The 288358-nt window shown below is 43.3% G+C and overlaps 2 protein-coding genes across 5 annotated transcripts in view; both read right to left on the bottom strand.

Moving 5' to 3' along the window:
* Nucleotides 1-19878: 19878 nt before the first annotated feature.
* TBC1D14 (TBC1 domain family member 14) lies at nt 19879-219826 on the bottom strand. Of its 4 annotated transcripts, none has more exons than XM_030191163.1 (14): nt 219726-219826; nt 190707-191430; nt 122363-122483; nt 88192-88310; nt 74001-74083; nt 68666-68783; nt 63662-63768; nt 63286-63366; nt 59370-59464; nt 54848-54919; nt 54387-54515; nt 45405-45514; nt 31845-32103; nt 19879-24044 (listed from the first exon to the last, which is right to left on the bottom strand). In XM_030191163.1, the coding sequence occupies exons 1-14, from the start codon at nt 219784-219786 to the stop codon at nt 23979-23981; spliced, it is 2145 nt and encodes a 714-aa protein (XP_030047023.1). In that variant the 5' UTR covers nt 219787-219826; the 3' UTR covers nt 19879-23978. The 4 variants fall into 4 exon arrangements, with proteins under 4 accessions (XP_030047023.1, XP_030047024.1, XP_030047025.1 ...); XM_030191164.1 differs by lacking the exon at nt 219726-219826 and adding an exon at nt 216371-216414; XM_030191165.1 differs by lacking the exons at nt 190707-191430; nt 219726-219826 and adding an exon at nt 145228-145442.
* Nucleotides 219827-258584: 38758 nt separating this feature from the next.
* Nucleotides 258585-288358, bottom strand: part of KIAA0232 (KIAA0232 ortholog) — a 323689-nt gene continuing 293915 nt past the window's right edge. The window contains 1 exon segment of the mRNA XM_030192183.1: nt 258585-260155. Coding sequence (XP_030048043.1) covers nt 259976-260155 — 180 coding nt within the window. The 3' untranslated portion in view covers nt 258585-259975.

A 288358-nucleotide genomic window follows, 5' to 3' on the forward strand; every position in this document is an offset into this window, starting at 1 on the left:
TATTGAATAAATAAACATATGTTTGTGACCCTAGTCATGTATCAAAAGATTATATAATCCTTTCAAGAAAGCCAGTTAGTTGTTTAACTTTAGTGGAACATAACCACAGAGGCATGGCATGGTCGCATTTTCAGTATGGTAATACTAGGGCCCAGCAAAGGAATAGGTTATTTTTAGTTTGTCTTCACTGGACCAAAGTTGCTTTCATTGTGACGTCACCATCCAGCTAGATAGCCAGGGTCTTAAAAGGTGGAGGACAAATGACTTTGGGGTTTTGTTTTGTTTTGACATTTATATCACACATTATCACATGCAAAGTCAGGTTCAATGTGGCTTACATTTGAAAATACAGTGAGACAGAATAATAGAATTCAGTTATATCATGGGCGCAAGTACATGTATATGTCTGAAACATTTGTAAGAAAGATGAGATTACCATTTGTACCCAGCTGGGCATTTAAAAGCCTGTCCTCTGATGCTGCATGTTCAGAAATCATAGCCATAAGTATAGACAGTGTTTTTAATTTATGTGGTTAAGTTATTGAAAGAAGTCAGAATGCTAGGAGGCGGGTCGTGGGTATAAATGGGGTCCAGGAAGGAGGCATGGTAAAAAAACAAAGCATCGAGAATGGAAAAAATTAAAAAAATTAAAAAAGCACCCTGAAGGGTGTAAGATAAAAATAGGCTTAATAATAAAAAAACAAAATATGATACATCTGAATTGCAGTAAGGCATATTCAGAAGGCAATGCCAGAAAAAGGTTCCTTGAAAAAGACAAATGAAAAAAACATTCAAGAGTGCAGACACCAGTGATTGACCTTCACATAGAGTTTAAGTAACCCTTTTCAATCAGACAAAGAAGTAGGAAGAAGCATATCGCTTCAAGACAAATCCACCACGCGGCAAGAGTTAGTTGAAGCAAGGTGTTAGTTAAATACACAAAGCATGAATTCCAGGACCGTTGCACCCAAATAATCTACACCAGTTTGTCTCACAATCACTCGCAGTGAAAGACAGACAGATAAAAAAAGCAATAGTTGGGGTTATTGTGATTACCTGTTGTAAATAGAAAGGAATTAAAAAGTGGAGTGCATAATTTTCCTTATTCATGTCCGAAAGCTTCACCAATTCTCTGTTCAAGAATACTACAAATTGTATGATCAGCGCAAAATGCTCCCCCAAATGGCCAGTTCAAGGGAATATTTCTCGCATTCATTCCATATAACAGATAATGGTTATTAAATATTTCTTCTTTCTTAGACAAGGAAATAATGAAAAGCTTTCAGATGTCACATATATCATAGAGAGATTTCAAAAATGAAGGCTTTATATTCATAAAAAACTAAAGAAGTAAATGTCACATCAATTTAAACAGCTTAATAGTTAAAGCAGAAAACATTTTAACAATGAGCAATATACAGCTTTTATTTAAAAGGGATCTCGTATAAAGTAAAATGGCATAAATAAGTCAGTTCAGGTATGTATATAAAAAAACATAAAATGAATATCCTCTGGGGATCGCTCATCCCTGCAGTTGATAAGAACTCCCCAGGGAAGGTATGCATAAAAGCAAATAATTAACTTGCTGACTTAGTTAGGTCATTTGTATGGTATAATTATACAAATGCAATGAAACCAAGAGAAATATAAAATAAAAACATGTCACCTGTAATACAAATAGAAACATCACACCAATACATATACAGAGAAATGGTTTCAGGCTACTAAATGAGGAGCTGAGTAGTATAAGTAACTGAGAGCAACAAAATCAAATCGGGTTCGGGGTAACGCCTAGTCATTATGGGGTGGGTAATATTGATCCCTAGATCAGTGGTCACTGCGGACGGCGTTGATCCGGGTTCCACAAAGAGAATGACTGGCATTCTGGGGGATTTTGACGGACCTGCGGTTTTCTAAATCTATATGGCTGTGTCTGAAGACATTCAGCAGCATAATGACCGTATTGTTGGCAGCGATAACAGAGCACATCAGGATAGCGATCAGGGCTAGGCCGGGAACGATAGTCTCGTTGTCGCCTAGTATCCCCAAGAGGGCCCCTTGGGGGACCTCGCTGGGGTAGAGAGCGTCGACCCCGTTCTTCTGGGTAATCAGTTCTACGGTCTGGGTGGTAGGGCCGTGGGCCTTGATTTCGGCCGTTATTGTCATAGCGTTGATCAGCATACATAACAATAACAGGGGGAGAGGTCTCAGGAGTATTGCTATTAGGGTCAGAGTTCTTAGAGGTTTTTTTATCTTTAAGGTCTTCAGTCTGCAATACGTCTAGATTAGTACGTATTGTTTTGCGATTTTGCTCTTCATCTTGTTTGCTTTTAATAAGCCTCCTACAATGATGTAGGATATGTTCACGAATTTTAGGCCATTTTTCTAATTGGAGACCCACTGTGTTTTCCAGCTTATTTCTAATCTCTGTAGGTAAGGTACCCTTAAGTAAATGGTAAAATACTGGGAGGGCATTATCAGAGTCGAATTTTTCCTCTGTCTCTTCTTTATATAGGTCTTGGAGTCTCAGTAAATAAGCCTCAATAGGTTCTGAATCCATTTCCCATCTTTGGGAAGTGATAACTGAAAAGTCTTTAAGGGTCGGATACATGGTCCGGATTTCCTGAAATACTTTGGTCTGAATTTCTGTCAAAGGGTTGCCGTCATACTGGGTATCTGTTACAAACTTTGCATATCCCGATTGAGTGAATATGTCAGTGACACTAGCGTGTGGGGTTCTGCCCAGGAGCGCTTTCATATCGCCAACTGATAGAGTAGTCCCCAGAGTAATGTCCTGTAATTTCTTCAACCATCGGTTACCTCCCTGTGCAATATCCGGGAGCTGTAGTATGAGGCTATTTAATTCAACAGCTGAAAGTGGGGTGTATTCCGTATGAGGGACACCTCCTGACATTTTATTCAGCAGGGGAAAAAGTTTCACTGATTTAAGGAGATCAATCGAGGCGGTTGGGGGAAACTGATTCGCATACTTTTTCCAAACCTGAAGACCTTGGATTAGATAGAGGGTTGTTTTCTGATCCCAATGGGGGTCGGGGTGGTCATAAATAAGATCTCTTACAAGTGAAAGCTTGTCAGACCGTAAGGATCCTTCACGCGGGAAGAGGGCGGACTGGGGCTGGAGCGCCTCAGACCATCCTGCAAGGTCATCAACCCATGGTTGAACATAATGCCATGAGTTCTCATGTAATGCCACATATTGGGCAGGTGTGCTAGGCGGACTAGATAAGATAGGTTCTGCACTGATATTCAGACCTGTAGGGTGACGGGGACTGTTAATGACTGCAAGGCAGCGGCTAGATCCCTCATCAGTAAGATAACTGTGAGGGTGACGCTGTGTAGTATGATGAGAAATAACATCATGCTGTTGGGGTATCTGGGGTATTTCGGATTTTGGTGTAGCGGATGCACTAGTGTCAGGGAGTGCTGACATGGACTTACGTAGGGAACGAAGTCCTTCTGAAACGTATACGAGATCATCTCCTATAGTGGCTAAGGTGAGGCCGGGTGACGGCAGACGGCCTGCACCTGAAGGGACTGGCGTGTCAAGGGGAAAGGGCTTGGGTAGGTCAAGGTGAGAAGAATCTCCTTCCCTCGAGGAGGAGAAACTTAGTACTGGGGGAGGTTCGTTTCGAATATCCTGCAAATCAGATTTACTTGGAAGTTGTTGTTTTAGTACTTCCCAGGCTTCTTCTAATGGAGAAGATATTACTTTTGGTAGACCCCCGGTACCTGGTTTGGCTGGAAGTATGAGAGGACGGCGGAGAAGAGCCAGATCCTCTGCTAATTGGGGAATTTTGCCCTTGGGGCGTGCACCCAATTGATCCCATCCAGGAGGAGTAGAACACTCAGGTTCTAGAGTGGGTATGGAAGAGTCTTTCGGAGCTGGGGGAGTTTTAATGAAACCCCGATCATAGAGTTCCTGACAAATAGTCCGTGTCTGTGTGGCAGGACTACATGGAATGAAACCCATCTGTCGTAATTGGGACAGAATAGACTGTAGGGATTCAGCAGGCAAGGGACCAGTTTGGACAGAAGAGTCCAAATGTAGTGGTGGAGGTGATGTCTGAGTTGTGTGCCCCATATATGGGTAGGTAGAAGTTTGGGTGGTCATGTGTGAGGTCAATCCTGATCCTAGCCCAGGATAAATGGAGGTCTGGGCAGCCACATCAATTTGATTGATGGCAGGGTGCTCGACGGTGACCGGAACCGATGGGTTCGGGACACAAGGATATTGCTCAATAATGGGTGGGGGTATCTCAATCTCATAGCCTCCAATAGAACGATATACATGAGGCGGTGGTGGGGTTAGCGTCTGGGTTGTTGCTTGCATCGTTGGAGCAGAGGTAACAGTGGGTAATTGGGCCGAAGTCAGGGCTACTGGTTGGGCCACCGGGATTGTTGAAGGGGTTAAAGGCGTCTGAGTTTGTACCGACCCCTGAGATATTGGAATTGGGTCTTTTTGTGATGAGGGAAGAGATAGATCAACTACACCGGCAATGTGTACGGTAGTAGGTGGGTCAAATCTTATAGGAGCAGGAGATACCGCAGGCAGCGAGGGTATCACTGTCTGAGATGCCTGAGATAAGGGGATTTGTGTCTGAGATCCCTGAGAAATTTGTAGCTGAGGTTTATCACAATATCCTGGGGGTATTGGTGTATATCCCACTGCACATGGTAGAAGCTTGGTAGTACCTGTAGCGGTAGCAGCATCATAGGGTGGTGGGGCAGTAGGTGTTATTGCCTCTTGGCAAGGGGCTTGATCGCAATCAGACTTCGTTAGGGCTCTGTCATGCTGGTGTTGTGCAATAAGTATAAATTTATTAATAGCAGCTAAATGCTTCTCCCTAGATTTTCCTGTTTTGTTGGATTCATTATAGCAGACCAAGGCTTGGAGCTTGCCCTGATCAAATGAGCCCTTTGTTGGCCATTCTAGTCCCGGGTCTTTGGCGGACCAAACGGTATGCCAGGTCTGACATAAACGGGAAAGTTCTTTTTTATCAGCGGGGAAAAAGTTGAGAACTCTTTCCAGGGGGCTAGTGGAGGACTGAGTGGACATAATGGAATTAGGAATAAGGGGAAAGCAATCCACATAGGTGGAGGTGTGCAGTGTAAAATGGCAAATTAAATCTCAAGTTGGATCCTAGTTCAAAGAATTATAATAGGTACCTCTATAAATATATATATATATATAAAAACGTGCAAAGGAAGATCATTCAAAGGAAAACATGCATCATGCGTATAGAAAACACCTTTATACTCACGCGTCTTCAAGAGCGTCCCAGTGGCGGAACCTAGAACAGAAATTACTAATTGGCGGAAAGCTCAATGCTTTTGCCGCAGGTTATATTAACAAAGAAATGATAGCCATGAACATGAGAATAGTGCAAGAGTCAGTTGTGTCACTTACTATATATATCCTACTCTAAAAATACTGCCCTCCAGAGTATGCTTCTATAGAAATTGACCATGGGATAACACTCGCCTTGGATCGCACATGGGATAACACTCGCCATGAATTTGATATGGGATAACACTCGCCATGAATTTGATATGGGATAACACTCGCCATATTGAAAACCCCAAAAGTGGGGGAAGCAAAAACTCCAAAAAAAGATTTTAGCGAACAGCGAAAATAAGTTCTCTAAAATTAAAGGGCAGCGATCTAATTGGTTTTCGCCGGTTAGAAATATGGGAATACACTCGCCATATATGGGAATACACTCGCCATTTTGTCACTAACCCCCAATAGATGCTTAAATATTCGTCTAGAAGAAAACAAAAAGATAGGGCCCCAGTCAACCTGTCTAGAATTTGCAACTAAAGGATTTTAGACGTCTCTGTATATCCCCAGCGCGCATCTGTACCGGTAACTTCTATATGGGCAATAGTCCAATTCAGTGAATGCAGGCCATTCCGAAAATAGAATGGGGTTCTGCTTAAAATCTAATAATTGCGATACCGTCATCCATTGAAGGGTCACCTTCGATGGATGTAAGCCCCAGGCATCGATATCAAACCCAATAGTTATAGCGTGACACTGGTATATAAGAAAAGTATAGTATGTCCCAGGGAAAAGCCCCTGAAAATTACTATAGAAGTGATAGTAAAAATAGAGAGAAAAACGAAATATTTTCCAGCCAACAAGCCAGTGAAAGGAAACACCGATTTCAACAAAAGGCAAGAAAATGTATTTTAACAAAGACATTATAACATGTGTAGTCGGGAGTTATAGCCCTAGAATAAATGAAATAAAGTTAAATACATATTAAATGCTTTTGGGGCGGGTACTGGATAGGTTGGAAGTAGCATCTAAACGGGAAAACATAAGAGAAGCATGTAATTCAATAAATTGTCAAACAGGACGCCAAAATCGTGGTGCAAAGATGACAAGTTAATACCTATAAATATGACAAATTACACTCAGAAAAGGAACATAATAAATAAAATAAACCCGAATGCAATGGCAGGAAGCTTTTGTGGCTAAACAGGTGAAAGGGAAAAAACAAATTAAAACATGTGATGCTTACACCAAAAATGATACGACATGAAACATACATGCTAGTCAGTGACTATGTGTCTAAATGATGACAAACAGGACAGCTGCAGCATTAGAAGGAAAGAGAAGGTTGGGTTATAAAGAACCAACAGGAAATAACTTGAGATGTGAAGCAACGCTGTATTATCATGGCACGCAGCCATCATCTTCTCAACCAAAAAGGTAAAACTTATTTTATATGCATATCTATTAAGGTAAAAGTAAAGGAATGCTTCTATATAGTACATAATACTTCTACTATCATATAAGTTATACAAGGGATTATCTAGCTCTTAATGTAACAATAAACCACTGTAATTTTATGTGACTTTCTGTGTTGGATCCCGGTTTACAATGCTGTCGAGTAAAAACAGAAAACTTTTTATAAAGACTTACACAATTTAATACATTATAGAACCATATTATTTAAAAGTGATTGTCATTCTTAGAACGTGGAAATATTCATCAAGAAATATTATAACCTAGCTCATTATTACAAGTGTTTAAAATAAGCCAGGACGAAAATCACAATGCAAGAGATAACGTTATAATATAGTCCTTAAAATGGGACTTAAATATGAGGACAATTTATAATTCTGACAATCTATAATACTGTTCAAAAATCAATGTTTCCTGAAGATAAGCAGGCTTGTATTAAACTAACACGATAGTACGGTGCTGGGGCTGTAACTTATATTTCTTTTAAACGAGTACACCATTAAAATAGAGTACAAGAAACTAGAACCAGAGTATCGGAGATCCAAAGCATACGAGAATCTTATCTAGAGGGTAACATTGTGGTTAAAAGACTGCTTCTGGGAAGTAAAACTTTTAATATGATTTAGCAGTAATCCTGTAGAGAGTTTAAGAAGAACCAGAACATCAAAGAGGTTTACAGAAAATTGTTATAAGGATTTAATGTTGACGTGGATGTTATAGGAAAAGGAGAATAAAAACCAGAAGGGAAGTGTGCTTCCTGTGCTTAATTTGAGTTTACTGCTCACTGCAAGCATTGGACATTACGGCTACTGAAAATAGAACTATACAGCACATAAAAACTGTAAGTTTAATTTTTCATATTAAAACTTTCTGCTGTTATAATTAATCAGGATAGGATTTTATCAGATCAAACGTATTGCAGTTCTTAGGAACTATTGTGTAAGGAACCAGGGAGTTAATGTTTGAGAAAGTATGACAATTCTAACTGCGTTATTACTTTACTTACTCAGATAGACAGCCGTAATCATTATGTGTTCATATGAAAGCTGAAACTGTCAATTCTACACTTAATACGACAGCTCCTTTAAGGCAAAAATTTCTAATGTCTTCTACTGTGTTTTTTTTAAAATAACGGCAATCTAAATTTCATTACTACCAGCATATCGCTTGATTCTGTTAAGTAAGGGTTAATTTTTAGTTTCCGGACTAAGGCTTCCTAGAAGCATTGTAATGTGATCACAGGAAACCACACTAGGACAAAGAAGGAGAAAGCTGGTTTTTTTAAAGGGGAAAGTCAAGTAATGTATGTTTGAAGGTGTGGCACGATAAGGTCTATCAAACTGTCACTTGCAGCACAAAAAGAAAGAAAAACCTGTCTCGGGGTTAAAATCACGGCTCAGAGACAGAATGAGAAAGCATTAGAGTCTCAGACGGTCTATTGTTTAAGGGAAATGAGATAAAAGAGAAAGAAACGCTCAAAAGTCAAAGCAATATGAGCAGAAAATTTTGGAAAGTGGGGGACAACGTCCTAATAAAATGACACAAAAGAGGAGGAAAAAAAGTATGCCCTGATAAAAGGAGAATGCAGAGTAAGACTAAGATGCAGTGCCATAATTTTAAAAGTGAAAGCAGAAATACATCCGTACATTCTGTAATGTAATGCTCAGAGGTGCACGTATAACGGACTTGGCAGCATGAGGCATGAAAAGATAAGTCATTTTACAATTATGGTGCCTGCTAAGGAAACATACCAGAGAATCAGATAATCTCATCGGCGTTAAGGGAAGGACCCTTGCATAAGTCCACCAATTTCGAGGGGAAACCGGATTTGAAAGATATGAAAAAGATGGATTCAGGAGCAATACAGTTGACAGAGGATAGACAGTGAGAGGTTAAAAAGAATATCTGTGTAAATGACTGTTTAACTTGTACCACTTCAGCATAGAACAGGGACAAAAACGAACGGAAAAGAGGGAGAGAGGGGAAAAAAAAATCACTTTCTTAGCTTTTAAAAGTGAACTGTAGAGCCTCCTCTGCCAAAGCAGTGCTGGACTGATAAGGCAGCTAAAGTGGGCAATCTTCCCAGATTCTCATGTCCTTGAGATAGTGAACTACAGCACTTGTTAGGGAAAACCTTTAAAAGCTACCGAAAGAAATGGCAGTTTCGGAAGCCTGGATAAGGATGTTAAAAAATGTGAGAAAAAGGGGGTTTAGAACTTACACCTCTTCGGGGAAGTTTAAATAGATTTACAAAGGCAGATTCGAAGCCCAAGAGGGAGTATATATTTACTAGTAATGTAATAAGCTTTGTTCCGGAAAGAGAATCAAACCTCACAGCACATGGGACTGAGAAGGAAAAAGAAAAGTTTTCTAGGAAATCAAAAAATAAAAAAAAATGATTTCTGGTTTGCACAGGAAGCCAAAAAGGTGTATGTAAGGTATTAAGTTACCCCAATTGGTACCGTGCGGGTCACAGCCTTATAAATTTTACACGGACCGCAGACATATAGTGTAGGAGTCGGTAGAGCACCAGAGAGGAGGGCAGGGAGGATTATTGTGGCAGAAAAAGGGGGACAAGAACAAAATGTTGTGGAGGAAGGGATTCAGATTGGACTTAAGGAAAGAAAAATGGATATGGGGGTGGGGTGAGAGCACAGGACTGAACAGCTGTGAAAAAGAGCAATCAGTTGAACTACGCAGTAAATAATAAAGATTTTGACAGGTGGAAATGAGAAATAAGAAAAGCAGAGACGGCAGACAGAGTGCAAAGACACACACAAAGATGCAAAAGGAAAAAGAACGGAATAAGAGATACTACGCAGTTATTCATGCTGCGCTATGAAAAAGAGCCGAGAAAAGTGTGGACAGGAAGGGGGTGTGTGGGCTGAGTGGTTAGAGAGAAAGCATAGTTCAGAAGACTGAAGGAACTGATTAGATAAGAGGAAAACAGCAGTTGGACGACGGTAAGCAGCTACAAAGCTGAACACCGTAATTACTGTTTCCAATAGGAAAAAAAATGAGGAGGAATAATAAAAGGGACAGTCCCGAGACGTAAAAAGAATCTCGTGGATAACTGTCGCACACACAGAGTGAAGGCAATAGCAGATGTGAAAAGGTGGGGGCTGTCAGTTTTGAGGAGTGGTTATAAGAACAGAGAAACCAGAAGGATTTTAGAGGAGAGCAATCTGAAAGCGTGCTGTTCTCCTAGAGTAAAGGAAATTCCCTCGATACGGGAACATACAGAAGAGAAAAGAGCAGGATTAGACCCAGGGGACTAATAGGAGAGATAGGTAGAAGAAGTTAGGATGAAGGAGAAAAGGAAAAGGGATTGGGGAGGAAAATAAGGTCGACAGAAGAAGAAAGAACAGAATACATGATAAGAACAGGGGAACAGGGATTTGAAAAGGAGGGATTAAGACAGAACACAGGGTGGGATGTGAAACAGAAAAATGCGCAATCTCTAAGGATTGTTAAGCGAGAATTGCTAGCATAAAGACCAATCCAAAGATTTTGAACATTGAAATAAGCTTACAGCAAAACCCAAATCGCAGTCGCCTGGATTCGTTGTTATGCTTCATTCACACAACAAGCACACTCTTGCGCACATCACGCAAATCAAAGAGATGAACAGGATAGGGGAAAGAAAAGGGGGTGAGAAAGAACAGAACAGAATATTGAAAGACAGAAACGAAGGTTTGAACGCAAATAGAGATCAGCATAGACAAGGGCAGAGAAGCAGGTGTGTTAGTTCAGCGCAGGGCATGAAGACAGCAAGAAGATAGAAGAGTATGTAAGATAGGGGTCAGAAAAAGTGTGCAAGTTTAGCGCTAAAGAAGGGAACCTGCAAAGAACAAAGAAAGGAGACAGAAAAATAGAAGAGTAGATAAAAGACAGGGGTAAGAACAAGAAAATTGGACAGAACAATAGTGCCCAATACCCCTAAAGTGGGCAGTGTCCGTGATAGGGAGAAGGAGAAAAAGGAAGAGGAACAAAATGAAGGAATAACAGCAAGGAAAGATAAGAGAAAGAAAACATAGAACCTTTGAACGCACAAAATTAAGTATCCCCTCTTGCGTTCAAAAGAAGATAAAGAAGGATAGCGAGTACTGTCAGCGTTCGGGGCTCACCACTGTTTATAATTACCTCTTTTTATAGACCTCTTTCTGACTCCGTCACACGGGGGACTAAAGGTACTTATTTCATATATCAGGTTCTGTATAGTTTCTCTAACCTCCATTGTCACCCAATCATAAGGGGGTGGCATTAGGAGCTGTAATTGAAAACTAATTCCCATAATTACTGCTTTCTGTTTTTTTTCTGGATCTAGATATACTCTGGGCCATTTATGTTCCCACATAAATCTTATTAAACATCTGTCTAAGTTTCTGCAAAGACTGAGTGTCACTTGTATATGATCTACCTTGTAGGCTAAATGTAAGGTAAAGAGAAGATAGAATCAATAAAAATAAAGACAGAGATAGGTTTAGATAGATAGATACATTTTATTTCTTACCCAAACACAGGTCTTCAAGTTGATACAAATACAGACATCAGATTCTGGTTTCAGCCGCACAGGGCTTCGCCGTCTGACAGAAGCTTCGGAGAAGACTCTCAAACTAAGCCAAAATCTCCCCTCTTTTATACACAAACCTCTCCATAGAAGTGAATGGTGAGAAACCTTGCTCCTAATCTTTCTCACTTTCTGAGATCATACTTTCCCATGCGGTCTCCTGTCGGATGTGCCCACCTCCTTCCGTTCTCAGCTACTGCTAATTATCAACATGTTTTGGGAAGCGTTGAGATAACAGTTTCACATCTTCCGGCTGCAATACTTTTCATACCTTTCTCATGAACTCTGTATTACCTCTGTATCATTGTATACCAAAACTAATAAGCTCCATTTTATTCATCTGATCCATCATTCTTTCATTACAGGTGCTGATTTAAATTAAAAGTTGTACCAGTTTGTATCAGGACTCATTGTTCAGACCTGCTTTTTTTTCAGATTCTCAAATATTAATTCACTTGCTTGTTGTTTGGCCTAGTCAGTACTTTTTCAGTTGTTTTAGGCTGCATAGCTTTGGCCATCACTATTCCAGTGGTAGCCTTAAAGCTAGGCCATATATTAACAACAGTTATTCAAATATTATCACATGCACACACCAGAACAGGCATCCATCGCATTGCAAAAGTAAACAACTTCTTCTACAGAGTACATCCAAAATTTAAATTTTATTTTCTCATTTCCATCATCCAAAATTCCAGACAGGAGATGTACAGATCAGCAGGACCCAAAGCACTCTAAAACAAGTAAAACTAACAAACAAAACCACCGCCCTTAGGATTCACCTTTGGGTTTAAAATGCAAAACTATGTGCATGTAAGGACTGGAAAAATGAAATTAAAACAACATTTTACATTTATAGCAAATGCCCTTAATATGTAGTACTTGGTATGTTCAATGGAAAATACATCTGTAGGCTCAAGCTGCTTGCTATGTGAATATTTTATGTTTCATTATTGATAATTAACTTTGGAGGAACTTGGTGCTGAACTGGACAATGTTGGCACATTTAGACTAACTAGACAGAATTTCTGCATGAAGGAAGACCTTCCCTCATTAGTCAATACCTCTCTGTGAAATAGTAGTAATATAAAAGGCAAGTGCATTTTTATAATATACCACTGCAATACACAAAACAAAAAGGAGCACATTCCCACATGCCATCTTTTTCATTTGAAGTAGGCACTGGAAAAGAAAAGATGTTAAATGCTCCCAATTTCAATCTAATTAATGTTTTTTTAATTGTACTTATAAAGAGTAAGTCTGATTGTTAAGTGTACCTGATTCTCATAACATGATGTCTGTTTTGGTGGCCCTTTACTAGGTGAAAACATCTCTGCACGAATACAGGGAATCTCTATAGCCAGCCCCTCCAAATGACACAATGATTTAAAATGTAGTACTCTAAGAATTAGTACTATAACCGATTAAACCAATACTTCCTCTGTGTACATCCGTGTGCTGCACAAGCCAGCATGTTTGAAAATATGTAAAATTAAATAAAAATGCTACCAACAATAAAGAGCAACAACAAGATGCAGCAGCTCATAGGTTTGCTTGCTTTGTTTTGAGTGTACTAGATGACTGTTGTGCCGGGAAGGGGAAACAGACTAACCTTATCGGCTTCAACTTTTTGACATCATCCCATCTCCTGTTTTCTTCAACTTCCTTGGAGCTTGCTACCCTTATTGAGCTGGCACCTATGCACACTCATACAGGGATTGCCCCCTCCCTCCCACCAGCAACTGCTTGCTTACAGTATTGCTTAGATCATCCCACAAAGTTTGTTGTTGGCCTTTACTTGCTTCTGCTGTGTAAGTTTCCAATCATGTTGGCTTTATCTCCCTTCAAGTCACCGTTTCTGCACAAGCTGGATACTGAGTAATCAGTGGTAGTGTAAAGCATTCTTTGCTGAAAACAGGACCTGACACAATGACAGGCAGCGTCCGTTTTTCTATAAAAGGGTCTCAGGAAGGAAGTAAAATGTCTCTCCTCTCTTACGTGCATTTTGGGTTTCATGTTTTAAATTCCTGCTTTTCCCTGTTTGGGTCCTTTCACTAGGATTCCAATCAGTGGGTGCTAAGACAAAAGGACCTATGTGATCTTGAAAGCTCATATGAATCATTTGGATGGTCCTTGTATCGGTTCAGCAACACGGTACCAGCATCTGCAAAGAACAGTAATCAGGGTTGCCAGGTGGAAAATTTTTTCCCCACCCAAATCAGCCCAAATCCAGCCCAAAACTCGCCCAAATTCAAACCCCGCCCTGACCCCCCCACCCACCCCCGCCGTCATCAACCCCGCCCCTGCCGTCATCAACCACGCCCCCGCCTTCCCGTCATCGGCCCCGCCCAGAATGTCACTAACCCTGCCCAAAATGTCACTAACCCCGCCCCCATGGCCCGAAAAACCACTAAAAAAACCGCCGAAAGACCCCAAAACAAGCCCAAAAAACCGCAACCCACCGCGGGCAAAAATTTCCTGCGGAGGGTCACGGAAAACCGCCCACCTGGCAACACTGACAGTAATCAGAGAATTGCTGTTGACAGGGTGTACTGACTTTCCCTGCACTCCATTAGTGATACAAATAACCGTCCAAAGAGCAAAACAAAAAAGTACCAGGAGCCTTAAAAACAAAAAAGGGGGAATGAAACCTTTAATCATGTATTTTAAGGAACAGTTCTTTGAATGGACCCGACACGGTCCATGTTTCGGCGCTAAGCACCTGCATCAGGGGTCTGTATTAAACATAAAAAAAAATAAAACACGTGTCGGGTCCATTCAAAGATCTGTTCCTTAAAAGACATGATTAAAGGTTTCATCCCCCTTTTTTTTGAAGGCTCCTGGTACTTTTTTGTTTTGCTCTTTGGACTTTTGCTTGTACTTTGCACCCTCTCTTTGCTGTATGACAAATAACTTTGTATCATTACTGTCACGCTAGAGTGACTATTCACATTTCATTTGCAGGCTAGAAACATTATTCTGATACTCACATAGACAGAGTCATGTTCATTTGGTTCTTATTCTATGCGTCACTCAAAAGCCCCCTCTAGCACCTGATATTCCAGATAGAGAAAAACAAAGAAAGCTCACAGATGCATGAAACCCAGTCCACCAGAGTACTAGACTACTCAATGTGTACTTCATGAGATTTTATGTTTTAACCAATAAAAACTGGTAACCAAGGCAAAAAATTCAGAGAGATTTGCTGGATAAACACTGGGAAAGCATCATTTCCCTTAGTGTGCTCTCACGCCTCTCCTGGCTCGTATCCTCCACTCCAGTGTTGTGCCCTTTCTCCACCAACTCCTCCCAAGTGACAAATGTACATATTGGACTCCACCAGAATAGGCACCCAGGGCCTGACCAAGGTTGCCAGATGGGAAAAATTTTCCCCGCCCAAAATCAGCCTTAAACCAGCCCCAAACCCGCCCAATGTCAAACCCCGCCTCCAACATAATCGACCCCGCCTCCGTCACCAACCCCGCCCCCTGACATCACCTCTGACATCATTTCCCCGCCCCCAACGACACCTCTGGCGTCAAACCCCACCCCCGATGTCAACCCCGCCCCGGAAAAGCTTCTATTGGACCAAATTGGACCAATAGAAGCCCCGAAAAAAGAGCCCACACCCTGCTCAGCTGCAGTGAAAAAGAAGCCCAATTTCCCACAGCCCGCAACCTTCGATAATTTCCCGCATCCTGGTTAAACCAGCCCAATTGGGTGGGAAACCAGCCCACCTGGCAACTCCGGTCCTGATGCTCAAACCTCTGGCGCAGTTCTAAATAGTGCCATAAAAATACCGCCAGAACAGCGTAGAACATAGTAGCATAGTACATAGTAGATGACGGCAGAAAAAGTGGAGGAGTGGCCTAGTGGTTAGGGTGGTGGACTTTGGTCCTGGGGAACTGAGGAACTGAGTTCGATTCCCACTTCAGGCACAGGCAGCTCCTTGTGACTCTGGGCAAGTCACTTAACCTTCCATTGCCCCATGTAAGCCGCATTGAGCCTGCCATGAGTGGGAAAGCGCGGGGTACAAATGTAACAAAAAAAAAACAAAAAAAAGACCTGCACGGTCCATCCAGTCTGCCCAACAAGATAAATTCATATGTGCTACTTTTTATTTGTACCTGTCCTCTTCAGGGCACAGACCGTATAAGTCTGGCCAGCACTATCCCCGCTTCCCAACTACCAGTCCCGCCTCCCACCACCAGCTCTGGCAGACCGTATAAGGCTGCCCAGCACTATCTCCGCCTCCCAACCACTAGCCCCAGCCCACTATGCCCTAATGCTCAACACTAATGAGATGCAACAGCACTGAGCATTAGGGAGTTTGGCGGGGGATTGTGCTTGGCACATGTGCAGAAGTGTTCCATGATAAGCTCAGCACCTGTGCGCATGCACCTGGTAAAACCCAAACGTGAAACACACATTGGTGTCTTTTATTATTATTTTAGCTTGGATGCTTATATTTAGATACAGGAAACAGACGGCAATGTGTTTTCACTTTGGGCATTTAAACTTATTTTATTATTATTTTTTTTTTTACCATGGACACTTTAAATTTAGACGCAAGAAACAGACACCAATGAGTGCTTTCGCATGGGTCTACTGTTTCTCATGACCAGCGCTTAAAGGGCTTTAAGGACTTGCAGGGGCTTCTTTCTGCTTCCAAAAGCAATCAAACCAAGCAGATTTTGCAGAAACAATCATGAGCAGTGATTTTCAACCTTTCATATCTCGCAGCACACTTACAAGGCGCACTGGAATCTAACCCATACCTGCCCATCCCCACTAAGATCCATTCCATCCCTGCAGTAATCTCCTCCATCCTCACCTATACCTGTAACTTTCAGAAGTAGTTATTTCATTTTAATTATGCTACTGAAATACATTAGAGCACAAATATACCTACTACTGGGAAAGTGGAGCAGGGTGAACTGTTACAGATTCCTACTCAACTCCATATACCAACAGAATCCTTTACCTCAGTTGCAGATGCAAACATGACTCTCACCTGATACAAAATAGGGAACCGCAAAAAACATGCAGACAAAAACTGCAACACCAGAAAAATAGAAAGAAGTGCATATCCTCCTATACTGTGCAAAATAAAGCCAGCAGATGTAAATTCTCAACACCTGCATAATTCAATCACTAACTGACTAAATAAATAAATAAAAAATTTCCTGCCTTTGTGGTCTGGTGATTTTATTATTCCAATCATCTTGCTCCCAATCTTTGGTTCTGCTTTCCTCTGTCTGTGCTCTTAACTCTGTTTCCCCCCTTCTTTCCCTGCAGGTCCTGGAAGCTCTCTCCTCCCCCCCCCCCCCCCCCCCCCCCCAAGTCCAGCACCTCTTTCGCTTTCCAGACCCAACTCATTGAATCTTTCTCTTCCCTAACTGACCTTCCTGCCCAACACCTCTCTCCTCCTTGGCCCCCTCCCCAATGCAGCAGCGCCCTCCCTCCTTGCCTCTCATGCAGAATCTCTCTTCCTCCTTGACCCCTTGTGTCAGTCTTCAAAATTATTTTCCAGGTTTGCTTTTCCATTTCTTCTCGACTTATTTTCCTTCTCTACATCTGTCTGCCACTGATCCCCCCCCCCCCCCCACTTTTATCTTCTCTGCCTTTGTTTACCTATTTGATTTTACCCTAATTTACCCTCTTTGTAGTCTCCTCCTTTTTACCTCTCATCTGCCTACCATTTTCCATCTCTCTCTCCAGCATTCCCCTTGCTCCCTTAGTCTCTCTGCCTAGTCCTCCATTTCATAGTAACATAGTGGATGACAGCAGATAAAGACATGAACAGTCCATCCAATCTGTTCAATATCCTCCATGCATTCCCTCTAAACCCTCACCTACCCTGCACTGCATCTCATCCCCTCATCAGTCTCGTTTTTAACCCCATTTCCACCCCACTCAACCCTTCAAGACCCATCATCCCCTTCCTCCAATACCCCTTCTCAGGACCCCATCCCTTTTCAATGCTTCTCATCCTCTCTCCAGTCCATCAGGTCATTTACATTATGTATCAGCCTCCCCCCCCCCCCCAGTTCATCCCCTCTCTTACCCCCCCTCCTATTTCACATCCTCACTCATTCTCCCAACCCAACACACCCTCACCAATTATGCCAGATCTTCACTATTCCCTCAAAAGTCTCCATCTCTTCCATCCATAGTCCCCCCCCCGTCAACTCAATCCCTAATTCCCAGTCATCTTCTGCTTTGATTCGCTAGCCCCGAGTCCCATCTTCTGCTCTTTTTTCTCTCCATGCCCACCATCATTCCCTCTGCGTCCTGTCGTCTCTAGCACCTGCCCAGTGTCCCCACCCCTCCCGTGTCTCTGCTCCTTCTATTGCCCAGCTCTTTCCCCTCATACAAGTGCAGGCATCTCAATTTTTCTCTTTCCATCTTTGGGTCCAGTGACTTTCCGACTCTTCCCTCTGCTCACCTGCCCCCCCTCAGCATCTCTCTCCTTCCCTCCATTACTTCAGCCTCTCTCCCACTTTCTCACTATTTTATCCAATCTCTCTCATTTCCAGGTCACCTCCCCTCACCAGCATCTCTCTCCCTCCCTGCCTTGTGGTCAGGCAGCTTTGTTTCCCTTCCCACCCTGTACTGCTCTGCTCAGCTGATGGGCAACATTTTTTATCCTCTCTCCCCCCCTAAGCTCATGCATCTTCCAGCTGCACAGCCTCCCAGAACCAGCATCTTCCATCCGTGCCCTCTCCCCTCCCTGGCATCTTCCACCCAACCCCCCCCCCCCCAGAACTGACATCTTCCACTCATGCCCGCATCCCCCTCCGAACCAGCATCTTCCACCCATGCCTATGCAGGGCCAGGAAGTTGCGTCAGAAGAGATGGGAGCTGCATAAAGCTTCCAGGATCGGCCTGCCTTGATTGCCGACACGGCTGGTAATGAATGAGAAGGTTGGAAGAGCATTGGGGGAGAAGGAAAGGACTAAAAAGTTGGTGGACCTTGGTGGATTGGGGGGGGGGGGGTGAAAGATGCTGGTTCAGGCGTGGGGCATGGATGGAAGATGCAGCTGGGACCTGGGAAGCAGCTGTGGCACACCGGCTGAAAAACACTGATCATGAGAGAAGCAAGAGGATCATGCGAAATCCTCTCTTCCAACACCCTAATGTCTGCTCTGTCCTGGGGTTACTTTTTGCAGCCGTAAGGCAGTTTTGTTTCGGGCACTCTTTTCTGAACATTGGGGAGGAATACGAAATTACCTCATTAACATGGGCTTGACTACATTAGCATGCTACTTGCGTTGCTTGCGAACTTGTTTGTTCTCATGCTCTGGGCCTCTGAACACTCTGCGCAGGTAAATGCGGGTGCTAGTACAGTGCTAATGGCCTCTAGCGCCTGCGTTTGCTTTTGAGCATCATGGCCCCAGTAATGGTACCAATGGAAAACAATGATAGCCAGTGATTTTTTTTTTTTGTATTTGTAAAGAAACCCTAATGCACTGAAAGATAAACACCTAAATGTATAATCTACACACACTTCATAAGCCCTAAATATGAGCTATATTACATGTTTCAGCGCATTTTTGGTCTGGTGAATTTAAATATACCCACAAAAAATAATTTCAGGGCGGATTTTAGTTTTCAGCACCAAAGTGCAAAACCCCTCCAAGTATTTTAAACAGTGCATTTTTGCTCAATGGATGTAACTTTCCTCATCTTCAAGAAATGAAGGGGTAGAAGGGACTGCTGGGGAAAATCAGAAGAAAATTGTAGAAGCACAAACCTTTACAAAATAAACCTGGCTTTGTCAACAAGTGCCAAATTTAAATGAATCATTTATCTTTGCTAGCACAACTTTTCATAAGTTGTATGAAATTAATCTATGGATAAAATAGTGTTATTGCAAAAAAAAAAAAAAAAATTTCTGGGCTGTTTGTGTAACTCTGTACCCTCTGTTCAGTAGATTTTTTAGGCTTTTTCAATTTTTGTTTGGGCATCATACTCTCTAGATGTTTTCGCCAAGACAGAAATGTGAAAAAGATCCAGCCAAAGGACACAGGAACAAATCTATAGTTTTTTTTTTTTTTTAAATCTGAGTAATGGTATGGGAAGTTCATAAGTACTAATATCGGATCCATTAACTACTAGAGATGTGTATTAATTTAAAATAACATGGGAAGTGTCATTTTTAACCAAAACCAGGAAAAATCCTGAAATTTGTCTTTTTTTCTGTCTCATCAATATTGTAGATTATTTGAGCAATAGGGCACACTACTGATATTACTTCTGAAAACAAAATATCCCATAAATGACATGAGAAACTAAAGAAAAATAATATTTTTGTCTGCATACCCCTACTAGCTACCAGCAGTCAAGGATCTAAAAAACAATCCCTTTTCTGGTTTTGGATGAAATGGACATTGAGAGCCACAGGAACACACTGTGCAGCAAATCTTTTTGCATCTGTTTAATGTTTTAAATGTCTAAGAAAGTGGAATCAGTACTCAGAATTACATTCCCAGACTCATCCTCTGAATCAACAAGAAAAATTATGTGAACATAGTAGCTATTTACATGACTTTATTTAACAAAACCACATATTTACAGTTAAAAAAAGTACAATTCCAGTTAAGTATGAGGACCTACCTATGAAAGATAAATCAAAATTTGTACAACTGTACAATAAAAAAAGCCAAATTGAACATAGCTCTGATTGCATCTGATAAGTTTCTCTATCTGCAATTCTAATATTTAAAACATAAAAAAAACAGAAGTCATTACACTAAAGTACCTTTTCTAGTGCGAATTCTTGATTTAAGTGAAGGATGCATACATGTTGAATACTTTTGAAGTTGCAAAATTGTTTTAAGTATAAAATGCAAGTTGCACAAAGTAACTTATCCTGGATTCAGAGTTTTTCTGTTTGTTTCTCTCAGATACATATCCGTTAGGATTTCTGGTGCTTCTCAGTGACCTTTTGTGTAGACTAACAGCTCTACTTGAAACTAAATATTTGCTGGCAGAGAAAGAATCATGTGCTAATCCATATACAGCATCTTGACAAGAAAGGTTTGCATCACCTCGTGTGGTCCCTGATTTTATTGTGAATCTGCCATTAAAAAGATCTGGGATGGTTTAAACGATGAAGTCACTAGAAATGGAAAGAATATGCACGTCTTTAAAAAACTAAAGAAAAAACAAATCTGTCCACATTCAAGCAAGCATTTAGGTCCATCTGCTCAGACCAGGGCAGGGACTAAATTTGTGTAAGAAACTGTGCAAAGCTCATTATTGCATTGCTTTTCTTCATTAAGAACACATCTACATACAAAAATGAAACAAATCGGAAAATATATACATCTAACAGTAGAAATTTAATCACAGCAGAATAAAACTGGTCCTACTTACTAGTCACAAACAGTGCACATGATATCAGCAGGCCTTTTGTTCATAAAGAAGTTGTTTACCAGCCTGTTACATTCAACAACTCAGAGAATGAGGAGGAAAGAATTGAGAAGCTAACTTAGAGGTCCAAATGCTTTCCCCTAGAAAAGTCTCATAACATCTTGAAGGATGCAGTTTAAAGCAGCAATGTCGCCTTATGAGTACCCCCCCCCCCCCCCCCCCACACACACAAAAGTTTAAGTCATACCTTCTCCCTTACCCTGGAAATTGTTTTAATATTTTCCATCTTTTAAGCACATCCCTTTCCTTGATCTGGGTTTACCATGTTACTCCATCTCCACAATACTCTTCAAACAGTTCCCCTTGCTCGTGAATTAAAGCCATATGTTGCATTACAATGAAGAGGCATGAATACTAGCTGGAAAGTTTAGGATGTGTACTGGCAGCCATATCTGAAATGGATCCACAGTTAATCCCAGAAGCATTTTTGCCATTGTTTCTGGGAAACATGGACTTGAAAGAATTGAGCAGTTGCTGATCTAGTAGGAGGTGGATTATCACCCTGTGGCTCACTCATATCCGATCTAGGCTCAGCAAGCAGAAGGGAATGCTGCTTTAAACACAGTGCACTAAAGAGTACATGAAACACCTGGCTCACATGAGATGCAAATACACCTTTATCCAGTGGAATGTGTGTGCAAATGACAAAACATATCTGGTGCAATTCGCAGAGAAGTCATTTTATAAAGAATTTTTTTATAAGCAGAAACTTGACTGGCCTTATATGCATGTACAAATACTCAAGCTGACAAGTTCACACATACTTGTGTATGCACCACGCACAGGCGTCTTCTCGGACTGAGCTGAGATGGAGTTGCAACGTATGCACAAGTTGTAAAGCACATGTGTATGCATATCAGGTATATGCATATGTGTGAGAGAATGCATGCACCATTAGGGACAGTTCTGAGAGTCTGGTTTATGCAAGAGAGACTCTTGGAAATTTCACAAGGTACCCATGTTATGACATTTCACCTAAAGTATTTCTTTGATGATTTGCTTAAATAGGCATAAAGGTCCCCTAGGTCTTTTTTTCACTCAACACAGGGGTAAAGGGGAAAAATGTACACACACACATCTGACAATGCCCTTCTGTGTTAATAGTTTTCTTCCAGGACCTAAACAGCATGTACACTGAGAAGCCCACAAGTACTTTTTGGTTGCTGTGGCAGTAATTTTCCAACAGGTCAATGGCTTTCACAATTGTTTTTTTTTTTTTAAATATAGTGCAAATGCTTTGGATATTAGACTGCTGCGCCTTTGACTTGCGCTTCTAAACCACCTCACTTCCTACTGCACTAAACAGGCAACCAAAGCACAAGTGTCAGGAATGAGATGAGATGAACATCTGTAATAGCGAAATATCATCTGCATGAAATCTTGCAGAAGCAAACATTCTTCCCCTTTAAGCAGTTCTTAAAGTTACAAATACCTAAACCTTTATTTGGAAAATCCAGTTTCCTTCTTGCGCTGAAAATTGGATTTGCCTCTTTTATGTTACGTCATTTTTTTTTTAGTATATGCTAAATGTTTTAGCTTGTACTAAACAAAGCTAATAACTGCACATCGCTAATTATTTCATTGCTCAGTGATCTGATCAAATGCAGGATCAGAAGTACAGCTTAATCTTATACTAATTTTCACTAATGTTTCCTACCAGTGTATAAGAAACCTTTGTGTAAAGTATGTACTATGTACTCTTCCATCTTTTTAGAAATGCAAATATGGCTCTCGAGTAAATATATAAATGATTAAATCAATAATCACCAATTTGTTTTATTTTATCAACTGCAGTCTGTTTAATGATCCATTCCTCAAAATGTTTTTGCACTTCAATAACCTGAGGAATAATCAAATCTGAATATTACTTAAACTTAAAAAAAAAGACAGACAACCACCACCATTACACAAAAGACACAGTTTGGGGACTGTGATGTATGGTTTCTGTGCACAGCTTTTTCAATGCCAAAACCCACAATTCCCAGAACATCTTAAACCATGGACACACATGATTTACAGTCAATAATTCTGTGGACAAGTGTTGAGCTATTTTCCTATCACTTAGCTGATGGCTTCCTATGATGGAAGTTGTTTTTCGAATCTTGTCCTCTCTGTGCAACTTGCCTTTAATTCCTGATAGTGCACTCACACAATGCACGCAGATTCTCAAATGACAACCTCCCATCTTCAGCTAGCATAGAATTCGTACCCGGACAGATTTCACAGATTAGAAATTTATTGCATTTCTCAGTGCTTTTCCCCAGTAAAGAACACTAGATAACGCCTACAACACTAAGACTTCATCTCTGGCTGGATAGGCCCAGGCAGATAAAATGGGCTGCGTCTGAGTCATCACCATGGAGGTCTGTCATGGTTTCTTACACAGTACATCCAAAACTTGGATGCTGTCAGTAGCGATTTTCAACCAGGTCACCACCCCTGAATCTTTTTGAATTTGCTTCCTTTCCCCCTATTGCACCTGAAGGAGAACTCCTCGCTGGCCCCGACCTGGTACTCTTTCTTTAAAAATAAAAAAAGAAGTTACCACTGGATGTCATCCATCTCACACTAACGGCACTGCACCCCTCTGCCATACTATCTGCGTGAACACACATCCTCCGCTTCATACAAGGACTATTTTCTTTGCTTGTCATCTTGTTTCTTCTATTTCAATAGTAGCTATTTTCATTTAAGGATATCTTTGGTAAATGTACTTTGAACATGATCCAAGTTTTAACACTGCCTTGTTCTTTGCTGCCACTGGCATCTTGCAACACAAACATCCTCTGATGCAGAAGTGCCCTGAAAGAATGTGAATTCGGATTTTGCACAAGTTTAAAACTGCTTCTTTAAAAGAGAGATCATAGGAGCAACCAGCACTTCTGCTTATTTCCATGATGTCAGCACAATGTGAAAAAAGGAGGGACACTGCTCCCCCCACCCACCCCAAGTTAAAGTCTCATCATTCACTGAAAACTCTATGAAAAGAGTAATGCCACACATATCATTCCCCTGAGCTGCCCACAGCTAAGCCTCTGTTTTATGACATGAAAGGTAGGTTTTAAGGCCAACTTCAGTTGTTAAACTAAAATCTACAACAAGTTTGTATTTATTCACAGCTGTGTGGATGGTTAGTGTGGAGGCAACTCCGTTTCATCAAACATTTACTTTCCAGGGCTACTGGAGGCTCCTGCGGTTTCAGCGTTTGAGAGAAGGGCTTCCTTTTTCCATTTCTCGACTGTCCTTCTGCAGTGCAGCCAGTACCTAAAATTTAAGAAAAAAAAAAGTGTTATCAAAAATGGACATATTGAAAGTGTGTCAGTGAATAAACCATTCTTATCTGAAACAGCCTATCAGCTGCATTTGACAAAGGCTAATAAGAACTGTACTTCCAGGCAGTGTACATGCTGCGTCTTTTTCTCTTTTTTTAGCATGCGCCATGTGGCATAGTGTAGGGAAATGATAGGAAAGAACATGCTGAGACAAAGGAAGGGACAGAAAGGGAGGCAGAGAGAAAGAAAGAGTTAGATAGGGAAGGTTAAGGCAGGAGAAAAGGAGAAGAATGAGATGATGGAGACAATAGTTTCAACAAATGCAGGCAATTTGGAGGATATATGGTGAGAGATGGGAGGACAAAGGGAGGAAGGAAAAATGACAAAAGAAAAATGAAATGGAGAAATAGACAGAAGCAGGTATCAAAAGCTTGATTTCACTTTTAAAGGGAAGACCCCCTCCATTATAACTTACACAGGCAAGTTTACTGCCACAAATTCTTCCACTTAAACATTGCAAATGAGGAGCACTTCACACAACAGCAAACACAGGTGTGAACCTGCACAGCGCTCATTCTACTAGGGACGAAAACTGCAGCAACGCTGCTCACATTCTTAATTTTGCAGGACACCAACTCTCAAAGCTCCAAGCTAAATTTTGCCTTCAAATAAAATACTAATTATTATTATTTTAAGTTGTTATAATGAACATACCAATGATAAAGGATGGCTTAAGTACTCCTATCCCACTACTGCTAGCTGTTCTCAGGCATTTAAGCAGATTAAAAGCCTGAACACTAATAGCTGTGTTGAGCTCAACATGTGAGTCACTCTTCATACAGTTCCAGGATACTAACAATGAATATGCATGCTGTAGTTTCATATACTCTGATTCCAATGCTATTTTCTCTCATGTATATTCATGGTGGATATCCTGAAAACTGGACTGGCTGTGATGCTCACAGTACTTTAACATAAGCCTTGGGCAAAATATCTGGCCTGTTGCACTTATCGTATCTTAAGAATAATATCATAAGAAAAAAGGAATACTGGGTCAGACCAATAGGCCATCTATCCCAGTATCCTGATTCCAAAAGCAGCTAATCCACATCACAAGTACCTGGCAGCAGTGGCGTTCCTAACTTGTTTGTCATCCAGGGCGGGTCACTGCTGCGCCCTCCCCTAGCGCGTCACCCCCAAAGAACACATACCCCCCCAAGCATATCAACCCACCACCTTTCCTCCTAGCAAGGGGATGTGTGGAGGAGGAGCACAGCTATCGGCTCTGCCAGTCCTCTCTCTCCTCTGACGTTACTTCCTGTTCCAGGGCAGGTGGTCAGCAGAGCTGACAGCTGCAAACCTGTTCCACGCACCCCCTTGCTGCCTGCACTCGGGATGGACTGCCCCCACTGCCCCAACATTACTAACTAACTAACTAACTAACATTTCTAAAGCGCTACTAGGGTTACGCAGCGCTGTACAATTTAAACATAGAAGGACAGTCCCTGTTCAAAGAGCTTACAATCTAAAAGATTGGTACGCTACTGCCTGGCAGAAACCCAATTAGTAGCAACATTCCATACTACCAATCCCAGGACAAGAAGTGGCTTCCCCCATGTCCATATCTCAATAGCAGACTATACACTTTTCCTCAAGGAACTTGGCCAAGCCTTTCCATGTAATTTCACTGAGTGTCCCCTGGTCTTTGTACTTTTTGAAAGAATGATAAATTGATTCACTTTTACTCGTTCTATACCACTCAAGATTTTAAAGACCTCAGTCATATCCACCTCATCCATCTCTTTTCCAAGATGAAGATCCCTAACCTCTCGTCTTTCCTCACATGGAAAGAATTTCATCCTCTTTATCGTTTTAGTCGTTCTTCTTTGAACATTTTCAAATTCAGCTATATCTTTTTTGAGATACAGCAACCAGAATTGAACACAATACTCAAGGTGAGGTTGCACCATGGAGCGATATAGAGGCATTATAATATTTTTGGTCTTATTTTGCATCCCTTTCCTAATAATTCCTAGCATCCTGTTTGATATTTTGGCCGCCGCCACTATCAGGTAACTATGATTTGGATTATTCTTCCCAAAGTACATCACTTTACATTTGTCCACATTAAATTTCATCTGCAATTTGGATGCCCAGTCTTCCAGTTTCCTAAGGTCTTCCTGCAATTTTTCACAATCCGCATGTGTTTTGACAACTTTGAATAGTTTTGTGTCATCTGCAAATTTAATCACCTCACTCGTCATTCCAATTTCCAGATTTTTTTTAATAAATATGTTAAATAGCACTGATCCCAGCACAGATCCCTGCGGCATTCCACTATTCACCCTCGTCCACTGAGAAAAATGGCCATTTAATCCTACCCTGTGTTTTCTGTCCAATAACCAATTCCAAATCCACAGAAGGACATTGCCTCCTATCCCATTATGTCTTAATTTTCTCAGGAGTATCTCATGAGGAACGTTGTCAAAAGCTTTCTGAAAATCTAGATACACAACATCAACCGGCTCACCTTTATCAATATGTTTATTCATGCCTTCAAAGAAATTAAACAAATTGGTGAGGCAAGACTTCCCTGAGCAAAAGACAACGGCAAATTCCCTTAGAGCCAGAGAGGCGCTGTTGCTGTGATAACATGGTGCATTGTTTATGAAACCCTGGCTTAGGATCAGGGTGACTCCCTTCGGCATGATGCAAGTGAGACAAGGACTGAGACTTTCCAAGTCATAACATCTGAATCAGACAAGGTTGTTTTAATGAACAGCTGGGATTCATGCATCAGCAATAAGGTCAAAATTCAAGTCAGCAAACTAGCTGAAAACAGAGATTTCTGTATAAAAAAAGCTGCTTACTCAGGCAAAGGGCTGCTGTTTTGTATTCCATCTGAAGTGCAGCCCCTGACCTGACCAGGTCCTCTTGAGGAATACACTGCCATCTCCTGGACCTCTGCATGATCTACCCTCGGGTTGTGTGATTGCCATGTACTTCTGTGTAGTGCTATGTAGATAGGTGGCTGAATTACAAGCCTGTCTAGGGTAATGTGCTGTTTCTGTGATAAGACTGTGTTCTTATTCCTGCATGTCTTTCACTGTTTATGCTGCTATTGTAAATAAATAAATGCTGCTATTGTAAATAAATAAGCAATCTATTTTTCATAATACTATTGGGTGCCATTGCGGTTGAACACTGAATCACAACTATCTCTGTTTAAAAAAACATCTAAGAGATTACTTGTTATATTTGGCATACTTTGTGCCAGCTTGAATACTGCTGCTCCTTTTGGACATATAGACTTTATGCAAGCTAATTTTTTTTGTAACTGCCTTATTAGGTTTCTTACTGCTTAGGAGTGCTCTTTTTGTCTATAATTTTATTATGTATGTTTTATTTGTACTCCGCCATGGATAAAGGCAGTTTAGAAATAATTCTAATTCTAAATAAAAAAATATGTCCCCTTCAGCTATCGTCTCCAAACTGGAGAGCCCTAACCCTTAAGCCTTTCCTCATATGGTAATTGTTCCATCCCCTTGATAATTTTCGTTGCCCTTTTCTGTACCTTTTCTAATTCTGCTATATCTTTTTTGATATGCGGCCACCTGAAGTGCACACAATAATCAAGGTGCAGTTGCCAAAAAGGCTACTAGACCAGAGGTGGGACTTCTCTACTACATTCCTGTATATCTCCTCCACATACCTCTGTCTACCTCATCTCCTCCAAGTCTGCTACTCTAGACTCAAGAGACTGGACTTAGAAACATAGAAATATGATGGCAGATAAGAGCCAAGAGGCCCATCCAGTCTGCCCATCCACAGCAATCACTACCTCTTCCTTTCCCTAAGAGATCTTGTGTGTCTGTCCCATGCTTTCTTAAACTCACAGTCCTAGTCTCCACTGGGAAGTGATTCCACACGTCCACCACCCTTTCCATGAAACAGTATTTCCTTAGATTACTCCTGAGACTATAACCTCTTAATTTCATCCTGTGCCCTCTCACTCCAGAGTTTTCTTTCATTTGAAAGAGGCTCACCTCCCGCAGATTAACGCCACAGAGGTATTTAAACATCTATCATATCCCCTCTCTCCCGCCTTTCTTCCAAAGTATACATATTAAGAGCATTAAGTCTGTCCCCAAATGCTTTATGAAAGAAACCACCGAATAATTTTGTAGCTGCCCTCTGGACCGACTCCATCCTGTTTATATCTTTTCGTAGATGTGGTCTCCAGAATTGCACATAGTATTCTAAATGGGGCCTCACCAGAAACATATATAAGGCACTCTTTTTCCTACTGGCCATTCCTCTCTCTATTCACCCAAGCATCCCTCTGGCTTTGACTGTCACCTTTTTGTACCTGTTTGGCCCACTTGAGATCATCTGACACAATCACCCCCAAGTCTCGCTCTTCTTTTGTACACAGAAGTACTTCACCCCATAAAGTATACCTTTCCCTTGGATTTTTGCAACCTAAGTTTATAACCCTGCATTTTTTAGCATTAAATCTGAGTTGCAAACTGCTGGACCATTCTTCAAGCTTTGCCAGATCCCTCCAAATACTTTCCACACCCACCCTATTACGAAGTTTGGTATTGTCAGCAAAGAAATAAACCTTACCAGACAATCCTTCTGCAATATCACTCACAAAGATGTGAAGAACCGGCCAAGGACCGATCCCTGAGGTCCTTAGGCCGGTTCTTAACATCCTTTTCCTCGGAGCAAACTCCATTTACCACTACTCTCTGTCTATTTCCACTTAACAAGTTTTTAACCCAGTCAGTCACTTTAGCGCCCATACCGAGGGCACTCAGTTTATTTACCAGTTACATGTGCAGAACCATGACAAAGGCTTTGCTAAAATCCAACTACACCACAACTAGCGCCCCTCCCACATCTGACAAGACCTGCCTATACTGAAACCATGCTATCTAGGGTCCTGCAGTCCATTCGATTCTAGAAACCACTTTACAAGCATTTCCATTAGTTTATTCACCATTGAGTTCGACTAACAGGTCTGTAATTCTCAACCTCATCCTTACTTCCACTCTTGTGTAGAGGGATAACATCCACCCTTCTCCAGTCCTTCGAGACCACTCCAGACTCTAAGGAAGCATTGATGAGATCAGACAACGGAGCTGCCCAAACTTCCCTGAGTTCTTTGATCACCCTCTGATGTATCCCATCAGGCCCCATCGTCTTGTCTATTTTTAGTTAAGCTAGCTCCTCTCAGAGTCTACTGAAAATCTGTCCTGGACTACCAAACATCCATTTCAATTAGCAATTGTTTTCTGTGGCCCTGTCCCCGGCCTTTCATCCGTGAACACAGAACAGAAATAATTGTTAAGTAGTTCAGCTTTAACCTTATCAGTTTCTATATATTCCTCCCCTTCACCCTTGAGCCTCACTATGTCATTTTGACATTTCCTCCTATTGCTTACATATCTAAAAATGTCTTGTTCCCCAGTTTTACCTTACTGGCTATCTTTTCTTCCATTTGCATCTTTGCTTTCCTGACAGTTTTTCTAGCTGCTCTTAGCTTTCCTCGGTATTTTTGCCTGTTTTCCTCTTTCTGTGTCGTCTTGTAACTTATGAAGGCTAACCATTTTTCTGTTACCTTTCAGCTACTACATTTAAAAACCAAAGCAGCCTTCTTTTCTTCTTGCTTTTATGTACTTTTCTAAGATGAAGGTTTGTCATCTTTAAAAGAGCTCCTTTCAGTTTTGCCTACTGCTGTTCTACTTCCTTCAGCTGTTCCCATCCAACTAACTCTTCCTTGAGTTATTCCCCCATCTTGGCAAAGTTAGTTCTTTTGAAGTCTAGAACCTTCAATCTTGAGTAAGCCCTCTCCTCATGCGTCATCCGGTGATTGCTAGATGCCAAATGATCACCCACCATAACATTGGAAACACTCCCCATTTGTAAGCACCAGGTCCAGAATAGCTTCATTCTGAGTGGGTTACAACGGTTGGAACAATTTTTCTGGTAGAGAATCGAAGATCTCCTTGCTTCAAAAAGACCCCACAGAAGGGATGCCCCAATCAATGCCTGGCATAATAAAATCACCTATCAGTAGTACTTTCCCTTTCCTAGCTATCTTGTGAATATCTTTGATTAAATCTCTGTCCATTTCTTCTGATTGCGTGGAGGCCTGCATATCACACCAATATAAAAACACTTTTCATTCCCTCTTTCCAGATTAACCCACAGTGCTTCTTCCTTCCCCCATATGTCCTGCAGTTCTGTCACTAATATTATTAGTAACATATAATGCCACTGTTCTACCCTTTTTCCTACCCTGTCTTTCCTGAATAAATTGAAGCCAGGTATAACTATATCCAAGTTATGGTTCTCCATGAACCATGTCTCTATGACAGCTACTAAATCCAAGTCAGCTTCTACCATTACTGCCTCCAGATCCAGAAATTTGTTTCCCATACTACGGACATTGGCTCTCCAGATATTGCTCTTATTCCCCATTTCTATAAAAGTTTTAGATATCTTACATTCCTGAGAGTTGTTAGTGACTTTGGGGCTGTCCTCACCCATCCCCATTAAATCTTGTTCTCCAAGTGCACACATATAACCTCTCAAAAACTGGGTGATAATTATAGTTGTGACTCTCAGTGCAAAAGACTGGATGGCATCCTTCTCACTGTTGGACCTGCTGTCTGCATCTTATGTTGGTGAGTTGTTTTGTTATTTAAATTTTCTAAGAGAGTAGTAATACCTAAACTAATATAAAGGGCTATTGATAATTTGGTATATTTTATATTTTCAATTTGTTTCTCATTGTACTACATTATAAAATTATTGTTTAGAACAAAATTTAATTTAATTCTGGCATTTATAATCCGCTTAACCATCAAGTTCAAGTGGAGATGAACAGATATGCCAGGGATGGGTGGGAAGAAAAACTAAACTAGGGCAAAAGAAGTTAGACCTGAGAAGCTATCTAGTTCCTTTTTTGGCTGCTCTAGGGCTCTAATAATTTAGGGCCTCTGAGTTGCACTAGTGGTGCCCACTTGAAAATGCCAATGAAACCCATTCACGGTTTGGTAAAAGAGGCCCTAAATTTTAGAAACAGCAAATCATTTTCAACTATTTTAAACAAGCTAACTACTAATGTTTGCTTTTTTAGTGAAATCCAACTGATTTTATCAATAAATCTACAATTTCTCTTCTGCGGCCTGCTCTGAATCTTTCCCTCTGGTCCATCCCGACTCCTCTGACATCACTTCCTGTTTCTGCATGGGTGGGATACATCAGGAGGAAAGCTTTGGAGCAGGTTGCTGCTGGAGACCAACAGAAGACCATCTTTAAGGTAGACCAGTTCATGGGGGGGGGGGGGGGGGGGGGGGGGGGGGAAGATGTTGGTTTGCACTGAGGACAGGAGGTGGGAGTGGAAGAGAGCAGAACAGATCTATGAGGAGATGATGTTATGCAATTAATTTTAAAAAATATCATGATTAATAATTAATGCATTAATCGCAAACAGCAAATAACTTGCAGCCCTATTTTTTGTTTTACAGCAGTAGAAATTCCTAATTCAGTGGACCTGCATGCTGACTACATTTAGCATGATGGTTTATTGTGGACTTTTCTGCACTAAAACCCTTATTACATCAGAAAGTGTTAGCATAGAAAAATCAAATGTCAACTTCCATAAATTAACAAATAACACAGCTCATTACATCAGGCCCAGAGTAAGTTATGTTTTTGCAAACACAAACTGCATGTTCACTAAGAAAAAGAAAGATTTTATCTGCTGACATGGTAATACCTGAGCCCACTTCTTGTTCCTGCTCTGCATTTGAATAGCAGCAATAGATGTAAACACATCCTCCGAAGACAAGTCCTCTGGAAGCTTCTTCAGGAACTGGCCTATGTGAATGAAGTCCATTTTTGTTAGAATGTCTTCGAAAAGCCTGAGGATTCCCAGTGCTGTGCGAAACAGGAACTCTTCACTGTCACGACAGAACACGTCCCAGATTCGACACGCCAGGTCCAGCGGCAGAGGCTTGCTGTACATGGTGAAAATCCTGGCAAGACAAAGGGGATCTTTAAGGAACAGACAGATGTTGGCAGATTGGTGCAGTGTCATGAAAAGTAACTTCTCTGTGGAATAAGAACTGCAGTGAAACCATTCTGAAATTGTTAACACTCTCTGGACAAATATAGTCAAAGCTCCCACTCCTCTCGTTCAGTATTAGCTAAAAAAAATGCTCTCATTTGCAAAAAAAGAGATAGTCATGTGGGACTGTGGTGTAGGAACACAAGCCAAATGGCTGCTTAAAAAGTACCAAGATGCCATACGAGTCTCTAAGCCTCAAGTGGAAGAGTAGCCTAATGGTTTTGACGATCTGGGTTTGAGTCCCACTGCAGCTCCTTGTGACCTTGGGCAAGTCACTTAACCCTCCATTGCCCCAGGTACAAAAACTTAGATTGTGAGCCCTCTAGAGACAGAGAGAGTACTTGCATATAACATGTACAGCACTGTGTAAGTCTCGTAGTGCTATAGAAATGATTAGTAGTAGTAATAGTAGTAGCAAGCCAGATGAAATTCAAGAAAAATATATCATAGCCATAAAAATCAACCTTTGGGGACTACTACAGTTTCCTTTTAGCTCTGATGGTAAAATAAAATTATTTTTTAAAAAATAGATATGCTATGTTTTTCTTTGTCCCATCTGATTAAGGGTTACAGCAGGGAGACTTCTGGAATTTGGTGCTCTATAAAAGCTGTCAGGTAAGCCGTGAACAGATCAAATGTAGCTATTAACCTGCATTATTTGCCCTTTTAACATGACTTAAAGGGCACAAACGCAGGTTGTCTTGCCCTAACACGGCATTAGTTAAATCACTGCAAGGTACACAGCAGTGAGATGAAAAACATGCAAATGCATATAAGGCAGCTGATAACATGTAAATTCAATACTGCAGTTTATGGTGTTCGCTGGGTGCACACTGCCAAGCTGCACCCCAATGCTACTGGGCCCTGCCTTAAAGCAGCCAGCAGTCAAACTTAACCTGCTGGCTTGAGGAGCACTCCCCAAGGGTGAAAGCCCCTCTTGGGACTCCCCACAATCCATTACCCACCCCCCTCTGTTGTGCAGCCATTCCCAGTGCCAACTCCCTAAATGAGATGGACCTCCTAGTGGGACAATCCGCCCCCAAAACAGACCCCTCAGCCTACCTGGCTGCAAATATCCCTGATGGCCAGAGTCTGGGCAGGAACAATCAACAGTCATTGCTGCACTCACCGGTGCCAAAATGGAACTGATAACCCTAGCAGGAGTCTTACAGTACTACCACTAGGGGGAACTGTTGCCATTTTGGATGATGGTGCAGGCGAGGGTAGGAGTGACTAGCAATCGCTCCTGCCCAGACCCTAGCTACCAGGGATGTTTGCAGCCAGGTAGACCCGGGGGTACCTTTGGATGGGTATGAGGGCTGAGTGAGGGCTCTGTGTTGGAGGTGACACTGTAGCAGGATGGCTGGGGGAGGGGGTGCTGCTGCTGCTAGGAAATGCTGCACAAAGGGGGTAATGGATTTGAGGGAAGCCCAAAAGGAGGTTTTACCCTTAGGTTGAGGTGGAGGGGGGGCCCTCTAGCCAGCATATTAGGTTTGGGTTGCTGGCTTCTTTAAGGCAGGGCCCAGTAGCATTGGGTCACAGCTTGATGGCCTGATGTTCCAAGCCAATGCACTAGCACTTTTTGCGAGGTGGTTCGCAGGCAGTATTAGTCTTTTATCATAGGAGTCAGCAATTTTCAGTAGAGAGATACCACAGACTGGTACCTCCCGTGGTAAATCAAGGTATGGTAAAAGCTTGCCTTTTTAGTGCACCCTAAATAATCCTTGTAATTACTATATACCAGGTTCCAATATTCTTAATGGTTAGTAATTACAATAAACATATTACTAATCAAACCACTGAACACATTTAAAATAATAATATAAACTTTATTTAATCACAATATAATTACCCACATAAAACCAAAGCTCAAACCCAGTTCCAGGTAGAATTGCACCAATCACATTAAACCATCAGAATTCTTAAAAATGTCACATCTCCTTAATTCAAATGATTCATCCTTATAACGAGAAGCAAAAGTTCTTTTTTTAAAAAGTTATCTTCTTTCTCAGTTGTATATTATTCTGGTGCAGTAATCCCTTCACTGGCGCTTTGTCCAAATCCTCTGCGTCATATCAATCAAAGTTCAAATCGAAAAAACATCCAAAAGTCTTAAATAATTCTCTATCCTCCTGGTGTGTCTCAACAAAATCTGAGTCAGGGTCGGGTGCTATAGTTAACTCTGCAAAGTTGCGCAGAACTGAGTGGAAGGCACGATTTTGTTGATACACAAAGAGACTAGAGAATTATTTAAGGCTTTCGGATGTTTTTTCGATTTGACCTTTTTGACTGCTATGATGCAAAGGATTTGGACAACATGCCAGTGAAAGGATTACATCATCAGAATAATATACAACTTTGAGAAAGAAGATAACATTTTAAGAAAAGAACTTTTGATTCTTGTTATAAGTATGAACCATTTGAAGTATTTAAAGATTCTGATGATTTAAATGTGATTGGTGCAATTCCACCTGGGATTCTGGGTAACTGGGGTTGAGCTTTGGTTTTATGTGGGTACAAATAATCCTTGGGGATAGCTTGAAACCAGACTGGCTTGTGGCCCACAAGAACCAGAATTGCAGAGAAGGTTCAGGGGTAATGACTATACTGCCCAACTGTCAGTCTGACTCCCAGCTCTGTCTTTAGCTTGATACAGCTGCTCAGGTAACCATGAACTACTGCAAACATATCTCTCCTTGGGGAGGTTAGGGATTCCCAGCCTACAACAAGCATTGCTGGCAACAAAGGCTGCCGAGGCAGTGCACAGGGAAGTAAATTGATGCCAATTTTCAATAGATCTTAGTGGCACTATAAGCTGCACTGTGCTGAATTAAGGAAATATCAAACTATAAATAGCCCAGTAGACATTTTTGGAATAATGCTATTTTTCTACCACATCAGCGAAATTATCGCTCCTGGCTTCAACAGTAAAATACACACAGCCAAGAGAGGTTAAAGGCAGAAACTTGTGAGCAATTGTGCCAATCTATTACTAAACTACATTTTTATTTCCGGTCGCCTTTTCTTTTGGGCCTCCAACAAGCCTGAACAAGGGCTGAGTTTCTGGCACCATGAACTTTCATTTGCAATTTCCTAAAACTCTCTAACCTCCCATTTTGTGTGCCCTCCCCAATATACCTAGTCTGGCACTGGGCCAGGAACTAGACAAGCAGCTGCTACTGGAATCCTACAAAATCATGGGCCCAGAATCCTGCCATTTGAGCTATAACAATGCCAACTCTATGCCAGTGGCTATGAATATGATTTCTGAGCATCCCCAACTAACAAAGGGACTGAACTAGGAACCATCTGTGGGGCCGGGCGTTAGGGGTGAGCAAATGGAGGCCCACAGCAATTGCCCTATGCCACTGGAGGGCCCCCAAACCTGCCTAAAGTTGAAAGAGGAACAAGCTTAGGAGCCCCTTCCCTAGCATCTGCCCTGGGCCCCATCACGTCTAGCACTGGCCCTGACCATCTGTATGACTGTGCTGCGGAGTCACACTATTAATTCGGATAGTAACATAGTAACATAGTAGATGACGGCAGAAAAAGACCTGCACGGTCCATCTAGTCTGCCCAACAAGATAAACTCTTATGTGCTACTTCTTGTGTATACCTTACCTTGATTTGTATCTGCCATTTTCAGGACACAGACCGTAGAAGTCTTGCCCAGAACTAGCCCCACCACCCAATCTCGGCTAGCACTACCAGACACACGCAGCAGTGAAAGCTTCAACCCTAGCGATTGATTCAGTGGGGAAAGGTGGCAGATTTTTTTTTTTTCATTTTTTTCTAAAATTTAATTTAAACAGCTAGGAAGCCTACTTAGGAGAACATCTTCACCCAGTAATATATAAATTCCCTGATAGCAGAGACATTTACAGCCTCATGGACGGGATGGAGGAACGATTTTCAAACCATGTTTACCTGCATAAAAGTTTGAATACTTGTCCCAAAATTAACAGACACAATGCTTAGCATGAACCAGTTGTGCCAATCTGAAGTCAGGGATGCTGCCATGGGCATTTGAAGGCTACTTCTGTATCCTCCCCCCCCCCCCCCCCTTTCCATGGCACCTCACAAGAAACGTGGAATACCCACTATGAGCTCAGAGCCTGTGAAATTACCTTTTACATCCTTCTCTTAAACTACCTTGTCATTAAACCCTGATGCAGAAAATTTAAGAGCTTTGTCTACTCAGTTTTACAATAGGCAGCCAGATCTGTTAATCTATCCTTCAGCTGCAGCAGAATTCAGGGCTGCTTCAGGAAACAGATGTGCCAACTGATGGCAATTATGACACAAATTACAGCCACTTCATTCAAGCAAACCAGTCTGCACACTTAGCATTATGACAGAGGTTACGGTACTTCAACCGCGAAGCCACAACAATGAAAACCAATTGTGGTTATCTGAAGCGTTTCACACAACATCAACAGGCATCAAATTATTTACTTTATTGGCAAAGTTGGCTTCTCAGACACAAAACAGCTATGTTACTTTTATTCCTAACATAAAACCCTTAACAACTTTGTACAAATTATCCTAGGGTGCTTCATAAACACACATGACATGGAAATAGGCACTAACAAAAAAACAGTGCTGTGCTTAAATACACCAGGACAAGTTGCAGAACACTGTAGCTCATCATGTCACCTGACTGCACAAATAGCTTCTTGGTCACAAGGTCCGATTTGTGCTTTGGGAACTAGAGATCCTTGGTTTGGCTCCTAGATGAGCTCTTGTCTGGATACCAGGGTAAAGGGTTGGTACAAGTCAACCTTTTCAGTGACCATACTTGACTACTGTGTACAGTTCTGCTCATTCCATCTCAGTTGTAACACACTCTCCCTTGTTATCTTATGCGAGACATCCCTCCTTGTATTTAAAGCTAGTTTGAAAGCTTTTTCCTTTTCACGTGTACCTTGTAATACTTAACTTTGTTTTGGTTTTGTGTGGTATTGGATCACATGGTGCACAGAGGGCTAGCTGTCTTTTCTCTTTATTTTGTTAACAAGATGCATTGTTAACCCTTCGTTTTTTTTCTGTTATTTTGTCCTTCCTTTGTCTATTTCAATATCTTTGCTTTCTGTTTTATTTGAATTATATATATATATTTTTACACTTCATTGCTGTATGTATTGAAAAAAGTGATATATAATGTGTTCCAATAAACAAAACTAAAAATTATATAGCTCTGCTCAAAATGACTCAAAGAAGGATAACAAAAATGATAAAGAGGATGGACACCTCCCTCAAAGAGAGGCTTAAACAGATTAGAGGTCTTAAACTTAGAAAAAAGAAAGACAAGAGAGCACAGGACAGAAGTTTATAAAATCATAAGTGCAGGGAAATGGTTAAAAAGGGAGCACCTGTTTAACCTTTCAAATCATAAAACAATACACTCTTTATTGCAACTAACAACCAGCAAACTGAAAACAATCATAGAAAGTAATTTTTTTCATGCGGTACACTACGGTATAATCTAATGTTGGAGGATGCGGTCAAGATGACCAACAGTGGGGTTCAAAAGAGACAACTTTCTGGAGAAAAAGTTTATAAATTGGCAACTAGGCAAATTTGGGAAAGCCATCAGTTATCCCTGAAAATATGCTTTGAGAAATAGATCTACTCTTTGGGATCACCAAGTACTGGACTGTGACCAGGACTGTAGAGAATGACACAGGGACAAAGTTTGTCCCCGCCTCGTCCCCATCCCATCCTCGCAGGTTGTCTCCTTCCCCGTTCCGTCCCCGTGGGCTCTTTGTCCCCGCAGGTTCTGTCCACGGTCCCATCCTTGTGGGCTCTGTCCTCATCTGCAGAAGCCTCAAACATTTATGATTGTATATTTAATCTTTTTATTAAATTATTGAAAGGAACAATATGCTGTGCAACTGTTGTTTATAAATCACAAATAGAAAACAATAATAAAAACGAGCAACTTGTCTTCTTAGAAAATGTGCTGGTAGCAGGAATGTACAGGATACCCATGCAAATTTTGCTAGTTGTGGCCAAAATGGGTGCTTGTTTTTCCAAAGACATCAAAATATTGTCTGCATCACTCAAACATAAATAACAGTCCAGTTCATTAAGACTTCAAATTAGAAAATGACACGGAGGGCACTCTTCTTCGCATTTAAATTAATTTGTAGCACATTATTTATTTATTTATTTTTTTGACAGCACTATTTAAGAAATTTGGGGATTTTTGTTATTGCCTATGCAGGAGCCAGCATCATGAAATACACTCAGGGACTCCTTGCAGAAACAGCAGAGGCCTATACCTCTGGACTATGATGCAGATGAGTCATGAGATCAAGACTGATCTCTGCTTCTAAGACCCAGCTGGAAGCAGCTACTTTATTTAATCAGACTTTACTGAAACATTTTTATATAATGCTGCATTAAAAGAAACTTCAAATGACCAACTTTATAGAACCCTTAGATGTGATTTTTGTATCCCAGAAGCAGTAAAGCATAGGGGAGAGCATTGGGACCAGAAACCAGGCAAGTGAGGACCAGAGGGAGAGAATCTCATGCAGGGGATAGCTCCCCCCCCCCCCCAGCGCATAGGTGCTGAGAAGAATTCCTCCCAAAGACCAGGGGCTGACCTTAGGAGAAGCCTCCTATGCAGAAGGGATGTTGGACTATTTTGGGGAGGAAAGGAAAAAAAATGAGTGACAAGGCAACATAAATTGGTACCTGTCATGAGGGAAGTGGGAGATTAAAATGTCACACTTGCTGAAGATATATCAAAATCTACACTTTCCTTGCATTAGAATGATACAAAAAATCAGTGTATTGTGCTGGATTTCTAATAAGGAGGAAAAAGAGCCTCACAGAGCTCCTAGACAATATGTCTGTCTACTGGAGCTAAAACGGATCTTAAATTGATCCTCTGTTCATCATTGGCTCTGAAAAAACCCCCAAAAAATAGTTTTCTAATGTTTCAATCAACAGTGACAAAGATAATAGTTCCTTTCAATTGTTGCTTCACAAAATATTAGGACTAATTGTTGCTTCACAGGATGTTAGAACACAGTGTAAAATAAACACTTATCTATAGCGTGAGAAGACTTCAATCTTTCTTCCTATGGCGCTCCAAGCTCATCATGTGTATTGGAGCGCCATAGGAAGAAAGATTGAAGTCTTCTCACGCTATAGATAAGTGTTTATTTTACACTGTGTTCTAACATCCTGTGAAGCAACAATTAGTCCTAATATTTTGTGAAGCAACAATTGAAAGGAACTATTATCTTTGTCACTGTTGATTGAAACATTAGAAAACTATTTTTTGGGGGTTTTTTCAGAGCCAATGATGAACAGAGGATCAATTTAAGATCCGTTTTAGCTCCAGTAGACAGACATATTGTCTAGGAGCTCTGTGAGGCTCTTTTTCCTCCTTATTAGAAATCCAGCACAATACACTGATTTTTTGTATCATTCTAATGCAAGGAAAGTGTAGATTTTGATATATTTTTTGTGATAAACTTTCCCTACCTTGTATACGTTGTTTAGTGGACACTTGCTGAAGAGACAGAAGCCCATAGAACCAGGAGCAGATGAACACCAGTGAAAGGTGCCTCCCAAACCCATCCCACCATCAAAAGAGCAGGACAGAAGATAAAGAAAGCAGGAGATCCCAGCTGAGAAAAAAAACAAAAACAAAAAACCCCAAACAAAGAAAAAAAGAACAGGAAATCCAGCAGCCCCAGTGAATGGCCTGGGGAAACAGCAACAGAAAATTAGCATCAGGTAATGAGGAAGTAGCCTTGGGAGGAGGGGGGGGACAGAAAGCCCAGCAGGATAACTATGTTTGTGCTGCATCAGAAAGCAAGCTTCAGTGAATTCCACCCCCCCCCCCCCCCCCGAGAAATCTGTGCTAGCAAAGAACAGTACAGAGGAAGGGCCCAGTGGGCTGCAGCCATGAACAGTATGGAAGTGAGAGACCCAAGGGCCAGCCTGTGTGGGGCACTACAGCCTTTATAGCTGCAACACGGAACAGAGTCTGATTGTAGATCTGGAACAGTATTACTAAGCCTTGGGCAGCTGCAGAGACTCAGAGAGCACTGGACACCTTAAACAGCAGTGACCTCCAGCACTGTAAATCCTCTACTGGCTAGGGCTCTATGTAAAAGAAACCTTAGATAGCTAGAAAATGTCAGTTGCTTTATTTTTAGCTAAGAGAGAACACACTCCAGTAGTCCAGTTTAGTTCACACTTGATGCCAAGGCCTAGTGAAGCATTTTGCTGGTTTGGTGGTCAGTCAGGGGCATCAAGGAACAATAAAGCATTTCCACCCACAGCAAGGGAGAACCAAAGATCATTGCTGGACCCCGAGACATCTGTTCAGGAAGGACTTTCATGGAGCAGCACAGACCATGTGGCATCCACTGGCGAGACCCTAAGCCTGCACCACCATATAACTGGCCAGATTCAGACTGAGCTCAGGTTATTTCAGTACCTTGTAATTAAGCTCAAATCTTTCCAGAGGCAGTTCAAGGTGAGTTATATTAATCTGAAGTAGGAGTTGCACACTTAGCTAGGGAGTCTAGTTTCCATGAGAAATCCACCAATAAGGGGAAGGGTGTACAAGGGATACAAACAGGGATATATGACCACTGAGTTACAGAGACTAACACTTGGAGCCTAGATTGGGCTAAAATAATAGAGTGGTTTTGAGAATTGTTTGTCTGCCTTGCCTTTGCTATTCATTATTATTTCATGGAAAACCCACCTCCCACTCTTATTCACCGTACTTCTACCTAACCCCAGCAGACTAAATAAAAACTGCTCAAAAATACCTTATTCCTACCTGGACTCCCACTATAATTCCCACCCCCTTGCAATAACTCTAAATTTCTTATAGCGTTGGTCCTTCACTCCTAAGTCCAGGGAAATGTCATGTGAAGATATACTGTGACCTCATGGAGGGATGATGTCTCTGTTGTGCCTTGCCCTGCAGACGAGGTTGGGGTCCTGAAGAGAAGACTAAGGGAAACCTTTACTACTTGCCCCACCCTATCTGGCACAAGGACCACACCAATACATACTGTTTTGCACATATACCCCCATGCAATTTTATAAGAGTCTACTTGTGTGTAAAAAGCCATTCCACATGTATAAATTGTTTATAACATTAGCCCCACTAATGAAGAGGATACCTTTTGAGTTTTGTTCTCCCAGATGTAAAGGCCTAATACCAGAGTCCTTAGCCTAATACAGGATTAAAATATAATGGAAAGACTATCGTCCCATAGACTGTCTGGGATGGAGTATTTCAACTATCTAGAGGACCTGCTTCACTTTCTTTCCAATATGAACTGTATGAGAAGACAGAGATTCTACCTGGGAAAGCCTTTGAGCTATAAAACATTCCAGTTAGTTGAAATTAAAATTTGAACGATATCCAGGGACAGATGCCAAAATTCCTGTCCTTCAGGTTACAGCCGATTTCATGATTTTGATCTGTGAGGGAAGGCCTGTTTGTTTGCTTTTCTGAATGAGACACATTTAGATTTATTTGCTTCCCTCTGCAGTGGGTACCACCTGATATACTCTGACACAATTTATGATGTTTACTAGAAAGTCTCACAGATTTCTCTTAGAGGTAGATGCACTAAACGTTTTTCATCGTTAAATGAGCCCTCAGGGAAGAATTTCCTATCCTTTCCATGCACTTAAGCCTATTTTCCGACGACAGTAGCAGCTAACGAAAACGGAATGGAGATGAGCAATTAGTGTGAAAACCCCATTGAAACGACATGCACTAACCTTTTCCGATTGCCTTTACGCAGGAAAAAGGCAGGAAAACTAACGAGAGGTCTGGACCTCTCGTTAGGACAGCTCCGTGGCAGGAAAAAGTGTTAAGTGAAAAAATAAACAAACTTTGAGCCAATCCCAGCGCATTAGCAGAGCTAAAAGCGCTGTGATTGGTCCAAAGGACCTCAGAAAACACATAAAAAAATAAAAATAAAAAAAGGATCGGGAGGGGGCAAGGGCGCTCATCAGGAGCGTCCTGTACGGACGGCCTTGCCCCCCCCCCGCTGCTCCCCACTTTCCGCCGCTCCCCCCACCCCGAAAAAGCAAACTTCTAGAAGCCCCTGCCCCCCTCCCTTCCTCACTACTCTCTCACCTCAGCTCCGCCTCCCGACATCCTCCGTCCGTGCCCCGCCCCCTTTTGGGGTCGTCGCCGCCATTCCCCTCCTCCATCGGGCCCCCCTTCCTCTTACCGGGCCCGTGCAGCGCCTCTCTCCTCTGTCCGAAGGCGCTGCACGGGCAAGAAGAAAGCCTGATGCCTGCCTTTGCCCAGCTTCGATGGCGCGTCTTTCTCCTGCTGGGCCCGCCCCTTTCTGACGTCGGTAACCTACGTAGGTTACTGACGTCAGACAGGGGCGGGCGCAGCAGGAGAAAGACGCGCCATCGCGAAGGCAGGCATCAGCTGATTCAGCTTTCTTCTTGCCCGTGCAGCGCCTTCGGACAGAGGAGAGAGGCGCTGCACGGGCCCGGTAAGAGGAAGGGGGGCCCGATGGAGGAGGGGAATGGCGGCGACGACCCCAAAAGGGGGCGGGGCACGGACGGAGGATGTCGGGAGGCGGAGCTGAGGTGAGAGAGTAGTGAGGAAGGGAGGGGGGGGCAGGGGCTTCTAGAAGTTTGCTTTTTTGGGGTGGGGGGAGCGGCGGAAAGTGGGGAGCAGCGGGGGGGGGGCAAGGCCGTCTGTACAGGACGCTCCTGATGAGCGCCCTTGCCCCCTCCCGACCCTTTTTTTTTATTTTTGTTTTTATTTGGGAGCCATGTGCTTGCGATTTGACTGTGTTTTGACTGTTTGTGGCATGCGCAGAGCAGCTAACATAACGCTTGGCTGCTCTGCGCATGATTTGGGGGCCGATTAACGATGTGTATTGTGATTCTTTGATACATTGTACGTTTCACTACCGATCTCAGCATGTGTGACTTTTTTTTTTGGTGCATTTTTCGTTATTTTAAAATCGTTAGGGACTTTAACGATTTAGATTTTTTTACGTTTGGTTGCTGCATCTGCCTCTTAGTCACAGAACATTAGAGTTAATGACAGATGGGAGTTTTTTTCCAACCCCAATACTGAGAAGTTAGTGGTGACAGGCACAGTAATCAGCGATAACTTTTTAAATCCCCTTTTCCCCTTCTTACACACCTTCTCTGTCCCAGGTGGCATGCCTGGGTGACACAGCTGTCTGTCATCCAGGAGGGCTGAAACACGCCCTCAGCATGTCTCCTCACCAACAAATGGCTGCTGAAGTAATGGGCTTGAGCACATATATATAATAATTTTCACTGAGATTTTACTGGATTACTAGAAATTTACAACTTAAACTGCAATTTTGTTAGATCACTAAGGGGCTGATGCAGAAAACTGCTCATAAGAGCCCCTGGCCACATGGCTTCTCATGTAAATCAATGAGCATGTAAATTAATCTGCAGCCAATTGTGAAACTTCACCCTTCCTGTCAGTGCATAAGCGGTGATCAGCTCACACACACAGAGGAAGGGTGACAACCCCCCCCCAAAAAACAAACAAACAAAAAAACAACAAGTGAAGCTGCTGTCATCACCCCCCCCCCCTTCTTCCCTCCCTGAACTGAACTCCTGGTTCTAGTGGCATCTCCCGACCTGACACCCCCCCTTCTGTTCCCCAACTCAAAAAAGCCCCATTCACTGGTATCCTAGTAGTCCTCCCAACCCCACCTTAAAAAACCCCAAACTAAAAATCCTTTGTGTCTTGGTGCATCCCCCACCCATCCAACCACTCATCCAGATCATACCTTAACAGGCAGGAGTGATGCCCACTCGTACCTCCCTTCTGGCACCACCATCTTGAAAAAAGGCAGCATCCAGCTCCAAAGCAGGCATCCCGAGATGCACCGGGTGGGGTCAGTCCTGCCATATAAGGGAAAATTCCCTTATATAGCAGACTGATTCCATGCAGTGTATCCCAGGGTGCACCATGCAAGGCCAGGAATAAACGAGAATTGCTCCTGCCTCTTAAGGTACAACCATAATGTGTGTGTGTGTGTGGGGGGGGGGGGGGGGGGGATAACACTAGGGATTTTGTTTTTTTGTTTCTAAGTCAGGGTTGGGGAGGGGCCACTAGACTACCAGAGAAAGTTTTTTTTTTAAAGATGAGGAGAAGGGGGGGGGGGGGTCACACTAAGTGGAGGAGTGTTGCTAGACATCAGAGATTCTGGGTTCAGTTTAGTGAGGGAGGGGTGCTACTAGACGCTAGCAATTTTTTTTTGTTTTAAATTTCTGGTGGGGGAGGGAGGGAGGGTATTTGGGTCAGGGTGCCAGTGCAGAAAACTATCAGGGTAAGGGGATCAGGTTGGGCTACACTGCCCTGGATCTAGCAAAATAATTCTCACAGTAACCATGCATCAAAAGTCAGCTGTTTCCTTCTCTGCATCACTGTAGAATAGTTAATGCCTCATACGCATTCATTTTAATGCAATGTGCAGTCATGTATGCCACGCAAGCTCACACCCACCTTAATCTCTTTCTACATTGCTTTGGGCACACAATGCGCATACACCTGGCAGTAAATGTGCTGTTCAACTCGCAGTAGCTTTCTGCATTGACCCCTAAATTCTGATTGCGGCTCACGATCATAAAAAAAGCCCATTCCCCATAAAGGCCTAAATTGTCAACAGCGTAGGTGCCTTATGCGGAGGAAGAAAGAAAAAAAGCAACACATTAGCCGTATTGAGGTAAGTGACTTTGTAGTCAAAGCATGTGTGCATCTTTTACAAGGCACATATATTTGAATACTAAGAGGTGGCTCTCTAGAAACATGGTTGAAAAGAGCACGTTTATTTTTTCAATGGAAACCAACTACTACTAACAGAAGTAGTTTACATTGCCATTTAATACCATGCAAGTGTATACATGTAGCTTTAACATAAACTTATCTTCAAATAAGACATACATGGGTACCCTGTGTTTGAAAATTGCCTAAGTTTGTGCATGTCAAAAAGTACACATGTATATTGCCAGTTAAGTGCCCTATTGAAAATTTACCCACAAATGATCAAAATGTGGCATTACACACTTATTTGAAAGGCAAATAGCACTGTTTTGAAGGTTGTCAGCACTGCTCTACATAAAAATTCTACGATCAAATCAAGATGTGTGTGACAAATTATCAATATTTCCACAAGCTATATTTTCCAAACTTACCAATCAATCAAGTATATGTCTGGAGTTACATTATTTTTCTTGAAATGTGCAAACAACCTAGGCAAGTTTTCTTCAAAGAACACCTCAAAAGCTGCATAATAAGTCAACATCTGAAAAGCAAAAAAATCATAAAGATGATTTAGATGTTGGTTCTCATTCTTTCGTGTTCAGCTCCTACCCGTGGAGAACTACAGTAGATTCCAGTAAACTGAGACACATTGTGACTTTAGTATTTTACCCCAATTAAGCGGCTGCCCCAGATAAACAAAGTTCTCAGAGTACCATGGAAAAAGAGTACAGGACAAGTGCAGATTAAAGTAAAAAGGTTTAATTTATTCTGAAACACATTTGAACAAAACAAAAATAAAAGTTGGAAAGTACTGATAAATACATAGTGAAAGCAGTAAAGGTAAAAAGTTTTCATTTATTCTGTAACACAAAAAGTTCTACATTGAAAACAGTAAGGTACTGTATTAATGTTGGAGGTACCTTGACGAGCTTTCTTGACTACAGCTGAACAAAATCGGCACAGGTCTTATATATAACCTTTTCCCTAAAAAATGGCACTCAAAGCAGTTTAGAAACTGTATCCTGTTCCATTTACGTTATGGAGCAGTTCCCATTTGCCTTCAAGCTTAACCCTGCATCCAAAACTTCATTCATACACAAAGACTAGATTCCATATAATCACGCCTAAAACTTTGGCACCAAAATGAAATTCACTTAGGCATATTCTATAAAGTACGCTTTAATTTAGGCATACATTATAGAATAAGTCTAAATTTCCACACGTTTTATAGAATACGCTGAGCTTTGGTCCACGTGACTAAATTTAGTCGCGGTCAATTATGCCAAGTAAAACCTGGTGTAAATCCCGACAACTAAATTAGGCGCGGAGCAGGTGTATTCTATAACAACATGCAAAGATTTTAGAAACGCTACGACTTGCCCACTACACACCTATAACACCACCAACTTTTCAGCTATGCAACACATATTTACATGCACCACATTACAGAATTAGAAAGAAGACCCTCACTGGTGTGACCCTCAATTTCTGGAATAGTAACATAGTAGATGACGGCAGAAAAAGACCTGCAAGGTCCATCCAGTCTGCCCAACAAGACAAACTCACATGTGCTACTTTTTGTGTATATCTTACCTTGATTTGTAACTGTCATTTTCAGGGCACAGACCATACAAGTCTGCCCAGCACTATCCCCGCCTCCCAACCACCAGCCCTGCCTCCCACCACCGGCTCTGGCACAGACCGTGTAAGTCTGCGCAGCACTATCCCCGCCTCCCACCACCAGCTCTGGCACAGACCGTATAAGTCTGGCCAGCACTATCCCCGCCTCCCAACCACCAGCCCTGCTTAAGTGCTATTGGAATCATATCCAATAGCACCTAAGGAGAAAACCAAATCATGTGGGTTTCCAGAAAAAGCTTAATCAATAGAAATAAAACAAAATAAAACATGGAAAAGAAAATAAGATGATACCTTTTTTATTGGACATAACTTAATACATTTCTTGATTAGCTTTCGAAGGTTGCCCTTCTTCGTCAGATCGGAACTAAGCAAATGTTGGTATATATAAGTGAAGCATCAAAGCATTTCAGTGACAGTCTAACAGGATGGGGGTGGATAGGTGAGACACAGAAAAGATATGCATGGAGACAGGAAGGTGACAAAGCAGTACAATTTTATGGTTTAGAATGAGCTAGAAAACCCAGATCTTAGTTAAGTCCTGTCTGGTGGGTGTCAAAATATTTAATCATTCTGATTTCAAAGGTCTTACGTTCCTGTATTGTTTTAAAGTTCCCTTTAAGGATTCTTACCATGAAATCACTGGTACAGTGTTCTGGTTTTGTGAAGTGTTGCCCCACAGGCGTGACATCCTTATTGGTACTAGCATTTTTCATATGGTGTCTATGTAAATTAAATCTCTTCTTTAGCCTCTGACTTGTTTCTCCAATGTAGCAGCCTTCGTTGCATTTTTTACACTGAATGATATATACCACATTGGAAGATGAGCACGTGAAAGATTCCTTAATGTTGAATATTTTTCCTTTGTGAATGACCGTGGGGTCCTGTGAATTGTTTTGGCATAGTTTGCAGCTGGATATATTGCAAGGATGTGTGCCATTCTTTTCTTTTTGAGTCTGTGTTGGGAGCTTACTTCTAATTAGCTTGTGTTTTAAGTTGGGTGGCTGTCGGAAGGCCAACACTGGTGGGGATGGGAATATCTCTTTCAGTAATTCATTCTCCTGGAGTACAGGCTGCAGATCTTTTATGATTTTTCTTAATTTTTCCAGCTCTGGGTTCTATGTCACTATAAGGGGGATTCTGTCTGTGGCTTTTTTTTTTTTTCTTTGTACTGTAGCAGATTTTCCCTGGGTGTTTTGAGGGAGGAGGCAATATTCTTTTTTTTTTCCACTTTAAATTTTTTTATTAGAATAACACTGCATCAATCAATTTCTCAAAAAGCACATTTTGCTCACATTAGTCCACGCAGGGGCTCTTAGATACTGAGCTACAACATCAGGATCTAACTTACCCCCCATGTCCACTACCACAAAACTCAGAATATCAAGATAGTCCCAAAAACAGTAACCACTTCCCAACTAAACCGTGCGTCCCTAATATACAACATCCCCTTCCCCATCCCTCTCACCAACTCCAACCCCAACTCAACTAGAGGACTCCCCCTGAAACTTTGAGGCCCTCTTACTTCCCTTCTCCTCCCCCTCCCATCCCCCCTAACCCATCCCCCTCCTACAATACTCCACAAACCTAAATACTGGTCAGTCGCTGTTGCAATCGAGCCCAACCACCCTTATGTTGCTTTGCCCCCTCCCCAAGGTAAGCTGTTACTCTCTCATTTGTATTAACTGCCCCAATTTACATTTCCAGTCACTCAATGTCGGAGGATCTGCCCGCTTCCAATATTGTGCTAAGAGGCACTTGGCTGCTGCCAACCCCCATCGCAACCATTTCCGCTCCTTCCAAGAGTCCCTCTCATTAAATAAGCCCAAAAGGCACATCAAAGGGCTGCACACCAACGATGATCCAATCAACTTTACTAATCCTTTCATGACAGCCTGCCAAAAGGGTACCACCCCAGGATATGCCCACCATATGTGTATAAAGGAAACCCTTTGTGAATTACACCTCCAGCATATGTCTGATGCACCCGGGTACATACTCTTCAATCTCTCCGGTGTGTAATACCATCTGGTTAAGACTTTATATGCATTTTCCTGCCCCAAAGCACATACCGAAGCTTTCTGAACCTCCCCACAAATAACTTCCCACTCCTGATCAGTAAAACGGTGAGATGGGACTTGGGATAATTTATGACAAACCCCAGTAGCTCCAGCACCTGAATAGTCATTCGCGTGGACTCCAGAGCGCCTTCCCTTGAGGTGCTCTTCACCAGCCAATTGTTGAGATAAGGGAACACATGCACTCCCAGTCTGCGTAGCGATGCTGCGACTACAGTTAGGCATTTGGTAAACACTCTGGGCGTAGACGCCAGGCCAAAAGGCAGCACACGGTACTGAAAGTGCTGTGTTCCTAGCCGAAATCGAAGATACTTCCTGTGAGCTGGAAGTATCGAAATGTGTGTGTAAGCATCCTTTAAACCCAGAGAGCATAGCCAATCGTTCTCTTGAATCATGGGAAGAAGGGTGCCCAAGGAAACCATCCTTTTCTCGAATAAGAAATTTGTTCAGGGCCCTTAGGTCTAGGATGGGACGTATCCCCACTGTTTTCTTTTGCACAAGGAAGTACCTGGAATAGAATCCCAGCCCTTCTTCCCCTGGTGGAACGGGTTCGACTGCTTGGGCCTCTAGAAGGGCAGAGAGTTCCTCTGCAAGTACCTGCTTGTGCTGCGAGCTTTAGGACTGAGCTCACGGTGGGCAATTTGAAGGCTTGGATTCCAGACTGAAGGTGTATCCTAAATGGACAATTTGAAGAACCCACCAGTCGGAGGTTATAAGAGGCCACCTTTGGTGACAAAACATTAACTTCTCCCCAACCGGCAAGTCGTTCTGTACGGACACGTTTACTGAGGCTATGCTGAACTGGAGCCAGTCAAAAGCCCGTCCCTTACTTTTGCTGGGGAGCCACAGTGGTCTTAGGCGCACGCTTTTGACAAGAATGAGTGCGCTGGGACTGAGCCTGGGCAGGCAGCCGAGAAGCGTACCTACACCTAGCATAGGAATAGGGAGCACTCCTCTTCCCTCCAAAAAACCTCCTAGATGAGGAGGTAGTAGCAGAAGACGACCGGCGGGAGAGAGAATCCATAGCATCATTGTGCTTTTTGATCTTGTCAACAAGATCCTCTCTTTTCTCACCAAAACGGTTATCCCCCCGGCAAGGAACATCCGCCTTCCGCTGCTGGACCGAATGATCCAGGTCACTGACACTATACCTTGGCAGCAATCCTGGATGCTACATCAAAAGTGTCGAATGTACCACTGGCCAGGAATTTGAGACATGCCTTCTGCTGCCTGACCACCTGGCGAATTAGCTCAGCCTGCTTCAGAGGGAGTGCATCAACCAAGCTGGACAGTTGCCTCACCGAGTTCTGCAAGTGGACGCTCATGAAGAGCTGGTATGTCTGGATCTTGGCAGCAAGCATAGCAGCCTGATACGTCTTCCTGCCAAAAGAGTCCAAGGTTCTAGATTCTCTGCCTGGGTGCGCCGAGGCATAGTCCTTAGTGCTCTTGGCTCTTTTGAGGGCGGAGTCCACCACCATGAAATTGTGAGGTTGCTGAGACCTCATCAATCCAGGTTCACCGTGGATCCGATATTGGGATTCAGCTTTTTTCAGGATCATGGGATTAGACAGAGGAAACGACCAGTTTCGCATAAGGACTTCCTTCAGTACATTATGCAAAGGAGCCGTTGCAGCCTCTCTAGGCGGAGAAGGATAATCCAGGACCTTGAGCATCTCAGCCCTGGGCTCATCCTCAACCTCCATAGGGAAGGGAATAGCCGCAGCCATTTCCCGGACAAAGGAAGTAAAGGATAGACTCTCCGGTGGAGAAAGTCTCCTTTGTGGTGGAGGAGAAGGTTCAGAGGGAACAAAAGTACCTGGGATCTTCCTCTTCCTCCAACGAACGCTCATCTTCAGTATCGGACAAGACATCCCTCAGAGCAGTCCGAAACTGAGCCTGCCTCGACGCCGAGGAGCGACGTCCTTGATGGCGGTGCTGAGAAGTCGATGCCCGCCTGGACTGCGGTGAAGCATCCTCCACCGACGTCGAAGGGGAATCGACCTAGGTGGCAGCCGACACCAATGCCAAAGGCGGCACTGAGGTTGGGGACCTCACCACGGGCGAAGGGCCAGATACCGCTGCAGCAGACGGTATGGAAGGCGCAAGCACCCCCGACACTGAAGCAGACTGGCACTGAAATCCTCCCGGAAGCAAGGCCCTGATGCGCTCGTTGAGAGCCGCCTTCGGACAAGGCTGCCGGGTCGGTAAAGGAGCTGGTGGCAGAATCTGTCGATGCTCGGGAGCAGGTACCGGGCTGCCAGAAGACCAACGCATCAGCACCTAATGAACAGAGGGGGAGCGATCCTCTCGGGTGCCGATTCCTTTGACGCCCCGGAGCTCCCAGCACTGTGTGTTGAAGGAGAACGATGATGGTGCTTCTTCGCCTTCGCTCGATGCCCATCATCGAGACTCCTTGGTACCAATGAGGAGGACGTGGAATTCTCACGCCTCCTCGGGGCCGGGTCAGACGAAGGTCGGTCCCGGGGGGGGGGGGGCCTGCATAACAGGAGGCCTTGAGGCAGGTGGAGACCCACTCGATGCCTCACTGCTCCCAGCGCGAATTGGTCTTTCAGCAGCCATTACCTCTGCTCCCGACATCGATGCTTCCCTCGATGTCGATGCCGCCGACCTGGGTACCGATGTCGATGGACTGGACTGAGCCTCAAAAAGCTTTTCATGTTGGGCTTCTAGAGACACTTGGGTCCGTTTCTTCATACGAAGACACAGACTGCAAGCGGCTGGGCTATGGTCAGGCCCAAGGCACTAGATACACCAGACGTGGGTGTCGGTACCTGAGATGGTCTGGTTGCACTGAGTACAACGTTTGAAGCCGCTGGGAGTCTTGGATGACATGGAAGGAAAAATGGCTTCGGTGAAATCAAAAGACACGATTGAGCCTGTTAAAAGAAAAAGGCACAAAAATAAGGGAAAAAACCCAACAGCGTGGTCGAAAAAGAAAGGAAACTTTAAAAGGGAGAACAAACTAACAAAAGTAAAGGTACTCTCTCTTCTCTCTTTTTTTTTAAAACAATAATAAAAGAAAAAAAAAAATCAAAGAAAACGAAGACTCTCTCCTGGGCCTGAGAGGAGCAGCGAAAGCAAACACCACAACTCAATGCGGAGAAAAAACTGAGAGAACGCGTTCACGTGACGGGCGAGAAATCGGTCCGCGCATGCGCGGTGTGCACTGCAAGCACACCAGAAGACTCTGGCAAAACTTTTTTTATATTTTGCTTGCAAAATGCCAATTCCTGGGCCGACGCGGATGTCAACCCACATGTGAGAACAAGCAGCTTGCTTGTCCTCGGAGAATACCCCCTTCCATCAGCAAAGTGGTGGTCTCACCACCGTAACCAGGGAATCCACACTGGGAAGCTGAAATTTATCTTCCTCCTCTGGAACTAATGGGTAAAACAAGCCATGGCTCTTTCCTCTCTCAGCTGGTGAGACCCATTCTGCTGTAATCAGGGCCTGTCTGGATGCATCGGGAAGGCCTTAGGAGGACCTCTAAGCCCCCTACTGATCGACAAAGATGGAACTCCTGATGACGAAGCAGAAGACAACTTAGTTAAAATCACTGCTAATGCCTCAGAGCTCCTCTTTATGAAACAACCTCAGTACATTCGGATCATCCCCTTCCTCTAGAGGGAGCTCTCCCTCTTCTAACAGCTCCATCAATGATGGCTCCTCTGAATAGACCAAGGCCATTTCAGATAAGGAGGGAGAAGCAGTGACAGCCTCATCTGCCCCACTGCTGGAAGTATAAATGAGATCTCTTAGAAGCCGGAGGGGCAGCAGGGCGAGAAACGGTAGCACCTTGCAGTAACTCTGACTGTCCCTGCTTTAGTAAATAGGCCTGATAAAAGCAATACAAACTTCAGAGAAAAAGATCCCGATGCAGCTCAATAATGATCTGTTGGGCCCTGACAAAATGGCACCTGTTCCCACACATTCCTGCATCAAACTGCACACTGGCCCTGACCCCAGCGTATTTGAATGTTGCGCCAAACACAAGATTTGCTACCGCCGACCATTTCTTCCACGTTCCATGGGATTCCTGGCTTGCATCCACTGCAATGCCCTGACGCTGTAGCCCTCCAAGTGGATCTGAGTCAAACTTTAGTCAGTCTTACCAATGACGGTTGCTCCCCCCAAGCTCACAGTCTCCACACGTCTTAACACAGATGAGAAAGGCTCAGGACTGATACTCTGTTTCACACTCTCCAGCAAACAACTTTAAAACATTTTTTTTTTAAGGTTGTTATGCTGGAAAAGAACAGCTCCATAGAAAACAGGGGAGAGAAGAAGTAAAATCATGGGGCAGCAGAGACAGGGATCTGAAGACCGCAAGTATGACTCTGCAGACTCAAGCCACCCACAAAACTCAACTGGGGACCAGCTGACCAACTGGACCAGGAGCAAAGCATTCAGAACCGGAGGCTAAACAGCGAGTCCATCCACCTGCTGGAGACAGAAAATTCTGAGGAACTGGATTGGATTCCAAGAAAGATGTTGTATCGCTCCATGGTGCGACCGCACCTGGAGTATTGTGTTCAGTACTGGTCTCCGTATCTCAAAAAAGATATAGTAGAATTGGAAAAGGTACAGCGAAGGGCGACGAAAATGATAGTGGGGATGGGACGACTTTCCTATGAAGAGAGGCTGAGAAGGCTAGGGCTTTTCAGCTTGGAGAAGAGACGGCTGAGGGGAGATATGATAGAAGTGTATAAAATAATGAGTGGAATGGATCGGGTGGATGTGAAGCGACTGTTCACGCTATCCAAAAATACTAGGACTAGAGGGCATGAGTTGAAGCTACAGTGTGGTAAATTTAAAACGAATCGGAGAAAATTTTTCTTCACCCAACGTGTAATTAGACTCTGGAATTCATTGCCGGAGAACGTGGTACGGGCGGTTAGCTTGACGGAGTTTAAAAAGGGGTTAGATAGATTCCTAAAGGACAAGTCCATAGACCGCTATTAAATGGACTGGAAAAATTCCTCATTTTTAGGTATAACTTGTCTGGAATGTTTTTACGTTTGGGGAGCGTGCCAGGTGCCCTTGACCTGGATTGGCCACTGTCGGTGACAGGATGCTGGGCTAGATGGACCTTTGGTCTTTCCCAGTATGGCACTACTTATGTACTTATGTACTTATGTCTCAGCTCAGTTTTCAGTTCTCTATCTGCTGGTAGATGGACACAATTATTCCTGCAGGTTCTGGAATAGTGGGAACTTACATAATGTAATTGTCAGCTTTTCTAGCTGTTAATTGACAGGTGGATGTGCTGCTCTCTGCTTCTATATAGGGCTGTAGAAACTGTATACACTTATAGCAGTGCCTTGACTTATCAGCCTGTCTTATTTTTCTTAAGTTAACAAATGGTCTTTGTTTTTTGTCAATTAATTATCTTTAAAGCTTCTACCCCACTTATAGAAAGCTTGAGTAAATGCAGAACTTTTTGCCCGTTTTCCTTTTTTAAAATAATTGCAAGTCTACTTTTCTTGCAAGCATGTTCTTTTGAAATCTTCAATAAAAATAAAATAAAAACAAAAGCTTTTAAATGTAACTAAATTCCCCAATTCACCTCTAGGTCTCTTTGGGAAAATGGTTCTGCCTACTGTTGCACCTGTGTGAACAGGGAATTTCACACCTGGAAAGGGGATGTAAATGAGTAGATCTTTATGGAATACTCACCAGGCCCTGGTCCACTCGAAAAAATGCCATCTGACAGGGTTTGTTCAAAAGGTTAGAAAATGCAATAAAGGCATCTGCTGTATCTAAGTTCAAAATCAGCACAGCTGCAATGAACGACATGCCCTGAACCTATTGAAAATTAGGAAACAGAAGCACAAAGCCATGTTGGAATCAATGTTCCATAAACTGAAGAAAAGTATGCAATATAGCCGAGTTGGCTGTCTTGGGAAACCTATGGAACTTTGGAAGGCTAAGTGCTTTGAAAATATGCCTCTAGGAGACACTATCAATATTCTTAATATTTTTTCATAAAACCTATCAAGAAAAGGGAGTACATAACACATGACACACCTATTGAACACAAACAGTTAATAAGGTTACTTATGAATGCTAGTCTTAATTTCCAACATACAAAAAAAAAAAAAACACCACCACAAAAACGATGCAGAAACTTTACTTACGTAACCAACATCCGGTCTGTAACAAGTATAAGCACCTAAAATACTGTGCAGCATGTCATGGTAAGGCCCGCCCTATAATTAAAGAGCAAATTAACATATTCAGTAAAATAAAGCACTACTGTGTGTGTCAGCCAGCATGGATGCTGGAAGGTGGAATTACTCATGGAAAAACCCTCTGCCCTTTCGACTGTCACAGGAATAGCATTAGTCATTCGCTCTTCAAAACTCGGGTTGATCATCTATATGGAGACCTTTAGAACAATATTTAGAACTTAGGTTATGAATATTCCGTCACTAGGCTTTCATTATTATTTTCTCCTCTCTCATTTTCTCTCCTTCCTATATTGTTTTATCTCCTCTGATGAATTTCTCTGTTGGACGGGATAGTAAATCTCTCTATATAAAAGGCAACCCCAACGTTCTGAAGCCTCCACGGAAGTTGAGGCGCCCGAGATATCCGGTGTGCCCTGGAGTGTCTGCACCGCCCTCGCGTCAAAACGTCATGACGTCGAGGGCGGAGCTATGACACTCGAGGGCCGAAACGGAAACTGTGGCGAACAAGGCAAGTACCTCGGAGGGACGGAGGGAGGGGGCCCCTTGCTAGCGCCCGTTTCATTGCGTTCTGAAACGGGCATTTTTCCTAGTTTTTAATAAACTTGAAACATATACACAGCAATCTCCACTTGTACTATTATTTAATTGGCATGTTTATTTGTTTTGTCTTTGATGGCAAGTTACTGTTATTTGTCTTGTTTGTACTGGCTGTTTCAGTCCTTGTCATTTCAATTTGAAAACTCAATAAAAATTGTTTGAACTAAAAAAACAAACAAAAAACAAAACAACTTAGGTTGATCTGGTTCATATTACCACTCAATGGCAGGATGGATTACCAAGTGGTTTCATAAAGTTGATGGAGGAGACTGTAAATAAGAGCATTTTCATACCAAATCAAAATAAGGGATGACTAGAAAATGTGAGCACACCCTGAAGTCATGTAAAATGTTGGGCCTGCATTTATCCTCTAAATTAGGCGTTCTCAATCCAATCCTTGGGACTCAACTAGCCAGTCAGGTTTTCAGGAAACCCACACTCAATATGCATGAGATAAATTTGAATAAAACGGAGGTAGAGCATGCAAAATTATCTCATGCATATTCATTGTAAGTATCCTGAAAACCTGACTTGTTAGGTGTGTCCCAAGGACTGGGTTGAGAACCCCTGCTCTAAATAAAGGTGGTGGTTACTGATTAGAGCAGTGGGCTAAAATCTAGGAAAGTCCAGAGTTCAAATCTTACTTCTCCCTCCAAGACTCCTTGTGATCTTGGATAAGTCATTTCACCCAGCCCAAATCCATATCCAGCTTTAAACCTTTCTACTAAATTAGTTATCAGAACCCAGTGGGGCCAATTTACTAAGCTATGTTGGCCAGCTAATGTGGGTTTTACCAAGCGGTAGACAGTAGCGCAGGCCCGTGTTATTGTCTCCTGCACTAAAAAGGCAGCCATTACAGTAAAACACCTGTGGGAGTGGGCAGAAAATGGGAGTGACATAGGCAGGTAGAGAAGCGGTTGGCTGTGATAACTAGTGCACCGGTCAGTTCTGGTTGCTAGCTATCATAACTACAGATGGCAAAGTTGAACTTACCACCACCCCATGAGGAGACAGTAAGTGCACCTGCATTACCAGCAGTCCAGAAGAACAGTGCACCCCCCCCCTCCATAATATCAGCCCTCATCCCCCGATATTGCCACCTCACACATCATAAGGCCCTTTCAAATTACCCCCCCCCCCACACACACACACTTGAAGTTTTAATACCATGTGCACAAAGTCCATCCCTTCAATATACCCAACCATGTAAAACACCACCCAGAAGTATTTTGAGACTAGTGCTAGGGGACCAATGGCATCATTTTGGATCCTAGTGCTGAACCAGCCAGCAGTAGAAGAGGATCATTTCTGCCAAGAAACACATCACAACTGATGCTGACCCCCAGGGTAAGTCACATGGTAGGGGGTAGGGCTCTGGGGTAGCGGGACTTGGCTGCCAGGGGTGGGAACATTTGGAGGGACCTTATATGAGTGGGAGGGACTGGGAAACGGGGAATATGTTGGGACGCCTCAGGCAGATATCAGTTTGGCAGTGCTGGAGCTGCATTACAAGCATGGGATGACAGCGCAGATAGCCTGGACATGTAACACAGTTCTCATGTGTTACACGAGTGCCATTTAGTGATTGAGCAGAACTGGAAAAAAATATTGGGATAAAAACACCTGGAAGATGGACGCCAAATAACTGGAAATTTGAAAATGCTAATTTCGATACACTCTCTTACTGCTTAGAAGAAAATATAAATCTTGCCAAGAAACTATCTTGTATTTCAAACACTGGAATTTTGGAGGAAAAAGATTAACTTTTAAAATCTCACAGTAAACAGTAGAAACGGAAAGGAAAGAAGGGCATATTTGAAGTGTAAAGCCTTGATTTGCCCAATAAAAAACTTTAGAAAAATTGTTGGCAATGTCAGCAAATCAAAATCCTTTATTTTAAGACAGAAAAGAAAGATACATTACAGCTCAGGGGCTCTACACAGTTCAGGAAACACGCAAACCCCATTTGCGCAGGTTTAAAGAACGGCCTCTTCTCTGAGCAGCGTGAGCAGATCGCTGTTTGTGCTGCTTGTAAATTTTTTCCCCTTACTTTATGTCACACACCAACAGGAAGAGGGTGGTTGACATCGCTCTCTCCGCATCTCGGGAGTAGGGTCCACACTCAAGTCACCAGCCCAAAGACTGCTTAGTAGTCGAGGCCCCTTTGTTGTCTGGGAAGGTGTGGTCTGCTGCGAGGAGTGAGGAAGGAGAGTCGACCTCGCTGGGGCTGGAAACATCTCTATCTCCCCCTGCATGCTCAGTGCCTCCTTGCCCAGCAGGATGATGCCTTCTGATGCCGAAACTGACGTGGGACATGCTGCTAAGGAGGGAGTTGGTGAAGGCACAGAAGGACCGGAAAGCAAGACATCAGGACAAGGTGCTTGTTCACCATCTCCCACCATATCTAGAAAATGCTACAAAAACTGGATTTGGTGACTGGAAACATCTACTGAGGTAAACGTTTTGGGGCAGAAGATGGAGGATTTAACTAAGGCAGTGAAACAAGTTAAACAAGATTTTTCACCTCAGGTTAATCAGATTCAAGGTGACTTAAAAACTGTTAATGATTTCAAAAAACTGTGCTGTGAAGGATATCTTTGTGTTTCATAGGAAACTTGAAAATATTGACAATTATAACCTTAGGCTTAACTTAAGGTTCCTAACTTTCCAAGATCCCCTGGAATACCTCCTCTTGATTTAAGAGTTATCTTATTACTATTTTGAAATTTTCCGCAGAAGCTATTCTCCCAGTGAACAAAATATACTATGTTCCTATATCTATATGGAAATCCCATGGAGAGCTGAAGGGTGGACAAGACCAGGGGTTTCAGCTGGATGTGAACAATATCTCTTCCATTCTATAACAATCTTTGTCTGAATCCTCGGAAAGAGCTATTTTATTAGTATATCTAGTTTTTGAGCAAATCTAAATGTCATTTTGAGATTGTATTTTAGGCATGCATTGGATTTATTTCTTGGTAAACGTAGTGGATTTATCCTGATGTAACAATCTACTTAGGAAAGGAAGAAACAATTTTTGGCTATGAGAAAAAAGACCAGAGACCTTGGTGCCACATTTTTATTAGCATATCCATGCAAATGTATGATAAATTTGGAAAAACTAAATATGCCTTTTTACCCCACAACAATTAAGGGCTTTTCAAGATGTGAAGATGATTCTTTGAGTGTGGTGCTATTGGACTTATTGAGAAATTATTAAGGGATTTATCCTGCTAAGCTTTTCTTTCTGGTTTTTTTTCCTCTTCAGAATGTTATATATATACTCTTTGCTATCTCCAGGCTTTTTTGAATCCACTTCCTCTTTAATAGTGGTCTAAGGAAGATCTTTCTTTTGTTTCTTGTAATTTTTGCTCATGTCATTTTTGTTCTGTGTTGCTTAAAGAAGAGTTTAATCTTGTGATTATATAATTGAAATTTATAAATAAAGAATTTTTAAAAATAAAATAAAGGTAGGTGTTCCTTTCTGTGAATCACTCGGAATGCTCATTTTAATACTAATGAGCTCTTTGTAATACATTTGCATAGGACTGCTGTTAGCTGCTATCCCAAATGGTAAAAACCACACAGAACCCCTTTGTGCATTAGACGCTGGTAATGTAATCGCTAGACTGGCTACAATAAGTTTAAATCAGACATTGCTAGCACGGAAAGCTTTGAGCATCGGCCCTGAATTTAATTTTTAAATTTCATGCCTACTATTTGGATCTTTCCCTCTAACATTTGCTTTCCAGAATAATTCTCTATTAACCTAATCTTTATAAAACAACATATCCTTCCCAGCTGAAAATGTATATAGAAAATGGAGATGAATGGCTGTATGAAACAGAAAAATATTCAATTACATACATACCTCCTGGAAAATACAGAGATTAGGAAATGTTCTGGAAATATCCAGTTTTATTAGTTCCAAACTTGCTTCTCTGTCTGCTGCAGACAACCCTGAATCTGCAGAAATAAATATACACTATCAGAATAGGAAAGGAAACTGTATGCAAAGCTGCACCACCCCCTCCCCTTACACACACATACATAGCCCAGTACCATTGAACAAGTAATACTTCCTGCCACAGGGGCACCACTTCTAAATTATATTTCAACCTTCCTGGACTCAACCATTTGTCAGCATAAACAGAGTCATATTGCACCTAAGATTACTGATCGAAGGACTGTGAAAATGAATAAAGTGTCTGCCAAGGGGTTGAGTTTCTTTAGATTATTTCTAAGAAATCCACCTCTCCAAAACTTAGAGACCTGTGCCCATCAGGTAATAACCAGCTTCTGAGAGACATTTTATATTATCATCTGGAATTAAGTGAAAATGAACCACCTCTACTGAGATGTAAGCTAAAATCTTTAAATGTCCTTTAAAGGAGTGGAGGAGCAGCCTAATGGTTAGTGCAGCAGGCTTTGATCCTGGCAACCTGGGTTCAATTCCCACTGTAGCTCCTTGTGACCTTGAGCAAGTCACTTAACCCTCCATTGCCCCAGGTACAAAAAAACTTAGATTGTGAGCCCCCTAGGGACAGAGAAAGTACCTGTATATAATATATAGAGAACTGCATACATCTAGTAGCGCTACAGAAACGATTAGTAGTAGTAGTCTATCCTATCCCTACCTAAGTATATGCCTATAGAGATCATTTTAGAAGGCTTACTTATGCAAAAGTCATACAAACAGCAGCACTTACATGTATAAATGGCCAACATATATACATTTCAAAAATCGGAAAACCAGGAGAAGCATAGTTTGTACAGAAACATGAATTATGCATGTATCCCAAACTCTACAATGGGAATACACGTATACTGAACAAAAACTGGGCATTGCCATTTACATACATAGTAACATAGTAAATGACAGCAGATAAAGATCTGAACAGTCCATCCAATCTGTCCAAATGTTACACTCATTATCAGTTCAAGATTAAATCAATAATGAATGTGATATTATATACTTTAGCACGAGTCTTTCTTTGGCGTCTCTGGGGCATAGACCATAGAAGCCTGCCCAATTCTGTCCTTATGTTCCACCTACTGGAGTTGCTGTCAAAGCTTACTGCAGCCTATCCAAATCCATTTTCATCTATGGGACCAAGACTGTAAAAGTCCACCCAACACTCTCCTCAGTTCCAGCTACTGAAGTTGCCACTGAAGCCCTTTCCAGCTTATCCTAAACTGAATTGCCATATATTGAACACAGACCTAAAAAGTCTGCCCGACACCGGCCTTAGTTCTTCATAGCCGAAGTACCTGTCCAAGTGTCACTCACACATCCACCCCCTGCAGCCATTTACGGGGTTATTTATTTATTTTTGTTTTCTACCATTTATTTTCTAAATAGGATTCCTTTGTGTTCATCCCAAGCCTTTTTGAATTCCATCACTGTTTTTGTCTCTACCACCTCCCTCAGGAGGGCATTCCAGGCATCGACCACACTCTCCATGAAAAAGAATTCCCTGACATTACTCCTAAGTCTACCACACCATAACCTCAGCTCATGTCCCCTTCTCAGAAAGAGATTTGTTTCTGTATTAATACTTTTCAAGTATTAAAACATCTGTATCATATCTTCCCTGACCCTTCTTTCCTCTAGGCTATATATATATATATTCAGGTCTTCCAGTTTCTTCTCATATGTCTTATGGCGCTAGCCCCATATCATTTTTGTCACTTTTCTCTGGACCACTTGTAGTCTTTTACATTCTTAGCAAAATATGGCCGCCAAAACTGAATAAGGGGGCCTCACCAATGACTGGGGCCTATTCTATTCAATATATTTGAGTAACATTGCCAAAGGGTTAAAAGGTAAGGTTTGCCTTTTTGCAGATGATACCAAGATTTGTAATAGAGTGGATACCCTGGAGGGAGTGGAAAACATGAAAAGGGATCTGCAAAAGTTAGAAGAATGGTCAAATGTTTGGCAATTAAAATTTAATGCAAAGAAGTGAAAAGTGATGCATTTGGAGATTAGAAATCCAAGGGAGCCGTACATCCTACAAGGTGAGAGGCTGATATGTACAGACAGGGAACCTTGGGGTGATGGTGTCTGATGATCTTAAAGCAACAAAACATTGTGACAAGGCAGTAGCCATAGCCAGAAGGATGCTAGGCTGCATAGAGAAAGGAGTCACTTGCGAGGCTCCACTTGGAGTACTGTGTTCAGTTTTGGAAGTTGTATCTTGCTAAGGATGTAAAAAGACTAGAAGCGGTCCAGAGGAAGGCGACAAAAATGAAAAACTGGAAGACCTGAATACGTATAGCCTAGAGGAAAAAAGGGACAGGGGTGACATGAGACAAACGCGTAAACACTTGAAAGGTATTAATATAGAAAGAAATCTTTTCCAGAGTAGGGGAAACGGTAAAACTAGAGGACATGAGCGAAGTTACGGGAGTAATGTCAGGAAACTCTTTGTTTCTATATTAATACCTTTCAAGTGTTTAAATGTTTGTATCATGTTACCCCTGTCCATTCTTTGGTTGATGCCTGGAATGACCTCCAGAAGAAGGTGGAAAAGACAAAAATGGTGACAGAATTCAAAAAGGCGTGTGATGAACACAGAGGATCTCTATTTAGAAAATGGACAGTATAAAACAAAAAAACAAAACCTTAAATGGCTACAGGTGTGTGGATGTGCGAGTGACGCTTGGACAGCTACTCCGGCTGTAAAGAACTAAGGCCGGTGCCGGGCACACTTTGTAGGTCTGTGTTCTGTATATGGCAATCCAGTTTAGGATGTGCTGGAAAAAGACTTCAATTACAACTTCAGTAACCGGAACTGAGAACAGTGCTGGGCAGACTTACGGTCTGGGTTCTGCAAATAAGATGGATAGGCGGGAGTGGGCTTTGATGGCAATTCCAGTAGTTGGAACATAAGGAAAAAGCCGGGCGGACCTCTATGGTCTGTCCCAGAAACACCAAAGAAAGACCACGATCAAGTATATAATAGCATGTTCATTGTTGATTTAATCATGAATTGATAATGAGTGTGACTGTGGATGGATGGACTGTTCAGGTCTAGCTGCCATCACTTACTATGTTACTATGAAAACAAGGTCCAATTCTTATGTTCTCTGAGAAAGACTACATGGTTCACTGAACTTAATTGCCTTATACTGTAAGATGTGAAAAGGTCAGATTTAAAAAAAATGTTCAAAAGCAGATATGCAGAGATATGGAAGCCAAGATATCAAAATTATATACTATAAGGCATGGGTACCTTATCTGGACAATTTTCTTCTCTTCTGTTACAAATTGAATTATGTCAGTGTAATCCATCGAGCATGTTTCCCCAGTGAATACCAAATTCTCAGATCTGATTGATGGTATGTCTACATCTCTCAAAGAAGCTGTACCTACTTAATAAAGTCATCTATCACTCTTACTCTCTCAAATGGCAGCCAGATGAGTCCACAAAAGAAGAAAAAAAAAAGGCACTGAAATGCACAGCTGTATATATACCCCTGGCAGGCAAAAATAATTTTCTACTTAACGGTTACATCCTCTGATATTGGATTTGTTTTTTTTGTTTAAATATTTACTAAAAGTATAGTTCCTCTCTGGAATGTACAGTACCCAAAAGTATCCATTTAGGAATGTGCCCTGACAGGAGCTTGCATCGGGCAAAAGACCAGACAAAGGAATCGGTTAAAAGATAGAACAGTGCAGGTCAAGTCTAATCTCAGTAACAAGCTTGTTCATTTTTAAACCAAAAGGTCCTACACAGATACCAGAACAAAGAAATTTTGATTTACAAAGGCATGCCTACCTTCATTCTCTGTATCAGTGCTTCCAGTACTGAGAGACCTCCATCTGTCTTTTGCACGGGCTAAGCAAATGTCATATAGCTCTAGAAAACAAAACCATGCTGTAAGCAAGAGACTTCAGTAGACTAATGGTTAGAACAGCAGTCTGGGAGCCTGGGGAGCACAGGCTTAAAGTCCTCTTATGCACTCTGTGACACTAGGCAAGTCACTTCACTGCTTTAGGGACAAACAGATTTAAATTCCCTGGAGACAGCAAAATGCCTACCATATCTAACAAAATATAGATTTAGTTCACGACAAGTTAAGAGTCAATACAGTACAATGGATGAAAACACCATCAAGCGACCAGAAATTGCATAATTATTTCTGAAGCCTCACCGTGCGTGATGTTTAACTCGTTGCCTATTGCCAAGCTCCAGACTTTGCCTCTCACACTGGGAGGAATTCCCTGCCAACACAACTCACGAACCCTGCGAGAGCAGCACCTGATTGAAAATTAAAGAAATGCATGAGGTACTTGGATCCCATTAGAGAAAGGTGTGCTTGTCTGGAACTGAAATTGCCTGGATGGTGCAGAATGACAACACTAAGATTCCAGTCTTCTGATAGCACTTGCTAGGGTGAAGCAGAAGGTCAAAAAAAATAATTTGAAAGGAAAAGAAGGGGTGGAGTTTACACCCGGACCTTAAAATGCAATCTGAACTCAATTTTTGTTGTCTCAATTACCATGCAAATATAGTATGATACATGTAGAAAGAAAAGTGTTTTAGAAACACATAATACAAGAATTTCAAAGAAAGGCAAAAGGGAACTCAGCTCCATAAAAATAAAGGTGTTTTCTGATATTTTTTATTATAAACTGCTTTGGTGATATACAAAGTTAATAAAGTAAACATTTGGACTTGTTGTCTGTCTGGTTAATTTACTTGGTGCTTTGCCCTGGGGAGGTGGAGGTGGGGTGTATAGGATCTTAGAGATCAATGCTGGGAAGAGAGGAGGGGGAATGGGGGTGAACAGGATATATCAAGAGCAAGATGAAGTAAGGATTTCCGGAGGGGTATGGTGAATGATGGTGATCAAAGCACTTGTTCAGTACCCATGTTTTATTCCCACCTTAGTAATTCCATTATCCCTTATTTGTCCTGTTTGTCTGTCCTAATTAGATCGTAAGCTCTGTGGAGCAGGGACTGTCTCTTCATGTCCAGTGTACACAGCTGCGTACGACTAGTAGCGCTATAGAAATGATAAGCAGCAGTAGTAAGAGGGGGAAGGGGGAAATCAGAAGAATGAATGGATCATGGGGTGATAAGGCAAGTGAGAGCAAAAGACAAATGGGGAGCTCAGGAACCAGGAGGGTTTATAACCAGGATCAGGAGAGGGAAACGAGGGGACGGGATGATCTAATCGGATACGAATTCTCTCTCTCATTCACCTGTCCCCTCTCGCTCACTTCCCATAACCTTGGCTTTGGTATTAGAAGGGATTTGACCCAGGTTACAGGGCTCATATTTCATCCCTATTAACAAGATATCTTCTAGGAGAGCACTTTACTCAGCCAACTAGATTAGTCTGTTAAGGCCATGCCATCAGAGGTGAAGGTGAAAAAGGCAAGGCACACACACACACACACTACTTTTAGCTACATGGTCCTAAATTTGTGTAATATACTTCCTGAACTTGGGAAGATATATGACTTGATATTCTGTAGGAAAGGCTTTTTTTTTTTTTTTTTTAATGTTTTCCTCCGCTATGTGAGACAGGACTGGGGAAGAATGGAAAGTATTTAGTTGGAGACAAGGAGTTTATTAAGACGATTATGGGATTTTAAATGTTTTTATTTAAATAATTTTGAAATCTTATACCCTCTAATCCCTCTCACTCTCCACATCCCTCACACACTTTCTCCAATTTACATATTCTCCCACTCAACCACATCCAAGATATTCCCTCGTCACCTTCTCCCCTCACATTCCTCTCTCTCTCCTCTTCTACACCCCCTAACCCCCTCATCCACTCTCCCTAAGCCACTTTCTCCCTGTACTCCATAATCAAATATTTCCTTGGTTACTTTCTCCCCTCACCATACCTTGGCCCTCAGCCATTACCTTATGGATAAGTCTTCACACCCCACATTCTATTGGTCATTTTCCTTCCACATCATCCTGCCATCATCATTGTTTTATTTTATTTTTTTGATTTTGTTACATTTGTACCCCGCGCTTTCCCACTCATGGCAGGCTCAATGCGGCTTACATGGGGCCACCACTATCTCCTTCTTTGCTCCTCTCATCCTCTTTCATTAATACTCTGTGGCTCAGAGCCTTAGATCAAGTTCTCCACCTCTGCTGCCTGTGGACAATGTCACTCTTTAACCATGTAGTACAAAAATCTGGTCCCAGGTACCAGGGGATAGGGTGTCAGGCTGCCATCACTTTGTGGCTAAGAAGCCACCTTTTCCACAGGCAATCTCTAGGAGAAACAGATCTCATCTCTCCCTATAAAAGTTGGTCAGTATTTTGGGTGTCTAGCTTGACCCACTTTTAACCTTTGATGGTAAAATTGCTGTGATGTATGAATCTGCTTTCTCTCCCTTTGTTGGATTCACTCACTTAGGAGCGTTCTTGATACCAATGATTTTCATATCTTGATGCATGCCTCATGTTAAGCCAACTTGACTATTGTACTTCTCTTAATAATGTCAAGCTTTCATCCTTTAAGGACTGATTTCCCATAATGTGCACAGGTTTGATTACAACTCTCCCATTCCTGATGGCTTAACACTGGCTTCCCATTTTCTACAGAACCAGATTAAACCTTCTTAGGTTAACACAGAGCTCTCAACACAGAAACTCCCCTCTATCTCTCAAAGCCCCTGGTTCCAAAATCTCCAATCAGGTCCCTTCATTCCCAGTCTGATGATTTGCTAGATCTACTTTCCCCTGCTACTATCCTCTTTGAAGTTCCATATCAATCCACCTTCCCTTACCTGATTCCCTCTTTATGGAATGCTCTTCCGTGTTACCTTAGGAATAAACTAACTTTGGATACAAATGTAAAACCAGCCTTAAAACACTTCTTTACACAAGCCTATCCCTACTTTCTTTAGCATATCCAGATGGGGCTGTAACTCGGCTCTCTGACTGCAACTCTCTCTTTCATATTACCCTCCCTGCTATTTAATTTTTTGTTGTTCTAGCAGTCCTCTTTGCCCTCTTTTCCCTTCCCATTTGCTCTCTCAGACATTTGGTTATATACTACTAGTTTTGTTTTACATTAGCTTCGGCCTTTTAATGATCACTGTCTTCTTGTACTTTGAAAAGCAGTAAGGTTGGCCAATAAACTAAGATGCAGCACTATTACTGTCCTTCTCTGAACCCACTAAGTGGTACAGAAGGAAGAGTGAAGGGGATCACGGAGAGGGAGTGGAAGATGGGTCACCTTCACTGCTGCCTCTGCCACTACTGAAACTTCTACTTCAGCTAGGCCCATGGCCTCCCATGGCAATTATGCAGGGAATGTCCAATCACATGGCAAGGGCCAAATTTTGCAGCCCTTATCACAGCCTTGTGGAAGGCTGGAAGCCCTGGTTCTGGGCAACATGATCAATGGCAACAAAATAGATTGTAAGACTAAGATTATTTTCCACACAGTGAATACTAACAGTGCTTCCATGTATTTGTATTTCAAACAACTCATGTCCAGTAAGACTAGTATACTTTTCAAATTAAATTATTATTAAAGAGATTGGATCCGATTGGTGGTTTTGAAGGTAACACACAAGCTGAGCCAATGAATCATTTCTATGGAAATCTAATGGCACTATTTAAAGGTGGAGTTTTCTTTTTCTAAGTGTTTACATATCTTTCTTGAGATGAGTGGAATATATATTGTTTATCCGGAAGTAAAAACATTTCTTGGCTCCCTCTTTTTTTCCCTTAATAGACAAGGCTCCCTGATACAATTTACAACAAAATGTGGTCCATCAAACATCCAGTGGTCTTCTTTTTATGTGTTTGCTTTATCATCATCTGTTTGCAGTTGTTCGATTTTACCCAATAGTTTTGAACTCCATATTTGCAGCTTGTTAAGATCAGTAAAATTGATTGCATTATTAATTTGAGCACTTTCTGGACACGTTTAACAAAGGTTGGCCATTATCTGATTAAATGTGTGCTGATAACAGGCTAAATGTATGTGCGGTGGTGAATATCTGTGTTCTATTAGGACTTCTAAAAAGAAAACTCTATGAAACACTGTGCAGTAGATAAACCAGGGCCTTATCTAACTGCCCATTTTCCTGAATGCATCACCAATCAGGATTAATATCTCCATCCTGTATAGTGTACAACAGGGCAGCAATTCCCATGACTTACACACCTCCCACAAGACACCCAGACAATTCTTATAAACACAAGAGTTTAGCTCACTTTGAAAAAACCGATGGCTTGATCCAGAAGAATTAATAAAGTTATTCAAAATGACTAATATGACAGGACTTAAGTTTCCTTACTGATGTTTTCAATATGTTTTACCAATTTTAGATTTTATGATGTGGTCAGGAAATGTTCAAAGGGTGATTTGCTATGGAATATTTGTGAAAACTAGTTTTAATAATAAATTAAAAGTTAAATTCACTTACACTCTCATCGGTATTTTACACATTACCCTAAAGTTTAGGAATTGTATTGCTTAACATACTGGAAATGTTAACCTTGAAAAACAAAAGTTGTGAGAATGTAAAAAGCTGGATAAATTAAAACTAATAAAAAAATGAACCAATATTAAAACGCACAGTGATGCAGCAACATACATAGATACAGCACTACACAGATAGTAATAAAGATAGAGAGAAAGGAATACACGTTTCCAGTTTCTTCATTATTTAACTCCCTTCTCTCCCCATAAAAGGGGTTTTCTTTTGCATTATTTATGTTTCAGGTAAATTTAGGTTTAAAGAGTGCCAAAAAGCCTCAATTATGTAAGAAACCCTTATGTAGAAAGGGCTGCATGATTTTTGTCCAAGAGCGGAATTTAAGAATTGAGTAAATATTCCATAGCAGGTTTGTACTCATCCAATCAGAAATGGGAAGGTCTAAGCTTCTGTTGGGTTAGCAAGAGGTCTGGGCCCAACCTCAAGAGGGACCTGATGCTAGCTAGAAATGCCCTGCAGGTACAGAGTTAAGAAGAAAAAGGGATGAAAAAGGCTTGTCTATAACCACAGTCCTTGAATAAGCTCATTTCAAGAGTCAACAGAAAATAAGAAAATGAAAAATATAACCCTCAACAAAGTTTACATTGAAATACTTCTACCAATGATACTAAATTATACAGAGCAAATCTAATTCAGGGTCTAGGAATAACAATAAAGAGATGCAGTCTTACATAACTTCCCAGTTAGGTAAAATTTCGTTGTTCCAAATTATGGATGCATTTCCAATGCTTTCTTCCAGTTTGCATCTTTCTTCTAATTGTTTCTTTCTCCTCTGGGCTTCTTTCAGTTCTGCATGAAAGGAATTTGTTTAAAATAGGATATATTTTTGTCAGGAAAAGCAATAGCACCACACAACTATCAGATCTTTCTCACTGAAAGTTATTTACACCTTCTTTACCAGTGGTGGAAGCAAAATAAGGATAAAAATCTTGTTTTTTGGTCATAGGCACATTTCAATGTGTGCAACAGCAGTAGCAGAGTCCAAATCTTCACCGACTTACCAATAAAATTACTACTATGTTTTTTGTAACTAGTGCCAGCTACAGTGATGCTCGCCAGGCTAGAAAACATGGCAGTTAACTGATAAAAGTGCACAACAGTCAATATTGGCTTTCGGTAGCACCCAATAATAACCAAAACAAACTTTGCAAGAAGTATTTCAAAGCTCTGTTTTCATCCTATATTAGATGTGGAAGGGAACTTTAGAAAGACCGTTCAAATGGGAAATCAGATGTTCAAGTCAGAATGTCTGAAGTTAACCTTATAATTTTAGAACAGGATCTGCCAACACAGAACCTGTTCTAAAATGCATGGTGAAATGGATGTCTGTGTGCCGCTACATGCAGCAGGAACATTCATTTTAGACACACACCCATCCAAAATATGGGCAGGAAACAGCACAGAGAAGTCCCTTTCACAGCACATGAACACCCTTGTTCTGCAATAGCAGCATAAATGTTCCTACTGCTGTCACCTGATCACCCCCCCTTCCTTATGTCCAAATGCCCTCTCAACCTTTATGCCTTCAGATCCCACCTACACACAACCCCACCCTAGAACAAAGAGCCATGGCACTCTCAAGTCCTATCTTCAACCACCCCCAACCCACCGGGACCTACCCATCTTGGATCCTGGCACACTCCCGGGCAGCAGCGGAGAGGAACCTCTGTCACCCAGGACACTAACAAGGTATCTACTGTATGGATAGGTCCCAGTGGGTTGGGGGGTGGTGGAGAGGGTAGGACTCAAGGGTTCAGAAATGTTGGTGAGGGGTGGAACAGGGCTTTGGACATGGACCAGGAGGGGGGCATGGGTTTGAATGGGGGAGAGGACTACTGTGAAATATGTTATGGGGGCTCTACATGCCCTTTGCAGATGCTGCATGTACCATACCGGCTTTGCACTTACTCTGTGTCATGTTTTACAGTTAACGTAAGGTAAGTGCAATCAGTTACTGACCCTTCCAACTAGGGTGCCCTGGACGCTCCAGGTGGAAGGACTATCTCCCAACACCAACCTTTATGGACATGGACATTCCTTCCCTATCTACAATGGGAAAGGGACATCCATATTTTTAACCCACCTGAATCCTGCCCCAAACGTGCCCAGACCACGCCCCCTTTCAGCTTTAGACCTTCGTAACCTGGCTTTCTAAAAATCAGGATTTGGATGTCTAGGTGAAACATGAATACTGCTTCAAAAATAAGCATCATAATTTTGAATAAGAAAAATCACATTTTGTGCACTAAACACAAAGGGTTACAGGATTTCACTTTTTTTTTTTTAATTTGGTACTATCAATTTTATTTCTCAATATACAGTACAAATAAAAACATTTAACTAAAAAATAGACAAGTTCAATAGAACAAAATTCATAATTTAGAGAAAAAGTGGGAACATTAACAGACTCAAAACCAAGGCATTATACAGACATAAATAAGTTGCATACTAAATGCTAAAAGCACGCCACAAAGACACATTTAACTAAGTAGATACACAGGGCGTGTATGCTAATGTAGGATTACATCTGTAGTACTAGGACTAATTTTTATACTGCTACTAGACTGCACAGCTCTGTAATAAAGGAGTGGGGTGTGAGGCTATGGGAGGATAGGATATATGCCTGAGGAGTAGAGGAGGGTGTGTGTTTGTATTGTAGAGCTCTACTGAAACTGCACTTACCAAAGTCTCTAATGACCTGCTACTGGCTAAATCCAGAGGTCTCTATTCTATCCTTAACCTTCTTGACCTATCTGCTGCTTTCAACACTGTTGACCACACTATACTTCTGGATACGCTGTCCTCGCTTGGATTCCAGGGCCCTGTTGTTTCCTGGTTCTCCTCTTACCTCTCGCTTCATTCTTTCAGTGTTCACTCTGGTGGATCCTCTTCAACTTCCATTCCGCTTTCTGTTGGTGTGCCTCAGGGTTCTGTCCTTGGACCCCTCCTCTTCTCCATCTATACCTCTTCCCTTGGTACCCTGATTTCATCCCATGGCTTCCAGTACCATCTTTACACTGATGACTCTCAGATCTACATCTCCACCCCTGAAATCTCAACCTCCATCCAGGACAAAATCTCAACCTGCTTGTCTGACATTGTTGCTTGGATGTCTCAACGCCATCTAAAGCTCAACATGACCAAAACTGAACTTCTCATTCTTCCCCCTAAACCCACCTCCCCTCTTTCTCTATCTCTGTTAATGGTACTCACATCCTCCCTGTCTCCTCGGCTCGTAACCTTGGAGTCATCTTTGATTCCTCTCACTCCTTCTCTGCCCATATTCAACAGATCGCCAAAACCTGTTGCTTCTTTATCTACAACATTAGCAAAATTCGCCCCTTCCTTTCTGAATACGCTGCCAGAACCCTTATCCACACCCTTGTCGCCTCTTGCTTGGAGTATTGCAATTTACTTCTCACTGGTCTTCCGCTCAGCCATCTCTTTCCTCTCCAATCTGTCCAAAATTCTGCGGCACGACTTGTTTTCCGCCAGAATCGTTATACCCATACTAGCCCGCTCCTCAAGTCACTTCACTGGCTCCCTGTCCGCTTCTGCATTCAGTTTAAACTTCTCGTACTGACCTTTAAATGCATCCACTCTGCAGCCCCCCATTACCTCTCCGCTCTCATCTCTCCCTACATTCCTCCCCGTGAACTCCGCTCGCTTGACAAATCTCTCGTCGTCCTCCTTCTCCTCCACTGCTAACTCCAGGCTTCGCTCCTTTTCTCTCGCGGCACCTTATGCCTGGAATAGACTTCCTGGACCTATACGTCTAGCTCCATCTCTACCTGTTTTCAAATCTATGCTGAAAACCCACCTTTTCACTGCTGCTTTTAGCTCCTAGCCACAATTGCCATCCTCTTGTCCCTTTGCCCTCCCCTTGTCCCTTCCTCCCTTCTCACCCATTACTTCCCTCACCCGTAACTGTCTTGTTTGTCTGTATTAGTTAGATTGTAAGCTCTTTTGAGCAGGGACTGTCTCTTTGTATCAGGTGTTCAGCGCTGTGTGCGTCTGGTAGCGCTATACAAATGCTAATAACAATAATAACAACAACAAAAGTTTGAATATGGTGGGCTGTTTGGCAAAATCCCCCTATTCCCTTCCCTCTTTCCCGTCCTCCTCTCCCCTCTCTCTTCCACAACCTCTTCCATTTTCCACACCGTCATAGTCAGGATTCATCTGTTCTGATGGGAGTTGAGTATTTTCCCCAGGCTCTTCACTGCAGGGGCAATGGAACATCTTTTTTATTTGGAGTGGCCAAAAACACAAAGTTCAAAATCTCTATCCCTCATCTTCCTGGCTGCTGTTGCTGTGTGGGACAAAAAAATTGGTAGGGCCGTGGTCTCTATGGCCTACCCTTTCTACCTGCTATGCTTCACTGTACTATGCTGCCATGAGCCCTATCTCATGGCCCATCCACCCTATCAGATTAACTGTTCACTCGTCCTCCAATCTATCCACCCTATCAGATTAACTGTTCACTCGTCCTCTAGATTGTTCACTTGTCTTTAGATTGTTCTCTTGTCTTTTAGATTGTAAGCTCTTTGAGCAGGGACTGTCCTTCTATGTTTAAACTGTACAGCGCTGCGTAACCCTAGTAGCGCTTTAGAAATGCTAGTTAGTAGTAGTAGTAATATTTCACGGGCATGAATTGGGCATTCCCACAAATATTTCCATGTATCCAGCCCATCTTCACTGCCAGCTCTTCCTTATACTGCTGAACCACCATGATTCCTATCTTCATCTTTGTCCACAGCTGTTCTTGTAGGTCCAGTTGCTGGGTACCTAGCAAGCTCTTCAGCATCACCAAAGTTTTAGCTTTAGGACTTCTGAAACTAAAATTTCTGCATGGATACAGACTGATACTCCCCAACAAGCCACTTTGCTTGAGCAAAACATGCCTAAAAAGAAAAGAGAGGGAGCCAAGAGCCCTGTTCTAGACTTGAAAGCAGCATCTTGGAGCCTGGGGAATCACATCTATAGGAATATTTGCAAAGTCACCTAGCCCTACAATGGAATTTCTTTTTAGTCTGAACAGTGCTTCAGGAAACCAATAAAAGGTTCAAGTGAATAATAGGTTATTAATGAAATAAATATACCTCCTCAACAATCAGAGGTACTCGTACAACTGCCTCAACCCTCAAATCCCACAGTACAGTAAACATGTTTTAAATTTAAAAATAAAAAAAAGTAGAGGGAGAAGACTGCAGAAAAATCTATGCTGCATGCTGATACTTTGATAAATATGCTGTTAAAAGTAACTTTTTTGAGAAAATGGTTTCAGTTAAAACATGTTTTTTCTATGTGAATAAGGAATCTTTTTTTAAACTATTTTTTTAATGGATTAGTCAATTTGATTCACTATGTTTTTGAAATACCTTCCCCCCAATATTCAAAACTATTTAACCAGCCAGGAACGGCTCCTGGCCGGTTAAATAGCGTTTAAGTGCCTAACTACAGATATTCAGTGGGAGATAACCGGTTGGTGTCTTCTGCTTCTACCAAATTGGTTGACGTAGCCAGTTAGGCGTGGATATTCAGTGCCAAACCAGCTATGTTGAGCCGTCAAAATAGGTCGCTTAAACAGCAGGCCTATCTTCAACTGCTAAAAAGTTAACCGGTTAGTGCTGAATATCGACATGGCCCGTTAACTTTTTAGTGGCCAAAATAATCCCGGATATTCAATGCTGGTTGCCGGAAATGGCCTGACATTGAATATCTGGGGTCAGTGCCAATCATGGCACTTATGTGGGCTGCCTTCTGTGGGATGAATATTGGCCCCTTTGCCTTTAGCTGTATGAGTTAATTTGCTTTTATGAGTACTATTTGTGTGGGTTTTACTTGCATATTAATTTATTTTTTGTAAGTTTGTAAAAATGCCTTGGAATTTCATGTAGACACCTAATTGGTAAGCTGGTATATTTATGTCCATTGTAAAGCGGTAGCCTCCACCCTGCTAAGCCTTGGGATTTCTATATCTGCCCTCAAGAAGAATTCATTTACCTCTCTTTTTCACTTGTGCCACCATTTCTTCGTATTCTTGCCTGTGTTTCTGAGTTTCTTCTGCTGACTTTGCAGGAAGGTTTCTGTATAGAACACACATACTAAAATCATCACCAAAACATGCACAAAGATTAACAGCATTTCTATTCACAATGCATCAGTCACTACAGCCCTCTAGAAAATCTGTTTTTCTATTAGAGCACCTGTACCCTTAATTGCTTTTTTTATGTGTTGCCATGTTGGTTCCTATTATATTTCCTATTAGGGATACCCTAGTTAGGTCTTTCAACAATTTTTTTTTTTTTTTTAGTTTTCTGTATTTTCTGCATGGCTAACATCAATACCAGTGCACTGGGTGGTATCTGAGAAAGTTTTCAACCAATTTGGCAGAACATACCAAGCAGTTTTTTGGTGTATCTGATGTGGCAGTACTATGTGGGACAGATATTCATGACATATCTGGGGCCTAGGCAGGATATCCCTTACTGTACCACTTGTCAGAAGATTACACCACCCACCCACTTGTGAGGGCTATTATCCTGCTTGTCCTTAGAGAATGGACTGCATCCTCTTTAGGGAAGATGCACTGCAACTATGAAAATTATACATATATATTTTTTAAATCATGTGTATTGACATCCATAGAACACAACATTCAAATCAGACATATGTAAGGCAAAATCAAGATGTCAGTATTTAATAACTCCTCTAAGTATATAACAACTATCTTCCCCCCTCCCCAGTGTCCCATGCATCAAGTTCAAAAAGCAAAATCCATACAAGGGCTTGGCTATTAGAGATTTAGCAGGGTGCTGCATACTCTCGACGTCTGAGTCCCTCAGAATGGCTCCCAGGTGGATATCTATCTATATCTATATATATATATATATATACACACACACACACACACACACACACACACACACATACATACACACTAGAACAACATTTATGATTTGGAGAAAAAGTGAGATTATTAACACAGCAGACATAAGAAAACCCAGGAACAAATGCATTACGCTGCCATAAAAGTTGTAACTTCATGGTAAAAGTACACCACAAAGACACATTTCACTAAATAGGTGCAGTAATCAGAATGTCAATTAATAGTTTCAGCTCAAAGGTTAGACAACACTCCTATTTTTCTCAAACTCTATTGATTAACCAATTAAGGCTAGGGTAACTTTTAAAAATCTAGAGTCCACATGGTACTGCTCCACCTTATATGACTCATTTTGTGCGATTAGTAAATGGAGGCGATGTACAGCATTTAAGCAAACAGATCTAAAGTTTTCTGATATATTTTAAAGTTACATATAAAAAGATACTATCGTCATCTTTCTTTTATCAAGCAGAAGTGTGGAATGCACTTCTAGTCTCAATTAGAAAGTTGAGGAATTACTTGACTTCTAGGAAGGAAGTGAAAACCTTTTTGTTTCAGATTTATGTTTTATAGAAATTAATAGATGTAGTAATTGTTTGGTTTGGGATCATGACAGTAACTTGGTCAATGTTCTTCGCTGGACATTAGATATTTGGTTATGAATACGTTAATGGTACGGTTAATGCAATTACCTGGTGGCGACCAAGTCTCTTCTCTTATTTGTTAGCTGCATAGAACCTGATCAAGGCATCTGTGGGCTATAAGAATTAGAATACAATATAGGAGTGAAATCTATATATGGTGCCAAAAAAGTGCTATTCTATAAGTTGTGCTTAAAGTTAGGCGTGGTTTGTAGAATAGCGCTTACACACGAGGAATTCACCTAATTTTAGGCACAGCTGTATGCACCAACTGAAACGTGATGCAAATGTATGCACCTAAATTGGGTGTGTTTCCCCCTCTATTCTATAAGAATGCGTGTAAATGCTAGGAATGCCTCAGTTCCACCCATGACCCTCCCCAGGGTGCACCCCTATTTTGATAACTGGCTGATCAGGGCCAATTTGGAAGAAGAGTCTACAGAACGGCCAGCTCGTAGGTGAGAATATCAACACAAGAGGCAGGTATGATCCACAGACCATAATAGCAGAATACGACAGTGGATCAGACACGATGAAGAGCAAACATTTATTAAAATAGCCCAACATGGTCACATTTCGTCTATGGCAGGCTGCTTCAGAGGCAACGACTAATGGGGTTCTAAAGGTACACTTCACCCTCAGTGGGAAGGATAATCCACATTGGGAAGAATAATCCAAATCAGTCACCGGATGCTAGGGTCCACCTTGAGGGTCAGCAGTGCACCCAAGAAAAGGAGTCATAGACAATGCACTGAAATCTGTGCATAAGTGGGCAAAAAAAGCAAATAGGATGCTAGGAATTATTAGGAAAGGGATGGCAAAAACACTATAATGCCTCTGTATCGCTCAGTGGTACACCCTCACCTTTAGTACTGCATTTAGTTCTGGCCGCTGCATTTCAAAACAGATATAGCGGAATTAGAAAATGTTCATAGAGCGACCAAAATGATAAAGGGGATGGAACTCCTCTCATATGAGGAAAGGCTAAAGAGGTTAGGGCTCTGCAGCTTAGAAAAGATATGGCTGAGGGGAGATATGATTGAGGTCTACAAAACCCTGAGTGATGTAGAATGAGTAGAACTGAATCGATTTTTTACTCTTTCAAAAAGTACGAAGACTAGGGGATACTCAATGAAGTTACATGGAAATACTTTTAAAACAAATAGGAGGAAAAACATTTTTACCCAATGAATAGTTAAGCTCTGGAACTCGTTGCCAGAGGATGTAGTAACAGCGGTTTGTGTATCTGGGTACAAGTTTGTGGAGGAAAAGCCCAAAGTTTGCTATTGAGACAGACATGGGGAAGCCACTGCTTGCTCTGGGATTGGTAGCATGGAATGCTGCTACTATTTGGGTCTCTACCAGGTACTTGTGACTTGGATTGGTCTCTGTTGGAAACAGGAAACTGGGCTAGATGGACCACCGGTCTGATCCAGTATGGATATTCTTATGTTCTCCCATTTCCTTGCCTCATTTTTTTTCTCATGCCTAAATTTATACATGCAAGAATTGCTTGTTAAAAAGCCAATTATTGGTGTTAATTAGCTCATTATTCAATTAAATTACACACCCAAATTTGTGCACGCAATTATTAGTGACTTTTATAGAATTAGGAGGATAATGTAATGTCAGGAGAATGCTTGGAAGGTGAATAGGAGTCTCCTCTCTGCCTATAGCTTCTTATGTGAGCCTGAGTCAGTCAATTTATCACTATCGACAGCGCCTTACAAAGAATGTAGCTGGATCATAAGTGTCATGGGTAGCATCTAGTTCCCTTTACCCTGCCCCATGCAGTACTGCTGGCAGCAATGTGCTCCCAGGCTACTCAGCATTTTTCTCTTTCAGTCTCAACAAGCAAACACATAGTTCTGTTATCAAAATAAGCAGCTGAACTGTTCTCTGCTGACCTTAAGTGTAGGGCACTAGCAAAAATAATTTGCATTTTAAAATAAAATAGAAAAAGTGAGTATATCTATAGCAGAGAGAGAAGATATATTCCTTGAAAGCGAATATATCCCAAGGCACAATCCTCCTGCAGAAGTTGTTTGACAGGTCTGGTCTGTCAAAAAAAGAAAGCCCAGACCTGTCAAACACAGTAATACATGGGACTGGAGGCCCAGTGTACCTCCAGATCCCCCTACCCAGCCCTGCACACAGTTTTCCTGGTGGACCAGTGAGCACCACCACACCCACCCTGGTGGCCTATTGCCCCCTCCCCTGGTAGCACTCCCTCTTCCTGTGAGTGCCACCTTCAAAATGACGGCGCCCTACCCTGTGCATCCTAGGATGCACTGGGTGGGGCTTCAGTACCACATAAGGGAGTTTCTCTCTCCTCCTGCTTCACAAAGGTACGGGGGGGGGGGGGTGGCACTTAAACATGCAAATGTATGCTAAATAGGGCTCCTCATTCCTTCCCAATGCTCTGCAAACCCTAATGCCAAACTGGCATAGGGTTTGCTTCAGGAGCAGCACAATGTTTGGCGTGCTGCCCGCTGAGCATTGGGGAGGAATGCCCTGTTCAGCATGCATTTGCATGCTACTTGCGCTCAGAGTTGGCAAGCTCATTGTTACATGAACTCGCCAGATCTGATCATAGGTAAAGGGAAACACAGGTGCTAGTCTGGTGCTAACCGCCTCTAGCACCCACGTTTGTCTTTGATCATCGGCCCACCAGTGCGCCGCACCTATCAGATGGAGCAGAGCTGGCCTGTGGACAAGCAGTTGGGCTGCTCGAGCTGCTGTCATCTCTCCCCTTGGTCAGGCAAAGAATGAAAAGTTGTGCAAGAGCCACTATATGAGAGTCATGGCAACTACCACAGGGTTAAGCATAACAGCTGAAAGGGTCTGTAACCATTTGAATGTGGCTGAAATGATGGGATATGGAATTTGAAAACGTTAGCTGATCTGAATGAAGGGATATGTGATCTGACAGCCTACATATAAACCAATAGAAAAAAAAAAAGAGGATGTATCACAGCACATGAGCCCATGTGCAGCCTTATTCCAGACTCTTTGGTACATACCATATTCAACAAAGTTCTGTGGTATACCCTACCTTCCAAGCAGAACCTGTAGCCGAACTATGCAACCCCCATCCAAATCCTCCAGTAAGCTGGCCTGCCTGGAATTAGTTAAGCAACAACTCCAGCAGAAACTACTACTACAGACTCATCCTCATAGGCGGTCGGTGGCCCAACTGTTTGGGGAGGCTAAAGGGGGCGGGGTTAGGGGTGGGGCCAGGGGCAGGGCTTACATCCATAATTGTCTGACAACATAGAAAAAAAAAGTTAAAAATAAGTCACAATTAATACCTTTTATTAAATTTAGATATTAAATATGTATCGTATGTCAAAGAATAAAGTGGTTGCTCAAAGCATGTACTAATCACAATTGCTCAACTGCAAAACACTATGCACAAATTTGTGCAAAAACACACTCATAAACCTTACTGTACCATAACACTGGGCAGACCCTAATAAACCAATATACCACCCATACAGAAAATGCAGACCGTCAACAATATGAAACAAGGGATCATAATATCACAATTCTCATGTAGAGCCACAAAACACCCTATTAGGGTGGAAAGTGTTCACAATTAGCTCCTTTTATGAATGACTATATGTAGATCCTTCAAGAGGTAGTGTGTCATGATTTTGGCTCTAAAACCCTTTCTGATGATTTGGTGCCACCTCAGTAAGGCCAATACACAATCTCTCCACTGCAAAACACTATACACAAACGTGTGCAAAAGCACACTCATAACCTTACCAAACCATAATAGTACTAATTCCAAGGACAGGACAAGCTACAACCTTATGCATGGAAAGGCAGCACTGTAATTACACCGGGCTCTAAAACAGCAGTGCACAACCTAGTGAAACAAAAAAAAACCCAAAAAGGGCTGAAAATACTACACGCTAGCCGAATACTGCACCTTGATCACATGAAAAACACATGACACAACAGATATGAAGGCAAAATACTAAACTCGAAAATTACCTCAAGAAGTCAGACTCAGCATGCAGCAATACTAGAAAAATTGAAACTTACATGCAAAACATCACAGATGCAAATTTCCAAAAGCTGACATATTCCAGTTAATAAATTCTGAATAAAATACTTTTTTCTACCTTTGTTGTCTGATCATTTAGTTTTTCTATTCGCTTTGGTCCCAGTGTCTTCTGTTTTATGCAGCGTCTTCTTTCTATTTGATATTTTTTTCTCTCACCATGTCCACCATCCTCCTGTGTCCTTATGCGTCCTGTCTACCATCTGTAGCCCTGTCCCTATCCTTCAGTATCCTAATCCAGTTCTTAAATTCAACAGTTTTCCCTCCATCCATATCCAGCATTTCTCCTCACTCCCTTCCATCCATGTGCATATACTTCCCTCCCCTCCATCCATGTCCAGCACCTTCCTTCTCTCTCTCCTACCTTTCCATCCAGTGTCATCCCTCTTTCTCTCTCCATCCTTCCACCCATTACCCTCCCCTAATCCTTCCGTCCATTGTCTCCCTCTAGCTCCCCTTCCTTCTAGACAGTTCTCTCTCTTGACCCTTTTCCATTCAGAATGTCCTCTATCACCCCATCCTTCCAGTGTCATCCTCTTTCCCTCTCTACCAGTGTCTTCCCTCATTCTGCCCCCTCCTTCCAGCATTTTTCCTCTTTCTCCCTCCTTTCATCCAGCCAGCATTTCTCAGTCTGACAGGGTCTTCCCCAGTTTCTCCCCAGCAGCTTCTCTCTCTCTCTCCTGCCCACGTCCCCTCTTTCACTCCCCATCACTTTCTGGCTCTCTCCTGCTTTATTCCATGTCCCTGGCTCTCCCCTGCTCCTTTCCATGGCCCCTCTTTCTCTCCCCATCTCTTTCTGACTCTCCTCTGCTTTTTTCTATGTCCCTGGCTCTCCCCTGCTCTTTTCCATGGCCCCTCTTTCTCTCCCTATCGCTCTCTGGCTCTCCACTGCTCTTATCCATGCCCCCTGGCTATCCTCTGCTCTCCCTCTCTCTCCTCCGACCATTTCCCGCCAGTGACCATGTTCTCTTCTCTCCCTCCGGCCCGGGCCTCTTTGCTGCAGTGCTGACAGAAGAAGAAAAAGAAGCGCGGGGCCGCAGCAGCCTTCAGACATGCGCTGTTGGCTCTGCCAGTCCTCTGCCCCCGGAACGGGAAATTGACGTCACGGGGTAGAGACCGGCAGAGCAGACAGCGCACGTCTGAAGGCTGCTGCGGCACCGCGCTTCTTTTTCTTCTTCTTTTATGCTGGCTGTACGTCTCGTTCCTGGCTGCCGCAGAAGATTTGGACTCGGGAGTCGTCTCGGGCTTCATTTAGAGAAAGAGGTAGGCGGGGCCGCGGGGAAGGTCACAGCTGGGCTGGGGAGGCTTAGCCTCCCCAAGCCTCTTATACGGGGCGCCTATGCTCATCCTGTTCTAATCTGGTGATGTAGCACCACCAACAAGGGCATGTACCACAGCCCCTGGACCTGGTAGAGAAGAGGCCCCAGAATGCTTCTCTCCTTCACATCCTAGAGAGCACCAACACCACCGTTAAAACACTAGCTACTACGGAACATTGTAGAAAGGAAGGCATTCCCTCTTGGCTGATCAGCTTCATGCTGAGAAGGCCTTTCATTGGACAGATTGAGGATATCTCCAAGATGGAGATCTGGCACCTCAGAGGAGATCATGACTAATGAGAATGCTCTACTCACAGTTCTAATCAAATGGAGTGCCACAGTTCAAGCTTTTCCTTCTTACCTACAAATGCACTCAGTCTGCAGCCCCTCATTACTTCTCTACCCTCATTTCCCCTTACGTTCCCGCCCGTAACCTCCGCTCACAGGACAAATCCCTCCTCTCAGTACCCTTCTCCACCACCGCCAACTCCAGGCTCCGCTCATTCTGCCTCGCCTCACCCTATGCTTGGAATAAACTTCCTGAGCCCTTACGCCAAGCCCCCTTCCTACCCATCTTCAAATCCTTGCTCAAAGCCCACCTCTTCAATGTTGCTTTCGGCACCTAACCTTTATACCTTTCAGGAAATCTAGACTGCCCCTATTTGACTGACTGTACATTTGTCCTTTAGATTATAAGCTCCTTTGAGCAGGGACTGTCCTTCTATGTTAAATTGTACAGCGCTGCGTAACCCTAGTAGCGCTTTAGAAATGTCAAGTAGTAGTAGTAGTAGTAGTAGTACTCACAGTTCTAATCAAATGGAGTGCCATCTGAGCAATTCATTTACAAAGGGGTACAAGTCAGGCCCACCTTATGTTGGTTGCTATTAAGACTCATTTCTTCTGGTCCTACTACTACTACTACTTATCATTTTTATAGCGCTACTAGACGTACGCAGCGCTGTACACTTGATCATGAAGAAACAGTCCCTGCTTGACAGAACTTACAATCTAATTAGGACAGACAAACAGGACAGACAAGAGATAAGGGAATATTAAAGTGAGGATGATAAGATAAGGGTTTATAATAAAGGATTTATTATGATAAAGGATCCTGGAGCTCTACTGAGGAGCATTCAATCTCTGGGCACTATTAAGGGTATGAAGATGGGGATAGTGGATGACATAATGTCCAAAAGGTATGATTTTTGATATTTTCTTTTATGAACACAAAGGAGAAGGATTTACAGATGTTTTCTTAGGAAGTTTTCCAGGTAGCCCATAAGGTGATATCGATAAACTGGAAAGAGGCTGGAGAAGCACACTCCATAACCTTATGAAAACTACAGCATACAGCTGCTAGAAGGAAATTGCTATGAAATGAACTATAGCTAGCATAGCAAAGTTCTCAGAGTGTGAAGGAAGATTACAGTAATAAATATTGGACCTCATAAACAGCACTCATCATGTATGCATCATACTGGATAAAGGTGGGGGAAACGAATAGGAACAGTGTGCTAGAGAAACTTTGGTTAGACATATAGAAGTGGGTGAAATTTAAATTTTTTTTAGTATTTAAGTATAATTTCAGAACTGACAATCAAACCATATACAACCAACCATATAACCCAATATAACCCCACCCAGCCTCTGCTATCACTCATTATTCCTCATATAGCACCTATGTAATCCCAGTAGGCTCCCTCACCCTTCAGAGTTTCTCAATGTCACTCTCCACTGTACTACTACTACTTATCATTTCTATAGCACTACTAGATGTACGCAGGCTGTGTACACTTGAACATGAAGAGACAGTCCCTGCTCGACAGAGCTTACAATCTAATTAGGACAGACAAACAGGACAAATAAGAGTAAGGGAATATTAAGGTGAGGATGATAAAATAAGGGTACTGAACAAGTGAATAAGAGTTAGGAGTTAAAAGCAGCATCAAAAAGGTGGGTTTTTATCTTAGATTTGAAGACGGCCAGAGATGGAGCTTGACGTACCGGCTCAGGAAGTCTATTCCAGGCATATGGTTTCACATATTGTTTTAAGGCTCATATGTGTAAGAAACAAACATGCATCAAACTGTCTCTTTCAATTAACTTAAGACAAAGAGCTAACTAAAAATAAATGAACAGAAACCTTAAGCAGTGTCTAAGATCCTGAATACTGTACGAGAGAATTAACTTTTCAAGACCTTCAGTGGATACATTACATTATTTATGGTTTAGGGGGAGAGGAAGCAGAGTAGAGGAAGCATGCTGTGCAAGGACACGACAACCTTGAGTCTCTCAATAACCTCTCCAGTATTTAATTCATTTTCTGTTTTATCTATGATCAAGGATGGTGCCACACAGACATTTTTCAGCTTATGGCATGAGGCAAAAACATTTTCATTTTACTCCTTCACAGCTCTGATAGTATGATTTACAGAATGGCTTAATACATGCTGGCTTACACAGCAGCCTCTATGAATAAGCCCAACACTGGCTAATTGGAAAGGCGAGATGGACACTTATCTGTTGAGTATTTATTGAGTATTTCCAAAGAAACAAATACACAATACAAAATTCTTTAATAAGGATTAAAAAAAAAAAACAACACATGTAAGAAACACAAATGAACTTTAGAAGAAAGATCACTCCACAACTGACATTTCTACCCCTCCCATGTATCCCCAAAGATGCTATCCTATGCCCTTCCAACCTACCCTCTGGACACTTACCTATTATTGAAACATTTACTTAGGGATTTTGAAATCCTTGCTTAAATAATTCTAGACCTTACAAATCATGGGTATTCATCTTCTATGCCACCTACAGAAGTTTGATCATGTTACATCTGTCTTAAAGGATCATCACTGGTTACCTGTTATGCTCCGTGCTCAGTTTAAAACATTGCTCCTGGCTTTTAAGGCTTTCCATCAAGGTACTCAAACATATTTATCCACACTGTTCCATACTCCCCAGCACGGGTCCTGCACTCCATTAATGATCACTGTATGGTGCTACAAGGGCCGTGCTTGGCACACCGGGAAACAACCCATCATGGTGCCTTTTTATTTGTTGCCCTCACTTACAGAATTCAATGCCCCTGACATTGCGCAGCAAATTGTTCTTAAAAGAAATACAAATTGCTGCTCAAAGTATGGCTATTCCAACAGGCCTATAAAAATGAATAATGAATGGCACAGTGAAGTATCAATGCCTGAACAAGAGTAATTGTTTTAATTGTGTGTGTTCTTGAGTATATGGTTCACTTTACTATAAATTTTGTAGTTCCTTTCTCACACTTTTATTATTTGTTTTTTAACCTCTTTGCCCTGTCCATCGGTTAAAACGGTATATCAAGTTCTGAATAAATAAAAACAGATATTTACCTGGCCCATTTGTTTATGTATAATCTATAAGGCTATTTTTCTTAAAACACCTACAGACAAAAATAAGGGGAGCTTTCAGGCATAGTGTTACAAGATTGTACAGACCAGTAAAGCCCTGGTATTTGGGCAATGTCTGCCAGAATAAAATGTTTCTAATGGCCCACAAGGAAATGGCATTCTAATTTATTAGGACAAACAGTACATGCTGATTAGGTGAGCCTGCCACACACCAGAAATACCTTTGACTTTACAATGTAGCAACATATCGTTTGAAAAGGACCATGCAACTATCTCAGATCAAGCTACTGAATTCAGTACTTAAATCATAATCTAGCAGATCCAGAGTCTGGTCTTATCATAATAATACATATGAATACCCAATCTTATTTACAGTCAAGCACTGAAGGTTTGGCTACAACCTTCATGGAGTTATCTTGTTATTTTCATATACACTCGATGAACCTTTATCCACACTATATCTTTCTACCCTCACAATCAGATTTGAAGCACAGTCAGTGTGCTGAATAGTACCAGACTGCAAAAGAAGTTGAGAAATAAAAAATAAACAAAAAAAACATTAAAAGAAAAGTGAAAAAGGTGGTAATACTCTATTAGCTTCCTCACTGGGATTTCAGTTAGAGTGCAAGTACAAATGCAAGCAGACTATATCAAGAAAAGCATATCTGCCTAGACCTTCCTCTGACATTAGTAGCCTAGAGCAAAGAGACCCATTCATAAAATTTCAATGAGTCATGATATATAAACGGACCTGTTTTACTCCGAGTTCCAGGCCCTCCCTTCCGTCCGAGGTGCAGGCCCCCCTCCCTCTCCTCTCCAGCGTGTTCCATGCCCCCCTTTCCTCAGAGTGTGTATGTTTGAGAGAGAGTGTGTATGTGAGAGAGAATGAGTGAGAGAGAGAGAGACAGACAGACAGAGTGGGTGTGTGTGTGTGTGTGTCAGAGAGAGAGAGAGAGAGAGAGAGAGAGAGAGAGAGAGAGAGAGAGTGTGTGTGTGAGAGAGAGAGAGAGAGTGTGTGTGAGAGACAGAGAGGCATATTTTCAAAGCACTTTGGGAGGCTAAGTTCCATAGGTTTCTATGGAACTTTGGGAGGCTAAGTGCTTTGAAAATGAGCCTCAGAGTGTGTGTGTGTGTGTGTGTGTGAGTCTGTGTATGAGAGAGAGTGTATGTGAGAGACAGAGAGTGAGTATGTGTGTGTGTGTGTGAGAAAGTGAAGCCTTCAAGTGAAGCTCTGTAAGGCTCCATCTCCTCAACTGACGACACATAGTTCCGGAACGTTGCAGGAATGCTTCAAGGCTTGAAGGCTTCACTTTCTCGGCTTCAGAATGTTGGAGGTGCGTTTTATTATATAGGAGGATAGTCAGCAGGAGGCAGCCTAGGAATCTGAGAAACACCTTCTGAGGTGTTCTGCAATGAACAAAACAAAGCTGAGCATTCTGTGTTCCAGAAGCCTCTATAAGCATCATTGCCAACCACTCAAACCCTCCTGTAGCAAAATGTCAAGAGGCCTAACATTCAGAAAAAATACCACACATTTTAAACAACCAAAAAACCCAAAAAGCTTAAATCAGTTTTCTTCATGGGAGAGGGTATGCCAGAATTACTTACATTTTCAAAATTACACAGTAGGTGACAGCAGATAAAGGCCTGTACAGTTCATCCAGTCTGCCCAACAAGATAAAACTCATAGCATAAGGTATGATGCGATACTATATATGCAGGTGATACAGAACTTTCTGAAATGGAGTGATCCAATTGGCTGGTGATACTAGTTCACAGAACAGTGCTATTAAACAAACAAAAAATTTCCAGATCCATTTTGGTTCATGCCCATTTAAAATTTTTGAAATTGGCACACTCAGGTCACAGACATCATACTGACCATTTCATCATTCACATAAACTGATCAAGTAATTCCTATACTGTCTCTTAACATATTAATCATTGCATACCTGAGATAATAAATTAAAAGAAACTTAATATATATATATACATATATATATATATATACAAAGCCTGCTGTGTAGCACAACTTAGCTGGCAAAGGATCCCAAGACATATTAGTATATCCTACAGATTTCAATAGGAAGACCTGTGTATCTATTCCTGTGTTGTGTCCTTTGCCAGTTAAGTTGTGCTATAACAGACTTTATACCAGTATGAATAAAATGTATTTTATTTATTATCTCAGATATGCAGTTATTATATTTTAGAGACAGTGATACCTAAATCTGTTGGCTGGAGGGCCAAGTCTAGGATTGGGGGGGCAGGATGGGTGGTTGAGGACCCCTGGGGCAGAGAGAAGCAGGGCAGTCCTCCTCTTTCCTGATAGCAGCATTTTCCAAGCCAGATCCTAACATATCCCCCTCCTCTTTCTTGTCACTAGTGAAACCCAGTGACTGGCACCCCATTCTTTTAATCACATGGCCTCCTCTGGCAGGCTGCTCCCAGTTCCTCTGGCCACACACAGCATGCCCAAATGCATGAAGGCAGCAGTTTCCTCCTTCGGTTACTGCAGACTGTTTCCTTCTCTCAATTTAGTGCCACAGCTGACCCTGTTGACATTCTTATCAAAGGCCACGAGTCTGATGCTAACATAAGTAAAGATCACCGTGGAATAATGGGGCAGAGGCTGGTAACTGTTTAAATTAACAGGGGATTTGGATTTGAGTTGTTCAAAGCAAATTACACACATACAGTAAAGTATTTCCCTGTCCCCAGAGGGCTTACAATTTGGTTGTTCCTGAGGCAATGGAAGGGGTTAAGTGACTTGCTTGAGGAGCTGTGGTGGAATTTAAACCTGACTTCCCTGGTTCTCAACCCTCTCTTCTAACCATTAGGCTATTCCTCCATATTACAGGGCCCCTGTGAGCTGTAGCTTGCCACCCGTGGTCATGAAATGAGCCTGGTCAACTTAAATGAATGGACAAATGAACCCTATGTTGACTCAGTAACCGAGCATGCCTATTCCTTTGGTTCTACGGGACAGTGCTTCAATCTTAACACTACTGAATGAGCATGAACCAAATGTTTATTTGGAAGTGGATATGTGGCCATGTTTCGGCTCTCTGGGGAGTCGCTTGGAAAGCTCATCCATTACAATTATTTGATCAATTTCATCTCTCTGTGCAGAGAGTCCAGGGTCTAAAACCTTTCTTGAAACGATCAGTCCTCATGGGCAAAAAGGTAATTCTCCAGCATTGGATAGGAGTGGAGCCGCCTACCTCTCAGCAGTGGCGGTCTAGGATGATACATTTGTGTGCGTTGGAACGCAGAGGGGTCGGAGATTTAGCCTCGAATAAGGGGGAAGCATACTGACAGAGGTGGTCGCCATTTTGGGACTCTTTAACCCCAGTGGCACGCAGTAGAATTTTGAATTCGTAAGGGTATATCATGGAGCATATGGGAGGGGGGATGGGGGGAGGGGCAAGGGGGGGCGTTATGTTGGTGTTAAGTGAGTACAAGGTAAAGGTAGAGGCGTGATAGGTGTGCAGAGGGCTATAAGAGTCAAGGCCCGTGGTGCTCCGTTTGGTATAACATGCCTCTATGTATCACGTTGTTGCCTTTTGTTCTGTACCTGTTCATTATTTGGAAAAACTTCAATAAACAGATTCAAACATAAGATATTAAAATTTCTTAATTTATACTGCTCTATGAACTTGTACCACTAGACCCTATCCATTTAAACAGACCTAAGTGCACCATATATACTATTTGTGTGGTGGTAAATTCCTATCACATCAGAACTGCTGTAAACTTCACGGTTCTGATTTGTCCAACACCAGCACCAATAGTCTGTATCTCTGGTGGAGGAACGGAGTTCTCTGAACGGGCTTCATTTGTAGTTTGGAATCTAAAGGAAAAACTGGCAAACTTACGCTGGTCGGTCCTCCAGGATAAGCCCAGTTGTGGAGAGCGGCTCAAAGTCGAGGTTTTTCCTCACATTCTGTTTAGGCGAGGGGGACCTGTGAGCTCGTCCAGTCTTTGCTTCATATTCCTGCACATAGAGAACAGCACTTGTTGAAAGACTCTTTTGCTAAACTGGAAAAGGGGGAGGATCATGCAAACGACAAAGCAGTTTAATCATCTCCATCTAGGAGAGACCCTAACCAGAATTTGTGCCCTGCTTCTGAAAGAGTTTTGACTCCCTAAGAGAAACAATTGCAAGAAAAATCGGTGGTTGGGGGGGGGGGGGGGGGGCTTGTGGCTCAGTGTTGGATGCTGAGGCCCTCATGATCAAAAGCAAACTCTGGCGCTAGGGGCTGTTAACGCCATACTAGCGCCAGAGTTTGCAGCCAACCCATGATCAGAGCCCTCGAGCATCTGAAACAGCGCACTCGAGGGCTCTCAGCGCAAGTAGCATGCAAATGCATGCTAAACAGGGCTTCTAGCGCAATTAGCTTGCAAATGCATGCTAATTGGCACTTAACGCATTCATCCCCAATGATCAGCAACCAGTGCGCCAAAGATTGGGTCGCTGACCGCCGCAAAATCAACGCCAGCTCCGAGCTGGCGTTAGATTTTGCAGATCATTGGGGAGGAATGGTGAGCCCTATCCAGCATGCAGTTGCATGCTGGCAGGCCCCCCTTCCCCCCCCCCCCCCAAGGCAAACGCGAACGGGGGCTGGAGGTCCGGTGGGTCACCAGCCCCTGAAACCCCCAGAAATCGTTGCTCCATCTACGGGGGATGCACTGGGAGGGGCTACAGACCATGTAAGGGAATCGCTCCCTTACATGGTATGTAGCCCCACCCAGTGCATCCCAGGATGCAGGGGGCGGTGCTGGGTGCTGCCATTTTGGGCTTCGACTGACAGGAAGAGGAGGGAGGCAGGCAGGCTGCGTCCCTCCTCCAACAGAAAGGTAGTGGGGCCGGGAGGGGGCCAGGGGGGTGTCACCACACCACGGACCACCAGGGAATTTAAATACAACGCTGGGAGGAGGATTTGGGGTGGGCTGGAGGTCCACCGGACCTCCAGCACCCCCCCCCCCCCCGGCGATGGACCAGCGATTACTGGGGGTTTCGGGGGCTGGAGACCCACCGATCCTCCAGCCCCCCCCCCCCCCCCCCATCGTTGGGTGGGAGAGGGTTTGGCCGGCGGCGGCGGCCACGACGTTTTCTGGGGGTTTGGGGGGGGAGCCTCGTTGTTCGGGCCTCGGGCCAGGCTGTTTGACAGGTTTGGGCTTTTGACAGCCCAGACCTGTCAAACAAGTGCGGGAGGATTGTGCTGAGCGCATGCTCGGGCGCAATTCTCCCGCACTTCAACATGATAATCAAAGATAATAGCGCTGCTTAGATTAGCATGCATTATCTTTGATCATCGATGCAGAAAAGCCCTGCGCTGTCCAGGCGCTATTTTTAGGGCGCTGTTTGGAACAGCGCAGGGCTTTTGATCATGAGGGCCTGAGTTCCTTAGCCAGGTCAGCCTAGACGAGGCTGGGCATACTGCTATAGTGACAAAGTTCTGAATGCTGCAATAGCGATACTTGGCAGTAGTTATTAAGTATGTACACTAAAAATATTTTTAGACCATTTTTTGGGAATATAATATTAACACATTAGTTTAAAATGTTGTGAATAAAAATTTTACATGTACAACAACTGTTTAACCTGCAGAAATTGACTTTATGCCTGTTAATCTGTAATGCACATTAAATCAAGTCTTTTTTTTTGCCATGATTTCCAAAAGATGTCTCTTTTCTTATTCATGAGTTTCGAGTTGTTCCATAAGCACATCTTATCTTCTGACCACAAAGAAACATCAGCAAGCTTATCCACTTGGTACAAGGCTGTTCGAGTAGAAGAACGAATAACATTTTTTAAGGGACCCATGTAATCTCATACTGCAAGCACAGAGATAGGTAAGCATGGAACAGATAGTTTTCTCTGCTTCCAACCATGTGGGAGTGTCATTATTAGTATGAGTGTATGATGTGCTAATGAATGCGCATTCCTGGTATTTACCTAACAAAGAGACCAAAACCAATTAAAAAAAAAACAAAACAAACCTCAGTGATATGGAAAGTACACCTAAAACTTTTCATCGAGTCATCCATTTATTAGTAGTTACACTTTATGATTAATATGCAATAACTAAGTTATCAACAGAATGGCTACAGTAACATAGTAGATGACGGCAGAGAAAGACCTGTACAGTCCATCCAGTCTGCCCAACAAGATAAACTCATATGTGCTACTTTATGTGTATACCTGACTTTGATTTGCATCTGCCATTTTCAGGGCACAGACCGTAGAAGTCTGCCCAGCACTCGCCCCGCCTCACCCCACTGGCTCTGCCACCCAATCTCCGTTAAGGTAAAAGCAAACCTTTAACTCCGACTGTTATTTTTCTATTGTCCGACTCCAAATATTACGCTTTAAGTGTTTTGTTCTGGATCTAAAGTAATGGTAAATATAACTTCTATTAACCAGTGATTTAGATCCAGGACAAAAAATATACAAGTATAAATTGGTAAATTCACCATATATGATAATGCAAGATTTTATTTTGAATCTGGAGTTAGAGGGCCAGATGTACTAAACTTTACGAGGCAATAACGAGCCAATAACAAGCCATTAACGAGCAAGTAGTAAACCCTGGCATGCACTAAATACTTCCCCCCCCCCCCGACGGTAGCAGCTAACGCAAATGGAATGCAGATGAGCAAATTGTGTAGAAACCCTATTGAAATGAGATGCACTAAGCTTTTCCGCTTGCCCTAACGCTGGAAAACACCGGGAAAGCTAACAAGAGGTCTGTACCTCTCGTTGGGGCTGCGCAGGCTTCAAAAACTTATAAAATGTAAGAAAAAAATTGGGAGGGGGCAAAAACGCTTGTCAGGAGCGTCCTTTATGGCCGTTCTTCACTGTAGGTATTATAGGTAATAAATAAATAAATAAATAAATAAATAAACCAAACACGTCCTATATTGACAGCCTTGCCCCCCTCCACCGCCGCTCCCCCCTGCATTGAAATCAGAACTTTTACGCAGCCCCGGCCCCCCTTCCTTGAAATGACAGCTTCTCCGCCATCCTCCACCCCCCGTGGCCCCGCCCCTGCTGCCCCCCCCCTGAGGTCATCGCCGCCGTCGCCGCTCCCCCCTCCATCTGCATACGGGCCCTCGCAGCACCTCTCTCCTCCATGTGAAGGCGCTGCACCGGCAACAACAGCTGATCGCCTCTTCAGACTTCCCTCCTTTGCTCCTGGCCCGCCCTCGTCCTGATGGGATCAAAAGAAACAAAAAGCTGGGCAACTGTCTGTGGGGCCTGGTCCGCTCCATGTAATAGGTCAATGATCTCTTGTAAACCAGGGTGTGCAAGCTCCTTTCACCAGAATGGGCAAAAAGAATGTTGGCAAGACAAACGACTGGTTCAGATGGAATTCTGACACCACCTTCGGCAGGAACTTGGGTTAAGTGTAGAGGACTACTCTGTTGTAAACAAACTTATTATAAGGTGCATCCACCACTAAGGCCTGAAGCTTACCTTCTCTACGAGCTGAAGTAACAGCCACCAAGAAAACAACTAAGGCCTGAACCTTACTGTCTCTACGAGCTGAAGTAACAGCCATCAAGAAATGATCTTCCAGGTCAAGTACTTCAGATGGCAGGAATTCAGTGGCTCAAAAGGAGTTTTCATCAGCTGGGTGACAACCACGTTGAGATCCCATGACACAGGTGGAGGTTTGACAGGGGGTTTTGACACAAGCAAATCTCTTATGGAATGAACAATTAGAGGCTGTCCAGAGATGAGCTTACCTTCAACATGATAAGCACTAAATGCACTGAGGTGAACCCTTACGAAGTTGGTCTTGAGACCAGATGTAGAAGGTATTCAAGCAGGGTCTGTGTAGGGCAAGCAAGGGGATCTAAGGCCTTGCTCTCACACCAGATGGCAAACTTCCTCCATTTGAAAGAACAGCACCTCTTAGTGGAATTTTTCCTGAAAGCCAGCAAGACCCGGGAGATACCCTCCGGAAGATCCAAGTGAATTCTAGGCTCTCAACATCCAAACTGTGAGAGCCAGAGACTGGAGGTTGGGATGTAGAAGAGACTCCTCATTCTGTATGATGAGAGTCGGAAAACACTCCAATCTATACGGCCCGCCGCGGCCAGTACGATGAAATCAGAATCATGGTTCCACAATCTTGCTTGAGTTTCAACAAAGTTTTCCCCATTATAGGTACAGTGGTGGAAATAAGTATTTGATCCCTTGCTGATTTTGTAAGTTTGCCCACTGACAAAGACATGAGCAGCCCATAATTGAAGGGTAGGTTATTGGTAACAGTGAGAGATAGCACATCACAAATTAAATCCGGAAAATCACATTGTGGAAAGTATATGAAGTCTCCTAGGTTTCTTGCATAGCCTGCTACATAGACCTGCCCATATGGATGCCTGTGTTACCTCTATAACATTTCATATTAACCGTTGTCATACATTCTTGAAGCCCCAACAACCACCATTAAATCAGATTACAATAGCACTGTGAATGCTTAAATACGTGTTGCTAAGTCATGCTTTTTCATGTCCCCACTTTTAGCAACTGAAGATCCTCCCCGATTATTCCAGGCCCTCAAACTCTCGTGACTGTTTCAGTCATCATTACACACCCCCAGGATGGTGGTCCATGCTACCATCACTCTTACCATGAAAAAATATTTCCTGCCATTTTATCTCAGTCGCCATCTCTCAGCCTCATATCATGACCCCTTGCTCTAGAACATCCTCTCTTGAAACATGTTTATTCTTTTAGGCATTTGAATGTCTCATAGTCCCATCATGTCACTTCTTTTCTAGCACATTCTTAGCTGCCAAGTCTTCTCATACAGCCCATGTTCAACATACTGGGGCTCAAGGAGCCCCACAGTCCATCAGCAGGCCATATCTCCTTCCGGTTCAGATAAGCTTGGGGCCCTCTGTACCATTGGGACCCAGGGCAATCTCCCTGTTTACACCCACCTAACTCCCTGATGCAGACCCCACACCATGTCAATAGAATTGAGGTGGCATAGAGAAGAGCTACGTCCTTCTAGAGGGGCAGGGCAGGCATTGGGGTGGGCAAACAGGGTAGCAATATTCTATCCCACCTACCTAATAAAATCCGCCCCCACCGCTTCATAGCAGACCTCACATCCCATTTAAACTACCTGCTTCAACAAGGTCTCTTCCCCAAGGAAAATGGAAATATCCTACTCACCCCAATACCAAAAGACACCAAGAAAAAAACAAACTAAATCACTAATTACCAGCCAGTAGCATCTATCCCGCTGGTAGTCAAATTGATGGAAAGCATAGTAACCAAACAACTTAATGATTACATAAACAAATTCACAATACTACATGAATCACAATCAGGATTTCGCCCCAACATAGCACTGAAACAGTACTAATTACTCTCCTAGCCAAATTCAAGCCGGAAATAGCAATAGGCAAAAGCATACTTCTCCTCCAATTCGATATGTCTAGTGCATTTGACATGGTAAACCACAAAATACTACTAAGACCCCTAGATTACTTTGGGATTGGCGGAAACATACTTAAATGGATCAAGGGCTTCCTAACCACCAGAACATATCAAGTGAAATCAAGTTCAACTATATCATCACCGTGGAAAGCAGACTGTGGAGTACCTCAAGGATCACCACTATCACCAACCCTTTTCAACCTAATGATGACCCCACTAGCCAAGGCCTTATCCCTTTCATCTATGCAGACGATGTCACAATATACATCCCTTACAAACATGATCTGGCAGAAATCACCAACGAAATCTAACTCAGCTTGAACATCATGGACTCATGGGCAAATGCATTCCAACTAAAACTCAACACAGAAAAAACACACTGTCTCATCACCTCATCCCAATACAATACATACAAACCCACAAACATAAACACCCCAGGTTGCACCCTTTCAATCTCAGACAGCCTGAAAATTCTCGGCGTTACAATCGACCGTAACCTCTCACTGGAGAACCAAGCAAAATCTACAACAAAGAAAATGTTCCACTCAATGTGGAAACTCAAACACCTGAAACCATTCTTCCCAAGGGAAATATTCCGCAACCTGACACAATCAATGGTGCTAAGCCACGTAGATTACTGCAACGGAATTTATGTGGGATGCAAAGAACAAATCATAAAGAAACTTCAGATCGCCCAAAACACGGCAGCCAGACATATTTGGAAAAACGCGATTTGACAGCGCCAAACTCCTCCGAGACAAACTACACTGGCTCCCAATCAAAGAACGTATTGCTTTCAAAATCTGCACCCTAATTCATAAAATGATCTATGGTGAAGCCCCGGGATACATGACAGACCTCACATACCTACCAACCAGAAACGCATCAACACGATCACACCTAAATATCTCCACTACCCAAGCTGCAAAGGACTCAAATACAAATCAACTTATGCATCCAGCTTTTCCTACATAAGCACACAACTATGGAACGCATTACCAACAGCCGTAAAAACAACGTATGACCACCTAAACTTCCGGAAATCACTAAAAACTAACCTGTTCAAAAATGCATACCCTACCGACCCAACTTAAATGCCTGAACCCTACAACACAATGAAACCAATGCTCGTAATGGTCATAAAATAACTCTTCCTCTATACGATTCCCTAACACGTCTGACACATTAACTTTATTCTACCACAAAATCACTTTGTATTTGTTCATACCGGAATTGGTGAATGCCTTGTGGTACTATGTAAGCCACATTGAGCCTGCAAATAGGTGGGCAAATGTGGGATACAAATGTAACAAACAAACATATTCAAGCAAGCTTTTGGGGGCCCCCTCCCTAGTGTCTGCCCTAGGCCCCATCATGTCTAGAACTGGCCCTGTCTAGGAGTAAAGAGTCCAGAATTGTCATAATAGTCTGAATGTTAACTTGCTTTAGCTTCCAATGAAACAAAAGGAGCTAAATCTAAAATAAATAGCAACTTGTACTACAGCAGTCTCACTTCTCTCATATTTGTTATACACCTTCCTAAGGGCACAAAGCATTCCTCCACCTTGTCACACTGTCTTCCTACCTTGACAAATCAGATCTTACCCTCTGGTCTCTTTCCTGTTCCATGGATGATCAGCCTCTCACCCCTCATCCGGTACCACTCCCTTGAATTTCTGTACCCAAAAATGCATTTGTTTCCATTTTCTGTATTGAAACTTAGCTACCAGACCACTCCTAAGCTTTCTTAGAATGAAAAGTGATCTGTTTGTTTCCTCAGGTGTGACTCCACTGTGTTGCAAATTATAGCATCTGCAAAAAGGAAAAATCTCTCTCCATAATCCCCCCATAATAATGAATCACATGGAAAGATATGAACAAGACCTTTTCCAGGACTCATCCCTGAAACATACCACTCATCATTTTTTCACTGGTTTAACACACAAATTAATTTTAACAATATTTAAGAAACTAAAACTAACGTCTTGAATTATTACAAGCAAGGCTCCATCTGTAGCAGAGTTAAACTGATTAAAGTTCTTGCTAGAAGGCACACAATGAGCCCATTTTTTGCTTTTCACATAAATGTCTTATTAATTACATGTCACAGGAAACACTTGGTCTAACCCAGTGAGAAACACGCTTTTACATTCCACTTCACATTTTTCAGTTCAACACCAAAGTATACCTTGACAGAAAGTAAAAACGCACCATTCCATATACTTTTTTTTTAATTCTAAGCAATGATCCTTAAAGAACAGAACATATAGTTTTACCTGTCCTGCTAGCTAAACATTTACAACGCTGCTGCAAAATTCCGAGTATTATGTTTCGTGCTCTCGCTCACCATGAAAGCTGCAGTTCCTTGGAGACAATTACACCGGAACCCCTGTTCCCCTTTGCATCACCGCAGGCCAAAATGCTTCCAGGATAGGGAATGAAAAACTTCCATTGTCTTCTTTAATAAAGAGCCAGGTTACTAGCAACACACGCAAAGGCACCTGACACCAAGAAGCCTTGAAAGATTATCATCTGGTCTTCTTTCCTGTCCGTCTCTCCTTCAGAATGCCAGCGGTGTGACAGTGAAGATGCAGGCTACAGCAGCCATTTTAATCAGCCCCAGATCAAATGCATCCAGCCAGTTCTCTCCCGCTCCTCCTGTAATGCCTTAGCACAATGTGATGGGAAGAGGAAGAAAGCAGGCAGCTGCTAATTCTCTCTCATGGATGGTACACAGACATATTCCCTTTTCAAGCACCAGAAAGGGAAAGGAACGGGGATGGGATTTGATTATACTGCCTTTCTGTGGTTACAATCAAGGCGGTTTGCAAATTATATACAGTACTTATTTTGTACCAGCTCAACATCTTCCAGCTTTAAGTTACATATTTTGGAAGGCAATCAGATTTAACATTTTAAATGATTACTGATACTATAGAAAGCATCAGACGACAAACACTATCCCCCCCTCAATACATACACATACCTCCATAAAAAAAAAAAAAAAAAAATCCCACAACCTTCAAAACATCTAAATGTTACTTTTTATTTCTTATTTTTTTAGTTGGGTATGTGAAATGGATTTAAAGTAAAGTAAACATAAGAATATATAGGCACAATTTATAGCTACTAATTAGGTAAAGTCAGAAATCATTATCTTCTTTAATTTGCTAATAGATGGGTTAACTCGGCTCCATTTACGTGGACTTATATTTGGTACATTGTGCATTTCTTTTGAAGAAAAAAAAACAATTTTTGGACCCATTTTTCCTTGTTCATGATTGAAATGTTAAAAAATTCAAAATTTTTAATAAACACGTTTTAGTTAATATAAAATATAACCCTAGATTATATTTCACTGTTACATTGAAATGGAGACAGTTTATAGGACGCACAGATTCATATGCTGAATGTAACAGCTTTTTCTAGAAAGAAACGCGCTGGTATTCAGATGCAGGGCCATTCCTGGAGGTGGGGGAGGGAGGAGGGTGGGTTGGTGACAAAAAGTGGTCCAACTCAAGGCCCCAGATCCTTGCGCTAACTCTACCCCCTGTCCTATAGAAATCAAGGGCTGATACAAAAAAATTCACTCAGGCTTTGGACACAAATGTGGATGCACAATACAGAAATGAAATGGATTTTGTACAGAAGCTAACCCTGGGCAAAGCCTTGTGTTAGACACAAGTTCATAGCATATTTAAAATAATGGTAATAAAGTCAATTCATTGTTAAGTGCAGGACAGGGGCGTAGCCAGGGTGGGCCTTGTCAAGAACTGGGTGGGCACCAAGTGTTCTCCTCCCCCCCCCCCCCCCCCCCAAAATGGGATGAGGCCAGTATCAGAAGCTTAGGAAGCTTAGACTGCTGAAGTGGAAAGCAGTGTTCTTAGCACCATCAGGGGGAAGTCTTCAGCTGGTGAAGCTTGGGATCCCCAGTAGCTAGCACTAAATATGTGCTGCTGTTGGGTGGGCCTGAGCCCTAAGTGGATGGGCCCCGGCCCACCTAGGCCCACCTGTGGCTACGCCACTGGTGCAGGAGTGTGGTAGCCGTGTTAGTCCACTCTTAAGGTTATCAATAGAAATCAAACAAAATAAAACATGGAAAACTATGCCAAAATATTTCACAGGACCCCACAGTTATCCACAAAGGAAAGATATTCAACATAAAGGGATCTTTCACTTGCTCATCTTCCAATGTGGTATATATCATTCAGTGTAAAAAATGTAACGAAGGATGCTATATTGGAGAAACAGGCCAGATGCTTAAGACAAGATTCAATTTACATAGACATCACATGAACAATACAGCCAGTAGGGCCCCCACCCCAGTGGGACAGCACTTCACAGAACCAGGACACTGTACCAGTGATTTCACAGTGAGAATACTGAAAGGTAACTTTAAAACCATACAAGAACGTAAGACCTTTGAAGTCAGAATGATTGAATATTTTAACACCCAACAGAAAGGACTTAACAAGGATCTGGGGTTCCTAGCCCATTATAAACCATAAAGCTGTATGTCTCTGTTGATCACCCCACCCCTCACCTATCCACACCCATCCTGTTAGAATATCAATAATATGCTTTGATGCCCCCATGCATACCTCCGACCCACCCCCATCCCCCCACCCTGTCAGACTGTCATAGTAATGCTTGACTGTTTTCACTTATATACACTGTCAGCTAGCACATTTGCTTATTTCCGATCTGATGAAGAAGGGCAACCTTCGAAAGCTAATCAAGAAATGTATTAAGTTATGTCCAATAAAAAAGGTATCATCTTATTTTCTTTTCCATGTTTTATTTTGTTTGATTTCTATTGATAACCTAATTGTTAAGTGCAGATGCAGAAAAGTGCACTGAGTGAAAGGCTGAGTAAAACACCGAGGCTTTGACACCAAGTCATCTTTCAAACTGGTGGTACCTGATGAAGTGTGGTACATCTTGGGGTTCATTGCATGGGGACAGTTCATGCACCCCAAAATATATTGCATGGGGGTCAGGCACTGTCATTTTGCAAGACTGCAGCATGGAGGCAGGAGCACATGGGCAGCTCTCCTTCAAGGTGTGCAAAGCTGATCGGGAGGGTCTGGGACCTCTAGACCACCAGGGACGTTTTAGTTTGTGTGCTGAGGGTGGGTCATGGAGTCCAACAGACTAAGAGATTTTCTTGGGGGGGGGGGGGGGGACAGGAGGGAGGAGAGGGGATCCAGAGTCTAGTAGAGGTTTATTTTTTCCTAAAGTCTCCTTCCCTGTCAGTCTGTGAGCCAATCCCAGCTCACTCACTGACAGGAAAGGAGATATTTACAGCAACATATTACCCACAGCTCTAGCACCAGCCTCTCAATCAGGGCTCTTCCTTTTGCTATTCTCTCCCCCACCAGCAAGTGGCATAACAGTACTCATCTGTTGGAGCCTCCTTCTGCTGTCAGAAACACAAGAGGAGGCGAGAGGGAGGAAAATAAAAACATGGGGAAGTGATGAAAAAAAAAACAACCCATCATTGTTGGTGACCCCTTATCAATCCACAACATATATAATTGTCACCACCCTAATCTCCCCCAACCTTCCTTCCACAACCCAACAATGTCTTAAAGTTGTTCTCATCACTTCCAGTTTCCAATTTTATGCCTTTTCTCTCTTTTTTTTTTTTTAAACCCAATTTCCTTGTGCTCCTTAGTAGTTCAGCTCCATTAGAAGCAGGACTGGGATCCTGGCAACATGGACCTTCATTTGCAACCATCCAGAGAGTTTTCCCATATTTTATACCTTCTCACCACCAACTTGCTTTACTCCAATCATTGTAGGTACAGTCCTCAGGCAGCTACCATGCACCAAGATTCAGTCCAAACCCCTAAAATTGCAAGTCTCAATCCACCTATTTGGTGTTACCATAGCACAATGACTAGGACTCTCTCTCCTTATCAGGCACCAGTGTTCCCCTCTAAGGTGAATGCGTGAGAGATCGCTCATACAAATCGAGTGCATTGCTCACTTAAGATCAATGTGCGCTCACTTCAGAGGGATGCGGGAACAAAACTTTTTACCGCAGACATACCAGGTCACACGCATGTTGTGTGTGACACATGCATTGGGCCCTCAACTCCAATTCACATGCCAAAGTCCCCTCCTCTCATGCATAGAGAGGAGGTGACTTTGGTGTCTGGCACAGGCAGGTGCCAGATATCCAGTATCTCTCTCTTTCATCTACCCCCCCCTTCCTGGTTCCAGCATCTGTCCTTCTCCCCCTCCTCCCACCAGTTCCTATATCTTTTCTTTCTTTGGTGCCAAACCCATTAGCAGCACTGCTTCCATTGAATCAGCCTGCCTCGGGGCTTTGAGTCTCCTGCATAACGCATTCCGCCCTCACCGACGCAACTTCTTGCTTCCGCGAGGGTGAGTCATGTTACAGAGAAGGTCTGAAGTCTGGAGGCAGGCTGATTCAATGGAAGCCAAGGAGGTTAGATCGAGAACAGGCGATGGCATGTCAAAACGCTGAAGCCACGGAGGTTGACCTCTGCTTCACCTCCCCCATGCAACCGTCATCCCGGCTGTACTGTAAATTCAAAGCAAACATGAGCTGCTGCATCCATGTCGTTGTTCTTTATTGCTGGTAGAAGTTTTATGTAATCTCACTTATATTTTCAAACATGCCAGCTTGTGCAGTATACAGATGTACACAGAGGAAGTGTAATAATGGAATAACTTTTCACAGGTAGAGTAGTAATTTGTTATAAATCGTGTCATTTGGATGTTACTGAATTCTATTATTCTGTATTACTGTATTTCCAGTTCTGGCACAGTACACATCATTCACAAGGGCAAAAATATAAGAAAACCAGTCGACTGCATATAGCCCATTTAAACAAATGAGATCAGCATGAAAGAAAATATTAATTTCTATTATTCTGACTTATGAAAACCACTTGTCCCTGAAACATGCTCAAAACCGAATAATCCATTTGTACAAAAGAGATGAGGTGAAGATGTGATTCCATGTGCCCCTAGGAAAAGACAGTTTAATTTCACTTCCAATCTTTATAACAACAGGCTTCCCAAGGCAGATTACAACAACAGTTAAGATGAACCCATCAGTAAACAGGATATTATTTTTTTATTATTTATATTTTGCTCACACCTTTTTCAGTAATAGCTCAAGGTGAGTTACATTCAGGTACACTGGATATTTCTCTGTCCCAGGAGGCTCACAAAGTCCTCACTGAACTTTGGCTAAGTATTACTGTTTGAAGCTGTTTTAGTGATATTCAGTTTTTTTATTTCATGATATTTATATCTACACAGGGCCGGTCTTAGCAAGTGCGGGGCCCTGTGCAGACCAATTTGGTGGGGCCCCGTCCTAGCCCCGCCCCCACCCTAGCCCCACCTGCCCCACCCTAGCTCCACCCCATTGAAAAGATTATTCCATTTTTAGAAAACTTTAAGTGTGACTGATGAAGTGACAGGGGAATCCCTAGTAAATTATTTATATTGGGTAACTAGGTTGTTTGTGAGACCACCTGCTGCGTAATAGCCAATTTCTTTGCAACCTTCTATTTGCTCTCTAATGCTCTACCTCTACTAAGTGCTTCAAGAAGTAATTTACAGTAACATACAAAAGGAAACTGTATGCCATCAAACAGAAGACTTGGAAGCATCAAAACACAGATAAAATTGCATATAACCCTTTCTAGACTCCAAGAAATGGAGCACTTGTCACATTAAGCTAAAAAACCATCATGCACAAGCTTTGATCTTCTGTAATAGATTCCTTACAACTGATTATAGTAACCTGAAAATTAAAATGGCTTACTGGGAAAAGCACGGCAGCATAGTTCTGTTACAGAAAGGTTAATCGTTTGTTCTACCTGAGTGATGAAGTTGCCGTCACAAGCATAAATCATAAGTTTCTTTATTTTTTAAGTCGCACTAGCACCAGGCGATGGCTCACCTCCAACCACGCTGCAGCTCCTTTTCCCTTCCCGCTCAATGACTCCCGCCCGCCCTCGCGGAAACAGGAAATACTTCATCAGAAGGAAGCGGGACATTGAGCGGGAAGGCGGAAGGGAAAAGCTGGAGTGAGCCGTCATGCCTGCAACTGTCTGTCGGGGCCGGGACTTCGCTGCAACAGTCGTTGTCCTGGGACTGGGAGGCGGGAGCTGATGGCGGGAGCGGAGCGATCATGATAATGCTGTCCGGAGCGAGCGCGGGATCATGTGATGCGGTCCGAGCAAGCAGGGCTCGGAGAGGCAGAGTTGAGGCGCGCCACGCGGGGCCCCCTTAAGTGCGGGGCCCTATGCGGCCGCCTTTGTCGCCTCTGCCTAAGACCGGCCCTGTATCTACATATGGGAAGCTTTCAAATAAATTAAATTGCTGTCAAATAAGTAAAAAAAAAACAAACAAACCCAAAATACAACAGATAGGTCTCCCCCGCTTTGTTTTGGCTGTTGGGCTATTTTCATCGCTCAGTCAAAAACAAGTTTGCATGCAGAAGGTCGCTCCTTAGAGGGAACACTGTCAGGCACGTGCTGACCTTGAACCAATCCCTCCTGGGATCTGTTTTTGTCTTGTGTTTGGCCCAGCAGGACTAGCCTCTGGTTTTTTTCCCCCCCCTATTCATTGATTATATCCTGTCTTTTTTATTTTTTGTTCTTGCCTAGTTGTCTTGTTTCTGAGTCCCTGTATCAATTCATGTCTTCTTTTACTTCCTGTTGCTTTTTTTGTGTGTGTGTGTGGGGGGGGGGGGGGGGGGGGGGGGGGAGTTGGGTAGTTTAAAGAGTGTTAGGTCATTTGGAAGTAATTTTTAAGGATGCATCAATTTGCAAGGGTAGTTTTTATTTGCTGGATAATGAGGTGGTTAAAAGGAGGTAGTTTTTGACTTGTGGGGGTAGTTTGAGAGATCAGACAAGGAAGATTGAAAGTTGGAATTCCCTAACTACTGTGTATCACTGTATATAACTTTCTATGCTACAGAAACTAGAACTCCTTTTACCATAGAGATGCATTAAACCTTTTTACCATTTTTCCCCTCATGCCAAATTTAATTTCATGCATTATATTTTTGGAGAGTTGCCAGACACTGTACCACTTTTGTATAATTCTTTCCACTTCTATTGGGTTGAAAATAATTAAAGTTACAATGAGGCATATTTTCAAAGCACTTTGGGAGGCTAAGTTCCATAGGTTTCTATGGAACTTTGGGAGGCTAAGTGCTTTGAAAATAAGCCTCAATGTAATCCATCTCTCTCTTTTCCTTCCCCTCTTCGCTTTCTCTCCACATTCTTTACCCAACTCAATCCCACATAAAAGTAGGAAATTCTGCCTTAAACACCATGATTTTACCTTTTTGCAGAGCTCAAATAATTTCTTCCCCTGTTTTCTTACAAGAGCGTCTTCTACAGGCACAATCCTACATAGCTACTGTCGTGAAATGCCTAGCACCCACCTGGGGCTAACCCTGTGGCTACCTAAAGGGTCTGTCCCAGCAACGCTCAGGCCCGCTTGAACCTGTGCATGTGCTCTACCCTGGCATACCCTCCACCCCACCACACCTGTGTTCTGCTTGCCTCTGGATGAGTCTTCTGCCCGCAAGTTATTTCCCCGGTGGTTTCTAAGGACAGTGGGGCCACAATCCCAGGGGTCCTACAGTTCCTAGAAAACACTCAGACCGAAAACACAAACCATCAGGATTCTTAGTCCAGGACAACAGAGCTAACAAATAGGCTTAATATCAGAAAAGTGGAGCAGTGAATGGTGAAAAAAAAGGGTGTAAACATAAAACAATAACAGGTATCAAAGGTAAACTAGACACTTTCTTACTACCTGAGTAGTACCTGGGGAGTTCAGGAAAATAACTGCTCACAGAATTTGAACATGGTCTCAGTGTAGAGATCTTTACTCTTCACACTCCCTCTCTGAGGCTGGGGGGAATCCAGCACATTCTGGCTGGATTTTGTACTTCAGTGCCAATCAGAGTCCAGAGCATTAGCACTGAGGGATATTTGACCAATAGCAGTGCAGGTTACTTTCCCTCAGGGCTTAAACTGAAAGGAAAAACAGTCACCTCTGCAACAGCTTTAAAGCAGAGGACATATACTACCTGCTGGCCAAAGAGAAGTACATCTAAGTATCAAAATAGGGCTTGGATAATCTTCAAATGGCTATCACCGATAGAATGTATATCAATATCCAAATACTGGTCAAACGTGATGCAATGTTGTAAGCGAGGAAAAGCCTCAAATGCCAAGGAAAACTCCTGTGTTGGAACGAGTTGCAGCACTTAGTGAATCACAGCATTGGATATAGTCGGTGATACCACGGATCCTGAGGCAGTCATCGAAACTTGGGCCGAAGTCGGGCCGTGGATGGTGTGACACAACTACATAGCTGTTGAGATAAGTGCAACTTAGAACCATTTAGATATAACGTATCAGGTTCAAATGTGAAATTGCAATGTAAGAGGTTTTTCAGCCCATGATGAATGGAAGGAGGCTCCCTTAAGTTGGTGTTCCAACACAGGAGTTTTCCTTGGCATTTTTTTTGGTTTATTTGTACCCCACGCTTTCCCACTCATGGCAGGCTCAATGCGGCTTACATGGGGCAATGGAGGGTTAAGTGACTTGCCCAGAGTCAAAAGGAGCTGCCTGTGCCTGAAGTGGGAATCGAACTCAGTTCCTCAGTTCCCCAGGACCAAAGTCCACCACCCTAACCACTAGGCCACTCCTCCACTTTTCCTCGCTTACAACATTGCATCACGTTTGACCAGTATTTGGATATTGATATACATTCTATCAAAGAAAAGTACATGTCATAAAAACAGTAATACATTTCACATGCATGAAAATCCCCTGTTTTGCCAGAGCTACATGCGGTTTTCTTGGTCCTTTCTAGCATTACAGGTGGAGAAGGAACAGCTAAACAGGCTACACTCTCTCAACAGTGGAATCTTCCAGGGATATCTGGGGAATGAAATGTTGTCAGACACTCCACTCAACCAAAAGGAATGCCCTAAAAAGCTAATGATATAACCTTAAACCACACTCTAGCTTTCACTGCTAATCAGTGTGGCTAATAAAAGGCCAATGAAATTGAATATTTCTGGGCACCTGTAAGCAAGCTTGCAGCTGTATCTTGGATAAGGGTAATCAATAGGTCTGGGTTCTTATATGATCACTATATACATTATCAATGCAAAGCTTATTTACTGCTTTATTCCACTTCAGGGTCCAATGCAGTTTACAAAATAATAAAATATAATACAATTTACAAAATAATATTAGAAATTAAAAATAAATATATAAAACTACAAAAATAAAATAGAACTAAAACTCAAACCATCTTAATTAAGATTTAACAAATAAAGTTTACAACTTTTTACAAAATGATAAATAATTTGAATCTGTTCTAATAACTAAAGGTAAAGAATTTTGAAAAGAAGTCTCAGAAAAAGAAAACAAAGTATTAAAAATTCTCAAAAAAGCAAACCCCTTTAGATGTAGGTGTATGAAGCAGCAATTGATCCTCTAAGTGAGAAAAATGCTTAAACAGTGGGAACATCACTAAATTAATCATTAATTCAGAAGTAAAACCATAGAAAATTTGGAACCCTCAACAAGCTGATTTAAAAATATATGAGTTTGTACCAAGAAAGGTGAAACACTGTCAAATTTCTTAATCCTGTAAATTAACTGAGCTGAGGTATTATGAATAAATTGAAGCTTGTTTAGTAATAGGCAAGCCCAAATAGAGAACATTACAGTATCTGAGGATGTTTTCATCAAAATAATTTCAAATTAGACACAACTGTTTCAGTTTGAAAAAAGTTTTTTTTGCCAAAGATAATTTACTTGAGGCTCTAAGGACAATGATGAATCTAAAATAATTCCATGGACTCTTGATTTGTCTTCTACTGGTAAAGATTTATCAGAGGACAGTGAAATAGTTTTAGGCACATTTATCTTAGATTCCTTAAACCAAAGAACTTTAGTCTTATTCAGGGCTTTTTTTGAGGTGGTACTTGGGGGTACTGAATACCGGCACCTTTTCCATTACATAGTAACATAGTAGATGACGGCAGAAAAAGACCTGCATGGTCCATCCAGTCTGCCCAATGAAAAACCTATAAGTGTATACCTTACCTTGAATTTGTACCTGTCCTTTTCAGGGCACAGACCATATAAGTCTGCCCAGCAGTATTTCCCGCCTCCCAACCACCAGTCCCACCTCCCATCACCGGCTCTGGTACAGACCGTATAAGTCTGCCCTCCTCTATCCTCACATCCCAACCACCACCCCCTCTTCCCCCCAACTGCTCCGCCACCCAATTTCAGCTAAGCTTCTGAGGATCCATTCCTTCTGCACAGGATTCCTCTATGCATATCCCACGCATGTTTGAACTCCGTTACCGTTTTCATCTCCACCACCTCCCGCGGGAGGGCATTCCAAGCGTCCACCACCCTCTCCGTGAAGAAATACTTCCTGACATCTTTCCTGAGTCTGCCCCCCTTCAATCTCATTTCATGTCCTCTCGTTCTACCGCCTTCCCATCTCCGGAAAAGATTCGTTTGCGGATTAATACCTTTCAAATATTTGAACGTCTGTATCATATCACCCCTGTTTCTCCTTTCCTCCAGGGTGTACATGTTCAGGTCAGCAAGCCTCTCTTCATACGTCTTGGAATGTAAATCCCATACCATCCTCGTAGCTTTTCTTTGCACCGCTTCCATTTTTTTAACATCCTTCGCAAGATGCGGCCTCCAAAACTGAACACAATACTCCAGGTGGGGCCTCACCAACGTCTTATACAGGGGCATTAAAACCTCCTTTCTTCTGCTGGTCACTCCTCTCTCTATACAGCCTAGCAATCTTCTAGCCATTGTCTGCTAAAATTGACCCCTGGTCTCCAAGTTTTAATGAAAGAGCTCAGGCCCTATACACCAATTCTGCCTTGTCATAGATTCTGCAGGGGGCCTGGCTATTGTGGGGTGTATTCCTTAGTGATCACCTCACCCCTGAAGGGTGGCCAGGCATTTGAGTACCGTCACCTTTTTTGCTAGAAAAAACGCACTGGTCTTATTAGCATTCACCCTCAGCATGTTAGTCAAAGCCCAATTATTTTCTATAGTAGTCATATTGCTCTGTGTTGTTTGACGGCACGCACTAAGGAATGCTCCTTCAGCCAAGGAGCAAGTTAACATCTTTCTTCTGGCACTAATTCAAACAGTAATGCAGAATAAATCTTGGGCTTCAAGTCTTACTGCCTTTCCAAAATAAGGCATCTTATTAGCATTCCCCGTGTTGTAGGATTGAGCTAATCGGGCATATACATCCACTTGCCTCTTCCCAATTGGCCCACCCAGCAGCCTGGGCCCCCTCACTTTTGGCTGAGGACCCCTCTGCTTTCCGGATGGCGGGGTTACCAAGCCCCACGAGCTTAAGACCTCTTCTGCCTGCCTGCAGCAGCACTTATTAAGCAGGCGTGCTTCAGCCACTAATGCTGGCTCTCTTGCGCATACTCAGACCTGAGCAGAGCATTTGCGAGAGAGAGCTGGCAATAGCGGCTAAAGCACGCCTGCTGAATAAGTGCTGGTGCAGGCAGGCAGGCAGAAGAGGTCTTAGGCTCGTGGGGCTTGGTAACTCCGCCATCCAGGAAAGCAGAGGGGTCCTCAGCCAAAAGTGAGGGGGCCCAGGCTGCTGGGTGGGCCAATTGGGAAGAGGCAAGTGGATGTATATGCCCGATTAGCTCAATCCTACAACACGGGGAATGCTAATAAGATGCCTTATTTTGGAAAGGCAGTAAGACTAAAGCCAAAGATTTATTCTGCATTACTGTTTGAATTGGTGCCAGAAGAAAGATGTTAACTTGTTCCTTGGCTAAAGGAGCATTCCTTAGTGCGTGCCATCAAACACCACAGAGCAATATGACTACTATAGAAAATAATGTACTCAAAGAAGAGACTGAGCTATTTTCTGTCCAGGCTCCTTTACTGGCTATTGCCTCTTCACAACTTGACTATTGCTGGCACCCTGCCGAAGCATGGGTATTTTAAGCAGCTCCTGAATAGAACACAGCTTGTTTTTAATATGAAGGAATTAAATGTTAAAAACACAAGGTTCTGCTTTTCTTGAATTTAGAAATACATTTACAGCCCAGTTGTAAGCATTTTATACAGCTGTGTTCTTTACATCTTTTTTGTTGGTAAGGCTTAAGTGGGGCCCCTCTGATATGTGGCTATGTAATGTTTGAAATGAGGGACCTTAAAAAGACCTGCAGCAGCAAAAATCCTAATTTATTTTTTTTTTCGCCCAGAGCATTCTCCAGGTTTGTGTGAACAAGGGCTAGGATTTGGAGCCATGACCCTTCATTCACAACTGCTTTAGCACTGGTAGCATCTACATACAAATGAAATTCTCCAGCTAAGTGTTACATTAACAATAAAATATCACTTTAGGGCAGAGCTAACTCCTGGTGGCTGCTGAAGAGGAAGGTTTTTCTTGCTCTGAAGGTCTGAATTCTTGCTTTAGGGGCTCCATTTGTTTAAGGTTCCCTTGAAAGTGTCTCATGGGCTATCAGGGAAATATTATGTTTTTCAGATCAAACTTCTTTCAGACAAAAATGTTTGCCATACTGGGTCAGACCAAATGTCCATTTAGCCCAGTATCATGTTTCTAACAGTGGCCAATCCAGGTAACAAGTACCTGGCAGAATCCTAAAAAGTAGCAAGATTCCATGCTACTCATCCCAACATTATAGTGAATGGTGGTTTTGCTCTTATTTGGTAAACCTTGTTTTCTTAGATATATTTTTCGTTTTGATGTAGTTGATGCTTTCTCCTCATTTACTTGTAAGACTGTATTCCAGGAGTAGCTGTGAACGTTTATTATTTATTTTGAAATTTTGCTTTGCTTCTTTTCAATTCTATTGGAAGTATATTTATAATAGATTTTTTTTAAATACAAGCAGGTGGGTGGCAGAGTTGTCCGGTCTTTTATTAATACTCTTCAAATGGGAAATCCAGATTATTGTATTTGAACATTGTGTATCACATTGTTGGTTTGTATGTATTCTTAATAAAAATATTTGAACCAATAAAATAAATGCAAGGCAAGAACTGGTCAGATTTTGCAACAAACTACCAAGAGATTGCTAGAAATAACCTACTGAAATGTTTAGCTGAAAATGGAGTACTTGTCACAGGTTCACAGTACAGCTTACCCAAGAATGATCTGCGTAAGAAAGTTGTCAGAAGGAAACCTTTTCTAAGACTTCATCACAAGTCGTCATCATCTACAGCAGGGGGTTTCAACCTAGCCCTCAGGGCACACCTAGCCAGTCAGGGTTTTCAGAATATCCTCATTGAATTCAATGGAGATATCCTGAAAACCCCGACTGGCTAGGTGTGCCCCGAGGACTGGGTTGAAAACCCCTGATCTACAACATACAAAAGAGAAACCTTTTGGTACAAAGTGCTTTGGACTGATGAAATAATTGAACCAAATACTACAACCATTCAAGGACCTTTAAAAAGATCGTTAGGCATGCTTTGAGGTTGTACAACAGCCACATGAACAGGGAATATTACGCAGGTCAAAGGAAGAATGGATCCAACTACAGAGTAACATATCCTCGAAGTATCACAGTCAGTGAAGCTTTTTAGTTTCAGTTTGAAGCGTCCCTTTGAAGTTCTTGTGTATGTTATACTTAAGGTCAGATAGTGTGCCCTAGACACTCATCAAAAGGTTTAATACATGCCCCATGGCCTGAATAGGGTCAATGGTTTCATAACCCATCACAAGTGTGAATTTCTACAGTACATCCTGTTCTTCAGATTTCAAAGCCTTCTCTATACTGTATCATCCCCTCTCCCTCTGCATCCATTTTCATATATGTCCGCCCACCTCCTGAACTACACCTGACAAAGTGAACTCGTCCTTGAAAGCTCATACCTCAACTATGACAGATCTGTAAGGTTTACAGGAGGTGACAAAGTTCTATTTGTATTTAGGAGCCAACATCTGATTAACCCTCCCCCACCCCACTTGACTGGTTGAGTCCACTGAAATTGAGGAGGGAGGGGAGGAGAGGAGAGGGATGTTTTCTGAGGTTTACCGCAGCTCCTTTAGGGCCTGATTTATTAAAGATATTTTTGCATTCCTTGTACAAGGGAAAAGAGAAATCTAAGAGAGGCCTCTCCCTACCCAGTAGAGGTGAATCGCTTCTTTACTTTTTCCAAAAATACAAGGACTAGAGGGCACGCAATGAAGTTACTAAAGGCCTCTTTTACAAAGCCACGCTACCGGTTCTCAGTGCGGCAAATGAGAGGAAGCCCATTCAACTCCTATAGGCTTCCTCTCATTTGCTGAGCAGGAATTGCTAGCACGGCTTTGTAAAAGAAGCCCTAAGTAAATCAAATCTGAGAAAATATTTCTTCACTTAATGTGCAACTAAATTCTGGAATGTAGTACAAGTAGTTAGCTTAGCAAGGTTCTAAAAAAAAGGTTTGGACAATTTCCTAACAGGAAAGTCCATAAACCTTTATTAAGATGGACTTGGGAAAATCCACTATTTATTTCTGGGGTAAGAAATAAAATCTGTTTTATTGTTTTGGGATCTTGCCAAGTACTTGTGACCTAGATTGGCCACTGTTGGAAACAGGATATTGGGCTTGACAAACCTTCAGTCTGTCCCAGTAGGGCAACACTTATGTCTTATGTATCTCCAAGATTGATTCTGTTTCATCATCTTTTCTCCATTTCTCTCATCTGCCTTATCTACCTATAACTAGAGTTTACCGATAACTAGCGTTTACTCCCCTTTCTTCCTCCAACAACCCCCAATCTTCCTCTTCTCACCTTTCACCTACAGTATATACTAGCTTTCCATCCCAAATTCTTCCAGCCTTCCTTCTCTCTCATTCCTTCCTCAGTTTCCCATTTAAGTCCCTACTCTCCCACCCTGCCCAATCTCCAAGTCCTGAGTCCCAACTCCCACTTGTATTACTCGCTCAATCCGAGTGTGGTGTTCTGCTCTTCTACCAATCCCTGTCTTCACCTAAGTATGAATCCCTGTTCTCACCATTCCCATGTCCCCAGCATCTGCCCCCTTGGCTACTTCATTCCTCCTCCCCCTACTCCAGCATCCATTTTCTTACTACCTTCTCTACATTCATTTTGACTGCCTCTCCCCTCCCTCAGCATCTGTACCACGTCTTCTCCAGCATTCATTCACCCTCCATTCCTTCTTTCCCCAGAATCCATTCCCCATGCCTTACTTTCCCTTGTTTCTCCTCCATCACAGTATCTGTCCTCCTCTCTCTTCCCACTCCAACATGTATCAGCACTGGCCCATTCTCTCTCCTAACCAGCCTTTCCTCTCTACATCTCTTCTCCACCTGCTCTCATTACTGGGGGCAACTGGTGGATGATACAGAGACAGTAGCAGGGCATGAAGGGACAGGTTCCCACTGCTCTGCCTAAGGAGTTGAAAGGTTGGTCATGCCTTAAGTGAAGGGCAAGATGGGGTATTTTGGTGCTCTTAAGATTTGGCACCTTGACCCAACATCTCGTGGCTCACCCCTTAAGTTAGCCATTTCTGGCAATGGAGGAGATGGGCATAGGCAACTCCACACCTTCCACGTTGCTGCACCTTGGAAGAGACTGAGTGGTAAATAATGCTATCTTTTTGGTCTTATTCAAATCCAGTCTAACAACCTACATTTTCAAATCGCATTTAAATCTTAACCCCTGATTCAGTCACATGAAGAACATGTAAAGCTCCATGTTGAAAAGACTTTTTATAAATCCAAATAAATGTGTATGTTTAGAATGGCAACAGTAGTAGCTGTAGTAGCAATTTAAGAATTCAAGAAAAAAAAGGCAGCAAAACTCTAAGCGTTAAATATTTTATGTCTTATCATCTGACAGTAAAATAAACAACAGCAGTAACTGTAGCATAAGGTCACTGAACTACTCTGCTCAACAGATTCAGTTTCACCTCTAGCTCAGGCAGCTAGCAAGAAATCAGCAGGGCAATCCTCATTGAAGTGTCAAATGAATGTGTTATTCCTATCTGGTATGAACAAAAGAACTCAAGAGTTCTAATTAACTCTGGAAGCAAGGCAGTCAACTGCCCTCTTCCCTACATATGTGTATTCTATGATCTTCCACTGAAGGGCAGAAGGTGGACAGATCAAAGGCTGTAACCAAACTTGTTAGCCTGGTCTAAGAGAAGCATTTTCAGAGATGCCTTGAGCAGGTGTGATTCAACTTTCTTCTCAGACTAGTAGGTAATGGGGGACTAAAGTAGAAGAAAGAGATGCAGCTTGCGGTTTCCCTGGTGATGACTGGAGAGAGGGGGAGAGAAAGTTGATTTTGATCTCTCACATTGAGCTAGAGGAATTGTAAGGGATTTTTACCCAGTTGGAAATATAAACCAGGTAATGTGTGTAGAACCTTATGTATTAAAAGGACCTTGTAGCAGGTCCTGAAAGATATACGTAACCAATTGAGATCCATTAGGATGAGGGTGATGTGATAAAACTTACTAGTCCTTCTAATAAGTCCTCCAGCTGAATTCTGCAGGAGCTGCAATTGCTAAATGGAGTAGTGACTAAGGCTATTATAAAAGGAATTTACTAGTCCAAATAGTTCAGGATTAAAGCAAACACCAAGGGTTTTTGATCTTGGTGTTTAAAAAAACCCCCAACTTCACAGTTTGTATATGTCAAAGAGCAAACAGGGAGGATTTGACAACAGAGGCAGTCTGGGGAGTAAGTAAAGCATAAGGAGGAGTCAATCATACACCCTAGGATAATAATGGAGGTATACAAAGGGATAGGCTGCCATTTATAGAAGGAGACAAAGGAGGGGGGGGGGGATTGGCATGCAATCCAGAGGACCTTGGATTCACCAGGTTCAACTGCATGCCCTTGTAAGCAGACCAATGAACCTTGATTGCCAAGATAGAATTCAGACAGGTCAGATTTTGAGCATTATGGGTTTGGATAATGCATTTGATATACCATCTTCCTGTACAACCAAAGCAGTTTACATACAATCGGGGCTGTGCACTTGGAATTGGAAGCAATTTTGGGTAAAAAAAAATGTACCAACTGCAACTCCAGTTTCAAAATTAAAAAAATATAAAATACACGATAAATGTATCATTGTATACTTATACATATATTTCTTCAGACATATTCTATGGTCTATTAGTCCTAATTTTGTATAGAAAGAAATATCCTATTTTTCTGTAATTAATCAAATTTCTCTTAGATTTACTACCGTATATATATAGTAGGAATCTGAGAGAAGAAAGTTTGCAGTGCATGCAAATTTCTCTCATGAATATTTATTGTGGATATCCTGACAGCCTGATTGGCTGGGGTGCCTTCTGGACCAGGTTTGAGAATCACTAGTGTTGGTAGGAAAATGATATTTACAATGAAATTAAGTTTATATATTAGAAAATAATTTGAGAACTGTATTGGCTCTTGATTGTAATTTTTCAGAGCCTATAGTCCTCATATTCAGTAACATCAATGGGCTTTCTTATTCTGGATTCTTCATTAAGCTGGTATAATGTCCACCAGTGTAGACCAGTGTCTGGACTATTTTACTGTATGTATGTTAGTAAGAAACTATCTGTCTAAGGGAAGTGGGAAATGGACCAATGACTCCAGAGAAATGGGATACCAGTATAAAATGAAGTACTTTATTCACAGACTCAACACAGCCGTGTTTCGGCGCCTTAGCACCTTCTTCAGGAGCCTATAAAAACAAATATAAAACATACATAATACATACAGAAAGCCAGTCAATATGGTAAAAACGATTGATAGATAGACATTTTATCCAACATATCAAGATCATAAAAAATACAAACATAAAAGATATCTAAAAAACATGAATATTGCAAAAAGCCAATAATAAATAATAAACAAAAATAATAATTAATAAGGATCATAAACTTTCAAAACTGGATGTGGAAAGCCAATGTAAACCATACAGAATAGTACATGATAATCAAAAGGAATAATAACTGAAGTAAAAAATGTGTACCAGAAAACACAATCATTGTTGTGTTGCTATGATGGATATGAGTCACATAAATTACATAAATATATTTATACATTTTGGAAATACATGTAGAACATAAAAATATTTTATTAAAAAATCAAAAACACCTTTATATCTAAATGAAAATTAATAATTTCCCAAAGAGTGTTTACTGTGTATACAAAAAAGGTATATATATCTTAACATTAACAATAATTATACATGTAAAATAACCCAAAAATGAAAAATAAAAAATAAAAATGGAGGTTTGGATATTGGTCTCTTCGTTAGGGGATAAAGGATGGGAAAATTAGGTTCTTACCTTGGTAATCTTCTTTCCTTTAGTCATAGCAGATGAAGCCATTACGTTTGGGATGTGTCCATCAACTAGCAGGGGGAGATAGAGAGCACTCAAATTTTCACAGTGCCTCATGGCCAGCCAGCTCCACTGCCTCTTCAGCATTTGAAGCTTCCAAAGCAGTATGGCAAACCGCAATGGGAATAACATGAACTTTCCTCACAGCGAACGATGGCCCCTTAACAAGGGCATGAACTCAAAAGGAGGGAATGAACACATCCTCCTGGAGGAAATAAACTCATCCTCCAAAACATAAACTGGAGGGAATGGACTCATCCTCCTATAAGTGAACATAGTAACATAGTAGATGACGGCAGAAAAAGACCTGCATGGTCCATCCAGTCTGCCCAACAAGATAAACTCATATGTGTACACCTTACCTTGATTTGTACCTGCCTTTTTCAGGGCACAGACCGTACAAGTCTGCCCAGCAGTATTTCCCACCTCCCAACCACCAGTCCCGCCTCCCATCTCCGGCTCTGGCACAGACCGTATAAGTCTGCCCTCCACTATCCTCGCCTCCCAACTACCAACCTCTCTTCCCCCACCTGCTCCGCCACCCAATTTTGGCTAAGCTTCTGAGGATCCATTCCTACTGCACAGGATTCCTTTATGCACATCCCACGCATGTTTGAATTCCGTTACCGTTTTCATCTCCACCACCTCCCGCGGGAGGGCATTCCAAGCATCCACCACCCTCTCCGTGAAAAAATACTTCCTGACATCTTTTTTGAGTCTGCCCCCCCTTCAATCTCATTTCATGTCCTCTCGTTCTACCGCCTTCCCATCTCCAGAAAAGATTTTTTTGCGGATTAATACCTTTCAAGTATTTGAACGTCTGTATCATATCACCCCTGTTCCTCCTTTCCTACAGGGTATACATGTTCAGATCAGCAAGTCTCTCCTCATACGTCTTGGAACGCAAATCCCATACCATTCTCGTAGCTTTTCTTTGCACTGCTTCCATTTTTTTTTAACATCCTTTCCAAGGTACGGCCTCCAAAACTGAACACAATACTCCAGGTGGGGCCTCACCAACGACTTGTACAGGGGCATCAACACTTCCTTTCTTCTGCTGATCACACCTCTCTCTATACAGCCTAGCAACCTTCTCGCTATGGCCATCGCCTTGTCACACTGTTTCGTCGCCTTCAGATCCTCGGATACTATCACCCCAAGATCCCTCTCCCCCTCAGTACCTATCAGACTCTCACCGCCTAACACATAAGTCTCGTGGGTTTCTACTCCCTAAATGCATCACTTTGCATTTCTTCGCATTGAATTTTAATTGCCAAACCTTAGACCATTCTTCTAGCTTCCTCAGATCCCTTTTCATGCTTTCCACTCCCTCCCGGGTGTCCACTCTGTTGCAAATCTTAGTATCATCCGCAAATAGGCAAACTTTACCTTCTAACCCTTCGGCAATGTCACTCACAAATATATTGAACTAAATCGGCCCCAGCACCGATCCCTGAGGCACTCCACTACTCACATTTCCCTCCTCCGAGCGAACTCCATTTACCACCACCCTCTGTCGTCTGTCCGTTAACCAGTTCCTAATCCAGTTCACCACTTCGGGACCTATCTTCAGCCCATCTAGTTTATTTAAGAACCTCCTGTGGGGAACCGTGTCAAAAGCTTTGCTAAAATCTAAGTAGATTACGTCTATAGCACGTCGATGATTCAGTTCTCCAGTTACCCAATCAAAGAATTCAATGAGATTCGTTTGGCACGATTTCCCTCTGGTAAAACCATGTTGTCTTGGATCTTGCAACTTATTGGCTTCTAGGAAATTCACTATCCTTTCCTTCAGCATGGCTTCCATTACTTTTCCAATAACCGAAGTGAGGCTTACCGGCCTGTAATTTCCAGCTTCTTCCCTATCATCACTTTTGTGAAGAGGGACCACCTCTGCCGTTCTCCAGTCCCTCGGAACCTCTCCCATCTCCAAGGATTTATTAAAGAAATCTTTAAGAGGACCCGCCAGAACCTCTCTGAGCTCCCTCAATATTCTGGGGTGGATCCCTTCCGGTTCCATGGCTTTGTCCACCTTTAGCTTTCCAAGTTGTTGATACACACTCTCTTCCATGAACGGTGCTATAGCCATTCCATTCTCAGGTGTACTTTTGCCAGTCCCTCGCAGTCCTTCTCCATGAATCCTGAAGACTGTTTTCCAACTTTCTCCCAAGGAAAGAACTTCAGGAAACAAGAACAGAACCTGAAACAGATTCACAGCCTACAGACAATCATACAGGGAGGGCTCATGGCTTCATCTGCTATGACTAAAGGAAAGAAAATTACCAAGGTAAGAACCTAATTTTCCCTTCCTTGTCATTAAGCAGATGAAGCCATGTAACAAAGCAATCCCTATATAGGGTGGGAACCGGTCACACCACGCGCTAGCACTTGTGCTCCAAAACGCGCATCCCTCCTAGCAGCCACATCCAGCCTGTAATGTCGGGCAAAAGAGAGCTTAGAAGCCCATGTTGCTGCACTGCATATCTCTTGACGAGAGTGTGCTCCAGTTTCAGCCCAAGAGGAAGAAATCGCTCTGGTAGAATGCGCCTTAAAGGCTACAGGCGGAGACCAGCCGGCAAGCAGATAAGCTGAAAAGATAGTTTCTTTGAGCCAGCGGGCAATAGTGGCTTTAGACACTGGAGAACCTCTGCGAGGACCTGATAGCAAAACAAACAGATGATCATAGATCCTGAAAGTGATAGTAACTCGCAGATACTGCAGCACAGTCCTGTGCACATCCAACAGGTGCATCCTCAGGAGCAGACGGACCTGATTCTGAAGCTTGCACCGCCTTAGCTCGGGTAGGTATACATAGCCCGAGTCTGTGTTGAACCTGGCCCCCAAATATTCTAGAGATTGCGAGGGGGTCGCGACTTTTGGCCATATTGACGACCCAGCCTAGAGATTGAAGTACTGAGACCACTCTGGCTGTAGCTTGATAGCTCTCTGTTACAGAGTCTGCTCTTCTGAGCCAGTCGTCCAGGTAAGGGTGAACCCTGATACCTTCTCGCCTGAGCAAAGCAGCTACTACCACCATTACCTTCGAAAAGGTTCGGGGAGCTGTGGCGAGGCCAAAAGGCAAGGCCCAGAACTGGAAATGTTTTCCCAACACCGCAAACCTCAGAAACTTCTGGTGTGGGGGCCAAATTGGTATGTGCAAGTAAGCTTCTTTCAGGTCTAGAGACTTGAGAAACTCTCCTGGCTGTACCACAGCAATGACGGAGCGCAGGGTTTCCATGTGGAAATGCTGCACTCTCAGGGACTTGTTTAAATTCTTTTAAGTCCAGAATAGGGCGAAAAGACCCACCTTTTCACGGCACCACAAAGTAGATGGAGTATCGGCCGTAGCCGTGTTCGGCGGGAGGTACCGGGGACATGGCCCCTAACTGAAGCAGACCTTGCAAAGTCTCCTCTACCGCCACCCGTTTGGCGGCAGAACCGCATCGGGACTCCACAAACACGTCTCTTACTGGGGCGTTGAATTCTATTCTGTAGCCATCTCTGATCAGGTCCAGAACCCACTGATCTGAGGAAATATTGGCCCACTCCTCGGCAAAAAGGGAAAGACATCCTCTGATGACAGGAAGCGAGGAGGGGGCCGGCGCACCATCATTGAGAGGGTCGCCCCTGAACTCCAGGCCTAGAGCTGGTGGCTGCGGAACGCTGGTCCGAGCGAAAGGAGTTCCTCTGCTGAAAAACGGGCACGAGAAGTGAATCCAGCAGAACGCCCCGGGCGGTACCATCTAGCTTCACGGAAGCGAGCTCTATAAGAGGAGTGGACCGCCTGGCCCTTGGAGGAAGGCCTCGGCCTTTCTTCGGGCAAGCGCTGGGGTTTAGGATCTCCCAGGCCTTTAACAATTTTTTTTTCCAACTCCTCACCAAATAGGAGAAGGCCTTGAAAGGGCAACTTCACCAACCTTTGCTTAGAGGCCATGTCCGCTGCCCAATGTCGTAGCCAAATAAGACGGCGAGCCGCCACTGCTACTGCCATTTGTTTAGCCGAAGCTCTGACAATATCATAAAGGGCATCAGCCAAAAAGGACAAGGCCGACTCCAGCCGCGGAGCCACATCCGAGAAGGGCTCCGCTTCATCTCCAGGCTGTTCCACTGCCTGTTGCAACCACGCCAGGCAGGCTCTAGCAGCATAACAACTGCATGCAGACGCCCAAACAGTAAGACCTGCAATTTCAAAGGACCGTTTAAGTGCTGCTTCCAGCCTACGGTCTTGTATATCCTTCAGGGCAACTCCTCCTTCCACAGGGAGGGTAGTTCTCTTTGTCACCGCAGTGACTAGGGCATCTACTTTAGGCATTGCAAAGCAAGCCAAATGCTCCTCACGCAGAGGGTATAATTGCCCCATAGCCCTGGAAACTTTCAAAGGTCCCTCGGGGTCAGCCCACTGAGTGGAAATAAGGGAAAGGGCTGACCTATGTGCCTTCAAAGTGAAGCTGCTATAGCCTCTAACACCCCGGCTAACAACTGGCAAGCCAGGAGCCACCCCCAGGCAGATTTTTTATGGAGCTCGAAGAAGCTGCAGCCACCCTGCTTGGGGAGATAGAGAATACTGAAGAGGCAGTGGAGCTGGCTGGCCATGAGGCACTGTGAAAAGTTGAGTGCTCTCTATCTGCCCCTGCTGGTTGATGGACACAACCCATACGTAATGGCTTCATCTGCTCGATGACAAGGTAGCCTAGCTTTCTTAACAAATTAGGGTAATACAAAAAATGAAAAATGTAAGATGGGCAACAGGGGAAAAGAACAAAAATGCAATCAAGAAAGAAATAATAAATAAAATGAAAATGCAATCAGGAAAAAATATATATACAATCAAAAGAAAAATGTGGGTGGACTGGGAAAAAACAATAATATAATGTATAAATTAAATGGAAAATGAAATACTATTGGTCAAAAATGTGTGAAATAAAATGATACAATAACAGTGAACAATAATATGTAATAATAATAAAAAAAATATGTAATAATGAAAAAAGGGGGTTGGAAGTCTGGAGGTAATGGGGAAATAGTATAAATGGTAAACGTATATAAACCAAAAAAATGTGTGTGTAATATTAATGATGGACTGCTACTGGTCTGAATAATTTTTTTTTTTTTTTACACATTCTCACAAAGTTCCTGTCTCAAAGGATATGTAATTACATCTGTATCGACTTGGGAACTTAAATATGCCAGACTTGTTGAAGCCCTTGTTTATTATTTATTTGGATTTTGCTCATACCTTTTCAGTAGTAGTTCAAGGTGAATTACATGCAGGTACACTGGTTATTTCCCTGTCCGTGGAGGGTTCAAGTTTGTACCTGAGGCAATGGAAGGTTAAGTGACATTCCCAAGATCACAAGGAGCAGCAGTGGGATTTGAACCGGCCACCTCTGGATGTCAAGACCACTTCTCCACTCCATTGTTAAAATGGCTCTTCCAGTTGTCAGCCTGTGCTTGAAGTTCCTAGGACTGGAGGGTAATCTCTTGTGGGATTACCAGAGGGCTGTGGACTGTAAACTCTGACACTCCACAGCACCAGGCCATCCACCCACCCAGCACTCCCACCCAAGCACCAGGCCTGCCACACTCCCACCCAGCACCAGGCCACCCACCGGGTGGGAGGGAGGGCTGGAACGGGCTGAGGTGACCAGCGGCGTGCGTGCCCTCTCTGGCACACGTGCCATAGGTTCACCATCACCGCCATAGTGTATGAATACAATTCAAAGATGTTCTAAATTAAATTTATTAGGCAGCATATGGACATTTTACATGGCTAATGTTATATTTTCTGTGTTTTTTTAAACATTAGTTTTTAAATTTCAGTTTTCATTTTGTTTGAGACATTGTTTCCTGTGTTATGTGTAACTAGTAAAAAAGGCCCGTTTTTGTTTGAAAGGAAACGGGCGCTAGCAAGATTTTCCTCTGAGTGTGTATGTTTGAGACAGTGTATGTGAGAGTGACTGTGTGAGAGAGGCTTCTGTTCCTGCTGCTGTGCATTCCCCGTGTTGTGCTGATTCGCTGCTCCCTGTATTGTGGCTCCGCCCCTCTCCCTTCTACTGGCCAATCTGGCGTGGGTTGTGTGACGTCACTATTGGAGGCGGGACTAGTGCTGGGCAGACTTATACGGTCTGTGCCGGGGCTGGTGGTTGGGCGGCGGGGATAGTGCTGGGCAGACTTATACGGTCTGTGCCAGAGCCGGTGGTGGGAGGCAGGGATAGTGCTGGGCAGACTTATAGGGTCTGTGCCAGAGCTGGTGGTTGGGAGGCGGGGTTGGTGGTTGGGAGGCGGGGATAGGGCTGGCCAGACTTATACGGTCTGTGCACTGAAGAGGACAGTACAAATAAAGTAGCACATATGAATTTATCTTCTTGGGCAGACTGGATGGACCGTGCAGGTCTTTTTCTGCCGTCATCGACTATGTTACTATGTTATCTACTCCAACTCCAGACCACCTCCAAGGGATCCACAGTTCCAGGCAGCCTCAGAATGTTGGAGGTGTGAATTATTATATAGGATATGCTTTTGCTTGAGACAATATTCTCCATGTTGTGTTTAACATGATTTCAATTTTTAATTTTCAACATATATATTATTCTCATTCTATTTGTATATTATGTTTTTAGACCCCTGATGAAGGCTTTATAGCCGAAACACGGACCGTGTAGGGTCCTAATAAAGTCTATTTGGAGTTCTCATTCTGTGAGTTCTGACTGGTTTCTTGGATTGGATTTTCTACCACTCTGCATTTGTTTTCTACGTATTATCTACAACAGGCTGAGACAGTACTTGTTTTCCAGTGTTTCTTAGGGAAATCAGAGCTAAAGTGCCTACATACAACAGGCCACAACTAGATCGACTCAGTTTATTGTATGCAACCATCCAGACAGCAGTAATTATTTCATTGCTAACAATGCAATGGTACTTTTGGTCCCTTTCCCCCCCCCCCTCCCAAAAAAAAAAAAAAAAAAAAAAACACGTTTTTTAATTTGTTACTTTTAAACAAATGAAAACAAATGACAATCATCCAAAAGCCAAACACAAAACTTGCAAATGATATTACTGAGAACCACACCCCTCAACCAACCCCTATATTAACAATCCGATCCCAGACATACCCTCAATATAAAAATAGGCATGACAAATATACTACAGAATAAATCTCAATAGTTAGGCTCCAGCTTCTTGCTTTATACAGCATTGCAGGGCAAACAGGTTCCCACACTTTCCATCAAAAAAGGTTTTAAAGCACTAGATGAAAATATTTGTCACCATCCTTACCCTATTGTATGCTGCTAGAGCACAAGCATACAAATTAAAGCAAAGTAGTGGTATAAAAAGCTTGTAGAAACGTTAACAAACCTTTTCATAACAATATTAGCTGCACTAAATTGATACTTCAGTTTCAAGGGCACAACTTTTGCAGTTTCAGGCAAATAAAAGAGGTCATTTACAGTAATCTTGGTTCTATGCTGCATTCTGCTAGAATTTTTCACATAAATGTATGAACCTTAATTTTTCATTTCAGGGGTTCCTTTTATCTTTTAATGCATGCTCGATACCGAGACACAAATCTAAAGAAAGAAGTTTTAGGTAGCAGGAGATTAAGAAATAATTGCAGTTTAATCAGAAAGATATTTACAGTTGGAAAGTTATTAAAGGAAATGTGTTTAAAATGCTGAACATAACATAGAGGGGCAGGGTGGGGTTAAATTGTTAAAAGTTTGATGAAGAAATGTATCATTTGGTCCTTATTGTATATCTTTTCATATTTGAACCTCTGTGTATGCATATCGTGGCTGTTTTTCCTTTTGTCATCAATAAAAATGTTGAAATATAATGCATGCTCCATTCTAGTCTATGACATATAAAGTAGCACGTATGAGTTTATCTTGTTGGGCAGACTGGATGGACCATACAGGTCTTTTTCTGCCGTCACCTACTATGTTACTATGTCCAACTGCCTGAAGACCAGGAACATTTTGCATGTTTAAACTAAAAATATTTGGGACTAAAATCTACACAGGTCAAGAAAAATTTAGAAACCTAATCAGGGTCATCCTTATGCCCAATCCAGATGATAACACATATAAGAGCACAGGTTCTACAAATTGCAATTTGACTATAGATAGAGGCAGCCTTTAAATGTACACAGCGGGAGAAATACCTTTTGGATTATCTTTGGATCTTTCGGAAACGTTTCTCGCAGAGGCACTTTTCCAAACAATTTCCAACCCAACTCATTTGGTTTTTCTATTGTGCAGCTTTTTTTCTTAGTAAACAAATTCCTACAAAAAGAAAACAAAGGGTAACATTTCATATGTGAAATGCTGAAAGTGCAACAGACTGTAGCTGCTAAACACCCCATGACAGAATGGTTTCCATAACGTGTGTGCTATACTATGGCAGTTCTTGCTATCTGTCACTACACAGTGTTTATACGAGTCTGCTTTTCAAAACGAGTTATTCTGAACATGAATAAAACAAGCATGGACATGGTGGATAAGAAGGAAAAGACTAATGGAGCCAGTAAATTTCATACAGTGATTCTAATTCTGATGTCACCAAAAAAGCTAGGGATACTAACACATGCTACGGAATTAGCACACACTATCAGGGGTCTCCAAGCCTGGGCCTAAGGTTTTCAGGATTTCCCACAATGAATATGCATGAGGGCTATTTGCACTCACTGCCTCCACTGTATGCAAATATTAATTATGGAAATCCTGAAAATTTGAAGGATCGTGGCCCTTAAGGACTGCATAAATGCATGTTACTTTACCACAGGGGACCCAGCTGTTAATAACACTCTTAAACAGCATTAGTACATATGAATGTTGTAGCATACATTAGTAACTCTAGCTCATTAAGATGGCAGGAAGGGAGATATAAGTAGTAACATATGGTGTGTGTTTATGCTATCACCACCACCACATAAGGTGTGCAATTCCAGAAAGCAGAGCATTACTATGATGCATTGTTTGGAAACACACACACACAACAAAACAGAAACTAAGATCAAATATTTGCCCATCACGGTGGGCATTTCCTAATCATTAAAACTTAACAAGTGTAACCAAATTGTTGTGTCCCTGTTACAATGCTCCTTTAAAAGAGAAACTAAAACAGTGACAACTGTGGTTATTTTTTAAAAAAGCAAAAACTTATTTGCTGCGTACTTTAATAAATCCAACATGAAAATGATATAAATTGTTATAACTGGCATTTGTCAAATCAGTAACGGTAATTTTACAGTCTTGAGCATTGCTAAACAGTCACCTCTAGAATGCAACCTATCAGCAGTAGAGCTGTCTCTTTGAAGCATGCATAGTTAGAGTTGTGCATTTCAGGAGCAGCTGGTGCTGCCAGTGAGAGGCAGAAGAGATGCCTGGGAGGGCGGCAAAGTGAAAGGTGGCAGGGAGAAGGAGAATGAGCAAGAAAGGAGAGGAGAGGTGGGTGGAGGGATAAGGAGGGACACAAAAGGGAAAAACGCAATACCACTCTGTATTTCTCATACCGGAACTGGCGATCGCCATCAAGGTACTATGTAAGCCACATTGAGCCTGCAAATAGGTGGGAAAATGTGGGATACAAATGCAACAAATAAATAAATAAAAAGGAACAAGACAGGAAAGAAGCAAAAGATGGAGAGAGAGAGAAGAAGAAGAAGGGGGGGGGGAAAAAAAAAGGTAGTGATGGAAGAGAGATGAGAGGGAGGGGAAAATGGAAAGTAAAAGGAAGGTAGGGAGAACAAACTGCCCAGGCACTGTGGCTCCACACAAATCCAGATCTGCATACTTACCAGGCAGCGGTGTCTCTAGACATAGTGGAGTAGCCTAATGGTTAGTGCAGCGGGCTTTGATCTTTGCAACCTAAGTTCCATTCCCACTGCAGCTCCTTGTGACAGTCACCTAACCCTCCATTGCCCCAAGTACAAATAACCTAGATTGTGAGCCCTCTAGGGACAGAGAAATTACCTGCCTATAATGAGTACAGCGCTGCACATGTCTAGTATTGCTACAGAAATTATAATTAATAGTAGTAAGCATTTGTAGTGGCAACAGGGATTGACATTTCCATAGCACACCTTCACCCCCCCTTTTTTTTTTCTTTAAATAGATTATTAAAAACAAAACAAACTACTAGAAAAAAAATCCCAAGGGAGGAGTCGCTTAGTGGTTCGAGTAGTAGGCTAAGAACTAGGGAACCCAGTTTTCCAATTCCTGAGGGTCCTTGTGATCTTGTGCAAGTGCATTGCCTCAGGTACAAACTGATTATAAGGGACAAGAATATGTCTACTGTACACGAATGTCTCAGGTACAAACTGATATAAGGGACAGGAATATGTCTACTGTACACGAATGTAACTCACCTTGAGCTACAACTGCAAAAAAAAAAAAAAAAACCCTGAGCAAAATTCAAAATCTGTTCCCTTCTATGCAATAAAGAAACTCTAGGTCAGTTTAATCTAACCAGTAAAGCTAGTGCTACAATTATACAGCAGGATTATTTAACTAATTATTCTATAGTATATGGACAAGCAGGTGCAAAGCAGAGTTAAGACTTCACATTGACAAATCAAGAGGAAATAAATTTTATATACACATACATACAAATTCTGAGGTCACATTATATTAGGGGCAACAAACTTCTTCCACTGGCAGACACTTATGGCCCTTTTTACTAAGTAGAGCTATAGGCACATTAGCATCTTTAATGCACGTTAACCATGTATGTGACTAAAATATCCCTATAGGCGCCTACACAGTTAACATGCACGCTAATTGTAAGCGTGTTAAAAATGCTAACGTGCCTTAGTAAACAGGGCCCTTAAAGGGACTTTTATTTTAAATTTGCATTTAAATTTTACAACAAAGATATTATCTTTGACAAGAAATTCAGATTAATATACAGAAGAAATTGTAATATACATTAAAAATAAAACAAACGATGATTCAGGATGTAAATTTCCACTAAGGTAGATATAGAAGGAGAGGAGAGGAAAAGTTAAAGTGGGATGACTGAACACAATGGATATCAAAGTTGCGTGACCTCTAGGAGACATGTTGTGGTTAAAAACATTGTGATCTGTATTCCATGTACTTTAGTAGACTTTTATTAGGGCAAGGTTATGCATATCCACATATGGTGGAGTTACATAAAGAAGTTTATAAGGTTCAAATTAATACAGATGAGCGGGGGAGGAGGGGGGGAGAATATATATATAAAAATTTGATGACTGTATAATAGATTTGGTTGAATGGTTCCTTATTGGAGAACTGTATACGGATGTGGACACTGTTAAATAATTAAGAATTTATGCTTTATGATTGTCATCAATAAAAAATTTAAAAACTTAAAAATAAAACAAACGTAGTCCACATAGAACCTGGGGGGGGGGGGGGGGGGGGATCCAAAAGCAGTAAATCCACGGAAAGATAGATTTATTTTGGAACAAAAGAAAATCAAGCAGTAAGTTAGAAAATCCCGTTTCCTTATTTCACTAGCCTTGAATTCACAGAATAATCCTGGACAATAAAAAAGCAGAGTGTCAGACAGATGTTACCCCTTTCTATTCAAGAAAATCTCAATTGAGAAGGCTTATAAAAACCTATATTCAAAAAGAGATTTGCATACATTGCCTCCACTACATGCAAATCTCTCATATGAATATTCATTGTGGATATCCTGAAAACCTGACTGGCTGGGGTGCCTCCAGGACCAGGTTTGGGAACCATTGTTATAAAGTGTTCGTAAAATAAGCTGAGAAATTTGCAAAAAAATGAAGAAAAAAATAAAAAGACAATGAACCTAGGCAGTAACTTGCCATATCACAATATAGTTAATTCCGAGGACTCGAACAGCCACAGCAGGCCCTAGAACACCAGCACACCTGCAATTAGAAAAACAGACCAAACCAGATCTCACCAAGCCTTGTCAATGCAATGGGCTGCTTCCTGATATCCACAGGTGAATCTGAGGCCCCCTAAGTGGTTGAAAGAGAGTGGACCAGGGGGCGGGCAGAGCAGCAGCAGCCATGGCAATGGCCTTTATGGAGTGGATCCTTCATTAGTGAAGCCAGATGAAGGAGAGGTCATTGACTGCATTTTTAGTTGCTGCTGTCAATCCTTACTTCTCCCACAGTTCTACGCAATGTTTGAACTATGTGTGCACCATAAATATTTAAAAGAAAAAGGGGATAGTGTTTGATGAGGGAGGTGTTGGCTCTGCGTTAGTAGCTGAAGCTGGTTACATACTATACAATTTAATAGTACATAAACCAGTAAGATCAAAATAGGATGAAAATAATCAGGAATTGATGAGGAAAACATATTTTCACAATGACACACACTAAGCATTTTTTTCAGATACAGACTGGGAAAATCTATTCAGAACCCCTGACCCAATGTAAACAAGTGTAGGGTAAGTATCCCATATTTGTCTTGCTTTTCCAAATTCTGGAAATTTATTGTAACAGAAATATCCCAACATCCAGATTGATGTATATCATTGGTGGGAGGAATGAAAAGAACCCCTGAAGTTTAGTTGCTTAACTAAGTCCTAGTGGAAACGCAGATGCTCACAGTTGATAAAGGATGCACCAAGTGGTTTGCATTTTGAAATTTTTTTGCTTGATCAATCTGATATCATCCAAATTCTAAAGGATTTGTCTGGCAGGCCGGAGAGGTCCTAGGAGGCAGGATGGTCAGACAACAGCTGGAAGCTATAGTTTATAATGATGTGGCACATTTGATAAGTACAACATTCAATTAACTCCCCCCACACACACACATACACACCTCTAAGAAATACACAGCTGTCTTAGGTAGTTGTACAGTTAAAGGAATACTACCAGTAGCTGAAACTTGAGGATGACCGGACAGATAAAGAGATGACAGATTTGCTACAGTGAGTATATTCTGGAGGTTATAACAAGAGCTGGCTGTGTAATTCATCTCCTAGACCCAACTGCATCCTTATGGCATTTTTAAGAAAACCCTCAGTTTTCTATTAGAAATGTTTACACCTGTTTTAAAACTGAGGGCAATATTGGCTAAGGTGTTTAAAACAAAGAAGGATCCTTTCTCAAAAAAGGAAAGGATCCTTTAGAATTTGGATGATATCAGATTGATCAAGGAAAAAAATTTCAAAATGCAAACCACTCAGTGCATCCTTTATCTACCATACCAGGGAGTTTCCCAGGATGCACCGGGAGTGGTGCAGCATGGCGCCGCCATTTTGAAGATGACAGAATCCAGAAGCAGGAGCAGCTGGCATTGCTCCTGCCTCCTTCCAGTTACAGGGTCAGGGTGGCCTTGTGTTGCGTCAGGGTCCCTCTAGACCAAAGAAAATTTGGGGGCCTTGGGGTCTACTAGACCTCAAGGCCATTTTTAACATTGGGGAGGGGGTCAGAAGTGGGGCTAGGGGTTCACTAGACCACCAAGCCATTATTGTTTTACATTAGGGGGAAGGGGGAGTCGCATTGTCTCGCGATTTTGTGTCTGAGGCAGAGTGGTGGGTTGTCAGATTGGAGGGAGAGAAGCAGTGCCACTGGACACCTGTCCTCTCAACCAATCCTTCTACGTCACCCTACTAGACCTGACAAAAAAAAAAAAAAAGTTTCCTGTGCTGAAACCACTTGTGCATGCTGTCCTGTCTAACCTGTGTGCAAACCAGGTGTTAACAGCCTGTTAATGACAGTGATAATTTTGAGCTGTGAGCGGATCAACAACTATCTATCCTTCCCTCCCACACAACAACAACCCATATTATCTTAGACCTCATCCTCTATTAATGCCCTTATCCTCGTCCTACCTATCCCACATCTACCTCATACCCCATCCCCTGTTAATTCCACTCTATCCCCCGCCTCTCTCCCGCCAATACTACCCCTTCCCCTGTTCATCTCACATGCACTATAATATTTGTTCTACTACACTTTGTAACCTACCACTATGTAAGCCGCACTGAACCTGCTATGAGTGGGAAAGCGCGGGGTATACGTGTAACAAACAAATAAATAAATAAATAATGCTTCTGTGTGATCAGCAGCTCTCTTATAAACCATCCAGGTGCCTCTATGAAACAGTCAAAACTTATTTATCCCACAGAAAAAAAATATCCCACTTTGCTTTTCATTAACTTTAGAAATAAAGCTAGGTATAATTCAACTGTTTAACCACAAACTTGAAAATACTGCACAGTCCATAATTGTTTAATCTACTGAAATGACATGAAAATGGAACTTTTGAGCAACACTTCAGGAATTCCCTTATATTCTATAACACTAAAAATACAGGTCATGCATGCTTTGGCATGGTAAGGGACACCATTCCTTGTATGGTGTTCCAGTTATTGACATGTGCCTAACAGAAGATAATGTCATTCAATGGTCACTGCTATTATGGCAACAGTCCTCTTAAGTACAGTAAACTAGATTTGCTATGATGCATTAAAGATTATATTCAGCTGCTAACACAAGTATTCAAAAATTAGATATCCCTATTTTTATTTTCATTCTAGAATTTTGTATATAACATACACTGTTTTCTGATCAGTTCTTTTGAATAGGAGCAAAGTTTGTATGCATTAAATTACAATGGCTTACAAATTCAGTGTATGCAAATCAAGTAATTATTAATAGCTTAGACCCTGAAAGCACACAAAGCACATACCCTACAGCAGAACTGTACAAGCAGCAAGGGATCAGGTCCCTAAATCTGACATATACTTCCCACTTACAGCAAGGCCTGCCTCAGGGTCATCAATCTCATGGACAGTGCCAGATCAAGAGAGAAACTTTATTGAACATATATGTCAAATGTCACAAATGAAAGGTTCTTGTAGAATGAATGTCTTTCTACAGTTCTCTGGAAAAGGGTTTTCCTACTCACGAAAGAGCAATAAGGAAGCAGTGTGTGCTGGATACTAGGGAGGGGGAAGGGGGGACTGTAGACTGTACAATAAAGTTACTCACCTGTAGCAGATACTTTCCCCGAGGACAGCAGGCCAAGTATTCTCATATGTAGGTGACGTCTTCAACAGAGCCCCGGTGCAGACACCACCTAGCATTCTGTAAACTTTAACAGCCTTTGGCAGGCCCCCACCATGCATGCATGAGTGCCTTTCTGCCTGCCTGAATCACATGGGACCCTCGGATCGTTTAAAAAAACAAAAAGAATGCAACTCCTAAAGGAGATGGGAGAGCAAGCTGAAGTGACAGCCACCAAAAATAAGATCTTCCAGGTTAGGTACTTCAGATGACAGGAATCAAGTGGTTCAAAAGGAGCTTTCATCAGCTGGGATGACGTTGACGTCCCATGACATACTTGATTGTTAATCTACTATTATGTTCTGTTATTATCATGACACCCAAGATCCTTCTGTAATACCAAATATAAATTTTCTTATGTATTTCCATTATTCATGATATATTGTAATCCACATTGAGCCTGCAAAGAGGTGGGAAAATGTGGGATACAAATAAAATAAATAAATAAATAAAAAGTCAGAGGTCTGATGAGGGACTTTGTAAAAACAAACCTCTTATGAAGCAAACAACTAGAGACTGTATAGAGATAGGCTTACCTTCTATAGGGTGATGGTAAGCCCTAATTACACTGAGGTGAACCCAGACTCAGAAAGGTGTAGAAGATACGCAACCAGGTTTTGTGTAGGACAAGACAGCAGATCTAGGGCCTTGCCCTCACACCAGACAGCAAACCTTCACCACTTATAAGTATAGCACCTCTTGGTGGAATCTTTCTTGAAAGCCAGCAGGATTTTAAAGATACCTTCAGGCAGTTGAAAGGGTGCAAATTCTACACGCTCAACATCCAGGCCATGAAGGCTAGGGAATGTAGGTTGGGATGCAGAAGAGACCCCTCATTCTGCATGAAGACAGTCAGAAAACACTCCAATCTCCAAGTTTCTATGAAGGACAGCTCCAGAAGAGGGAACTATAGCTGCCTTGGCCAGTAAGGCGTGATCAGGATCATGATGCCTCAGTCCTGCTTGAGTTTCAATAAAGTCTTCCTGATCAGAGGAATGGGAGGACACATGTACAGTAGGCCCTCCCCCCAAAGTAAGAGAAATGCTTTGAATGACCTGAGTCTGGAACAATATTGAGGGACTTTGCTGCAGCAAAAAGATCCACTAAGGGAGTGAACCACTCTTGAAAGATCCTGCAGGCAAAGGTTGTACTAAGACCAATCGTGCAGTTGCATCACACTGCTCAGTCTATCTGCTACAGTGCTGTTCTTGCCCACCAGGTATGTGGCCCCAAGTACCATCCCATGGTGGAAGGCCCATTGCCAGATCCCGACATCTTCCTGACACAAGTAGTAGGAGCGTGTACCCTCACCCCCCACACACACTTGTTGACATAGTACATTGCAACCTGATTGTCTAATTAATCAAATATTCTAATCCAAACAATCTCTGAAAGCCTTTAGAGCATTCCAGGTTGCCCGCAGCTCTAGGAGATTGATGTGAAGCAGAATTTCCTGAGCAGACCAGCACCCCTGGGTGTGAAGCCTATCTACATGAGCATCCCCTCTCAGGTTGGATGCATCTGTGGTCAGAATTTTCTGGGAAGTAAGAACTTGGAATGGAAGTCTCAGAGTCAAATTGCTTTGAATTGTCCACTAGAGCAGCAACTGAGCTAACTTGGGGGTGATCAAGATGACATCCGCTAGAATCTCCAATGCCTGACACCACTGGGAAGCTAGGGTCCACTGGGCATCTCACAAATGAGTTGAGCCATTGGTGCAACATGCACTTTGGAGACTATATGGCCCAACAACCTCAACACCTGCCAAGCTGAGACCTGCTGGCTGCACCAAACCTGGATGGCGATGGAGATGAGTGCATCCGCCCGTACCTGTGGCAGGTAGGCTCAAGCCTGGACCGTGTCTAGCAGGGCTCCAATGTACTCCAACTGTTGTACTGGGACATGGTGGGACTTGGGTAGTTGATAACTCTAGTAGCTCCAACACCGAATAGTTCTCTGCATTGATTCACGAGCACCTTCCTTTCATGTGTTCTTTACTAGCACATCATCCAGGTAGGGAAACATGTACTCCCAGTATGCGTAGCAAGACTATTGCAAGGCATTCTGCAAACACTCGGAGTGAATGCAAAGCCAAATGGCAGGACTGATAGTGGCGTTTTCCTACTCGAAATTTGATATACTTCCTGTGACTTGGACATATCTGGATGTGGCTGTAAACATCCTTTAAGTCCAGAGAGCATAGTCAATAATTTTCCTAAATTATAGGAAGAAGGGTGCACAGGGAAATCATCCTGAACTTGTCTCTGACCAGATATTTTTACAGGGCCCTTAGGTCTAGGATGGGACAAAATCATAAGAACATAAGCATGGTCATACTAGGACAGACCAAAGATCCATCAAGTCCAGTATCCTGTTTCCAAAAGTGGCCAATCCAGGTCACTAGTACCTGGCAAGATCCCAGAACAATAAAACAGATTTTATGCTGCTTATCCTTGAAAAAAGTGGCAAATTTTCCCCAAGTCCATCATAATAATGGCTTATGGACTTTTCTTTTAGGAAGTTAGCCTAACCTTTTTTAAACCCTGCTAAGCTAACTGCTTTTACCACATTCTATGACAATGAATTCCAGAATTTAATTACACATTGATTGTTTTAAATTTACTACTAGTCCAAGCATTTTTGGAAAGAGTAAACAAGGAATTCACATCTACCCATTCCACTCCATCCAGTCTTTTTGGGTATGAAGAATAGAATCCCTTCTCTTCTTATCCTGGTGGAATAGGTTCCCACTTGGGCCTGTAGAAGGGAGAAGAGTTCCTCTACGAGCACTTCCTGGTGCTTAGAGTTCAATTTTGTCACTCTTGGTGGGCAATGTGGAGGAGGTTGTTGCTGAATGTGTAACCTTCCTGGACTATTTGAAGAATCCACTGGTCTGACGTTATAATGAGCCATCTTTCTTCTAAAAAAAATTCAGCCTCTCTCCTACTGGTAGGCCCATCTAGAACAAGCACTTTTATATTGGCTAAGCTTTGCTGGAACCAGTCAAAAGCTCATCCCCTACTTAAACTGAGGAGTTGGTTGAGAGTCTTCGGGTCTCTGCTGCCGAGGACAGATCTGTTGTTGAGGGCAGGATGAAGGAGTGAACCTATGCCTTTCAGAGTAGTAGGCACACTATTTGATGCTGCCTAAAAACCTCAGAGAAGTGGAGGCCACAGAAGGAGTGAGACAAGAGACTTGATTTTATCAGGTTTTTTGTTTATGAGGTCTGCTACCTCCTCCACCATATCTCCCAAAAGACTGTCTCCTTGGCAAGGGCCATAAGAACATAAGAGTATCAAAAGTGGCAACAGCAATGTGTTTGCAATACTCCTTCTGCTTTGTGGCTATCTGTTGAAATTATGTGGCCTGCTCCAATGGGAGAGTATCCACAAACTCAAGTACACTGCCTACAAAGTTCTTCAAATAGATACTCATGTAGAGTTGGTAGGACTGGATGTGGAAAATGAGCACTGAGCCTTGAAACACTTTCCTCTCAAAAGACTCCAAAGTACGAATACAGCTCCAGAAGCCATGGCAACCAATGCCTTTGACTCCAATGGTGATGTATCGGACTTCTGCGAGACAAAAGGTTTTCGCAGAGCCTCTTGACTTATTTTGGGTTCTCTTCTGCATTTGAGCACAGAGACAGCAATTAGAGGACTTATGATCAGAGCCCAGACTGGTTAGGCACACGTCATATGGATCAGTCACAGACATGGTCCTAACAGTCTGTGCACCATTTAAACCCGACAGACTGAACATCACAGGATAAATAGCCATAGTGAAATCAAACGGCTCAATGGTGAGGTTTTTTTTCTTCACTTAACCCTCCATTGCCTCAGGTACAAAATAAGTACCTGTATATATGTAAACCGCTTTGAATGTAGTTGCAAAATACCACAGAAAGGCGGTATATCAAGTCCCATTTCTCTTTTTAAATTCCCGGCTGGGAGCTCAGGCTTAACAAGCCTGTGAGGAGCAAAAAAATAAACTGAAAAAGAGCCAAAAAAAATACCTAAGGGAAACAAAAGGGAAAGCTGTAAAAACAAACACAAGAAAAAAGTCCTGCTCTACTCAAAGAAAAAAAAGAACAGGAAAGCAAAAACAAAACAAAAAACCTCTGTGAAAAGAGAAACACCTCACTACAGTGATAAAATATGCCATCTTTACTACTCCATTGAGAAAGTGAAACTGTGGATCCTATGCAACTAAGGCAGGCAGGAAGGAAGGCACTCATGCACAAGAAGTGGAAGGGACTGCAAAAGGCTTCTAGAACTTACAGAACACTGGGCAGCATCCACACCACGGTTCCATCGGAGATATCACCCACATGTGAGAAACTATGTTCTGCTTGTCCTTGGAGACTGCACTTTTCACTTTTTGGCTTCCAGTGGGGTGTGTGTGCAGGATCAGTGTAATTTCTACTTTTGATATACTTACCACACGGCCATATCCAGACTACATAATGCTTTGGCTGTTATAGGGTTAAAATTACTTCTTAAGAGATGTAATCTGAGCACTGAACTTCTGTCCTGGTAACTCATTTACTTGAGCTCTGAATTTCTGCTTATTCAAAGTTATTAATCTAAGGCAGTGCCAAGACTTTCTTGTCACTGGATAACTTTTCAGAGTATAACTGACCATAATGGCTCAAGTGTCCCTTTCTCACAAAACAATGATAGCAAATAGACTTGGAAGAGCAAACAATATCAAGAATGAAAAATAAAGGAATAACTATATTAAGAAAAAATATAGCTTTTAGCCCAAATCAGACAATACCATAGTTTAATTCAGGAGAGCATTTATAGTCTACTTTTATCAGAATGCCCTCCAACTGAAAGCAGATCATCTAAAATTAGTACAATCACAAATATAATCATGCAAAATAAGAACTATCAAACCTTGTGCTATAATATGACGTTATGACAAATTGTTATCAATTCACAATAGCTGAAACCATAGTGTTTCAATGTACCATCCTAATCCACTGAAATCTGGATGCCTTTCCATAAATCCACATATACTATTTTAGTTCCACCGCATACTGCTTATTGAATACTGAATGCGTTTTACACTGCAAATGCTTGTTCTTGAGTAGATGTCAAGGGGAATATATAATTGGAACTCTTGGCTGACCTGCTAAGACCTCAAGTTTGTACTGCTGAATAATAAGGGTATAGCACACATGTAGAATTCTAAACTTTATCACCAAAAAGTAAAAAACAATCCACAGCCCAACAGGTAGCCAATGTAAAGATGCTACTGATAGGGCAGCCCTGTCCCACCCTTCTTCTTGTAATGATTTTCACTGTCATACTTTGTATTAACTGTAACACTTGTAATACTACTTTAGCAAACTCAAATACACCACATAACAAATTGAGGAGGGAATCACTTGCTTTAAATAAGAAAAGAAGAATGACTGGAGTTCTTAGATAACTATTAAGGTTAAATAAAATGGCCTTTATGTTATCTTACCTTCCATGCATAGGGCAGAGTCCAAACTCCAAGACTATAAATACTATCCCTGAATGACAGATGTCACATTTCCTAAACATATTTCCTGTAGTACTAGAGCTCCACTTTTGTACACCCATTAAGGACCAAACTCTATAAATGGTGCCGATAAAGAAACACACTAAGCGCTATTCTATAAACGGTACTCAAAGTTAGGTGCAATTTATAGAATAGTGCTTACTATCCTCCATTATGTTTTGCCATAGTGTTTTTTCTCCATTATGGAGTTTTTTTATACTATGGTTGGTTTTGGAGGTTGGTAAGAAACCTATGATGATGAGTCCATTAAAGGGTAGACCATCTCTGTAGGCACCCTGGACTCTTGAGGTTTCATTTATGTAAATTGAATACATTTGGAAAGCCCTCTACCCATTAGAATATTTTGAGAGCATTCTCAACTGTATAGTTATTATTTTATTTATTACATTTGTACCCCGCTCTTTCCCACATACAGCAGGTCCAGTGCGGCTTACATAGTAAAAGAAAGCATCTTACATGGTAAAGAATACAGTAAAAACAAGGAAATGTAGGAACAGTATTATAAATTGTGATGATCATAACTACTTACATTATGAAAGGCATTACAAAGGACATGTGAAAAGAACGTAATGAACTAGAATAGGGAAGGTAGATAAGGATATGATAGGTGAAAGGGAAGGAGAATGGGAGGGAAATGGTATCGTTGCTCTCTAGCTCTACAGGTTTATATTTTGAATATTCGCCTAATTTTGAGTGCCATTTATTGAAATCTGGCCCACAATGTCTCCAGCGCTGGAATGCAAAGAAGCTGTGGCATAAATTCACAAAGAAAACCTTAAAATGAAAGAAATGTACATTGAAAAAAAAACCCCAAAACAAAACCATAACTGGAAAGAGAACAAAAAACAATGAAGGCAAGGTACACTAGCTTTCTCAGTCATCAGTTCGTCAACTTTGGCTAAAGGAACTGCAATTACTAAAGATCATTCAGAATATTTCTCATCCATTACACAAATTTCTCAATGACATGGCAGTCTGCTATTAGTGTCACATAGCTGAAGTGACACTTGGGTGTGTATCACTGTTCTATGACTTCATCTGGATCTCCTGCAGTTTTGCAAGCTCAGAACATACACAATGGGAAAATAGCTGTAAGATGCTGTCAGGCAAAAGTCTGAAGTTACCAGACAACAGTTACTCTCTTGTTTAATTGCATTAGCTATAGAACGAACACATCCTGCACCTTATGTCCACTCTCTCCAGGGGATAATGGTATGAAAAAGGTAGACTGAACAGAGAGGCAAGAACAAAGAGCAGGATAAAAGTAATCTGAAGTCAATCTAGAAATTATGACAAGGATTTGCACTTATAGAAGTCTGTGTGCTAGGAAACAAATCTTGGTATCCTGGTAAAGGTCAAGTACACTGTAAGTGTTGATTAATGAGCCACACCACTGCCTGCTTCCACAAAAATGCCTATCAGTGAAAACAGAAGCAGTCTAAAAATACAAAAGTGCAAACATTTAGAGTGGAAACACAGCCCAAGGTGACACTGCTTTCAGTGAACATACATGAGAGAAGATTCTATGATAATTGTGCCAAAACTGTAGCCATGTTTCACAGGCCAGTTAACTACATTGGTGGGGGGGGGGGGGGGGGAAGAGACTGAACAGAGTAGAAAATTAAAGTGATACCGCTAACATTAAGTAGCCACTTCACTGCTTCTTACTGCCAAGATACTTTGAGGATAGATTATCAAAAAGCCACTGATCATCAAAATTAACCAATTAATTTTGTTAGGAGAATTTTCAAAGAACTCTAAACCAGCAAGTTTACCTAAGTTGAAAAAAAAAAACTCACGAAAATCAACCCAGTCCAAGTCTGACCAGTTAATTTAAGCTCTGGCCTGTTTCTCCAATATAGCATCCTTCGTTACATTTTTTACACTGAATGATATATACCACATTTGAAGATGAGCATGTAAAATAGTCCTTTCACAAGACCCCCCAGTCATTCACAAAGGAAAAATATTCAACATAAAGGACTATTTTACATGCTCATCTTCCAATGTGGTATATATCATTCAGTGTAAAAAATGTAACGAAGGATGCTATATTGGAGAAACAGGCCAGATGCTTAAGACAAGATTCAATCTGCACAGACATCGCATGAAAATAGCTGGTGCCAGTCAAGCCCCCACCCCTGTGGGCCAACACTTCACCAGACCAAAACACTGCACCAGTGATTTCACAGTAAGAATACTGAAAGGTAATTTTAAAACAATACAGGAACGTAAGACCTTTGAAATAAGAATGATTGAATATTTTGACACCCAACAAACAGGACTTAATAGGGATCTGGGTTTTCTAACCCATTATAAACCATAAAGCTGTATTTCTCTGTTTATTTCTCTGTTTATTACCCTCCTCTCACCTACCAACATCCATTCTGTTAGAATATCAATGAAATGCTTTGATGTCCCCATGCATACCCCCACCCTCCCACTCTGTCAGACTGTCAAAGTAATGCTTTGATGTTTCCCTTATATATACTATCTGCTAACACATTTGCTTATTTCCGATCTGACGAAGAAGGGCAACCTTCGAAAGCTAATCAAGAAATGTATTAAGTTATGTCCAATAAAAAAGGTATCATCTTATTTTCTTTTCCATGTTTTATTTTGTTTGATTTCTATTGAGAACCTTTAAGAGTGGACTAACACGGCTACCACACCTCTCTACTTAAGTGTGCAAATCCAAAGCATACATCATTTTCAAGAGGTACGTTATGAGTGTGTTTTAGAAAACTATTATTTCCAATTGTACAACAGCTATACATGCATACTTTAAATGCCAACATCCAGGGTTTTATTTATTTATTTTTTTTAACATCTGCTCATTTGGACTTGATGTTTGCACCAGTGATTAAGGGAGGATCTGGTGTTTAAAACCACCTCAAAATTAACACACATTTCTCATTCAGCTCCTTAACTGGCACTTCCTGGACATTCAGTTTTATAAAATTGGTCCCATATCATGTGTCAGCCAAGTGTTGCCACTCTTATTTTCGATGTGTTTATTACTAAAATGGCTGTTTCTGCTGGACATGCTGGAACTTACATGTGTTTTTCTAGGTATTTTATTAAAAAGAAAAAAAAGCTGTTCAGTGAGCCTTGTAAAATGCTCAGGGAATTGTGCACATCTTAACCTGATAATCCTCCTCCTACCTAGACACCCTATGCATAATTAGCTTTAAATTTAGCACAACAAATGAAGTCTTAAACCCACCTCAGGAACATTTCTAGACTTACCCTTCTGCACCTAAGAGGCTAAATTCAGTGAGTGGAAGAGAGGGCCCTTAACAAGTGAGGATTAACTCAATCCTACAGGTAGGTAGGTATCCAGTTAAACCTTCCCAGGTACTAGGTCACAAAACAGTCAACGTGCATTGAAATGTGCTCTATCAAGTGTATGAACATCACCACCTACTGTCTAGCTTTTAAAACTACAACACCTACTGTATCACCAAATTGGGAACATGTGGAACTAAATTCAAATTCATCATTTCTAGCAGACTGTATTAACTTGGAGGTTCACAAAACAGGTTGTGAACCAGGGAAGACAGGGCTCAAATTCTGCTTCTTTCACAGACACTCTTTTGTAGCCTTTCGCAGGTCACGTCATCCTTCACAGCCTCAAGGACAACTTAGATTGTGAGCCCATTTGGGCATGGAAATAACTCATGTAAAGCTCTGTCAGCTTGGAAAACGATGAATGGAAAAATGTAACAGAAAAGGACCAATTGGTCCACCAATATTCCCAGTTATTCAGGCTCACATTGCTAAGGATATACCCCAGCTGCAAGGCAAAGTGCGATCACTTGTAGGAAAATGCTCCTTATCCAAGTCTATGTTTGTTATCATTTGTATTCCCCTCTCCCTCCCTTAGGTAGATAAGTTTGCTAAATCCCTCTGTTTCATCACCAGCACCACTCACTTCCCATGTTTAACCATCAAAGTCACTAATATCTACTTGCTGTATCTCTGTGACCTTTCCTATGGTATCTTATTACCACGAACCTGATACATATTGGCTCACATGAGAACTACAAAGCTTGCCAGACAGACCCAGCTACATGAATACTTACACGTTATTACTGCATTTGCAGTCTGCCAAACCTGGACCTTAATTCTGTCGCTAGTGCCTATCAGAATGTCCTTGCTGTGAGGCTACCTCTCTTATGTACTTCTAACATTTTATGTTATCTACTATCTGATTCATTCTAGCAGCCTCATCACTTGCCATTGAATTAAGCAGCATACATTAAATACATGCCATCAATTTGTTTTTGCAGTTAAGGATCCTTTGTGCTTATCACATGCTTTTTCTTGAAGTCTTCCAATTTTAGCCTCCACTACGTGAACCACTTCTCACAAGGACAAAGACATCTTATTGATCAAATGGGAGTGGAGGAGTAGCCTAGTGGTTAGTGCACCAGAGTGGTTGACATCCAGAGGTGGCCAGTTCAAATCCCACTGCTGCTTCTTGTGATCGTGGGCAAGTCATTTAACCCTCCATTGCCTCAGGTACAAAAGTAGATTGTAAGCCCTCCAGGGACAGAGAAATACCCAGTGTACCTGAATGTAACTCACCTTGAGCTACTACCGAAAAAGATGTGAGCAAAATCCAAATAAATAAATAAATAAATACATGCTTTAGACCTGCCTCCTATGAGTGCATGGAAATAATTACAATGCTCCTCAACTCAAATTCCTGCTAAACTAAAGCCCTTCTGTTGCAACCTTGGCTCATTCCAGAATTGTCGAAAGCCAGGACACCTTGATACATATAGATACCAGCAACACCCAGACCATGCTTTAGGGGAAGCCCCTTGTACTTTATTTAGGGGGATGGGATTTTATAACCTTTGTGGTTACAATCAAAGCGGTTTACATATTATATACAGGTATTCATTTTGACCTGGGGCAATGGAGGGTTGAATGACTTGCTCAGAGTCACAAGCAGCTGAAGTGAGAATCGAACTCAGTTCCTCAAGTTCTCTGGCTGCCGCACTAACCATTAGGCTACTCCTCCATCCTCACCTCAGTTTTTATACTAGAACAATTTTTAGAACAGTATCAATGCTTTGAATGGAGAACATGCCTGAATATGGTCATAATTTTCCACGCACCAATCTTACTTGAAGTGCTTGACTAGTTTCTAATTGCTTGCTGAATCTACCACAGAAGTACATGAAGTACAGGCAGACTTGCAGGAGGATTAGCAGCATAACAAAAAAAAAAAAAAACAACAACAATTTAGGAGGTCTTTTACTAAAGCTTAGCTCAAGTTATCTGAAGCAGGGCTCATAGGAATAAAATGGGCCCTGGTGCAGATAACTTGTGCTAAGCTTTAGTAAAAGATCCCCTTAACACAGAGGAAGAAGGAAGAGTTCCAACTGCATCAAGTCCAAATTACAGAAATAAAATGATTATAAACTCAAAGAATAGTTAAGCTCTGGAACTTGCTTCCAGGGGATGTGGTAACAGTGGTTAGTGTATCTGGGTTTAAAAAAAGGTTTGAGCAAGTTCCTGAAGGAAAAGCCCATAGTCTAATTATATGAAGTTTTGTTGGCTAATAAAACTTCATTTGCTCACCTAGGGTTATGGTAGAAGTGATTGCCATACAAAATGTGTTACAAATGTGAGCACAAGGCGAATTTACAGTCATCCAAATGGGACTCCCTAGCTAAGGGATGTCATCACCAAGAAAGAGGTAAAAAAAAAAAAAAAAAAAAAGGCAACCCTAACAAGGTGAGAAAACTTATAAGGGATTAAAAATGCATCTTTTTCAATTAAAAAAAATACTGAATAGTTTGTATGGGGGCTCCTACTCCAACTCCCACTCACCCCAGCTTCTAAGTCTTGCTATGCAGACATACTCATTGGTTAGCTCAGGGGTAGGCAACTCCGATCCTCGAGAGCCGCAGGCAGGTCAGGTTTTCAGGATATCCACAATGAATATGCAGGAGATAGATTTGCATACCAAGGAGGCAGTGCTTGCAAATCTATCTCCTGCATATTCATTGTGGATATCCTGAAAACCTGACCTGCCTGTGGCTCTCGAGGACCGGAGTTGCCTACCCCTGGGTTAGCTGAATTGAATTAGAAGTATTTGGCATTAGTTGGAAGGGAAAATCAAGGAAATAAATAAGTCAAATTTTAGTTATCTGTTAAAAAAATATATATATATTTTTGTGGGCTTCAGTAATTTCTTAAACCTTTGAGGTAAACCTACACAAACATACTAGATTTCACGTATAAGATATAGAAAACATATTTTTGAAATTGGCAGGGATAAAATAAACCCCTGCACACCCCAATAAGTGCTCAAGGAAGCAGGACTTAAACAGGGAATAAGAAAAGGAGATATGATCTCACATAAGACACTAGTTACTACTTTTGACACACAGGATAGTTGAGAAAAGGTAGGAATATTGGTAGATCAGCCCTCCTTATATATAATGGTGTTATGATCCAACAGAATTGGTTTGAGCCCTGATATGCAAAAGCTATTAAAGTGATTTTTGCATGGATCAGGAGAAATGATTGAAAATGGTGGAGGCTGGCCATCTTGTGTGAAGGCAGATCCCACTAACTTCTACTGGATTTTTTTTCCTAAAGGCTATAAGTACTTAAGACACTGAACAATATATTTATAATAGTATTTATGTCCTTTTCAGCCCTGTTAGAATGGGTAGAGTTTAGGCACACATACACTAGTGGAAACTTCCAGAGGTAAAGTAGTTTTGATGAAGGAAGTACAAGAGGATCTGGAAAAGGAATTCCTAAAGTCTTCAGAGTGTAGAACATGAAGTGATTCATTTTCAAAGCACTTACAGGTTCCATGGGTTACTATGCAATGTTGTAAGTCTAAGTGCTTTGAAAATAAACCTGCATCAGCAGATGAAAAACAGTGTGGCCTTTCCCAGAAAAAGGAAAAGCAGGAGCTGAAGGAGTCAGTAATAAATCTTTCCATGAAAAGCATGGCTTGTACTTTGGGATTTGTGTTTATCCTGAAGTGGGAGAGGAGAGGAGAAATCCCACACAATTTTCCTGCCAATGAGCAAAGTATGCCTAAATCAACTTGAAAATGACAAACTTCCATGTTGCAGGAGCCATTCACAGGTATCTATATCAACAAACAACCTCCTGCAAACAACTATTTAATGTCTGTCACCAACTATTAGATTTTTTTTTAGACATTTTTATGGAGCTTGCAAAGCATTTCTTAATACTGCAAACTGGACCCTCTCCTAACATGGCCGGGTTTCGAATGCTTCGTCAGGGAAGGTCTGTCTTATAATGCTGTATTATTACTTCTTCATAGCAATACTAAGTTACATACATTAATTATTTTAACAATATTATATGAAAAATTAGTCCTAAAGATTTCCTTTGAATTTGTGAAATTGAAAAAAATGTAACAAAAGATAAAACGGACCTATGAGGAATGGTCAGCACTGCATTTGAGGTCATTGATATGCATGTAGCTAGCCAAAGTTCTGAGGCTCCATAAAAATGTCTCAAAAAAATCTAAATAGTTGGTGACAGACATTAAATAGTTGTCCGCTGGAGTTTGTTGATACAGATAGATAAATGAGCAAAGTACAGCAACAAGAGAGCTTTGCCTGACTTACGTGTTTTGAAACAGAGGTAGAATCTCTTTTGGGCCCTACCATGTAACTCCTTAGTCAAACTAACAGCAGCCCGGATATCTAGAAAAGTTGTCCATCAGTGGAGCACCAAAATAAGAGGATGTAGTATTACTATACTGTTAACATCAGTTATGAGGGGCAGAGAGTAGGAGGTGGCAAAATTATTTGATCCTCTGTTATATAGTTGGAAAAACATCCAACATGGTTTCTTTAAGAATACGTACTAAACAATGGGAAAACAAATTTGTCTTGACCAAGAGAAAGCTAGCAGTTTTATTCAGATTTTTGTCATCAGAAGTGGTACCACAGGATACATGTGCAGAATCCCCTTTCCCAGTGAACATAGGGATCATCTCATGCTTGTATACATTACAACTTCTTTTTGAAGAAGAAATCTGGTACCTTCCTGATGCAAGCTGTTGCGAACAGGCCTAGCTCAGGTGTTCCCATTGGAAAATTATGCCTTTCACTACACACTAAGCTAGGGGCCAGAGAAAGATACAGATGACCTGGAAAGGGGTCCCAAATAAATAAACATAAAGAAGGTACCAGGACAGGCAGAGCAATCAGCTACCAGTGAGAGATAACTCAGAAAAGTAAAAAGGACAAGCTACAAAGCAAAGTGAAGAGGAAGAAGAAAGGCTTGAAAAATCCCAGAGATGCAGGAGCTGGCAAGTTGAGCTTCAAGCCTATGTGGGTAGATTTATTTATTTATTACACTTGTATCCCATATTTCCCCACCTATTTGCAGGCTCAATGTGGCTTACAAAGATCTGTTATGGCATGACCATTACAGGGTAAAAGATACAATTGGTGTTAAAAGAGATCAAGGATGACAGAGAAGAACTAAGCAAACAGTTATAGAAAGACGTCATTCAGAGTCAGGGTGGAGTGGTGAAGTGTTATAGTTAAGCACGGGTTCTCGTGGTAGCCCTTGTTGAAGAGATAGATTTTCAGAGATTTGCGAAAGTTAGTTATTTCGTTGATTGTTTTCAATTTTGTTGGTAGTGCATTCCACAGCTGTGTGCTCAGGTAGGAAAAGCTGGTCGCATGTGTTAGTTTGTATTTTAATCCTTTACAGCTAGGGAAGTGTAGATTAAGAAATGTGCGGGCTGATCTTTTAGCATTTCTAGGAGGTAGGTCGACTAGGTCTAGCATGTAGGTCGGGGCATCTCTGTAAATGATTTTATGAACTATCGTGCATATCTTGAACGTGATTCGTTCTTTGAGTGGGAGCCACTGCAGTTTCTTTCTTAGGGGTTTTGCACTTTCATATTTTGTTTTTCCAAATATGAGTCTGGCTGCGGTGTTCTGGGCTGATTCGTTGCTGGGTTTGAACGCAATAGCTAAAGCAAAAAACATTAGACAAAGAAGGCCATAACCTGCATAAAGGAACTTTCTATTGATATCATGGTGGTAAGAAATCAGATACAATACAGTATAATAAAACTAAATTACTGAGTACAACCAATGAAGATAAAAGGCTAGAATAAAAAGTATGGATTTACATAGATACTAGTAAAAAAGGCCCGTTTCTGACACAAATGAAACGGGCGCTAGCAAGGTTTTCCTCAGAGTGTGTATGTGAGAGTGTCTGTGTGTGAGAGAGAGAGTGAATGTGTGAGTGTGTGTGTATGTGAGAGAGAGAGTGAGTCTGGGTGCGAGTGTGTCTGTGAGAGAGAGGGTGTGTGTGTGAGAATAAGAGTGTGTGCAAGTGCATATGTGAGACACAGTGTGAGAGAGAGAGAGAGTGTGTTTCACACAGATAGTGTGTGCGAGAGAGAGAGAGTGTGTGTGTGAGACACAGACTCTCTGTGAGATTGAGTGTATGAGTGACTGTGTGACACAGAGTGAATGTGATACAGTGTGAGACATAGAGTGTGTGAGAGACAGTGTGTGAGAGTGAGAGAGAGAAAGACATTGACTGTGTGAGAGAGAGTGTGTGTGTGTGACAGAGATACCTCCCCCCCCCCCCCTCTGGTGTCAGCCCCCCCCTCTCTCTCTCTGGTGTCTTGAGCATTACTGTGCAGGACGCTGAGCTCTGGCTGTGCTTCAAGGAACTGACCAATCCTATTTAATAGAATACACCTCCAACATTCTGAAGCCGAGAAACCTCGTGTGGTTGGTCACTTCTGCTTGTGACGAACCCGAAAGTACGTGATGTCAATTCAGGAGATGGCTACAGAGAGCAGGAATGCCTCAGCCATGCAGTCAGCTTCAGAATGTTGGAGGTGCGTTTTATTATATAGCATAATGGAGAAACAAAATATAAATAAAATGTATCATTTATAAAGAAATAAGTCAATGAAAAAGAGTTATACCAAACTACACTATTTTAGACAAATAATTAATGTACGTAGCACCTCCATACAGAGATACATAAGAAATTAGGTAGCAAGCAGCCACAATAAGTTTCCAATGAAGACAGAAGAGAATTTTCTGTATTTCAAAAGTACTGTCAAAATTCCTGAAAGGAAGGACATTTGCAGCATTTTCCCCACTGAAAGTCTCTCCTTTCCCTGACTCAATTTACATGAGAAAATCTCATCACCTCAGCCTCACGAGAAAGCAGGCTAAAGTCTCTCAACTAAGGTCTCGCATATGGCATTAACATTTTCTGTACTAAACCACAGTATTCCCAAGACCAGAACAAAAGTAGCTTATTAAAACTAAGAGTCAACTTTTTCTAACACTGTCATTTACAAAGAATAGGCTTCCTGATGGACAGGAACCCCCCCCCCCCCCCCCCCCAACTCCTCACATACCAACCTGTCTATTAGCAGAAGCAGAGATGGTGCTGCCATAGTGTCCGGAACTTGAGCTCCAAGAATCAACTAAGGTGACTCCTTAGCATCTATGCCAAACATTTTGAGGTGGTCTCTATGCTGAAACCTCAGAGCCAGTAGCAACCTGAAGTAAACACTTGTTCAACAGAAGGAACTGCAGCACATTAAAGCAGCTAAGTACTTCAGATAGGAGCTTAGTTGCTGTATCAACAAGGAAGAAGGGGAAAGGAAGGGAGGAAAAGCTCCAATTAGACTGGAGGGAGGGGTTAGACAAGTAAGAGATGTACACCCACTGAAACTTCACACAGAAACTCTCCTCACGTTACAGTGATTCACACCTCCCTTTCCAGTTTAGTAATACGAGAGCCATCAAGGTTGTTTTTCTTCATAATTTAGTTAGCAAGTAAAAACAAAACCCAGTCACGTCTCCCTTTCATAGTCTCAATTGGTTTTTATTGTTTCATCCTGTGGCAATATTTGTTTTTATTTTTAAAGCTTAGCTTTAAGATAGTAGAATTCACTTTATGTTACCCCACTGATCCTGGTCAAATCAACAGTGCAGGTGTCACACTGATGCAAAGTTAGAGGTGGCATAGCCTGGTCTAGGCCACCAGGGCTTAACATGACCCCAAGGGTGTGGGCTGTGGCACTGGATCGGGTGGGGTGGAGACACAGCCTTTGAACTCCACAGCCGGTCTGTGGCTGCAAACTGGTGAGTGGAAGCAGCATATGTCAGATGAACGGGGGAGCAGGAGACATTGGGTGAGCTTGGCATTTTGCTTGCTCCTCTGCAACCTGACGTGTTAACCTGTCCTCCCGCCCAATATTGTGAGTTACAGAGATGTGTTATTGTCAATGTTATGATTATTAAGAGTTTTGTCAGTTGACAAGGTTTTGGGTTATTCACAAAGTGGTATCATGTCAAAGGGTGCAGTGCCTGAGTCAGTTGGGGTAAAAAGAGGTAAAACGAAGTAAAAAGACAAATGATCCGCCTGGAGTGATAAAGCCACTGGCTTCTCCCCAAACTGGGCATAGGAAGACAGTCTGTCAAAAGGGAAGTTGCGGGTGCATGTCTTGTCAGGATTGTGCCAAGGATCTGATAGTAGTGGAGACATGGTGCTGGTGAGCAGGTTGAATTAGAGTTAAGGTGGGCCCTGATGTGTGGAGATTATGTGGCAGTGAGCACCTAAACTCTGAGAAATGACCAGAAGCCATCTTGGCTCAGGTTTATAATGCACAAAAAAAAAAAAGCTGTGGCAGGTGTGGAAGTATCTGTATAATTTAAACGAGTAAAGGTAAAGGGGAAGTGGAGTTTGCAAGAAGGCATTTTTAGTGTTAATGTACCTAGTGCAAGAACAGCTCAACAGTGGACTCAAAGAAAGATTTAGGACCATGGTGGGGCCATTAAGAAAGGTGTACTTTTAATTACATTTGTGTGATGAACTAAAACACTTACAAATTTTTAAAAAAGCACAATAGAAAGCAACAGAGACAAGAAAAAAATGATTTAACAGCACTCTGACAGTACTGTCCCTTTAAAATAGTCATATGTATCAGGTGCCAAAACTGTTATGATAATGACCAAGCTGTAAAGGCACACTAAACATACAGAAAATCTGTGAGGCTTCACCATGTCTGCTTACAAAGCCAAAATGTGGTATTTTTCCCCATTAAAATGCTTTTTTTTTAAGTCCACAAATCTAAATCAACCTGAAAAGAACAGTCAATTGAAAAAAAAAAAAAAGGGTAATTTTTCTTAAAGCAGTATGAAGAGTCCTGATACCTACAACACAAGACTCCTTTGTTACTTGCAAGGGAAGCCCCCTTTTCTATGCTACTGTTGTAGTTTCCAACCTGTCTACGAACCACCATAAAACTGGCAAAATCTTAACCTTGTTTTTCCTTACTGTTTTTAAAGCTAACCCAAAACTTTGTTTTTGTTTGGCATGCCCCACAGCAGAGGCATAGCCAGAACGTGATTTGGGGAGGGGGGGGGGCCCGAGCTGGCAGGGGTCCCCCAAGCCCTGCCAGCAGAAGCCTTCCTGTAGCGATACTCGGTGCCGCGCTGCCTGCCCTGCTTTCCTGGCCAGGTGCACAAGCTCAATTTCATTAAAACCATGGCGATGAATATCGCCACAGGAAAGCCTCTGCTGGCAAAGCTTGGGGATCCCGACCAGCCAAACCAGCAGACTGGGGGGGCCTGAACCCAAATTGTTTATTATTTGCCTGACTATGGCAGAGTTGTACTCTCTTGGATCTTAATGAAGACAAACATAAAAAAAAAAAAAAAAGACATGTTTATGTGTGTTTAATAGTGTTCCTTCTTTGCAAAGAGCATGGGCTCCATCCAAAAGAGTATGTGCTCTTAATTACATTGCTCCCATAATGCCCCCCCCCCCCCAATGCAAAACAAACATTTCCATAAACATGGGAAGTAACACAAGCTTTCAAGCTGCCCACCTCTAGCATGCGTTAACATGGAAACATGGAATGTGGGGTGGCAAATGGGCAGGTCCTATGTCTTACAATGAATACAATGTAAAGTTATCATGCATTAATTGTTTACCTGCCAGATACCATAGCAGAGTTAAGGCCACCTGAATAGGGGTAACTATGCATTAAGTTCTCTGCAATGAATTTGCAAAGCTGCTGCAAGCAGAAGCGCAAAAAAGAGTGGAGGAGTGGCCTAGTGGTTAGGGTGGTGGACTTTGGTCCTGGGGAACTGAGTTCGATTCCCGGCACAGGCAGCTCCTTGTGACTCTGGGCAAGTCACTTAACCCTCCATTGCCCCATGTAAGCCACATTGAGCCTGCCATGAGTGGGAAAGCGCGGGGTACAAATGTAACAAAACAAAAAAAAAAGTTAACTCAAGGTATATATGGATGTTAATGGGAGCAGAATGCAGAAAATAGATCAGAGTTAACTCACAAAAACAAATAGGCACTCGAGCTACAAGATCCAGCATGGAAAAAAGAAGCAGTACAGCCACAGTCACACACAGCTTTGCTGAGTAATTAATACTGTAGGTCCAGCAGAGGAAGGGCACTAAAAAAAAACCAAACTGCTGAATGCCAGCAGGCGGCTTATGGAAGAAGTGAGAGAGGGATAATACCTGCAAGGCAGCAAGGAAAGAAATTGTGGTTTAAGCTGGGGAAGCTTAGCCTCTCTGAGCTTCTTACACTGGGTGTCTATGGTCAAAACAATTTAGCCAGATGCAAAAACTGCACCACATCCAGCTGGGCTGCAACACAGGCAAAGGAGCCAACTTTTCAAAATTATTGGGGGGTGCTAAGCCCAGCGGAAATAACCTTTCCTTGGACACATACAAGGAATTTTCTCAATATTGGGGGTGCAAGCACCCACAGTGTCGGCTCCTACATGCACCACCAACTCTGAAGCGAGTGCTGCCACCTGAACCCCGAGTGAATTAAGCACCAGGCTATGATCCAAACCACCCTGTAAGAATGACAAGGTGAATGGAATATCTGCCTTCTAGTGGGATACCCCCTCGCCAGAGCACCAGGTCTTAATCTCTAGCTCCTAATGAAGTCCAGAGGCATGGAGGACTTTCACACATTCAGCTGCATGGCAATGACCGAGGGAGAAAACCTCTTCCTTCTCAGTTGCTGCATTTCAAAGGCCAAATCATAAGCCAGAAGAAAAACAAATCTTCTATGGCAACCGACGCTTGGAAAAGAAGCCCTGGTCTTCTCAGCAAGGGAAGCAAAGGTCAGACAAGGAGTCGAATCACATCTGTGTACCAAAGGCAGCAAGGTCAATCTGATGTGATCAGCGTGACCAGAAATGGGTGCCTTGCAATCCCACACTACTTGACCTATTAGAGGCCTTGGGAAAAAGATGTACAGAGGCTTTAGCTCAGGCCATGCACTTGGGGCCCTGAGAGTGCCTGCCTAAGACACTTTGATAGAACGGCTGAAAAATGGCACCGTAACGGGTCCAACCCCCTCCCTCCAACAGGAGAACCCTACTCACCTCAAACTACATGTCAAAAACAAAGTCCAGGGTCAAAATGGCTGCCATTACAACCAAAATGAAGCCAGAACAGGAATGCGTGCTCCTGCCTCCAGGGAGGGTCCTAGGCACACTCTGCAACTTTCCCATGTAATGTGATGCCATCACCTCCACACATGGGGCAAAAAAATGGTTAAAAAAAGGCAGGAAAGTCCTTCCACAGTAGTCAAATAAAAACAATGAACAGAGTGGAGGAATGTTCCAATGAGCAAACAGAAGTCAAGCTTCCAAAGGTTTATTCTCCTCAGAGTCACATGTATCAACTGGATCCAACACTGTCTGTATTTTGGCTATAAGCCTTCTTCGGGGTCACAACTATGCTACAATTATCTTGAAATATGTGACCTTGGAAACTTGAGGAAAACACCTCTTCAGGGTCAAAACAACGTTATCCTTGGCAATGTTGGATTGCGCATAGTGATTACAGAAGCTGGCGGTGTCTGTGAGACAGACTAAAAAAGCGAAACATGGACCGTGTTGGATCCAGTTGACACATGTGACTCTCTGAGGAGAATAAACCTTTTGAAAGATTATTGACTTCTGTTTGCTCTTTGGAACATTCCTCCACTCTGTTTGTTGCAAAAAAAACTGGTTGCCATGCTTGTGTGCCAGAACTTACAGGTTCCACAGTGCTGTGACAGGTAGCATGACAGAAGCTCCAGACCAGGGGTGTGCTGGTAAATTTTTAACAACAGGCTCTTTCTCCGGACGTAGCCAGCTCTGCAGTTGGAAGGGCCAGGGGTGGCTGGGGGGGGGGGATGAGGGAGTGGGGGGGGCAACACTTGCCTCTCTCTCCTCCCTCCTTTCCTGCGGGCATGCTAGGCATACCTTTGCTGGCAGCCAATAAATGGACTGCCACCACTCCCAACGTCTTGCTCTGAGCAGCATGCTGGAACTTCTCTCACATGCTCGAGAAGTCCCAGTCTGCTGCCCAGACAAGGAGCAGGGAGCAGAAGTAGTCTATTTACTTGGCTGGCAGGGCTCAGCATCCCCACCAGTAAAGTAAAAGATAATTCAGCAGGAGGCCCAAGCCCACATTTTGGGAGCCAGTTGTTAAAGTAGCCATGGAGGGCCCTACTTTAACAACCGGCTCCCAAAATTCTTAAAAACTTAACAACCGGCTCTTGCGAGCCTGTGAGAGCCTGCTCCAGCACACCACTGCTCCAGACAGTCTGCCAAAGCTGCAGGTGTGTGTCCCTCCTCCCAGTCCCTGAAGAAGTAAAATTGTCTGCCCCAGGGCCAACTACATAGGCCAGTTTGAGCAAAGCTGCGCCCCCCCCCCCCCCCATTCCTGCCTTTTATTGATAAAACTTTATTCTTTGTGAGAAGCAGCACCAGCCCCCAACGCTTTTCTTTTCAGAGCTTGGGGGGCATTTACCCATGCTGCCTAGCATACAAAGTGAAGGCCCTTAGGTCACGCTCCAGGTTGCCAAGGAGGAACGAACAGCTCTTCCCTACCTCAATCAGTGGGCTGGACATGGGCTCAGATTCTTGAAGTGCGCTGGCAAGAATTCAACCACAAAGCTAAGAGCTGTAGCCAAAGGCTCAGGCAGTCTGGCCCAATAGCTGAGAAAATTCAAAGAGAAACTGCTGCACCAGTCCACCTACACTATCTGCTGGAGACAGAAAAATACTGGAATGTTCTTGGCTGCACCACTTGCTACACTGACATCATCAGAATCTTCAAGTCTCTGCCTCCATCTGCTAATAAGGCAAGCATAATCCGTTGATTTGGACTTGTCTAGCAGGATTCTGAGATCAGGGTGAGATACATAGTCAGGTACAGCTCTAAGGTCCCTACTGAGGAGGGCTTTCAATCTAAGGTACACCTGAGGCAATGGAAAGTATAGTGACTTGCCGCTAGAAATACTGGTGGGTGAAACAGGATTTGAACCCTAGCTCTCAGTCCACTGCTCTAACCACTACGCTACCTCATCTTCCCCTCCACCTTTCTCTTGTGTGGACAGGCAGCACCCAAAGCATTCCACCCCATAATGGCAGAAGCTCTAAGAAAAGGAAGATAAAGCCAATTTGTAAAGAATGGTAGTATGGCAGCAAAAAGCATACATCAGGGATACATATTCAGATATAATTTTGAGGGGAAATGGAAGGCTATCTAGCTTGGTTAGCAGGCTGATTTTAACGACACTTAAGAGTGAAACCTTAGACCACTGACACTCAATTCCAGTCCTCGAGGTCCACAAGCAGGCCAGGTTTTTCAGGATATTCACAAGATTTGCATGCACTATCTCCTTGTATGCAAATCTCTGCCATGCATATTCATTGTAGATATCCTGAAAATCTAGACTGCCTGTGGACCGAATTGCCTTACACTGTGAGCCCACTGGGCACAGAGAAAGTACCGGTATGTAATATGTAAAGTACTCTGGTTGTATCACAGAAAAGGTGGTATATAAAGAATATATCAACATAAAGAAAAAAAGGTGTCAACTACAACAGACAGTCAAGTTTCTACAGTAGACAGTTGGAAAAACTCCATATCTAAGCACTATAAGTAGGAAAAACCAGGAAGATTGGATGGGCCAAAGGGTCTTTTATTGCCAACATCTATCGTGCAGATATGTCAATTTTTACTCATTAGGAATGTGTCACACTCATTTAAAGGCACTTTCACTCTCTCTTTGATCCCCTTCTCTCATTCACAGCTTCATGACTACTTCCAAAAGAGTCAAGCCTAAGAGAAGAAACATAAGAGGCTCTACTAGTAGGAATAAAGCTGACTGCACCTTCCTATGTACTGCCTCCTCTGACCCATCCCTGCTTACAAGTACATGTGCTTTTAAACTTTTGTGCATACTGCAGTGACCAAGAAGTTCAATCTAGGCAGGGCCAGCTTCTCCTCGTGTTCCGCCGCAACCAGGTAAAGCCAAGAAATAGCCTTGGCTACCTTCAGACTTCCCTCAGGATCAGACCACTAGGCCGAAATAAGCTCTAGAATGGCAGCATGCACCAGAAAAGTACTAATACTACTTATCATTTCTATAGCGCTACTAGATGCACGCAGTCTGTACACTTGAACATAAAGAGACAGTCCCTGCTCGACAGAGCTTACAATCTAATTAGGACAAACAGGACAAATAAAAGATAAGGGGATATTAAAGTGAGGATGATAAAATAAGGGTTTTGAACAAGTGAATAAGGGTTAGGAGTTAAAAGCAGCATCAAAAAGGTGGGCTTTTAGCTTAGATTTGAAGATGGCCAGAGATGGAGCTTGACGTACTGGCTCAGGAAGTCTATTCCAGGCATATGGTGCAGCAAGATAAAAGGAACAGAGTCTGGCGTTAGTGGTGGAGGAGAATGGTGCAGATAAGAGAGATTTACCCAGTGAACAGAGTTTCCGGGGAGGAGTGTAGGGAGAGATGAGAGTGGAGAGGTATTGAGGAGCTGCAGAGTGAATGCACTTATAAGTCGATAAGAGGAGTTTGAACTTTATGTGGAAACAGATAGGGAGCCAGTGAAGTGACTTGAGGAGAGGGCTAATATGAGCATAACGACACTGGAGGAATATTAGTCATGCAGCACAATTTTGAACAGACTGAAGAGTAGAGAGATGGCTAAGTGGGAGACCTGTGAGAAGCAAGTTGCAATAGTCTAAGCGGGAGGTGATAAGAGTGTGGATGAGGGTTCTGGTGGTGTGCTCAGAAAGGAAAGGGCGAATTTTAGTGATATTATAGAGAAAGAAACAACAGGGGGGAAAAGGAGAGGTTGGTTTAGGGGGAAAGATAAGAAGCTCAGTCTTGGTCATGTTTAGTTTCAGTTGAGGGTGAGACATCCAGGCAGCAATGTCAGACAGGCAGGCTGATACTTTGGCCTGGATTTCGGCTGAGATTTCTGGTGTGGAGAGGTAGATCTGGGAGTCATCAGCGTAAAGATGATACTGAAAACCATGGGATGAGATCAGAGTACCAAGGGAAAAAGTATAGATGGATAAAAGAAGAGGTCCTAGGACAAATCCCTGGGGTACACCAACTGACAGTGGGATAGAAGTAGAGGAGGATCCACTAGAGTATACACTAAAGGTAGCCTGGGAGAGAGAAGAAGAAAACCAGGAAAGAACAGAGCCCTGAAATCCAAGTGAGGACAGCATTTCAAGGAGTAGGCTGTGATCAACAGTGTCAAAAGCAGCAGATAGATCGAGAAGGATGAGGATAGAATAGAAACCTTTGGATCTGGCCAGGAACAGATCATTGGAGACTTTAGCAAGCGCTGTTTCAGTTGAATGAAGGGGGCGAAACATCTTAGGCGGCTTCCTGGTGAGAGCTGCGGGGGGGGGGGGGGGGGGCGTGTCAAGATGGCGGTTGATCCGGGTGGTGTGTGAACGCTGTGCTCTTGCTGGATTACAATTTGGAAAAAAATTCCTCATATGCGATGCCTCATTCAAAAAGAAAAGGGATGGTGAGGTTTGTCCACCCACCTACCTCAACATCGTCCCCAATCCAGCAGAGTTTAGATCCTTTCCTCACCGGGGCCTCTTCAAGTGAAGCGAGGGTGGCAATTCCCGCTGCGGAGGTAACCGAAGGAGTGGATCCTCTGCTGGGACAGGAAACATCATTATCTCCTCCCTCTGATTCCAACATACCTCCTTGCCCGGCGCTAACTGCGACGCTGAGAGAAAGTTGCCACGCTTCCAGAAGTGTAGTGTGTGAACTCTCTGGTGGGGATCCTGCGCCGCAGCAAAAACGCTTGGCGAATGGGACCTGCAATTTTATCGGAGCCCCAGAAACAACAAAGGAGGTTAGCCTTGGAAAAATCTGGTTTAAGTTTAATGAAATGGACGTAACTCTCCAGAAATCTTCAGGTGAGGTATCCGCCTTGTTTCTTAAATTTGAAGACTTGTTAAAGATAGTGGAAGTAGTAAAGGAAAGTCTGTCCACTCAGGTTAACTTGATTCAAAATTAAGTAAAGCAACTACAAGACTTCAATACTATTGCGGCTAAAGATAAATTAGCTCTTCATAGAAAGATTGAGCAAATTGAGAACTTTAATAGGCGTTTGAACCTTCGTCTCTTGAATTTTCCTAAAGTTCCAGGGTCTCTACCTATGGATTTATTTAAGAGATATCTGCATGAAAACTTAAATATTCCACTAGATGTTATTCCTCCGATTAATAAGATCTATTACCCACCAAAAAGGGCCGGGAAAGATGAAGGGAATCCCAGAGGTGGGGAAGAAATTGATTTGAACAATATATCTGCTATTCCGGAACAATCGATAGAAAACGCTTCAGAGAGCGCTACACTTTTGGTTTCATTTGTGTTCAAACAAGATCTCAATGCTATTTTAAGACTTTACTTTAAACACTCCAAAGAATTTTTTGGTGGTGCAAAAATTTGGATCTACCCAGACGTTACTAAAACAACCCAAGAAAGGAGAAAGATTTTCCTGACTATGAAACAAGATGTTTTGAAACTTGGTGGAACATTCTTGGTTGCTTATCCATGTAAATGTGCGATCCGATTTGGAGAGACTAAGTATATGTTTTATATACCTGAACAATTAAAAGTTTTTCTAGTTATGAAAAGGTTGAAATAATGTTGGAAAATACAATATGTAGAGGTTTCACACGTAACCTTTAATAATTCAAATATGCCTATACAACTCCTATTATATTCCTTTACATGTCCCCCTACTTTAGTGGTCCGAGAAAGCTGAATTTATTTTAATTTCTTTATTATAACATTTTCTTTGCTGCTAATATTGTATAGCTATGTTTCTGTTTAACAAGTGAATGACTTGTGAAAATTATTGTAAAACTTATATAAATTAATAATAATAATAAAAAAGAAGGCTTCCTGATGCTGGTCATCTTGGGATTAACAGTTGCTGCGGTTGCACCTCGGGATCCTCAATGTTCAAGGCTTCCAGACCATAACAGATGAGTGATGGTAACTCATCCTGGTGAAAAAGGAGGACTGCAGAAAGGGTCATCAGACTCTTTCTGGGGAACTTCACCATCTTCCAACTCATCCACCCGGGACTGGCATAAAGTCCCCCCCAAGCCCAAACTCACAGACAGGGATCCGGAAAAAGGACCCACGGACCCCACATCTGAAGCAGCCAAGATCCGCCACCACCGCCTAAAAGCTGGATCCTACGGGGAAGGTTGGAGGGCCACCTCCAACCCGGGAGAGTGGGTCCCCAGCGGTGGGACTACAGGGAACTGCAATGGGGGTAAGACTCCCTTCAATAAAATAAGCCTGGTGGAGTAGAATAACGAAGTTCGGGGAGAAAAACTCCTCTGAGTCAGCAGTCCCCAACAGGAAGCCCCCCAGTAGAAGATATACCCCCCATAGGCACCACGTGCAGGCCAGCAACAGGCAGTGAGGATTCACCTACCACCAGCAGCTGATGGGAACTGAGTCGGGAGGCACGGGAAAATGGACCTGCTTGCCCGATCCTCATGGCGGAAAACAGGCCAATCAGGAGACAAACCCTCACTCGAGCCCGAAAGAGTCTCGGGTATACCCAGCAAGACATACATCCGCCATTGACCTGCATGCCCCACAGCAGGAACACCGCTTTACAGATTCCGCCACTATGCATGCGCTTCCCCCACAACAAACAGAATAATGCCACAAAAAACTCAGTGGTAGCGATGTGCTAAACCACAGCACAGCAGGAGATCAGAGGAAAGGCTGTAGGCGGCTCCACCCAGAGGAAGAACAGGCAGTACAGGAAATATCGGGCTCTCCCCGAAAGGTGCCGTCTTTTTTTTTTCCTCCCAAGGCTGTGCGGTTTTTTTTTTAACTAGTGAGGAAGGCTACAGCCCAAAACACAGCCCAGAGACAGGGAGAACTACTACTACTACTTAACATTTCTAAAGCGCTACTAGGGTTACGCAGCGCTGTACAGTTTAACAAAGAAGGTCAGTCCCTGCTCAAAGGAGCTTACAATCTAAAGGACGAAATGTCAAATTGGGGCTTTCTAGATTTCCTGAATAGAGGTATAATGGTTAGGTCCACAGGGTGGAGAAATGGGTCCACAGGGTGAGGCAGGGACCCAGCAAGCTAAGTGTGCCTCCAAAGTGGAGTGGAGGAGTGGCCTAGTGGTTAGGGTGGTGGACTCTGGTCCTGAGGAACTGAGTTCGATTCCCACTTCAGGCACAGCTCCTTGTGACTCTGGGCAAGTCACTTAACCCTCCATTGCCCCAGGTACAAATAAGTACCTGTATATGTAAGCCGCATTGAGCCTGCCATGAGTGGGAAAGCGCTCAACTGGCTCAAAAGGCCCAAGAGCTGACCCAGAAGAATCCAGTTGCTGCTGAGATGCCATCTACACCTGATGGAAATAGAGATATATTGACTGAAGTAGAAGCTGGCTGTCTGGAATCACTGCCTTTGACATTATAATCTCTATCTCCACCTGCTGGTAGATAGACACAACCCATCAGTTCCTCCTGGATTCCTGCTGCTAAGGCTAAGGAAGATACTTGCTTCTCAGTTTTAGTCAACACAAAGTTATGAGGAGAAATCTGAAAACAGTTTTGCACAGAAATAAAGGGATAACAAATAAATACAGGGATAATACATAAAAAACAAACACAGAAAATAAGGTGATACCTTTTTAATGGCATGTCAGGTATTCTCAACCCTGTCCTCAAGATATAGCCAGGTTCTCTGGATACCCATAATGCATATATATGAATAAATTTGCACATAACAGAAGAATTGCATTCAGAATTCTCATGCATATTCACTGTGGATATCCTGAAAACTCGACTGGGCAGCTCTGTCACAAGTGGTTGAGAACGACAAGACTAACAAAATGAGCTATCACCTTATGCATTTCTTTCACTAAAGCTTTTTCTGTGCATTTAAGTTGACTAACACAGCAACTGCACTACTTTACTCAAAACAATTTTGGTATGAATCCCTAATTTCATTTTCAGAATATGGAGCCTACTCAAGCCCAACAAAAATTAAGGTGCTGCAGCAATTTAACACTTATTTAACCTATATGAGTAAAGTCTATTTAAATACCATTTGGCTCAATAACTAATACATCTTGGTGCTTCTTTCTTAGAAGTTTGATTCACCTGCCTTAGTATGGAGACACTGTCATTATATGCGCAAAATTAACCCATTTGGAGACATTGCCCCTGAGCTAAACCAAAGTGGCACAGTCATTTTGTGATTTTCTTTTTTTAACTTTTGGCATTATTGTTGTACTGAATACATGCACCTTTTCTATTGCTGACCAACTCAAATCCAAACCACATATTAAGACATTTTTGGTGGCTGATTTTCATGGTTACTTGTGACAGAGGAAGGTGGCATCTTATAAACTAACAAAAAAAAAAGCGCTGGTATTGGTGCAGTTCAGGGTATCTGCACTTTGACCTAGTGTGGCACATAGGAGGCTGGATAGTTTTGCCTCTTCCTTCTTTAGACTGGTGAGATGTTTGTGGTGGATGGCTTGTCTTTTGTTGGAGAAGTCCTGTCCAGTTAGGGTAAAGAGCTGAAAGGTTTTCTGTTATTTTCTTTGATGTAGTTTATATTGTATGTGCATCATAATTATCAGGGCTGTGGAGTTGGAGTTGAAAGCAATTTTGGGTAGAGTTGGAGTTGGTAAAAAATATACCGATTCCAACTTCAAAGTAAAAACTTTAGTACAATGTATCATTTTATACTTTTGGTTCAGGTTTTGTTCAAACTTCAAGTAAATATATTGTGTAGTCTATTAGTTCTAATTTTGCACATAAAGGAAGTCACTTAACCCTCCATTGCCCCATGTAAGCCGCATTGAGCCTGCAATGAGTGGGAAAGCGCGGGGTACAAATGTAACAACAATATCCTATGTTTCTGTAATTAATCAAATTTCTCTTAGATTTAATATACACAGTAGGAGTTCGCTTTGGGGGTTAGACAGAAGAAATACAGGAGTCAAAGGTTTGGTGTACCAACTCCACCATAGCCCTACTAGGTATGCCTAGTTACATTAAAGAAATCTGCCTAGAACATTTAGCGTACAAGCAGAATATAGAAACATGTATCTGTATTTGGATGAGTGACACTGTTCCCTTATGTAGTGTTCCAGGTATGAGAGTTCTATGTTGATCTTACTCTTTTTGCCATATAAAATGATGACTGAGCAGTTTCCTGGAGAGGGTGTAACACAATCTATTGCCACAGTTTGCATGGTATGTGGATTTTAGAGGAGTGTGGGGTTTTTTTTTTTTAATCTTGAGTCTTTTAGGGATGGTATCTTGTTTGCAAATTGATAGGAAGGGGATGTTCATCTGTATCTAAGCAAATATTGTCATGAAGAAGCTGGATTTCCACTTCATATGGCTGAATCTGGTGTCTACCATGATAAAAACTTTAGTTTAAAACAATTTTTTATTGAACAAACAAATCATTACAACCATAAGTCTGTGTGAATTTTTCATTTTTTCTTCCCCCCTTTAACCCCTCCCTCCCCCCAATACCACTTGTCTTATCCTTCTTTGTTACAGCATCATTTCTTCTTGTATATTAACAATTTCAATGTAACTCCTTTCGCTATAGAATTTACAGAACAACTTTATAATTAAAGAAGGTCTTACATACAGAACTAATCCCTCTTTATGTTAAATATGTACATATATGTCAATTATTTATTAGCTATTCTTCCCTTCCCCCTCCCGTTTCCTTCCCTCCCCCCCCAAAAAAAGGGTCAAGAGTTCTTTATACTGAGATTGACTGTCACCAACTTGTAGCGGATATCACTCCCTCTTTCATTAAAGGCTTCCTAATCGGTTTAGAACAAAACTGCATGCTCGTGGAGCCAATGCTTGTATGTATGGTTTCCAAACTAAGTAAAACTCTTTTTGTCTTTTTAATTTCCATTGCACTTCTCGGAGTTCCATTAATAGTAACGCATGCAGTCTATTACGCCATTGCCAATATGTAGCAGCCTCTTGGTGGATCCAATTGCTAAAATGCATTTTTTCCCCTATTAAAATGCTCTATATAGCAAGAGATTATGATGGGCAGCACCAGTACCACCCCCCCCCCCCCCCAGTCTCCCCTCCCAACAATACCTGTTCTGGCCCCACTGATATATGTTGATTCATTATATGTGCCATGAAATTACATATCTTTTCCCAAAATTTTTTTTACCACCGGGCAATCCCACATGGCATGAAAGAATGTACTTTGCGGCCCTCCGCACTTTCCACATTTTGGTGAATCTACTCCTCCCATTTTATACAATCTAAATTTGGAGGTATATGCTCGAAACAACACTCTACCCTGACACTCTCTCAAATCTGCATTACTTATTTTCTATGGGATTTGTCTCATGCTGCATAACAACCCTTGTGCAGTGAGCCAAAAGGGGCTTTTATTCTCCTACAGGATATTATTGAACCTGATGGTAGCATCAAAAAATTGGAGTCTTTGGGAATTGGAGATATGATGTGGATGGATAAATTTGCATACCAGCAGATATCCCATTATGTTGCCAGCCTTCCACGCCAATCTCTTGCTATTGATGTACCTAGCATGATAGAAACACTGCATTTATACTTACAGCCTTTGATCATTAAGTGAAGCCCACGAATCATCATTTGGAATGAGGAGTTTATTTGCCAAGGTATAAGTCAAATCAGTGATTGACAACAGGCATGTACAATCAATTAATTATAGGAATATAATAAGCTGCAAACAGGTGTTAATTATTTGCTAATCTTTTATAATTTCTTTTACCAATTAGAGGTTTTACAAGGGAAAGCAATTAGGTAATTTGTTAATTCTGCTGGACACATTGGTTTCCCTTGGAGAGAGAGTGGCAACCCTTTTCTCTCTAACTCAAACCAGGAAATACCCGGATTTTTATAGGTGCCCTCAGGATATGGGTAATATGACAGTAGATATACCTGATTGGATCTATGCTAATGTCATGGTTGTCACTGATTGGCTCATGCTAATGAGTAGCTTCTATCTTGCTACGCCTTTCCTTTCTCACACCAGCTGACCAGCTGACCACAATCCTGCTCACAGGAAGTCTCCCTCCTCTCTGGAACAGCTAGTTCCCTATTTTCTTTGCACCTGCTATGACTCACTTATTTCTCAACTTGTTTTTCTAACTTACATTAGAGAAAATTCCACTTTGTAACAGATACGGGCTTCCATTTTGTGTTGAAATACTCCATTTTGTTTCCATATCTATTAACTTTTCCTAATTTAGCTTATTTAGGCCTCAATGTGGGCTACCAACTAGGCCATACTTTTCCAGTAAACTCCCAGTTGTGTCAGCCATCAGATTTCTGACTCAGCCAAGGTCTGTACTGGCCTGAGCTCTGTGACTGGGCCCACCACCATTCCAGTGGGGGGGTCTCTGGCTGTATCATAATTATACATTCCCCACTTGTCACCCCCTCTGGGGAGGGGTGACACAAAGCTCGTCAAGCTTGTCATCATCCATTCCAGAAGGTAGCAAGCTATCAAACGAGAGGGGGAGTTTTGGTCTTACAAATTGCTAGTGTGTAGGGCTTTGGAAGCTCTGTTGTTGATAGAAGTACTTCAGGGTTTGGTGTTGTTAGGAACACTGCAGAGTTTGCTGTTAGAAGTACTTCTGGGATTGTGCTATTGGGAGCATTGCAGTCTTTGCTGTTGGTGTTTGGTGATTTAGAATCACTTTTGGCTTATGTGTTAGCTTCCCTTCTTTTTCCTTGTGGCTCCCCTGTCTTCCCTTTTAGTGCTAGGAGCTCTTCTGGTTGCTTGCCAGAGTAGTGCTTGGGAAGCACCTTGTTAGTTATACAAAACTTACCTCTTTCCTGGGGGTCAGCTTCTTAGCTGGCTTCTGTTTCTTTTCTCTTTCCTTTCTGAGCTGGCTCTGTCTCTCTGTGCTGGCAGCTTCCAGCAGCATGGGGTTAATTGTCTCACTTCACTACAGCTGTGTGTGTGTTGCCTGAGTTGCTCTAACTCTCTTTGGGTGTACTGGCTTCAAGTGTTTCACGGTTTTGCATTGGTGTGGGTTGGGCCTCTCTGGGTCAGTGTGCTTTTGCCTAGGTCTAGGGAGTGTGACATCATCAGGGAGGGCCTTGATAAGGAAGTGGTGTTGTTTCCTTCAGGGCCTTTGCAACAGTGGTGTTTGCTGTAGGTAGGGTGGTGCAGTGTGCACTTCTGACTCTGTGTCTAGTTTCCCTGCTTGCTTTTGCTAAGGTCCAGGTTAGTGTTAGTGCAGTGTGCACTGGTGTTTGTGTGTTTGGTCCCCCTGCTTTTCCCTCTTGGTTTTGGAAGCATTGCTGTGTGTAGGGCTTTGGAAGCTCTGTTGTTGATAGAAGTACTTCAGGGTTTGGTGTTGTTAGGAACACTGCAGAGTTTGCTGTTAGAAGTACTTCTGGGATTGTGCTATTGGGAGCATTGCAGTCTTTGCTGTTGGTGTTTGGTGATTTAGAATCACTTTTGGCTTATGTGTTAGCTTCCCTTCTTTTTCCTTGTGGCTCCCCTGTCTTCCCTTTTAGTGCTAGGAGCTCTTCTGGTTGCTTGCCAGAGTAGTGCTTGGGAAGCACCTTGTTAGTTGTATCTAGCTTGCTAGAGCAGTGCTTAGGTAGCTGGTTAGTTCTGTGTTCAGCTTATTAGTGTAAAGCTCTGCTTGTAGCTTGGTGCTTAGTAGCACCTGTGTTAGCTTTGTGTTTAGTTCCCTGCTCTGTTAGTTTAGGGCTTAGGAAGTTCCTTTCTTGAGCAGGGATTAGGAGCTCCTGTTTAGTATAGAGCTTAGGAAGTCCTTTTGTCAGTTTACTGTTAGGAACACTCCTGCTGGTTTAGGGCTTGGGAGCACGTAGATCAGTTTAGGGTTAGGAGCACTTCTGTTTCCAGTCCTGGTCCCTATGTCACCCGGTATCCAGTAAGTCCTGTCGGCTACTCGAACCCAGAAGCTCAACTCCTGGGGGGCTTAGTAGCTAAGCACAGGTGAAGCTGTGCGGACCAGTCCAGCGTGCTCCAGTCCCGTGTTCCAGTCCTGTGTCCTCCAGTCCGGGGGACCAGTCCAGTGTGCTCCAGTCCGGTGTGTGTTCCAGTCTGGTGAGCTTCAGTCCAGTGTGTTCCGGTCCGGTGTGTGTTCCAGTCTGGTGAGCTCCAGTCCAGTGTGTTCCGGTCCGGTGTGTGTTCCAGTCCGGGGGATTGCAGTCCAGTGTTCTAGTCCTGTGTCCTCCAGTCCGGGGGATTCCAGTCCATGTGTTCCGGTTCGCTGGGCAGTGCCTGCAGTCCCTGCCGGTGTGCTTACCCAGTGTTGGTTGGTGGGTTTTGCCTGCTGCTGTCGCTCCTTGGCAGCAGCCCAAGGGCTCACGTTTGCTCCAGAGCCCGGCCCCGCGGGCTCTGAACCTGAGAACCTGACACCTCTGTGCATGAAATTCAGGATGAGTTTCTGTATAAATAATGAATGAATTTAGGGCTGCTACATCAAGCATATTTGAAAATAGTACTACAGGCCATCGTTTTGTTTGCCTCTTACACGAATATTCTCCCACTATCTCATCCATTTTATCTACACCTCCTTTTGTTGCATTGTAATGCAGGATGATTTCTGGTTTCAATTTTTGGTTATTGCTGTCAACACTGCAATCGTGATGCATGGTACTGAGTAAAATTATAGATTTCTCCTTCTTTGCCTTGTAAGATACCAAAGTCGCTTTGTTATTGAATCCAAAGACACTCTCATAAAGTGCTCGCTGACGATTGTGTTTGAGTGCTGCTGGAATTTCTCGTCTGTTTTGCTTTATAGTACCAACAAGTGTAATAGCTTTTGCAAGCAGAAAATTGCCTAGTTCAACATTGGTGAAATAATTGTCCATGGTGATGTTTCTACCTGAATTGAATATTGGAACAGCAAGAGTTTTGACTATTTCAGACCCCAGATCCTTCTGTACTGGTGCACCAACCTCTTTGCCACAGTAGATTACGCCATTTATGCCATAATAATTTGCAGAATCACACATCCAGAAGATTTTTATACCGTACTTGGCTGGCTTGCTGGGCATGTATTGTATGAATTTGCAGCGACCTCTGAACGGTACAAGTTGCTCATCTACAGTAACATTAGTACTAGGATTGTAAAGTTTTGTGCAATTTTTGATAAATATGTTCCAGATATAACTGATAGGGGCTAATTTGTCTGTTTCAAACCTCGCTGCACGAGTTCGCTTATCATCAAAGCGAATGATCCTTCTAATTTCCTCATATCTGCCCACTGACATTGTCGCCTTATAGTGTGGATCAGAAAGTGGGTCCAGAAATAATTCTCGTATTGGGACATCATACGATTTTTGACTCCCTGCCAGCAGGAAAAGTCCAATATATGCATAAAGTTCCTCTTTTGAGATATTTTTCCAGGACTTATTTTTTGCTGAAGCGATACGTCTTCCTTCTAGGTTTGAACATAATAGGACCTCTTCTGCAATATTGTCAGAAAAATAAGTACAGAATACATCTTTAGGGGTAAAGTAACTGGGACTTCCCACAGCTCCTTGAGCCTGTCTCACAATATTGTGTATTGGAGTACGTCCGACTAATGTAGGATTACTGTCCCAAAAAACATTCGTTTTGGATGTTCTACTTATCACTTCTTGAGGATCCACTAGATTCACTTCTTCATCATCAGAAGAATCACTGGATGAGGATGTTTGATTAGCTGGTGGCAGATATTCTTCATCAGACAAAGATAGTTCACTTTCATCATCGCTTTGAAACATAATCGCTTCAATCTCTTGGTCAGTCAGACACTTGGAGGAAGACTGTGCCATTGCTGACTAGATGTTAGAAAATGAAACAGATTTCCTCTCAACAGCTTATCTTATCACAGGTCCTTCAGCAATTAGCTCACAGTGTATACTGTCCTCAGTGTTCAGAGGACCTGAGGTGATGTCATGGCCTTATCACTCCCTCCAAAAATCACATGACATCCTCACATGTTATTATCCACACCCTGGCCCCTCCACCAGCATTACTGAGTACAAATAAAGTAACTTGAGACACAAACACTTCTGAGAACATGATAAAAACAGCGGGGGCCTAAAAGGCCCCCAATTCGTACAGATGTAGTTTTCACCAAACAAGCATTGTTACACCATAATGCCTATGAAAAAAAATTATATGAACAACTGGATATTATCAACAATGACATACTTGAGTAATACCTTGAGTTTCAAAATTCTAACTAAAGTAATTTTGCAGATAATAGCAAAAATGTAAGCATGGGGGCCTAAAAGGCCCCCAATATGCGTTCTAGGGTTAAGTGAAACCAAACCTAACATTCCAGGAGATTTTGCCTGTAAAATACATACAATGTAGTTTTCACCTTTTTTATGTTTTAACAAATCAAGAATAATTAAAGCTACTATGCTAAGGCGAGTGCTGCATGCATTTACTGTGCATTAGATATGTGACAAAGCTTTCTTTCCCCACTAATTTATAGTACAGATTTACAATGTTGTTCTTGCCATGCCAGAGGATCACTTCCGTTCTGTTATGCTACGGAAATTGCACTCCTACTCAATCATACTGCCTGGTCCTCCAACCTCTGGAGACTTGACCATATGAACATTTTCTATTTGCAGTGTTAAAAAATGTTCATGTCCATCAGTAAGCCCTTGCCAACAAGAGGGGAATCACATGTATTCAAGCATTCTTGGATATAAAATTGAGCAGCCTTGGTGGTACCTAGGAGGCTTATTACCTAATTTGTTGAAGTGCATTTTATTTACTTCTTAAATGTTGGTAAGGAAGGAGGATAAAACCAAGCAAAAATAGAACACAGATTATTTTAAATCTTATAATTTGCTACCCTAACTTGTTGGCACTAGCTAACAGACCAGAGGGCAGAGCTGCAACTATACAACATCACATATGAGCTCCTGGAAGATTACGGAATTCAATTATGTTAAACCCTATTATTCAAACTTAACACCCTAAATTTAGACACTGCTTTTGGCAAAATCTATTATATAAGCAATGGCACTAGACAGCAAGGAATATGTTAAAACTGGCACGTCTTAGGGAATGAGTAAAATAAAACACTATGCTTAAAATACAAAAATAATTGAAGATTTAAATTTCTTGACGTTCAAGGAACAATCACACTACTTTATCTCACTACTGTGTAATTTCCTTCTAAGGCATTACATGAATCTCATACAGCAATCTGAAAAGAGACAAGTAATCCATACTGTAAAGTATACTCTTGCCATAAAGTTAGAAACATGACGGCAAAAAAGGGCCAAATAGACCATCCAGTCTGCCCATCCTCAGTAACCACGAACTCCTTCCACATGCTTGTCCCATGCTTTTTCAAAATTTTAACACAGTGTCTGCATGACCTCCACCAGGAGGTCATGCCACGCATAGGAGCTAACTTTTCAAAATTATTGGGGATGCTAAGCCCAATGGAAATAACCCCTCCCTGGACACATACAAGGAATTTTCTCAATATTGGGGGTGCTCAAGCACCCACAGAGTCGACTCCTATGATTCCACGCATCCACCACCCTTTCCGTGAAAGAGTATTTTCTTAGATTCCTCCTCAGCCTATTTCCTCTTAACTTCATCCTATGCCCTCTCAGTCCAGAGTTTTCCTTTAATTGGAAAAGGCTCTCCTCCTGCACATTAATGCCACTGAGGTATTTAAACGTCTCTATCATATCCCCTCTCTCCCGCCTCTCTTCCAGCATATACATTTTGCTATTCATAAGCCTTTCCTTACATGTTTTATGACGGAGACCACTTACCAATAGTTAATCTGATATTCTAGAAACATCTATGCACTTAGTTGATACAAGGGCAACACTGCTTGCGTCATTTGTCTTTGAATCTGATAAAAATTTAATTTTGCACTTGTTTTACAAAACTTCTATTAAAATATTTATGGGTCATAAGATTTAGTGTTTTCCTGATGTGTGAAAAGAAACCCAGGAAAAGTGTAAGGTCTTCTTGGCTCTATGCCCACGTGTTATGAAAGCTAGTGGAGAAGGTAAAATTATGTATCACACCTGATAATTTTCTTTCCATTAATCATAGCTGATCAATCCATAGACTGGTGGGTTGTGTTCATCTACCAGCAGGTGGAGATAGAGAGCAATCCTTTTGCCTCCCTATATGTGGTCATGTGCTGCCGGAAACTCCTCAGTATGTCGATATCAAAGCTCCATCCGCAGGACTCAGCACTTAGAGAATTACACCCACAAAGGGACACTCTGCCCAGCTCACCACCGCCGAAACGGGGGAGGGGAATCAACCCAGCTCATCCCCACACAAGTGGGGGAGGGGAATCCGTCCAGCTCATCCCCGCGGAGCGGGGGAGGGACACCACACCCGCCGATGCGGGGGGATCTGGCTTATCCTGCGACCGCAACCGCGGGAGGAGCTGGCTGACCATAACACCGCCGAAGCGGGAGGAATATAAGGCTGCCCTACTGCCGCACGAAGCGGGAGGGAGCGCCGGCAGAATTTAGATCTCAATCCAGCCCCGTAAAACGGAGGGGAGAGGAATGCAGCAGCTCACTGTAACACAAAATCGTCTCAACTCCAGAAGAATTCAATCGAAAAAAACTTGAACACGAAGATCCTCCTGAACAGGAACTGAAGACTAAACTTGAACCTGAAATGCAACCAGAATATAAACAGTACAGATATCTGGGAGGGGCTATGGATTGATCAGCTATGATTAATGGAAAGAAAATTATCAGGTATGATACATAATTTTACCTTCCATATCATCATGCTGATCAATCCATAGACTGGTGGGATGTACCGAAGCAGTACTCACCCAGGGCGGGACATAGAAATCCCTGACCGCAACACTGAAGCTTCAAACCGGGCCTCCGCCCGAGCAGCCACAGTCAAGTGGTAATGCCTGGAGAAGGTATGAGCCGATGCCCAAGTTGCCGCCTTGCAAATCTCTTCCAAGGAGACGGACCTGGCCTCTGCCATCGAGGCCGCCTGTGCTCTAGTGGAGTGAGCCTTCAGCTGGATAGGTGGCATCTTCCCCGCGGCCACATAAGCCGCTGCAATGGTTTCCTTGACCCATCATGCCACTGTAGGCTTGGATGCCTGCAGACCCTTACGAGGACCTGTGAACAGCACAAACAGATGATCCGACTTCCAGAAATCATTGGTCACTTCCAAGTATCTGATGATGACTCGTCTCACATCCAGAAATTTGAGAGCAGAGTACTCCTCTGGGTAGTCTTCCCTACGAAAGGAGGGAAGACAGAGCTGCTGATTCACATGGAAACGAGAAACAATCTTGGGCAGGAAGGAAGACACCGTGCGAATAGACACTCCTGCCTCAGTGAACTGCAGGAAGGGCTCCCGACATGATAGCGCCTGGAGCTCGGAAACTCGTCTGGCTGAAGTGATAGCCACCAAAAAGACTGCTTTCAACGTCAGGTCTTTCAGAGATACCCTCGACAAGGGCTCAAAAGGCGGCTTCTGCAAGGCTCTTAGCACCAAATTGAGATTCCACGCAGGCACCACGAAGCACAGAGGAGGGCGTAGGTGATTAACTCCCTTGAGAAAGCGCACCACATCTGGCTGCGAGGCCAGGGAAGCCCCCTTCAGGCGACCCCTGAAGCAAGCCAGAGCCGCCACCTGGACTTTAAGGGAACTGAGCAACAGGCCTTTCTCCAGACCTTCTTGCAGGAACGCCAACACTGAAGAAATTGGAGCAGTCAAGGGAGAAAGAGAGCCTGCCTCACACCACAATGCAAAGGTACGCCAAACCCTGGCATAAGCAGTAGAAGTAGAGCGCTTCCTCGCTCTCAGCATAGTGGCGATGACCTTGTCTGAGAAGCCCTTCTTCCTCAGACGCTGCCGCTCAATAGCCAGGCCGTAAGACCAAAGGGGGAGGGACCCTCCATCACCACGGGACCCTGATGCAACAGGCCCCGCTCCGCTGGCAGCCGCAGAGGGCCGTCCACTGAGAGCCTGATCAAGTCCGCATACCAGGGACGTCTGGACCAGTCCGGACCCACCAGGATTACCCGGCCCGGATGTTTTGCCACCCGGCCTAGCACCCTGCCCAACATGGGCCAGGGCGGGAACACATAGAGAAGCTCCTGTGTCGGCCACTGTTGGAGAAGAGCATCTACTCCCAGAGATCGAGGGTCCCGTCCTCTGCTGAAAAAGCGCGGCACTTGGCAATTGGCCGATGACGCCATCAGATCTAGGCTCGGCTGGCCCAGCGCTTCGTGATGTCCAAGAACGCCTGAGCAGATAGCTGCCACTCTCCGGGATCCAAGGTATGGCGACTGAGAAAGTCTGCCTTGACATTCATGACTCCCACAATGTGGGCCGCCGACAGCTGTTCCAGGTTCGCTTCCGCCCACTGGCATAGATTCATGGCCTCCTTGGCTAGAGGGGCGCTCTTGGTACCTCCCTGGTACCAAGCCGTGGCATTGTCCGACAGGACCCGTACCGGCTTCGCCGCCAGTACCGGGAGAAACTCCAAAAGCGCCAACTGAATGGCTCTGAGTTCCAGGAGGTTGATAGGCCACTTTGCCTCTGCAGGAAACCAGAACCCCTGCGCTGTCCTTCCCAAGCAGTGGGCTCCCCAGCCCGTCAAAGAGGCGTCCGTCATGATGACAACCCACTCCGGGGTCAAAAGAGGCATTCCTGCGGACAGCTTGTCTGGCCTCAGCCACCAGCTCAGCGCCCTGCGCACCGCTGGATCCAAGGGAAGGCGTACAGCGTAATCCTCCGACACTGGAGTCCATCGCCGCAGCAGAGAGTGCTGTAGAGGTCTCATATGGGCCCTGGCCCAGGGCACTACTTTCATCGTGGCCGACATAGAGCCCAACAGCTGCACATAGTCCCAAGCCCGAAGAGGAGAGGCTACTAGGAACTGGTCCACCTGAGCCTGAAGCTTGACAATCCGATTGTCTGGCAGGAACACTCTGCCCACTTAGGTGTCGAAACGAACTCCCAGATACTCCAGGGACTGAGTCAGGCGCAGATGGCTTTTCTCCCAGTTGATGATCCACCCCAGGGAGCTCAAAAGAGCAATCACCCGGTCTGAAGCTCTGCCGCACTCTGCATAAGAGGGGGCTCAGATCAACCAGTCGTCCAGATAAGGATGGACTTGTACTCCTTCCTTGCGTAGGAAGGCCGCGATGACCACCATTACTTTGGAGAAGGTCCGCGGAGCAGTAGCCAACCCGAACGGGAGGGCTCTGAACTGGAAGTGTCAGCCCAGGACTGCAAAACGCAGAAAGCGTTGATGAGGAGGCCAGATGGGAATATGCAAGTAAGCTTCCTTGAGGTCCAAGGATGCCAAGAACTCCCCTGCCTTCACTGCCGCTATAACAGAGCGGAGAGTCTCCATTCGGAAGTGCCAAACTTTCAAGGCCCGATTGACCCCTTTGAGGTCGAGGATAGGCCGTACGGAACCTCCTTTCTTTGGTACCACAAAGTAAATGGAGTAACGTCCCTTGCCAAGCTGATCTTCTGGCACCGGAACGACCGACCCCAGGCGGATGAGATTGTCCAAAGACTGCTGCACTGCCACAGCTTTGACCGGAGACTTGCAGGGAGAGTGCACAAACCCGTCTCTTAAGGGTCGGCAGAACTCTAGCTTGTAGCCGTCTCTGATGACTTCCAGCACCCAAGCGCCTGAAGTTACCCTGGTCCACTCACCCAGAAACGAGGATAGACGTCCCCTAATCTGCACTGGGCCATGGACCAGGGCCCTGTCATTGGGTACGAGACCCTGGGGAAGGACTGGAGGACACACCTCTGGGGCGGCAGTCTCTGCGAAAGGAATGCTGCTTGGGGAAGAAGTTCATTTTGAAGGAAGAGGGGGCAGAGGAGCCCGACTTGCCCGGGCGATACCGACGGGCTTCCTGAAACCGTCCTTTGGAGGAACCGGGGCGGGCACCACTGGCCCGAGCCCTGACCTCCGGTAACCTCTTGCAGAGGGGTCATCCGCTCCATCCGAGCGGGAATCCGTCTCCTCCAAGGAATCCCCAAAGGACCGTTGGGAGAACTCAGATACGCTGCCCTCATCTACATCAGAGGAGACAGAGTCCTCTAGGGCCTGGAAATCCACCCGAGGGCGTTTGCTTCCGGAGGCCTCAACCCCTTTATCGGACAGGGGAGCAGGGGTAGCGTTTTGCATAAGAAAAGCCTGATGCAGCAGCAAAATGAACTCAGGGGAGAAACCCCCAAACTGTGCACTTCTGCAGCCTGGACCACGGCCCTAGACGCACCCTCAACCGGCGCTCGGAAGAGCGGGGGGAGAAACATGCTGTTCCATCCAAAGTGGCGTCCGGTGCGAAACTCCAAGAAGGAGCCGCGCGGGAAAAACACCGCTTAACTTTTGCCGCTTTCTTGCCGTCGCCCGAATCAAGGGCGACCATAGCATTAACGTCTCCCACCTCGAGGGCGGCCCAAGAAGAAGCCGTCCGAGCAGAGTGGCCGGCCAAAATGGGGGGGGGGGGGCGAGCAGCGGGGGATGGGCGTTTATGGCGGGAAAAACTGCCGCACCGGAGGAAGAACCGGGACACTGACTGGACTCCCAAAAAGGCGATTCAAGCTTTGAAACCCCCGCATCCCCACTAGACGCGCACACGAGGTCCGGGGAGCGATTCTTCGCGCCCTCACCCTCCGACGCCATAAGCCACATGGAGACCGAACGGGGAACCCCCTGCCCGCTACAAAAGGTAAAAATTACCTGCTTCTCGCTCCAAGCTGTAACGAACTGGTGTCCCAGTGAGCAGCTGCAATAAACGCTGATATAAATGTTGAAATAAACGCCCTTAAAGGAAGTTCAAATTATTATTTTTTTTTTTAACGGAGCCAGCGGTAGGGGGGAGAAAAGGAGGGACCTGGCACCACCAGGTTTGCACTTGCTCAAGAAGAGCCCTCAACCCCAGGTACTCAACAAAACCTAAGAATTAGGCTTGGAGACCTAGCCAGAGCTGCTGCTGTGTGTGACCACCACCTGCTGAGATAGAGAACATACTGAGGAGTTTCAAGCAGCACATGACCACATATAGGGAGGCAAAAGGATTGCTCTCTATCTCCACCTGCTGGTAGATGGACACAACCCACCAGTCTATGGATTGATCAGCATGATGATATAGAATGTTTTTTTAAAGGATTTCCTGATGTTTACTTAAGATTCAGAATGTGCATTCTGTCTTATGACCCTGTGCAGTTAAAATATTTTCTGGATAATAGATTTCCAATTCCTTTGGGACAGACTCCCTGTGTAACAGAAGTGATCATCTATGCTTTCAGGTAGTGTCAGCACTGACACCTTTGCTTTCTAGGACTTCAAATTTTTTTTCCTCTCGGTAATTACAGCAGGACTCTCGATATTGGGAAATATGCCTGGATAGTTGAGATTTCTTGATGGATAGTTTGTTTGCTTTTATATTTTGCTTTGTTATCCAAATTTCTGTAATAATAAAAATGGTTTGCACTAGTGTCATATCTCTCAACAGCAAGATGAGCAGTGTTTCTGTTGCAGACTACTTTGTATTTGGGTTATATGCATGAATTATTCTGTGTGCTAAATATATCCTCAATTAATATATATATATTTTTTGCTCTCTCTCTTTTTCTCCTATAAGCTCCTGCTCATGTACCTGAAGACTTGTATTTTACTACACTATGTATTAGGTTAGCGTTGTTACTTGTTGTTGCTTTCTCTTTTATAACAAAACCAATAAAAATATTTAGACACAAATTTCTGTAATAAGTATTCTGCTTGTAAACATTCTATATTCATTATAAAAATAGAGTAAAAAAAACAACTTGTGCAGATAATTTGAATGTGGCTAGTTTTCAATTCTAACCCACTATGAGGTTTCCAAGAAAAAGCCTTGCTATCTCCATACTTTTTAATTTGTATGTACACACAGCTATTGATATTTTGTTAAAATATGAGATTTATATTCATTGATTTGTTGATGATATCCAATTATTTCTCCTGCTGGGATTATCACAGGAGGTTCAATAGGAGAAACTACAGAACTGTTTAGCTGAAATTAAGAATTGGATGATGTTGCATAAGTTACAATTGAATGCTTCTAAAACTGAATTTTTACAGATACGGAGAGATAGTTGTCAGTTCCCACATTCTTCTATATTATAGTAGCAAAAGTCCAAGTGCATAGCTTGGGGGTACTTCTGGATGCAGGATTAACCTTCAACAGTCATAGTTCCGAACTAGTTTCTTCCTCGTTCTATTATTGCATCAATTATGTAGGATTCGAGGTTACTTTACAGAGTCTGATTTTGCCCAATTGCTTTATAAATATGTAATTTCACGTGTCAGTTATTGCAACGTACTGTTTGTGGGGCTCCCAATAAGAGTTGTGAATAACTTCAATATGCGGCTGCTAGACTTTTGAAGAATGTAGGCCTGTGAGAGCATATTATGACTATTCTTTCTGCTTTGCATTGGCTATCAGCAAACGTGGCATTTTTAAAACGCTGTTGTTAGCATTCAAAATATTTCATGGTATGGCACCTAGATATATCTGTGATAAGTTGCCAAGTTACATCTCTAAACGATTGTTACACTCTCAGAATGAGAGGCATTTTCTTTTGCCCTCTGCCAGATCTTTTGTTTTTATTATTGTATTAGAGTGTGCTCATGTACAAGCTTACTCTTATTTCTTGATTTGACTGTGGAATTGGTTGCCTTCTGCTACTGGATCTATTGATGACCTATTGTGCTTTTGGAAGACTATAAAAATTCATCTGTTTTGGGAAGATTGTTAGAACTTACATTGACGAATTGCTGTATTGAATTGCTCTCTGTTAGCTGAAATTGATATTTGAATGTCTTTATTATATCAAGTATTGTATTATGTTTTATTACAAATGTAATTTTGTAACCCAATCTGGGCATGGTCAAGATGACAGGCTAGATAGATAATCAAGAATTGACAAAGTACCCAAATGAATCCTAAGAAAATTAGAAAGCCATGGTAGTGTCCTATTGTTGATTAAGAACTGGTTAAGATAGAAAACATTGAACAGGGTTAAATGGTCAATATTCACAATGGAGAAGGATAAATAGTAGGGTTCCCTAGGGATCTGTGCTGCTTTTTAACATTTACAAATGATTTCGAAACAGGAACAAGTGAGTTGATTACATTTGCAGATGACAAACAGGCATATTTTCAAAGCACTTAGCCTTCCAAAGTTCCATAGAAACCTATGGAACTTTGGAAGGCTAAGTGCTTTGAAAATATGCCTCCAGGTTATACAAAGTTGTTAAATCACAAGTGAATTCTGAAAAACTGCAAGAGGACCTCAAGAATGGGAGACTGGGCATCCAAATGGCAGATGACATATAATGTGAGCAAGTGCAAAGTGATGCATATGGGAAAGAACATAAGAATATAAGCGTTACCATACTGGTTCATCAAGTCCAGTATCCTCTTTCCACCAGTGCCCAATCCAGGACATAAGTACCTCACAAAATCCCAAAAGAGTTAAACAGATTTTATACTGCTTAACCTAGGGCCCCTTTTAGACATGCACTGAGGCCCCCTTTTACCACAGCTGGTAGAAGGGAAGTTTCGCCTTCCTGCAGGAAATAGCCATGCAGCATGTAAAGCACTTGCCTTGCGGTCATTTCAGGGGGGGAGACCTTACCGCCACCCATTGAGGGCGCCCGCGTTAACCCGGTGGTACAAAAATAAATAAATTAGGGCGTGCTAGGGTGGGAAGTACCGCTGCGGTACTTCCTGTACAGCTGGGCTACCGGCTTAGTAAAAGGAGCCCCTAAAGCAGTGGATTATCCCAAGTCCATCTTAATACTGGCTTATGGACTTTACCTTCAGGAAATTATCCAAACCTTTTTAAAATCCTGTTAAACTAATTGCTTTTACCACGTTTTTTGGAAATGAATTGAAGAGTTTAATTACACGTTGAGTGAAGAAATATTTCCTCCTGTTTGTTTTAAATTTTCTACTTTGTAGCTTCATTGCATGCCCCCTAGTCCTAATATTTTTGGAAAGCGTAAACAAGTGATTTACATCTACCCATTCCACTCAGTATTTTTAGGCCCCTATTAAATTTTTGTAACAAAATAAGGTATATGGAACAAATCATTTGCCAATGGAGTTTCCTAATGAAGGTTGATCTAATGCATTTTTTTAGGTCTACCCATTCCACCCCACTCAATATTTTATAGTCCTCTGTCATATCTCCCCTCAGCAGTTTCTTCTCCAAGCTGAAGTGCCCTAGTCATTTTAGTCTTTCCTGATAAGGAAGTTGTCCCACCCCCTTTATCCCCCTTATAGGATGCAAGGCTCCGTATTAGGAGTCACTGCCCAGGAAAAGGATCTAGGTGTCATCGTTGATGATACTTTTGAAACCTTCCGCTCATTGTGCAGTACTGGCTAAAAAAGCAAAGGGAATGTTAGGAATTATTAGGAAAGGAATGGAGAACAAAGCTGAGAACATTAGAATGCCTTTGTATTACTCCATGGTACAACTGCACCTCGAATATTGTGAGCAATTCTCAAAAAAAGATATAGCGGAATTAGAAAAGGTACAGAGAAGGACAATGAAAATGATAAAAGGAATGAGAGGGCTTCCCTATGAGAAAAGGTTTGTAAGCAATCATAGTCCGATGACCATATTGTACAGATAGTGGGGCCTAATCGCACGGGGTGCCCAGGTTTTTCCTGAGGGCATCCTCGCAGGATGTCCCGCGAAGGGGCGGGGAAACCCGTATTATCAAAACAAGATGGGCGTCCATCTTTCGTTTCGATAATATGGTTGGGGATGCCCAAATCTCAACATTTAGGTTGACCTTAGAGATGGTCGACCTTAGAGATGGTCGTCCCCGGTTTTCGGTGATAATGGAAACCGAGGACACCCAATTCAAAAACGACCAAATCCAACTCATTTGGTCATGGGAGGAGACAGCATTCGTAGTGCACTGGTTCCCCTGACATGCCAGGACACCAACCGGGCACCCTAGGGAGCACTGCAGTGGACTAACTGATGCACTAACTGCACGGAAAAAGCCCTTCCCTTACCGATCCCTTAGCGATTTAGAAAGGAACGGGAATGCATGAAGGAAATCGCATGCAAATGAGCTGGTTAGCTCATTTGCACACGATTTCCTTCCTAAGGAGGGGAAGCCAGTGCAGAGCAGCCAAGCGATATGCGTGGCTGCTCTGCGCATGCCAAAGACGGCTTCATACATGCAGACAAGCTGCGTGTATAATAGCTATCTACAACCTTAAAAAAAACACAAGTCCAGGTGAAAACGTCCAAGTGCTCATCAGGGACGTCTTTTTTTTTTTTTTTAATATGGGTGAAGGACGTCCAAGTGTTAGGCGCCTTTGCTATGCCTCTGTTCCTGCGACGGGCAGTTGAGGACGTCCAAAATGTGGATGTTTTGTGAGAAGGACGTCCATGCCTTTGCTATGCTTCCGACACCCCCTTTATTTATTTATTTGGATCACAAGTAGCAGCAGTGGGATTTGAACTGGCCACCTCTGGATTGCAAGACCAGTGCTCTAACTACTAGGCCACTCCTCCACTCCCTTGAAATTTGGCCATCCCTGTGGCGGGGGGGGGGCAGTTCAGGACATCCAAAGTGTTTGAAAGACGGACGTCCACGCCTTCACTATGCCTGCGCTAACACACACACACACCTCCCCCCCCCCCCCCAGGGTCCTGCACACTGCTGTGATGGACCTGAGTATGATATTTCAGACTGGCAAAAAAAAGTTTTTAAAGTTATTTTTTTCAGGGTGGGAGGGGGTTAGTCACCACTGGGGGAGTCAGGGGAGGTCATCCCCTATTCCCTCTGGTGGTCATCTGGTCAGTTTGGGCACCTTTTGAGGCTTGGTCGTAAGAAAAATGGACCAAGTAAAGTCGGCCAAGTGCTCGTCAGGGACGTCCTTCTTTTTTCCATTATTGCTTGACGATGCCCATCTGTTAGGCACGCCCCAGTCCCGCCTTCGCTACGCCTCTGACATGCCCCCGGGTACTTTGGTCATCCCCACGATGGGAAGCAGTTGTGGACGCCCAAAATCGGCTTTCGATTATGTCGATTTAGGCGACCCTGAGAGAAGGACGCCAATCTCCCAATTTGTGTCGAAAGATGGGCGCCCTCTTTCGAAAATAAGCCTAATAGTAACATAGTAGATGACGGCAGATAAAGATCTGTATGGTCCAGCCAGTCTGCCCAACAAGATAAACTCATTTTATGTGCTACTTTATATGTATACTTGACCTTGATTTGTCCTTGCCATTTTCAGAAGTCTGCCCAGCACTAGCTTTGCTTCCCAATTACCGGTGTGGCCACCCAATCTCCGCTAAGCTTCTATGGATCCATTCCTTCTGAACAGGATTCCTTTGTGTTTATCCCAAGCATTCTTGAATTCCGTTACTGTTTTCATCCCTACTACCTCCCACAGGAGGGCATTCCAAGTATTCACTACCCTCTCCATGAAAAAAATACTTCCTGACATTTTTCCTGAGTCTGCCACCTTCAACCTCAATTCATGTCTTCTAGCTGTACTGCATTCCTGTCTCCAGAAAAGGTTGGTTTGTGGATTAATACCTTTCAAATATCTGAACGTCTTTATCAAATCACCCGTTTCTCCTTTCCTCTCGGGTACACATGTTCAGGTCAGTAAGTCTCTCCTCATAAGTCTTGTAACGCAAATCCCACACCATTTTTGTAGCTTTTCTTTGCACCACTTCAAGTCTTTTTACACCCTTAGCAAAGTAAGGCCTCCAAAATTGAACACAATACTCCAAGTGGGACGTCACCAACAACTTGTACAGGGGAATCAACACCTCCTTTCTTCTGCTAATAAACTCACATGTGTTATGTTGATGTAGTATGTCAGCTGGGATTCTGAGGACTTTGTTTTTTTTATCCCAGAGTTTGTTCATTGAAGTGTTTGTTTCTGGATCATATTTTGGCACTCTTTTGTACATTCTAACAGATATACATGTAAACTCCCTGGTGGCAGAGCAAGGTATTAAATGATGGTACCAAATATGTCACAGTGTTTCCCCAAAATGACTCAATACCAACCAGGGAGTTTAACAACAAAAAGAAAATATTTTTTATTAGTTGAATTATATTTAAATGTTAATGAAATTTTACCAACTTGCAAATTTAACATATGTATTTCAATTACAGGTTTGCAACACAAATCAGTTTAGTCTCTAGAAACATTGAGAGCATTTTCAGATAAGTATAAATATTAGTTACATAAATCATTTAAGTACATTCAATTTTGCAAAACACTAGATTCTTTAAAGTTTCTTTTCTCCTGTCTTTCAGATTTCCTGAGACCTTCAAAGATCTCAACATGTAAGTTTTCCTCTACTCTTTTTTTTTTCTTCTTTTAGTTATCTCTCACTTATTGTTCAGGTTTACTTTACTATTTTCTCTTATGTGCCCTTTTTTTAAAATAGTTTCAGTCACTTAGCTGTTCTCTTTGTTTTCTCTCTGGCTCTCTTGCCTTTTCTTTCAGGTGATGATCTCCAGCATCAACTTTCTTCCAGTCTTTTTCTAGTAACATGTCCTCACCAATACAGCTCCCTCCCAACTGCCAGCCTGAGCTGTTTGTCACTCTGCCGAGAGTTCCATCAACATGCAGAACACTCAGTGCATGCACACAGACCACTCAGTCTCACTGCACTGCTCATTGTCTCTACACCAGATCTAGAAGGAGTCAGGTAATCTTTTAAAATTTAACCCATAGGGTTATATATATATATATATATATATATATTGCATTTGTATCCCACATTTTCCCACCTATTTGCAGGCTCAATGTGGCTTACATAGTCTTGTTATGACATTAACATTACAGGATATTAGATATCATTAGTGATGTATTAAGATTAAGTGAGGGTAAAGAAATGTGAGGGTATAGAGGAGAGTAAGCTGGGTGAGTATAGAAGGTAAATTGTCTTAACTGGTTGGGTTGGCGAAGTGTTCAGTGGATTATAGGTTTTCTTTGTAGGCCTTGTTGAAGAGATATGTGTGTGTGTGTGTGTATATATATATATATATTATATATATATATATATATAATTTTTTTATAACCTTAGACAGGCCCCATAACAGTACAGTCAAATGTAAGAATAGAACACTTCTATGCACATCAGATAATTTATAAGAACCAATATATGCTAAGATTGTACATCAAGACCTCAACGAGTTATGAAACCTTGAGTTCTTGATGTACAATCTTGGCATGTATTGGTTCTTATAAATTACATATATGCACAAAGTAGACACACAGAAAGTGTAGATATTTCTGGTGGCACAGATTAGATGCAGACTTGCAATGTATATATTTTACAAAATACATAGGTGCACATTTAAAGTATAAACATACACATACCTTTTTCAGAGCAGGTGTAAATTTGTGTATGGGCGTTTGCACACTCTTGCAGCTGGTTCTGGGTATATAGGCACATATGTTCCCTTTTATAAAGAATAGGCTTCCTTTTCGAACTTCTTACATAAGTACCATATTATAATATCAAGCCCTTAGAGCTATTAAACACCTCCAGGCATACCTAGCAACATCAACAGATCCAAAAGCTCAAAGTGCTCAAATATGAAAGTTAACAGTTCTTAACCTTAGACAAGTATTCTGATAAGTAAAAGAAATGACTGAGAATCTACCAGCCCACATGAGGAAAGAGACAATGATTTCCAAAACAAGGGGGGAAATATTTTTAAGAGAGTCACAGCAACAACAACAAAAAAAAGTGATACAAGTACTGTACAACAGGAAATATAATCTTGCTGCAGCAACCACAAGTAGATTAAAACTTGATGCATGAATGAAAGGTTAAAGAGAGATAAAGATGAGAGTAACAATTGCAGCAGAGAATAGAGATGAAGTTTCATAGCCAACATGGGGAGAGAGGACGGTAACAGACAAATTATGTACAATGGAACTGAACATTTTTTTTTTACCTCTCTCATCACTGGATGCAACATGCAGACATCAGAAGGCCTGGATATAGAAAAGCATATGGTAACGTGGCTCATCCCTCGGAAGCTGAACACTGACACAGTTCTGTACTAGAAAAACACTCCTGTAAAAATCCTGATAGGGGGTCACGTGATGCCTGCTAATTAAGCAGCAGCAAAGGAGAGTGGCTCCCCGGGAGATCTGCCTTTAACAGCTTTATGTCTAAGATTTACTTAGCGAGTCCGGTCCCTGGGTGATGGAACGACGCATCTGAGTGATAAGGTTTCCTGCCCGGTGACGCACAGGAAGAGTCTGCTGCGGTATGCCCACAAAGACCCAAAGAGGAGCGAAGCACGCAAACAAAGTAGGCCTGAACAAAATGGCGGAGCCACAGCAGGCTCAGACCCCAGCTACAATGCACGCAGCTGAGTGGGTGACTGAAATATCCCGGTTGGTATCAGAGGCGCAGGAAGACCGACTTGCCAAGTTGCAATCAGCTGTAGACGAGATTAATGGAAAATTCGACTCTCAAGCCCAACGACTGTCGGAGGTGGAAAACAGAGTATCATCAGGAGAAGATGAAGCAAGGGCTATGGTGACTCAGATAACCATGCTGCAGAAGGAAATTGGAGAGCTGCGGCAGCGCTTGGAGGAGAAGGAAAACAGAGCGAGCAGGAACAACATACGAGTTCTCGGCCTGTTCATTGTCTCTCTTCTGATAGCTATGGTTAAATTGAAAGTAATAACTTTAAATGTTGATGGTATCCACTCTCCTATAAAGAGGACTAAATTTTGTCCTGGTTAAAAAAGGAGGGCGCTGATATCGCATATCTACAGGAGACCCACTTATCTGCACCAGAGCATCAAAAATTGAGGAAGGGCTGGGTGGGAGAGGTAGTGAGTTCTTCTTCTAATAATAAACAAAGAGGGGTGGCCATTCTAATTCATAAGCAATTACCTTTCCACACACATAAAATTGTTCAGGATAAGGAGGGTACATTTCTGTTTTTATTAGGAGAACTGTGGGGAAGCCACATCCTATTGTGTAAAGGTTATGGCACTAATATATACTCCCATAAATTTTTCTCTGACCTGGTGGCTGCGTTGGTACCTTTTTCTACCTATCATCTTATACTGGGGGGGGGGGGGGGGGGTGATTTCAATATAACGGCAGACACGTCGATTGATTGTAAACCACCTAAACCTGAAGGTAGAAATACAGATGACAGGGGTGTAAATTTTTTTTTCTAGTAGGCTAGACCTAGTAGATAAATGGAGAATTCTTCATCCCCATGATGCGGACTTTACCTTCTTCTCCCACCCTCATAATGTATACTCCAGGCTGGACTACCTCCTGGTAGCCTGTTCTCTACTTTCAAGAGTTACTGAGGCTTGTATAACTGATATTGCTTTCTCTGATCACTCTGTGGTTCTTTTGAGCATCTCTTTTGCTAAAGAACAGGGACTGGAAGTTCTTACCTCCTCTGTATAATGATAGGGACTTTCGGGCTTATCTGAGTGAAAAATGGGTGGAATACCAGGCACATGATACACTGGAGGTGAGCCCAGGTACCTACTGGGAAGTGTCAAAGGCGGTCATGTGAGGTCACAAAGAGGGGCATAATCAAACGGCGCCGGCCAAATCAATGGCCGGTCATCTTCGGGGCCGGCTCCGTGACATTTGTCTTCAGGTTCTGGATCTCCTGTTGCCCCTAAATTGAGCTTTCTTTGTCCTTTGCATAGGGCTTGGTGCTGGTGGCGCAGGCATCAGGGACGCACTCCTGATGCTTCACCTTTCATGAGCCTGGTGGGAAATATGGCGTTCCCGGTGGGTATGGAGTGTTCAGTTTTTTGCAGATGGCATAGAGAGAGATGTACTAGTATCGGACATTTACTTGACAAGGGTAAAGATTCTTTCCTAAACTTCACTCAGGTAAGAGAAAAATGGGGAAGTTTGCACCATCATATGCTGCCGTATCTCCAGGTTAGGCACTATTGGTCTTCCTTGAGGACTGAGTATGGCAATACCTGGACATATGGAGAATTGGATGCCATTCTTCTTCGGTTACCTATCCCATTGAATAGGTTATCCACATGGTACAAGATCATGAAAATGACCATACCATTGGGCAGGATGGAGAGGCTGGTGCAGCAATGGAATGGAGATATGGGCACTGAATACACACGCTCCCATTTCAGCACACTCTTCTCTACCTTATATGAAATGGTTAAAGCAGCAGATTTACAGGAGATGCAATACAAAATACTGCATAGATTGTACATGACTAGGACCAAGGGTGCTACACTGGGTCTTTGGGACAGTGACTGTTGCCTTAGATGCCACAATGGTAGGGGCACACTTATTCATACCTTCCTAGAATGTCCTGCCCTTATGGTCTGGAATAGGGTTTTCTCCTCACTTAATAAGGTTGTTCAGAAAGCGGTGGAATGGGATTATGCCACCTTACTTTTGGGGGCCGAGGGGCTACTTCTAACTCAACAACTAACTCAGCCCCAAAGGCGATTTCTATATATGTCCCTATTGCTAGTCCGAAAACTTACAGTTCTGGATCTCCTTTGAAAGTTGGACAGCGAAAATGCGAGAAATAGGCAAGCATGAAGGTCTGCTTTACTCTAGATCCCTTAAAAGAGACAATAGACATTATGCTGTGTTGTGGAAGTGTTGCTTAGAAGCGCTTGATACGTAGGAAGAGAGGGGGCGGGGGGAAATAGTGGTTACAGATGGGGTGTGGTATGGTGGATGACAGGGGACGTATGGTGGGGTTTTGGTACAGAGGGAAGAGTGTTAGTGTGCTAGTGGAAGGGTTTCTGATTCAGGGGGGGTTTCAGGGGGGAAATATATAAAGTCGCTACGGAGGAATTTTGTATGCTAACGGTTGGAAATCTCTGTATAAGCATTTTTGGTTTGTGTACTATGTTTGATAATGTTTCTGTAATAGTTTTGCTGTCATACATGTTTCTCTGAACTGACAACCAAAAACGAAATTTAAAAAAAAATCCTGATAAAATTGCAGATAATGAAGACCTCATCACCAGTGAGATTTCCATCTCAACTGATAAAAAGCTCAATGCAAGCCAATGAGGCTCTGAAGAAGTAGACATAAGAACATAAAAATAACCATACTAGGTCAGACCAATGGTCCATCTAGGCCAGTATCCTGTTTCCAACAGTGGCCAAGCCAGGTCACAAGTACCTCCTGGCAGAAACCCAAATAGTAGCAACATTCCATGCTACCAATCCCAGGTAGCTTCTGTATGTCTATCTCAATAGCAGACTATGGACTTTTCTCCAGGAACTTGTCCAAACATTTTTTTAAACCCAGATATGCTGCTGTTACTACATCCTCCGGCAAAGAATTCCATAGCTAACTATTCGTTGAGTGGAAAAATATTTCCTCCTATTTCGTTTTAAAATATTTCCATGTAACTTCCTTGAGTTACATGGAAATATAACTCATAAATAACTAGTACAAATATAACTAGTCTTTGTATTTTTGGAATGAGTAAAATATCGATTCACTTCTACTCATTCTATACCACACAGGAATTTGTAGACATAAATCATATCTTCCCTCATCCATCTCTTTTCCTAGTTAAAGAGCCCTAACCTCTTTAGCCTTTCCTCGTATGAGAGGAGTTCCATCCCCTTTACCATTTTGGTCACTCTTCTTTGAATCTTTTCTAATTCCGCTTTATCTTTTTTGAGATTTGGCAACCAGAACTGAACGCAATACTCAAGGTGAGGTCAAACCATGGAACAATACAGATGCATTATAGTATTTTCGGTCTTATTTACCATTCCTTTCCTAATAATTCAGGCGACCCTCAGGGGGAGGAATGCTGGCTTCGGCCTAACCCCTGGTAAGCCTTTCCTCAGCTGAGAGGTGCCCAGCTCTATCACCGGCTGCCTTTCAGGTGCTGTGGAGGACTTGCAGCTCATCTGCATATCCTTACAGCCTTCTCCAGGGTGACACCCAGGTCCACTCCGATCCACTCAGGGCCTCCGCTCTAGGTGCCCAGCGCTCCCACCAGGTGCTGTGGAGGACTTGCAGCCCTTCTGCATTTCCTCACAGCTGTATCCAGGGTGAGTCCAGGTCCACCCCGATCTTCCCAGGGCCCTCGCTCCAAGTGCACAGAGTTTCCAGGTGCTTTTTGGCTAGGATCAGGCGACCCTCAGGGGGAGGAATGCTGACTTCGGCCTAACCCCTGGTAAGCCTTTCCTCAGCTGAGAGGTTCCCAGCTCTACCACGGCTGCCTTTCAGGTGCTGTGGAGGACTTGCAGCTCATCTGCATATCCTTACAGCCTTCTCCGGGGTGACACCCAGGTCCACTCCGATCAACTCAGGGCCTCCGCTCTAGGTGCCGCGCGCCGGGGCATTTTTCTCTTTACATCTAATCTTCTTCCCAGTTGCTAAAGTACCTCAGTCGTTTATGGCCCCTATTCACATTCTCTTCCTAGCCCTGTCCCTTCCTAATCTTTTCCCTTACCCCCTACCTCTCTCCGCTACAGGAACTCACTGCCCATCCATCGACTTCATCACCTCACCTTCTCTCCTACCCTCTTCCTCCCTCTTGGCTTTTAATCTCCGTCTCTTTCTTCCCTCCATTTTGCCTTCCCCATTCCACCTAAATACCTTTCGCCTCCGACGCCTTCGTGGCCACACCTCTCCTACTCTCCTCCGCTCTCTTTTACTCCTTCTCTTACTCTCAGCCAGTGACATCAATCCCAATCCTGGCCCTCCTCACCAACTATTATCCCAACTCTACAGATCTCACCACGACCTCTCTAACCTCATCTCTATTCCTCTACTCCCCTCCTCTTCTCTGCCCTTCTCTTGTGTCCTATGGAATGCCCGCTCTATCTGTAACAAACTCCCCTATATCCAGGAACTCTTTATCTCGCTTCACCTCCATCTGCTCGCCATAACAGAAACCTGGCTCTGCCCTGATGACTCTGCTTCAGTCGCAGCCCTCTGCCATGGCGGTTATCTTTTTTCACATACTCCTCGCTCTGCTGGTCGCAGGGGCGGTGTTGGACTACTTCTCTCTCCCTCCTCCAGATTTCAACCCCTTCTTCCACCTCAATCTCACTGTTTTTCCTCATTGAAGTCCACTCTATCCGCCTTTTCTCTCCTCTGCCTCTTCGAATAGCGGTCATTTATCGTCCCCCTGATAAGTCCCTTTCATCCTTTCTCAGTGACTTTGACGCCTGGCTTCCCTTCTTCCATGATCCTTCCTCCCCCTCTCTCATCCTTGGTAACTTTAATATTCCTGCTAATGATCCTTCCAACTCTTATATTTCCAAGTTACTCGCTTTAACATCCTCCTTTAATCACCAACTATTCTGGTCGCCGCATCTCAAGAAAGATATAGTAGAATTGGAAAAGGTGCAGCGAAGGGCAACTAAAATGATAGCGGGGATGGGACGACTTCCCTATGAAGAAAGACTAAGGAGGCTAGGGCTATACAGCTTGGAGAAGAGACGGCTGAGGGGAGACATGATAGAGGTATATAAAATAATGAGTGGAGTGGAACAGGTGGATGTGAAGCGTCTGTTCACACTTTCCAAAAATACTAGGACTAGGGGGCATGCGATGAAACTACAGTGTAGTAAATTTAAAACAAATCAGAGAAAATTTTTCTTCACCCAACGTGTAATTAAACTCTGGAATTCGTTGCCGGAGAAAGTGGTGAAGGCGGTTAGCTTAGCAGAGTTTAAAAAGGGGTTGGACGGTTTCCTAAAGGACAAGTCCATAAACCGCTACTAAACGGACTTGGAAAACTCCAAAATTCCAGGAATAACATGTATAGAATGTTTGTACATTTGGGAAGCTTGCCAGGTGCCCTTGGCCTGGATTGGCCGCTGTCGTGGACAGGATGCTGGGCTCGATGGACCCTTGGTCTTTTCCCAGTACGGCATTACTTATGTACTTATGCTCCATCTCCCCCACTCATCAAAATGGTCACTGTCTTGATCTCATCTTCTCCTCCAACTGTTCACCCTCTAGTTTCCTTGCCTCTGATCTTCCCCTCTCTGATCACCATCTTATAACTTTCACACGTAAATCTCCTCCCTCCCAGTCCCGTCCTATCTTATCTAATTTATCTAGGAATCTTCACGATATTGACCCTTCATCTCTATCCTCCCATGTTTCAAACCTCCTCTCTACTGTGGCACCGTCCACCTCTCTACTGTGGCACCATCCACGTCTGTCAACGAGGCTTTTTCTTCTTACAACAATACTCTATCCTCTGCCTTAGACACTCTTGCACCTTTGATGACCCGCCCTATAAGTCGTACAAAACCCCAACCTTGGCTGACTTCTAATATCTGCTACCTACGTTCCTGTACCCGCTCTGCCGAACGCCTCTGGCGGAAATCTCGGGCCCTTGCTGATTTCTTACACTTTAAGTTCATGCTGACCTCCTTCCAATCTGCTCTTTTAAGCGCCAAATAGGATTATTATATCCAACTGACCAAATTTCTTGGCTCTAACCCTCGACTTCTCTTCACCACATTGAACTCTCTCCTCAAGGTGCCGCCTCCCCCAACTCCCCCTTCATTATCTCCTCAGACCCTTGCTGAATTCTTTCACGACAAGGTTCAAAAGATAAACCTTGAATTCTCTACCTCGCCACCTCTCCCTCCACTAGTCCGTTCCCCTCTCTCTCCTTCCCCTCATTCCTTTTCCTCCCTTCCTGAAGTTACTATAGAGGAAACTACACTTCTCCTTTCTTCCTCAAAATGTACCACCTGTTCCTCTGATCCCATTCCCACCCACCTTCTTAATGCCATCTCACCTGCTCTTATTCCTTTTATCTGTCACATTCTCAACCTCTCACTTTCCACTGCAACTGTCCCTACTGCCTTTAAACATGCTGTGGTCACACCTCTCCTTAAGAAGCCTTCACTCGACCCTACTTATCCCTCTAATTACCGACCCATCTCCCTCCTCCCTTTTCTCTCCAAATTACTTGAGCGTGCTGTTCACCACCACTGCCTTGATTTTCTCTCCTCACATGCTATTCTTGACCCACTACAATCTGGTTTTCGCCCTCTCCACTCAACCGAAACTGCGCTTACTAAAGTCTCCAATGACCTATTACTGGCTAAATCCAGAGGTCTCTATTCCATCCTCATTCTTCTTGATCTTTCCGCTGCTTTTGACACTGTCGATCACAGCATACTCCTCAATACCCTGTCCTCACTTGGATTCCAGGGCTCTGTCCTTTCCTGGTTCTCTTCCTACCTCTCCCTCCGCACCTTCAGTGTTCACTCTGGTGGATCCTCTTCTACTTCTATCCCTCTGCCTGTCGGCGTACCTCAGGGTTCTGTTCTTGGTCCCCTCCTCTTTTCTATCTACACTTCTTCCCTTGGTTCATTAATCTCATCCCATGGCTTTTCCTACCATCTCTATGCTGATGACTCCCAAATCTACCTTTCTACCCCTGATATCTCACCTTGCATCGAAACCAAAGTTTCAGCGTGCTTGTCTGACATTGCTGTCTGCATGTCTCAATGCCACCTGAAATTAAACATGACCAAAACCGAGTTTCTCATTTTTCCCCCAAACCCACCTCCCCACTCCCTCCGTTTTCTATTTCTGTTGATGGCTCTCTCATTCTCCCTGTCTCCTCATCTCGAAACCTTGGGGTCATCTTTGACTCTTCTCTCTCCTTCTCTGCTCATATCCAGCAGATCGCCAAGACCTGTCGTTTCTTTCTTTACAACATCCGTAAAATCCGCCCCTTTCTTTCCGAGCACTCTACCAAAACCCTCATCCACACCCTTGTCACCTCTCGTTTAGACTACTGCAATCTGCTTCTTGCTGGCCTCCCACTTAGTGACCTCTCCCCCTCTCCAATCGGTTCAAAACTCTGCTGCCGTCTCGTCTTCCGCCAGGGTCGCGTTACTCATACTACCCCTCTCCTCAAGTCGCTTCACTGGCTCTCTATCCGTTTTCGCATCTAACTTCTTCTACTAACCTATAAATGTACTCACTCTGCTGCTCCCCAGTATCTCTCCACACTCGTCCTTCCCTACAGCCCTTCCCATGCATTCTACTCCATGGATAAATTCTTCTTATCTGTTCCCTTCTCCACTACTGCCAACTCCAGACTTCGCACCTTCTGTCTCGCAGCGCCCTACGCCTGGAATAAACTTCCTGAGCCCCTACATCTTGCCCCATCCTTGGCCACCTTTAAATCTAGACTGAAAGCCCACCTCTTTAACATTGCTTTTGACTCATAACCACTTGTAACCACTCGCCTCCACCTACTCTCCTCTCCTCCTTCCTGTACACATTAATTGATTTGCTTACTTTATTTTTTGTCTATTAGATTGTAAGCTCTTTGAGCAGGGACTGTCTTTCTTCTATGTTTGTGCAGTGCTGCATATGCCTTGTAGCGCTATAGAAATGCTAAATAGTAGTAGTAGTAATAATTCCTAGCATCCTGTATGCTTTTTTGGCTGCCGCTGCACACTGAGCAGAAGATTTTAGCATATTATCTACAACACCTAGATCTTTTTCTTCGATGCTGACCCAAGTTGGACCCTAACGTCAGGTAACTATGATTCGGATTATTCTTCCCAATGTGCATACTGCAGCACTGCTAGTAGAAACATTTGATTAGAGCAACTATTCTATACAATGTAAAGAAAAACACAAGATCCTTGAGTACCAAAAATATAATCAGATCAGGAAAATGTGACAGGAAGATATTCAATATGTCCAGGTTGCTTTGGGTGCTAGTCTTGATTTAAAAAACTTTCTTTGATGGTATTGAACTCGACAGCTTGAGGAGAACTATAAAGAGAAGCACGAAAAGTGGAACTGGAGGAAGTGGGGACTGGAGAGATGAGGGCGCCTTGTGGCCTGGGTTAGCACAGAGTTGAATCTGGGGGGGGGGGGGGGGGGGGGAGGAGAGGAAGACCAAGGAATAGGAGAAGGAGGAGAGGGTAAACGATGGAAGAACAACGGGCAACTCAAAACTGGGCACGTGGAGCATTGCTACTTGCAAGCAGTCGGGAGGATTACACTCTACCCCCCGAGGGGGGGGGTTAAGATTCGGGGAAGGGGGGGAATAGGGTGTGAAGGGGAATAAACTGTTTAAAAGTTGATGTTCAACTCGTTTTAATGTTTATGTTTGACAATCACAACTTGTATTCAATGCATGACAAATGTTGGATGTGTACTTATCTGCAATTTCATCAATAAATATGTAGAAACATGAAGGTATAGAGATGGGAGGAAGAAAATGTAAATTCCTGATGACAAAGCAGAAGATCTGTATCAAGTTGTATACATGTAAACAACTACTTAATTATTGCTAACAGAAATGTTAAGTCTTTGTCTATTCTAATGATCATCAATAAAAACTGTTGAAACATAAAAAAACTCTCTTTGATATCCATATTACAGCCTATAAACTCCATAAGGCAGCTGTCATTGGCAGAATCCAAATATTAAGAGGAACACAAGCAGTAAATTTGAAAGACTGAAATCATATCCAATATACTCTGGCTTACAAGTGAGGTTCATTCCTATCATGTATGTGAAAATTTCACCCACAGAGAAATATGCAATGGAGAAAATGATTTTGGAAAAGCCCTAAACTTTCATTATTTTATGGTCATAAGTAAGACTTGTAATTGATTTCAAAACAACCCAATAACAGGAACAAGGTTTCTGACGTCATTACAAGAATTATATGCATGCCCTAATATTAAAGTGTAAGATTTCTAATGATGACTTATGTTCCTAATGAGGAGTAATGAGAGTAAACTGGCTGAAGCCTTAAGTACAATTTCACCATGCACATTTTTAGCCACACGCGTTTCCTGGGTAAAAGGCAGCAAGGTTAGAAATTACACATGCACATTTCATTTTTGTACACGTACGCATTTAGTAGCCATGCCATTAGTGCATTCACTTTAGCAAAGTAAGCTAATCTTCAAAGAATGTACCTTGTGTTGAAAACTGGCTGGTTTTGCGTTTGCTGAAAAGTATGCAGACACTTTAAGTTACATGCTCTGCTGAACATTTACACTCTAAAGCCCTATTTTACTACAGTAGTAGAACAATAAAAAGAGGAGACATTTAAACAGATGACATTTCAAAATCACTACAGCACCCTATGGTTATTAAATACATAATTAATTATAGTAATACATTTTTTTTAAAGCTTGCAATAATACTTTAATTCTATCAAGTTTTCCATGGGACATCCCAGGAAAGATGGAAATAAGGATAAACTATGTTTTGAAACATGCATTACATCATATACTCAGTACCATCAACTGTTATGACAAATTCTGAACATTCTCTCAAAAAGGGACACTATATAGAGCCTATTAAAGAAAAAAAATGAAAAGAAGTTTCTACCATGCATTTAAAATTAACAAAAAGTATTTTTATGATAAATCTTTTGTAATGGCATGGCTTTTTACAGAATGAGGTTTTAACGAATTAAGACTCAGATCTCACCTAGTTGCATGAAATAGTGCATGAAGAGGTTATACAAGCAGGAGGGGGCCAAATCAACAAATTAGACTGGCTAATTTGATGTTTTCCATCACGGAGAACCCTTTTATATGAGGAAGTAAACATGGCCAGACAGGTTCTGAATGTTCTACAGGTAATGGTGTGGTCCAGACAAAGGGTTTCCATGGGAAGAATAAAAATAAATTTGCCCCTCCATACAGGATAGTTGCTACAAGGCCACATAGACTCAACTCCTGCCGTAAGGAGTAAATCAATTTCAGGTATAAGTCTCAGAGGAACATAAAACCTGTGTATCTAACTGGGTGAATAATCACTTACAGGCAGGCTCGGAAGAAGGGCCTGATGTTAAGGCAACCTCAGGGGCCCTTTTACTAAGCCACATAAGCATCTACGTGCACCCAATGGGCGCCAAAATGGAGATACCGCCCGGCTACCGCATGGCTCTTGTGGTAATTTCATTTTTGGCACACGTCCAATATGCGCATGCAAAAAATTTTTACTCTCAGACACGCGTATCGGACGCTCGCCAAGTGGCATTTGACGCGTCTAGGTCATTACCGCCCAGTTACCGCGTGAGACTTTACCGCTAGGTCAATGGCTGGCAGAAAGGACTCGGACCCAAAATGAATGCATGGCAATTTTCATTTTGCCGCACATCCATTTTCAGCAAAATTTTTAAAAAGGCATTATTTACAGGTACGCTGAAAAATGATCCTGCGCGCATCCAAAACACACGTCTACACTACCACAGGCCATTTTTCTGCGCGCCTTCGTAAAAGGGCCCCTCAGTTATACAAACACCAAAGAGCAGTCGAATATTCCCTTTTACAACAAATGCTCAGGAAAACCTGACATCTAGCTGCAGCTGTTCACTCAGACGAGGATAAATCAAGCTCTAAAATTTCAGCTCGTGCAGCTTTCACGTATTGTTTGTCAAAACCCACGGGTGACATGCAGATGTTAAAACTGAATTACCTATTGAGGAAGCTACTGAATGGCCCCGAAAAAATTCGAGATTTACTCTCCACTTCAGCTTGTTCCGGTTTCTGCTGGCTCTGATCACAGGTTTCTCTGCTTGAATTCAACGTGACGTCCGAAAACGGAGTTTCATCATTTTCCAGGGTTACAATAGCACTCGAACTGCTCGTTACCATGAAATCTACAATGTCCTCGTTGCTGAGTGATAGAGTAGTTGACAACTCTGTGCTGAGACTAGAGATACTGCACACAGACACATCATCACTTCTGCTCACAGCTGTAGAGGACGGGCTGTACAGCTTCACTGTGTCATAGCCAGTTCTTGGGAATGTGGATGATTTACGGACAATTTCAAGTTCTGTGTTTAATGGCAGGGAAGGCACACAAGAAGGAAGTGCACTGGCACTCTGGAAAGCTCTATCCTCCCCAACCCCAGGTCCAGAAACACTTGCCTTGAGGTTCAGAATGTTGCAATGCACAGTTTCAGGATTACCAATTTCCAGAGTTGGAATGCCAGAATCTGCAGATTTAAGGCTATGTTGGTCAGGGAAACTGAAACACAACCCAGGCCCATAGTCTGGCAAGGAGAGGGGCTGTGGAAAGTTCAGATCCCAGTCTTGAAGAGTGGGGATGTTGCTCTCCAAATTGGCAGGCTGCACCATGTTACTTTTCTTTATGCAGTTTGATGTATTTCCTTCATTCATTTTGGTCCAAGAAGTAACTAATAAAGAAAAACAAAAAACATTGTTACACATCAGCTTTAATGTTCTATCAATGCATGTTGGGTTTTAAGCCAATCAGTTCACACTATGATGCTGTGAATTTCCATATTCCTATACACATTAGGGCAGTGTTTTCCAAGTCCGGTCCTGGAGCACCCCTTGCCAGTCAGGTTTTCAGAATATCCACAATGAAATAGAGAGATTTGCATATAATGGAGGCAGTGTATGCAAATCAAGTTCATGCATATTCATTGTGGATATCCTGAAAACCTGACTGGCAAGTTGTACTCCAGAATTGGACTTGGGAAACACTGCGTTAGGGCAACCAAACAAAAATTGCTTGAATGCAACACATTTGGTAATCTAAGTTACTAGAGGAGAGCCTTCAAGCCTAAGTATTAGCAATATAGGTTCCACAAGCTGAAGCCTATATATGATGCTACACAAGCTAATACAATAGAGGGCTAAGGGGAGACACTGAAGAATACAAGAGTCAGAACCACTTAAGTTGCTGCCCTCTTGGATGCCTGAGGGTTTAGGGACCTCTCTATAGCCCTTCTATTTTATAAAGGAGAAGGAGAAACTGGGCTATCATTCTGTGTTTTTCTAGCAAGGCACCCTGGCCATTTCATGCTGTAGTCTAGGAACATCACAAGGCTGAAGAACCTAGAGTACCTACAGCTGTAATATTATTAGCAAGCAGATTTTAGATGAGACTGCACTCATCAATAAGAGAAGAAAGCAAAGCAGGAATGATGTTTACTGGTTCAATGATGATCTTTTAAAGTTAAGAGAGACATATAGAAAACTGGAACAAGCAGATGAAAATGAAAAAAAAAACAACAACAACAAAAACAATAGGAGACAGTCAGTTCATTTATACAGAGCTATGATTAAACTGGCAAAGAAGAAATTTTATACATCAAAAATAGACCAAAATATAGTAAATCAAAAAGAACTATTTTGAAATGTTAATTACTTGCGTAAACCAACTGATCTAATCTCAAATTCAGCTCAAACAACTCCAACTGCTGAAAGTTAGCAAACTTTTTTCCAGAACAAAGTACAGGGTATTCATACAGGTACTGATATTATACCAACTTATAACAATGACATATTAGGTTTGCCAGCAGACAGAATCTGGGCTGAATTTAATGAAATTCAAGATGATGACATTATTACAACATTTAGGGGCTCTATTACTAAGCTGTGCTAAAATGTGGCCTGCGGTATCAGTAGCATGGGGATTTCCTGCACGCTGAGGCTATTTTTAATGTGACTATAAAATGGCCACAATTTCTATTTCCTCATTGATGGCCACGCTCTAATTTCCCAATTAGTGCATGAGCACTTACCGCCACTTATTTACTAGGTGGTAAGGGCTCAGGCGCTAATCCCCTGCTAATCAGACAGCACTGGCAATTTACCTGAACTATACAATTAGCACAGGGCACGCCTACTCTCCGCCTCCAAACACACCCCCACGCTACAAAACGTTTAGCACACAGGTAGTGCGTGCCAATCCCAGAACTACCACGTGACATCTAAGCACGTCCCGTGGTAGTGCCTTTTACTACTACTTATCATTTCTATAGCGCTACAAGGCATACGCAGCGCTGTACACCATACATAAAGACAGTCCCTGCTCAAAGAGCTTACAATCTAGATAAGACAGGTAAACAGAACAATTAAGGGTAAAAGGACAGGGCAAGTGAGTAGTGGTTAGGAGTCAAAAGCAGTGGTAAAGAGGTGGGCTTTACGTTTGGACTTGAAAACGGCCAAAGATGGGGCTAGACATACATGCTTGTCAAGTCCATTCCAGGCGTGAGGTGCAGCAAGATAAAAGGAACGAAGTCTGGAATTAGCAGTAGAAGACAGATAAGAGAGATTTATCTACAGAACGGAGTACTCGAGTGGGGGCGTAGGGAAAGACAAGAGTGGAGAGGTACTGGGGAGCGGCAGAGTGAATGCACTCATAGGTTAACAAGAGAAGTTTGAATTGAATGCGGAAACGGATAGGGAGCCAGTGAAGTGACTTAAGGAGAGGGCTAATGTGAGCATAGTGACTTTGGCGGAAAATGAGTCGCGCAGCAGAGTTTTGGACTCATTGAAGGGGAGAGAGATGGCTAAGAGGGAGGCCGGTGAGAAGCAGGTTACAATAATCAAGACGAGAGGTGATAAGAGTGTGGATAAGGGTTCTGGTAGAGTGCTCAGAGATGAAGGGACGGATTTTGCTGATGTTATACAGAAAGAAATGACAGGTTTTGGCAATCTGCTGAATGTGACGCGTTAGTGCTTACTGCCACTTAGTAAAAGGGCCTCTAAGAAAATATGCAACCTCTCAATTGTTCATTAGATAAGTTGAGTAGAGTCCTCCTTTTTAAAGGGCTCTTTCCATTATCTCTGGGAGATATAGTTTTGACACCAACTCCAAGAACTCCAAATAAACATTTAGATAAAAGTAACTAACTTCAGACAGGTGGCTTCAATTCCATTCTTGGCAAAAACAATGGAAGGATTAGTGGCAACACAATTATCTATTTGGATGATTTTTTGACATCTTACACAAATCCCTGTTGGGTTTTAGGATGAACTTCAGCAGGTCACAGAAAGACAAAACAATTGTGAGCATTGTTAAATGATGAGGTCAACGAGGCTAAAGAGAAAAAAAAAAGCATCTTACATATGTTTTAGGGAAACTCAGTTATCAGAGGCAAGATGTCTCGAGTGTTGGTAAAAAGGTACTGGTTATATAATTTGATCTATCAAGTGCATTTGATTGACTTGGTAGATCATAACATTCTGTTGAGTGCACACAGTCAAATCGGAATACAGGGTAGGATGTTGTCTTGGTTTGAGGGATTTTTGCATACAAGAACTTGTATGCAAAAATGGCTGATTTACCATCTAAAGCCTGGAGGGCAGTAAATGCTGTACTACAAGGTTCACCAATTTCCTCTATTTTATTCAATATCATGATGTTGGCTCTGCGGTTAAATTTGGATGAAATAGGAGTGAAATTTTTTATATATACAGATGACATCACATTGCTAGTACCTTTTAGATTTTTTCTTTGTTCAACATAACAGATAAAATACAATCATGTCTAGATGTGGTAGAACATTGGGTTTCAGCACACCTGTTAAAACTAAATAGAGAAAGAACTAAGGTGCCCTTTTACTAAGATGTGCTAACAGACTTAGAGTGCGCTAACGATTAACACATGCTAAATAAGACACCCATAGGAAAATAATAGGCGTCTTATTTAGCGCACACTAATCATTAGCTTGCGCCAAATCCATTAGCGCACTTTAGTAAAAAGGACCCCTAAATTTCTTATACTAAACTCTCTACAACATTTCGACCCGCTCAGAAATTTAAATTGTTAATATGTTTAAATCAGAATCTATCTTTAAGATTCTAGGGGTTGTGGTAGATAATTATCACTGGATGTTCAGGTACATCAAATCATTAAAAAATCTTTTTGGACTCAGGTCTCTCCCACATGGCTCTACCATGCTCAATATCTTCCCTCTCCTTTCTTGCACCCTTGTAGCCCAGCATCTCCTCTTTCTCCACCTACATTTGTAGTCCAGCATCTCCCCACCCCTCTCTATTCTATACACTCCTATGGTCCAGCATCCCCCAGCCCATCTCATTTACACCCTTATGGTGCAACAATTCCCACCCCCTCTACCTTCCCTTCCATTCCTATGGTGCACCAACTACCTGTAAGCCCTCCCTTTCCCCTCTACCTCTATGGTACACAGCATAGTTCCCTCACCCTTTCCCTTCACCCTTATGGTTCAGCAGCTCTGTCCCCTCTCCCCCTCCCCAAATATGCAGCTTAAATGTTCAACAAGGCAGCAACTCCGAGGGAAGCTTAGCCACAGAAAACCTAGCCAATTAGCAGAAGATGATGCTACACAAACCCCCAATGCTGTGCTCCTTCCCAGATTGTGTAGACAACAAACCACATACCAGAAGTGATAGCCTGCTAAGTGCTTTTTACTGCCTAAAAAAACCCAGGAAAGAGCATGGCATCGGGGTTTGTGTAGTCAAATTTCCTGTGGGTCCAGTTATCTCTCCACCTCTTCCATGCATCCTTCACAGTCCAGCAGCTCTCTTACTCACTTTCTCCCTCTCCCCTCACATATGTCTAGTATCCCCTCTCTCTAGCCCCCACCCTCTATAGTCCCATGTTTTACCCTCTCTTCCTGCCCCTTCCCCCATAAGCCCAGCAGCACCTCTCCCCTCTGCACCCCACATCCAGCATTTCTCCCTCTGCCCCTTCTACCCTCGAGTCCAGCACCTCTCCCTCGGCACCCCCATCCAACACCTCTTCCTCAGTCCCTCAGTCCAGAATCTCTTTCTCTGAACCCACCAAGTCCAACACCTCTCCCTCTGCTCTTCCTTGAGCCTAGCAACTCTCCTTCTGCCCCTCCCCCTAGAACCCAGCACCTATACCTCTGCATCCCATCCAGCACTTCTTCCTCAGCCTCTGCTCCCCCTCAGTCCAACACCTCTCCTCTCTGAACCCACATCCAGCACCTTTTCCTCGATCTCTGCTTCCACTCAGTCCAGTACCACATCCTCAGAATCCTTCCCTCACCAGTACAGTACCTCTTCTTTTGTCCTCCTTCAGCGCCCACGCCCCCCCTCTCACCTCCAGCTCTTTCAAATCCTTTCTTTGCCAGCAGTGGTAACTTGCTGCTCGGGTTTATCCAGAGCCTTTCCTTAGCCAGGTCCTGCCCCTCTGATACAACTTTTATGCACAGGACCTGTGTGCTAAACCCGCCAACACACCTCCCGGTTGCTCATCGCAACACACAAGTTGAGAATGGCTGGATTATTAAAAAAAAATTTTTTTTTAATCACTAACATCTTAATTATTACAGAAATATGGACTATCTTCTTGTTAACTGCCAAGTTTATTATCCAATCTGTAAATTCCTAGGAATGCCTGATTTATCTTATTTCTGTTCCTCACCTCACCCCACCCTTTTTTCTCTGCCTTTCTCATGTGCTCTATGGAATGCCTGCTCTGGTCAACAACTAAAATTCTATTCAGGCACTGGGTTCCCACCAAGTGAATTACACAAACCCAGGTTACACCAGTTTATATAAATGCACGAAGCCACCTTTATCAAATACATGTGGTTTTTCTTGACAGTATTTGCCATTTTTTTAAAATTCTTCCATTAATATCTCAAGGAATGTTTATATTCATGTACAGTAGGCTTGTAAATCTAAGTTTGCACCTGAAGCAATGGAAAGAGAAATGACTTGCCTAAGGCCATAAGAAGCATCAGTGGAAGAAGTGGCCCAATAACCTCAACATCTGTCGAGCCATAACCTGCTGAGCAGTTCGAACATGAGAAGCCAGTGTGACTAGAGTGTCTGTTCTTGGCCCCGGGAGGAAGGCTGAAACCTGCTACATATCGAGCAGGACTCCAATGAATTCCAATTGCTGGGCAGGGCGAAGATGGGGCTTGGGGTAGTTTAAAATGAACTCTAGTAGCTACAGAACCCGAATAGTTCTCCGCATGGACTCCCGAGCACCATCCTCCGACGTGCTCTTCACCAGCCAATCATTGCGATAAGGGAACATATGGACTCCCAGTCTGCGTAACAATGCTGTGAATACTGCTAAACATTTGGTAAATACCCTGGGAGCTGACGCAAGGCCAGAGGGCAACAAACAGTACTGGAAGTGATGTATTTCCAGCCGAAATCGTAGACACTTCCAGTGGGCTGGAAGTATTGGGATGTGTGTATATGCATCTTTTTAAATCCAGAGAGCATAGCCAATTGTTTTCCTGAATCATGGGGAGAAGGGTGCCCAGGGAAACCATCCTGAACTTTTCTTTGACTAGGAATTTGTTCAGGACCTTTAGGTCTAGGATGGGACACATACCCAGTCTTCTTTTGCACAAGGAAGTACCTAGAATTGAATCCCTGCCCTTCTTCTCCTGGTGGAACGGGATCGACCACATGGGCCTTCAAAAGGGCTAAGTTCCTCTGCAAGTACTTGTTTGTGCTGACAGCTGAAGTAATGAGCTCTTGGTAGGCAATTTGGAGGTTGCTGACAACAATTTAGGGTGTATCCGAGCTGGACTATTTGGAGAACCCACTGGTCGGAGGTTACAAGGGGCCACCTTTCATGAAAACACTTCATCCTCCACCGACCTGCACTTCATCCGGGACGGACACTTTTCCATGGCTATGCTCTGCTGGAACCAGTCAGAAGCTCATCCCCTGCTTTGACTGGGGAGCAGAAGGAGCCTTAGGCGCATGTTGTTGATAGGAATGAGCATGCTGGGGCTGAGTATGAGCAGGCTGGCAAGAAGTGCCACAAAAAAAAAAAAAAAAGAAAGAGAGAGAAAGCGCCTGGAGTTAAGGCCTATATTCAGCCCAATGAAGTGGAAAACAACAACAACAACAATAAAAACTTATAAAATGGAAAAAAAATTAGAACTAAGAAAATAAGGAGAAACATGGGGTAATCCAAAAAAAATGGACCACACAAAATTAGCGCAAAAAGACCAGCAAAAGGCACTCTGAAGTTCTTCAGACTGAGGAGGATCACAAAGATGTGACCACCCCTCACTGAGATAGAAAAACAACTGTGATAACTGTGCTCTCAGGGCAGGCGACAAGGCACTCACGCATGTACAGTGGAGTGTGGTTTGCGTTCCACAAAGCTCTTTTGAAGCTTGTTAAAAACTCTGGACTGGGCAACGTGGGATTCCCAATTGTGAGAATTATGGCCTGCTTGTCCTTGGAGAAGTTTATTTCTAAAACATGTTCCTAGTTGACTATCAATGAAGATTACAAGCTCTTGGAAGCAGTCGAAGGCTTTAAGAGTGTGGCTAATACTGCCTGAACAGAGAAACAAGTGAGCTGATATCAGGCTTTCAAGGCAGAAACTAGGTTTGTGAGCCCTTGGGCCACTGCCGTGGAGCAGCAGTGGCAGGCAAAACCACCCCACACCAGAGACAAGGTAGAACTCTGACAGAAACAGTTAGACTTCATCTGCGCTTGACCGCCCTTCCCCAGGAGTTGAGCCCCTGGGTGCAGGCGGCCGGCAGGACTTACCGGACAGGGCAACTAGGCTGAACAGGGACTGAGGGTCAGAGGGGAAAGGAATATACATGGGCAGCAAGGCAGGAAACTGGGCTAGGACTCACAGACAGACAATACTAAACAAAGCAGGAAATAGACAAGCTAAAGGACAGGAACTGAAAGCTGCCACGCAGCCACCGAAACAGGGTACAAATACTGACAGACAAGAGACAGGACTGAAAGCAGCAGAGCAGCCACCAAAACAGGGTACAAATACTGACAGACAAGAGACAGGACTAAAGCTGCAGAGCAGACACTAAACAAGAGACACAGACAAACAGAAACTAGACAAGGAATACAGACCAGAAACAAGACTAGGGAAGAAGCAAATAAACCTAAGCTAAACTACACACAGATAAGTAGAAACAGACAAGGAACTAAACAAGAAACCAGACGAGGCAGAAGTGCAACAAAGCACCAACGAACCAGGGACCTTAGACGATGCAAATGCAAACTCAGAAGGTTCCAGGTAGTTAATAAACCCATCAGCCCCTGAAGCTCAGCTGCAGGAATCATGAGGCAGCTACGGGTGAGGCTAGCTGCCAAACTTCAAACCAAGTCTGGAGGGCTGGAATATCTGGACCGGACCGGAAAGAAAGTCTGGAAAGTATATGGCAGCCACCGTTTCTGGCCACCAGAGGGCGAGAGGAACACAAACCAAGACACAGGCAGAAAGCATACTGAAGCACAGAGAGGCTTAACACACACAGGTGCAGTGTAGTGGAGTAATCTGAGCCATGCTGGAAGCAGCCAGTACACAGAGACAGAGACAGAACTAACTCTGGAAGAACAGACAAAAGCCAGCCCAGAAGCTGACCGCCAGAAATAAGGTGAGTCTGAGAGGGGCTACGACCACAATTGTGCCATGTATTATATTCCTATATATCTTTGTTATATAGGAACACACTTATAATGCTCTTAGTGCTTGTTTTGCTCCTACAAAATAATAAAATTCTGAGTGCATGCTGATTCCATACAGCTGTCAGGGATGAGAGTTTAAAGGTACTAATATTTTGTTGAAAATCTACGAAGTCCATAATTTGCATCAATGCTATTTACGCTCAAAGGTGTCACTGCACAAGCAAAATAGGCTAATATCAAAGGAGTGCTACAATAAACAGAAAACAACTGAAAGAAGCTATTGTAATGATCCACGGAGACAGTAATTTTAAACAACCTCGGAAACCAAACAAAATGTACTACTCATACTAAAAGGGTTGCAGAAAAACAAAACAATTGTGAGCATTGTTAAATGGTTAGGTCAAGGAGGCCAAAGACAAAAAAAACATCTTATATATCTTTTAAGGAAACTCAGTGACATTCTCCACGGATACTGATAAATTTAAGATTTTAAGCTGTTTTTTTTTTTTTTTTAAATAAAGATGTATTTTTTGTGGGCAAAAGATACAGGTTTTCCCTGATATGGCTGGTGCCACTCAGGTAAGAAAGTCCTTTTTGAATCTGAAACCCAGTGTTTTGGCAAAGGGTGGTACTTTTTATTTGAGATTCCACTGTACATGTTTAATAGTTGCCTGGTAATCAATATTTCTTTTGAGCCCACCCAATTAGAAAAATAACTTCTGGAGCAGGTTTCTTTGTGTTTATAGATGGAAACAGGTGTTAATAATAAGGTCCGTTAATATTGTACTCACCAAGAATTTAGGGTTATGCAATATGAAACCTTATTTTTTCTTTGAATATTCTTTGTTTCCTCTTTTCTCCCTTGTTGTGGGCTACATTGTTCTGTGTAATTCTATGTACAGTACTTATAAGATGGCTTCATAGTTTATCATCAGTATTTTACCATTTCTTTATGTTAAGGTTTGGCATGTACATTTCAAAATTCAAAAAATAATTTTATCAAAACTGGAGGCAAACCCAAAGGAACAGAATTGGAAAGGTGAGCAAGTATAATTTAGCAGCTGCAATGGTAAAAGCAGTGTTATACGACATGGGATGTGTTACCTGTGGCACTTCGAGATTAAAAGGACTAAGGGGTCCTTTTACAGAGGCATGCTAAAAAATGGCTTGCGATAGTGTGGGTGTGGGTTTGGGGCGCGTGCCAATCCATTTTTTAGCACACCTGTAAAAAAGGCATTTTAAATTTTTTGCAGAAAAAGGACATGCGGCAAAATGAAAATTGCCGTGCATCCATTTTGGGTCTGAGACCTTACCACCAGTCATTGGACCTAGCGGTAAAGACTCACGCGGTAACCAGGCGGTAATGACCTATGCACACCAAATGCCACTTAGCGCGCGTCCATTACACACGCCCGAAAATAAAAAATATTTTTCAGATGTGCGTATCGGATGCTCGCCAAAAATGAAATTGTCGCAAGAGCCATACGGTAGTCGGGCGTAACTCCATTTTGGCGCACGTTGGGCACGCGTAGACGCTTACACTGTTTAGTAAAAGGGCCCCTAAGATTCCATAAAGAATCAAAAGTCTTTTTGTTTGCACTGGCTTTTTGGTTATTTAGGATCTGTTCAGATTGGGCTGGGGGCTTCAAGTTGTTTTAATGTTATTTTTCTTTTGTTATATTGCAAATGTAATTTTTGTTAATTACACAAATGTGTGGTCTACAAGTTTATATAATCAAAAACGCATGGATAAGTTAACATATAAAACATTAATAAGGTAAGTTAGGCATATTAATGAGGTATAGAAATCTTGATTTCTTTCTCAAGTCTTGAAGAACCTTGCCACACAGGCAAACTTTTTCAAGTACATCAAAATCAATCTGCCTGCAAGGGACTCATTTGAGCCACTACATAACCAGGAAGATGAGAGGCATTCAGGGAGGACAAAGCCATTTGAGAAACGTAAGGGGGTCATTTAGTAATAATGTACATTTGCCACATGAGTCATTGTATAAAAATGGCCCCTGTGGAAAGTATAAATATGGCCCCTGTGGAAAGTATAAATGACCACTCAAACGACTTGTGTGTTATGGAAGAAATTAGGGAGATATCTACATTTGAAAATCCTCCCAGGTGATTTTATTTTATTTGTTACATTTGTACCCCACATTTTCCCACCTCTAATGAAACAACTGGAAGATATAATGGCAAACTGACAAACTAAAGCATAAATAACCACCAGGACTGGATGGTATTCACCAGCCTATCACCTGAACAGAAAACTGCATCCACTTTGTATTATGTGGTTTTTAAAAAAATGTTCTCATAGCATAGTGTGGTACCTACACTTTACCTACTATATTGTTGTCTTTTGCAAAGTGCTGCAGATTAAATTTGTTTAAGGAAGGCAAGACAGACATGCCATATAACACCTTAGAATGCTAAAAGAACTCAAGCCTTAACAGCAACCAAAAAAACAGTATTTCTCTCAATGCACTGCACAGGCTGCTAATTCAACCAAGCAGTTGTCCAGTATAGTAAACAGCCTACTGCAACCCTCACAACAGAGCCAGCCTGCCCAGTTTAGATTTCTTAGCAGCTTTTGACACTGTAGATCATGATATCATGCTAGCACGACTGACAGAAACAGGTTATCAGTGGAACAGTACTTGCCTGGTTCAGATCCTATCTATCAGACAAGCAACAATCCATAATGTTTGGCAGCAACTCATCGCCACCATGGGCACTGACCACAGGGTACCACAAGAATTGATACTGTCACCTATTCTGTTCAATATCTACCTCAAGCCACTTGCTGAGCTGATTTGGTCAATGGAAGCTCAATTCTACATCTACGTAGATGATGTGCAGCTACTCATACCCACTGAACCTGACTTACCTACAGCCTTGAATAAATCGATTACCTAACATCAATTCAAGAATGGGCTGAATACAAAAACTTTGCCTGAACCCAAGTAAAACCAAGCTTCTCTGGGTCCCTAACACAAGTGGATACATATCTGACATCAAAATCCCTTTTGGGAAGTATGAACTCCCCCTCAAATCACAAGTTAGGAACCTTAGAATACAGCTAGATTCAACACTTACTCTGATTCCCCAAATCAAAGCAACCTTCAAGAGCTGCTTCTACTATTTGCAACAGCTACGCTGCTTCTCTTCTTACATTGAAAAGGTAAATCTTATCCCACTTGTGCATGCCATAATAACATCAAGACTGGATTATTGCAATGCACTATACAACAATCTGACTACAAAGGGCCTGCACCAGGTCCAATTGATTCAGAATGCTGCAGCAAGACTCATAGAAGGTTGCAAGCGACGAGACCACATCACACCATTTTTGCAAACATTTCATTAGCTACCAGTACAATACAGGGCGAAATTTAAAACTATGTCTGATCTTCAACGCCCTTAAAGGAAATGGCCCTGAGTACCTGAAAAATAGGATGATCCTCGACAAACCGCCAAGGACGCTAAGGTCCTCTCAAGGACTATCCCTAACCACACCCTCTCCAAAAGACATTGCACGATGTGATACCCAAAAGCGAGCCTTCTCCAGAGTAGTCCCCACACTCTGGAATGCACTGCCTGAAAGGCTCCACTTAACACAAGACTATCTCTATTTCAGGAAGCAGGTGAAAGCTTGGCTTTTCAACCAGGCCTTTAATGGAAGTAGTAACTAACTTGTTAGTCTCACTCACACAAGGAGTGACACGGGCTGCACATACTGCAGCAGGACATGTTTATCCACTCCTACTCTAGCTGAGATAATATTTAACCATCTCTCTGACCTCATGTGCACCTTTCGTTAAATTAGTTACCTTATTTTCTAACTCCTATATGTTCCATTTTTGCTTATACCCTTCACTGTCAATTAATATATTCTATTACATATTGTAATAGATTGTAAGTAGTATACTGTGCCATACTTTGTACTATTTGAATACTTTTACTACTGTAATTGCCTATTGCTCATGTTTGATTTATTCTTACTGTACACTGACGAGTGAATTCCTTCAAAAAGGCTGCAAATAAATACTAATAAATAAATAAATAAATAAGAAATTGCAAATCTGTTAGCAGCATCCTTTCATTAAAACCAACCACTGTGCCTGAAGACTGGAGGATAAGCAATGTAATGCCAATTTTCCAAAAACAGTCATATGATGATCTAGGAAACTAAAGACCACAAAGTTTCAGGATGACACTGTGCAAAGTGATAGAAGCTATTTTAAGAATTTAGTGGGTACATGAATAGACTTGACAATGCAGATGAGCTAACTTGGAGACAACAGAAGTGGATAACAAGTTGATCAATGTATTGTATCTGGATTTTCACGAGATATCTAACAAAGTCCCTATTGAGAGATTCTTCAGAAAATTTAAAAAGTCTTGGGATAAGAGGCAAGGGCTTACTGTGGGCTAGTAAGTGGGTAAAAGAAACCAGAAATCTATACAGAAATCTATACTGAAAAAAGTTCCAAAAAACCTTTCCAAACTTGGAAACTGGACATTTAAATTACAGTTGAAATGTAACGTGGGTAGGTGCATGATTATGCACAAAGGGAAAAATGAAAAAGGCTAAATAGGTTAGGGCTCTTCAGCTCTAAGAAGAGATGACAGGGAGGCTACAATAGAGGTCTAGAAAAATCATGAGTGAAAATATAAAAGTTATTTAACGTCAACATGAACACTAAAACTAGAGGACAATCCACAAAACTAACAGTTATAACCATCTCCTTAAGAAGGATGGGACGCTCCACAAAACTAGTAGATTTAGAACTGAAGAATGTTTTCTCCACTCAGTTTGTGGAATTGATGTTGGAGGATACAGCTAAAGCAGTTACCACAGTTCAGCTTAAAAGGAATTTGGCCTAGCTCCTAGAGGAAAGTCCATAAACCATTATCAGCCAGGTATTCTGGGAAAACCACTGCTTATCTCTGAGTATAAATAGTAAGGACTGAATCTATTCCTTGGGATCCTGCCAAGTACTTATGATCTGGATTGGCCACTGTCAGAGACAGGGTGCTGGGCTCACTGGAACTTTGATCTAACCCTGCACAGCACATATTCTAATAAGAGGGAAAAAAAACAAAGAAATGAAACCAAGGAATAAAAACAGACATCTGTTAAATATACCTTTGCCTAATGAAGTGTCCCAATTATGCCACCAAAATCAGTATTTTATTTTTTTTTCCACTCAGTAGTTTCCTTCTGCTTCACTGGGCTTTCACTCAAGCAGAGCGACCACATATTGTGTTATAGTTTCATGAGTTTTTATTTACAGCTATCCTTTGCTTGTCTTGGAGATTCTGAAAAAGGAGAATCTTCTCAATTCTCCAACTGATAAATCTCTGAGAATTGCCTGGAAAAATATGCAGGAGACTCAGACCAATTAAAAGACACTATAGATTCCACAAGAAACTTCTCTAGATCAACTGATCTTCGAGCTGTAGTAATCTGAGCTGAAGTAAGAAGAGACTTGTGCAAAGCATCCTTAGCTTGTGCCCACTTCTGGCAGTACAATAATATATATATATTTTAAATCAGAGATCATGTTAGTTTGGGCAAATGCTGCAATGAAGGTTCATCTGCAGATAGAATCCTTGGTGCATTCTTTTGCTTCTGCACTGCTGCAGCATGCATTTCTGAATGACTAGTTCAACTTAATCTAGAAGCTGAACATTTGAGTTTGTTAGGAAGAAAAGGTCCTCTTGTTATAGCATCCTGATTTTAATTAAGCTTAAGCTATCTCCACCCCATTTCAACCTTAGCATCATACTGACTTATTTAGAATAGCAACTGTGCCAAGAACACAGAGTGGACTGCAAACCAGCACAGAGTATCTCTACCAGATCCTTCTGTGCTGAGATGGTACAGAAATTGTGCCAGTCCTTTCTATGCTTCAAGGTTGGCACAGAGTTTATGACCAATGCACCTAATCGCCTCAGCATCCAGGGCTCAGCGCCAATATTGTAGGGAAAGTTCTGTGCTTTATTTACTTCTCATAGTGCAACCATGGTGCCGAGGTAAGATGCAAAGCCTTTCATACTGCACCAAATGTTTTGAGACTGCACTGAGCCACAGCCTTCCCAGATCACAACCAGACTACAAACACCACTGCATACAAGACCAGCATTATACTCCCTAGATCAGAAACAACTAAATCTATGATTTTACTACTGCGTTTTCACAGCAATGTCTTTTGTCCTTTATGCCCACCTTTCGAAATCTGGCTTGTCATTAGAAATATCAAAGAACAGATTAGCCACTTGAAACTCTGACTCTATGAGACAGGGAAAAAGGAAAAAAATGGATATTTTTTTTTATTTTTTGGGAAAAAATAGAAGAAAGAAAGATTAAGAAAAATGCTACTTAAAACTGAAAAAAAGGTTTGTCATTAAGTTGCAGGGGTGAGAGCTATCAAAACATATCCGTTCAACAAAGCAGGGAAAAAATCTGAAGTGTCTCCATAAGGGTGTACTGGATGACAAGATATACATATTCTGAGAAACTATTTGTTTCTGAGCTCTGACGGGTCTTTTTACAAAGGTGCGCTAGTGGTTTTAGGCTGCGCTAATCATTAGCGCGCGCTAAACACTAGCCACATCCATAGAAATATATGGGCGACTAACATTTAGTACATGCTTATTTTTAGCGCGCGCTAAAAATGCTAGAATGCCTTTGTAAAAGGACCCGTGAAAGAGCTACTCTGTTCTAGCTTTGGATACTGTCAACCACTTGTGGGGCTGATTCATCATGCTTGTTGGTAGATATGAGAATTAATAATAGTTATTTTATATACACATATATATACACATACATACACACACATCAGTGGTTCTCAACCTCTCTCCTGTTGTGACACACCTGACAGACAATATTCATATATGTGACATACTGAACACTAAAATTTACAGCTGAAAAAAAATAATGTAAATATTTCATTATTGACACTATCATTCAATCCCACATCGAAAAAATGGATGCAACACATCAGTCCCAAATTTCTCACTTATCATAAAAAAACAAATATATAATCAAATTCCGGCTTCACCTCAGTAACAGCAACACAAAATCCCTCCACTGTCAAACACCACCAAACCCTGCAAATATGCTACTCAGAAACTATGTAGCAAATAAAAATGGTCACAAGACTTGCAACATTTCTAGTTGGGGCTGGTAGCAGAAAATTATCATTGGTGCAGTGGGGAAGAAAGGATTTTAAGAACTTGACTTTCAGGATATCTAGTCTCCCCAGCTTGCAGGTACAGAAGGTTTCTAAAGAAAGCACAGGCTTACTGTTTATAGCAGTGGTTCCCAAACCTGGTTCTGAAGGCACCCCAGCCAGTCAGGTTTTCAGGATATTCAGAAAGGATATATTCATGCAATGGAGACTGTGCCTGCAGATCTCTCTCAAGAATATTCATTGTGGATAAACTGAAAACCTGACTGGCTGGGGTGCCTCCAGAACCAGGTTTGGGAACCACTGCTAGTAAGACAAATTTTTGACGACATACTGGTTTGAGTTCTGCTAATAATCAAAACAAAACGACGTTGGTAGTTTTGCTTTACTTTTTACCCCGGAAAAGTTATCTGCAGGAATTTATGGGAACTTCCGCTAGCCAAAACTACATGTAGTTTTTGCCTTGCCCAAGCTAACTCCAATTGCAGAAATGTCTCCAAATTAATCAAGTAAAATTATACATTTGCAGAATGTGCATAACTTTATCTACAATGATTATGAACAATTTCCAAAGAGGCACAAATGTGAAACACCCAAGAAAATGGCTTAAAAATTGCCCTTCGCCTGCCTAAGACACAAGCTTCTATATACTGAGCCAAATTTTTTATTAAATTGGTAGACTGTAATGAAAAGGTTGTTATACGCAGGTTACAACAGAATTTTTAACAGATTGTGAAAAATTAATGGAAAGAAATTTATTATATACTAAGCTTTTATGCCTCATAAAGCAGAGCTCTTTGCCTATAAGGAAGCATGAGGAAATTTTCAGGATGTTGTTTCATCAATTGAACTTATTATGCAATTACTGGATATTACACCATATAAAAATTACATTCAGTTTGAATACAAATTTTATTTGTAAATTCAGGAACAGCTATCTAATCAAACACTTCAAGCACATGTATGCATTTTTCAATGTGGACGTTTATACTGTTTCACTTTGATGATCATGTATATATAAGAAAGAAGATAGTAAAGAAAACAAATGCATTCAATTTGTGCCAGTCTGCATTTTTACTATTTTGTGCCTCTGAGAAAATTAGTACAGTGATTTTCATTACAGGTACCACAGTGGCCAATTGCGAGGAAGGGGAAATCATCCTTTAACACGGTAGTCCTGACTGCGCAGGCACAGAGTAACTTGTAATTTAAACAAAGTCTGTTCTCTAACTCATTTTCTCCCCCAGCCTAACTCTCCTGTACTCTACCCTTCCCCCCATTTCCACCCCTCTCCCCATTTCCACCATGCCCACTTTCACTCTCCCCAAAGAGACATTCTTCCTTCAGCTCTTCACCTTCATGTGCTTCCCCCACCAATAAATCCTCTCCTCTATATTCGTCAGTTTCAACCCACACATGCCTCTCCTACCAGTTAGCCTCCATTCTCTACTTTCACCTTTTCGGGAAGTTTGCACTACCTTTATAATAGTTCTTTCTTTCAGTACTAAATAGCTTCCAATGACTGAGCCAACAGTCCCTGAACTCCCACACTGTACTCAGAGTCTCGCAAGAATAGTGAGGGCGTTGGGCACTGCATGGTTCGGCTAAAATCCTAGAGAGAAAGGCAGTGTGGAAAGAAAACAAAACAGCCATTCTCAAGATTTGGGGAGAGCCTATGTGTGGCTGAAGAGAGTCAAGGAGTCGAAAGTTCAATGAGACCTGTCACAGGCTTCTGGGCACTGTGCATCTCACCATATTTTAAATATTTGAATGACATGAATACCACCACTCGGTCATGAAACATTCTAAATGTTGAAGTATCCAAAAATTAAAAAAAAAAAACAGTGGATTATGCCAAAGATTCAATTTATCCTTGGTTGCAAGAGAAAAAGAATGAGAAACCAGCTAGAGTTGCCTTTGACAGATCAGACTCATCAGATGAGTTTTCTTCAGGATCCGATGAAGCTCTAGACAAGCATCCAAAAAAAGAAAAACCAAAAAGATAAGAGGAAGGTTACAAAACAGAAGTCAGCAACGTCACAATACCTGGTCCCAAAAAGAATAGAATTAATAATTATCCACTTGTAACAAACCTATCAGGATACCAATTAACTTAGATAGAAAGTAATTTATTGAGTAAATATTTATCATATTTCCCAGTGAAGCGCTTACAGTCTTTCCTACCTTCATGAGTGAGGAATAAATCCACTTGGACTCCCACCATTTCTCCAAGTGCCAATTTAATGAGATATATATATATATATATAGTTAAAAAATGATACTACGAGAAGTAGACAAATACACATGGAAGAACATACACCAACGCCAGAATTTAACACAGGCAGAATCAAAAGCACTGAAAGCTTTGCAACATAAATGTGAAATCAGAATCTGCATTGTTTCCTTTTCTCTGAGATGCTACATGCACTGAAGCATCTGAACAAGTATAACAAGTATATGGATTTGTAGTTGAATATATTGGTAAAACATTTACCCCTCTAGTATGATGATGAATCATTGTAGGGAAGGTTTTTGGTCTGTTTGTATTTATGTTTATGCAAATGTTTGATCCATTGGTATGATTAAGGTCATTTATTTGGGGTATGTGTGTGTGTGTGTGTGTGTGTATATATATATATATATATATATATATATATATATATATATATATAAACACATACATACATCTATATACACCGTTTTTTAAACTTATTGTACATGTCACAGGTATCATCTATTGATAGGGTCATCTTTATATTATAATTTGGATTGGTTGCTGTTTTTATATATTTTGTCATGTATTTTAATGTTAATTCTTGGTTTATATATGATTTTGTTGTAGACTGCTGATGCAGGCCTAGTGTCCGAAACATAATTTTTGCAGAACAATTATCGTGACTAAATACTCCTTGAAGCCTTTCAAACTTCCTTATATTAGCATCAACTTTGATCACACTCTACTTCAACTTAACCAGTTCCATGATATTTTTACCTGACAGAGAAGTACGCTGTCCAGGCCATGATCACCCCAAACTTGCCACTGTTTTCCAGACTCTGTCCATCACTGTTCCCTCTACGCTGAACAATAGTCCTCCAACTGCATTGCTGCCAGTGGGAGATGGTACTTCAATATTGTGTTTTCAATTGCTAGGGACAGCCAGGTTCCCATCCTGTAGAGCTTGCCTGTCCCTCACTATTGAAAGTTTGATAGTAAAACAGCTCCCTCTGATGTTACTTCCTGTTCCAGGGAAGGGAATCGGCAAAACCGACAGCCGAATGACTGCTCCCAGCACTCCCAGGATGTAAGAGCCATGCACCAGGGGGTGGAGGTGATGTGTACAGGGGGTGTGCAGCGGCAATCCGCCCCAGGTGGCAGCCGACCTAGGAATGCCACTGTTCTGAGACTTTCTAGAGCACTGATGTGGCAGGCTGTCAAATTAGGGAGCGGGGGGGGGGGGGCAAATTTGTTATGGTATTACTGGGCTTCTCAGTTGAAGTTAATATCTGTCTGGGACAACGCCCCCATGTCTTTGATGACCGTGATGGAGCAATCAACAGTGTGGGGAGCTCAACTGGGAGCAGTGCTTTGGGCCTCTTTTTCTATAGGATAAACAATTCACTACCATCCTATGGTGTTATATTTGCTCACTCGTTGGAGTTCTCTCAAAATAAAGCTTTATGGGTCCAAACATGCTTCTTCGTTGGTACACATTTGTTATGAACCCCAGTTCCAGGTAGGACAGGGGCAGGAGAAAGAGAATTTGGCTTGTTGGGCGGAGAAAAGGGTATTGTATGGTACTGAGACTCATTGGATGTTGAGGAGTTATGCACTTTCGAGAAGCTCTGAGAACAATGTGATCTTCCCAGCAGGGACTTCACTTATTTGCAAATTAAACACTACATATCACAGAGGGGTTGACTGAAGAATGATCCTGAAGACACAGAGCACTTTGAGATTCTTTGGGGAGCACGGAAAAAGATTAAGGGTCAAATATCTCTTTTGTATCATTTCATTAGGTGAAAGACTTTAAATGCATGCTTTTAGGTTGCACTGGGAACGTGATTTCGGGGTTGCATTGAGTGTGAGCAAATGAAAAGCGGTGTTTTTAGAAGTTAAGTCCTCTTTATGTATTCTATTAAAAGAAAATGCTTATAACATAGTAATATAGTAAATGACAGCAGATAAAGACCTCAACGGTCCATCCAGTCTGCCCAATAAGATAAACTAATTTTACATGGTATGTAATACTTATGTATATCCAAATTTGATTTGCCCCTGCCTTTCTCAGGGCACAGACTGTAGAAGTCTGTCCTGCACCGGTTTTATTCTCCAAATACCAGCATCGCCACCCAATGTCCGCTAAGATTCCATAGATCCATTCCATCTAAACAGGATTCCTTTGTGTTTATCCCACGCATGTTTGAATTCCATTACCATTTTCATCTCCACCACCTCCCAGGGGAGGGCATACCACATATCCACCACCCTCTCCGTGAAAAAATACTTCCTGACATTAGTCCTGAGTCTGCCCCCCTTCAACCTCAATTCATGTCCTCTAGTTCTACCACCTTCCCGTCTCCGGAAAAGGTTCATTTGCGGATTAATACCTTTCAAATATTTAAACGTCTGTATCATATCACCCCTGTTTCTCCTTTCCTCCAAGGTATATATGTTCAGGTCAGCAAGTCTCTCCTCGTACGGTTTGCAACGCAAATCCTATACCATTTTCGTAGCTTTTCTTTGCACCGCTTCCAGTCTTTTTACATCTTTAGCAAGATACGGCCTCCAAAACTGAACACAATACTCCAAGTGGGGCCTCACCAACGACTTGTAGAGGGGCATCAACACCTCCTTTCTTCTGCTGGTTATACCCCTCTCTATGCAGCCTAGCATCCTTCTAGCCACGGTTGTTGCCTAGTCACATTGTTTCTTCACCTTCATATCATCCGACACCAGCACCCCAAGGTCTCTCTCCTGAGTTGCGCTTACTAATCTCTCCCCTCCTATTCGGTATCTCTCTTTTGGGTTTCTACACCCCAAATGCATCACTCTGCACTTCTTGGCATTAAATTTTAACTGCCGGACCCTAACCATTCTTCTAACTTTTGGAGATCCCTTCTCATCGTTTCTACTCCCTCCAGGGTATCCACTCTATTAGCTATTTTCGTGTCATCTGCAAAAAGGCACACCTTTCCTTCCAACCCTTCAGCAATATCTCCCACAAATATATTAAACAGAATAGGCCCCAGCACCAACCCCTAAGGAACCCCACTGCTCACCATCCTTTCCTCCGAGCGGATTCCATTTACCATCACCCTCTGCCACCTGTTGGTCAACCAGTTTTATTTATTTGTAGCATTTGTATCCTAAATTTTCCCATCCATTTGCAGGCTCAATGTGGCTTACATCTTACCAGTCAAGGCAATTGCCTAGACCGGTATGGAAGCAAATATAATTTGATGTTAGGGTCAAGTAAAACTAGTATATTCGGGTGCCTAGGGATCAAGGATAGGAAGTAATATGTAGTGTCCAGTACAGCTTATGGTTTGCTGTGTTGCAGATTGGAGGCATCTAGGTTAGATTGGTGGGGAATACTTTTCTGAATAGGTAGGTCTTTAATGATCTCCTGAAGTCTAGATGGTCGTAAATTGATTTCACAGTCTTTGGGAGTATATTCCATAATTGTGTGCTTATGTAGGAGAAGTTTGATGCATAGGTTGATTTGTATCTGAGACCTTTGCAGCTCGGGTAGTGGAGGTTTAGGCAGGTGTGTGATGTTCTAGTTCTGTCCGGATTGTCAATCAGGTTGGCCATATATTCTGGGGCTTCACCATAGATAATCTTGTGGACCAAGGTGCAGATTTTGAAGGTGATATGTTCTTTGATAGGGAGCCAGTGCAGTTTTTCTCAGAGAGGTTTGGCAGATTCGAAACGTGATTTACCGAATATCAACCTGGCTGCCGTGTTTTGGCCTGTCTGGAGTTTCTTTATGAGTTTCTATCCAGTTCACCACTTTCGGTCCTAAGTTCAGCCCTTTCAGCTTATTCAAGAGTCTTCTTTGGGGGACCATATCAAAGGCTTTGCTGAAATCCAAGTAGATTACATCTAGTGCACAGACTTCATCCATTTCTTTTGTCACCCAGTCAAAGAAGTCAATGAGATTCGTTTGGCAGGATTTTCCTTTGGTAAAGCCATGTTGCCTCGGGTCCTTTAACCCGTTGTCTTCTAGAAAGTTAACAATCCTTTCTTTCAGCAGCGACTCCATTATTTTTCCTACCACCGATGTGAGACTTACTGGTCTGTAGTTTCCCACTTCTTCCCCGTCTCCACTTTTGTGAAGAGGGACCACATCCATTCGTCTCCAATCTCGCGGAACCTCTTCTGTCTCTAAAGATCTATTAAATAAATCTTTAAGAGGTCCCACCAGGACCTTCCTGAGCTCCCTCAGTAGCCTGGGATGTATTGTACTCCAGTCAGGTTAAAAATCTATGTTTCCTTCTGCTTCTGATTTATGTTGGTGATGTGGGGTGGCCAGAGGGACATTCATTCACGTTTGGTGGGCGTGCTCTCTGTTTCAGAACTCTTGGTCTGCTGTTACATGAGTGTCCACTGCATTGGGCTGTTCTTTTCTTAAGGATCCTAAATAGTGTTTACAGGGTTTGGCTAAGGTGGTTGAAAAGAATGCCTTTTGAAGCAGATAAAGTATAATTGCTGCTCATCGGAAAGAAATGGAGGGGCCAACACAGACTGGATTTTGAAATTAAAACTTCTTGGAGAATTGGAAAAGCTTATGGACCAATGACTGGGGCCTATAATCCTCCAGATAATGAATGGTCTCATCTTTCACAGCTGGTTCAAGAAGTACAGGGATGACTCTGTTTGGGGGTGGGGGAGGGGTTTGAAATGGAGGCTTCCTGGCAATCATAAAAAGAGTTCTGGGCTGTTAGGGCAAGGGTTTGTTTAGGGGGGGATGGGTTTTATACCAAATATTTCTTGTGGGTGTATAGGTTTGTTCTGTTTGGCTGACATTTGTTCAATTTTGGCATTTGTATGTTCTACTTTATGTATTCAATAGACATATATTGTGAGAAAAGAGCACTGAACTAGAGCAAACCTTTTCCCTTCTGAGTCAACTACACAGTCTCTCCTTCTTGGGATCCACTTCCAGACAGATTCTTCCACTTAGGAGTAATCAAGTAACACTAGTTCCTGCTAAAATTCAGCTCCTTGTTACAATTAGTTATGGGGTGGCTTTGGGCCTGTAGACTATAGGGACGTTTGATCAAATTTGGCTTTGCTACATAGCTGTTCATCCTAGGCTTGAACTGTATTTTTAGGAGAATTAAGCTGTTATTATTGATCCAAGCTCGTGTGGCTGGTGGGACTTCTTTCTCCTAGTCCTGTTGAATTAAGGGCCAAGCTGCTGCTCCTTAAATAGGAGGCAGAGAGGATGGGTAAAACTAAAGGGGCCCAAGGGCTGAGTCCTCAAACACAGACTGCTTCCACCAAGGAATTTTACTGTATGCCACATACTCATTAGAAGTCTCTGACTTATATAAGGGTAGGCAGCATCACTTAGCCATCCCATGAAGGGGAGATGCTGTAACTACATGTGACCATCTCTGGGAAAAGATCCAAAATATTGAGAATTGCAGACTGTTTATAGGAAAAAATCTGCCAAAGTTGCAAGTTTGAACTTCTGTAACTTTTATTTTTTCACATAAGGATAGAGTTTAGACTGTTGTATTATAAATGGTTTTCTCTAACAAAATTAATTAAAACCTCATTTTTTGTTTTTGGAGACTTTAGTCACCTTTTCCCAGAAATGGTCGCAAATGGTGTATATATATATATATATATACACACACACACCTCCCCTGCACTGAGCGGGTATAGATTTGAAAAAAAGTAGCATAGTGGGCTAGTGAGGGTCCTGCAAGAATCCTTACATTAGGATGAAAACACAAGACATTCACAATCAGAAGCTATACTCCTGGCTATAAAATTTGTTCTATACACAATTTGTGTCATATTGATTCACATAAGCTAAAAATGCAAACTCGATGTACTTAGCTGAAATTGGTAGCATGTGTACTAGCCCCCAACATGCCTCCTCTCCATTCAGCAAGCAAGGGGTTTTGCAGGCCTATGGTTTACTGGCATATTAATGCCTGATATTTCCAATAGGTCTCTTCATGTGATGTAATTGCAATACCTCATATGAAAGATATGCCAGATGTGGTTGCTCAATAGAGCATTTTTGACTGTTTGACGCAGTTTGTGAATGGTTTAGGTGATGACATTAGTGTGAGTTTATGATTTTTCATTGAAGGATAAAATACTTTCCTTTTTAAAAACAGGCATCAATTAGTGATTGTTTTTGTCTTACATTTATTGTAAATGTTTTTTGTTAACTGCTGAGAACATAGTATATTAGTGTCAGCAATCGTTGTCTAGGGATGGTCCCTGGTCCAGTTCACAGAGGAAGTGGGTTCGTAGAGGCAGGCGGGTCCAGTTTTCAGAGGCAGTGGACTCCCAAAGAATACACAATCCACACGGGTTTGGATATATATAGAAAGTATATTGTATGTACAAATATAGGCTCATAGCACTTGAGACAGGGAAAACAGTACAATGCTATTTCTGTGTGTATGTTTAGATGGGAATCAATGAGAGAAAGGTAAGAATGGGGGTGGGGGGTGCAGAGAAAGACAGAGAGAGAAGTGCCTAAGAAAGCAGAGCCATGTGCTCCAGGAGAGAAAGCTTTGGGGTAGAGCTGGGGAAGAAAGGGGGGGGGAGAGCAGAGCCGGAGCTCTGGTGGCTGGAGATGGGTGTGTGCAGAGAGAGACAGAGAGAGAAGAAGTGAGAGCAGGGCCCTGTGCTCTGCTTTATATATCTCAAAAAACTTATTTTCTTCCCTGCCTTTGATTTCAGCTCTTTCCTTTACCAAGTCCAGTTTGCTTTCTGAAGTCAGGAAGGTGACCATTTTCACAGGTTCTCCTCTTTGAAGTCCCTAGTTCTGGAGCCTGTCTGGCTTCCTTTGTTCTCACAGAGAGCCCTGCTCCCATATGCCCAGAGAGGACAAAAGGTATGTTAATTGAGACAGGCAGCTGGGCAACATTTGGTCCATTTGCTATCCTCAGTGATTCCTGAGGGAGGGGGTTGTTATCAGAAATCAGAAGCTGGTTTAATATTAATCTAAGTATGTCAAGCTGGTTTCATATTAATCGAAGTATGTCCAGCAATCCTGACAATTAGCAGGTTATAAAGGTATTAAATACCTCTCCTTCCCCATAATATTCATATTATCTCTTACCAGTAAACATTGCTTCTCCCCTCTCTCTCTGCCAGCATGCCTCTTCCTACCCTTCATTTTACACTACAGTATGCAACTACTTCCTTATCTTACACCATCTTGTTTCCCTTTCCTCTCAAACTTTTTCCTTTCTCTTCTGCCCACCTGCCTATTATTCTCTACTCACATAACTTTAAAAAGGAATATATCTGCTTTTCTGTAGAACCATACAGGTGTCGGTTCCTGTGTGTAACTGTAGCAGCTCTACTGAGGCTCATCCATTTATCAACAAAACCATGCAGTCAGGAGGACAACTGGCCAATTGCTGGCCCAACAGGACAGCAACCAGCAAAGAGGCTGGACCCCAAATATAGTAGCCTCCAGCCACTAGATGCCTCACATTCAACCGGGGAACTATCTCCGGCTCTGTCAGCTCTAGTGTATATCACCTTAAATACAAGCTTTTACTCAGTCAAATGCATCCCTGGATCCTCTGTTGTTACTGCCTCAGCCAATCTCTGTTCTGCCCTGGAACGTCAGAATTTTATTTTGCTTCAGATTAATGGATCCAGAGGTCTCCTCCAGATCATGTCTCAGTCTGCCTCTGAACAGCCCCAGGCAGGTTGGGGCAGAACCTCCGGATCTAGTAGTAATAATAATAATAATAATAATAATAGTAACAACAATAATACATGACACTTACATCCCACACTTACTATCATAGTTCAGTGTGCTCACAAAAGAATAAACTGGACCAACTTCAGGAACATTACATATCAATAATCAAATGACTCAGAATAAAATTCACCTAATTCACATGTAAACATTTTCTAAATAAAAAAGTTTTCAATAATTTCCAGAAAGTCAAATAATTAGATTACATTCTAACATCAACTGGTAATACATTCCATTGGCTAACTGCTACATATGCAAATGCACCAGGAAAAGCCTTTTTATACGCCAACTGTTTTGGATCTGGATATTGTAAAATCAGAAAATACCTAGACCCAGAAACAATATTCCTAAGTGATTAATCATATTAAACTTAACATATACATAGGTGCTTTATCACTATGCACAATTAAAAAGGTGAGGAAGCAGAGCTTTAAAATAACACACGCTTGTAACAGCAATCAGAGCAGCAGTACCAACAGTGGAGAAGCTCTTTCAAATTTAGATAACCTAAATATTAATCATACAGTTGTATTTAACAAGGTCTGAAGTGTTTTTTATCACCATATATTTACAACCTACATAAATGATGTTACAACAACCAATATGAGACACCACCCATTGCTTGCACAATTGAAGAAATAAAATTCCAGGGCAGAACAGGAACTGGCTGAGACAGTGGCAGCAGGGCATCCGGCCAGGGCAAGAGATCTAGGGACACAGCCAACTAGGTATAAAAGCCGGATCCTCCAAATTTAGACCAAGGCAGTAGTAAATCTGGAGACATGATCAACTGGGTAAAACACGGATCCTCCGGACTGAAAGGTGTACGCACTAGTCAGATTTTCTGGACTGAAAGTGGTTGACACTAGATCTGGCAAATCCAGCAGATCTGATTTTTACCCAGTCCCTTTAATTGGTGCATTTGTTGAGAGCCACAAACTTGCAGTTGTGCACAGAACAAAATTCACCCTGCAGCATTACAGGACACTTTTGAACCACAGCCTTATGTGGAATCTCCCCAAAGGAATGAGAACCAATTTAAATTGTTCAAGCAAATCTTATTTATTAGTATTTATCTTTTTTTTTTTGAAGGTATTCACTCAAGGCAGTAGACAGCAAGAATAAGTCAGACATAAACAATAGACAATTACACAATTCAAATAACAGTACAAAGTATGGCATAGCAACTGACATGAGGGGAGACTGAATTTAAACCTTTTAGGGCTTTTCTTCCTCACATAAGGTGAAAGTCATTACCGTAGACCCCAAAATATTTAAAGAATCATTTAGAATTAGTTCTTGCACTGTAATGCCTCTGATACAGAGCCCAATGCATGAAATAGGCCCTGCAACCAATAACATACAATAACCATTGGAAAATGGTCCCCTTAATATGCAGGAACAATACCCTTGGAAAGATTTAATCCAATTTCCATAGGGATCTTTTTTGTTAATTTTCATGATTCCATACATAGTTTCTACCCGACTACAAAATGACAAAGTACTGTAGCTGCCTCAGAAAGTAATACTGTGGCTTTCATTAAGCATTCAAAGCTAATAAAGTATTTATTAACACACACACAAACTAATAGCTGTGCACACTAATTCTACCTCCTGAAGAATCGCAAGGCTCACATCAATTTACTTTCCAAACTGGATCCTGTGGGGGGTTATTTATTTTTATTTATACCCCGCGCTTTCCCACTCATGAAAGGCTCAATGCGGCAGGCAATGGAGGGTTAAGTGACTTGCCCAGAGTCACAAGGAGCTGCCTGTGCCTGGAACCAAACTCAATTCCTCAGTTCCCCCAGGACCAAAGTCCACCACCCTAACCACTAGGCCACTTAGCAGTATAACAACAAAAAAGAATGATCATTTACTTAAATATGTAGTTTTTAAGCAAGAATATGCCCTGATAATAGATTACTAAACATCTGAATACTATTTTCACATACTTAACCATGCTGATCAGTCCCACAGAATCTTGTTAAAAAGGATGTAACCCTTTGATTTTCAAGATAGTGTTTCATGAGATATTGTGCACGCTATATATATATATATATACACAACCACGAACTGAGGAAAAACTGACCAGTAAAAGAAACTATTTTGCATATACCTGCAAAACACTTGCAGGATGATGAGTGATAGCAAGAGGAGGGAGAGGGTCACTTATCATTAACAGCTTCCATAGCGGAAAAACAAGTGGCCAAGGAACAAAGCAACTCATCAACTCTATCAGCAAAAACAGGAAGAAAGCGGCCTGTTACTAACTGAAAAAAGAAGAGTAAAAGAATAGGACAACATGCAGCTGATTATGAGTGGAAGGTCATGAGCCTGCAGGAGGAAATGGCGTGACATGCCATTGATCATAAGACTAGGAGAATGAGAAGGTAAACGGGTTTTGCTCACAAAAAAGCAGTTTGGAGAAGGACTAGAAGAAATAGATACAATGAAAAGAGCCCGAAGTCGGTCCATCAGCATTAGGTACTCTGAAGTTCTTCTGTCTTCAGTGGCTTGTTCAACTTTGTCAAGGGGACACCAGAAAGATGCCCTGCTAGTTTGCCACACGCACAGGTTGCCAACTAGATCCAGAATCACAGACAGGATTGATCCAGTCCTGGGCTCACCCCATTGCATGCAGGGACATGCGATTCTGATTTCCCCACTGAATTTTCTAGGAAAAGAAAGGCTACAAGTCCCGGCATACATTGGGGTAAACCCAGGCCTGGATCAACCCTATCGGGCTAATCTGGATCCAGGTCGCACTCGCAACCCACTAGAACCTTTAAGGAAAAAGAAGCATGTGTCACTGATCACGGGTGAAAGAGGAGAACCGTGTATAGCTAACTGACTAACCAGGTGGTAGTAACTCAAATGCCTGTTAACACAGAGGTGAGAGTGTCCACCTGCGCTGGGATAAAATGCACGGTGGCGATTACAGGGCGTGCAGGAAAGAGAGGACATGAGACCTTTTAAGAGCGCGTAGGAAAAAGTTTGGTGCAGGTTACAGATCCAACAGGAGGGGAGCAAGGGGAAGGAGGGGATCACGTGAGCTATTGGAGATGGTTAGGACAGGTACTTTCGGGTATTTAGGGGGGGGGGGGGTGGACCACGGAAGAAACTCACCTGCGTGCTGCCGGTCAGGGCAGGAGCTACCTGGGCAGGTGTCCCTGTCATGTTGCGCCATGCCCCGCTCACCTCTCCACCGCGTCCCCGGCTCTCAGCGGTCCCCGTGCCCCCTCCCCCGCCTTTGCCCTCACTGCTGTGCCACCGCCGCCGCCACCCGCGGCCATTTTGAAAATGCGGAGGGCGGGAGGTGGAACGGCAGTGGCCGCCCCCCGGAAACACCGAGAGAGAGAGAGAGAGAACTGGAAACCAGGAAAGAGAAGAGGCGAGTAGGGAACAGCGCCTGAGCGGGGTTTCGAGCTTGGCTAAATGAAAGCGGAAGGTGGTGCTGCTGCTGCTGCTGTTCAGTGCCCTCACCTACAGTGGGGCGCAGAACAAAGTGAAACCACGTCCCCTTCCTTTAGCAGAAAGCGCAACTTCAGCTGTAGTTACTGATTTATGCTGTTTTCCAACAACAAAACTATCGCAAGCGGCAAAACATATGTAAATATGTATGTGTGTGTGAATATATACATAGAGAGAGAGAGTGGACAAAAATAACGATAACAAATATTATCTCCTGGCTCATGTCATCTTTTTCTTTTGATATAGATTTTAAATGCTCCCAGGTTTCAACCTAATTCATGTTTAATGTGAGATATAAATAAGTACATAATTACATAGAAACTCAATGTTGAGCAGCTGATTCTTATTTATTTATTGCATTTGTATCCCACATTTTCCCACCTCTTTGCAGGCTCAATGTGGCTTACAATACATCATGGATAGTGGAAATAAGAAGAGAATAGACATTTGGTATTACAGAAGGATTTTGCATTGCATGGTAATGGGATACATGATATAGTAATGTAACAGAAGGCATTATTAAACATTTCTGGATATGTGGGGCAGAGGCGTAGCCAGACACCCAACTTTGAGTGGGCCTGGCAGGGCCGTGCCTAGGGTCTCTGGCGCCCCCCTGCAGACTATCAGTTGGCGCCCCCCCCCCCCCCCCCCCCCGTGAAAATGATCACGCCCCCCCCCCCCCCCATGAAAATGATCGCTCACCACTTGCCACACTGAAAGGAATTGTCAGCAATATTCTTAGAAACAAATTGCTATACATTGCAAAATAAGATAGCAGATGTAAATTCTCAAAGTGGACATATTCCAAACGCTAAAATGAAAATAAAATAATTTTTTTCTACCTTTGTTGTCTGGTGACTTTCTTTTTTCAATCATGCTGGTCCAGTATCTGATTCTGCTGCTATATGTCCTCTTAACTCCATTTCCAGGGCTTCCTTTCCATTTATTTCTTTACTTTTCTCCTTTCTTCTTCATTTCTTGCTCTATATCCATTTCCAGCAATTTCTCCTCTCTCCCTGGGTCCTGCCCTCCCATCCATGTCCATTCTTGTCCCTCTCTGCCCTTCCCTCCTCCATCCATACCCAGCAATCCTCCTCTCTCCCCTCCCCTCCATTTCCAGCAATTTGTCCTCTCCCTGGGCCCCCATGTCCATCATTGTCCCTCTCTGCCCTTCCCTCCTCCATCCATAGCCAGCAATCCTCTCTCCCCTCCCCTTCCCTTCCAGCAATTTGTCCTCTCCCTGGGCCCTGCCCTCCCATCCATGCCTCTCTGCCCTTCCCTCCGCACCCTGGGGCCTTTAAATCTTTTACTTCCGGTCGCAGCAGCGTCAGTGAAAGCGGAGCGCTGCCGACGTCTCCCTTCCCTTTGCGCTCTTGGTTCCCTCAGTGTCCGCCTTCTTCTGACGTCAGAAGAAGGCGGGACACTGAGGGAACCAACGAGTGCAAGGGAAGGGAGACGTCGGCAGCAGTGGCGTAGCTAGGGTAGTTGACACCCGGGGCCGGTCATTGTTTAACACCCCCCCCCCCCCCCAATCCAGTACTAGGCATACCGAGAATACAAAACACGACCTATAGAGCAATTTTACCATACCATAAGCAGTCATTTCTACGAGTTACACAAGGAAAAGGAAAGCATCTTAAACACTACAGTGAGCACTAGAACATCAATTCACCTATTGTAAAACGAAACCAGACAGAATAGTACAGATCGTAGATCCTGCACAGTCAATGCCAACTGAAAGCCATGTCTTTTTCAAACACAGATACACCCTAATCCACTACAGGATAAGTAATCATAAACTTTCTATTTAGACAAAAATTAAACTGAACCCCCGATGCCAGACTCTGCATACAATGCAACACCACAGAAACAGAAAATGTCCCCTAGTACTGTGCAAAATATAAAGACAGCAGATGTAAATTTGAAAAAACTAACAAATACCAATCACCACTTTACAAATTAACAAATAGAAATAAAACAAATACAGAAAATAAAATAATACCATTTTATTGGACTAATACATTTAGCTTCCAGAGGCCAAAATCTCCTTCCTCAGGTCAATACAGTATAGTGCTGTTACAGTATCCTATCCTGATCTGAGGAAGGGGGTTTTGTTCTCTGAAAGTTAAGTCAAAATGTATTAAAATTAGTCCAATAAAAAGATTACCTTATTTACATGTTCTATTTATAAACATTTATTAACACAGCTAAAATACTATATCCTAAAGCAAAATAATAAAAATATATATTTACAGTTTGTTGTCTTTGGTTTCTGCTTTCCTTATCTTCTTTTCACCGTCTTCCTTCCATCCAGCATCTGTCTTCGCTCTCTCTCTGCTCTCAAGTGTCTGCCCTCTCTAATGTTCCTTCCATCCACATCTGCCCTCTATTTCTGCTCCTTCCATCCACCATCTGCCCCAGTCTGCCATCTCTCTCTCCCCCTTCCATCCACCATCTGCCCTCTCTCTCTCCTTTCCCTCTAGCATTTGCCCTCTATCTCTGCCCCCTTCCATCCACTGTCTGCTCTTTCACTCCCTTCTATCCACTGTCTGCCCTTTCTCTCTGCTCCTTCGATTCACCATTTGCCCTCTCTCTTTCCCCCTCCCATCCATTCAGGGTCTGCCCTCCCTCTCACTCCCCATTCCATCCAGGATCTATCCCCCCTCTTTTCGGCTCCCAGTTCCCACCTGCGGCTGCCCCTAGTTCCAGATCCATTGATTCTCCCATCCACCCCTGCCCCAGGCATGACCCCATTCTCCCTCCTGCTCACTTTTCAGACCCCAGTTCCAGCTCCATGCCCCTTCTCCCATCTGTCTCCCACCCAGTCCCTTCTGCCCATCCGAGTCCCCCTCACCCCATCTGTCTCCCACCCAGTCCCTTCTGCTATCCAAGTGCCCCGCACCCTCACCCCATCATATGTCTCCCACCCAGTCCCTTCTGCCCATCCGAGTCCCCCTCACCCCCATCTGTTTCCCACCTAGTCCCTTCTGCTATCCAAGTGCCCCCCACCCTCACCCCATCTGTCTCCCACCCAGTCCCTTCTGCCCATCCGAGTCCCCCTCACCCCATCTGTCTCCCACCTAGTCCCTTCTGCTATCCAAGTGCCCCCCACCCTCACCCCATCTGTCTCCCACCCAGTCCCTTCTGCTATCCAAGTGCCCCCACCCTCACCCCATCATCTGTCTCCCACCCAGTCCCTTCTGCCCATCCGAGTCCCCCTCACCCCATCTGTCTCCCACCCAGTCCCTTCTGCTATCCAAGTGCCCCGCACCCTCACCCCATCATATGTCTCCCACCCAGTCCCTTCTGCTATCCAAGTGCCCCCCACCCTCACCCCATCTGTCTCCCACCCAGTCCCTTCTGCTATCCAAGTGCCCCGCACCCTCACCCCCATCATATGTCTCCCACCCAGTCCCTTCTGCCCATCCGAGTCCCCCTCACCCCATCTGTCTCCCACCTAGTCCCTTCTGCTATCCAAGTGCCCCCCACCCTCACCCCATCTGTCTCCCACCCAGTCCCTTCTGCCCATCCGAGACCCCCTCACCCCATCTGTCTCCCAGCCAGTCCCTTCTGCTATCCAAGTGCCCCCCACCCTCACCCCATCTGTCTCCCACCCAGTCCCTTCTGCCTATCCGAGTCCCCCTCACCCCATCTGTCTCCCACCTAGTCCCTTCTGCTATCCAAGTGCCCCGCACCCTCACCCCATCATATGTCTCCCACCCAGTCCCTTCTGCCCATCCGAGTCCCCCTCACCCCATCTGTCTCCCACCTAGTCCCTTCTGCTATCCAAGTGCCCCCCACCCTCACCCCATCTGTCTCCCACCCAGTCCCTTCTGCCCATCAGAGTCCCCCTCACCCCATCTGTCTCCCACCTAGTCCCTTCTGCTATCCAAGTGCCCCCCACCCTCACCCCATCTGTCTCCCACCCAGTCCCTTCTGCTATCCAAGTGCCCCCACCCTCACCCCATCATCTGTCTCCCACCCAGTCCCTTCTGCCCATCCGAGTCCCCCTCACCCCATCTGTCTCCCACCCAGTCCCTTCTGCTATCCAAGTGCCCCGCACCCTCACCCCATCATATGTCTCCCACCCAGTCCCTTCTGCTATCCAAGTGCCCCCCACCCTCACCCCATCTGTCTCCCACCCAGTCCCTTCTGCTATCCAAGTGCCCCGCACCCTCACCCCCATCATATGTCTCCCACCCAGTCCCTTCTGCCCATCCGAGTCCCCCTCACCCCATCTGTCTCCCACCTAGTCCCTTCTGCTATCCAAGTGCCCCCCACCCTCACCCCATCTGTCTCCCACCCAGTCCCTTCTGCCCATCCGAGACCCCCTCACCCATCTGTCTCCCAGCCAGTCCCTTCTGCTATCCAAGTGCCCCCCACCCTCACCCCATCTGTCTCCCACCCAGTCCCTTCTGCCTATCCGAGTCCCCCTCACCCCATCTGTCTCCCACCTAGTCCCTTCTGCTATCCAAGTGCCCCGCACCCTCACCCCATCATATGTCTCCCACCCAGTCCCTTCTGCCCATCCGAGTCCCCCTCACCCCATCTGTCTCCCACCTAGTCCCTTCTGCTATCCAAGTGCCCCCCACCCTCACCCCATCTGTCTCCCACCCAGTCCCTTCTGCCCATCAGAGTCCCCCTCACCCCATCTGTCTCCCACCTAGTCCCTTCTGCTATCCAAGTGCCCCCCACCCTCACCCCATCTGTCTCCCACCCAGTCCCTTCTGCCCATCCGAGTCCCCCTCACCCCATCTGTCTCCCACCCAGTCCCTTTTGCTATCCAAGTGCCCCGCACCCTCACCCCATCATATGTCTCCCACCTAGTCCCTTCTGCCCATCCGAGTCCCCCTCACCCCATCTGTCTCCCACCTAGTCCCTTCTGCTATCCAAGTGCCCCCCACCCTCACCCCATCTGTCTCCCACCCAGTCCCTTCTGCCCATCCGAGTCCCCCTCACCCCTCTGTCTCCCACCTAGTCCCTTCTGCTATCCAAGTGCCCCCCACCCTCACCCCATCTGTCTCCCACCCAGTCCCTTCTGCCCATCCGAGTCCCCCTCACCCCATCTGTCTCCCACCCAGTCCCTTCTGCTATCCAAGTGCCCCCCACCCTCACCCCATCTGTCTCCCACCCAGTCCCTTCTGCCCATCCGAGTCCCCCTCACCCCATCTGTCTCCCACCCAGTCCCTTCTGCTATCCAAGTGCCCCCACCCTCACCCCATCATCTGTCTCCCACCCAGTCTCTTCTGCCCATCCGAGTCCCCCTCACCCCATCTGTCTCCCACCCAGTCCCTTCTGCTATCCAAGTACCCCGCACCCTCACCCCATCATATGTCTCCCACCCAGTCCCTTCTGCCCATCCGAGTCCCCCTCACCCCATCTGTCTCCCACCTAGTCCCTTCTGCTATCCAGGTGCCCCCCACCCTCACCCCATCTGTCTCCCACCCAGTCCCTTCTGCCCATCCGAGTCCCCCTCACCCCATCTGTCTCCCACCCAGTCCCTTCTGCTATCCAAGTGCCCCGCACCCTCACCCCATCATATGTCTCCCACCCAGTCCCTTCTGCCCATCCGAGTCCCCCTCACCCCATCTGTCTCCCACCTAGTCCCTTCTGCTATCCAAGTGCCCCCCACCCTCACCCCATCTGTCTCCCACCCAGTCCCTTCTGCCCATCCGAGTCCCCCTCACCCCATCTGTCTCCCACCCAGTCCCTTCTGCTATCCAAGTGCCCCCCACCCTCACCCCATCTGTCTCCCACCCAGTCCCTTCTGCCCATCCGAGTCCCCCTCACCCCATCTGTCTCCCACCTAGTCCCTTCTGCTATCCAAGTGCTCCGCACCCTCACCCCATCATATGTCTCCCACCCAGTCCCTTCTGCCCATCCGAGTCCCCCTCACCCCATCTGTCTCCCACCTAGTCCCTTCTGCTATCCAAGTGCCCCCCACCCTCACCCCATCTGTCTCCCACCCAGTCCCTTCTGCCCATCTGAGTCCCCCTCACCCCATCTGTCTCCCACCCAGTCCCTTCTGCTATCCAAGTGCCCCCACCCTCACCCCATCATCTGTCTCCCACCCAGTCCCTTCTGCCCATCCGAGTCCCCCTCACCCCATCTGTCTCCCACCCAGTCCCTTCTGCTATCCAAGTGCCCCGCACCCTCACCCCATCATATGTCTCCCACCCAGTCCCTTCTGCCCATCCGAGTCCCCCTCACCCCATCTGTCTCCCACCTAGTCCCTTCTGCTATCCAAGTGCCCCCCACCCTCACCCCATCTGTCTCCCACCCAGTCCCTTCTGCTATCCAAGTGCCCCCCACCCTCACCCCATCTGTCTCCCACCCAGTCCCTTCTGCCCATCCGAGTCCCCCTCACCCCATCTGTCTCCCACCCAGTCCCTTCTGCTATCCAAGTGCCCCCCACCCTCACCCCATCTGTCTCCCACCTAGTCCCTTCTGCTATCCAAGTGCCCCCACCCTCACCCCATCTGTCTCCCACCCAGTCCCTTCTGCTATCCAAGTGCCCCCCACCCTCACCCCATCTGTCTCCCACCCAGTCCCTTCTGCCCATCCGAGTCCCCCTCACCCCATCTGTCTCCCACCTAGTCCCTTCTGCTATCCAAGTGCCCCGCACCCTCACCCCATCATATGTCTCCCACCCAGTCCCTTCTGCCCATCCGAGTCCCCCTCACCCCATCTGTCTCCCACCCAGTCCCTTCTGCTATCCAAGTGCCCCCCACCCTCACCCCATCTGTCTCCCACCCAGTCCCTTCTGCTATCCGAGTCCTCCCCCACCTTCACGGTCACCCATCTGTCCCCCACCCTCACCCTGCCTCGTCTTCTCCCTGCCACCCGTCTTTAAAAAGAAATTGCCGACGCGATAGCGAGCGCAGCACCTCGTGTGGAAGTAAAAGAAGCGGATCCGATCATCTCATTGGGCCTTCCTTCACTGTCCCGCCCTAGAGGAAATAGGAAGTTGCGTCAGAGGAGGGCGGGACAGTGAGGGAAGGCCCAATGAGATGATCGGATCCGCCTCCTTTACTTCCACACGAGGTGCTGCGCTCGCTATCGCATCGGCAAATAAATTTAAAGGGCTGGTGCAGGGGGGGGGGGGTGCCAGGATGAAGAGCAGCGGGAGCGGCGGCACCCCCCTTTCTGGTGACACCCGGGGCGACCAAAAGATTTAAAGGCCTCGGCGGGGCGAGGGTAAGCACCGCGGCGGCGCCCTCCAGAGGTGGGCGCCTCCCTGCGGCGCTTACCTCGCTTACCGCATCGGCACGGCCCTGGGGCCTGGACCCAAGATGGGTGGGCAGAAGAACCCCTCCCTGTCCCACAGGTGATTTGGTCTCGCCTTGTCTCACCTGCATTTCATCTGCTATTTACAAGGGATGCAGGAGGGACAGTTGTTGGGAGTTTTCAGCTGGTGGGACTTGGGAATCCCTGCCAGCCACACCATAGGTGTGCTGCTACTAGGTGGGCCTGAGCCCACCTAGGCCCACCCTTGGCTACGCCACTGATGTGGGGAGTTTCACATATGTTGATCTTTGTGGTATATCTTGTCAAAGAGATGGGTCTTCAGTAGTTTGCGGAAGTTGGTCAGTTCATAGATCGCTTTTAGGTTGCGTGGCAGCACGTTCCAGAATTGCGTGCTCATATAGGAAAAGGTTGATGCGTGCATTAATTTGTATTTTAGACCTTTGCAATTGGGGAAATGAAGATTAAGGAATGTGCGAGATGATTTTTTAGCATTCCTGGGTGGTAGGTCTATCAGGTCTGACATGTAGGCTGGGGCATCTCCATGGATGATTTTGTGAACTAGGGTACATACTTTGAATGTGATGTGTTCTTTGAGTGGGAGCCAGTGTAGCTTCTCTCATAGGGGTTTTGCACTTTCGTATTTTGATTTTCCGAATATGAGTCTGGCTGCCGTGTTCTGGGCTGTTTGGATTTTTTTGAGTATTTGCTCCTTGCAGCCAGCGTAGAGTGAGTTGCAGTAGTCTAGATGACTGAGTACTAATGATTGTACCAGATTACTGAAGACGGTCCTTGGGAAGAATGGTCTTACTCTTTTTAATTTCCACATTGAGTGGAACATGATGTCTGTTTTACAGGCCCTTTACCTTGAGAAAAAAAAAATCTCTGCAGAAATATAACAGTGCTAGGGTGTCCCTATAACCAGCCCATCCAAATGACACACTGATTACAGTTTTCTAACAAATTACTACTCTATGAAAAGTTATTCCCTTATTATACTTCCTCTGTTTACATCTGTATACTGCACAAGCCAGCATGTTTGAAAATATAATTGAGATTAAATAAAAAAATTCTACCAACAATAAAGAATGACAACATGGATGCAGCAGCTCATAGGTTTGCTTGCTTTGTTTTTGAAGGGAAACAGAGACTAACCTATTGGCTTCAACTTTGATTTCATCCCATTTCCCTCCTGTTTTCTTGCAACCTCTGTAGCAGCTTCAACAACAACAACAACAAAAAAAAGCAATCGCAGGGCCACAGCAGTCTTCAGGCATGCACTATCAGCTCTGCTGCTTCTCTGCCCCTGCTGACATCAACTTCGAGTTCCGGGGGCAGAGGACTGGCAGAACTGACAGCACAAGCCTGAAGGCTGCTGTGGCCCTGCACTGGCTTTTTTTGTTGTTGTTTTGCCGCACTTGCTGCATTGGGAGAAGCAGCAGAGGCGATGAGAACAACAGCAATTCCTTATCTCAGCAGGAGACTTTCCCTCTTTGGGGGGAGTGCAAGAGATGGCCCACCAAAGCGGGAGTCTCCTGCTGAATGTGGGAGGCTTGGCAGACCTGTGTTTGTGGCTAACAACATAGGTAGCTGCCAATAGTCAGTAGTAAATATCAGGTTTAGGAAGTGGGTGAAGGGTTTCATCTATCTTCCAGATCCTCAAGAGTACCACCTTAAAAACGGATCACTAATTTTTATAAACCTGTAATGTGCTTTCACCCGAGGACAAACAGGCTCTCATATTCTCACGTGTGGGTAGACACCAATCTGCATCATCCAATCTGGCATTTATGCACAAGTAAAAAAAAAAACCAGAGTGCGTTAAGTATTGCCATACTGGGACAGACCAAAGGTCCATCAAGCCCAGCATCCTGTTTCCAACAGTGGCCAATCCAGGTCACAAATACCTGGCAGGATCCCATAAAAGTACAAAACATTTTATGCTGCTTATCCCAGAAATAGTGGATTTTCCCCCAAGTCCAATTTAATAATGGTCTAAGGACTTTTCCTTTAGGAAGCCGTCTAAACCTTTTTAAAACTCTGCTAAACTAACCACCTTTACCACATTCTCTGGCAACAAATTCCAGAGTTTAATTACACATTGAGTGAAGAAATGTTTTCTCAGATTCATTTTAAATTTACTACTTTGTAGCTTCATCGCATGCCACCTTGTCATAGTATTTTTGGAAAGCGTAAACAGACGCTTCACGTCTACCTGTTCAATTCCACTCATTATTTTATAGACCTCTATCATATCTCCCCTCAGCCGCCTTTTCTCCAAGCTGAAGAGCCCTAGCTGCTTTAGCCTTTCCTCATAGGGAAGTCGTCCCGTCCCCTTTATCATTTTTGAAGCCCATCTCTGCACCTTTTCTAATTCCACTGTATCTTTTTTGAGATGCGGTGACCAGAATTGAACACAATATTTGAGGTGCGGTTGCACCATGGAGTGATACAAAGGCATTATAACGTCCTCATTTTTGTTTTCCATTCCTTTCCTAATAATACCTAACATTCTATTTGCTTTCTTAGCCGCAGCAGCCCACTGAGCAGAAGGTTTCAACATATCAACGACGACACCTAGATCCCTTTCTTGGTCGGTGACTCCTAACGTGGAACCATGACGTAGCTATAATTTGGGTTCCTCTTTCCCACATGCATCACTTTGCACTTGCTCATATTAAATGTCATCTGCCATTAGACTCCCAGTCTCGTAAGGTCCTCTAGTAATTTTTCACAATCCTCCCGCAATTTAACGACTTTGAATAACTTTGTGTCGTCAGCAAATTTAATTACCTCACTAGTTACTCCCATCTCTAGGTAATTTATAAATATGTTAAAAAGCAGCGGTCCCAGCACAGACCCCAGGGAACCCCACTAACTACCCTTCTCCATTGAGAATACTGACCGTTTAGCCCTACTTTCTGTTTTTTATCTTTTAACCAGTTTTTAATCCACAATAGGGCAGTACCTCCTATCCCATGACTCTACAATTTCCTCTCCCATGAGCTTTGTGAAGTGCAAGCTGCACTGCACTGCGCATTCGCGAGTGCCTTCCCGCCCGCCACGGAACACGGTTCCCTAAGTTTAGTTTTCTCTGTGTGAAGAGAAGCTGCACTTTTTGGTATCTTCACACGTCTGGTTTGAGCTTTTTTGAGTGCCTTTGGCCTTTCTCTTTTCTTCTTTATTTCACCTTGTTTCCTTTAAAAAAAAAAAAAAAGGAAGTCCCTTTATTTTTCTTAGTCTGTTGTGCTCGTGTTTAAGTTTTCTTTATTTTCGACATGGGCTGCTTTTAGGCTCTGACTCCGGTCGGGAACTCCCTTTATTCGTGCCTTTGCCCCTTTTTCAGGCACCATCAAGCTATTTGATTTGGCCAACGAGGTCTTCCCGTCCATGTCCATGAAGACTCCCAGTGGCTTCAAGCATTGTGTCCGGTGCAACCGGTCCATCTTGGGAAAGGACACCCATTCTTGGTTTCTGCAGTGTCTTGGACCCGATCATAGCCCTGCTAACTGTGTTCTCTGTCTTCATATGAAGAAGAGGACCCAAGTTTCCCGGGAGGCTCAACACAAAAAGATTTTTGGAGCCAGGTCTGGTTCCTCGACGTCGAGAGATGCACCAGCATCAGGAGTATCGGTAAGCATGACTGCTTCGAGACCTCAAGAAATTGGGAGCAGTGGGGAATCAAGTGGGTCTCCACCTGTCTCGAGGCCTCCTGCTGTGCAGGCCCCCCTGAACTGTCCGTTGTTGGACCCGACTCCGAGGCAACGTGAGAATTTGATGTCGTCCTCGTTGGGTGAAGGCCAAGAAGCACCATCATCGGTCACCCTTGATACACTGTTCCGGGAGCTCCTGGGCGCCGAGGGACTCGGCACCTGAGAAGTGTCGGTACTAGGAGGATCGCTTTCCCACACAGGAGGTGCCAATGCGATTGTCTTCAAGCAGCCGAGATCCTGCTTCCATATTTGGCCCAGTGGTTCTGCAACCTATGCCTCAGCTGACGCCACAGCTTTTCCCGATGTCGGCCCTCGATGTGCGCATTCGGGCCTTGCTCCCTGAGCTGCTGGATGGCCTCATGCAGCGATGTACTTCAGTATCGGGGGTGCTTGCACCTGCCATAACTCCAACTGCGGCCTCGCCTGGCCCTCAGCCTGTGGTGCGGCCTCTGGTGCCAGCGCCGCTTGCAGCCCTGATATCGACTGCCACCCATGCCCCCTCGACGTCGGTGGAGGAAGCTTTGCTGGAGTCGAGGTGGGAGCCGGTCTCTTGAGGATGTGGTTCCTCGGCATCGAGGCAGGCTCAGTCTTGATCATCTCATAGGTAGATTTTATCCAACACCGAGGAGGAGCACTCATGGGAATCAGAGGAGAATCCCAGATACTTTTCCTCAGACGAATCTTATGGGATTCCTTCTGAGCCCTCCCCACCTCCTAAGAAGAGACAGTCTCTGCTGGAGATCCTCTCATTTCCCATCTTTTGTTAGGGAAATGGCTGATGCTCTTCTATTCCATGTAGAAGTGGAGGATGAGCCCAGGGCCAAGATGCTTGAGGTCCTGGGCTATGCCTCCCCCTAAGGAGGCTGCGACAGCTCCTCTCCACAAGGTATTCAAGGCAGTCCTCATCAGGAACTGGCCATCCCCTTTGTTGGTCCCTGCTGTTCCCAAGAAGATTGACACCCAGTATCGGATCCACGGTGAGCCTGGGTTTGTGCAGCCTCAGTTGCCTCATGACTCCATTGTTGTGGAATCCGCTCTCACAAAAAGCCAGGAGTACTATGGAATATGCCTCGGCTCCCCCAGGCAGAGAAGCTAGAACCCTAGATTCTTTTGGGAGAAAGATGTACCAGGCCTCTATGCTCATCTCCCATAGTCAGTCATAGCAGCTCTTCACGAACATTTACTTGTGGAACTCGGTGAGACAGCTGTCTGACTTGGTCGATACGTTCCCTCTGGAGCAGGCCGAGCCTTTTCGCCAGTTGGTCAAGCAGTAGGTGTGTCGAAAGTTTATATTTATATTTTTTGTTGCATTTGTATCCCACATTTTCCCACCTATTTGCGGGCTCAGTGTGGCCAGGGGCACTTATGACACTTTTGATGCGGCATACAGGATCTGTGCTCAGAGTACAGCAATGCACAGACTCATGGTTTCGTGTTTCTGACTTCGAACATTCTGTTCAGCAGAGGTTGGTGTGAGCCCCTTGCCGGGGGGATAATCTTTTCGGAGAGAAGTTTGAGGAGGTCACTGACCAAATCAAGAAACACACTGATATTATCTCTTCTCTCTCCTGCCGGGCGCCTTCTGCATCCACCTCCTCATCTAGGAGGTTTTTTGGCAAGTCAAGGAGTGGCCCCTACTACTACTCTAGGCATAGGTACACCCCTTTGTCTCATCAGCCTACTCAGGCTCAGCCTCAGCGCGTTTGTTCTCATCAACAGCATTCGCCTAAGGCCCCTGCTGCTCCCCAGTCAAAGCAAGGGATGAGTTTTTGACTGGCTCCAGCAGAGCATAGCCGCAGTAAAAGTGTCCATTCTGGATGACTTGCCAGTGAGTGGGGGGGGGGGGGGGGGAGATTAAAATTTTTTCACCAAAGGTGGCTTCTCATAACCTCCGACTGGTGGGTTCTTCAACTAGTCCGTCTCAGATACACCCTCAATTGGCATACTGAACCTCCATATTGCCCACCTAGAGCTCATTCAGCTCTCAGCACAGGCAGGTACTTGCAGAGGAACTCTTTGCCCTTCTGCGGTCGAACCTGTTCCACCAGAGGATGGAGGGAAGGGATTCTATTTAAGATACTTCCTTGTGGAAAACAAGATGGGGGGATGCATCCCATCCTAGACCTAAGGGCCCTGAACAAATTTCTAGTCCGAGAAAAGTTCAGGATGGTTTTCCTGGGCACCCTTCTCCCGATGATTCAGAAAAATGATTGGCTATGCTCTCTGGATTTAAAGGATGCATATACTCATATCCCGATACTTCATGCCCACCATATCTTTGATTTCGGCTAGGAATACATCACTTTCAGTACCATGTGCTGCCTTTTGGCCTCACGTCAGCTCCAAGGGTCTTCACCAAATGTCTAGCGGTAGTTGCAGCATTGTTACGCAGACAAAGAGTCCATGTGTTCTCGTATCTTGATGATTGGCTGGTGAAGAGCAACTCAGAGGACAGTGCTCGGGAGTCCGTGCGGATGACTATTTTGCTACATGAGCTACTAGGGTTCATTTATTTATTTATAATCTTTCATTTTACAAGGGTCACTTGCAAGTAGTAATACAGAGATGACTGTAGTCTAATACAATACATAAAAAGAAAAAGAAATAAAGGCAAGAATATGTTTTATCCACAGTCAATCGCTTTCTTAGACCACAAAAAGAAGAAAAAACAAGGGGGGGGGGAGGAAAGCTTTATAAATGAGGAGATATTTATATAATAACACCAATTTAAGGAAAATGGCCTGGCCAGTTCACATACTTTTAATCTTAATCAGAAATCTTATTCTCTAAACCTCTTGATTATCTGGAATCTTTTTACTATCTAAAAATACTTGAAGCTGATCCGGTTCAAAAAAACACATATTTTATCACTAAGGCCCTCATGATCAAAAGCAAACTCTGGCGCTAGAGGCTGTTAACGCCATACTAGCGCCAGAGTTTGCAGCCGACCCATGATCAGAGCCCTCGAGCGCCTGAAACAGCGCGCTCGAAGGCTCTCAGCGCAAGTAGCATGCAAATGCACGCTAAACAGGGCTTCTAGCGCAATTAGCTTGCAAATGCATGCTAATTGGCGCTTAACGCATTCATCCCCAATGATCAGCGACCAGCGCACCAAAGATTGGGTTGCTGGCCGCAGCAAAATCAACGCCAGCTCCGAGCTGGCGTTAGATTTTGCGGATCATTGGGGAGGAATGGTGAGCCCTGTCCAGCATGCAGTTGCATGCTGGCAGCCCCCCCCCCCCCCCCCCATGTTCATGGAGGGCTGGAGATCCGGTGGGTCTCCAACCCCTGAAACCCCCAGAAATCATTGATTGGCCGCCTCCGGCCAAAGGATCTCCCACTGTGATCCATCGATGAGGGTGGGGGGGTGGGGGCTGGAGGTCCAGTGGATCTCCAGCCCACCCCAAATCCTCCCCCTAGCGTTGTCCTTAGATTCCCTGGTGGTCCGTGGTGTGATGTGGTGTCGTGCCGGCCCCCCTACCTTTTGTTGGAGGAGGGACGCAGCCTGCCTGCCTCCCTCCTCTTCCAGTCAGTCGACGCCCAAAATGGTGGCGCCCAGCACCGCCCACTGCATCCTGGGATGCACTGGGCGGGGCTACAGACCATGTAAGGGAGCGATTCCCTTACATGTTTTGTAGCCCCGCCCAGCACATCCCAGGATGCAATTGGCGGGGCTGGGCGCCGCCATTTTGGGCGTCGACTGACTGGAAGAGGAGGGAGGCAGGGAGGCTGCGTCCCTCCTCCAACAAAAGGTAGGGGGGCCGGGAGGGGGCCAGGGGGTGTCACGACACCACAGCACACCACGGAAAACCAGGGAATCTAAGGACAACGCTGGGGGGAGGATTTGGGGTGGGCTGGAGGTCCACCGGACCTCCAGCCCCCACCCCCCCTCGTCGATGGATCACAGTGGGAGATCCTTTGGCTGGAGGCGGCCAATCAACGATTTCTGGGGGTTTCGGGGGCTGGAGACCCACCGATCCTCCAGCCCCTCCCCCCCCCCCCCCCCGTTGGTGGGTGGGAGAGGGTTTGGCCGCCGGCGGCCACGATGTTTTCTGGGGGTTTGGGGGGGGCCTCGTTGCTCGGCACAATTCTCCCGCACTTTAAACATGATAATCAAAGATAATAGCGCTGCTTAGATTTGCATGCATTATCTTTGATCATCGATGCAGAAAAGCCCTGCGCTGTCTCGGCGCTATTTTTAGGGCGCTGTTTGGAACAGCGCATGGCTTTTGATCATCTGCCCATAAGAACTTTATCAGGCATTTACATGGCTATACTAAAGAAAATGTTGACCCCAGATTTTTTGTTTCTTCTCTCAGAGCCAATAATTTCTTTCTTCTATCCTGTGTTGATTTCGTGACATCATGGAAGAGCCAAATCCTCTGTCCACAACATTTTTTTACAGAGTTTTTGAAGTATAATTTTATAATTGAATTTACATCTTGCTCAAATACTAAAGACACAATTAAAGTTCTTCGCTGAGTAACGTCAGAGAGTCTTCTAATAAAGCTGATATATTCAATGGTTCAGTTGGTATATTTTGCAAGTTTGAAGATTCTGTTCCAGTTAATGGCCGCAATGGCAAATGATATATTTTATTCACCGGAGGAATGGCTGAGTTTGGATAATCTAACACATCTGTTAGGTATTTTCTAAATAGTTCCATTTGATTTATACCTTCCACCAAAGGAAAATTGAGGATTCTTAAGTTTAAACGTCTATTAAAGTTTTCCAATTGTTCAGTTTTTCTGTTAATGGTAATTTTATCTTTTATCAGTAATTCCTCTGTACTTTTAATTTCTTTTATATCTTGTTGAATTTGTATAATCTGCTTCTTAGATTCTTGTTTAGTATTTTCCAAAGATTGAGTTAAGAAATCAACTTTGCTCACAATTGCTGATGTGTCTTGGGCTGTTTTTGTTACCATTTCAGTCAGATCTTGTAAAGACTTCCAAATAGCCTCCAGGTTTATCTCTGTGGGAGCTAATAGCTCCTTGTTCTCTTTCCCTGCTCTCTGGGTTTGTGCACTGCAGAATGGAGTCCTGATTTCTTCCACTTCTCAGTCATTCAGGGCCCGTGCATGTCTCCCAGCATAAGCAGGACACGGAGGGAGGAGGATTAAGGGCCAGATGCACTAAACTTTAACGACCCTTTAATGAACAGTTTTCCTACCCTGGCATGCATTGAAGCCCAATTTCCGAGGACAGTAGCAGCAAACGAAAATGGAATGCAGATGAGCAAATTGTGTAGAAACCCTCTTGAAATGAGATGCAGTAAAGTTTTCCGCCTGCCCTAACGCTGGAAAACTGCCGGAAAGCTAACGACTAAAAACTTTAATGTAAAAACAACAAAAAAAAAAGCGAGGGGGCGAAAATGCGCGTCAGGGGCGTCCTTTATTGACGCCCGAGGTTGCTGCTGCTCCCCCTGCATCAATGTAAAAGTGAAAAAAAAAGGATCGGGAGGGGGCAAAGGTGCTCGTCAGGAGCGTCCTGTATGGAGGGCCTTGCCCCCCGCCCCGCCCAAGGTCGCCGCTGCTCCACGCTTCCCCCCCCCCCGCATTAAATTAAAAAAAAAAAAAAAAAAATCAAAGCTTTAGCAGCCCCGGCCCCCCTCCCTTCCTTTCTCTCATCAACACTTTCTCCCCACAGCTCCGCCTCCCGCCATCCTCCGCCCCGTGCCCCGCCCCCACCACCATTCCTGAGGTCATCGCCGCCGCTCCCCCCTCCACCGGTCCAAGGTTCAAGACTCTCGACAGGTCACAGCTCGGCAGATGTTGAGGTTGCGGGGCCACATGTCTTCCACAGTGTATATTACACCCATGACACTTCTTCACATGAGACCAGTTCAATGGACCTTGGTTTCTCAGTGGTATCAAGCCACGGGAAACCTGGAAGATGACATCCAACTGTCCACAGAGCTTGTTCGCTCTATTCAGTGGTGGATAATGGTAAATCGATTTTCTATCCTGCTATTACCTCACAGTTCTAAGCGGGTTACAGTTTTTAAGAAGCCAGCTTCATTTAACTGGGAAGAAGGGTCATAATAATAAATTCAATAATTGAAAAAAATACATATTAACTAAAGTAAATAATAATTACTGATGTCAGCAATTAGGATGAGATACATATTTGTGAAGGGTTTTAAACATTTTCCCAAAAAGTTGATCCAATTTGACTCTGGGACTTCCATTCCAAATTCCTCAGCCACAGAAAGTGCTGATGACGGATGTGTCTCTCCTGGGATGGGGAGCTCATATAGATGGGCTTCACACTAAAGGAATTTGATCCCTCCAGGAAACCAATCTTCAGATCAACTTCCTGGAGCTTTGAGCAGTATGGAACGCTCTAAAGGCTTTCAGAGATCGACTGTCCCATCAAATTATTCCTTTTCAAACAGACAATCAGGTTGCAGTGTAGTACATTAACAAGCAGGGGGGCACTGGATCATGCCTTCTGTGTCAGGAAGCTGGATGTAGCATTGGGCTTGCCTGCACGGCATGTTCCTTCAAGCCATTTATCTGGCAGGCACAAACAACACCCTGGCCAACAGAGTAAGCAGGATAATGCAACCACATGAGTGGTCTCTCCACAAAAGCATGGACCGCAAGATCTTCCAAGCATGGGGCACCCCCTTGGTGGATATTTCTGCCACTCAGATCAACCAAAAGGTCCCTCAGTTCTGTTCCAGGCTTCAGGCCTACAACAGACCAGCGTTGGATGCCTTCCTCCTCAATTGCAAAATCTGTTTGGGGTCTAGAATCCAACTCCACACTCCTAGGCCTGTTTTATTTTGTTCCAGGGTGCACTCTCATTCAGAGTTTTAGGTTAATCTGTATAATTTCCTCGCCATTGCGAGGCCCAGTTAACCAATGTTTGTTGTTTTGGGTGAGCCTGGATGCTAGCGTTTCCCCACATGTGAGAATATGATGAGAGCCTACTTGTCCTCGGAGAAAGCGAAGATACTTACCTGTAGCATGTGTTCTCTGAGGACAGAAAGATTCATATTTTCACATTCCCGCCCACTTCCCCTTGGAGTTGTCTCTTTCATTATTTTATTTTTGTTTTTGCTTTAAAATTAAACTGAGGGAACCACGTTCTCACAGCAGGCGGGAAGGCACTTGCTGATGTGCAGTGGAGTGCAGCTCACGCTTCACAAAGCTGTTTTTCACTTGGGCATAAATGTTGGACCAGACAATGTGGATCGGCATCTAACATAGTAAATGACGGCAGATATAGACCAGTATGGTCCATCCAGTCTGCCCAACAAGATAAACTCATTTTATATGGTATTTGATACTTTATATGTATACCCGAGTTTGATTTGTCCTTGCCATTGTGGGGCACAGACCATAGAAGTCTGCCCAGCACTCTTCTTGTACTAAAAGTTCTGAAGCTAATGTCGAAGCCCCTTAAAATTTACACTCAAGCCCATCCATATATATTCAATCACAATCAGGGCGTAGACAGTAGAAGTCTGCCCAGCACCGGTTTTGCTTCCCAATTACTGGCGTTGCCACCCAATCTGCACTAAGATTCCATGGTTCCATTCCTTCTAAACAAGATTTCTTTGTGTTTAACCCACATACATTTGAATTCCATTACTGTTTTCATCTCCACCACCTCCCGCGGGAGGGCATTCCATGTATCCACCACCCTCTCCGTGAAAAAAATACTTCCTGACATTAGTCCTCAGTCTGCCCCACTTCAACCTCAATTCAAGTCCTCTAATTCTACCGCATTCTTGACTCCGGAAAAGGTTTGTTTGCTGAGTAATACCTTTCAAATATTTGAACATCTGTATCATGTCACCCCAGTTTCTCCTTTCCTCCAAGGTATACATGTTTAGGTCGGTACGTTTCTCCTCATAGGGTTTGCAACGCAAATCCCATACTATTTTTGTAACTTTTCTTTGCACCGCTTCCAGTATTTTTACATCTTTAGCAAGATATGGCCTCCAAAACTGAACACAATACTCCAAGTGGGGCCTCACCAATGACTTGTAGAGGGGCATCAACACCTCTTTTCTTCTACTGGTTATACCCCTCTCTATGCAACCTTGTCACACTGTTTCTTCACCTTTAGATCCTCGGACTCCAACAACCTGAGTCTCTCTCCTTAGTCAAGCTTACTAATCTCTCCCCTCTTATCTGGTATCTAGTCCAGGAACCTCTAAATAACTTATAAGTATAGAAAATGAAATAAGCAAAATAAAAAAAACAATCATAAAAAATATGTAAATGTGAAGGGTGCTCAACTTTTTATAGTGCATTACACAGACCGGGGTCATTAACAGTTGTAATAACACCATTCCTACATCATAGCACCTAATTCCAATCCTCCCTACCTCTTGTATCAAAACCTTATATTCACATATTTTAGGAGCAGAATAGTCCAAAAATGTAAAAAAGATGTTACTTATCTTGGGTCACTATGATGATTTACAACTGGGTGGTGTATTCCTCAATCACCAGTAGCAAATGTGTAATACATTTTCTTCTGCAGTGCTGCCGAGTCAAATGCCAAACTTTTAAAGTCCATGTGCAGTCATTTTCAGTAGATGTATACTTTATCCTCAATAATGATGTTTTGCATAACATAGCGTCATCAGGAGGATTTTATCTGCAGTTCAAAATAGACCTACGTTCCGATCATATCTGCAGCTCAAGATGGAATTGCATTCCAATTGTTGGGTCCCGATTGGAATGCAGCTCCTCAGTACCTCTCCACTCTTATCTCTCCCTACACTCCTCCCCGGGAACTCCGTTCACTCTGTAAGTCTCTCTTATCTGCACCCGTCTCCACCGCTAACTCCAAACTCGGTTCCTTTTATCTTGCTGCACCATATGCCTGGAATAGACTCCCTGAGCCGGGTACGTCAAGCTCCATTTCTGGCCGTCTTGCAATCTAGGCTTCCATGGCGTCCCACAGATCAATCCAGAGACTTGTGGGTTGTGTCCCTGTACCAGCAGGTGGAGCATACTGGGTCAAACCAATTGTCCATCTAGCCCCGTAACCTGCTTCCAACAATAGCCAATCCAAGTCACAGGTATCTGGCAGAAACCCAATTAGTAGCAACATTCCTGCTATCAATCCTGGGGCAAGCAGGCTTCCCCTATGTCCATTAAAATAACAGGCTATAGACTTTTCCACCAGGAACTTGTCCAAACCTTTTTAAAACCCAGATGCGCTAACTGCTGTTACATCCTCTGGCAGTGAGTTCCAGAGCTTTACTATTGAGTGAAAATATGTTTTCTCCTATTTGTTTTGAAAGTATTTCCATTTAATTTCATTGAATGTCTCCTGGTCTTTGTACTTTTTGAAAGAGTGAAAAATAGATTCACTTTTACTTGTTCTACACCACTCAGGGTTTTATAGGCCTCAATCATATCACTCCTCAGCTGTCTCTTTTCCAAGCTGAAGAGCCCTAACCTCTTTAGCCTTTCTGCATATGGGTTCCATCTCCTTTTATCATTTTAGTCGTTCTTCTTTGAACCTTTTCTAATTCCCCCTTATCTTTTTTTTAGATACAGTGACCAGAATTGAACACAATACTCAAGGTGAGATCACACCATGGAGCAATACAGAGGAATTATAATATTCTTGGTCTTATTTTGCATCCTTTTCCAAATAATTTCTAGCATCCTGTTTGCTTTTTTGGCCGCCGCCACACACTCAGCAGATTGTTTAGGACACCTAGATCTTTTCTTGAGTGTTGATTCCCAAGGTGGAGCCCAGCATCAGGTAACTTTGATTTGGATTATTCTTCCCAATGTGCACCACTTTGCATTTGTCCACATTAAAATTTAATCTGCTATTTGGATGCCCAGTCTTCCAGTAAATGTTCACGATCTGCGTGTGTTTTGACAATTTTGAATAGTTTTGTGTTATCTGCAAATTTATCACTTCACTCATCATTTTGATTTCCAGATCATTTTTAAATGTGTTAAATAGCATTGGTCTCTGTACAGATCCCTGTGGTACTCCACTATTCACTTTCCTACATTGAAAGAAATGACCATTTAACTCTACCATCTGTTTCTGTCCAATAACCAATTTCTAAACCACAGAAGAACATTGCCTCCTATCCTGTGACTTTTTAATTTTCTCAGGAGTTTCTCATGAGGAACTTTGTCAAAAGTTTTCTGAACATCTAGGTATACTACATCAACCAGCTCACCTTTATCCACATTTATTCACACCTTCAAAGAAATGAAGCAAATTGGTGAGGCAAAACTTCCCTTGGCTGAACCCATGCTCTGTCCCACTAAACCATGTTCGTCTATGTGTTCTGTAATTTTATTCTTCATAATAGTGTCCACTATTTTGCTCAGCACTGAAGTTGGCTTACTGGTTTGTAATTTTTAAAATTCTGTCTTTATCAATAAACCTACAATACCTCTTTTAAACCCCCAACCTTTAAATCACCAAAGCACACAGCAAAATAAATGTTCTGACTTTATTGGCGACTGATGTATGGATGGTTGTTGATAAAGGTTTTGATTCACTTTTCATGACCTTTGATACTATAGATCATATGATACAGTTTGTCTTGAAATCTTTTATTAATTTATAATGACACAGGGATAAGAAATGCAAAATACAAGGAATAATCAAATAGTCATATCAAAGAATATCAATATATAAGTAACAGAGGAGGGAAAGGTGGGGATGATAGGGGAAAGCAAGTTATAAATATATTCAAAACAGAACCTGCAATTTACACTCAAATATTATGGAGAACTCTTGTTTAAAGAAAGATAAGTTTTTAAAGGCAACCACACTTTGTCAAAATATAAGGAATTTCTAACTTTGATGGCTAAAGATAATTCAAAGTTGTGTATCTGTAAAACAGAATGCCACCAAAAGTGAGAATTCAGAAAGGAATTATCCTTCCAATTTGCTAAAACCATTTTTAAGCCTATAGCAATTAACGTATCATACAGTTTGGAGGAATATTTGTCTAAAACATTTTCAATAACAGGCGAACCAAATATGATTTTACTGATTGAAAGCACTTCAAATGAAAAATATCAGAAATCACACGCCAAATATTATTCCAAAATTTGAAAGTTTTAGAACTATCAAAAAGAATATGGTTGAAGGTTCCTATAGATGATTTACAAGACCAACACAAGTTATTATCCAAAAGACCAGCAATTTTCATTTTATGAGGAGTCCATAACGACCTGTGATGAAGAAAGAAAAGAGATTGCAAATAATTTGCAGATGCTATAGGTCTACTGATTCTGGTCCAGAACGAACTCCACTGCTGATCTGTCAAGTGGCATTTCAGCTCAGATTAATACGATACAGTTTATAGACAAGTGACACTACTAGTGAATAGGCTTTTTGCCTGTGGGATGCTGCAAGGTTCTGCTAGGTCCTACCTTTGCATGAATGCTGTAACACTGCAAAATGCCTAAACATTCTGGTCAAACTTACAATGTTACACCTTTACAAATCAAACATTGGCTCCTTGTTGCCTTTTAGGTAAAGGATAAGGTGTTACTCCTGGCTTATAAAACTTTCTTTATGGGATCTCTATGGTCTCTGTGTGTCCAGTTAATGCTACAATGTGTTAACCTCTTACAGGTTCCCTCTGCATTTCTTTCTCAATTAGAATCTACTGGCCAAACTGTATTCTTCTTTCTTACCTTTGGAATGCGCTGTTTGAGTACTAATGTAGAGGAGAGTCATCCTAAAACAAATTTAAGGGTGGACTAGGACTTTTCTTCAAAGAGGCTTTTGGTGACTAAGTGGTGCCATGGAAGTAGTAGTATATTATTTCCTTTTATCCCAGTTTCTCGCACATAGTATGTGGTGGTGAACCCACTGGGTGTAGTAATGCAATGTAGACCATTTTATTTGCAATATGAAAGGTGATATAGAAAGAATAGGAATAAAAAACAAAAACTAGTGGCTATAGTGTTTTTTGTCCCTGTGGGATGCTGCAAGGTTCTTTATTGTCTGTCCTCTTATTCAATGTATGTTCATATTCCTTGATATCTGTGGTGAAAAACTTTGGTCTTGTCATTTTTGCTGATGACATTCAACTTGTTGCACATGGTGGTGGTAAGCTCAGGCAGCAGCATTAAAGAATGTAAATATTTGCTGACTATGGCTGAGCATGAGTTGAAACTGATCTCACACTAAAGTTTTGTGGATTAGGAAATTGGGGTGGACCCTAAATATCCCAGTAAAGATTTGGGATGATCTATTATTGAATGACACAAAAGTAGAGAGATTTATCCATGGAGACTTTGCATACTGGGTCAGATCAAAGTCCATCTAGTCCAATATCCTGTTTCCAACAGGGGCCAATTCAGGTCACAAATTCCCGGCAGGATCCCCAAAAGCAACAAGATTCCATGCTACATACCCTCAGGGATAAGCAGTGTTTTTTTCTAGGTCAACCTTAATAGCTTATGGACTTTTTTTTTTTAAACCCACCTACGCTAACTGCTTTTACCATATCCTCCAGCAATACGTTCCAGTGCTTAACTATGCATTAAGGAGAAAAAAAATCCTATTTGTGTTAAATGTACTATTTAGTCATTTCATAGTGTCCCCTAGTCTGAAAAAACAATTACTGGTTCATGTTCACACATTCTGATCTAATCCACTCCAGATACTTTTATCTTTTTCCATTTCATCAGGGTTGTTCCATCCTATTAATCATTGTGTTTAATTCTCTGTACCTTTTCCATTTCTTTAGTCTTATATCCCACATTATCCAAATCAAATTTGGTTCTATGTGGCTTACAGTGTAACAGGATCCATTATATGTGGTTTACATTGTAATAAGGAGGTACAGTCAACAGGCTAACAGAGTAACAAAGGACTTATTATGACATCTTGTCAAATAGAGAACTGCAATCATTATGTTAACAGGGTAGCAGGGAACCTATTATAACTGCAAATCTATCAAGTAATGGTTACATAGTAACAGAGAGGCTACAATAGGCAGGTTAGAAGCGAGATTGAAAGCTACTGTAGCAGAGTTCACAGTGTAGTAGAGAACATATTGAGTAACTAGTAAAAAAGCCCCGTTTCTGATGCAAATGAAATGGGGGCTAGCAAGGTTTTCTTCAGAGTGTGCATGTGGGAGTGTGTGTCCCTGCCTTCTGCCCTCTCTCCCTCCCCCTCCCCCCTTGGAGTCCAGTCCTTCAGTGTTAAGTTTCCTGCTGTTCTGTGTTACAGAGAGAGTGAGGGCATCTCTCTCCCCTCCCCCTCTGAGTCCTTCACTGTTACAGAGAGAGGGATTTCGTGCTGTGCTGTTTTCCTTCACTCATGGGGAAACCGGATATCTCTGGCGCTTCACACTTCGGGCTGGAGGCTTCATAGAACGTTGGTCTTGCCTTTTATATATATAGATAGTGAAGCTATGTGTTCTGTGGGGGAGGAATCAGGATCTGGTAAATAAGGAAATGACATTATTTGAATATTTTTATTGCTGTAATTGTCTATTGCTCATGTTTGATTTATTCTTACTGTACACCACCTTGAGTGAATTAATTCAAAAAGGTGGTAAAGCCAAATGAATTAATGCAGTTGAAGAGTGACTCAAGGCCATGGTCAGGTTGTGTGCTCAGTCTTCAGGATTTACCCTTTGTCAGCAAAAAATATTTTGCAAAGAGGTACGATTTTAGCATGTTGCAAAATGTGTGGTAATCAGTTATCCTCCTACTGTTTGAGAGTAGGGTATTCCAGGACTGGGTTGCAAGGTAGGAGAACTTTGTGTCATGAAGGGATTTGTATATTACTCATTTACTGTTTGGGAATTGTAGTTTCATGTATCCTTCAGGGCATTTCTGAGTGAGAGGTTGATTAATGCAATCATATAGGTGGGGATTAGGAATTGTGAAGGCAAAGGTAAGAATCTTGAAACTCATTCTGGCCTTTATGGGGAGCAGCTCTTTGGTAGCAGGGTGAACTGAAGATCAAGCAAACAGCTGTGTTTTGAACAGTTTGTAGTTTTTCTAATTCTGCTATTTCTTTTTGAGTTGTGCAATTCTCATTGCTGCATAATACCCAAGGCGCAGTGACACCTTGGAACAATAGAGGAATTGATTTATTCTATTCTCAATTCCTTTTCTAAGAATCCTAATATCATTTGCTTTTTTGACCATTGCACACTGAGCAGATTTCAATGTACTGTTCAAGATATCACTTAAGATTCTTTTCTTGAGTGACTCCTAATGTGGAACATATTGTGTAGCTATATTCTGGGTTATTATTCTCTATGGGTGTCTTTTACAAAGGGGTGCTAGCATTCTTAGGGCGTACTAAATGCTAGAGATGCCTACAGGAATATATGGGCATTCTAGCATTTAGCGCAAGCATATTTAATGCATGCACTAAAAACAATAACACGTGAAAAATATAATTACCGCCCAGGGCAAGCAGTAGTTCCAAATTGACGCTCATAGGCTTCTTAGTAAAAGGGCCCCTAAATATTTTTTTTATTAGCATTCAAAGACAGTATCTTCTTCAGATCAGAAATGAGCAAATATCAGAATATACAAGTGAAACATAAAGCCATTCTAATGACAGTTGCACAGATGTAGGCAAGGGCATTTTTGGAGTGGGGGGAGGGTGAAAGAGGGTGCAACAGATGGGTGATCACTCCACCCTTCCCCGTGAGACTGTCATTGGAATGCTTTTATATTGCACTTATAGATTGATATTTGCCATAATTTGCTAATTTCTGATCTAAAGAAGGTATTGTCTTCAAAAGCTAATAAAAAAAGAAGTATCAAGTTAGTCCAATAAGAAAGATATCACCTTATTTTCTATTGTGTGTTTTGTTTAATTTCCTTTAAAAGTGGACTAAGACAGCTACCACACTACTTTATCCCAGATCATTCAGTAATATGTTAAAAAGCACCATATTCGAACAGCTTCCTAACATAGAAAGTACGAACCTGTTCCTCCCTGCTTGTTGCTTTGTTACAGGGCTGACTGTCCATCTGGACTAGAATACTTTTAGAGTACTACATGTCTGAGTAAGTTGCTCATCAGTAGTCCAGAGACATTGGGTTCTGTAGGAATATTAACCTGCTATCTCACCTTTGCTGGTCTGGGGCCTATACAAGCCTGAACCATGCTTTTATAACCAATATAGATTCTACAGCCTGTGGCCTGAATACATCTGTAATGATCAGAAACCAGCTTTTCACAAAAGGAAAATTACTGCTGGGCATACCAAGATGACTTTATCCAAGGACATATTGTTTGCTGCAGACTAGCCCCAGTTATCTCCTGGGAAGAACAGAGGATAGGAGGATAGAAGGATCCGAGAGAGTGCAAGAGACTGATTTCCTACACCAGTGAACTGCGTACCTTGTAACAAACTGACAAGGTTAACTCTGCTACAAATCACAGCCTCACCTGAAAGACTGTGCCATCTGTATCCAGAATAACCTTGGACTTTATTCTTGGACTGAAAGACTTTCTGGGGGCTTCAGCTTGAGCCTCAGAGGAGGCATCTGCTTCTTTACCACTGAAAGTCTGCCATAAAGACGGCAAGGCGAGATAACTGGATATATTACCATGGTCAGGGTTTAGTTAGTCCATGGTTTTTATCTGTGATAGATTGGTGGTCAGTGAATCATTAGCTGCTAAGTGTTTTGCACAAGTCAGGTTAGTGGTGTAAGTTTTCATAATCAGTAGGATATTAGTTTTGTGATTACTCATCCACATAGTTTTGGATAATCATATTTCTTTCTATGCAATGTGGAGGCTGCGGCGTATTAGATTCTGTCTCACTAGAGAGCTTTTCCGCACTCTTGTTCATTGGCTAGTTCTGTCTCACCTAGATTATTGTTGCGGGATATATGCGGGCTGCAAGAGCACTTACTGAAAAAGTTCCAGACTTCCCAGAACACTGCAGCAAGACTCATCTTGGGAAAATCGCGTATGGTACATGCGAAGCCGCTGCGTCTCAACCTACACTGGCTACCAGTAAAAGAACGAATCGCCTTCAAGATCTGCATGCTAACACATAAAATACTTTACGTATTAGTTCCGAAATACATGATTCCTTTAATTGATCTTCCACCAAGAAATGCTGTAAACACAGCTCACTCATACCTCCAACTACGCTACCCATCTTGTAGGGGTGTCAAATACAAGCTTCTCTTTGCCTCGTCTTTCCACTACACCAGCCTGAAGATTTGGAATGCTTTACCCTTGTTCTTAAAATCGCAAGCTGATCACCATCTCTTCAAGAAGTTGCTGAAAACATTCCTTTTCGAAAAAACTTACTCCACCAACAACTCTGCTATCTAGTCATTGTTATTGTGGTTAGCGTTTCCTTCTGTAACATCCATGTATTGTACGTTTTATAATTCATGTAAGCCGCATTGTGCCTGCATTTGTGGGAAAATGTGGGGTAGAAATGAACCTTAAATAATAATATATTTTAGTGATAATTATTTTAGGTACAAGCTATTTTTGTAATATTGCTTTGCAGTTTGCCACATATATAACTTATTTTTCTAGTCATAATATATATTTTACCTGTGGCATTGTGCCTTTCATTGGTACAGCTAGCTAGCTGAAGGGCCAATTAGATACTGTCATTCTCCTTGCAAACAAGTCCAGAATAATTGCTTTTGTAGTGATTATCTGATAAAAAAAAAAGTACCTATGATTATATATTAGGAGTTTATCCTTCTAATATATTCCTACATCTTGGGGGCTTCGTCCTCTTGTCTATATTCTTACAGTTCCCACTGACCCAGTTGCAATGCATCTGTGGAGAGGAAAATTTGTATTGAAGAGATATGAAAAGGAATCCCTTTTTACAAATTTAATCGGCCCTTCCACCAGCACAGTATATCCTTCTGGTGGAAGGACATATCATAAGCTCAGGGTGGACTAAGTCCACTGTGACTGAAAATCCATTGTGCTTCTTTCACTTGGAGATGTGCCAAGGGCAGTTTATGTACAGTCAAGGCCACATGGCCCAACCATCTCAACATGCCCGAAGCCATTTGACTTATGAAAATCTCCAGCACGAGTGGTGGTCCTTTCTAACGAGAAAAATTATTTCATCTAAGTCATGTCTACAGCAGTCCTGTAAACATCAATTTCATGGTAGGCTTAAAAGGGGATTTGGGGTAACTTAAAGACCAACTCTCATGATGCCAGCATGAGGATGGCTACATAGGAAGGAGCTCTGAGCTCATTTCCTGAGATTAGTCAGGCAAGAGCCTATCACCCAGTTTGAGTAAGTGCATTCCTACCACGCGTAGACATTTTGAGAACATACATGAAGCAAGCATACTAGATTGAAGGGCAAGATGTGGTACTATTAATGATGGCTCCTTACATCAAGTTAGATACTTCTGGTGACCTGGATGTATCTCCATGTGGGTATATGCATCCTTCAGGCCCAGAGTACATAACCAACCTCCTTTTGAAGAAACAGGATCAAGGTGCTCAGGGAAACTATCTTAAATATTTATTGAACAAGATATTTGTGCATGGTCCATAGGTGTCTACCATACCATCCTTAGACCTATTTTCTGTGTGAAACTGGAAATACTTGGAGACGAATTCCTGACATCTTTCCCCCGATGTAATAGGTTCAACCGCACTGGCCGCTAAGAGAGAAGAAATCTCCTTGGTATTTCCTGAGAGCTTAATGAAAATGCTGTCAGAAAAAAAAGTTAGTGCTAACTCAAATAGGTGGATTATGCTTGTATATAACTAATGATCCTTATAACCCCAATGATCTGAGGTTATAAGGGGCCAACTGTTTACACAGAACATTATACTAATTAACCTTCAACTCAGTGGAAGGCTATCGCTTCAACTCTAGTTACCTTCTCATGGAGACAGTCTAAACTCTGACCTTAGGGGCAGACTGGGGTTTCTTGGATGAACAGGAGTCATGTTGGGTTTGATAGGAATGAGGAGAAAGGTTATCTACATTTCTGGGTATGAAGCCAGGCCTCCTCTAACTCAACTTACAAACCACAAAGAGGAAGAGGGGTTAGAAGAGGATCAGGAGAGGGATGACCATCATGATTTAAGTCCAATTCCCTCCACAGCAAAACATGCTTAAAAACATTTCATGTGCATTGTAAGAGGTCCAAAGACAGACATGAGAGTTTGCACGCTTTAATGGCCACTGCAGATGCTGTTGATGTCATCTTAAAATAGTAAAGGTAAAGAGGATGGGATTTGATATACCACCTTTCTGTTGTTACACTCAACGCAGCTTACATATTATATACAGGTACTTATTTTGTACCAGGGGCAATGGAGGGTTAGTCTTGTTTACTTTACTATTGTTATGCTGTTAACAAAATTATGTTTTATGTTAAACTATACACCGCCTTGGGTGAATCTTTTCATAAATATATAAATGAGTTGCCCAGAATCACAAGAAACTGTGGTAGGACTCAAACCCAATTGCCCAGGTTCTTAGGCCACTCCTCCACAAGGTCATCACCATGTTCACTGCAAACACTTCCTCTTTGCCCTATAGTGACCTGGGTTCTGCAGATTTTTCCTGAGGGAAAGAATCTGCCAAATCTTATGATATATAAAGTGTTTAACATGTATTTGACAACAAAGAGCTGGTAAAGAGCTATGTGAAAGAGAATAGTATTCTGAAAAAATTTTCATCCTCCCAACTCCAATGGGCTAGGAAACTCTCGGGGGGGGGGGGGGGGGGGGGGGACACACTGTGGAATGGGACTTAGAACTTCTGATTATCTTGCGTGCAGATTTTACTACCAACAAGTCATGAGAAAACTGCTTCTGCTTTTCCAAGCTGGAAGCCTTCTAGACTCCATCTGCACTCTTGTTAAGATAATGAACAGGTTGGGGAATAGGGCACATCCTCCCCCCCCCCATTCTCATCTATATGCCCTTTATGAATAATCAATTTACTTGGCTTTAGCTCACACCTTTTCAGTAATAGCTCAAAGGTTTACGCTCAGGTATTTCCCTGTCCCTTGCAGATTTACAGTTAAAATTTGTACCTAAGGCAATGGAGGATTAAGCAACTTGTTCAAGGTCATAGACTATCAGTGGAATTTGAACCCTGGTTCCAACTCACTGTTTTAACCACTAGGCAAATCCTCCAGGACTCTGTAAAGTGATCAAGGAATTGGAGAATATTTAACATGCGTGTCCCAGGTTCCTCTTCCATCTCTAACGTAAATGGAGAACTTCCGTAATAAAAGCTGAGGAAAGATCCTCCAGAGGCAACTTTCTCCTTTCCTATGGATGAAACAGGCCTGAGAGTACATTACTTAAGCCCCGTTCCTCAAAGCTCTCCTTTGGCTCAGATTCAGAAACCAGAAAAAAAAACTTTAGTGAGGGAAGTCCAAGTCTGTGCCTGGATAAAGGTCAAGGCCTTAGTGAGAGTAACCCTTGACTGTGGGCACTGGACTTCAAAGACTCCCAATGTTTGAAAACCATCTCCGTATGCACTGCAAAACATACACTGAACTACTGCCATCAGCTGAAACCACAGGTGCTTTGGCATTAATGAAACTCCTTCAGGCAGAGCATGGATCTTAAGCACAAGCTGCAAGACTATATATTGACAAAAGTGAAGATACATACCTGTAGCAGGTATTCTCCAAGGACAGCAGGTTGATTGTTCTCACAATTGGGTTTATGCCTGCGGCGTCCCAGGAGACCGGGAAATTTTTCCAAGCAAAAATCAAAAAGTCTCTGAAGAACGCTCCGTCATACGGGCAGAGCACACCGCGCATGCGTGAATGACTTCTCGCCCGCGGAACAAGCGTGACTCCCTCAGTGTAATAAAAAGCAAACCAGAGACTAGAACCACTCCAAAGGGGAGGAGGGTGGGTTTGTGAGAACAATCAGCCTGCTGTCTTCAGAGAATACTTGCTACAGGTATGCATCTTCACTTTCTCCGAGGACAAGCAGGCTACTTGTTCTCACGATTGGGGTATCCCTAGCACCCAGGCTCACTCAAAACAATGAACATTGGTCAATTGGGCCTCGCAACGGCAAGGACATAACAGAGATTGACCTGAAAAGAAACACAACTAAGCGAGAGTGCAGCCTAGAACACAAATGGGCCTAGGAGGGTGGAGTTGGATTCTAAACCCCAAACAGATTCTGCAGCACCGACTGTTGTGTCACATATCCTGCTGAAGGCAGTAGTGAGATGTGAATGTGTGGACTGATGACCACGTTGCAGCCTTGCAAATCTCTTCAATAGAAGCTGACTTCAAATGAGCCACTGACGCTGCCATGGCCCTGACATTATGAGCCGTGACATGGCCCTCCAGAGTCAGCCCAGCTTGGGCGTATGTAAAGGATATGCAATCCGTTAGCCAATTAGAGATTGTGCGTTTTCCAATGGCAACTCCCCTCCTGTTGGGATAAAAAGAAACAAACAACTGGGCGGACTGTCTATAGGGCTTTGTCCGCTCCACGTAAAAGGCCAATGCTCTCTTACAGTCCAAGGTGTGCAACTTGTCTTCACCAGGGCGGGGATGTGGACGGGGAAAGAATGTTGGCAAGACAACTGACTAGTTCAGATGGAACTCAGTCACCACCTTCGGCACGAACTTAGGGTGCATGCGGAGGACTACTCTGTTATGATGAAATTTGATATAAGGTGCATGCACTACCAGGGCTTGGAGCTCACTGACTCTACGAGCTGAAGTAACAGCCACCAAGAAAATGACCTTCCAGGTCAAGTACTTCAGATGGCAGGAATTCAGTGGCTAAAAAGGAGCTTTCATCAGCTGGATGAGAACGACGTTGAGATCCCATGACACTGGTGGAGGTTTGACAGGGGGCTTTGACAAAAGCAAACCTCTCATGAAGCGAACAACTGAAGGCTATCCAGAGATAGGCTTACCCTCTACACCTTAATGATAAACATTAATTGCACTAAGGTGAACTCTTACGGAGTTCGTCTTGAGACCAGACGGCAAACCTTCTCCATTTGAAAGAATAACACTTTTTCATGGAATCTTTTTTGGAAGCAAGCAAGACTCGGGAGACACCCTCTGAAAGACCCAAGGAGGCAACTTCTAAGCTCTCAACATCCAGGCCGTGAGAGCCAGAGACTGGAGGTTGGGATGTAGAAGCGACCCCTCGTTCTGGGTGATGAGGGTCGGAAAACACTCCAATCTCCACGGTTCTTCGGAGGACAACTCCAGAAGAAGAGAGAACCAGATCTGACGAGGCCAAAAAGGAGCAATCAAGATCATAGTTCCACGGTCTTGCTTGAGTTTCAGCAAAGTCTTCCCTACTAGAGGTATGGGAGCATACACATACAGAAGGCCTGTCCCCCAATGCAGGAGAAAGGCATTTGATGCCAGTCTGTCATGGGCCTGAAGTCTGGAACAGAACTGAGGGACTTTGTGATTGATCTGACTGGCAAAAAGATCCACCGCGGGGGTGCCCCATGCTCGGAAGATCTTGTGGACAACACCCATGTTGAGCAACCACTCGTGAGGTTGCATGATTCTGCTCAACTTGTCGGCCAGACTGTTGTTTAAGCCTGCCAGATACGTGGCTCAAAGCCACATCCGGACAGCTTCCTGACACAGAGGGTGAGATCCGGTGCCCCCCCCCCACCCCCGCTTGTTGGTGTAATACATAGCAACCTGATTGTCTGAATCAGAATGATTTGGTTGGACAGCCGGTCTCTGAAAGCCTTTAGAGCATTCCAGATCGCTCGTAATTCCAGGAGGTTGATCTGAACACCCTTTTCCTGAAAGGACCAGGCTCCTTGAGTGTGAAGTCCATCTACATGAGCTCCTCACCTCAGGAGGGATGTATCCGTCAACACTTTTTGTGGTTGAGGAATTTGGAATGGACTTGCCAAGGTCAAATTGGATTGAACGGTCCACCACCGAAGGGAACTGCAAAAGTCGGTGGAGAGATGGATGACATCCTCTAGATCCCCTGTGGCCTGGCACCACTGGGAAGCTAGAGTCCATTGAGCTGATCTCATATGTAGGCGTGCCATGGGAGTTACATGAACTGTGGAGGCCATGTGTCCTAAGAGTCTCAACATCTGCCAAGCTGTGATCTGTTCAGATGCTCGAGCCATGGACACTAGGGCCAGGAGATTGTCTGCCCTTGCCTGGGGAAGATAAGCTCCAATAGAACTCCAATTTTTGAACCAGGAAAAGATGGGACTTGGGATAATTGATCATGAAGCCCAGTAGTTCTAGCACCCGAATAGTGATCCGCATTGACTGTTGAGCGCCTGCCTCAGAGATGCTCTTCACCAGCCAATCGTTGAGATAAGGGAACACATGCACTCCCAGTCTATGTAGCGATGCTGCGACAATTGCCAACCAAAATCGAAGATACTTCCTGTGAGCATCGAGATGTGAGTATAGGCATCCTGAACTTTTCTCGGACTAGGAATTTGTTCATGGCCCTTAGGTCTAGGATGGGATGCATCCCCCCTGTTTTCTTTTGTACAAGGAAGTAACTGGAATAGAATCCCTGCCCTTCTTCCCCTGGTGGAACGGGTTCGACCGCATTGGCCTTTAGAAGGGCGGAGAGTTCCTCTGCAAGTACCTGCTTGTGCTGGGAGCTGAAAGAATGAGCTCCTGGTGGGCAATTTGGAGGTTTGGATTCAAGATTGAGGGTGTATCCTGACTGGACTATTTGAAGAACCCACCGATCGGAGGTTGAGAGAGGCCACCTTTGGTGAAAAAAAATATCAAACTCTCTCTGATCGGCAAGTCGTCCAGCACGAACACTTTTTCTGAGGCTATGCTGCACTGAAGCCAGTCAAAAGCCCGTCCCTTGCTTTTGCTGGGGAGCCGCAGGGGCCTTAAGCGCACGCCATTGACGTGAACGAGCATGCTGGGACTGAGCCTGGACAGGCTGCCGAGAAGCAGGAGTGTACCTATGCTTATTGTAGGAATAGGGAGCACACCTCTTCCCTCCAAAAAACCTCCTAGATGAGGAGGTGGTAGCAGAAGACGCCCAGTGGGAGAGAGAATCCATAGCATCATGGTGTTTCTTGATCTGTTCGACCATGTTCTCTACTTTTTCGCCAAAAGGTTATCCCCCCGGCAAGGAACATCCGCCATTCACTGCTGGGTCTTATGATCCAGGTCAGAGACATGCAGCCATGAGAGTCTGCGCATCACTATACCTTGAGCAGCTACTCAGGATGCCACATCAAAAGTGTCGTTAAGTACCCCTGGCCAGGAATTTACGTCACGCCTTCTGTTGCCTGACCACCCGGTAAAAAGGTTCGGCAAGCTCCGGGGGAAGCGCTTCAACCAAACTGGACAGTTGCCTCACCGAGTTCCGCAAGTGGATGCTCGTGTAGAGCTGGTATGTTTCAATCTTGGCTGCGAGCATAGCGGCCTGATAAGTCTTTCTCCCAAAAGAATCCAAGGTCCTAGACTCTCTGCCTGGGGGCGCCGAGGCATAGTCCCTAGTACTCTTGGCTCTTCTGAGAGCAGAATCCACCATCATGGAATCGTGAGGTAGTTGAGACTTCACCATTACCGGCTCTCCATGGACTCTGTACTGAGACTGAGCTTTCTTGGGGACCACTGAATTAGAAAGAGGGAACAACCAGTTTCGCATAAGAACTTCCCTGAGTGTGTTATGCAAGGGAGCCGTTGCAACCTCTGTAGGTGGAGAAGGATAATCCAAGACCTCGAGCATCTCGGCCCTGGGCTCATCCACAACCTTAATAGGGAAAGGAATATCCTTAGACATTTCCCGAACAAAGGAGAAAAAAGAAAGACTCTCAGGTGGAGACAACCTTCTTTCATAAGACTTCTTCAGAAAAGTATCTGGGATCTTCCTCTTCCTCCCACGAGCGCTCATCATCGGTATCAGACAAAAGCTCTCTCGACGACCTCAAGGGGGATGTCGAGAAGTCAACCCTGCCTGGACTGCGGCGAAGCTTCCTCTGCCGACTGAGAATCGATGCGGGTGGTGGCCGATGCTGCAAGTGGCACAGAGGACGGGGACCTCACCACGGGTGAAGGACCAGATGCCGCTTCCACAGTCGATACAGAAGGCGCAAGCACCCCTGGCACCGAAGTAGACTGGCGCAGGAGTCCCTCCAGAAGCTCTGGAAGAAGGGCCCTGATACGCTCGTCGAGAGCTTCCATCGGAAAAGGCTTGGGGGGGGGGGCGGTGCAGGAGCCAGTGGCAGAACCTGAGGGGGCTCAAAAGCCGGTACCAGGCTGCCAGAAGACTGACGCATCGGCACCTCCTGTATAGAGGGTGAGCAGTCCTCCCGGTGCCGACGCTTCTCGGGTGCCGAATCCCTCGGCTTCCCGGAGCTCTCGGTACCGCGCATGGAAGAAGAATGATGACAGTGCTTCTTAGCCTTTGCTCGATGCCCGTCATCAAGACTTCTCGGTACCGAAGAGGAGGACGTGGAGTCCTCATGCCTCCTCGGGGCCGGGTCCGACGAAGGTCGGTCCCGGGGGGCCTGCATAGCAGTAGGCCTCGAGATAGGTGGAGACCCACTCAATGCCTCGCTGCTCCCAGCGCGATGTGGTCGTTCGGCAGCCATTACCTGCGCTCTTGAAGTCGATGCTTCCCTCGACATCCTCGGTACCGATGTCGATGCCAACGTCGAAGGACCGGACCGATCTGCAAAACGTTTTTCCCGTTGAGCCTCCCGCGACACTTGGGTCTGTTTTTTCATTAAAGGACACAGCTTACAAGGAGCTGGTAGATGATCGGCCCCAACGCAGTAGAGACACCACCAAGTACAACGCATGAAGCCACTGGGTGTCTTCGATGACATGGACGGGAAAACAGTGGCTACAAAATGAAATGACTCGATTTTGCCAAAGAAAAAAAGGCACAAAAAGGGAATACAAAGAGGGCTGCGACGAAAAGAAAGAAAAACTCAGTGACTAAAAACTAAGGCAAATAAAGGTAATACAAAAATACTCAATGAAAATAATAATTTTGAAAAGAAATTGAAAAAGAGAAAGTGGTCGTCAAAAATCTCCTGGGCCGAAGTTAACAGCGAAGAAAAAACTGCGTGTCACCTCAGTCGTGGAAAAAACGAAGCTGAGGGAGTCATCCTCGCCCCGTGGGTAGGAAGTCGTTTGCGCATGCGTGTGCGCTCTGCTCACATGACAGAGCATTCAGAGACTTTTTTGATTTTTGCTTGGAAAAATTTCCTGGTCTCCTGGGCCACCGTGGGCGTCGACCCAATCGTGAGAACAAGCAGCCTGCTTGTCCTTGGAGAATACTGAAGCACTGTACCAAGCATGGCACTGAGCGAGCTTTGCACCGATCTTCCTATCTAGCTCCTTATCAAAAGCTGCTGATGCCAAGGGTGATGAGGGAAAAACAGACCCTCTGTCCCCAGGGGAGGAGCCTACCTCCAGCATATATAGTGGGGCCTACAACTGTACTAGGCTCTTGACCAGGACATCACTTTGATGGTAGTATTCAGATCTCTGCACCTACATGCGTTCCCATGTCAACAGGATAATTACTTGCAATTTTTGACATTGTAATCTGGATGTTATGAATTTTGGCATCCAGGAGAAATATCTTGGCTATTCTTACGTTCCTAGGATTATGTTCAAAGCATTTACGTTGACATTTTTCATGTTAAGGATTAACAGGCCAGGTTACTTGTCTGAAACACTTCCACAGTAAAAAAAAAAAAAATGGCTCATACTAAAGCATAAGCTCTTCAGTGATGACATCAGTTTGGTAAACAAGTTAATAAGGGATATTCAGCTACTGTACCTGGTTATTTAAGGTTAAGCTGCAGCAGTTTAAAAGAAAACTGAGAACAATTTGCTCAGGCTTTTTCTACTGAGTAGTTTGGTGATGTGGAACTTTATTTGGCAGGTTTCATTTTAATTAAGTGGGCACCTTATTGTAGCAGTTTGTGGATTGGGTATGTTTTAACTTGTAAACCACTTAGGTTTAAGCTGTCTATAAATTGTATTAAATAAATAAAAATGGAAGGAGTGGCTACTCCTCTCAATTTAGTCCTTCACCAAGGAGATTGTCATCTTATTATCAAATACACATTGGGTGGTTGGTTTGTTTTATTTGGTTGTTTTGAAAGAAGCAAAACTTAAAATCATTAACTTGGGAGACAGGCTAGAGCTTTTTTTAGATAAGGAGTTTAATCATTAGGGGTAGGTGGGATATTTGATTTATGTATTATATGAAATTGTAGCACTGTATTTTATGCCAATGTATTTTGGTCATCCATGGGTTTATGTTTAAGGAATACATGTGGCTGACTGGGAATAATGGGTGAGACAAGGCATATCTGATTAAAAAAGAATGGCCCCCTTCAAAGGTCAATGGGACAAAATGATATAGGCAATTTTTTTGTTATTTGATGCAGTTCTGACCCTAGGTCTATTTTAATAACTGTCTTAGTAGTGAAAGTTATATTAACCTTAGAATAAAAAAGAAAACACAGTATGCCAGTGAATTTCAAGAACCGCAATACCTATCTCAGAAGAGAAACTATGTTATCGCTACATCTGGCTATTTTTCTTTAAAAGATAGAATTTTCTAGTTATGAATATTCTTAATGGAATGTGCTTTTCATGGTAATGCAGAACACACACACAAAACTGTTTTAAAATGTTTATTTGGTGTTAACGCCACAAGAAAAAAAAATCAGTTGTCCTGGTATGCATGAAATCAGACTACAACCATTTGAAGCAAAAAAAAAAAATAAAATAAAAAGGTAGAAACAGAATTTCAGCCCAGGAATGGAAAACTGATCATCTCAGTGCTATGGATGTGCAATGCGCTTCATACCACAGTGCGTTCAGCGTTTTGCCTACATTTAATGCATTTGTGTCTATCCATACAGAAAAAGAAATATAAAATCCACACTTCAGTGCGTGCTGAAAGCTTGTGAAATTTAGTCATTTAATGATGGAAACAAGCACAGACATAATTTGTTATTGCCCAAGTCCATTTATATACCATTTCATTCCCTCTTCCCCCACCCAAGCCCACAAAGGTGCTGGAATGTTACACTATGATGTAATTCAAATCAGCACCTTTTCCTGTTGAGCCCTTTCTTGATACAGCAGCTCTATCCAAAATAAACTGAGGTGAAGGTTGTGTTTGAAATATATGTCCATTTAATTATTACTTTAGGTTTTTAGTTAAATCAGCCTTCATTTTGGTTATTTTTGCAAACTGGCATTTTGGAATTCCTTCTACTTTCATGTCAGATTTTTTTCAGTGCAGGTACTCAACACCCTTTTAGGAAGCTCCAGAAGAAAGTAAATATAATATCCCTCTCAGAGGTCTGTAAATAAATAAGTAGAAAAAATGAAAGTGTCAAAAGTATTGTCTTAAAATCCCTAACAATGCATTTTATTGAATTACAATAATAGTAATGTCCTTGGACACAACAAATAAGAAAATCAATGTTAGGGTTTTGACAGCAAGTATTTATATAAATTAATTTGGCATTAGACTTTAGATCTTTATTGTATTCATTGAGAAAACACAATAGATCAACCAGACTAATCCATTCACTTTCACTTCCTCCTCCAAATAAAGGATGCATTTTGAAGCTAGGTCAACCCATAACTTTAAACACTTTTCAGAGATTTTATTGCCTTTTGTAATTAAGCTTTCCAACTTACTTTCTGCACTTCCTGATGTTATAGACATGCTGCCACAGTACAGATTTTTAAACAGCAAGTTAGTAAAGAAAAACCCTTGTGTGTTAAGATTTTCAAATATTGCTCCTCTTTGCTTTTTCATTTTGCATAATATGTTAGAAGCACAAGGAGTTGATAGTTTTATACAATTATATCTTGAAGATGTATTATCAACTTTAAACAAAATAAAATGCAAAGTCACAAATCAATTGCTACTGCAATCATACCCTAAAGTTTTACTCATCCCAACCCCCTCCCCCACACAGAAATTTCCATTAACATTCTCTCAAGCACAAAATGAACTACAAGATTTAATAAATTACAGCCACAACAGTAGCTAACTGCAACAGCCATAGGATTTTTAAGTGGATTGGCCCACTGTATGTATTAAATGTTAAAATAGAAAATCACTCCAGACCTTAAATAATTAACTATGGGATATCTCATATGTGATCTTTTTTTCTATATATATTAATGCATTTAAATGCAACTAGACAAGATGCTCTTGTTATAGGATTCACAACCATCCACACATCAACGCCAATAGCACTTTTTTTTGCATGTGTGTAGTTTCTTACTATATTTCTATGTAACAAAACCACAAAAGAAAAGGGAATATACAAACTCACACTGCCAACAAACTTAAAAAACATAAAAAATATATATATATCCTTGGCTCTTCCAGTTAGCACTACCAGCAACCATTATCCCTTCATCACTGAAGAACATTTAAGACAGAAAAATAGTATTCTGCAATTCTCTAAAGCACAGCCTTGTGTGCTACTTCAAAGTTACATGAGGATTTTTTTGTGTGTGAGAAAACTGGATAAGTTTTACATGATGTTTCACTGCAATTCAGAAAGGCACTAACAGCTTACAGTGTTAAGTATTTATCTCCCAGTTCTTACAGAAAAATACCTATGTGCCAAAAGTGAAAATCTCTGAATAGCTGAAGTAGCTGTAAATATTACAATGCTAAGACAAATAATTGTGGTGCAACTACAGTTACAAGTGAAAATAATTACAGTTTGGATGCAAATAAGAAGTGATACTACTAAGACAAGCACATGCACATTCATTCTTGATTTGACAACACAATCTATTCTAATCCACATAGCCAAGAATTTTAAGTTTGTAAAACAAAAAAATAATCTTGAAGATTATCCGAACTATGAAACTAAGCAAGAATAGAAAGATAAATACACTTCTGAATCAGTTAACTGAAGAGGAAACTAAAGTTGCTGTTTTAGAGTAACAGGCCCACAAAAGAGTTTTCCCATTTCCTTACTTTTAAAACCATCTGTACCTATAATTACACAGTTTTACAGATGAGTTCGAGAAAAAAGCTCATCATCACATGGCTCAACCCATTCACTTCCACCTTCTGGAGCTGTATCCTCAGAACTAGAGCTGTCACTAGAATATATCTTCTGTCTGAAGCCATTTGCTCTGGCTCCAAAGTTCCTCTGTCCTGCACACATGGCTTCATGTATTGTAGACGCCTAAAGAGAAACAAATAACCAAAAGAAAAAATGTTAAATAGTTACACATTTTAGGTACTAGATATCTATGTATATTTTGGCCTCAGGTCACATGGTAAAAAACCAGTTAACATATTGCTGCTATTATTTATATATTGAATGTACTAGCTGCCTTTTCGAGGTCCCACTTCTAGTCCTGATACAGAGATTTCTTCTTGAGATATGACCCATGTCAGGTGGTCACTGCCAGACAGGAGGAGGAAATATATTTTTGAAGGTGTTTAAAATACTATAAATTCTACAAAAGATTAGTATATACAGGAAAGACAATGGCAATCATTTTACAAGTGCTATTCATACTTTAAACATCACAATCTTGGCACATATGTTTTGCAGCCAAAAGGTCTAAGCCAGCAGAGGTGTGTTGGGGGCAGTCCAGCATTCTCTACATCTATCCCCGATTCAGGGTAACACGTTGACGTGCAGGCAATGCAAGATATACTTTGGGAGAAAGACCACCTTTAAATCACAAATAAGTGCTGCTGCATGTCCCTGTGACTGACTGCAAGAAAGCTGAGAGTCTAAGCTTGATGTCCATTTCTGTCCACTATGTTATGTCTGAGACCCCCTGTCTTCACACCTACCTACCCTTTGCCAGCTAATACACTGCTGTGTTGCCTGCTCCCACAGCCCCCCTCCCTTCCTATACCATACCAACTATCTCTTGCCCTTCCCCTCTGGGATGAAGCGGAACCCTTCTGTGATCCTGTCTGGTTCTCAGTATGTTCATCACTGTTCACTGCCCCCTGTACTGAGGCACTGGAACAGTCCTGTCACCATGGCAGATGCAACCTGCCTTTTGTACGGTGCAGATGCTGAGCCTTAGCCCTGCTGCAACAAAAAGATGTTTGAGGTGTCTCAGCACTCTCCCCCCACCCTAACAGGCCCACCTCCTCTGAGGTGAAGTTTCTCTTGTGGGGCAAGAACTGCTGCTTTGTTGCCAGTACAAACGTTCTCATGCAGCTTCTGACAGATATTGTAAAATGGCAAGCAGCATGTTTAAATATCCCTTTCAAAAACATCTATGTGGGAGGGATGTAAACTTGACATTTGGTATATTTGGTTTACGTTTCTGAAATTGTCGGCAGCTATAAACATTTAGGGCTGCAAGACATCTACGCCTGCCATTTTACAAAGCTGGCTGCTAAATATATTGCACCCCCACAGCAGTGTAAAACGCTTAGCACTGACCTGGGGTGTAAAATGTTTTGAACCTCAAAGCAGCAGTAAATGTTTTCTGCCCCAGGGCAGTGCAAAACATTTTGTACCCAGCACTATATGCTTTGTATCGTCGCCACAGATGGCGCTAGATGTTTTCTCCTAAAAGAACTGAATAGACACCAGGGAACTCACAGATGCTTGCTCCATTGGGGCATTATGGTGTGTTCTCGTGTGGGCTGTTTGCAGCTTCATGGACATTCTTGGGCACACTTCTCTGTGTGTTTCACACTGCAACATTTTGAGATGCTGCTATTCATGTGCCATGTATGTTTTTGATAGACTTTTCAACATCTTGGTCTGGGAGCAGACATATGTCACTTTTACAATACACTTCTATGTTAAGCTCTCCATTTGTAAAATAAGTCACAAGCTCTAGTCGGTTTGGCAAAAATGTCTATGTCAGACCTCCTCAACTTTTCTAAAATGGCGCTGTTTACATCTATATAGGAACTGACAAATCCTGGGTAAGTTATCCCAAACCTGTACCCTACGGAATTTATAACCTCATTTTAATTTTTGCATACATTTGTATTTTGCAGATCTCTGGCTTATGTTATGAGTCAAGCAGGGTTTAAAATATATATATACCAGGGTGCAAATTATATCACAGTGACAGGGTGGATCAAATTGGTAGAGGGGTAGCATTGTATCTTGAGGGCCGTGAATCAAATAGATTGAAAATTCTACAGGAAACAAAACACAGCTTGGAATCCCTATGGATTGAAATACCATTTGTAAAGGGAAAAAGGATAATGGTAGGAGTGTACTACCATTCACATGGCCAGGATGAACAGGCAGATGTAGAAATGTTATCAGAAATCAGGGAGACTAACAAACTGGGCAACACAATAATAATCGGTGATTTCAATTATCCTGATATTGACTGGGTAAATGTAAAATCAGGGCATGCTAGAGAGGTAAAATTCCTTGACTAAATCCAGAACTATTTTATGGAGCAGCTGGTACAGGAGCCAACAAGAGGAAGAAAAATTCTACACCTAGTCCTTAGTGGAGCACATGATCTGGTGCAGGAGGGTAATGGTGCTGGGGCCACTTGATAACAGTAATCATAATATGATCAGATTTGACATCAGCTCTGAAGTACACACAGGAAATCCAATACATTAGCATTTAACTGTCAAAAAGGACACTATGATAAAATGAGAAGAACGGTGAAAAAGAAACTTAGAGAAGCAGCTGTGAAGGTCAAAACTTTACATCAGGTGTGGATGCTGTTCAAAAATACCATCCTGGAAGCCCAGGCCAGTTATATTCCATGTATTAAAAAAGGAGGGAAGCCAAACGATAGCTGGCACAGTTAAAAAGTGAGGCGAAGGAAGCTCTATTAGAGCTAAAAGAAAATCCTTCAGAAAATGGAAGAAGGATCCAACTGAAAATAATAAGAAACAGCATAAGGAATGGCAAATCAAATGCAAAACACTGATAAGGAAGGCAAAGAGGGACTTTGAAAAAAGATTGTGTTGGACGCAAAAAACACATAGTAAAAACATTTTTAGGTACATTAGAAGCAAGAAGTTAGCAAAAGAATCAGTTGGACTGCTAGATGACTGAGGGGTAAAAGAGGTACACAGGGAAGACAAAGCCATAGTGAAGAGATTAAATTCTTTGCTTTGGTCTTCACTGAGGAAGATTAGGGAGAGATACCGGTGCCAGAAATAGTATTTAAAGCTGAGGAGTCAGAGAAACTGAATGAGATATCTATAAACCTGGAATATGTAATGCAGCAATTTGACAAACTGAAAACTAGCAAAGCATCTGGACCAGATGGTATTCTTGAAAAAAAAACTTGCAAAACTACTGTTAGTAATATGTATTTTATCTTTAAAATCATGCATGATTCCTGAAGATTGGAGGGTTGCCAATGTAACGCCGATTTTTAAAAAAGGTTCCACAGCAGATCTGGGACATTATAGACTGGTGAGCCTGACGTCAGTGCGGTGCAAAATGGTAGAGACTATTACAAAGAACAAAATTACAGAGCATATTCAAAAGCATGGATTAATGAGACAAAGTCAACATGGATTTAATGAAGGGAAATCCTGCCTCACCAATCTACATTTCTTTGAAGGGGTGAACAAACATGGTGGATAAAAGTGAGCCAGCTGATATTGTATATATGGATTTTGAAAAGGCATTTGACAAAGTACCTCATGAAACAATCCAGAGGAAATTGGAGAGTCATGGGATAGGAGGTAGTGTTCTATTGTGGATTAAAAACTGGTTAAAAGATAGAAAACAGAGAGTAAATAGTCAGTATTCTCAATGGAGAAGGGTAGATAGTGGGGTTCCCCAGGGGTCTGTGATGGGTCCGCTGATTTTTAACATATTTATAAATGATCTAGAGATGGGAGTAACTAGTGAGGTAATTAAATTTGCTGATGACACAAAGTTATTCAAAGTTGTTAAATAGCAAGAGGAATGTGAAAAATTACAAGAGGACCTTATGAGAGACTGGGCATCCAAATGGCAGATAACAAGCGCAAAGCGATGCATGTGGGAAAGAGGAAACCAAACTACAGTTACATAAATGATAGTGCAGCAAGCAAGTATGGGCCTTATAGAAGGCGCCACAAAAATTGTGAACAGATCTCTTTCTAATGGGCAACTACCAACAGCATTAAAAAGGGCAGTGGTTCGCCCTCTGCTGAAGAAAAACAACCTTGGCCAAGACAAACTTGAAAGCTACAGGCCAGTATCCAACATCCCATTTCTAGGGAAACTCATAGAACAAGCAGTCTGTGTTCAACTTAATGATTGGTTCAGATCCTATCAGACAGGCAACAATCCATGTTTGGCAGCAACTACCATCACCATGGACGCTGACCTGCGGGGTACCACAAGGATCGATACTGTCACCTATTCTGTTCAATATCTACCTCAAGCCACTAGCTGAGCTGATTTGGCCAATGGACACTCAGTTCTACATCCATGCGGATGATGTGCAGCTACTCATACCCACTGAACCTGACTTACCTACAGCTTTTAATAAACTGATTACCTAACATCAATTCAAGAATGGGCTAAACACAACAAACTTTGCCTGAACCCAAGTAAAACTGAGCTTCTCTGGGTCTCTAACACAAGTGGATACATACCTGACATCAAAATCCCTTTTGGGAAGTACGAAATCCCCCCCTCAAATCACAAGTCAGGAACCTTGGAATACGGTTAGATTCAACACTTACTCTGATTCCCCAAATCCAAGCAAACTTCAAGAGCTGCTTCTACTACTTGCAACAGCTATGCTGCCTCTTTCCTTACACCAAGAAGGTAAATCTTATCCCAGTTGTACATGCCATAACGTCAAGACTGGATTACTGTAATGCACTCTACCATGGTCTGACTACAAAGGGCCTGCACCAGCTCCAGTCGATTCAGAATGTAGCAGCAAGACTCATAGAAGTTTGCAAGCGATGTGACCACATCACACCATTTTTGCAAAAACTTCATTGGCTACCAGTACAACACAGGGTGAAATTTAAAACTCTATGTCTGATCTTCAAGGCCCTGAAAAGAAATGGCCCTGAGTACCAGAAAAATAGGATGATCCTCCATACACCACCAAGGACACTAAGGTCCTCCCAAGGAATTTCACTAATCACACCCTCTCCAAAAGTCATTACACGATGTGATACCCGCAAACGAGCCTTCTCCGGAGTAGCCCCCACACTCTGTAATGCACTGCCTGAAAGGCTCCGTTTAACACAAGACTATCTCTACTTCAGGAAGCAGGTGAAAGCTTGCCTCTGCAACCAGGCCTTTAATGGAAGAAGTAACTAGTTAGTCTCACTCACACACACAAGGAGTGACTCGGGCTGCACATACTGCAGCAGGACAGGTTTATCCATTCCTATCCTAGTAGAGATAATATTTACCATCTCTCTGACCTCATGCGCAACTTTCTTTAAATCAGTCACCTCACTTTCTAACTCTTCCTACTGTCTTACCTATCTATATGTTACATCTTTGCTTTACCCTTCACTATCAATTATAATGCTCTATTACATATTGTGTTGACATTGTAAGTAGTATACCATACCATACTTTGTATTATTTGAATATTTTTACTGCTGTAATTGCCTATTGCTCATGTTTGACCTATTCTTACTGTACACCGCCTTGAGTGAATTCCTTCAAAAAGGCGGTAAATAAATCCAAATAAATAAATACGTACGTAAGTATTGCCTCACTGGGTCAGACCAAAGATACATCAAGCCCAGCATCCTGTTTCCAACAGTGGCCAATCTAGGTCACAAATACCTGGCAAGATCCAAGATCCCAATAAAGTTCAATACATTTTACGCTGCTTATCCCACAAATAAGCAGTGGATTTTCCCCAAGTCATTTTAATAATAGTCTATGGGCTTTTCCTTTAGGAAGCTGGACCTTTTTTAAACCCCGCTAACAGCCTTTACCACATTCTCTGGCAACAAATTCCAGAGTTTAATTACATGTTAAGTGAAGAAACATTTTTTCAGCTTCATTTTAAATTAACTAGTTTGTAGCTTCATCGCATGCCTCCTAGTCCTAATAATTTTGGAAAGAGTAAACAAAATTCACATTCTGCCCGTTCCACTCAACTCATTATTTTATAGACCTCTATCATATCTCCCCTGAGCTGTGTTTTCTCCAAGCTGAAGATCCCTAGCGGCTTCAGCCTTTCCTCATAGGGAAGTCATCCCATCCCCTTTATTATTTTCATTGCCCTTCTCTGTACCTTTTGACATGCGGTGACCAGAATTGAACACAATATTGGAGGTGCGGTCGCACCATGGATACATAGGCATTATAACATCCTAATTTTTTGTTTTACATTCTTAGCTAATAATACCTAATATTCTATTTGCTTTCTTAGCCGCCACAGCACACTGAGCAGAGAAGGTTTCAATGTGTCATCAACAATGATGCCTAGATCCCTTTCTTGGTCGGTGACTCCTAACGTGGATTAAAATAAGTGGCGTGGAATGGGTAGATGTGAATTGCTTGTTTACTCTTTCTACAGTAGAGCTACAAAGTAGTAAATTTAAAACAAACCGGAGAAAATATTCCTTCACTCAACATGTAATTAAACACTGAAATTCTTTGCCAGCGAATGTAGTAAAAGCAGTTAGCTTAGCGGGGTTTAAAAAAAGTCCATAAGCCATTATTAAGATGGGGAAAATCCACTGCTTATTTCTAGGACAAGCAGCATAAAATGTATTGTACCTTTTTGGGATCTTACCAGGTACTTGTAACCTGGATTGGCCACTGTTGGAAGTAGGAAGCTGGGCTTGATGGACCTTTGGTCTGTCCCACTATCGCACCTCTTATGTTCTTAGATTTTTATATAAATCTATATATCTATAAATATAGATATTACAGTGCTTATTCCTATCTACTCACAAGATATTAGCATTCCAAATAAAATTGCAGAGTGTATCCATCTGTTAGAGGAATGAATTACTACTCACCTCTTAAAGCTGAATGAACATAAAACTAAGTTTTTGTTAACTGATCCACTTTCTGAGATAAGGAATGATATCATCTTGAAATTTGCTAACACACAGTTTAAATCTGAATCCAGTCAAACTATTGGGTGTAATTGTGACCAATACACTGATTCCTGATCAACAAGTGCAAGCTCTTGTAAAGAAAACCTTCTATATGATGAGAAAATTGAGAGGGGTTAGGAGTTATTTTGATCAAGAAGCTTTTAAACTAGTTTACAAAGTTTCATACTGCATCAGTTGGACTACTGTAGTAGTGTTTATCTGGGATGCTCCAAGCTTTTAATGAGAGAGATTCAAATGATTCAAAACATGATAGCCTGGCTTATTTACTCAGCACACAAGTTTGAAAGAGCTTTTCCACAGTTTTTTAGGTTGCATTGGCTCCTGATGGAGACAGACATTTTAAATTATGCATTTTTGTGTTTAAGATACTTTATGGAGATGGACCATTGTATATGAAAGATTTGGTATGCTTATTGTTTGTCACGGTCTAGAAATATTTCCTCAAGAAATCCTTTGCTTTTACGGTTCCCTACTCCATGTGGTATTTGTTTTTAAGCAGATTTTCTCAGCTACTTTTTCATATTTGGCGGCTCAAGTCTGGAATTCTCTTCCAGCTACGATTAGAGTTATTCCTGATTTCATGGCCTTTAAATAGTTAAAAGGTTTCCTTTTAATAAATACTTTTATTAGTTTAGGGCTGATCATGTACTATTGTTAGCTTACTATCTTTTTGGCTTGTTAATTCCTGTGGTTTCTGTACTCTAATTGGTGTAATCCGCACTGAACTTAGTTTATTTTTTTTATTGATGACAAAGTAACATGAACAGAACAAGCAAATCTTCAATCAAACAGTAATCATTAGAAAATTTAACAGTTTTTCTCCCTCCCTTTCCAACCCCTCTCTCATCCTCAACTCCAAACTTCCCCCTCAGCTCCATATAACAAGGATGCCCTAAAACTAATCAACCCTTTCTCCCTCCATCCTCTTCCCATGTATCACATACCCTTATCTATAAACTAGTAGAAAATGCCCGTTTCAGGCACAAATGAAACGAGCACTAGCAAGGTTTTCCTCGGAGTGTGTGTGTTTGAGAGTATGTGTGTGAGAGTGACTGTGAGAGTGAATTTGCGAGAGTGTGTGTGTGTGTGACAGAGTGAGTGAGACTGTGCGAGTGTGTCTGTGAGAGAGTCTGTGTGCCTGGGGTCCCTCCCTCCCACCCAGTTCCAGTGTCACCCCTTCCTCCGTGTTCCAGGGTCGTCCCCCCCCCCTTTTTTTAAAGTTTTTGTACAGGTGGTGCATTCCCCCCCTTCTCTGAAGTCCAGACCCACATCCCTCCCCCATCCGAATTCCAGTCCCCCCCCCACGTTCCAGACCCCACCTCCCTACCTTCCTCCCTCCGATTAGCAGAACCCCTCCCTCCGATTGCCAGACCCCCCTCGGAGTTCCTGAGCCCTGGACCCCCGTCATGACCCTCTCGAGCCCCCCTTCCCGCGCCAAACCTCCCCCGCTGCCATCGTGTACCTGTGCTGGCGGGGGACCCCAACTCCCGCCAGCTGAAGTCCTGTTCTCGACCGCGCAGCGGGGAGGAATGATAAAAGTTGAAATCAGTTTGTGTTTGTGCGTCTGACGTTTGACGCACGCACACAAACAGATTCCAACTTGATCACATCCAGTGACATCAGCTGGGGCTTTGGAGCCCAGCGAAGAAAGTTATGGACACAGGCAGCCAGGTTCATAGTGAGTATTACTATATAAGATAAATCCGCTCTGAACTTAAAAGTTGTTGTGGAATATAAGCATGCATCAATATCAAGATTATGTTGATACCTAAGTTATGGTTATTGTACAATGGTACTTGTGGCCACATCCCTCCCCCAACACCAAACAGATATGTGCCATAATTTAGGAACTCCTAGTCAAACTACATTCCAAGTTTCCAAATTTATTAAAAATTTGCTATCCTGCCCAACAATAGTATCAGAGCGGCTTACAATCTAAAATTAGTAAGAAAGGAATTTGGGGGGGGGGGGGGGGGGGTCGTAATATAGGAACGAAAGGGTAAGAACTACAATTCTGATAGGACAGAATAGAGAGGGTAAGTATATGAGGGAATAAATCTAAGTTAACAGATGCTGACAACATGATACAAAGTTAAGATACCTTTCTGCTACATTAACTTATTTTCAAATCTGTTAAAATCAACACACATACAGTAAAATGTGTAGAGATAGCGAAAGCTACATACCTGTAGAAGGTATTCTCCAAGGACAGCAGGCTGATTGTTCTCACAGATGGGTTGACATCTACGGCAGCCCCTTCCGATCGGAGATCTTCACTAGCAACAACGTTTGCTAGCCCTCGCGTGCACATGCAAGACCGTCTTCCCGCCCGAACGCAAGTGTGCTCACCAGTCCAGTAAATAGCAAAGACAAGGGAAGACACAACTCCAAAGGGGAGGTGGGCGGGTTGCTGAGAACAATCAGCCTGCTGTCCTCGGAGAATACCTTCTACAGGTATGTAGCTTTCACTTTCTCCGAGGACAAGCAGACTGCTTGTTCTCACAGATGGGGTACCCCTAGCCCCCAGGCTCACTCAAAACAACAAACATTGGTCAACTGGGCCTCGCAACAGCGAGGACATAACTGAGATTGACCTAAACTTATTCAACTGAAAGTGCAGCCTGGAACAGAATAAACATGGGCCTAGGGGGGTGGAGTTGGATTCGAAACCCCGAACAGATTCTGCAGCACCGACTGCCCGAACTGACTGTCGCGTCGGGTATCCTGCTGAAGGCAGTAATGTGATGTGAATGTGTGGACGGATGACCACGTTGCAGCCTTGCAAATCTCTTCAATAGTGGCTGACCTCAAGTGAGCCACTGACGCTGCCATGGCTCGAACACTATGAGCTGTGACATGACCCTCAAGAGTCAGCCCAGCCTGGGCGTAAGTGAAGGAAATGCAATATGCTAGCCAATTGGAAATGGTGCGTTTCCCGACAGCCAGACCCCTTCTGTTGGGATCAAAAGAAATAAATTGGGCGGACTGTCTGTGGGCCTGTGTCCGCTCCAGGTAGAAGGCCAATGCTTGCTTGCAGTCCCAATGTGTGCAGCTGACGTTCAGCAGGGCGGGTATGAGGATGGGGAAAGAATGTTGGCAAGACAATTGACTGGTTCAGATGAAACTCTGACACCACCTTTGGCAAGAACTTAGGGTGAGTGCAGAGGACTACTCTGTTATGATGAAATTTTGTATAAGAAGCATGAGCTACCAAGGCTTGAAGCTCACTGACTCTGCGAGCTGAAGTAACTGCCACCAAGAAAATGACCTTCCAGGTCAAGTACTTCAGATGGCAGGAATCCAGCGGCTCAAAAGGAGGTTTCATCAGCTGCGCGAGAACGACATTGAGATCCCATGACACTGTAGGAGGTTTGATGGGGGGGCTTTGACAAAAACAAACCTCTCATGAAGCAAACAACTAAAGGCTGTCCCGAGATCAGCTTACCTTCCACACGGTAATGGTATGCACTAATCGCACTAAGATGAACTCTTACAGAGTTGGTCTTTAGACCAGACTCGGACAAGTGCAGAAGGTATTCAAGCAGGGTCTGTGTAGGACAGGAGCGAGGATCTAGGGCCTTGCTATCACACCAAATGGCAAACCTCCGCCAGAGAAAAAAGTAACTCTTAGTGGGATCTTTCCTGGAAGCAAGCAGGACACGGGAGACACCCTCGGAAAGACCTACGCACTCAACATCCAGGCCGTGAGAGCCAGGGACCGGAGGTTGGGATGCATAAGTGCCCCCTCGTTCTGAGTAATGAAGGTCGGAAAACACGCCAATCTCCACGATTCTTTGGAGGACAACTCCAGAAGAAGAGGGAACCATATCTGAAGTGGCCAAAAGGGAGCGATCAGAATCATGGTGCCTCGATCTTGCATGATTTTCAGCAAAGTCTTCCCCACCAAAGGTATGGGAGGATAAGCATACAGGAGGCCTTTCCCCCAATCCAGGAGAAAGGCATCCGACGCTAGCCTGCCGTGGGCCTGAAGTCTGGAACAGAACTGAGAGACCTTGTGGATGATTCGAGTGGCAAAGAGATCCACCGAGGGGGTGCCCCACATTTGAAAGATCTCGCGTACCACTCTGGAATTGAGCGACCACTCGTGAGGTTGCATGATCCTGCTCAACCTGTCGGCCAGGCTGTTGTTTACGCCTGCCAGATACGTGGCTTGGAGAAACATGCCGTTCTGGCGAGCCCAAAGCCACATTCTGACGGCCTCCTGACACAGGGGGCGAGATCCAGTGCCCCCCTGCTTGTTGATGTAATACATGGCAACCTGATTGTCCGTCTGAATTTGGATAATTTGTTGGGACAGCCGATCCCTGAAAGCCTTTAGAGCGTTCCAGACCGCTCGCAACTCCAGGAGGTTGATCTGCAACCCTTTTCCTGAAGGGACCAACTCCCTTGGGTGTGAAGCCCATCGACATGAGCTCCTCACCCCAGGAGAGACGCATCCGTCGTCAGCACCTTTTGTGGCTGAGGAATTTGGAAAGGACGTCCCAGTGTCAAATTGGACCGAATTATCCACCAATGCCGGGATTGGAGAAAACTCGTGGACAGCAGGACTACGTCCTCTAGGTCCCAGCGGCTTGGTACCACTGAGAAGCTAGGGTCCATTGAGCTGATCTCATGTGAAGGCAGGCCATGAGAGTCACATGCACTATGGAGGCCATGTGGCCGAGCAATCTCAACATCTGCCGAGCTGTGATCTGCTGAGACGCCCGCACCCAGGAGACGAGAGACAGAAGAATGTCGGCCCTCGCTTCTGGAAGGTAGGCACAAGCCGTCAGAGTCCAGCAGAGCTCCTATGAATTCTAGTTTCTGGACTGGAAGAAGGTGGGACTTTGGATAATTTATCACAAACCCTAGTAGCTTCAGGAGTCGAATAGTCATCTGCATGGACTGTAGAGCTCCTGCCTCGGAGGTGTTCTTCACCAGCCAATCGTCGAGATAAGGGAACACGTGCACTCCCGGTCTGCGTAGAGACGCCGCTACGACAACCAGGCACTTGTGAACACCCTGGGCGCAGAGGAGAGACCAAAGGGTAGCACACAGTACTGAAAATGCTGTGTTCCCAGACGGAATCGAAGATACTGCCTGTGAGCTGGCAGTATCGGGATGTGAGCATAAGCATCCTTTAAGCCCAGAGAGCATAGCCAATCATTTGCCTGAATCATGGGAAGGAGGGTGCCCAGGGAAAGCATCCTGAACTTTTCTCGGACCAGATATTTGTTCAGGGCCCTTAGGTCTAGGATGGGACGCATCCCCCCTGTTTTCTTTTCCACAAGGAAGTACCTGGAATAGAATCCCAACCCTTCCTGTCCCGGTGGCACGGGCTCGACCGCATTGGTGCTGAGAAGGGCGGAGAATTCATCTGCAAGTACCTGCTTGTGGCGGAAGCTGAAGGACTGCGCTCCCGGTGGGCAATTTGGAGGTCTGGAAATCAAATTGAGGGAGTATCCTAGCCGGACTATTTGGAGAACCCACTGGTTGGAGGTTATGAGAGGCCACCTTTGGTGAAAAAATTTTAACCTCCCCCCCGACTGGCAGATCGTCTGGCACAGACACTTTGATGTCGGCTCTGCTCTGCTGGAGCCAGTCAAAATCTCGTCCCTTGCTATTGCTGGGGAGGTGCTGGGGCCTGTTGAGGCGCATGCTGTTGACGGGAATGAGCGCACTGGGGTTTAGCCTGGGCAGCAGGCTGGCGAGAGGGAGGATTGTACCTACGCTTAGTAGAATAGGGAACAGTCCTCCTTCTCCCATAAAAACGTCTACCTGATGAGGTAGATGCTGAAGGTGTCCGGCGGGAGAATTTGTCGAAAGCGGTGTCCCACTGGTGGAGTTGTTCTACCACCTGTTCGACCTTTTCACCAAAGATATTATTCCCCCGGCAAGGAGAATCCGCAATCCGCTGCTGGATCCTGTTCTCCAGGTCGGAGGCACACAGCCACGAGAGTCTGCGCATCACCACACCTTGAGCAGCGGCCCTGGACGCGACATCAAAAGTATCGTACACACCCCTGGCCAGGAATTTACGAGCTGGTAGGATTGGATTTTGGAAATGAGCATTGCAGAATGGTAGGCCTTCCGCCCAAAAGAGTCCAAGGTTCTAGAGTCACGGCCCGGGGGCGCCGAAGCGTACTCCCTAGAACTCTTGACCTTCTTAAGGGCCAGATCCACCACACCAGAGTCATGAGGCAACTGAGTCCGCATTAACTCTGGGTCCCCATGGATCCGATACTGGGATTCTATCTTCTTGGGAATGTGGGGATTAGTTAGCGGCTTCGTCCAGTTCGCCAGCAATGTCTTTTTGAGGACATGATGCATGGGTACAGTGGACGATTCCTTAGGTGGCGAAGGATACTCCAAAAGCCCAAACATTTCGGCCCTTGGCTCATCCTCCGTAACCACAGGGAAGGGAATGGCTGTAGACATTTCCCTGACAAAGGCCGTGAAAGACAGACTCTCTGGAGGAGAAAGCTGCCTTTCAGGAGAGGGAGTAGGATCAGAGGGAAGACTGCAAGATTCCTCATCAGAGAAATATCTCGTGTCTTCCTCTGCTTCCCACGAGGCCTCACCATCAGTGTCAGACACTAGTTCGTGAACTGCAGTCCGAAGCTGGGCCCATCTCGACTCCGTGGAAACATGGCCATGGTGGGTACGCCGAGAGGAAGTCTCCTGCACCGGCGGCGATGAAGCTCCCTCCATCGAAGTCGTCGGGGAGTCAGCCTGGGAAGCCGCCGATGCAGGCACCACAAGCGGGACCGGGAACGGAGACCTCACCATGGGCGAGGAGCCAGCTGTCGCCTCTCTCAACAGCACCGGCGGCGCAAGCACCCCCGGTACCGGAGCGGAAGGGCGTAACAGCTCTTCCAGGATCCCTGGAAGGATGGCCCGGAGGGCTCTCGTTCAGAGCGACTGTTGAGGAAGGCAAGGGGTCCGGTACCGGTGACGAGCTCAGAATCTGTCCGGGTCGCGGAGGCGGTACTGGGCTGTCCACAATAGAGAGCATCGACACCTCTTGTATGGAGGGCGAGCGGTCCTCCCGGCGTCGACGCTTAGCGGGTGCCGAATCCCTTGGCGACCCGGAGCTCTCGGTACCGCGACGGGAAGGCGACTGGTGCCGATGCTTCTTTGCCTTCACACGAAGCAGGTCACCGGTACCTCCCGGTACCAAAGAGGAGGACGTTGAATCCAAACGCCTCCTCGGGGCCGGGTCCGAAACAGGTCTTTCTCGGGGGGCCTGTACTGCAGGAGCCCTCGAGACAGGCAGAGACTTACTGGAGGGCTCACCGCTACTAGCAGGGGAATGGACAGCCCTCACCTGCGCTCCTGATGACGATGCACCCTCCGACATTGATACCTCCGATGACCTCGGTACCGCAGACGTCGAAGCCCCGGACGTGGCTCTGAACAGAACGTTCCACTGACCCAATCTCGCCGCCTGAGTCCTCTTCTTGAGCTGGAGGCACAAAGTACAGACATTAGGGCGATGACCAGCCCCGAGACACTGGAGACACGAAACGTGCCTATCAGTAAGCGAGATCGTCTGGCTGCACAGAGTGCACTTTTTGAAGCTGCTGGCAGGCTTTGATGACATGGGCAGAAAAATCACGCCAGCGAAATCACAATTCGCGATGGTGGCAAAAAATAGCACCAAAACAGGGAAAAAAACCCATATGGGCGGCCAAAAAGGTCGCTTCTGACAACGAAAGGAAACTTAACGAGAAAAACTCTAGAAATAGCGGAAAAAAGGAAGTTAAAAAAAAAAAAAAAAAAAAACAAGACGAAAAGACACAAACGGAAGACTTTTCAACCACTTCTGAGGGGAAGAAAGCGGCAAAAAACGCGCGAGGGGTCTCCTTGAGGCGCAGAACAACCGTAAACAGCCATCTTGAGCCGCGGAAAAAAAGTAGACTGGTGAGCACACTCGCATTCGGGCGGAAAGATGGTCACGCATGCACAGTGTGCATGCATACGCGAGGGCTAGCAAACATTGTTGCTAGTGAAGATCTCCGATCGGAAGGGGCTGCCATGGACGTCAACTCATCTGTGAGAACAAGCAGCCTGCTTGTCCTCGGAGAAATAGTGTTATAACATTTTACTATGAAGAGGTTATGCCAGCTTTTGTTGCAAGACATTAAATGACATCTTTAATTTAACCAGGAATACCTAAATTATTGCACATAAGTGAAATTCAAATACTAACAAAAACCATTACAAAAGTACAATAGAAGAAAACCCCACAATTAAGAACAGCTTAATAGACAAAAAAAAAAGCCATTAAACTCAGAGGCAATTTTAAAAGGTTTACATGTGAAAATTTGGCATTCATGAATAAGTTGTGATATTGAGAGAATACTTTTCAGCCAGCATACACAAATTTGCAGTGGATGTTCTGGATGGAAAAATTAGTTACCTGATAATTTTCTTTCCTTTAGTCCCAAAGGATCAGTCCAGACAAATGGGTTGTGATCATCCACCAGCAGGTGCAGATAGAGAACTCTTAACAAGTTGTGCCTCATAAGCTCCTGCGCTTAGCAACCAAGCCAGTATTCAATAACAAAGCAGTGAAAGAGTGACTTCCAGAGAAAAATCTCCAGCCTCTAGATAGAAAAAGAACTATGAAATAAAGGCAAAACTTATGCCTTAGAAATAATGGAACCAGAACACTAGAAACACCCGAAATTACATGGAACCCAGAAAAACCAAAACCATCATAGAAGGGCAGGCTCTGGACTGATCTTTTGGGACTAAAGGAAAGAAAATTATCAGGTAATTAACTAATTTTTCCTTCCATTATGTGCCAAAAAAAAGTCCAGACAAATGGGATGTACAAAAGCAATCCTTAAGAGGCGAGAGCCTGTGATATCCCTGCAGCAAGATCCATGGCCCCGAAAAAAGCATATGTTCAAGCAAACACATCCAAATGGTAATGCTTAACAAAGAAATGAGAAGACCATGTCACTGACCAACAGATCTTTGCCAAATTACCCTAGACTCTGCCAAAGAAATCGCCAAAGACCTGGTAGAATGAGCTTTGATGTGTATGGGAGAAGATCTACCCCTCAGAATGTAAGCCGAAGAAATAGCCTCCTTAAGCCATCAAGCCTCTATTGTTTGGGAGGCCAGCAAACCCTTCCGGGGTCCCGCAAAGAGGACCAGACCACCTGAAATCGTTGGTAGCAGTAATAAGGACGCACTTCACATCCAACAGTCTCAGGGAAGCATATAATGCAGAATAGACCTCCCTGAAAAAGGAAGAAACACAGTCTGACATGAAAAGGAGATACAACCTTTGGTGAAAACGTCGGAAGAACTGTCTGTATGGAAACTCCAGAGTCAGAAAAGTGGAGAAAGGGATCCCTTCAAGAGAGAGCTTGAAGCTCTGAAACTGTCCATGCCGACAAAATGGCAACTAGAAATACTGCCTTTAAAGTAAGATCTTTGATAATTGCTGAATGAAGGGGCTCAAAGGGGGCCAACTGAAGAGCCTTAAGAACCACTTCACTCCACTGAGGACAAATATTGTGGAGAGGGGAATGCAGATGAGTGACTTGAGGAATCGCACTATATCAGGGTGAGCAGACCATGAGGTATTCCGTATATCTTGCCTCTATGACACGCCAACACTGCCACCTGAACCTTCAGCGGATTGAGAACCAAGCCTTTATTGAATCCCTCCTGAAGGAAGGATAAAATTTGAGACAAGGAAGCACAAAATAGAGAAACACCACTCTGTGCAGACCAGCTCTCAAAAGTTCTCCACATTCTAGCATAAGGAGGCCTCTCAAGAGCCAGGCTGTAAGACCAAAGCGGTAGGGATCCTCCATAAGTACTGGACCTTAGCACAATAAGCCCGCCTGTGGAGGAAGAGTCAACCGAGGAGCAATTTGAAGACATATAAGGTCTGCATTCCAAGGACATCCAGGCCAGTCTGGAGGTACAAGAATGACCTTACTAGGATGACACGCAATCCTGTGCAGCATCCTTCTGAGAGGCCACAGAGGAAACACGTAAAGGATGCCATCTGACTGCAAATGCTATAGCAGTGCATCCATTCCTAGGGAGTCTTTCTCCCTGAAGCAGCTGTAGAATCTATGTACTTGTGCATTGAGTCTGAATGCCATGAGGTCCAGAACCGGAAGGCTCCATTGTGTGGAAATGAGGTGAAATGCAGTCTGACAGTTGCCATTCCCCTGGGTCCAGACACACTCTGGTGAGGAAATCCACTTGCGAGTTCGTTCAGTGAACCCACTATGTGAGACAATGAAATCATCGGAATGTTCAATTCCACCCACTGAAAAAGATGTGCCTCCCAATCTCGAGATACACTCTTTGTTCCTCCTTGTTTGTTGATGAATGACATGGCTGTGGCATTCTCCGAGATCATTGGCCTCCCGCAAAGAAGAGGTGCAAAGGCTAGTAGAGCTTGACAGCTCAAAGTTCCAATCTGTTGATGGACCAGGAAGCCTCCACTCTCGACCAGCGGCCCTGTGCAAAGTGGTGGAGATAATGGGCTCCCCATCTGAAGAGGCTGGCAGAGGTGAGAGCACGCCAACTTGGGGTCTGTAAAGGCAACCCCACTTGAATGTGTGCAGGGAGAAGCCACCAAGTTAGACTCTGTCTGGCTTGAAGCGTTCACGGCATAAACTGGTCGTAAGTCCCTGAGACTGGAGACCACCAGATCAACAGGGACAAATGTAGAGGCTGCATGTGGAATTTCACCCAAGGCAGAACATCCAAAGTTGCCAACACAGAACTGAGAACCTGAGCATAATCCCATGCCCGCAGGCAGGGAAGAGAGAGAAGCCTGAGAATTTGCTGCTTAAGATGCTGAGGCAGGAAAACCTTCTCTTCCTGGGTACTGAAGCACACTCCCAGAAACTCCAGAGTCTGGGTGGGGGTGAGATAACTTGCTGTAATTCAACACCCAATCCACCATCGAAAGAAGAGACAGGACTATCTGTGTATAGCGAAGGCTCCTGAATTAGTCAATGGTCCAGGTAAGGATGTACCTGGATTCCTTACCGGTAAAGAAAGCCTACAACCACCACCATAACTTTTGAAAACGTGCAAGGAGCCGTGACGAGGCCAAAAGGCACGGCCTTGAATTGAAAATGATCTCCCAGGATCGCAAACTGGAGAAGTTTCCTGTGAGAAGGCTACATTAGGATATGAAAATAAGCCTCCTTGAGGTCCAATAAGGTGAGAAACTCACCTGGCTGGATCGAGCTAACAGTCTCCAAGTGGAAGTGCTGCTCTCTGAGAGACTTGTTCATGCCCTCTGAGATCCAGAACTGGGCGAGAAGAGTCTTCTTTCTTTGGGACGACAAAATAAATGGAATATCGACCCATACCCACCCCCCCCCCCTCTGATGTAGGAATGGGCTGAATGGTCCCTAGTCACCTTAAAGACGCTAAGGTAGTTAGCACTGACCGACTCTGCAGAGCTGCTGAAAGGGGACAGCATTAAAAAAATCTGCGAGTGGATTTGAAAATTCTAGCTTGTAGCCATGCAGAATATCAAAGATCCATTGGTCTGCAGTACTCCTTGTGAAAGCGGGAGACGCCCACCGATGTCTACGTACAAGGCATGAAGTTCGACCCTGTCATTATGAGGGCTACGAAGAGTGAGAGATCCTGAGGAAGTGGAAAAGGGCATCTTGCCTCCTTGAAAGGAAAACTGAGTCTGAGGAAAGCAAGGTTTTTAAGTGGAAGCACTATCTTTCCTGGTCTATACCTTCACACTTCTCGAAAACGAGACTTAGCTGCCCAGAGATGAGGCTTAGGCTTGTCCTCAGGTAGTCGCTGGACCTTGGAATCTTCCAGGTCTTTAACAATCTTCTCCAAATCCACACCAAAGAGTAGTTTCCACCAAAAGGAAACTTCACCAGACAAGATTTGGATGCCAGATTAGCGGCCCAATGCCTCAACCATTGCCAGTGTCACGCTCAGAGATTATAATAAAGAGCGTCTGACAAATAGGATAACCCCATCTCTAGGTTAGGGAGAACCTGGCAACAAAAGACGATATTGCTGCCTGAGAATTTAACACAGCTAGTTTAAAGGCAAGCTTCAAGGAAGCCTCAAGCTTGTGTCACACATATCCTTTAATGCAGTGTTGCCTTCAATAGGGATAGTGGTACATTTAGTAACTACAATAATAAGGGTATCCACCTTAAGCAGAGCAAATTGCTCTAAATCAGGCGGCAGAAGGGGATATAATTTGGACATAGCGCAAGCCACCCAGAGATCAGAATCAGGAGTCTCCCAATGAGCTGCAATAAGCTCCTGCATAGCCTCATGAGATACAGTACCTGACATAATAGATGGAGCAGGACCAGAGGACTGAAAAGCAGGGGAAGAAATGTTTAAAACCTTCATAGATTTTGTGATCAACAGAGGCAAATCTGCTCTAAAAAAAACAGCTTAGCTATAGTAGGATCATCAACCCTGTCTGCCCCTGAAACATCCAAGTCAGGGCCATCAGCAGAACTAGGACAGTCAGAATATACAGATAAAACCTCCTCTAAGTCCCGAGGCACATTCTCCAAATACTGCAAACCAAAAAGGTTTTGTTTCTTAGGAAGCTGTTCCTCAAAAGCAACGTGAGAGGAAGGGAGAGGCAGCTGGAGCTGACTAATAAAAAAAAGCCTGATGTAATAGAATAACAAATTCAGGTGAAAAAGGCAGGGCAGACACTTCTACACTGAAAAACCAACATCCCGGGACACAGTGGCAAGTGAGGAACCCGCTGACAAAATAGCTGCTGAAGCTTCGCAGAGCACAGGAGCTGTTGGTGCTAAGCCCGCTAAAACAGTCATCGGAGCAGGGCCACATTGAACTCCCGCAGACAGAGCGCTGACTGCCAAAGTAGGCAAAAGTGGCACGTCCAAAAAAAGTAAAGCAGAGTGTGAAGGAACCGGTAGCTGAAAGCTTACCCCTGCAGCTCGCACCAGACAGAGAATAATAAATATACTCACAGAAAATAGCCAGTCTTGTGACCTCCAAGGCATTGAAGCCCCACAATTTACCCACAGCACAAGCGCTCTCAAAAAGAACCGCAGTGGTCGTTTTTTTAAGATAGAGGCAGGAGAAAAAAAGAGAAGGGAAGACCGATACAGAGGTATAAAGTGGTAATGGGGGTGTAGGGAGGGACCTAGACTACAAGGTTTACACCTGAGGCACAGGATATTCTCAAACCAAACTCGTGAACCTGCAAGTAGGATAGGAAGCCACACAGAAGTTGCCACATCACACAGGAGCTGCTATCCCGCCTGCTGGAGATAGAGAATACTGGCTTGGTTGCTAAACACAGGACTTTATGAGGCACAACTTAGAGTTCTCCATCTCCACCTGCTGGCAGGGTCACAACCTGCTGGCAGGGTCACAACCCATTTGTCTGGACTGATCCTTGGTACATAATGGAAAATCCTTAAAAATGTGTATTCCCTATTTTGCAATGGCAATACATGTATAATTAAATAATTCCCTAGAGGCATTTATACTTGCTCTTAGGCATAATGGTAGCTAACTGCTCATTTGTACCTGGAGTCTGGAAAAGTGATTGACATGGGTACTGTGCTTCTCTCTCTGGTACTCAGAACTACCACAAAAAGCAAAATTGAATTCTATAGCTTAGCTCTTTAACTGTCTCCCTTTGAGCGTGCAGTTTTGCAAAATTCCACCATTTAAATATACAAGGCCTGAGTGATGTGCCTTATTAAAAAAAAAAAAAGTTTCTACAATGGCCGTTCTTGCTGTACGTCACCTAATATACATATTGTCTTTTCTAGAATCCACTGATTTGAAGGACCTGAGGCAGTATGGTTTTACTAGAGGTAGGTCTTGTCAGACAAATCTGATTAATTTCTTTGACTGGGTGACCAGACAGTTGGATTGAGGGATAGCGCTGGATGTTCTGAGCTTACATTTTAGCAATGCTTCTGACATGGTTCCACATAGGCCAGTGGTCTTCATTAATTAAGTCGGGCCAAGTATGTTCCCATGCAGGGCCACAACACACTTGACCAGTGTGTGTCAATGACATCATCCTTTCCAGCTCATCTTCACACTTTTCACTGGGGATATCCTCAAGGAGGTGGGTATTTCCAAATCTTCATATCTATTGCGAAATGCCTTGTCCTTCAAACATACAGTTTTTCTTCCCCATTCACTTTTCCCCTTCAGTTGTTAGCTTGGGAAGAGAGGCAGAGAGTAGCGGGAAAACACAAAATTGAATAACAGTTGGAACTGCTCCAGAGATCTCTGGAGCTGCCACTGGCTCCCGGGATTTGCACTGACTAACACTGAAACAGGTGACCTATATATAAACTGAGTGCACTTGGTGTGGACCCTAGAGTGACCAACAGACCTTCTGCTTTAAATTTTGCAATTGAATGGAAAGCCTTTTTTCAGAAGGGGGAAGTGTGTATTGTTTTAATAGTTCATGAGAAATTGGTTATGATGTCATTGTGATTAGCCTTTAAATGTTGGCATCTTTAACTTTCAGCAGCTATGTTAAAAAGGAGGTCTTGAGAAGGAAAAGTTTGTAAATCTTCAGAGGCAGCATAGGCAAAACAGGAAATCCCTGTCAGGATTTAACTTTCAAAAGTACAACCATGATAAAATGAGGAAAATGGTTACAACCCCCCCCCCCCCTTTTTTTAAATGACCAATTGCAATTCTGGTTGCCATATCTCAAAAAGCAAAGCGGAATTAGAGAAGGGTGACAAAAATGATCAAGATAATGGAAACACTCGAAAGGGTGGTTAGGGTTCTTCAGCTTGGAGAAGAGAAGGCTGAGGGGGAATATAACAGAGGTCTACAAAATCCTGAGTGAAGTGGAGCAAGTAAATGCAAATGGTAAAATTATGTCTTACCTGATAATTTTTCTTTCCTTTAGTAGCAGCAGATGAATCCAGGAACTGGTGGGTTGTATCTGCCTACCAGCAGGTGGAGATAGAGAACACTGAACAGAAAAGCAGTGACACTGGACGCCAAGCTCCTTGTCTCTTCAGTATACATCGTATCCCAAAGCAGATAAAAGGAGTCATAAAGAAAACACTCTCCTCACAACAACAAGGTAACAGCCAAAGAAAGAACCTGAAACTTGAATAACTGACTCAAAAATACAAAGGAGTAAAACTAAAAATCGGAATTCACCGACCTGTGGAAAAATCTTCTTGTTTCTTAGATTAAATATCTGCAAAAATCAGGCATTAAAGCGAGAAGTCAGGCAACCAAAAGACCAAGGGAGGGATCCTAGATTCATCTGCTGCTACTAAAGGAAAGAAAATGATCAGATAAGACATAATTTTACCTTCCTTAGCATCAGCAACAGATGAATCCAGGAACCGGTGGGATGTATAAAAGCAGTCCCTTAAATAGGGTGGGAAGCCGCCACTCTGAGAGAGCACCGTTGCCCCAAAATGTGCATCTTTTCTCGTCTCTACATCAAACCTGTAGTATTTAACAAACGAACGGTGAGAGGCCCGACAAATGTCATCCAAGGAAAGTACTCCTGTCTGTCCAAGAAGCAGCCTGTGCCCGAGTCGAATGAGCTCACAAACCCTCCGGAGGAACAGAACCCTTCACCAGGTACGTAGAGGAAATGGCTTCCTTAAGCCAACGAGAAATTGTCGTTTTGGACGCTGCATAACCCCTGTCTAGGACCAGCAAAATGAACAAACAGATGGTCCGAATAGCGGAACTCATTAGTCATGTGAAGATACTGGAGCAGAGAACGGCGAACATCTAAAAGATGTAGATGTGCAAAGTTTTCAGGAAATTCCGCTCTCCGAAAGGAAGGTTAAAAAAAGAGGCTGATTTAAATGAAAGGCAGACACCAACTTGGGCAAAAAAAGAAGGAACTGTTCTCAAAGTGATGCCAGATTCTGAGAACTGGAGGAAAGGTTCTCGACAAGACAGATCCTGCAATTCCGAAACTCTGCGCGCTGAGGAAATAGCCACCAGAAACACTGTCTTCAAAGTGAGACCTTTAAATGAAGTGGAACACAACGGTTTGAAAGGAGGGCCTTGCAACGCACTAAGGACCATATTTAACTTCCAAGACAGATAAGGACGCCGAAGGGGAGGATGAAGATGAAGAAAACCTTTCAAAAAACGCACCACGTCCGAACGAGCTGCGAGGGAAGCACTGGCTAGGTGCCCCCAGAAACAAGCAAGAGCTGCGACTTGCACCCGAAGGGAATTAAAAGACAACCCTCTTGAAGGCCATCCTGCAGAAAGTCCAAAATCTGGGAAACAGACGCCTTAAAGGGGGACCAAGCACGTTCGGCACACCACGCCTCAAACTTACGCCACACCCTGGCATAAGCTGAGGTAGTGGAACGCTTGCGAGCACGAAGAAAGGTGGCAATCACAGAATCCTCATAACCCTTTTTCCTCAATTTCGCCCTCTCAAGAGCGAAGCAGTAAGACCAAAGTGGGAGATGTCCTCCATCTGAACCGGGCCTTGATGAAGTAGCCCGGGAAAGACCGGAAGCAAGGGGAGGCGCTTCAAGAAGTTGCACAAGATCTACATACCATGGCAGATGTGCCCAGTCTGGAGCTACCATCACCACAAGGCCCCGATGAAGTCTGATCCGACGCAGCAAATGTCCAATTAGAGGCCAAGGCGTGAAGACAGAGAAGACTGACCATCATCCAAGGCTACTTCTGCTTAAGAACTTCTGTACTTTTGCATTTTGACTGGACGCCATCAGGTCCATAACTGGATAGCCCCACCGCAGACAGATTTAGTTGAAGGCCTCCGTCACCAGTTCCATTCCACTGATTCCGGGCAATGACGGCTGAGAAAGTCGGTTTGCACATTGTTCTGTCCTGCAATGTGAGCAGCTGAGACACAAAGATGAGTCTCCGCCCATTGCAGTAGATTGGTCGCTTCTAAAGCCAAGGTCACACTCTTGAGTGCCTCCCTGGTGATTAATGTATGCCACCGATGTGGTGTCGTATGAAAGAACTCGAACCACTTGCCCCTCCAGAAGATCCTGAAACTTCTTGAGGGCCAGTCTGACTGCCCTCAATTCCAACTGCTGATGGACCATTTTGCCTCCAATAGAGACCACTGTCCCTGAGCCACCCGTTGAAGACAATGGGCTCCCCCATCCTGAGAGACTGGAATCTGAAACTACCATCACCCAGAGGCATCCCCTTTCGAAGGTTGTTGGCACAGCCACCAGCTCATGCTGTCCCTTGCCATCGGAAGCCACACCAGTTGACAACAATAATCTTGGGACACCAGAGATTCAACAAGGCGCGCTGAAGGGGGCTCATGTGACTCTCGCCCACAGAACCACCTCTAGAGTGGCTGTCATTGATCCCAGGACATAAGTACATAAGTAATGCCACACTGGGAAAAGACCAAGGGTCCATCGAGCCCAGCATCCTGTCCACGACAGCGGCCAATGCAGGCCAAGGGCACCTGGCAAGCTTCCCAAACGTACAAACATTCCACACATGTTATTCCTGGAATCTTGGATCTTTCCAAGTCCGTTTAGTAGCGGTTTATGGACTTGTCCTTTAGGAAACCGTCCAACCCCTTTTTAAACTCTGCTAAGCTAACCGCCTTCACCACTTTCTCCGGCAACGAATTCCAGAGTTTAATTACACGTTGGGTGAAGAAAAATTTTCTCCGATTTGTTTTAAATTTACTACACTGTAGTTTCATCGCATGCCCCCTAGTCCTAGTATTTTTGGAAAGCGTGAACAGAAGCTTCACATCCACCTGTTCCACTCCACTCATTATTTTATATACCTCTATACCTGCACATAATCCCAGGCCTGAGGATGAGGGGAATGCAACAGGCTGTGAATCTGAGAACAAAGCTCGAGTCTTCTGCTTTCCGGTAAGAAGACCAGTCCCACAGCTGTATTGAACAGAACTCTCAGATAAGCTTTTGGTAAAGTTGATCACCCAGCCGAGGGACTGCAGGAACTCCAGGACCCGAGAGGTGGCCATAATGCTTTCCTGTGCTGAATCCACCCGAATCAACCAATCGTAGAGATACGGATGAAATTTGATTCCCTCTTTCCGGAGGGAGGCCGCCACAACTACCATTACCATGGAAAAGGTACAAGGCGCTGTGGCTAGGCCAAAAGGAAGAGCACAAAACTGAAAGTGATGACCCCAGCTGGCAAAACGAAGATACCTCTGATGAGGAGGCCAAATGCGGATATGCAAATATGCCTCTTTCACCGATCGCACCGTCTCCATGCGAAAGTGATGAACCTGAAGACACTTGTTCACTTTCCTGAGGTTGAAAATAGGCCTGAAAGAGCCTCCTTTTTGAGGAACGACGAAGTAGATTGAAAAACGGCCTGTGTGCCATTCAGCCAAAGGAACAGGCACCACCGCCCCGAGATCCAACAATGTTTGCAACGTAGCCAGAATGGCCTGCTTTCTGGATGCCGTGGCACAATTAGACTCCAAAAATCCGTCTCTGCCGCGAACGGCAAACTCTAACCTGTAAGATCCAAGACCCACTACAGTTCGTGATAGAGACATAATCGACCCCCTATGGAAACGTCCGCGGCATGGACCTGCGCCCCATCATTGAGCAGGGCAATTGGACGCTTGAGACATATTTGAGGCCCCTGATGATCTCTTGTCGTTCCAAAAGGAAGACTTCTGCTGGAATCTGGAACGCTGAAAGGAAGAATTACGGCCAAGATGGTAACGCCGAACATCCCGAAAGTGAGGCCTAGCAGAACCAGCCTTAGCCCCTGGTCTAGGCTTATGTTCTGGAAGACGCTGGGACTTAGAAGCCCCCAAATCCTTAACTATCTTTTCCAGATCCTCGCTGAAAAGCAACTTTCCCTGAAAGGGAAGCCTTGTGAGACACTGTTTAGAAGCCATATCGGCGCAAAGTGGCATAACCAAAGTAAACGACGTGCCGAACCTGACAGAGCCATCTGCTTGCCCAAAGCCCTGATCAAGTCATAGAGGGTGTCCGCCAAATAGGCAAGAGCCGACTCCATCGGAGTACTACCCAAGGCCCCCAAAGCCGAACCTGTTCCTGCTCCATACTCTGTTGAAACCTGGAAAGACAAGCTCTAGCTGCATAAGAACTACAAATTGAAGCCTGTAAGGCTAACACGGCCACTTTAAAGGAACACTTAAGAGAGGCTTCAAGACGCCAGTCTTGCATATCCTTAACGGCGACACCCCCTTCTACCAGGAGAGTGGTCTTCTTAGTGACCGCTGTCACCAAAGCGTCTACCTTAGGCAAGGAAAAGGTCTCTAAATTAGCTGGAGCCACCAGACAGAGCCGGGTCATGGCCCTAACCACTTTTAAAGTACTTTCAGGGTCAGTCCACTGAGCGGAAATGAGCTCCTGAATGGACTCATGCATCAAGAAAGCTCTAGAAGGCTTCCTTGTACTAGCCATTTTAGAATTAACAGGAGCAGCTGCAAGTTCTTCAGGATCTGAAATATTTACTGCGGCTGCTTCAGAAATGAGCGTAGGCAGCTCTTGATGAAAAATCCAAACCGCAGAAGGATCATCCTGCTTCCCAAGCAAAGTTCCCCTTCCTCAAAATCTTCAAGCTTCGAGGGTCTAGAAGATTCCCCAGATCCCAGTAACACTGAAGGATCAGGCGCAACAGACCTCCCCTCCAAGAAAGAAGATAAGCGCCTGTGCTTAACAGCCATGCATTCCGGGTACAAGATAGGGCCAAAATCACCCTGAGCAGGAAGGGTCTCCCTGGCTTCCAAAGATGCCTGAGGAAAAGGAGAAGGCCCCGCAGGCATCCCTTTCTTGGGCAAATAAGCCTGGTGAAGCAATAAGATAAAGTCAGCGTACCTCAGGGTTCTGTTCTTGGTCCCCTCCTCTTTTCTATCTACACTTCTTCCCTTGGTTCATTAATCTCATCCCATGGCTTTTCCTACCAGCTCCATGCTGATGACTCCCAAATCTACCTTTCTACCCCTGATATCTCACCTTGCATCCAAACCAAAGTTTCAGCGTGCTTGTCTGACATTGCTGTCTGGATGTCTCAACGCCACCTGAAATTAAATATGACCAAAACCGAGCTTCTCATTCCCCCCCCCCCCCCCCCCAAACCCACCTCTCCGCTCCCCCCGTTTTCTATTTCTGTTGATGGCTCTCTCATTCTCCCTGTCTCCTCAGCTCGAAACCTTGGGGTCATCTTTGACTCTTCTCTCTCCTTCTCTGCTCATATCCAGCAGATTGCCAAGACCTGTCGTTTCTTTCTTTACAACATCCGTAAAATCCGCCCCTTTCTTTCCGAGCACTCTACCAAAACCCTCATCCACACTCTTGTCACCTCTCGTTTAGACTACTGCAGTCTGCTTCTTGCTGGCCTCCCACTTAGTCACCTCTCCCCCCTCCAGTCGGTTCAAAACTCTGCTGCCCGTCTCGTCTTCCGCCAGGGTTGCTTTACTCATACTACCCCTCTCCTCAAGACCCTTCACTGGCTCCCTATCCGTTTTCGCATCCTGTTCAAACTTCTTCTACTAACCTATAAATGTACTCACTCTGCTGCTCCCCAGTATCTCTCCACACTCGTCCTTCCCTACACCCCTTCCCGTGCACTCTGCTCCATGGATAAATCCTTCTTATCTGTTCCCTTCTCCACTACTGCCAATTCCAGACTTCGCGCCTTCTGTCTCGCTGCACCCTACGCCTGGAATAAACTTCCTGAGCCCCTACGTCTTGCCCCATCCTTGGCCACCTTTAAATCTAGACTGAAAGCCCACCTCTTTAACATTGCTTTTGACTCGTAACCACTTGTAACCACTCACCTCCACCTACCCTCCTCTCTTCCTTCCCGTTCACATTAATTGATTTGATTACTTTATTTATTTTTTTGTCTATTAGATTGTAAGCTCTTTGAGCAGGGACTGTCTTTCTTCTATGTTTGTGCAGCGCTGCGTACGCCTTGTAGCGCTATAGAAATGCTAAATAGTAGTAGTAGAAGGATGAACCAGACCAAAAGTGGCACCTGAAGCCGCTCCAGCGCTACTGCCCCCCTCACCAACTGAACCGGGAAGACTCAGGGGAAGAAAAAAAGCACGGGTTCCAAAGGTGCATCCAAAACTACCACAGAAACGCGGGCCGCATGGTCTAAAGCATGGGAAGAGTCACCCGCCGGCTCCAAACACTCCGCCAAGCAGGTTCCTGCTGTGGAACAGCGAGAGCCACAGCGGTAACACCTTTTCATTGCCTCCATCGAGTATTATTTGCTTGCAGGCCCTGCCGCACCACCCACCGAAAAACATCAAAGTAGGAAAGCACTCACCAGCACTGCAGGGAAAGCTAAAATGCGGTGGTCACTCCCTGAGGGAGCCCAAACGGCACTCCCATCCTCCATAAGCCAA

The sequence above is a fragment of the Microcaecilia unicolor genome, chromosome 2, assembly GCF_901765095.1.
Source record: "Microcaecilia unicolor chromosome 2, aMicUni1.1, whole genome shotgun sequence".
NCBI classification, from domain to species: domain Eukaryota; kingdom Metazoa; phylum Chordata; class Amphibia; order Gymnophiona; family Siphonopidae; genus Microcaecilia; species Microcaecilia unicolor.

What these genes read in the sequence shown, in the direction of transcription:
- TBC1D14 (XM_030191163.1), bottom strand. Translation starts at nt 219,786, where the DNA reads ATGGCGCAACATGACAGGGACACCTGCCCAGGTAGCTCCTGCCCTGAC. An exon ending in ATCCAAAGATAATCCAAAAG is followed by an intron (nt 88,311 to 122,362) that starts GTATTTCTCCCG and finishes CTCTATGTGCAG; the next exon opens with GAATATGAAGCAAAGACTGG. An exon ending in TTACCTAACTGGGAAGTTAT is followed by an intron (nt 63,769 to 68,665) that starts GTAAGACTGCAT and finishes ATTTTCAATCAG; the next exon opens with GTGCTGCTCTCGCAGGGTTC.